This window comes from Sebastes umbrosus, chromosome 2, assembly GCF_015220745.1.
Source record: "Sebastes umbrosus isolate fSebUmb1 chromosome 2, fSebUmb1.pri, whole genome shotgun sequence".
In the NCBI taxonomy this organism is placed as follows: Eukaryota; Metazoa; Chordata; class Actinopteri; order Perciformes; family Sebastidae; genus Sebastes; species Sebastes umbrosus.
In genome coordinates this window covers 24,418,651-24,707,008 of record NC_051270.1, presented here as the reverse complement: position 1 = coordinate 24,707,008, position 288,358 = coordinate 24,418,651, and the positions used below count along the sequence as shown (strand labels likewise).

Here is a 288,358-nt window from a genome sequence, read left to right as displayed (position 1 = left end):
GATAGTGAGTTCAGTTTGTTTACAGGCTTATCTTCTGTTTCTGCATTTAATCTTTTCTACTGACAAACCATTCATATTTGAAAAGGGTTGATAGTACCGTTTAAAAGGTCTGAATTTAAATGAAACCAAACCGCAAACATTCTTGTTAATGGACAAGAGGCTGAGAGAGAGAGAGACACTTCATATGTGGCAGTACTTTAGACCAATGTGGCTGCATCAGTGGTCTAACGCTGTGATTATACCATTTCAGAGCTTAATGAGAAGCGTGGCATTCTCCAACACGACTTGACCTTAGATCTCGGATGAACGGATGTACGGAGCTCTGATGAAAATTTAAACATGCTAATTTAGTATTCTTCCAGTAGTGACAGCTCACTCTCCCTACGCTATGTGAGAAGACATAGCACATTCACTTTCCATTTCCATTGTTTTGTCTCAAGATAAATCATGCCCCAAAAAATCAGACTGTTACTCAGCATGACAGATTTCTGGGGCTCATATTTTTTCTTTTTGCCTCTCTCTACTATGAGGCCACACTTAAACAGCTGTATATCTTACTGGGGTATTTCAGCCTAAGTGCCTATCTCAGGGGCCCAACTGCAATTTTTCCACCTGGGACCCACAACCTTCTGGCCATAAAACATTTTAGGCCAACCTCACTGTGAAGCATATATGGCTTAAAAGTCACAGAGAACAGCAGCAATATTTTATCACCAAACCACTACTATAGCACATATACAGCTCTTTACATGTTCTTTAGATGATAACTGTTTCCTTTTACCACAGCGAACTGCAAGCCCCAGAACATTCTTCTCTTTCACCTCCATTTACTTAAGTTGTAAAACACTGAAAATCATTGAAGACTTGTCAAAAGTATCAAATTATTATATATTTCACAAGTGACATAACAGAATATTGGCCCATAAGAACATTTTTATGGGTTCTCACTTCTTTTCGAGAATGAGCGCTGCTGACAAAAGCAATCAGCAACACTTTCTGTCTTGGCCTATAGAATAGCATCAAATTAAAACCCTGAAGGCACCGTCACTGCAGAAAGGTTAGGAGTAGTGAGACAGCTAGAGGACTCCTCCGTAACACAACACAAAGAAAACAAGTAGCTCTCAGAGTGACTGATATGATTAAGGAAGACGTTTGCTGTCTTGGAATACAGTCTCAAATGAAGATACACACATGCACAAACACTGCTGTTTGTACTGTCCATTAGGGGTGGGGGAAAAAATCGATACAGCTTAGTATTGTGATATTTTGCGTGGCAACATTGCATTGATACACGGACATCAAGTATTGATCTTCTTCTTCTTTTCAACAATCTGACGTCCCGCCGGCAATGACAGTACTGGTATCATATGAAACTAGAAAACCTAAGGAATCAATTGGTACCAACCATGTCTTACTAGCTTGTCAGAAAAAATGTTAAATAACACTCCAAAGTTACACTAAATTTTGTTGAGGAAAAACTGGCATGGCCATTTTCAAAGGGGTCCCTTGACCTCTGACCTTAAGATATCTGAATGAAAACTCTGAGACGAATGGAGTGAAACAAAAAGATAAGAAATTGCAATATATCGTATCGCAATACTCAGCATATCGCAAAATGTTTAAAATGGCAATAAGATTGTATCGTGACTGTTGTAAGAGTAGCATAGGTCATTTGGAGCAGAGCCAGTGCGTAGAGTGTGTGTGATGTAGGAAGTCAGTGGTGAAGCAAGAGAGCGACGGAGAGCAGCGGCGACGGCAGCGAGTAACATTATCGACTCCGGCCCAAGCAGGAAAAGTTAACAGTGTTTGGTTTGTCCGTTCTGGGCTACTGTTGAAACATGGCCGGTACAACATGGCGAACTCCGTGAAGAGGACCTGCTCAGATATGAAGTGTTCATTCCAATGTAACGAAAACACAACGATTCTTACTATCAGGTGATTATACACTGAAGAAAACATACTTACTAATAACAATTCCCTAATTGTAACACACTGGTCCTTTAAGTATGGTGATAATATCGTATCGTATCGTATTCTCACCCCTACTGTCAATGTGTACTGGGAACACTGGCGGGGACGTGGAGAGAGAAACAAAATTGCACTTGAATGTTGAGGAACAAAAGGAGTTAAAAAGGAGGACCGGTGCCTGTAGGAGCTTTCTTGTGCATCTCTGCCAAGTAGTCATGGTGTCCGCTGATCTGGCTGTTGTGTATGTGTGTCCGCCGACTCAACCCCCCTAACGGGCCCCACCCTTGGCCCTCATGCATAAAACATGGTTTCTCTAAGAGGCCCACACCCCCGCGACTATCGACACACTCGTAGAATCAGACACAATCAGAGAAATCACAATAGGGTTACATACGCAGATAAACACATACAGAAGCAGAGAGACTTGTTAACCGTCTGTTCTGGATGTAGAGGAAAGCAGCTGTTCGTAATCTGCATTGTGAGGGTGCCTTTTATTGTGCGAGAGGTTGCAGAGTCAATCTAAAGTGATCTAGCTCAGCCACAGCACGTGCATATAAACAAATGCAAAGAGCTGCTTCAACAGAAACAAACAACTATATCGATTCCCTTTCGACGTGGCAGGGAAAGAAAGACACACATGAGGCACTCTCACTCATCCCAACACCCAAATATACTCCTCTTTTTTTTTCACTCTTCCTTTGCTAAGTGTTGACAGACACTCACACGTGATTAAAGACCGTCCACTACCAGCATGACGCTGCTGGCTTAAATGGAGCAGGTCTAATTACTGTAATAAGGAAGAGAATGGTCGGGGGCGCATACTAAAAAGAAATCCATACACAAGTGCACAGGGAGAACATTCGTAGCTCCTTGAACATATGTCTGACGGTTCCTCTGTGACAAAAGAAGAATGAGTGAGGGAGTAATATGAGGGAAGGTCACGGACAGGAAATGTGAAGTGCGGTGATTTAGACGGGTAGTTGAGCTGTAAATCAGGTCTTGTCTAAACTCTGGTCATGTAATAATAGCCAACACACTTTACGACCAAATTGTTCAAGAAAGGAGTCATAAGCAGGCAGAAATTAACAGGAAAATACGTGTTGAAAGTCAAAATTTCACATGCTGAAAACTCACAAAGACACACAAAGGATGAAATATGACTCCCAGTGCTGATGTACTAGTACCGATTATTGGGTTCGAGGGCCAATGACGAGCTAAAAGGGCAGTCGATATTGATGAATTTCCCTATCCTTCAATTCCACACTACTGCTCATGTACAACAGATATTTAAAATGGTGGATTTTCTGTGTTTTCCACACGAAAGGGAACTCACATTCATCTAATGAAGAAACGTAGATTAAATGGTGATTATTTGAATGACCCCTGGTTGCATAATTTTTTTCTCCTAATGGCCCCAAAGTAATGATCCATCTCTTTAATGCTCAGTTAAACACACACAAATACTCAACAGAGAATAATTAACAGGGTGATTAAAAGCCCAAACTGTGCCGTTTTCTGCGGCGACTCCTGCTGCAGTGACCAAATCAGCCAATCTGAAGAGACATTTCAACGTTTTTTTTTCCTGTGCTGGGGATGATTCATTGACGCTACAGAGGTAATGATGCCAGTAGAGGGACATGCATCCTACAGCACCACTCAAACCTGCAGCTATGGCGTAAAGCTCCAGTGAACCCTCATGTTATAATGCCATCTCCCTCCCTCACATCTTCCCTTGCCTCCAGGCCACCCCCCCCCCCCCCATCTCTACTGTACATTTCAACCATTTGCTCGGCTCTTCGTCGCACCCCTCGTCCCGCCCCCATGAGCCCTCTCAGGCCTGTGACATCATTAAGCACATGTTGTTCAAGCAGCGGTGATGACTGCCGTACCCGCCCCACCCCCACCTCGGTAAACCAGTAAAATAGAGATGAGGCCCATAAATAATGGAGATGGTGTACGGTGCTATTCCAGCGTGGAGAGCCCACACTTCAACAGCCTTTAAATAGGCATCCCTGAAATAGCAGGTCCCTGTGCTGGGACCCTAGAGATGGCATTTTAATGCAGATGTGATATTTTATTGGCTCCCTGCCCCACTAGCCCCCCCCCCAACCTGCGCCCAAGCCTGGGCACTCCTGTGATCAATCTGCTGGTTCGTGGTGCGTGATGCTGATCACCTACGAAAGGAAGGGCTGCACGTGCGTGGGCGGTGCTCTCTCTTCCTCTGACACACATTAATTCCCCTCCTTTTAATGCGTTGGCACATCAACACCTTCCTGTGTCAGTACCTGCATGAGCCAAAGCATCAGATGAGCTGCATATCTGTCATTCGCGCTCAGCTGGCAGATGTAAGGATGTACATGAGAACAGTAAAGCTCAGGAACCCAGACCTATTGATCATTTATATTAAAAGCTCTCCAGCCAATATCTTTGTAATATGTCTTATGCAGCATGAGCTTACAAGCATGCTTTATTGTTATTTTTCTAGAAGTTCAGAAGATGTACATTTTACTTTGTGATGTTTTTCTGTTGTATCAGTTTTTACTCAACAAGCACATATGGTGGTCCAGTACAAACGTTGCCTTTACATGTTGTAGGTAGGGCTGGGAAATAATGCAATATGATAAGTCATCGTCTCTCAATGGAATCATGACGTGGTGAAATCATATATCGTGATATCGTGATACACAATTACGCCATATAAATTGATAATAACAAGCACGTACTAACTGAAATTTCTCAGAAAATCTGATTAAATGAGAAAAACATTCAGTACTTGTCATTTGTCAAGTATTTAATTCTCACAGGGGTAAAGAAAAATAGGCTTTACCGTGTTGTTATTTCATATAGACTATTTATTGACCAGAAAACATGCTATGTTGTGATATATATCGTTATCGAGACATGAAATGACCTATATCTAGATAGAAGAATTTTGCCATATCGCCCAGCCACTAGTTGTAGGCATGGATTGTCTATTTGAATGCAACTAAGCAAGGAATTATGCTTTAGACGTTGGTTTTAAAAATATCAATATTGCATGGTGTGCCCTTGTTCCAAATGAAGAGAGATGAATCTGACGCACAGCAAGAGTCAAAGTCATACAATGCCATCAAACACCAATACATCGGTTATTTGAGCGAACACACAGATCAGCTAAATGGCAACCGAAAAACACATATATCCCATCCACTTCCACTACCAACCTAGTCTTTCCTTCTCGTTTTTCTGCGATTTCCTTCTATTTGACTTCCTAAGCTCACAGCTGAACATGACAGATTTTCTCACTTCTCCTGCTCACATTACAAAATAGCTTTGACTGGAATTGAATGGCCTTTTCTGCTCGTGTTGCAAGCTTGTTTGCATTCGGCTTTCCCGTTGTGTGATTATCCTTAGTCTGTTGTGTTGATCAATACTGTGGAGCTGGTGTGCACTAAGTTAAATATAGTAAGATTGATGGCTGCTATTAGGGCTCCCTGTAGAAGGTGGAGGGAGCAGCAATGCTACAACAGTTACCACTCACAATAACGCTCAACATTCCTTCTCCGTTTAACCAGGAAGTTAATAAGAGGCAATGATATGGAGAAACCCCTGTACATTGTAATGCAATCAAACATAACAGTTCTGTACTTAATGCTACCACATTGTAAAGATGAGAAATCCTAAAGGTGTTCAAATGATTCAAGTTTGAACATCTACATTTCCATGATAACTGAGCATACTCGATCCGCTGATGATGACGGTGCGATGCAGTCGAAAGCTCTAGAACGAGTAAGAGGAAACTGTTCCGCCAACTACGTTTGTAAAATTTAAACCATATGCTAATTTTTGGGGCTATAGTTTACTATTACGTCGCAACTATTTTGATAATTAATCACCTGATTTGTTTTTTTTAGCACGATTGCCACCAGTTCCAGCTCCTCACTGCTGGTTTTCTTAGTCTTTTATGATATTGTACTAAATCTTTCTGGGTTTTGAACTATTGGTTGGACAACTAGAATAACCGCCTCACGTGTCATCCCTTCATAATTTTTATCCTATTAGACATTTGTGTGGAAATGTCATAATTAGCATATGAATTCTTGAGTTATGGCCAAAAATGTGTTTTGTGAGGTCACAGTGACCTTGACCTTTGACCACCAAAATCCAATCAGTTCCTCCTTGAGTCCAAATGGACGTTTATGCCAAATTTGAAGAAATTCCCTCCAGGCGTTCCTGAGATATTGCATTCACAAGAATGGTCTGTATGGACGGACGGACAAACGGACAACCTGAAAACATAATGCCTGTGGCCACGGCTGTCGCTTGCATAGAAAAAAGCATAAAAAAAGCTATTTAATTATGTCAACTTGGACTTTAGAGAAATTGTGATGTGCACTTTTTAGTATTCTTAGTACTTTATGGAACAAACAATGAATCAATAAATCAAATAATCTACAAGATGAATCGATGATGAACATCATGAATTGCAGTCCTATTCTGGATTGTGCAACATCATCAAATATTAACCTCCTTCATACAGTAAATATAGTACAGTATATCTTGTTTCATCTGGTCAGCATTAATTACATATAGCAGTATCATATTATATGATATTGTTACTGTAAACCCTTTGGTGGTTCAATAACATTATACATTTGTCTATATTCATTAGAGTCATAGCAAACATGATTTTACAAACAACAAACACTGAAACAGCATAATGAGACAGTGTAAACATTATCAGTGTAAATACAAAGTAAGCTATCACTTTCTCGGTATCAGCTATTAGTAGAGAAGCAATTAAGGTAAGAAGATAAAAGCTTTTTTCGTCACACAAAGAGAGTATGATGGGAGGGCACATTGCTCACTGTCTAGTTGTTTTTCCCCTCCTAACCTCTCCACCCCAGGGACAAAACCTGGGCCTCCTCTGGTGCCCAGCTCTGTGCCTGTGCCTCCGTCACACCCCTTACCCTGCGCCACCTCGAGCCCCCTCCACCCTCCGCCACACCCCATCGTCCCTCCGGCCTCTGCTCCTCCCACTCCAGCACCCCCAGCCCCTGGTAGCCCCACATCTCCGCACTAAGCCCCCTACACTCACTTCAGCATGCAGGCCCTAATTAAAGAGAGACCCATTAAAGCACAACAGATGCTGAAAATTAGGGGATTATTTAAATGATTCCCAGTCGCGGCTTGGGTAAGATTAGAGACAAGCGAGAGAGTGACAGAGCTGGGGGAGGACAACAGAGAAAAAAGGGTTAAAATAATAGACAAACCACTGCCATGAAAAGTAGCATTTGATTTGAAATTAACTGCCAGTGTTTCTCTTGTCGGTGTCAACATTGTTGATATTGTTTCCTTTTTTTGTAATTTAAAAAAGTGTTTATTAAGTGCTTGTGCATGCAGAGACTCACAAGCAACAAAGAAGGGATTTCATGTGTGAGAACAAAAACAGCGGGCCTTTTGTAACATTTAAGGACTAACAGGGCGTAAAACTGCATACTCATTAAACAACTTCAAACATTCCCTAGTGATAATCAGACAGACAAGGCTCAAAAGGGCATCCTTTCTACTTTCATAAGACCTCACTACTCTGGTTATTTTCCACACTGCCTGTCACATAATCTACTTTACTCCAGAACAGGGGTTTTCAAAATTTGAGACTGGGGGAGTTTACTTGCTTATATTCGCTCAATTCCTGGATGTCATTTGATCCCATTGACATTCAACAATTGAGCCAATATAGCTTAATACTGGGGTTTGACATAACTTCAGACTAAACCAAATACATTAAAGTCTGTCCTAAGCAGTGGGCAACCTCCAGGTCTTAAAAGTGAAGTCATTGATGAAGTGCCTTAAACTTGCATTCTTTCTAATAGCCAGCAGGGGGCGACTCCTCTGGTTGCAAAAAGAAGTCTGATTGTATAGAAGTCTATGAGAAAATTCACTTAATTTATTACCTCAGTAAACATTGTTAACATGAGTTTATGGTCTCAATCGTCTTCTTCAATACAGCATGATGTTCATTTAGTAAATGATTGTGCCATTTAGAGTCAAATAGACCATTAAGCAGGGTATAATTTAGGCTGCGGCGAATTGTGATTGAAAGGTCTAGGGATGCTAATTTTTATTTTTTTATTTTAACCGATAACCAACCCTCGTTAACCAATTATTAACCGTTAACCAACATGATTTGTGCCACACATGCAGCAGTGCGCAACAGACACCTGAGTCCTCAGTTCACCCATCCGGGAGAGTTACTTTATCAGCCACGGTGCAGCGTGTAGTGTCGCAGACATGCAGCCACTTTCCCAGTAAAAGTCCACAACCATCACCTCGTCATTTAGTTTAGTTTAGCAGGTTGTGTGCTGTGTGTCTGCCCGTCGTAACGATACTCTGTCTGCCCGGCGTAACGATAGCGAGTGTTTGTGCTACATTAGTAGCTCTAGCGTTGCTGGTGGCTCCGTGCTCCCCGTAGCCACACACATACGCTCTGTCAGCGCGGGGTGACTTTAGAGAGTTTCCGACTGTTCGTGTGTGTGGCGGCGGTGAGTGGGGGGTTGTTGGTGGCGTTAAAGCTGTGAACGTAGCTGTAGCAGTGTGTGTACAGTTTATTTGTCGGTGAATAAATGCTACGAGGCTACATCTCCTCCGCTCGGCTCAAGCTCTAGCAACTACTGCATCTCTGAACCAAATCACACACATTCAGATTCTATGTGATCTTCTTTTGATAACTAATGTCATATTTTTTTTCACTTCCATTCACTGAGCCTCCCCTGTGTGAGCCCCAAGGGGAGGCCCGCCTCACACTTTGAAAACCTCTGGTCTAGAACACAGAAATCTTTCTCATCAACATGCAGGTGGGCCCAGGACGTCTAGTCTCAGCACCATCTAGTGTCTCATGGGGGTTCAACCTGTGCGTACGGTGCATCCTCTCAGAAACACCCAGAGGAGCCTCTACACTGACAAACACCCTGATCACCATAAAAGGTTGATGCAGAAAAGAGACCTGACTGGCCCGTGGAAGATGAGGACAGGTGTGAGCTGTTTTGAAAGTTGTGTTTATCTTTATATGCTGTCTAGCTATCACCTGAAATAAAAGAAATACCTGTCTTGAAACAACTTGCAGCCTAATAGTTGTCCATTACTGTTTTCTGGTTGTACACTGGGGACACAATTGTGCTTCAGCTCTGATAGAACAGAGAGATAAAGGGGGTCTGAGAACACAGACAGCTCAGTGAATGAGCATACTCTCCCATTACTGCAGCCGGGAATCCTCTACTCGAAAGAATTCGATCTCCTCTCGACTTGTCCCCTCCTTAGCTTGTCCCCCTGCCAAATTACCATCTTATTGAGGACATTGCATAAGCTATGATGATAGCCAGAGAGCTGAAGTCCAATCAGCCAGAGAATCTTCTTGTCTTATAGAGGGTTTAAAAAGCTGCATAATTATAAATACTGGACTTCTGTTCTGGCCTGTAAAATTTGAGCACCCTGTCTTACCTCTAATGAGTTTTGCTAGTACGTGTGTGGCCCATGAACTCATGGGAGCTGTAGTTGTTGAATGCATACACAATTATCATTCTTTTATCTTGGTTAAAATAGCGAGGTGCTTTCCCTGTGATATAGGTAACACACTTTTTTCTGCCCAGTACAGTAGTAGATGTCCATTTAATTCAGAATTTGGGCAGAAAACATCTTTTCAGTGAGAGTACGAAAAGAAAGCCTCTATTGGAAAATACAACAAGAGCTGAAAGCTAAGTATACCAGAAGCTAACCTGTAAGTGGGTTGGGATTTGGGCTCTCAGACTGCTGATTTCCTACCTTTTCTCTTCTCTTTAACTTGCTAGATAGCGGAGAGTACATCTTTTAAGTTAATGAAATTCTTTTCTCTTGAGCATTCCGGGAACATTAAGCTTTCCTTTAGGGTTCGTGCTCAAAATCAATTCACAGTAGAAGAAGAAATTCACCCATACACTCTTTACACACGTACAATTCTTAGCACAACAGCGTCACCAAGACAAGACAGGACAACAGAAGTAGTGTACGTCTCCTATTTTTTTGTCAATTGTGAAATTAGGCTATTATAAAAAATACATCATTCTCCAAGCGTTTATTGCAGAGGGTAATGCATCTTAAAGAATATTCTGTCACTCTTCTTTTTCACACCTGATTGTTGCTAGGAAGAGGCTCACAGTGCCATTCTCTACTTGCCCAGAGGCCACATATCTAATTAATATAGCCAATACCTCAGCATGCAACTGCCTGCTTTAGAATTCAAATGAGATGCCTCTCCCGTCATCCAGCCAGTATATATGAGCTCATATCCACATGAATTATGCGCTGTCTTTTATTCAGCTCGTTCACTGTACGCCCTCCGCACAAAAGCGAAGCCCTACAACTGCTTTATCCCCGTCTTGTCTTGGTGTTGGAGAGGTTGAAATATTTCTAAACGTTTTAGAGACATCTGGGGTAAGATAACGTTTATATTCAAATGGAAATGCCATTAAATTCTTCTTTGGCTTGTCTCCGCCTCTTGTTTTGTGAAGCCAGAAATAAGCGAGGCCCGCAGACAGCAGTGGCTCTGAATAACAACCTGGACGGACATTTGGCATCACAATTCGCCTCAGTCCAACACTCATTACTTCCCCCTCATTAGAGGACAACTGTTGGGTAGTGAGGCCAGTCTGAGGAGGCCAAGATGAATCTCTCTCAAAAAGTCTTTCTTTTGTGCTGCTGTTTCTTGATCATATATTGCTGGTGGAAAGAACATACGTCTCGAGAAAATTTCTGAGATGAATATAGCTCGATGTGTGAGTGTGTTCCTTTCTGAGAGCGTAGCATGCAGTGTTAACTATGCATCTGACAGTGATTTTGAGGGGGGCTGGCCTGAACCAGGGGTAGATGGATGACCCCACATCTGGCACTCCCACAGGACATCTGAAAGACGCAGGGCGGGACTGGCCCATGCGCTCCACTGCATCTCACAGCACCCTGAAAACTGGGCTCCCCAAATGGCTGAAACGGTTTTGTAAATCTCACCCCTTCTCCACTCCATCACACACACGCACACACACACACACACGCACGCACACATGCACACGCACGAGAGAAGCCTCTGGCAGTTATAAGAGGGAGATCCACTGTGCCTCAGCTGCGTTGTTCCCATTTGGGCATTTATCTGTGTCTCACTGTCCCTGTTGGTTTCCAAATCCTCACATCAGTTTCCAAAAATGCAATCCTGTCAAAAATTCACACAAACAAATTCATCAACAAAGTGACAACTGAATTTACGAAATTCAAAGTTGTCTGTTTAATGTAAATCTCCAGTCTAAATAAATATTAGTAGTTACAGAGATCTCTTTCACAATGTAAGTAATTTTAGGCCTATTGGCAATCACATGATGGACACGGAATTGTAACTACATAGTTTGGCCACTATGTCAAATGTTTCTGGGGGCTTGCAGCATATCATAACTATGTTCACTTTAACTACACTTTAACTACCCAACAATAAATAATGAAAAATGTCCTCGTCTCAACTGAGGACAAACTGGCTCAGGTAAAGTGGTGCCACATCACTCAAGCTAGAAGAAGAGAATAAAGTTAGCACATTAATTTAAATCATTTATGTAGCCAATATATTGAATTCCGATATAAACTGACAAACAGCTAGCAAGAAAAGGCTGGGTGTCTGTAAAATGCAAGCAAATGAAATGCTATGATGAGATGACATTTGCTGTGATGTATCAACAGTAATCATTAGCTAGCTGTGGCTTGAATCCCAGATAGTCTTAGTTCTTACAAATTTCTCTTGAAATGTCTAAGCCGGTGTTAGTTTCTAAACCAACTACCTGTCTCCTCAACCTACAATGCTGATTATAGTTAACTTATCACTTACAATTGACCATGTCCCCACTAGCTTTAAGACTGGTTTGGTTAAACCTCTACTTAAGAAACAACACCTTGATCCAGGGTCTCTAAATAATTATGGACCAGTCTCTTTCATTGTTTTCAAGAGTACTAAAAAGAGTTGTGTCTTTTGGCCCACGTATTTAACAGCAATCTTTTTTATCATTTTCAATCTGCTTTCAGGGCCTGCCAGTCACTCCACCATTCAAGTGGTGAATGAGCTTCTGCTTACTATTGATTCAGATTCCACCTCAGTGCTTCTATTACTGGATCTCAGTGTGGCTTTTGACACCATAGATAACTGTATACTCCTAGACCAACTGGAAAATCAATATGGCGTCTCTGTAATTTCAACTGCTACGCTGATGATACTGAGTTGTATGTGTCTGATATCAGCAACACAGATTAAATGAGGTCTTTTCTGTCAATGGCTGATGCAGAGAACCTAATTCACACCTTTGGCTAGATTATTGTAATGTTTTGAAGTCATTGCCTTTTCCAATTATACCCCCTTTTCCACTGGAATAACCTCTCTGTTGACATCAGATAGTCTGACTCTGTTTAGGCCTTTAATTCCAAACTTAAAATTCATAATTGCCCATACTGTAATTTGACAATGTTGTTCTATTCTGTACACGACATCTACTGCATGTATGTCTGTCATGTCCTGCCCTGTTGCTCTTTTTGTGGTTTCTTCTGTTTATTTTCCTGTTTTAGGGGGGAGTTTTTCCTTATCTGAATCAAGTGTCTAAGGACAGAGGGTGCTGTACAGATTGTAAAGCCCCTTAAGGCAACTGATTTGTGATATTGGGCTATATAAATAAAATTGGCTTGATTATACGCATTGTAAAAAAAATTGAATAACCCACATAATTAGATTTATCTCCCAGCCCTGGTCCATTCTCTTCAAACTAAGCAGCACAGCAAAAGCCTGAGCCGCATATGGCGCTAATTCCCATATGTGCAATGTATATGTGCATGTCCTCAAATCTTCATTTAGGCAGCGTTTGAGGTGTCAGTGAATGTAGATAGCAATCTCTCTGTGAGCTGCACTCTTCTCTGCTTATCCATATTATGCAGGCCTACTCTCTTTAAGACTGCTTTCTCTTCTGCCTTTTCTCTTTCTTTTCAACTTCTTGCTTTACTTTCTCACTGCCACCTAATCTTTAATACAAGCGGAAAGGCAATTGTGGTGTTTAAAATGAAAACCTTTCCATTAATTTAACAAGAATGAGCTTTACGATAATAAGTAGGAGTAATATCCCCACTATCTGCCACATTTACCTTACCACAGATAAAAGAGTTTACATGTGGGAACGTGTAGAATTAGATAAGTAACATAATGTAGAGGGGAATGCCTCTGGTCATAAAGCAGCATGGTGCGCACAGGTTATCCATTAAAATCCTTAAGTTGGAGTGTTTGTGTGTGCAGGGTGCTGACGATATCAGGCTCAGCCATTTCTGAGAAATGATCCCTTGTTACTTGGATACCAGCCCTGGGACACACTGTCACTTTTACACTCCGCTTCAGACATGCGGACACACTTATTCACGCATGATGGCTTATACATGGTAAAGGTGAACAGACATGCATGCACTTACTGACATGCACAAAAATGAGTTTCTCTCCCTCACCCGTATGCACGCGCGCACACACACACACACACACACACACACACACACACACACAGACGTACAATCACTCACCCCCCTCCCTGCTCCGTCAGCTCAACTGACAGCAGTAATGAGTTTCTTCTCTGCGTAAGCCAACTGGCACCCACTCAAGGGAATTTTCCAGGCTGAATTGCGGCCATTAATCACAATCCCGGGCAACACAGTGCCATCATGTGTGTGGCAAACAGCGTTCGTGGGGGGGCAATAGGACTACAACACAGGAAAGGAGGAGCTTGCGATAGTGACAAAGACAGAGGGACTGGACTGATGACGAAGGAATGAGAACGACCATAACAAACATAATAGTGTTTCATAAACAAAATGTTTAGTTTGGTAAATCATCTCCCTCTTGTTGAGCGCAAGTCCGGGCCTTGGCTCATGCTGAGCTAAATGGAGGATAAAGACAGGATGTATCAAAAGCCCAGATGCTCTATTCTGTAAATATGAGCTCAATTACTGGGAAGAGAGATGCTGTGACATCAATCATGATCAACGAGATAGGTGAGACATTCTTCATGCCAACTGCTGCACGCCTGTAGCAACACACACACATTCATGAACATGTGAAAGAAATGTTGCGTGTGCTAAATGTTCAAACTTAAATGCATAACATGGAGCAAAGAGAGAAGCAGTGGGGTAATAAAACTGAATCATTCCAGGGCAGCTACAGTGACAGCAGCCCTGGAGCATTTAAGATAATGACAAAGAGAGCAGCAGCCGTTAATGTATGGAGAATTGCCATCGCCTCGCTTTGTGACGTCAAGATATTGTCACCATTACATCCTCTTATTGAGACAGCTGGAAACTCAAAATCTGCCTCCTATTCTTTTCTTTTCCCTCCCTCTTTCCCTCCATTCAGGCTGCCAGCTGACTGCGGTCACCAGGGATATTACTGCCCCTCGCTGATCCGAGGGACCCAAACCCCACCCCCCCACCCCCACTCGCCTCCAAACTGGCTAATCCCGATGAATTCATGCTAATATGCAGTCAGTAACCCCGAGCTCTTTTTGTATGCACATGTGCGACTCCTCTGCCACGCCCACCGCACGGATCCTAGTTCGCACCGATTCAGCAGGAAAAATAACCACAGAGGAAGAGGAGCAGAAGAGGAGAAAGAGGAAAGGCAAGTGCAGGGCCTGTCATAACCACTTAGTGTTACAAGACAGCGGGTGAGAAATGAAAGCCCTTTGTCTCTGCCTCTGCCTCTACCTACAATGTGTGTGTGCAAACAAAGGCTGTGCAGATACTGTATTCGTTATGATGGCATATCTCTTCTATCAGATAGTGGAATACCATTTTCAGAACTAGAGTAAACAAAGAGACGCCCTGGATTTACATAAATTGAGAGAAAGATTTTTTTTCTATGGAAAATGAAATCCCAAGGCTAGGGCTTATGAACAATGGAATAAAATACAGGCTTTGTCTTTGTAGTGTTTGTACTGTAGGCTTAAATAAAATTCCTGTCAATTAATCAGGATTATCACTTAGTGCTAGATTCAAATGAGTAATTGTGGTTCCAAGCAGCTCAAAACATACATTTTGGGTAACTTCTTTATATATTTTTCTATTAGGTGTGATTGTTTCATAGAACAAACGATTATTCTCATTGCCAATTATCTTTTCAATTAATCTTTTTGTTTATAATTGTCAGAAAGTGACGTATTCAAATTGCTTGATTTGTTCGACCTAGAGGCCCAAACACAAAGATATCCAGTTCCCTGTCGTGCAAGGCAAAGAAAAGTTTAGGGGTGTCACGACTTAGAATCCAAATCGAAAATCGATCAAAATTAGCTCCCGATCTCGACCATCGTAATCAATAGTAGAATCGACAATTATTTTATTTATTTCTCCTGCCCCGCCTGCTTGCATGTATCTAAAGGAAAAATACAGCTGTACTCAAGAAATGTAACAGCCATCTCACTCATGGTTAAACTTGAACCACCATGTTCTGAACAGACACATTACTGTACAAACACTAACAAAAGTAACGTTTGCATTTTGGAAGATAAAACAGTAAACTTAAACTACTCCATGATGGGATGCATTAAGGCAAAATGTGGGTCGTCCCTGTTGCTACGATACTCAGGGCACTTCCTGCATATGCCTGTGGCATTTTACATTGCAGGAATTAGCCTAGCGGCTATCGGACTAGTTAGTTAGTTACTTTTCATTATAGCTCTCATAGCTCTTCCACTCTTAATTGGTTAAGTTACTGCATCTCCCGACAAAACAGCACGGTTGAATTTTAGCCTACATGCACATTTTTTCAGCTTAACACTGTTGAATCACAGCAGCTGATGTAACAAACTGTATTTTTCTAGATTACAACGCACTTTTAATGCACTGCGGAAGGATTTATGTTTTGTTTTCGTAATGATTATGTACTGAAGTGGGTCACACAGATGAAGTCTAATTTCTGAAACACTTTCTAAATAAAAAGGGAGTTCAGTTCTCTTTATAAAGAAGAATTTGAAAGTGTAAATGACAGTTGTCAGGGCTTAAACCAATGATCTTTTGATCTTTACGAATCAAGACTCCATAGTCTAGCAATGGTATATTTAAATCAAAAATCGTTGAAATTGAATCGTGGCCTTAAAATCAAAAGTGAAACCCCCACTAATGTTTGGAATTTTTGCTAAAAAATGCCTCAAACAATTAATCGATTATCAAGATAGTTTCTCTATAATTTTATGCGAAATGACTATTTGATTCATCGACAATTTATTTTCAGCTTATCAGATAATACATTAGTTAATGTTTTTTTTTTTTCCCACTGACTCATCTTTACCATAAAATATTGTGATATGTTACATAAGCGTTTCCCTAACTGTAAGTAAACACCTGGGATATTTCTAAGCACTCCCTCACTCACATGTCAATGTTTCTGCGCTCTATTAAATATGATGTAAAATAATGTCTTGAAACACACAGAGGTTGATAAAGAGCACACAAGCAGCCTGTTAGCGGTGGCTCTCTGACTCTCATGCTCGTCTATTCCCTGCAGTGGATGGGAGGAGCGCTACCATGAGCTGTCAGACATAAGCACATATCACTGGGCTCTTCCAACCTGCCATCAGCCAGCTAACCCTCTAAAACTGTCTTCCCACTCACAAATAATGCCTATGCCGGCAAATGGAGAGGGCTATTACACTACAAGCATAATGTTTCATCCGTTCACGCCGAGGCAATGAAATGGTCCGCCTTACGACTTACTAACACACGACATGAAATCACTTCTATAAAGGAAAAAAAAGCTGAGATGCATTCATAAATATGATTAAAGACTGCAGTTGGACGGATGACACAAATTCTTTATGCGATTATAAAATAAACTCATCCCCTGAGCAGCTATACTGAAAGAGTTGAAACATCTCTTACGATGGATCCTAAAATTGCTACTACTGTACATCACTTGAGGCGGGAATTAAATTAAATGTTTCAATGGTGCTTTCGGGGAGAAAAACAGGCCTCAGTAACATGTCTATGTGTTGTGGGAATGCACACTGCGTATTAGTTACTGTTTTTTACCAGCAGCAGGTATGTACAGTCACTGACCATGAGCCCACATGTCTATGTCAGTGCATTTATTTGATGTTGAGCGCAGGTAATGTGCATGTTACAGTGAGGAATTACGAGTGTGGGGTCAGGGGAGCAGTTTTCCGGCAAGTTCTAACAGCAGAGGCGTGCTTTTTCAAGCTAAGCGAGCCCGCCGCTGTTGCTTTGCATCTCACTGCCTGTCGAAAGCTGCCCTTGAAACAAAGCTGCTGGGGTCGGGAGGTCACGGCACAGCATCAGAATGGAATGTTCCTTCCTGCTTCAAGGTCCAGCCTCCAGAGCCAGAGGGGCCCAGAGATCATTTGAGACCACCGACACATGCTCCCTCTATTTTACTCCCCACCTCTCTCCACTTTCATCTACCCCTGCATGGTTTACTGATGGACGCTTGTTTTGCTGTGGCCTACTTGCTCTTCCACTCTAATCACTCGAATGAATGCTGCTAAGTCACCTACACTTCTACATCATGATTTAATTAACTCCAGCGTCAAAGAAAACTTAAATGAAGTGATTATAGTGTTAGATTAGGGCATGCACAAGGTACTTCAAGATATTTTTTAATTAATAAAAATGAATCTGGTGATTATTTTCTTGATTAATATACTGCCTTTTTACTCTTTTTATAAAATATTGTTAACAATCTACTAAAGCCCAAGATGGCATCTTTAAATGTCTTGTTTTGTCCAACTAACAGTCTAAAACCTAAAGATAATCAGTTTACTATGACATAAGACAAGTTGAGAAGCTGGAATAAGAGGTTGTTTAGAAATGTTGGGTTTCTCTAGGGCTGTCAATTGATTAAAATATTTAATCGCGATTAATCACATGATTGTCCATGATTAAACCCGATTAATTGCATATTAATCACACATTTTTAATCTGTTCAAAATGCACCTTAAAGGGAGATTTATCAAGTATTTAATACTCTTATCAACATGGGAGTAGGCAAATATGCTTGCTTTATGTAAATGTATATATATATGTATTACTGGAAATCAATTAACAACACAAAACAATGACAAATATTGTCCAGAAACCCTCACAGGTACTGCATTTAGCATAAACAATATGTTCAAATCATAACATGGCAAACTCAAGCTCAACAGGCAACAACAGCTGTCAGTGTGTCAGTGTGCTGACTTGACTATGACTAGCCCCAAACTGCACATGATTATCATAAAGTGTGCATGTCTGTAAAGGGGAGACTCGTGGGTACCCATAGAACCCATTTTCATTCACATATCTTGAGATCAGAGGTCAAGGGACCCCTTTGAAAAATTTTCCTCGCCAAAATTCGACGCACGTTTGGAGCGTCATTTAGCCTCCTTCTCGACAAGCTAGTATGACAATATACCAATGGATTCCCTAGGTTTTCTAGTTTCTTATGATGACTGTATCTTCATTCTATAGCTTTAAAACTGAGCCGCTACAACCTCTGGAAGAGTGATTGCATTAATGCATTAGAGAAATTAGTGTTTTTTGTCTGTTATATGCTGATGAGAACCCACTGTAAACTGCATCATTTCTAAGTCACAAACATTATACATTTACAACACTGAATGTTCTAATAATTTGTAATAATAAATAGAAATAATATGGTCCTCTTGGTCATTAGATTCCCTAAAGTGAAACATGCTGATGATAAAACTACAGATGTTGCAAACAGGTTGTCAGAAGGAAATTGGCCATCCCAGAAATCTTTCATCCTATGCCAGCAGCAACATCTTCTAATTGGTTCCTGTGGAATTCATTTCATCCCCGGTGACCGACTCCACACACACACACTGGAGCCTGACAGGCTTTTTAACCCCAAACACTTCAGGTGCTCCTTCCCTACTGCATGTGAAACGAGAGTAAAGATTGTTTTTTACTATCAGTGTCGATCCCAATGAGTTCATGTTTACGAGACAATTTCAATTGATTAGGGCTGTCCTTGACCAAAGAAATTCTCAGTCGACTAACACTCATACGATTTTATCGACTAACCAATTAGTTGATTTAATCTACAGATCTGTGAAACTGAGTTTCTCCACAAAGAATCACACAAAAGCACCACTTTAAATATTGTGTTTACCAGAGATGTGCTCATAAGTTTCTTGGAAATAAGTCATTCACTATAAAAAATAACTAATCGACTAAAGAAATCTTTGTTGACTTAAACCAAAATGACCGATTACTCAACTTATCGACTAAGAGGGAGCAGCCCTACAATGCATGCACACACATATAGACCTTAAATCCATTCAATCATGTCCTCCCACAATCCTTTACCGTAATAATACTCTCCATCAATCATTATTCACTGTACACAAATACCAGTTAGCCTCCAGTGAAAGTGAAAAATAAGTCTGCCAACACGATGCTGGTCAAATAATAGCTTTAATGCGGAACTCAATAATAATTGTGTGAGGAAACAATTGAAATAATGCCACACATTTCCTCAAGCCAAGTCCAACATCACTCAGTCATTTAGTGATGTATTTTATTAAACACATTTGAAAATAATCTAGGGTAAAAAACTACATTGTTATAAAGAACTGACTTTTATTCACAGCGACTGACTGTTAAGCCTTTGTGGAAAAACTGAAAACACATGACAGAGACAAATAAATGTCCTTTTCGAGTGAGTGAGAATGTGCTTATTTTGCTCCTGTTCTTCCATGCTGCTGCGTTGCTTGTTTGGTAAAGGGCAGGGTTAGAGCTGTGATGCGGTGGCAGGTTTGGGCCACCTTATTTCACTGCCAAAGCCAAGGTCACTGCCACTGCCCTGGGGCCAGCAGACAGGGGGATGGTCCCCACTGGGGAATGAGCAGGAGGCCGAGCGATGGAGGAGGGGAAACGTAATGGGAGGAGAATAAAAAAAGGGGAGGGTTATTCTGCCCTAGTGCACACAAAAAGGTCACCGTTTCCCAGATAAACCCCCCTCCCCGTCGTCCAGCCCCTCATGACCTATGACCCCTCTATTTCTGAGTCAATGCTGAAACAGAGGGAGGAGAAGGAGGAGGGAGGGCGCAAGGGGAAACACACCCACCCAGAGTCAGAGAGTGACAAAAGGGGGCCTCAGCCACAGCTAGCTGAGTCGGTCAGGAGAACAAACGCACAGGCCACCGTCACAAAGCAGAGCCACCAGAGGCTGCACATCTCCACAGCCTCTGCCTGTTCCCAGCCACTCCACAGCTCTGCATTTCACCACTAACAATAGGTGCTGCTCCGCTCCGAGAGGTACCCCAACACACACAAACACACGCACATACACACAGGCTAGAGAGGGGAGAGGTGGCTGAGGCCCAAAGAAGAGCTGCTGCCTGCCCATCACTGACTGGCCTTTGTCTCCGACTCTTCTGCTTATTGGCCACCACAGAAAGATTTCCTGATCCCTGCTTAAACAAAATGGAAAACTGGACTGAGGGGCCCTGTGTGTGTGTGTGTGTGTGTGTGTCTGTGTGTGTGTGTGTGTGTGTGAGAACAACTGAGGGGGAGATAACATTATAATGTGGCACTATTATGTTATTACTATTATCTCTACTACCTCCACCTCCTGTCTGTCTTTGTTGTCCTTATTACACATTTTCACACATGCTAAACAAAATGTCTGCCAAACGGAGAAGACAGGAAGAGGGAGTTTTGGTGCTTTTATTGGTGGATGGTGCAGACCCTGTAAAGGCTTTTAACTGCCCAATCTGGCCATAAAGGCGCTGTTAAGTGTAGTGAAGCGCGGTGACGGGGCAGTAGCGAGAGCTAGCCGAGCCCCTAGTGAAGCCTGGAATCATAGGAACACCAACATGCACACTCACACACCCACATATCCGTGTGCTTCCCTCCTTAGGAGAACTCTCTGTTGACAAAATTGATCACCTGGTGTTGCCTAACTTTAACCTAAACCACATCTTCATTTTGATCCTCACGTAATGATGGTAAAAACACTTAAATAGGACCTTAAAGAAGTGGAGACCAAATAAAATATGACTTTTGTATTCAAGCTGGAGGACTGAAAGTCAAACACACTTTTCCAAGAAGTCAGGTGACCTAAAGCCGCCCACATGATCAGCAGTAAGATCGCTCTGCGCTGGCTGTGCCATTGTTTTCCTATACTTGATATTGCCAACGAGCGCTGCGCTCAAAGTTCAAATTATTTCTACTTTGACCTTGGTTCCCGCTGACCTTTCAAAGCGCAACCAATGAGATAACAGCTGCAACTGTCGTTGCCTAGAAACAGTTGATGGGATCCCATGCGCACTTTTTGATGGCATATTGTAATTCTTTGTAACATAGGTCAACACGTCACAGGAGTCACAAGATCAGTTTACTGGCTGCGAGTACTCTCTGGCCGCACTTACCGCTAAAAGTTCAACTTTTCTCAACTTTTAGTTTGGCCGCACTTTGCCACAGAATCAAATGGCTGACCCTCACTGAGCTCGGTAGCAGCCGCTGCAGCTTTCCATAGACATTGTATGACAGCTCGCCGCAGGCCGCACTTCGCCACTGCTCTGGTGTGAATTTGGCGTAAGATGACGAAAAGACACACATGCTGGCACAAAAGCACAGGATTCATCACTAACACATGCTCGGTACAGGTTAAACATCATACTGGATTTGCCCAAATCAAAAAAAGTCAGTGCAAGATTGCTGTGTATAGACTGTAAAGCCAGACTCCAGTATTCGGAGACTGGCCCGGCCCGCCAAACCTTTGGCCCGGCCTCTGCTCTCTCTGTCACCTTTCACCTCTATTACTAAGGAATTCCTCCCATGAGCCTTAAGAGCAGGCAGAAGGAATTTTAGGCCCCCTTTTCATTTGTTTGTTTGAGAGTAGCTAGGGTGGTCCAGAGACATCCGGAGACCAACACAGACCTCATTACTTCGCCCAACACACAAGCACAGATGCAGTCAGATCCGTTGACAGACACACAAACAAACACACACATGCAACACAAACTTCCAACAATCCCGACATTGAACTTGAACTACGACTAAGACCTCCGATCTTAACTGAAGATGATCTTTGTGAAGTGAACAGGTTACTAGATGTTTAACTTACATTCAATTTACCACACTGTCAAAAAAACATATGTGCCACTGAGTTTCACTATGATGAGTTAGTATTGTAAGAATCTTTTTTCAGAGTCAACACTGCTTTGTATGACAATGAAATAAAAAAAAGCATCATCTGAATGGGCCTGATCTGGATGATGAGCTACAGTGTACACAGCTGATGAGAGCAGCTGCTGGAGGGAGCACCCTGTGATGTGAAATGCATTTTAAGTTGTTCTGGATAAGAGCTAAATGTGTCTGTTGAATATAAAAAAAGCACCAAGAATAAAATGTTGGAAAATTAAAAAATGAATTAAACCAATTTTAAAAAAAATGACTGCAATCCAGGATGTTGATGATTGAAGGACCATTGGTTACTTTGTAGAGCTGCAACAATTAATCTTCAACTGAGTTCAACTATAAAATTAATTGACAACTATTTCGATAAAATGATTAAGTAAGTTTGAGTAACTTTTTAAGATAAAATAAAGTCAAAATTCTCTGATTCCAGCTTCTTAAATCTGAATACTTTCTGGTTTCTTTACTCATCTATGACAGTGAACTGAATATCTTTGAGTTGTGGACAAAACAAGACATTTGAGGACGTCATCTTGGGTTTTGGGAAACACTCATAGACATTTCTCACCATTTTCTGACATTTTATAGACCAAACAACTAATCGATTAATCGAGAAAGTAAGTGAGAGATTAATCGACAATGAAAATAACCGTTAGTTGCAGCCCTAATACTTTGTTCTCTAACTGAATGTGTTTTCTCACATAACGTGATAAATGATTCTCTTGCGGTCATGTTCTAATCTCTACTTTCTTTTCTTTTTTTCTGATTATGTGGGTTTAATATATCTAAAATTAATTTGTGGTTGGTTGTGGTTGTGCTTGTATGTGTTTTCTGTGTATGTGCGTGTATGTATGTGTGTATCATGTTTTTCTCTTGTTTAAAAAAGAACATTGCCACAAATCTGTCTGTTCCTTAAAGCGCTGTATAAACAAACATATAACATGATTACCTTTGGTACATCACTCTAAGAAAGACATAAGTAGGATTAAAGCCACGTCCAACATGAAGACAGTGCGCCTGGAGGAACAAGCAAAATGCTATTTTGAGCAGTTCAATATTTCCATCACCCAGCTGTTTCACCACTCTCCAGTCTCCCTTCCCCTGTTTAGTGTCTTTATTTGCCAAGTGATGTTGTTTACACAGGCAGATATTTTTAGTGCATATAAGGGTGCCCGCTTCACACAGCAGCTCATCCCTCACATTATGAGGCAGCTCCCCTCCAACAGAAGATTGTTATAGCTCTCCATGCATGTCTGTTCGCTGTGCGTGGCTCAAGTCCTGTCAGCGTGGCTCAAGATTTATGCACACTATAGCAACCATTTTGCTCTTGGTTTTGTTGTATTAGCTGTTTATTCCTGACATGTGGAGATAGGGGAAGGTTTAAATAAATGTAATTCTCGCAAAAGCAAGTGAGGGTGCATGTCTTTTTTGTTTCCAACCATCCAGCATTATCAATACTGTAATAAAATAATACATCCACAGAACCTTTAGAAAGGTGCCGAATTAAAGTATGGCTTTTCCTAAAAAAAATTATTATGATTGTGAATTAATCGTTTAAAAAAAATGTGCGGGTCCAAAATGAATGTTTTATCCCTGTAGAAGGTATCTGACAAGGCTTCATCTGCATCTTCTTCTGCAACATCTATCAATAGCACCTTTAATGTATTTAATACATATTTGATTAGTTATTAGAAAAGTGACTAACACTGTCTGAATTGGTTTGGAAATCTAACCAAAATTTGACATTGCATCTCACTGTCCCCCAGACATAAACTAAGACAACAAGGCATGCTATGGGCAGTGTGGCATCCCTTGGTGATTTTCCACTGCTTCAAGGTCAATGGTGTGTCATCTTCAGATATAATAGGGATTCGCCCTGCCCCTTCCCCACAGGAGAGTTGGACAGCTTAAGCATTTGTCAATGCAAATATCCAGTTGGCATTAGGGATGTTCAGTATTGTTGTTTATTCAGCTCCCTGAGAAAAAAAACAACAACCCGTAGAGGACAAACAGCATCTTTATAGCCATGAAATAGAGAGAGAGAGAGAGAGAGAGCGAGAGAGAGAGAGAGAGAGAGAGAGGAGAAGACAATGACACCAGCAGTTGTTTACCCTTGCTTTTGCTTAACCGTGAAGAGTATAGGAAAAGGACCCACTATAAAACACTTAATGAAACCAGTAATAAAATCTCTTATTCACTGTAGCCAATTCTAAATCAACTCAAATAGAGCATGCGTAATCAGGCAATGAGATACGAGTATTTAGTGTGCAGGTGTACAGTAATAAACCGGTTTCTAGTGTAATTACACAGCGGAGGTCAGAGCTCTCATCCCATCAGCCCGCCTAATCTGTACAGAACAAAAAAAAAAGAAGAAAAAAAAATCCCTTTCTTCCTCAATCCTTCTGACACACTGGCAAACAGATGGAGGGGCGCTGACCACACAGCAGGAGGGAACACTCTGGTTTAACATCAGCCCACATACCTGCCCAAAGGAAGGAGCAGGGCAGCCATAGGCCATGTCCGTATGCACTATTACTACTACTACTACCATGTGATGTTTTCAAGAGAGGAATATCAATGAGAGGAATGATATCAGTGAGAGGAATACAATGATGACTTTTGCTTTCTGGCACCCCATATGACTTTTCCTCAAAAATTGTGATAGATGAAGTTACTAATGCTCCAATGTCAAATATCCAGTAGATCTGCTTGAACTAATCTCGATTTTGCGAGGGTTTAAAGAAAACACCACGAGGCTTCATGTTTAAATGTCAAAACAAGCGTATATGGCATTTAGTCGGCTAATCTATATGACAGAGAGATGACTTGCTTCGTGGCAAGCGAGCAGAGAAGAGCAAGGGTAGGAGTGGGGGGGGACAGAGCGAGGGCGGGGTTTGGCAGACAAAGGGAGCCACAAGGAGATGTAGGGATAGCGCTTCAGTGTTCACCCAGGCAGGAGGCCATGAAAGGGGTGGGGACGGGAAGGTCGGAGGGTGATGGAGAGCCACCGTCGACCCTCCAAACATGCACACGTACAGGCACTCTAACGTAAACGAACAGGAGCTCCCCATAAATCACTCTCACTTACTGGTGTTTGAGTCTGCAAGAGACAATCCATCCACGCAGGTTTTAAATGTTGGAACTTCTCATCTTCTGCCACAGCTACATGTGCAGTTTCTATCGGACTCTGCCCGTTCGACATCACACTTATTTACATTTACAACCCTGAAAAGAGTTAAATTCACACAAGTGAGAGGGTATAAACCGGGACACTTTTACAGGCATCCTGTGTCTCCTCCTATTTCATCCTTTACAACCCCCCTGGGTTCTTCTGTTTTTTTTGTTTTTTTATTAAAGTCTCATTCAGGAGGCTACCATTATAACAGCAGTTAAATTCACCATGACCATTTCAGAATTGAACAAGGTGGAAATTATCATCCAGTAGCCCAGGGCTCTATATCTATTACTGAAGTAGTCAATAAAATAAATAACACGTACAAGTTATTGTACTTGCGTTTATTGTGTTTTTTACTATTTCGTGTTTTCACTCTCCTCATGTTTGCACTGACTTTGCCTTTTCTCAGCACACTTCATATTGTGTTTGCAAATCTTTTCGAATGGTCCCTGAGGTCAATTGCAGTCTCCACATATGAATGGGACTGGGGGGAAAAAAAATTATTTCCTAACAAAGCTTCAACTCTTTCCAATTAATTCCAGACAAACAGACAAAAGCAAGTCATTTCAATTGATCCTAAAAGCTATTTTGTAACAGGGGGGCTTTTGTGGTGTGTTGCCTGGTGACGCTGGTGTGCTGTGGGGGGAGGGGCGGGAGCCCCGGCCAGGCCCACTGTACCAGGCTTGTCATTCATCCAAATGATGAAAAGCTTCCTGAACGTAAGCTAATGAGGAGGTCCTAGAGAAACTGAGGAAAGAGAGAGAGACGGAGAGAGAAACCGACCATCAAAGAGATAACATTTAGGAGGAAAAAAAAGAGTTTCCTGGACCGACCGCCGATTTAGAGGGGCGACGGGGAGTCCGTCCTATACCAGCCCCCGACAGTGAGCTCACACAAATGGTTGTCAAGCAAATAAAAAGTGAAATTTATGGAGGGAGGTAGTGTGGAGGGTAAGATGGAAGCTTTATCCACTGGGAGGGCTATAAAGAGGCTTCAGTAATCACACCACCCATTGCATCACAGTGGTACAAGTCAGAGCTCTGTTGTAAGAGGGACTATAACACAGCAAATTACCTCAAAAACACAAAGAGAGCACCAACATTAACAAACACTTGGAACAGAAAAAGAAACAAACACTAGTGAGTGATCTTTGTAAGGAGAGCATTTACTAGTTTTTGAGGCCATTTCTCTTCATAAACAAAATGAAAACACTTAATCCTAAATTATTTATGCCCAGCACAGAAATCTGGTGGACCAGGAGAGGTTGAAACAGACCAGCGATTGTCCAAATCCCCGCAGAATATACTTCACCTCAAAGCTCCTTTAAGACCTTATATTAAAAACCTAAAACATAATAGTCTGACAAATTGAGGCTCAATCAACAGGGGAACACTTCTGTAGCTACTTAACAGGCGCCCGCAGGAACCTGGAGGCTGAGGAGTGAAAGAAGCTGGACAATGAATGATGATCACCGTTTTTTCTGAACGTACAACACAAAAATAATCTATGAAGCCTTTTCAAGACAGCTGTACAGAAACACAGCAGGTAGGAAAGCTGTTGTGCCTATTATGAACGGTGGAAATATGCGATTTTGCTTTATGTGACATAACAAAATACAAGAACCGCAACTAATGGTGCAATGAAAGCCTCATTAATATGACTTCTAAAAGTATTTTTCATACAATGCAAAGCAAGGAGTTAAACACCACAGTTAAACACCAACATTACTATTTTATGGCACATCCTCCAGAATATAGAAGGTATTAGTGAGTGAGTAATGATCGGTAACTGAAGTTCTTATCTTGCGAGTCCCTTTGAAGGGTCTCTGGAGGATTATTTTCGCAGTGATGGCTTCTTCATTAAGGAGGGACAGACCGTCGTTACAGCAGAGCCTCGACTCATTCAACGCCTTGCCTTCAAAGACTGCTCAATACAACCCAAAAGGTCAGGGGTCAGAGGTCAGAATGTGACTTTCAGTAATCCTGCAGTCCCTTCCCAATCAATACAAGACAAGAGGAAAAGCTGAATATGATCTGCAGGAGAGCAAAGCCTCGACAAAACAGAATATTTCCACCTAGAATGATTTTGAACTTGAGCCACCAAGTCCAAGGTGTGCTCCAGCAGGTCAGGTTCATTCACCGAGATTAAATCTGTATTCAAATCACAGCTTTTCAGAGACAGATGAGTGATTGCTCTATGCTTGCATAATCCTTAATTTTTCATGCTCATAAAGTACTGAACCTTTGAATTAAAAAAAGATGATTTTTTGAATATTACATTCAAAGATTAAATTGTAAAGCACAGTTTGACATTACATTAGGGGTGGGGAAGAAATTGATACAGCATAGTATCGCGATATTTTGCGTGGCAATATTATATCAAAACACGGACGTCAAGTATCGATCTTTTGTCATATAAACTATTAACCTTAACAATATCCGTTGGCCCATCACTATTCTCTCTTTCAGAGGTTGAAACGGGCTCAGTCTTAAAGATAGAGTGAAGATCCTGGTATCATGTGAAACTAGAAAACCTAAAGAATCGATTGGTACTATGTCAAACTTGGGAAGAAAGCTAAATATGCAAAATTTTGGCTAGGAAAAACTGGCATTGCCATTTTCAAAGGGGTTCCTTGACCTCTGACTTCAAGATATGTGAATGAAAACTGAATCTTATTAGATAAAACAGATGTTGACAAACTGCATAATTTGCGGTCGAAAAAAGGTAATAAATCGCCATATATCTTATCGCAATACTCAGCATATCGCAAAATGTTTCAAATCGCAGTAAGATTTTATTGTGACTCAAGTATCGTGATAATATCGTATCGTGGGGCCTCTGGTGATTCCCACCCCCACATTATTGAAACACCTGTAAAATGATATGTGATTCTTTTATAATAACAGATAAATGAGGGGCAGTGTTGCATGGTTTGTGGTTAGCTTAAGTGAAGAGGAGGACTGGATTGCTGGACGAATCCACGGCATCACAACTCTGTACTTTACAAATTTACACTTCTAGCAATGCATTCAACACATTCATTTTCAAAGTACAGAGCATGACACACTCGAATTACACTATTCTCACTGAAATATGCATCAGTTTCATTACAGTACTGGAGAAACACATTCATAAGCCAACTTTGAGGCTATACTAGCTAAATTGTTTACAAAATCTTGAATCCATTTCTGAGTGTACGATAACTTAAAAATACACCTCAAAGCACATGTTGATCTACCTGGCAACTCGCTCTGATTTAAAAATCTTCATTGAACATTTCAAGAAAATACGAGCCAAACGTCAAATGAATAACATGAGAATGCTACCAGATATTGAAGCCGTAAATAATACACTGCACATTGCTGCAGTACAAATCATCAGGATAATTCTATTGTTTTCTCTGCACCCTGTACAGGTGATGAACTCTGTGTTCATAAATCTATGGATTTTCATTTTCCTCATGCTTTCTTACTACTATGTCAAAGTAATTCTGCGAAATAAAAAATTAAGGGGACACACTGAAGACATTTCCCTGATGCAGAATAATAAAAAAGTGATAAAATAGCAGCTACAATCTGACCTTTGAGAAGAAAGAACCTTTGGGGAGGCCTTAAAAGGTTGCATGTGTTTGACTGCGCCCGCCACTGAGCTGAGGTGACTTTTCCCTTCGGCCAGGGAGACATCCATGCTAACCTCCCCGTCCCGCTGAGTGGAAAAGCTGTATTGGCCACAACAGCACAGCAGTGTGCTGTCTACACACAGCCTGGGAATCAACAGGCTTCTGCGAGCCTTTGTCCATCTCTGTTTTACAGAGTATATATAACAGCGCCTTCAAAAAGTCTTAACTCAAACCAGTGTGCAGCATTACTGTATCACTGAAGCTGCTGCTGCAGCATCTCAGCGTGTCCACAGAGGAATGTGCACATCCTTGAAGTCTTTGATTTAAAGTAAGCTGAGACACGCTCTGTATGTGTGTGAGAGGACAGAGAAGAGAGGAGTACAGATAGACTATGATATGATGAAGATTGTTGTAAATGAATCATGGCAACAACGCCAAGAACTTAATGTTGAACTATAGAGTGACTTCAAATAAGAGATTTGGTGGTCAAGCCAGAGGAGATTTATCTTGATGCCTGCACCAGCGAGTGGGCTGCTGGGTTGCTCCGAGCTTATTGCACTCTTACAAAGCAGCTGGGAGACTCTCAGCATGAGCGCTTGTTAATGCTAAACTCAAAAGCTTGAATTTCTAAGCAGCACTGTAGATGAGCATCAGAAAGTTCATTACACTCAAAGAATGATATTAAAATATTCAAATGACTCCACAGCCGGGGAAATTAAGTACATTTATAACACAGCAATACCCCGATGACTGGACTGAAATGTGATAACTTAAAGACAATATTTCTTTTGTTTACATTTTGTAGGGAACACAGATCACAACTTAATCTTAGTTAAGTAAGTGGCTGTGGTTGCAGTTTCTTCTTGTGTCATATCTGCAACGCTCAATCATGATTTCTTATTCTGACATTTGGGACTTTACATACTGACAACACAATTAAGTCCAGACAAACTACTGTGTTGTAATTTCAAGACAATTTAAGATTATAAAGTCAGAATTTAAAGATAACAACAACTAACAAACACAGGTTCAAAAAATGGAATAAAATAATAAAACCCAGTTGAGATATTTCCTTAAAGGAAAGTTAGATGAGAGAATTGATACCACTCTCATGTGTGCATGTTAAATCTCAAATTAGAGCCAACAGTCTGCCTACCAGCATCTTTAAAGCTCCCTAATTAACACGTGATATCTCATTTGTTTGATCAGTAAAAAAAACATGAAAAAGTGTAAAAGCAGTACGTTGTGGTAGTTTTACAGGGGGTTACATGTTAGGACTGTGGCTGCATCTGAAATGCACTACATACTCAACATGTGTACTACTTGTTCAACATACTTTTATCTGAATAAACAGTAGTATGTATCTTTTAGGACGCAATCATTTACGTTGTCACTTCCTGAGAGCATCTTTTCCGGTTGGAGAAGCGTAACCATGGTGTGCCAACCTCTTGAGACCATATATACACATACAGTATATACATTTATTACACCTGGCAAAGTGGAATCTTATACTTGCACTTAAATTGAAGTGTTATTAACGTTAAAGAGCTGTCCATCAACGTCCGTTATGAACGTTGTCGTTACTATGGCATTGCATTGTGGGATATTTATGCCGCCGTAATGTCCAGCGTTTGCACACTGTAATGTCTCGCCGGAAATAGTATACAATTTGTGTACTATTGGTTTCATACTGAGGTTTCGGACATACTAATAAAATCTCACATACTGTTTTAGCGTACTTTATATCATGTTAGTATGGAATTTCAGATGCAACCTATTTCTTGGCTGGGCAAAGTTATTTCCTAACTTGTTGGTTGCCAGGCAACCAGTGGAGAATACAGGTGCATTTTGTTACCTTTGGACAGAGCCAGGCTAGCTCTTTCCCCGTTTCCATTCTTTATGCTAACTTAAGCTAAGCTAACCGGGTGCATATTAAATGGACAGATATCACAGAGTGGAAGCGTATAAGCGTATTTCCTAAAATATCAAACTATTCCTTTAATTGGGTTTAGAGTGAATGCATGCAATCAAACTAAATGTAAAGAACTTTAAAAGAAAAAAAACTTTTATGCCCCCCATAGGCACATAAAGTAGGGCTGTAACTAACGATTATTTTCATTGCCGATTAATCTGTTGATTATTTTTTTGAATAATTGATTACTTGTTTGGTCTATAAAATGTTATAAAATGATGAAAAAATGTCGATCAATGTTTCCCAAAGCCCAAGATGACATCCTAAAATGTCTTGTTTTGTCCACAACTCAAAAGATAACTAGTTTATTATCATAGAGGACTGAAGAAACCAGAAAATATTCACATTTCAGAAGCTGGAATCAGAAAATTTTGACTTTTTTTGTCCTTAAAAATTACTTGAACCGATTAATTGATTATCAAAATAGTTGGCGATTAATTCAATAGTTGACAACTAATCGATTAATTGTTGCAGCTCTACATACAGCCCTTACAAGTGCATCACAATAAGACAAAACAAGAGACTTACTGGCTGCCTGAATACGAGCCTTGCGGCTCACCACCAGCCCAAAGGAATTCTCGGCCACGCACTCGTAGTCGCCCTCGTCAGACGAGCCATCGGATTTGGTCTTCTGGAAGTGAGCGATCAGGAGTGAGCCGTTGATGAAGGTGGTGTGATGCTGATCCTGAGTTAAAAGCAGGCCGTTGTGCCTCCACTGTGTCGTAATTGGGGGGATGCCGTCCACCTGGCAGTGGAGCATGAGGGGCTGCTCCTGAACGGCAATGATGTCACTGGGCTCCAGCGTGAAGGAGAGCTCCGCTTCGCACGTCACACCTGAAGAGACACACACACACACACACAAACGATAACTATATAGTTGAATGTTCATTCTTGACCTTGTAAACGAGCGAGGCCAAACAAGGTATTTTTCATCTTCCTCAGTTGTCATGGTGAAACTCCATTAAAGCTCCAGAAAAAGCCAATAAATGCACATCAGGTTAAGATTTAGGTGTGCCGACCATGAACCGCAACACTGAAGCTGTATTTACTCATCCATTCATTCCTTTTCCATACCTACTTATCACCATCCAGGGGCATTGCAAGAGTTGTGGCCTAAATACTCATGTTCACATCAACCCTCACACCTAGACAAACAAGAATCATGCTCCTTATGCCGTATCACTGATAGCAGCTCACGAATAAAAAAAAGCCTTGACTGAGCTACCTCCAGGCTACAGTCACAAGGGAATTCATAGGACTGAATGATGAGCATGTGTACTCTTGTACTGTAAACACACACACATGGCCTTCTATGTGCTGTACCAATTAACCAGTGGCAGCAGCTTTGTCACCGTGATAACTGTGTTCTTTTTCACCACTCAACACAAAATAATATGTGACTATATGTAATTGTAGTGATGCTTTCCACTTTATAATGACGTGGGGGGGAGGATTTTTAGTATTTGCGGTTTTCTGAGGGTAAAGAGGAGAACAATAAATAAAGGATGTAAACAGCCTGACCTGACTTGGTACTATAAAAGAGGAGCTTAGCGGGCTCTCCTGGTATCATGTTTCAGCTGCTGATGGACTAAGCACTACCAGTCTCTGCCCCAGGCCCTGGAATCTGGTGGGAGGGGGGCTAGGGGAGGGCAGCGGAGGGGGGGCAAAGCACAAGGGTCAAAACAGAGAACCTCCGGCTTCATCCCTCAAATTCCTGCCGAGAAATACTTCCCCTTAGGTGCAGACAAGGAATTCATTGACACACTCCTCCATGAAGATCACATATGGAGCATAATGCAAAGCAACATTTCCTCTTCCTCTGTTCCTGCTCTGTATCCTTTCTTTATGTGACCCCCTCCCCTTTTTTTTTCACTCAACAAGCACGGAAAGTAAATGGCCATGGGACCAGAGAGACATCAGTGCTACCACTTGTGAAAAACAAGGGGTTGGTGGTGGAGAAATATTTAACCCTTAGCTGGCAGGCGGTGATCCCCCTGCCTGGGCTGCTGCTCTGCAAAAAAAAATGATGCTTGCCACAGAGCTCCATCTCCTTTGGTCCAACAAAGATCACATGTTTTCACATGGGAAGCCGCCAGCAGAGAGGGAAATAGCATACAAAGAGCCTGCAGCCACACATCCAGTCAGTCACACTTCATATTTTGATAATTCTCGAATAAAGTAAGTATTATATACTAGGGGTGGGGGAAAAAATCGATTCAACTACGAGTTCTTTTTACGATTATGAAATTGATTTTTTATTGCCAGAATCAACATATTTGCTTCATTTGAGTCTATGCCGAGGTAGAAGGAAGTTACAGCTTTAATTCTCTGTCATATTTTGTCGTGGACAGGTAACATTATCGTATTGCGGTAATGTGCGGTCAAGCCATCCGTCACTCTCATCTCTGTGGTCAAATCGACCGATGCTACAACTGCAGAGCACCCACATACTGACATTTATGTTAAATGCATTCAAACTGCCCTGATGGAGCTGACCATGGATGTTTAAAGTGAACAGAACTGATGGGAGCGTTAGCGACGGACTTGGCGAAGTTAGCGGAAGTATACACGTGTGACTACATCTGGATTTCAAAATAAGGTGTTAACAAGGGGAACTGTATATACAAAATATACTGTATATATGGAAATAAAATTAATTGGATTATATTCACCAGAAGTAAAAAACATTAACTGTCCCTTATAAATTAAAAAGAAAATACCACTAATCTGTGAGGGAATGTCTTTATTCCTTGATTTTTGGTGGTAAAAATGTATTAAATAATGCCTGACAATGACTGATATATTTGACTTCAGGTCATCTCTGACTACATACATGCTGAAAATCAAACAGTTCTACTGCATTAATTTAGATACTTTCCGAAGCAAAAGTCCCAAGAATTGTATGATTCAACTTTTTCACATGGTCTAATGTTAAAAAAGTTAAAAGTTAAGATTCGTAATATTGAATCGCAATACTTATACATATCGAATCTGCACTCAAGTATCGTGATAGAATCGAATCGGGAGATTGGTGTATCGTCCCAGCCCTATTTCTGTACTGAGAAAAATGCTTTGGGATATATTTGAGGATGTAAAACACATGAGGGTGTTTAACATCAGATCAGATTGACAGATTTATTGGAGGCTTTGAATTTTCAGCTTTCAAAGCTGTCAAATGACATTAGTCAATGTTATCACGCCTTGCAGCAAACAGGATAATAACAGTTCAATGTGTTGCATTGGCATTGATGTGGAGTTGATTAAGCAGCTTTATTGATGTTGTATATACTTCCTAGTTACTTCAATTAGTCAGTTTCTTCCATTAGCTAAAACAATGTAAAAGTTCTTCTCTTTTCTGGCTTTCCTAATGAATAAAGCGTGTTGCTAGAGTGACTGGCTAATGCAGTTCTGAGCTACGGGTGCGTAGAAGGTTACAAACCACCGTGTGAAAAAGGTTAGTGGAAATCATTTTTGAAGACAACACTGGATCATCTGACAGATCCAATGAGACAGATAAGAGAGGACAAAAGAAACAGGCGGGATAGGATTTTGCACTTTGTGTGGTTCAGGTTAAAGTCTCCTGTAAATGCTGAGCATCCAGAGGGTGTTCAGAGAGGAGAGCACAGCTGTGGAAACTGGTGGCAAGAACACGGCCAATCCACAGAAACACATGTTCACAGACATGAATCTATACAGCCGTAGATTTTCATGGTGAGATAAAGGGACGGACGGACACACACACACCCTAATGCAGGAGGAAAAGAGACACTAGCATGTCGGATTACCGGGTGAGACCAAAGACAAGTGTTGGCCAAGGGTGGCTCATGCTCTGGCTTACTATTGACAGATAAGTGTGGCTGGCTGGCACAAAGTTTTACTGCTGCAACAATAAAGTGAGGATCACACAGCAGCTACTGACAGACAGATGTGGTTAGCAGACACGAGCACCACTGATAGAGCTAAGTGAGCTTAGGACACACCACAGGCTTCTTACAGGCAGCAAGACAACTGCTTGGCATCATATCATATGATGCCCCTATGGAAAAACTGTTTTGGAATTGGTTTAGTGTCTTATAAATGCTACATTGTTATTAGGGCTGGGACGATACACCTTTCTTCTGATTTGATATTTTCACAATACTTGGGTGCCGATTCGATATGTATTGCGATTTTTAAGTATTGCGATTCTACAAGTATTGCGGTTCCTTATGCGATTTTTGTTAACATTTTTAACATTAGATCATTGAAAAAAAATGTATCATACACTTTTAGGGACTTTTACTTTGGAAAATATCTAAAGTAATACAGTAAGAATGTTTGATATTCAGCATGTAAATAGTCAGAGATGTCCTGAAGTCAAATATATCATTGTCAGACATTATTTATTTATTTTTCCAGCAACCCAAAAATCGGGACATGTAATGTTTTATACGTCTGGTGAATACAATCCAATCAATCTTATTTCCATATATGTATTTTGTATATACAGTTCCTTTTGTTAACACCTTATTTTGAAAACCGGACATAGTGACACGTGTTTACTTCTGGTAACTTTGTCAAGTCTGTCGCTAACTCTTACCGTCAGCTCCGTTCTCTTTATACATCCATAGTCAGCTCCATCGGGGCCATTTGAATGCATTTAACATAAATGTCAGTATATGGGTGCTCTACAGTTGTAGCATCAGCCGATTTGACCACGGAGATGCGAGTGACGGCTGGCTTGACGGCACATTACCGCGATACGATAACGTTTCCGATCCATGACAGAGTTAGCATGTAGCTTTAGCCATGATGTCTAGCTCTGCTTTTCCTGCAATGTGTGAAACCCAAAGTGTTTCCAGACTTTACTGTATGTGTAGTGTTTACCACTTTGGATTTAAAATGTGAGGGTGCAGGTCGTATCCACGCAGACCCTCTGCAGTTTTCAACTTTCTCGTCTCGGCTCGCTGTGGCCCGCTGAGGTTTGTTTTGCTTTTGACAGATACGGAACGGATATGATGTCACGTTACTCAGACTACAACAATAAAAGCTGTAACTTCCTTCTACCTCCGCATAGACTCAAAAGAAGCAAATATCGTAAAATCATTAAAAAAAATAAAAATATTGCAATACATAGGTGAATCGATCTTTTTCCCCACCCCTAATTGTTATATAGTTTTTATTGCGAAATGACTTGCTTTCTCTCCTTACTCTCTCAGCATCCATCTGTAGCAGCTCACTCTTATTCACCATAACAATAAATACAACATATTTCTAATAACCAGTTCAGTTTGCTATGACATACTGCTGCGGACTACATCATGTTAGGTTTCTTTGAAATATGTACACTCAACATTATTTGTGAATTTAGCCTCCATTAATCTCACTGAACTGTAGATGGAAAGCTGAGGCAGCATTTCCACGTCGAAGAAAATGATGCACGCCACCTATATTCCACATGAGTGGTGGTGAGTATTAAACAGGAATATACTTATTAAGTATTACTTTAAAGGTGTCTCCAAGCATGCACAGCAAAAGTCACATATTTGCATTTAGATCAAGTATATATGCGTGGATGAAACGGCAGAGCCTCTAGTAGAAATGAACTACTAAAAAGAGCATCAACAGAACAGCTCAATTTATTTTTTATAAAGCCTATAGTGGCCGGGCTAAAAAGCAATATTTATTCTGTTTCCAGGGGGAAGATCATGCATACATTCCCTTCTATAGGCTTCTGCTTGATAAATTATTAATCAATTAATCCTATTATTCTCTAGCTACCTTATGATCGTGTCGTTTTAAGTGATTCACTTGTTATAATAACAGCAGATCAGAGACGATCACACAGAAATTAAAGTTATATAGGTTACAGGAGTAAAATGCAACACAAGAATGCTGAGAAATAGTCCATGTGTTGGCATGATAGTAGACGTAGGGCAGCTGTTGCACAATTCACCTCTCAATGTACTGTACAATCTTTTCTCACGGTCATCACCTATTGTATTTTTCTATACATTCTGGTGGCTTTGGATTAAAATGAATTCGTTTATAGATACTTTTAGTGAGCAGGAACGTAAACTAATATGAAGTTAAGTGAAAGTTCTCAGTGTTTTTCTCTTCTATGCTTTGATTTAACATTGATGCCGTGCTTTTTTCTGAAGCTTGAAAGACACAAGCTAACTTAGTCCATTCAAAGCAAATTTTCGTATCATTAGATCTTCTGAATATTTTACTGTATTTTACCTCAGAGTTTGAGCTCTTCATACCATGAGAGATCTAATGCAAATCTTCTTCTTCTTATTGCTTCATATCAACTGTACTTCAAATGTCATAAAAAGTGCCTTTTATCTTAACTGAATCTAATCTCTGAGACTCCAGAGGAGCTTCATTTCTTTAATGCGATGGGTAGATTGTAAGTACATCCATCACAGAGCTGGATTTCTAGTGACGTTTTTGTTCCTCTGACTGAACATGTTATGAACCACTGTGTACTAGCCTTTATGATTCCAGTCGGGGCCATTGTGGGTCCCTGTGTGGTATGCTTTGCAAATACTCAATACTCTCTCCTGCCTTTGAATTAAGGGGCCTCACATAGAGAGAGAAACTGTCTATCATAGTGGACAAAAGGGGCAAAAAAAAGAAAATTTGAAAAGGAGGAGAGGGACAGTCTTGACATTTAATCTGTACAAATATTCTCCCCAGCAGGCAATAACCACAGTCTTTTAATCTATCCTCAGAGCAATAACCACTGTCATTTTACCCGGCCACGGGGTGGTGTGCTGTAAGGACTCACCAGTCAGGAACTCCATCTACTTTAAAAGTCCCCTGATATGAAATGAAACTCTGTCTACTTATGTCACTTTTTAAAGTTAGCTTGAAGAGTAGGAAATCATTTCGATCACTTTTAAGAGGACATTGGCAACAATAAATTGCAATTCAAAAGCCTATAAGCATATAAAAACTACAATATCTTAATATCTGGTTTAATAAAGTAATAAAGCATTTGGTCCTATAATCCCCTCAGTGCTGAATTTGTCATATTGAGACCATGTAATTAACAATAACACTGAAAAGTGGCTTTAATTCTGCAGCCTTATACTATTACATTACATACAGGAACACCTGATTAAAAGGCATGTCATGAGGAGAACTATAGAAAACGAGGTATTTTCTGCACAATTCACTGCAAAAATTTTGCCTTTCTCAATGCACCTACTGGACATATTTCAGTAGATAATGCTTTACATTCTTCTACTCTGTTCCCATCAAAGAAAACATGAAAACAATCCACAAACTCTGCTTGACTACATTGCACGTGGCTATACCGTGTATTATTATGGTGCTCATAAGCCAGAATATATTGTGGCATATGAAGTGACACCAATAGCCTGCAAGAACATTTCAAGTTCTGCAGAATGCACTTACAATTTAACTTTAAATTGAGACCATGTGATTAACAATAACACTGAAAAGTGGCTTTAATTCTGCAGCTTTGCTATTACATTACATACAGGAACACCTGATTAAAAGGCATGTCATGAGGAGAACTATATAGAAAACAAGGTATTTTCTGCACAATTTCACTGCAAAAAAATTCTCAATGCACCTACTGGACATATTTCAGTAGATAATGCTTGACATTCTTCTACTCTGTTCCCATCAAAGAAAATCATGAAAACAAACCACAAACTCTGCTGACTACATTGCACGTGGCTAGGTTTAATAAAGTAATAAAGCATTTGGTCCTATAATCCCCCTCAGTGCTGAATTTGTCATATTGAGACCATGTGATTAACAATAACACTGAAAAGTGGCTTTAATTCTGCAGCCTTACTATTACATTACATACAGGAACACCTGATTAAAAGGCAGTCATGAGGAGGAGAACTACTGTATATAGAAAACGAGGTATTTTCTGCACAATTCACTGGACAAATTTCAGTAGATAATGCTTTACATTCTTCTACTCTGTTCCCATAAAAAAACAAACATAAAAACAATCCACAAACTCTGCATGACTACATTGCACGTGGCTATACCGTGTATTATTATGGTGCTCATAAGCCAGAATATATTGTGCATATGAAGTGACACCAATAGCCTGCAAGAACATTTCAAGTTCTGCAGAATGCACTCACAATTTAACTTTAAATACACACTATTTAACTCAGTAACTCAGTAACCTGCAGGTACAAATTCCACACAGCTCCAGACCAGCTCACATTGGCATTTACAGCCGAAATAAGGGACACCAGAGAGGGGCCAAGTTCAGGGTTACTGGTCATACTGGTCAGCAGCAGCAGCAGCAGCGCACTTCTCACTGCTTGCAGCATGCACCACCACAGCGGTTCTCCTCCACAAAGCTACATCACATCCTGCAGCACTCCGGTATAATAAACATTATTATGCCCACTTACCGATTAAAGCATTTAGGAGTAATCCCAAAAAGCACGGGACAAGGCGGCGGCGCCTTGTGGATGCCATTTAAAACACTTATATATAGAAAATAGTCCAGCACTTGCAGAAGAAGACAACGTGAGGTGAATAGACGCAGGGGGGTAAAAAAAAACACAACACACACACACAGAGAGAGAGATAGATATATCCAGCTTCTTCAGCTACTATAGCGTCACATGTTCCGACCTACAGTGCTACAGTTTGGTGGCTCGCTGGGGTCGAACACGCTTTCGCCATTTTAGCCATCTATCAGGAATCTGTCAGCATCCCGCTCTCTCTCTCTCTCACTCTCACTCTCTCTCTCTTTCTCCTCCTCCTCCTCTTCCTCACTCACTCTGCTGTATCCCAAAGACATGCAGCCTCTCTCTGTCTCTCTCTCTCTCTCTCTCTCTTACACACACTGGCTGAATCTGCTATGGGAACAAAAGAGCCGACTGCTGACTGCAAACCTGCAGAAACTGCATGATTTCTGCATGTCAATAACACAACTAGAGCCTACTAGTTCTAATTACAATACTACTAACAATAGCAATACTCATACTAATAAATCATGATGTGATATGCATTACCATAATAACAGAACTATGATATAATAATAATAGGCTATGGGATAGGATAAACAATCTTTCTTGTCATTGGTTGCACATATATAGACAAAATATTATTATTATGATAAAACAAATCAATGGGCTAAACCGTATTGACCACACTGACTGAACACCTGGCAGGTGTTTGTGTATTTTTATTTTTTTTAAAAAGCAGGTTCAGTTTCATAAGGACAATAAAAACAACATTATGGAATTCAAGTTAAGTGGGTGTGTTTTATTTTTATGGCTCGACACATGTGAAGCTATGATAAATAAACAAGGGGTACCTCGAGCACTCAGTTAAAACAAAGCAGAGGTTGTTTAGCTGGACTCGGTCTCCCCCTAGTGGATCAAAACCTGTACTTTGAATCTACACTAAAAAAAAAACACAATGCTATTTGGCTATTACAGTGGCCAATGTCCAGTCCCATATAAAATAAGATACAACTTTATTAATCCCGAAGGAAATTCTTCTGCCAGAGATTGCTCAAAAATACAACAAAATTACAACAAGTTCAAGTTTATAAAATACAAGTGTATTAAAATAAAAAGTACTATTTCTAGCACCAGTGCCTATTAGAATAACAATTAAGTAAGGAAAGCTTGAAAGAGTAAATAAATATAGAAAAAAAGTGGAAAAGACACAAGATCCTATTTGTTGTAATATAATTTGCTATAAATTATAAAATTGTATATTGTGCTGTATCATTACAAAGTTAATATGATGGGGGCCATTTGTGCCAATAAAACAAGCATATTGTGTCCATTGCTTCCACCCACATTAGCTTTGGGCCAATAGAAACTCTGATACGATTGTGACACACAGCACTAAGTTCAATGTTTTTAAGTTAAGGCACTTACTAAAAGTCAGCTTTAGACTGGTGACTTGTTTAAACGTCTGGATTTATTAGGACTATGCCACTCTTGCTACTGTGCATTTAAAGTATAAGTATATACGTGGTATTGATTCAAATTGAAATGTGTTTCTTTTAGCACTATGAAACAAGTCTGAAGTATTTAGGTTGAAACGTTTTAGAAACCCAGAGTTCCAATAGCATAAGGGTACAAATGATAGTAAGCATGCTTAATCAGCATTACCATTATGAGGGGGTCCTTGGAAAATGTTCTCCCCTATAAGGGATCCCTGGCCTCAAAAGGTTTGACAACCCTGTTCTAGTGCACCTGTGTGGTATCAAATGGACAACTGGTGCTTGACTGACAACACACCTTGACACTCCCACTTACTAAATAACTATGCATATATAATAATAACAAATTATACTAGCAATCCGAGTTGCGGAGTCCAATAATGTCTTCAAATGTCTTGTTTTGTCTAACCAACAGTCAAAACCTAAATATGTTTTTAAACTGGAGAACAATAACAACAGCAATATGGGATTATACGTAGTCGTGCCTTAATTCAAAGACAATGGTTGAGTGCAACGTGTTATGATAAATAAACAAGGTAAACTTCTAACATCCAAATTAAAACAAAGCGTGCTTGTTTAGCTTTACTTGAGCTCTCCCTAGTGGACCAAACATGTATATTGAATCTAAACTAAAAAACACAACTATTTGGCTATTGCAGTGGCCAATGTCCAGTTCCATATATGAGGTAATGTATGGTAAATTAATCTAACATCCTAGTGAATGGGGTCCTATTTTCTAGTACACCTGTGTGGTATCAAATGGACAACTAGTGTTTGACTGACAACACACCTTGACACTCCCACTTACTAAATATTAACACTTAACCTTTTCCTTCTCTATAATCTGGCTAAATTATAGGATATTGCAATTAGGGCTGCTACTTTCCATGATCGACTAATCTGCTCATTATTTTTGATTAATTGATTCACCATTTTAGTCTATAAAACATCAGAAAACTCTGAACAAATGGAAATTTAAAAGGTGATATCTCAAATGTCATGTTTTGTCTGATCAACAGTCCAACCCTTAAATATTTCGTAACTGTTTTAAACTAGAGAACAATAACAGCAACACAGTATGGGATTATGGTGCTTAAAGCCAATGGCTGCGTGTAACTTGTTATGATAAATAAACAAGGTAAACATCTAACACTCAAATTAAAACAAAGCTGTGCTTGTTTAGCTTTACTCAAGCTCCCCCAAGTGGACCAAACATGTACTTCAAGTCTAAAAAAACCCAAAAGAAACTCTCAGTATCCATCACTATTTTACATTATCCAGTCTAATATCTAGGATAATCTAGATGGACAAGTGTTTATCTATCGGTACCTTAATAATAATGATAATAATGCACACAATGCACTTTCATAGACTGAGCTACTGGAGTTACCCTGCACTATATTATTTTTTAACAGTCTCTTCTGCACTATATTCACTTTTTTTAATATTCCTGTTTCACAGGTGTTACCCTGCACTATATTCAGTTTTAACAGTTTTCTTCATCTCCTTGTATTTTTATATCTGGTATACTTTTTTACTTTGTACTTTGCACTACTAACTTTTTTACTGCCTTTTTACTAACATGTTTCGCACTATGGAACTGTGATGCTGGAAACTTGAATTTCCCTCGGGATCAATAAAATTACTATCTATCTATCTATCTTATCATAATTTCTTAAACTCTCCGCCCTATTGCACCTGAATGACATCATGCAACCTATCACAAATAGAAAACTACTGTTACATTGACAAAAACACATCTTACAACTGACAGGTGGACCAAAATAAACACTGTTAAATCAATAATCTTGAAATAATGAGCACCAAAGGACAAGGAAGAATCGCATCTACTTATATTGATAAAGGTAACTAAGTTAAAAAAAGAGAAAAGAGAAAAGTTATGGGGCTTTGTGGAGATCATACCAACTTGCAAGATTACAGACTGTAAAATTGTTTGTTTTTTTTAGCTTTTTTAAGTTTATAATGTATTACATGTGCAGACACATTAATACAGTATTAATTGATCAAGTTTCCATTCTAAAGTGCTCATTGAACCAGAGGTTATTTACCATTTTCCCGTGAAAGTACAGTCTCGTCTCTGGACTCACCAAAACTGGAAGAAATCTATGAGGTTCCCTTAGCAACATTACATCCATGGTTACAGTATCCATGGCTACAGTATGGACGTTAGCTAGCTTAAACGCTAACGGTTTGCATCATAACTTAGTACGCGCTCAACATGGTTACCGTTAGTAACAGGTGAGTCATTTTGTTTATATGGCCAAAATTACAACATTAATTGAAAACAGAGAGGTTTACAATATGTACAACACAGTCATTGTATATTTACAAACTAGCTAACAAGCTAGCATTGTAAGAAGTGGTCCGGGTACATGGCTAAACGTGTTAGCTTGTACAGCTAGCAGGACGCCGGTTACTTTTAGAAGTATGCCTATAATAAACAGATATTAAACATAAAACACATTCACTTTACAGCGTTGCCACCTTCATCTTAGGCAAACAAATAAAACAAAATCAAATCTGTCTGGAGCCGCAACAATCTGAGATTTCCAGAATAAAGTCGTAACTTTACGAGAAAAAAGTCGTAATATTACGAGAATAAAGTCATAACTTTACAAGAAAAAAGTCATAATATTACGAGAATAAAGTCATAACTTTACGAGAAAACAACTCGAATAAAGTCATAACTTTACAAGAAAAAAGTCATAATATTACGAGAATAAAGTCATAACTTCACGAGAAAAAAAGTGGTAATATTACGGGAATAAAGTCATAACTTTACGAGAAAAAAAACTCTTAATATTACGAGAATAAAGTCATAACCTTACGAGAAAAAAAGAAAATAACACGTAAAATTACTACTTTATAATATTAGGACTTTATTCTCATAATATTACAACCTTTTTTCTCTTAAACCTATGACTTTATTACCGAAATCTCAGATTTATTTTTTTTCCTGAATGTGGCCCTAATACTTTGTCGTACCGTCGTACCATAGACCTACAAAGCTGCAGTAGGCAGAATGTTTTTGGCCTCATTGGGTAAAAATTCCATAATTTAACCTTTCAGCATATTGTAATTCAAAGGTTCTAAGAGAAAACTAGACTTCTGCACCTCATCATGGCTCTGTTTTCAGGCTTTAAAAAATCTAGAGAGAGCGTTCCTATTGGCTGTTCATTCAACAGAGGCATCACAAACTTTCTCATTTTACAGCTAAACAGTCCACTACAAAAAGTTTCTGAAAACATTTGAGGCGAGAGTTCGCAAGTGATTGACAGCTGCTCAGAGATGGCAGGCTCCAGTTCGGCTCTGATTGGTTGTTTCCTCCGGTCTGTGAAATCTTGCAGATGCCATTAGGAGCACCGAGGAACATGATTTTTTTCAGATTACCTATCTCATGCATCATCCTGTCAAGATATAGTGACCGTTTTCTAAAAATAACTTCTTTTAATTCTATTTGCTCCAATTCTACCCACTGCAGCTTTAAGGTTTAGAAAGGTCTTTTACTTGTAGCCGAATGTCGTATTTTTACATAGCTGTACTATACTTAAGGTCAGGTAGCTAAGGATCTAAGTACTTCTTCCACCCTGACTGTGAGGCTAGGGGGATTTTACGTGTTTACATTTTTGCGGGTTTATTATTCAGGGAGTCTGGGATTTATTGCAGGGCCTCCATTGAGTTATAAAGAGAGCTCCAGTATCAACTGAAAAAAACAGCAGCTTAGTTGAAGACAGTGCACACCAATTAAGGCCATCGTTGGTATTTGTTTAATCTGCTGAGTGGGGCATTGCAAACCAGGAAGGCCAGCCATCCCATTAACCTCTGGTAATTGGCACAGTGTGGTTTGTGAGTTGATGAGCCGCAAATCCAAAGCTGTACTGAGAGAAAGATTACGCTGATGGTGATAATGGTGATTTTTAAAAGGAAAAAATATAATCTGAAGTGTTCATTTTATTTATTTCATTTAACCAGATAAAAAACAGTCGAGATGAAAATCTCTTTTTCAATGGCTAACTGGACAAGAAGGTAGCAAGTTACACATCAGGTACACATCATATATTAAAATGTCCACGCATCAACAGAAGAGACATGATAACATTGTTATGTAACAAGAACAATTAATGTTTTATTTTTTTACTTGTTGTTATTTACCAGTTTTACCTGTGGTAATTTGTTTTTACTAACTGTTTTACTAACTGAGCCATGTCCAGCTGGAGGAGGATAAACACCAGCCAGAGCGATTTCTCACAACCTGGCAACCCAAATATTGTTATTACAGTTTTTCTTAACAGCTTTGGCTCATTTTTTCCAGTCTTAACATTCTCTAAACTGTAAGTGCAATTGTAACAACTGTTTGATGGGGCATCACAACTCTATTGCATGTCTGCAAAAGGTAGTACCTCACTCAAAATATTTAATTTATGATTCAAAACCTTGTTATTGCATCACTAAATTGGCCAATGGCACCAAAATGTTGTTTTGTCATTGTGTGAGTTGTACTGGTCAAAATGTTTAGATGTTTTTTCACCATGAAAGTCAACCCTGGAAATGTTTCTTATATACAAATCTCTATTTTGTTCTACTTGTTTTTTGTTGTTTTGCTTTCTGTTGTATACCAGAATATCAGTTTTATCCAGCTGAATGCTGTTGTGCACTGAGCTTTTTAGATTCCCATTTCAACAGCAGGAAAAAGTTTACTGGGAAAAGTCAATATTGTAAGCTAGAATACTGTAGGCTAAACTCAAAAACAGGATTTGCACATTTTGTGTTTACAGTAGGGGAGACAGGGGAGTATTGCAACACTGGGTTAGTTGTAAAACACTGTCAGTTTAACCAATCAGAAAAGAACTGTGGTGATGTCATCACTACCCTACACTCCCATTTCCCTTTTGAGCTCACAGGAGAAGCGGCACGTCTCTGTGAACAACATTATGGATTTTATGACCAAAAAACCTGATTTTCAGGTAAGAAAGTAAAAAAAAAAAATAACAAGATCATTTTTTTGCCGAGTGTTTATTGTATTGTAGATACTATGGTATGGCTTACATAACCAAAAGTAGCAGTTTCTCTTATTTAATTTGATGCATTGCATTCCTGCTAACTTCAAACCCACATGCTAAAACAGTTAGCTATGTAATGGCTGCTAAGGGTGGGGATAGTTGTAACAGATCTTTAAAAAGTCAGTTCAGGGCCCACAAAGCTGCAACCCAGTGGCCGCCATCTACATTTGCCACAACTGTGTAAGTGATTGAACCCTATGTGACACATATACATTCAGGAATAAAGTCCACACACACACACACACACACCTACAGATTGGAGCAAATATGATAAAACGGTCACTATATCCTGACGGTAGTGCATGAGACAGGTAATCTGAAAAAAATCATGTGCCTCAACCAATCAGAGCAAAGCTGGAGCCTTGCTGTCTCTGAGCAGCTGTCAATCACTCGTGAACTCCGATCAAACGGTCAAACTAGTGCAGTGCTGATCAATTATGAATCAATATTCTGTTAATGTAATGCCTTTTTCTAGCTTTTTCAGTCTTTTTCAGAAACTTTTTGTAGTGTACTGTTTTGCTGTAAAATGAGAACGTTTGTGATGCCTCCGTTGAATGAACAGCCAATAGGAACGCTCTCTCTCTCTGAAATGACCTGTGATTGGTCAAAGTCTCCGGTCAAAGGCTAGATCTTTTAAAGCCTAAAAATAGAGCCATGAGGAGGTGCAGAAGTCTAGTTTTCTCTTAAAACACTTGAATTACAATATGCTGAAAGGTTAACTCGCAAACTTATGAATCAATATTCTGTTACTGTAAAGCCTATTTCTCTTCTCAAAATGTTTTCAGAAACATCTTGTAGTGTACTGTTTATTAATATTGCAATATTGGAAATGGCCACAAGATGTCCTCATCTAATTGAAGACTTTAATCAGCTCCTCGTGTTTGAGTTTTCCTTTTTTTATTAAAAGATCACAAAGGCAACCTGCTGCTATTTTACTACATCAACATCACTCACAAACCTTTCTCTCTATACATGCTAAATAGGTTTAAATACTCTCTCTCACACACATCATCAAAACACACACACACCATTTTGCCGACGAAAAAAAAAAAAGAGCCCATGCCACTCCCCTTTATGTGTGCCTGCCTATTGGGTCTTCTTGTCGGGTAGCTTCAGGGAGCCCAGGAGGGTACAGTTACAGAGAGGATCTTTCATAATGTAAATAGGATCCATTTCCCATCCATTGATCTGAATTGGACTCATTGATTTCAGTGTGTGACCATCCGATGCTTGCATGGTGGAGTCTTCATCATCCTCTCACTCTGCCTCTCGCCACTCTGCTGCTGCATGAGGAGCTGAAGCCTCTCTAGAATAAAAACCACCGCTATGAGACGAATAACGGGAAAGGCGAAGGAGGAAACTTTGATCGAGCTGCAGAGCGTCACGGATTCACAGACTGGAGGTAATTAAAGAAAGACGCACATCTGGGGGTCAAATGGAGGTTTCTATCTGGTGTCAGATGTTTAATATTTTGTCATAAAGGCTGTCTTACTTCTACTGCTTGTGCTGTAGTAGCTGTACATGGCTATAAGAAGCACATTACAGTATACAGTACATGATGTAGAAGTGATAATCCCTGGGTGGGATAATCCTCATCCCAAAGAATTGATAATCTAATTAAAATAATCATTTTGAAGAATATTGGCTATCCTCAACCAGTTTAAAATATTACATTGTAGCCAAATTGTGTTTCTTGGTTTGTGTGTGTTTTGCCCACAGTTTAATTAAATGACCTTTTTAAGGGATGTTGATTACTTCTTTTTTTTTTTTTTTTTTAAGTTTTGTATTTGGTGACACTTTGAGGCTGTGCTTAACCCTCAGAGGCCCACAATGGACCTGTTTTTGTCTTTTTTTAGGGGAGTACAGGGGGTCTTTAGAGAGATAGCAGGTCAACAGTAGATGTCACATAGAAGTGGTTTACATCCTCTGAAAGATGGGAACCTTGAGATTAATTTGAGATGCAGCTCAGCACTGTGTGTCATGTTGTTCTAGTTATAAATAAGTCAGAAATAAACATTAATTAATTAATTATTTTAAATAAATTGTGAATGTGTATAAGGGTTTAGAACATTAATAGAAGTATATGATGGCCATTCCCATGCTCTATTATGTCTCATAAATTGTTACAGCAATTTTTCCTCGACAAAATTTAGCCCAACTTTGGAGTGTTATTTAACCTCCTTGGTCTGAAAGACAGCAAAGTCGGTTGGAGTCAGAGGGTTAATTCCACCATGCATGAACAGAAAGAGGGGGAGGATTTGGATTAATTAGAGTCATCTCAGTCGGGAGGTCACGGCTGTCAAATCCCCAGTGAATGCTGCATAGCGGAAGGATAAATCCACCATTTAAAAGAAAAAACTCTCTCTGCACACAGATGAGTTTATTCTAGTGTGAGATGTGTGAGACATTTTACACAGCAAGTTAGCAGCGATCCCATGACAAGCCAGGAGGCAAACAGATGAAAACAGACATGCTGGGTGTTTGTTTGTGTGGTATTTAATCTTTTGCTTTGCATTGAATGTCGCTTAAGCCTGGCAGGTCTTTCTCAAAGGCAGATTTGGGTTAATTAAAGTCATACCTATCAGACGTCATCACTGTAAAGTCTCAGTAGATACTGTAGCAGAATATCCCAGCACATTTCCATGTTTTTTTCATCGTTTTAAGTTGACAAAAGGGCAACATCAGAAGTGAAGCATGTGAGTAAACACCTTTCTGCTGTCTGTCAAGCTTAGTATATGTGTCCATATCTAATTGGATTGCCTCCTCTGAGATAGTCAGGCTTCTCTGACTCTTCACCAAACAGCAAGCCACTTTCAGTTCGTGGTCTCAGACAGCATGGTCGCCAGAGTCCATCAATGGGAAGGTTTACCCCTCCTATATTTGCTTTCAGCCATTAGTATAATGGGATTAGTGATCATTTGTTGTACAGCAATCTCAATGAGGACAGAAAATGAGTTAAAATTAATAGTTTCTACTTCCATGGAGCTCCCTGTGTCACAGTAGTGGAGGGCTGTGGTCTATTAAGTGCTGCATTATGTCTCCCAGTGTAACAGTTTGTGAAGATGACGTTGTTGTGGTGGCTTTCTTAAGCAACAAATCTGCCAAACTGAGGACAGTTTGCACTTACAAAGACAATTCAGCGTCATAGCCAGAACAGAGATACAAGTGGTTGTGTTGAAATGTCACACATCTACAGATAAATGGAAAGGTACAGTAATTGAGGCCACTAATGGCCTCTTTTGGTTAAAGACTGACATAATGTGAGGCTCACTTAAAAGTTCTAATTAACAATGCATGAATACAAAAACTTGTTTTTTCCTCAGATTGGTCTGATGTGCAGTAAAGTAATGGCTTTGATAAATTGTACTTAACACACTGATTTGATGTCCTGAATCCCTGTTGACATCATCCATGTCTCTTATCTCAGGGACTAAAATTCCTAGTTTGAACCTCTTGTATCCTTTCATTGACATTTGAAACTATAATAATACCAATCATAATATTCAAATGTGCAGCAGTAAACTTTTTTTTACCATATACAGAACTACAGCAGCTGAAGCTCTGATGTCTGTAGAAGTCCAGTGATTGTGCCATGTCAGACAGGCCAGGAGACATTATGGTTTCCAGCAGAATTGGGAATCAATAACATGAAAAGCAAAGCACGCATGGCCGATACTCTTGAGATATATGCATGGCGTGTATTGACTGACCATATCCTCTGACCCTTGCTTGTCCCCTGCGTTGGAAAAGTCTTGTGCTCTTGTGATAAGTGAGCAGTGCTGCTTTTTACTGAAGATGGCTGAGAATGAGAGACTTAAGTCTGCATTTCGTCCTGAAATGAAGAATCACTGGTCTTAATGGATGATCAACTATAGAATAAGTCCAAATGCCCATTTAAGCATCATTATGATTTAATGTCTTAGAACTTTATAAACAATTGATACATTGAGATGTAGTTCCAGCACTGTTATGAATGTGATCTGGAGATATTGATTATCTGCTATAAGGAAATAATTTAATTAATGTGCGGTATTTACATGTTTGTAATATCAGCTTTAAGAGGTACTGATTACTGTCAGAAAGTCACAAAAACAACCACTTGAACCTATCCTTCTGATTGATTTAGAAATGCAATTCAGTGTATGAGTTATTTTTAAAAGGTCCTTTGATATTTTGAAGGGACACTGTAGGATTTTAGTGATATCTAGTGGTGTGGTTGCAGATTGCAACCAACTGAGTACCCCTCCGCTCACTCCTCCCTTTCCAAGACTGCAGTAACGTGAGCCGCCGAGTGTAATACCATGGTTACGGCGTTCGCCTCGCTCAGAGGACATCCGTACCATAACAACACTACTTTAGGAGCAACGGAAGTCAGACGGTGGTTGGCGGTATCACGGTTTTGCACTCGGGGGGCTCACGTTACAGTTTCACAAGCGTGTTGGATAACTACGGTGGCCTTCAGGTAATGTAAAAACGTGAAAGTCTCTCTCTAGAGCCAGTGTTTGGTTTGTCCGTTCTTGGCTACTGTAGACACATGGTGGAGCAACATGGTGGACTCAGTGAAGAGGACCCGCTCCCTATGTAGATATGAAGGGCTCATTCTAAGCTAACTAAAACACAATTCTTAGTTTCAGGTGATTATATACCAATGAAAACATAGGTAAGGGATAATGTGCAGCGAGCTGGTCATTGTTGTGAAATAAACCCCAACCCCGACACAAAGCCTTGATGTTGTTCATTTCACAACAATGACCAGCTCGCTGTACATTATCCCGCTTATTACATGGCTACTTACTTAAGAAATCAATGATTTGACACAAAAAAGGTCCACCAGAGTCCAATATCAGAACTGCGTCCATAGCAATGGTCTGTTATATATAGCAACGGCCTGTGATTGACCAATCAGAATTGAGTATTCAACAAAGCCGTTTAATAAATTATAAAAACAAACAACCTGTAGCTCACTTGTATTGTAACCCTACACATTAACAGCTGGATGAAATTAGTAGCATCACTGACAGATCATTAGGGGAATTGAAAAATAAAGATAATTTATTCTTCAGCATTCACGTTGAATCACCGTGTGTTGAGTGAACATAATGAAATCCCAATCAGACCTTTTCCGTTTATAGATCCAACACTCACACACTTTATTGTGTTAATCAGCGAGTTGTTAATGAAGACACAAGCCTGTTTATCTACTGTAAGGTGAGCTGTGGGGTAACAGACAGGCTCTTTGTTCAGGCTCTTATCAGGGCAGACACATGTGAAAGAAGAAGAGGAAGGGGTCTGTCCTCACCTCGGTATATATATGTGTGTGTGTTTGGAGTGTATTACCTCGTTCACAGCTGCCCAAACACTGATTTATAGACTGACGTCCTTTTACTGGATGAACACCACGTCTACTCTGACATTATTTACAGTTACACAGCAGGTACGTGGTGTCATCTTCATTCAGTTAATCTAATAAAGCTTATCTGTGGCGGGTTGCCTGGCAGCCAATCATTCTTATCAGATGACTCTTAATAGTAATTACTCATATTTTGAGGTATTTGCTTCCATTTAAGGTGATCCCTCACTCTGCTGCTCTCTGCAGCCACGGCGGATGAAGTCATCTCCCAGCCAGAGGTGAAGCCGAGCCAAAGAGTTGCTATGGAAACAGGCCTTGTAATTGCATTACCCCCTTTGATTGTGGCATGATACCAAATAAGATATAAAGAAACCAAGGTTTCCTCTCAGCAAACTAGAGGACAACTACAGAATTATTTTTTTTGGATCATAATGATCTTTTCCAAGCTTTATTTTTCAGATTAAATGTTGTGGTTTAAGTTTAGAACATGGCTTCCACATGCGCCCCCTCTTTCGTGGCCTATTTACCTGTCCTCTGGGTTCGTGGACATGAAACACTTAGATGAGGGGAAAACAAACACTCTCATGAGCCGTTAAAGTATGTTTTATGAGCTGTTTATAGAACAGCTGTGCCTGTGGAAACTATATTTGTCATATAGTATCTCTTAATAAAAGTCGCCTAGTCTGATTATAAGGCAACAGAAACAAGCATACTTACCCTGTTGCCAGGGTAAAGGTTGAATATCATGCAAGCAAGAGAGCAACTTTCTGTATCCTAATCTGTGTTTACAAGTACTCCTTGGCAACTCTTTCCCTCAAATATGCTTTCCTCAACAAAGCTGATATCTTTGTTGAGGAAGGCATATTTGAGGGGACATGGTATTTCCATGTTATGTTGTGTCTTATGAAGATAATAATACAGTATCCCCTCTACCCTGCACATGACTTCTTGTATAAGAGCTTTCTGGGGATTGTCAGGAAATATCCTGATGATAAGAAAGGAAATTTGTATTTCTCATGACAACACAAACCGGATGCAAACATAAAAACACCGTTTTTACTAAAAAGAAAAAAGGATATTTTTTTACTTTGTCAATATTTTTTCTCTCCCCTCTATTCATGATTCATAGGGTTCATATGTGCCATTATTTGGTATCGATTGGTATTATTTTAAAATAAAGTTCGACGAATTAATTTCACCTCAAGGTCAATTTAGTAGCTATTCAGGTGTAAATCATATCACATGAAGTAGGGCTGGGCAATATGGCGATTTATACAGTATGGTCAAAACAATATAAAAATGTATCATCTATATTTTTCTATATCGTTTCTATGGCGATAAAGGCTAGGCCTTTATTTATTTATTTTTTCTCTATAATATAACTTACTATATTCAGTACTTTTAATTTGTTAAGTATTTAATTCACACAGGAGTATACAAAAATAGGTTTTACCGTGTGGATATTTCATATTGACTATTGATTTATTGTATTGCCAGAAAACATGCTATATTGTGATATATAATGTTATCGAGATATGAAATGACCTATATTGGTACAGAAGATTTTGGCCATATCATCCAGCCCTAACATGACGTGATACTTTGCCGAGTTGAAACTCAAATTTAAGCATTTTTCAAGCCAACGTTGACGAGAAGTCCTTAAAGTGCTCAGAAAAAATTGGGAGATTTGAACATTTACTGTTTCGTGACAACTGGGCAAACACCATTTGCTGACCTTGACGTGAGATTGTTTTGCCAACAAGCTTCCACAATGTTCATGTCTAATGTTTTCACATTGGGCTCATATTTGACTGGAGTAGGTTATGGATTTTCCCTTCTGTATATAGTTAGCTGACTCAACAGGAAACGTGGGGCGAGAGATAGAGAGGATGTGTTGTCAAACTGTAGAAGACCAGGGTTTGAGCTCAGGATGTTGTGGTTTGTCTGTATCATGGTACGCACCACGCCTGCTACACTATCGGGACACATTTTATTCACATGTTTTGGTATGAAATTTAAAGGAGACATATCATGCTCATTTTCAGGTTTATACTTGTATTTTGGGTTTCTACTTGAACATGTTTACATGCTTTAATGTAAAAAAAACATATAATTTTTCTCATACTGTCTATCTGAATATACCTGTATTCACCCTCTGTCTGAAACGCTCCATTTTAGTGCCTGTCTCTTTAAGACAACCTCCCGAAAAAGGCCAGTCTGCTCTGATTGGCTTGCGAGAAAAATATGGTGCACCTTTGTAAAGGTAGTTCTCTAACTGTGGGCGATATATTCCAATGAGCCTGCATGTGACATACAGTAGGAAGGGGAGCCAAATCTGAATGTCTTGTTGAATCACATGTTTTCCGATCTTGGCAGCCCTCAAAAAACTGACTGTGTTGTCTTATGTCACAGTTTGTGGGACTGTACTCCAGTAACCCAAATATATGTGCCCAAGCACTGAAAAATTTAGTTTTTCATATGCCCCCTTTAATATTTCAATCTAGTGCTTTACAATTTCATATTAGTGCCTGCCACATTGGTGTAATTCACACTCATAATCCAGACAGGCACTCAGCGTGTCTGAGACTGTATAGTGGATGACTTTCACTGTGACCCGACCAGAGTACTAACCTGTATCACATCAATATTTCATATACATCTACACGCAATCCATCTGGCACCAACAAAACGCCTGCTTAGAGGGAAGTTGTAGGCAATCTGTGACATGTTTGTTTTTTATCACTTCCCTTGAGAAAAGGTTGATGTCGTCTCAACCCAGAGCTGTGGTTAGTCCGTCTGCACTTGTTGAAGTGCAAAGCAAAACAATGATCTTAGGTGTATCTGTTTGAGAGGAGCAAGCAGGGGGGTCTAGCTGAGGGTAAGCCTCGTGGGAGAGCCACACAGGAGCTGTTAATGGTGCTTTTTTCAGGCAATAGACGCCCACACAGCCTGCTTGAGTCATACAGTAGCAAAAACACAACTATTTGTTATTGAATCAAACCTACATTAGCCATTGCGTCATTTTCAGGTTATCATTACTGCTTGTTTAGATGCTGAGCTACAGATGGAAGCGGTCTGATCACCACAAGAGATAAAATGTTCTTCTGCTGTGCTTTTATGTTGTTTATTTCCTCCGCAGTGCTCAGAGTAAGTGGGCCCTGGGCACTGTTTTACACCGTGAGGCTCTTTGATGGATCAATCAGAGGGTCTCAGCACTGTGTGAGCATGCATATTCACCTCTCCTGACCTGCAGTTTAATACTAACCTGTGTCTTATCTGTCTGTCCTTTAAAGATGGTCTTGCAGTGTTGACCGCATTCAGGATAAACCTGCACTCAGGTACGGGCAGATCAGAGGCTTTATGTGACGCCTGTCTGTCCGTCCTCTCATCATCACCCAGCCTATTTCTCTTTTCATCCACAAACTCGATAATATGTGTCCATATTTCTGTTTTCTGTCCTGTTAATTCTGCGCTGCTTTCCGGTTATTCTGCTAATCAGACCCAGATGTCTGAATGTCTGTCTGCTCTTTCAGCCTCCATTTCAGCTTCTGATTGTATCTGCAGAGCCTGGCTCTTGGTGACTAAATGTGCTGTGTCATGTATTCATGGCTGGAGTGTCCAATCTGCACTGATGCATGCACTCATACTGTATATATGCTGTGTATGCATACAATGTAGAGAGGCATGTGCACACAGAATTCAGGTCAATAAGGTCTGGGCAATTTGACTGTTGTAAATTCTTTCATTGTCAAATGGCAGCCTCTGCCATGGACAGGATAACCTCATCAAATCATTCCCCTGCCTGCTGGCCAATTACACACAGGTGGCCTCAATCCACTGAGGCCATTCATTTCCCTCCCCCTGATTGCCAACTGCAGTCATGTGTGTTGCTTCAAAGACTATATAAGGCCCACAGCAGAGCTCTCTGCTGCATCATCCAACCCTCTGGCCATGTGTCCCTGCGAATGTAAGCCTGTTATTTGACCTATGTTAATTTGCAACCCCTTGTTTTCAAGCCAGTTATTGACCACAGCTTGTAATTGTTCATTTGTTATTTAGTATTTAATTTATATTACTAATTTGATTTATGTATTCTTTTGCACTGCAGAAACCATGGTTTGGATGCCAATAAACCCCCTTAAACTGATTTCGTCGTCCGCTCTTTAATTTGAGAAGCTTAGGCGGTTGGCCCTGCCGGAACCCAAGAAAGTTTTATTATTGACGATGTGTACCGTGAGGAGATTTAATATCTCTGTTTGCATTTAGTGCTGGGTGATAATTTAATATGATAATGTATCTTCTTTTAATGGAATCATATCGTGATGAAATCATATATCGAGATATCATGATACACAATTACGTCCTCTAAATTGATAATAACAAGCACATGCTAACTCAAATATCTCAGAAAATCTGAATTGATAAGAATTCTTCTTATGGGAATACCCCAGTGTAGATAATTTAGTTAATCTGAGTACTCCATATTTGTGTGCATGCATGTAAACATGTCAGTGTGTAGCTGGAAATATTTATTTTATATTTATTAATATTTATATTATAAAAGTATCTATATTGGGATAGAATATTTTGTCCATATCGCCGAGTCCTAGTTGCATTATGCCATTGTTTGTCAGTATTGGATTTTCACAAGATGTTTCCATCAATGTGTGAATTACCTTGATCTTTAAGGTATTTCATTTTGTGGATTTGCAAAAAACAGTCCTATCTGGTTATTTTATCTATAAACAGTTACTCAAGTGACTTCCCAGAAAAAGTCAGTATCTTAATATAAGGTAACATACATGTACACCATTATGGAGAATCTTATCCACATCGCCCACTCCTAGCATCAATCATACATGTGCACAACTGGAAGAAGTATTGATTTATTTTACTTAAGTAAAAGTAGCAATTAAAATAGTAAAAGTCCAGCTTTACTTAAGTAAAAAAGTATTAGCAGAAAACATTTTACTTACAGTATCAAAATAAAAGATCTCATTAGACAGAATGGCCTCTGTCAGAGTGCTATATCAGACCATATTGTTTGATTTGTATTACTGATGCATTAAAGGTGTAGGTCAATCTGCAACGGCAATATATTTTGTAAGCAGGTAATATTCATATGTACAATTTTGATCTTCGAAGTAAATAGTAACTATATCTATCATATAAAAACAACTGAAATGTAGTGGAGTAGGTGTATAAAGTTGTAAAATTGTACTATTGTACTTGAGTAAAGTACTGTTACCTTCCACCACTGCTGGTGTAGCCTACATGTGCTTTTAGCCTTTCAAGTATGAAGTTTATGTTAGTTTATGATCATTTCTTGAAAACATTGAAACATATGCGTTATGTATCGTGCATGTGCTTTTGTGTGTGTGTGTTTGTGGCGACTGAGATATCATGTCACATCCTCTAGTCAGACAAATACGAGACCCTGGATGTCAGTTCAGATTGAGAGAAGCAGCTTCCCTCTCATAACATTTGTTTTGATGACTCACTTTGGGATTCACTTGGGCTCTCTGCTGCCAGTTACATATGTAAAATGAAGCTGTGGAGCACTGAATGGGCATCTCATCTGAAGGCTACGGATGAGAGGCGGCCTTCCTGTTCAGAGGCAATCACCATCAGCGGGAATGGAAACTTCATCAGGTTGTAGTGAAATAGGTTTTGACATGATTCGGCCGGGGAATAGTGGATTTGCTTGCGTCGATAGAGAATGCACAGCCTCTGCTGTTTTGTAATCTCTGCATGATCAGCACATCAATGTGAGTACACCTCCTATTCTGAACTACTGCAGGCCACTGATTTCTTTAATTATTCAGAGTGAGGGAGAATTGTCTGACAGCTCCTCGCTGGCCTTCTCTGGCTAGTGGAGATGTAGCAGCCATGATGGACTTGTTGTCTGAGAAACATATTCCTCTATGTCCCTATGTGGAACACTAGTTCCCTCTTCAGTGGTGTCACTTTGATTTCTAGCCCACTAGATGTTACTGGCATATCTTTTCAGTAAGTTGGCATTCTGCTGGTGGGCATGTTCTCTGTAAATATACAGCAGCTGAAAGGTTATTGGGTTGCTTGGCTGGAAAGTGTGTTAGAAAAAACAAATTGTGTGAGCTTTATAATTTAGTTAATTTGCGCCCTGAAAAGCCACGGTTGCCAAGGTAATTTTACATGAATGAATAATGTGTGATTTGAATATAGGCTGCAGTAGTTATTTTTAGTCCATTCTTTGCCTATGACTGTGCTGAAGTTCTACAAAAAGGCAGGCTACTCTGTATATGACCCCTTTCTCCATTAATTTGTTTCTCTGTGGACGTAGAGACACACTGCTGCAAGGGCCTTTGCTCCTGTTTGCTCAACTCAGGCTCTGATAGCTGGCTGTGCACAGTTGGAGTGAGACCAAAAAAGTGAGACAGAAAAGGAAGGACAAAAACAGCTGCTAAGATTAAAGAAAAATTCAGCTGCACAGTCAACGATGCTTCCCACGTGAAGCCCACTGGAAGAATCACTCCGTCTCATTTGCCCTTTGAACCCCTCGGGGATTCCTACGGTCTGACCGATGGCATGTTTCCATTCCTGCCTGGTGAGTCTCCAGCCTCATCATCATGGAGACACCGCAGCCCCGCTCTCATTGGCTCACGCTGCTGTCTGTCACATCACTGTGGCTAATCAGAGGTTGCAGCTGAGGGAAGCTGGAGATCTTTGAGTCCTTTGTGTGCTGAATGTGTTTCATTTAGGGGGAAGGTAAAAGACTTCTGGTACAGCAGCAGCAGCAGCAGCAACGCCAACACCGGGCCCCTCCCCCTCACTGATGTCTTCACGCAGCCTCCCCCACAGGAAGTGGCCCTTTCCCACCATGCAGGAATAATAGGGGAGCAGAGCAATGCTACATGAGCACATTCCCCCTGCCAGCGTGGAGGGAGAGAGAGGCAACGCTGCAAGAATGTTGTGTGTCATTGTATTAGAGACGAGGAGGTGTGTGTGTGCGTGTACAGCGGCCTTTGTGCTTCTCATCTCTCCATCAGCTCCTCTGCTGATGTTGCCAAGAGTGTAGGATTTTTATTTGGCTCTTGTTAAATTTGTCTGAGATGCTTGTGCCGCCATAACAATTATTGGCCAGCTCATTACTCTTAAAGGGATAGTTTGGTTTTGAGTGAACCTTATTATTATTCTGCATACCGCATATCCTGCGTGGATATAAACAGAGCTTAATTTATAGCTAAGTTACTGGATGTTAGTGGAATACAGAGAGAAGAATACCCACTCCATTGTACTTTGTACTTGTTAGGATAGCGTGGACATTTTTCTAACAATGACCTTTACTTTTGGAGCGATTGTTTTCCCTCGTTGGGTGCAGCTGCATGTGAACAGGAAGGTGGAGCGGATGACTGATTGTCAACTTTGTTTTTCTTTGAAGAAAACGCGTACATGACTGTGGTTTAGTTTGACCAGCCGTCTCTCTGGGTCTCTGGTATTCACCTCTGTTTGAGTTCAGATGCTATATTCGCATGACCCATCTACACACCTTCAAACTGCAAGCAAAGACATAACAAATAGAAAAATACCTCAAAAACCTGAACTATCCCTTTACTGTTATCAGGCCAATAAGTAGGTTTAATCCGTGGTTATAAGCCACATAGGTGTGGATCAGTAGGGCCCTGCTACACCCAATAGTAGTTTTCTATCATTTATTCAAATGGTCTATCACCAAAAGAAGTGACCTCTAGCGACCATAGTAATTATGACAGGAGCAAAAGTGGAAGTCAGGCGCTGTAGTATAGAAATCCGTGTGAGGTGGAGGTCGGGGGTGATGGTTGGGACACAAAAAACAGGGTTTTCACCAGGAGACCGGGCTTCAAACAAGTTGCTTTTAAGTTTTGCTTTCACTTTCACAACGTAGTAGGCCCCTACTGACCGACATCTATTATGCTTACAGTGACCGATAACGCAGTGACCGATAACAGTCGAATCGGGTGCAGCTCATGAAAAGTGTCAGAGGAACATGATAATGCACATAGACTCACTAAAATCTAACATCTTTAAGTTGTTAAGGCTGTTTTAAATTACACTGCCCGATCTTTAGTAACAATCATAGTTTCTTTATGATCTGTTGCTGTACACATATTATATAATGACCGTAACTTAAACACAACTGACATATCAACAGTAATTGTTGACACAACAATTACATACTGGAGACTACATTTCGAAATGGGAACAGTATTGTTGATGCAGTCGGTTGTATGAAATTTATTCTGCACAAATTTCATCTTCGAAGACATATTTTACTTGCTTCTGTACATGTGAGTGTTGTATTGTGGTTGGAGTTAAGGGCCTTGTTCAAGGGCTCCTCAGTGGTGGTAATGACGTTGGGGCAAGCGCTGCCTTTTACTTTCCCCCCCTGATTTATCCTGCCCAGACCAGCAGGATAAATATCCGATTGAACCGACGACCTTCCAGTCACAAGCTCGCTTCTCTAACCTTTAAGCCACCACTGCCCCCTTGAACTGCATAAGGCATTATTTTGATATAAATTAAAAAAAATATGTATTAAAATATTTTTTTCTTTTGCAGATGAAAATGGTGGAGATTTATTATCTGAAAGAGTGACACTGCCTGGACATACAGAGGTAAGTTCTGATGCATCACAAATGGGGAGGAAGAAGTTTGACATTTTGGGAAATGGTCTTATTCACTTTCTAGCCAAGAGTTTATATGTGGGGTAACCACTGGATAATTTTTTGTCTGGGCGCATTGACTTCCTGTTTCTCCGCTGGTTGCTTGGCAACGATGATCTCAATCTGTTTTTATTCTTTGCTAAGCTAAGATATTTGGTTCTTAATAGTTACTGTACCGACACAAGAGTGGTATCGAACTGTCTGCAAGAAAGTGAATATATGTTTCCCAAAATGTGAAACCGTTCCTTTAATTGTTACATTGTTTTTCATCATATTTCTTATTTCTATTTGATCTGTATCGTGTTTGATTGTTATCTGTTGTCTTATGTAAGATTTTCAGCAATAGTTACGGAGGTGTAGGTGGCTTTGTTATATTTCCAAAGTAGTTTTCTTTGTAGCCACGGCATTGTTAATGTCAGTGGTTATGTTTGTTTAATTTCGTAGACGACTGACCTCGTGTCGACTCACTGCTCTCATCGCTGAGTCACAAGACCTTCTGTGTCTCCAAAAGCTCCTCTTGTTTCTCTAACAGCGAGACAGAAATAAACTGTTGTCAGTCTGTCGGGTTTTCAGTGGTACAGTGAAGACAACAAGCAGATGGTTTATCCATCTTAATTCATCACACTGATTATATTATACAGTATGTCTCTGTGATGTATGACTCTGGGATTCAGTGCATGAATGGATAATCTATCAAAATCTTCTGTTGTTAATGTTGTCATTAGGTCAGAGTGTGATTAAATTAACACGATAACAAGCAGCGCTCACGCCCTTTACAAAGAGGTCTGGTAGTAGATGTGAGGGCCTGATAAACAAGCTGGGTGGGGCTCAGTAAACTACTGGATACTGTACTCCCTGTTAACCCTTTAAGGTTTGCTTTTTCACTCATTTATTAACAACACAGGCCCCGTTTCTTTTCAACCAGTTTTTCTCTGCCTTCTTTTGACATCATAAATCTGACTGGAGAATTGAAAGTGGACAATTTTTAATGTAATGTTAAAGTGAACCATGTATTAATATGATTAGTTAAATCAACGTTTAAGAATACATTAGCTTTCACATTTTTAATAAAGTTTGCCGTTGTACTTCAGTACATTTCTGTCATCAAAATAGTTCAGATTAAAATGATTATACTCTGTCTACAAACGCATGTTTTATTTTCTTTTACCTATTTTTATAAAACAAAATGTACGGCAATGTAAAGCCGTACAACAATTAGACAGAATTGGGTCATTCAACTGTGCGACAAATGTAGACTGAAGGTTTGCAGTCGCATCTTATTCCCGGTTGGTTAAAGGTTATGAGATACTAGGGCTGTCAATCGATTAAAAGATTTAATCGCAGGATTGTCCATGATTAATCAGGATTAATCGCAAATTAATCGTAAATTTTGTATCTGTTCAAAATGTATCTTAAAGGGAGATTTGTCAAATATATAATACTCTTATCAACATGGGAGTGGACAAATATGCTTGCTTTATGCAAATATATGTATATATTTATTATTGGAAATCAATTAACACAAAACAATGACAAATATTGTCCAGAAACCCTCACAGGTACTGCATTTAGCATAAAATATGCTCAAATCATAACATGGCAAACTGCAGCCCAACAGGCAACAACAGCTGTCAGTGTGTCAGTGTGCTGACTTGACTATGACTTGCCCCAAACTGCATGTGATTATCATAAAGTGGGCATGTCTGTAAAGAGGAGACTCATTGGTACCCATAGAACCCATTTTCATTCACATATCTTGAGGTCAGAGGTCAAAGGACCCCTTTGAAAAAGGCCATGTCAGTCTTTCGTTGTTTAGCCTCCTTCTCGACAAGCTAGTATGACAGGGATTCAATGGATTTCTTAGGTTTTGTAGTTTCATATGATACCAGTATATTCACTGTATACAAAAGTTGATATAGAACATGTAGAGCACATTTCGCCTCCTCCATCAACTATTTCTGTATAATGACAGGCTGTGATTGTATCGTGTCCAGAATTTCCTGTTTTATGTGGTTTTTCTCCAGTCGCTGTCGTGGCCTCCCTCTAAACAACATTCCCTTGAAATACTTTTCAATGCCATCCAGTGCACCGTGAATGTCTCCTCCCTGGAGTCAGTAGCTTATAACCTAAATTACATGTGTCATTCTGGGACACAATGTGCTTCTCTCTCTCTCTCTCTCTCTCTCTCTCTCTCTCTCTCAAATACTATATGTGTTAATATCTGAGCCCTTCATGTCTGTCTTCAAGATTATGACCGTTTCATTTCTTGCTGTGTCAGTATCTGTTGTGGAAGTATTGCATGTCTATTTGCTTTCGCTTCCCATTCTTTGAGAAGAAGCTTAAAGTGTCACTGTGTTTGTTTGTTTCTCCTTCAGACCGAGAAGCTCCAACCAAACAATGACACCGTGTTCTTCAGGGACGGAGTTCGGAGGATAGACTTTGTGTTGTCTTACGTAGACGACAAAGATGGAGAGAAGAAACAGGTAAGTGTAACAGAAAAGTGACAAGTTGACGACTCAGCTTTTTACAGTGCGGCCAGTGACTAACTAGGATGCCGTTAATGTTACACAATTTATATCCAGAACAGGAATACGTGCCACATTCCACAAGGAGGAAGTGAGAATCAGATTATATATTTTCCACAGACACGCGACACTTGCTGCTGTCAGTATTTGGGTCATGTATTGTGAAAAATAAGGTGGGCCTTAATAAAGAGGGCTGCATCTGTTATTTCAATGTGTCAGATACATGTTTAAAAGGGAAATCCACCCAAATTAAGAATTCCAATATGTCATTTCCATAGCCTAGTATAGTTCAATCAATATTTGTGAACATGATCTACTCTCTCTCAAAGCCAGAAACCAGAGTCTCAAACTTGTGATCGTGGCTCTCAGTGTCATCTATGTAGGAGTGTACTTTATACCCCATGACATCACAAGTCTGTGTTTTAGCACTCTAGTTTTTGGATTTAAGAGAGAGTTGTTCATTTTCATATAAAATTTATAAAACGGTCACTATGTCCTGACAGTAGTGCATGAGACAGATAATCTGAAAAAAATCATGTTCTTTGGCCTCCTCCTGTGCTCCTAATGGGATTTGCAAGATTTCACAGCACCAAATCTAAACAATCAATCAGAGCCGAGCTGTCTCTAACGCAGCTGTCAATCACTGGTCGTGAAACTCGCAAACTCCGATCAAACGGTCAAACTAGGCAGCGCTGATCAAATATGAATCAATATTCTGTTACTGTAATGCCTATTTCTCTCAAATGTTTTCAGAAACATCTTGTAGTGTACTGTTTAGCTGTAAAATTTGAAAGTTTGCTCCGACTGGTGGGCGGTGCTTGGTATTTGCCCAACTGTTTTCAACATGGCGTCCGGGTCACTAACGTTCTCATTTTATAGCTAAACGGTACTGAAAGCAACTACTATCAATTAAAGACGCTGAGAGGCTAAAGTAGGCTCTTTAGTGTGCGACGCGTTCATAAAAATCCGTACGTCCAGATGCATTTTGTGGTGTTTATTAAATGAAAATAAATACAAACAATGACTGTGCTGGATTAACTGAAGTAGATGAAGTGACGTGACGGTCAACAGAAAATGTCAGAGCTTAACTCAACCTCTTTGTCTAAAATCCTGCAGTCCAAGTGAACAGGTAAAATAAAGTGAAACCACACCCCTGTGCCAGTTAATAATTATAAACACAGGCTAAATGCACATTTTGGCTCCTACAAGTACACACAAATATGTTTCCGGTACATTTGTGGCAAGAAATAGGCATTACAGTAACAGAATATTGATTCATATTTGATCAGCGCTGCCTAGTTTGATCGGCTTCCCGAGCAGTGATTGACAGCTGCTGTAGAGACTCCTTAGCTCCGATTGGGTGTTTTGGTTCGGGCACGGTGGAAAATTGCAAATGCCATTAGAGGCACTAGGAGGACACGGAGGAATATGAACATTTTTTTTCACAGATTACCTGTCTCATGCACTACTGTCAGGATATAGTGACCGTTTTATAAAAATACGTTTTTATCATATTTGCTCAAAGTTACCGCCGGCAGCTTTAATCAACATTTAGGTAACTATAAGCATCATATCGGACGCTATCAGCAGATAATAAAGGATTCGGATCGGGACCATTGTGATTGGGACCGTCTGTAACCCGACAACCAAAGAGTCAAAGAGAATGTTTTTAACAGAGACAACATGCAAACACTGTGTGAGTGTGTATGGCTCTCATGTTTATGTGTTTATCTACAGGAAAGGAGGAGGGAGTTTGAGGCCAACCTTGTGAAAGTAGGACTGGAGCTGGAGACAGAGGACAAATCAGTAAGAAACTCAACCACAGAGCACTTGCACCACCTAGTGGATAGTCTGCTGAGGCACACCGTAGACTACAGAAAGAAGTCTTAAAGGGATGGCTCAGTGTTAGACACATTCTACTGCCATCCATCCAGGCACTTAAAGGAAACTGTGTAAAAAACTAAGTATTTTTTCTTCTTCTCCATCAATCCTCAGGACTCCAAAGACCAAAAGACGTATTTCTTGAAGATCCACGCTCCGTGGAATGTGCTGGCCACATATGCTGAGATCCTAAAGATCAAAGTTCCCTTCAAGCTGAGTGACATCCCTCGCGCTCCGGATGCCCCTCTGGAGTTGCTCACACATCCGTTCCGCCTGCCAGAGCACATCATGCATCCACAAGCTGACTACTTCACCTACCCCTTCGACAAGAACAAGACCGACTTCTTCCTCATCACTGACAAGGACACTTTCTTCCCGCCTTCCACAAGAAACAGAATCGTGAGTATTTTTTTTTTATCTAAAATCAGAATACACCTGCTATAATATAAATATCTCTTGGGTCTAAGATTTTATGAATGATAAATCAGTTTAACTCTCACATTTCTTCTGTACAGGCCGACCCTAGGAGCCTGTTTTAGCGTTGTGTTAGAACATGCTTGCGTAACAATGAAGCAAAATGTAAAATGCATTTTGCTAAGAAGTTCCTCCAAATCCCTTAATCTCTTGTTAAACCCTGTCCCTGTTGTAAGGTGTACTACATCCTGACTCGCTGCCCGTACTACAAAGAGGATCGGAAAGAAAGAGACAAGACGGGAATCAAGCGACTAATCAGCAACGGGACGTATACAGCAGCCTTTCCACTGCATGACGTAAGACGCATGGAAGAAAGAACATAAACATCAACGTACATTTACTTTAGCACTTCCATTTCATGAGGTTTTTATACTTCATTACAGAGGGAGGAAACTGTCTCAAGATACTACTTTAATCTAGTTTAAGATTCAACATGCGAGATTTATGACATACGTATATAAATATAAGTAACCCAATTCCTTATTAATTACTTAGAAGTAATGCTTCTTGGATCACAAATATTAAAATGCTGCTTCTATTTCAACCCTCTGAGACCCACAATAGACCCGTTTTTGTCTTCTTTAGGGGGACATATCAGGTCACCAGTAGATGTCACATATAGGTGGTGTACATCATCTGAAAGCTGGGAACCTGGAGATTAATTTGAGATGCAGCTCAGCACTGTGTGTCAAGTTGTTCTAGTCAGAAACTAGAAATAAACATTAATTAATTAAAATAAATTATAAAAGTGTATAAGGGCTTATAGCATTATGATAGAAGTATATGATGGCCATTCCCATGCTCTATTATGGCTCATAAGTTGTTGGAGCAATTATTTTTGGGTTGATACCATTTGTTACACAGATTTGGTGCTAAATGTAACCTTTTTTTACCACTCAAGATTTGATAAAAATTATCAAAAATCCCTCCAAAATAGAGCATTAAGACACCAAGACCTTGACGAACACCATAGAAAAAGCCATGCTGTGATTTAGTATCAAAAGCTTTTGACATTTGGAGATTTCTGCAAGAATTGCATTTTCCAGCGATTGGATGGCGAGCACTTCTGTTCTGGAACCTGCTCAGAAACCCCCTTATTATCAATCTACCTAGGAAAGCCATCCATCCTCTGAATGCTCTAGATCTCTAGTTGGTCATTGGTCACAGGTCATTTTATACAGTGAGGTCAAATTTAAAAAAATGGTCTCACTATATGAAGTGGTTATTATGGGGACTAACATCATTACACATGAATACAATTGAGCTCATTGGATCCACAAGAATCTCAGCTTTACAGTTATACTCAATTTATGTAATTCAAGACAGTTAAGGGACCCCAGTATGCAGAAATATTCAAATACAAAATTTTTAGAATATCACATATCTTGAGGTCAGAGTTTCAAGGGACCTCTTTGAAAATGGCCATGCCAGTTTTTCCTTGCCAAAATTTAGCCTAACTTTGGAGCGTTATTTAACCTCATTGGTCTGAAAGACAGTAAAGTCAGTTGGGATTGCCCGCAATTCTGCGGGTCTCAGAGTTGTTCTAGTTTGTGGTTGTAAAGTTTCATGAGGCTGTGATTATCCTAGAGGTCACCACAGGTTATTTTATACAGTGAGGTCAAATTTCATAAAATGGTCTAACTATAATGAAATGGCTACTATGGGGACTGACATCATCACACATGAATACAATTGGGCTTATTGAATCCAATACCAATGGATTCCTTAGGTTTTGTAGTTTCATATGATATATGTAACTTCACTATAACTTTAAAACTGAACTTGCTACAGCCTCTGAAATACAGCACAGTCAGTTGGGATCGCCTGCAATCCCGCGGGTCTCAGGGGGTTAACACGTGTTGTTTTAACATCTGTTATCCCCCTGAGACCCGTGGGATTGCAGGCGACAGGAGCAGTTCTTTAGAGTGAGTACATTTTACTGTTAATGCTACTTCCACTACCACAACTACTACTACTACTACTACTACAGAGTGAGTGATTTATATAGAAGCAGGATTTTTTATGCATTTCTTTCTTGCTTCTTTTTGTGTATTTGGTTGTGTTTTTTTCTCTGCAACGAGAAAACAAACTTAACAATAAATCAAATCAACAGATAATGTGCACCAAACCGGTAAATCAAAGCATTAAAGAAGTAAATTAACTTACAGGTCACACACATCATGTTGGAGGTCAAAAACAATGATCAAAAGGAGGAAGGTAGCCTATATACTGTATATAAGGCCTCTGATTGACTGGAATGATTGCACCTGAGGGGGGGCAGTTCCTTTTAACAGGAGCATTTGGTTTATCCTCCCTGACTCAGGTGTGGTCATGTGACCCTTCCTAAGGACTTTTAACAACTAATGTGACTTTTACAGATATATAAAAATGTGGTTCTGGACATTTATTTCAAGTGCATTTATATCGTTTGTTCATGCATTTCCCAGTTCCAGAGCAATAATATTTGAATCAGCATGGTTTCAACATAACATAATATAACATAACATAACATATCATAACATAACATAACATAATAAAGGCATATAATAATGACATTGTATAGCATCAAACTGTGACAGAAAATGCAACGAAACTGTTCTAAAAATGTTAATATTAAAAAAAAAAAAGGTCAAAGGAATAGTTCAACATTTACAGAAACACGCTCATTCACTTTCTTGCAGATACGTTTTTTCTTTAATTTCCAAAGATCTATATTTATTAAATATTTATTTATATATAAATTTTAATTATTTTACTTTTACATTTTTCATATTTTTATTTTATTTAATTTTTATTTAATTTATTAATTTTCTTTTAATTTTATTTAATTTGTCGTACCCATGTGTACTCTGGGTGGGGGAGGGAGGAGGAGACATTTTTAAGACTGGAGGGGCAAATAAAACCCTTTTTTGTCGGGCAGATATATGTACATAATATAAGTGGATAAAAAAAACAAAAAAAACAGAATAGTAACTGTTATAGTAAATCTAACCCCAGTATTGAAAATACAAATTTTATGACAAAAAAAAAGATCTTTTGCTCAACAGTCCCATAATGCATTGTTTCTTTTCCTTTCAGTGTCGATACTGGAAAAGGGCCAGAAATGCTGAATGTGAGAGTGATCGCTACAACTTGTACAAGCACTGGGCCAGGTTCTTCTGCTTTTACAAAGAGCAGCCCCTCAACCTCATCAGGTAAACAAGCAACATCTGGATGCTGTCATCTTTTGTTTTCACACAGGATTTAATATTTCTTTCACTGAAGCGTATTCAATGTAAATTCTGTTAAAAGTTCACTGTGAGTTAAATGTGCTGTATTTGGTTGTAGGAAGTACTATGGGGAGAAGATTGGGATCTACTTCGCCTGGCTGGGCTTCTACACAGAGATGCTGTTCTTTGCAGCCGTCATGGGCCTTATATGTTTCATCTATGGGGTGCTCAGCTATGATGACAACACGTCAAGGTTAGTACCACCAGAGGGCATCAGCGAGCTGATAACTATAAGGCCAAAAGTATATGGACAGCCAAATATTACAACCATATGTGTAATATAAAACCATGAACATTAATCTGCTGCTATAACTGCCTCCACTCTTCTGGGAAGACCTTCCACAAAACTGTGAAACCTGGCTGCAGGGATTTGCTCCCACTCAGAGACAAGAACATTAGTGAGGCCCACTGATGTTGGACAATAAGGCCTGACAAGTTCATCCCAAGTGCTGGACAGCGTTGAAGTCAGGGCTTCGTACGGGCCAGTGAAGTCCTTTCACATCAAACTGAGGAAAACCATTTCTTTATGGACCTCGCCTTGTGCACAGGGCATTGTTATGTTGAAACAGGAAATGGCCCTCACAAACTGTGGCGCCCAATTTGACTGTTATCAGCTCATTAAATATATGTTATCAGTCATTATAAGCCCCATAGATGTGGGTCATTAGGGGCCTGCTACACCTACTACATTGTTAAAGCGAAAGCGAAACTTAAAAGCAACACGTTCTAACAGGTCAAACTGAATGAAACGTTACCTTTTGAACACAAACAAAACAGCTTGTTAAGATTTAGGCAACAAGAGCACTTAGCTAAAGTGGCAGTAGGCAGAATATTCATGGCATCTTTCAGCATATTGTAATTCAAACTAGACTTCTGCTCCTCCTCATGGCTCTGTTTTCAGGCTTTAGAAAATCTAGCCCGTGACGGGAGACTTTGACCAATCACAGGTCACGTTAATAGGTCACTTGAACGTTCCTATTGAGCGTTCCTACTGGCTGTGCTCCAGCTGGTGGGCGGTGCTTAGTATTTCCTCAACTGATCTCAACATGGCTGCTGGGTCACAACTTTCTCATTTTACAGCTAAACAGTACACTACAAGATGTTTCTGAAAACATTTGAGGTGAGAAATAGGCGTTACAGTAAAAGAATATTGATTCATATTTGATCAGCGCTGCCTAGTTTGACCGCTTGATCGAAGTTTGCGAGTGATTGAAAGCCGGCTCTCATAGAAGGCAGGCTCTAGCCGGCTCTGATTGGTTGCTTTCTTCTGGTCTGTGAAATCCTGCAGATGCCATTAGGAGCACCGGAGGACACAGAAGCACATGCTTTTTTTCAGATTACCTGTCTCGTGCACTACTATCAGGATATAGTGACCGTTTTATAAAAATGTTTCTACTCCATTTCTACCCACTGCAGCTTTAAGTTAAGGAAACAAAAACACTTAGTTGACTTTAGGGTAAACAATTGTGTTTTGGCTTAAAATAACTACGTTTGAAAAATGAAACTTGGATGCAAACCGCAGTCTCCTGCGTGAAAGCCCTGCATCGCCCCCGACCTCCACCCCATATGGAATTTCACGTATATGTGGGCCCCACAAATATATGAGGCTTATAACCAACGATAATGCCCCTGTAATGACCTGATAACAGTCTAACAGGCTGAAAAGTTTTAATTACACTATTGTCTTAAATAACATTGTATGCTGTTGCATTAAGATTTCTGTTCATTGCAACTAAAGGGTCCGGCCCAATCCAGGAAAAGCAGCCTCGAACCAAAAGTACACTAAAGTATGTGGACAGTCTTTGAGGTGTCCACATACTTTTGGCCATATTAACTCTAACGCCTTAAAGATCATTAGACAGATTTTGATATGCCAATAAAATGATGGTCTGTTCAAAACTGGATGCTAGATGGTTATATTGATTTGCATTTTTTTCTAAGTCTCATTTTTTTCTCCTTTTAGCCATGAAATATGTGACCCCGCTATTGGAGGCAGGATTTTGATGTGTCCACTTTGTGATAAAAAGTGCCCTTTCTGGAAGCTCAACTCTACGTGTCTCTCATCCTGGGTAAAACATTACACCTCATGTGTTTATTGTTGTAAAACCTAAGAGTATATATTACAAACTACAAAATTTGACTACATAAGTGTGTGAAATTTACCCAAATATCTGCAGTAAATTGTATCCTGCTGAGTCAGCAGTATGTCACCCCGTTTATGCCCAGCGTGTCTCTGAGGAACTTCTTTTTTTCTCCATATTCTCTCTTCCAGCAATCCCATCTGTTTGATAATGAGGGAACCGTGTTCTTTGCCATATTTATGGGGATTTGGGGTAAGTGTCAGTCGATGCTGTTCTTAACTGAGTTTAACCCGTGTAGGAGATCCAATATAGTCCCCCTCCTGTGAGACAGATTTTCACAGTTAAAGCCTTTTCACACCAAAGCATCAACCTTAAATCTTTCTGCTTGAGCCCAGAACAAGATGCCAACACAATTATGCTGTTATGTACTCAGCAGTCGCCCAGCACACTGAAGGCCAAGAGTGCCTAAAAATGGGCCTCATGAGCAGCAGTTAGCCAAGAGGCATCGTAGCACAGCTGAAACACATTACAACTCCTAAAACTCAACACAGGCGCTCTCTGTTTTTAGTCAGTGCAACATGATTCATGTCATAAAAGGTCAGTCCAAAAAATGGATGGACACATCATCATTGTACAACTAAATCTATTTGTTAAAGGTAGAGCTGCAACGATTGATCGATTAGTTGCCAACTATTAAATTAATCCCCAACTACTAGTAATTTTTTAAGAAAAAAAGTCTAAATTATCTGATTCCAGTTTCTTAAATGTGAATATGTTCTGGTTTCTTTACTCCTCTATGACAGTAAACTGAATATCTTTGAGTTGTGGATAAAACAAGACATTTGAGGACGTCATCTTGAGTTTTGGGAAACACTGATCAACATTTTTCACCATTTTCTGACATTTCACAGACCAAACAACTAATCGATTAATCGAGAAAATGATCAACAGATTAATCGACAGTGAAAAGAATCATTAGTTGCAGCCCTAGTTAGAGTTGGCTCCCAAAATACAGATTATAGATTTACAACTTTTTGTTTCCTTTCTTCCAATACATTTTGCAGTAACTCTGTTTTTGGAGTTCTGGAAACGGCGTCAGGCCCGGCTGGAGTACGAGTGGGATTTGGTGGACTTTGAAGAGGAACAGCAGCAGCTTCAAATCCGGCCCGAGTTTGAGATCCGATGCACCCACAAGAGACTCAACCTGATCACTCAGGTGCTTCAAACATGGAAATAAACATGATGAATATTATGTTCTCAAATAATAACATAGTACCTTCACTTCTAAAACAATAAATAATGATAATCTTTCAGGACATGGAGCCATATCTCCCCGCCACCAGCAAGTGTGCTCGCTTCTGCCTCTCGACTGCCACTGTTATATTCTGGGTAACTGAATGTTTAACTCTGTTTTTGTCTGCTATTTACAATAATAGTGAGTATTTTTCCTGCCTATAGCCACATACTGTCAACAGCTTTACATGTGTGTGTGTTCCCCACAGATTTCACTGATCGTGGCCTGTATCATCGGGGTCATAGTGTACAGGCTGGCCGTGCATGCTGCCTTTGCGAGTATAATTAAAGACCCTATGAGGAAGATCCAGGTGGTGGGCAGGTTCATCACTCCACAGCTGGCGACGTCTGTCACCGCCTCCTGCATCAACTTTGTCATCATCATGATCCTCAATTTCTTCTATGAGAGGGTGGCCGTCTGGATCACTGACATGGGTAAAGAGATTTAAAGGAACAATGTGTAACATTTCGAGGGATCAATTTGCAACCACGCCACTAGATGTCGCCAAATCCTACACACTGTACCTTTAATCTGACATTTACTGAATCCAAGAAAGACTGAGAACCTAAACACAAATGACAGGAGTGTACAATAGTCATCATTGTGTCTTAACATGGAACCGACACCTTTAACATTTTATACTGATGTACTATCTGGTGTTTGCTTCCTGCAGAAATCCCAAAGACCCACCTGGAGTATGAGAACAGGTTGACAATGAAGATGTTCCTCTTCCAGTTTGTCAACTACTACTCGTCGTGCTTCTACGTGGCCTTCTTCAAAGGCAAGTTCGTGGGTTTTCCTGGCGACTACTCATACATGTTTGGCAAATGGAGCAAACTGAGGAATGAGGAGGTGAGTTTTCTGAACCGAGATGTATTTCTTATAATTAAACAAACGAGCAGATTCATGCTGTAACACATTTTTCTACCAGTGAGGACAGCTTCATAATCTGGTGCTGCCAACAGGAAGTGCATCAAATGAAAGTGTGTTACGTAAACTAAAAAGCATTTGCTGTCCTAGTGCGACCCTGGAGGCTGTCTGATTGAGCTCACCACACAGCTGGTGATTGTGATGTCAGGAAAACAACTGTGGGGGAACATTCAGGAAGCTCTGCTGCCGTGAGTCCATCAAGTCTTCATTATTCACCTCAATAAACCACAACAAGAGGAATTCTTTTAGTTAATTTTATTCTTTCTTTTGACAAGATCAGTATGTTGTGTGCACAAGTTATCATCTAGTGGGTGTAAGTAGATTAACCCTCAATAAATATTATTTCCTACTATGCAGCTTCAGATGCACACAAACACAATGTCAAAATGGAGAGAATTCAATTGATTATGTTTTATTTTTTACCTCTGAATGTCACACAATGAAATTCTTGCTTCTCCAGCCCTCAAAATTTTAAAGAATAGCCTTAGAGAATAAACGTATTGCCAAGAAAATGCTTCAAAGTTTAGAAGAAAAAGATATTATTAGACAAACTAAATCCTGAGTGTTGACTTCACAGAAGGAAGTACTTGTCAAAATCAACAAAACAGTACATCTGGCACATGTATGACAGGTTAAAGCCTTTTGGTGTGTGTACAGCCCGTTCTCCCATGGCGTCAAATACCGACACTTAAGGTACCGTTTAGCGCCGGTATAAGACGCACTGGGTTTTCCATTAACTACAATGTAAACCTATCTGTGTCAATATTAACGCTGAGGGAAAGTGCGCTGGGAGTGTGGTGACGTAGCTTTAAGACCGAAGAAACACACCGGACGGGCAGGCGGGCGGGAAGGGAGGATGGGTCAAAGAAACAGAAGGCTTTCATCCAGGAGACCGCTGTTCATGTCCCCTGTTCACAACGTTCAGTGTCATTTTCACGGTACAAACGTAGTAGTTTTAAGCCTAACCATGTCGTTTTTTCCTGAACCTAACTATAGTGGTTTTATTGCCTAAACCTAAGCACTTGTTTTTGTTTACTTCACAATATTAAGCACATGTTTACTGAGACTAAAAAGAGTGACACCGAGGGGTCTGACAAAGCGACAGTATATGACTAGTTGGGATGAGTATTGTTGAGTGTATTAACGGCTTCAGATGGAAAATCATCCGTCTAAATGCCTATAAAACAAGGGGTAACCTGAAAGTTGTTTTTTTTTTATAGAGGAATTTAATATTATTTAGAATATATAGAATTAAAAATGCAGCGTAGCTGTTGCAAACTTGTATGCATAGCTTTAAATAAGTTGTTCCCATCACATACGTACCTTGTGTGCACAACATACTGATCTTGTTCCAAACCCAAAGAAAAAAGATATGTATATATAATTTATTTTTATTTCAAGTGTTTTTCAGACTAGAAGACTGCAACTATAAATAGTGTTGTTACTGTGTCATGTCTCTCTGGAAATGTCTTGTTGGCCTTGTGCACATCCCAACGTCAGGTCTCAGCAGTTTAACGTCTGTTTCTTCTTCGTGGGCTTCTCGACAGGTTGATGCGTAACTGGTGGAGCAGCAGAAAGGGCCGGCACCATCCTGAGAACCATAACAGCCGCTGGGAGCAGGACCATGTCCTGCTGAACTTCACCCAGCTGGGGTTGTTTTATGAGTACCTGGAGATGGGTGAGATACTTCACTGACCTTGTTTACAGTACAGAGATCATATCTGGACAGGAGATCAAAGATCAGATGCTGTCTTTTTTTCTGTCCCTTCATTACATTTCCTTGTTTTCCACTCTGCCTTTTTATATCACTAACTCTGTCTGTCTGCTCTGCTTGTCTTTTCAGTGGTCCAGTTTGGTTTCATCACGTTGTTTGTGGCCTCTTTCCCCTTGGCTCCGCTCCTGGCTCTGTTCAACAACATCCTGGAGATCAGGGTGGATGCCTGGAAGTTCACCACCCAGTTCAGACGACCGGTGGCGTCCAAGGCCCGAAACATCGGAGCGTGGCAGGAAATCCTCAACGCAGTGGCAATTTTGTCTGTTGTTACCAACGTGAGTGTTATATGTGTAGTAGTGTGTGAGTATGTTTATCATGCATGTACAGTTTATGTTGTATTTATTTATTTTTCCTGTACTCATTCGTGTTTTAATCTCTTATTTTCACAAAAAGCCCTTCTAGGGGTACAGGTGTTGCAAATTAGCATCCGCTATAAGCACTATGATAATTGCATCAGATAGACGTTTTTAAGTTGTCTGTGTACGTTGTATTTGTCCCTATCAAATAAACGATGAAATAAAAATATGTATACAAGACACTATGCATCAAAATAATGTTTTTTGGCAGTAGTTTCACTGCCGACACAAACATTTCATTGAAAGCCTTTTGTGTTTACTTCTGTCCCAGGCTTTCATAATGGCGTTCACCTCAGACATGATCCCCCGTATGGTCTTCCTGTATGCGTACGGTAAAGACGCCAGCATGACGGGCTACGTCGACAACAGCCTGTCATTATACAACATCTCTCAGATACTTGAGGAACACATGCCCGAGGAACGAGACTACTGGTTTGCTAACTCCACTACCACCTGCAGGTATTTGAGCTTAAAGTGCTTGCTGTGCATCTGGCTTTAGCTTATTTTTTGTTTTCAAGAGCTTGAAAGCTGCACTAATCAATATTTTTATATGAACAAGTGTTCAAAATGAGTAATGTGTAATGTGACGGGGTTGCTCCTAGTGACAAACCCACAGAAAGAAAATTGTCACCAGACTCTTTAGTACCCCTCTGCTCTATATGGAGCTGTTCAGCATCTTTCTGCTCATTGTTTTGGTTTTATAGCCAACTAGAATGGCACTAGGAGAGCGCAGACCTCCGCAAAGGTGCCTGACTTTAAAAACAGATCACAGATCACAGCTGGCAGTACCATGAGGTGGTCGGCTTATTATTAACACGGTGTGTTTCCGTGTAACGTATCGGCCGATGCCTCTCTGATTCAGCAGCCTTGTTATGTCTGTATAATGTTACACTACGTTGTCTGTCATCCCGTCATCTACCGCTTTTTTCTTTCTCACTGCGGACGGCCAGCAGCTCCCGCACACATGTCCACACACGTATCTCTCTGCTTGAAGAAGGAAGAAGGCGGGGTCATGCGTCATCAACACGTCATCAGTCACACTGCGCATGTGTTAGACCCTGTGGGCTTAATGCTCTGGCTGATCGGAATTCTTAAAAAAATTCCTGAGTCCGGATCATGATCCGGATCGGCACCAAAATCTAATGGATTGTTCATTGTACCACACCCCAACCCTCCAAAACATTCCATCGCGAACTTTTGGAGTAATCCTGGTCACAGACAAACAAACAATATAACTAATTCATAACTATGTTTTCATTAGTGTGTAATCATCTGAAAATAAGGATCGTTGTGTTTTTGTAGGTTTAGAATGAGCCCTTCATATCTACATAGGGAGCGGGTCCTCTTCATGGAGTCCGCCATGTTTCTACAGTAGCCCAGAACGGATAAACCAAACACTGGCTCTAGAGAGATCCTTTTGCGTTTTTATGTTACCTGAAGACCACCGTAGTTCTTCAACACGCTTGTGAAACTGCGGTAACATGAGCCGCAGAGTGCAAAACCGTGATACCGCCAGCCGCTGTCTGACTTCCGTTGCTCCTAAAGTAGTGTTCATATGGTAAGGATGGCCTCTGAGCGAGGCGAACGGCGTTACTATGGTTTTGCACTCTGTGTCTCACGTTACCGCAGTCTTGTAAAGGGAGGAGTGAGCGGAGGGGTACTCAGTTGGTTGCAATCTGCAACCACACCACTAGTTGGCACCAAATCCTACACACTGTACCTTTAACATCTGAATGAATACCTTTTGCTTTAATTCAAGAATAATTATTACGTGTTTCTATTGTTTGATCTAGTACGTTTCTATAGCATTCACTGGTGTGTATCAGCACATTTTACATTAATGAAAAATGACTGACTGTATGATGTTGTTTCGTACAGATACCGTGATTACCGTTACCCTCCAGGCCACCAGAAGGAGTACACTCACACCATGCAGTTCTGGCACATCCTGGCAGCCAAAATGGCCTTCATTATCATCATGGAAGTAAGACAACACAGCTTTATCCACACTCCTTACTCTAAAGAATAAACGCTCAGAATTAAAGGATCTTATCTTGACCGTGTGATAATTCTTCCTCCGCAGCATGTGGTCTTTGTGGTGAAGTTCTTCGTGGCGTGGATGATCCCAGACGTCCCGTCAGGCGTGAAGGCTCGGTTCAAACGAGAACGCTATCTGATTCAAGAGGACCTGCATAAATACGAGGTGGAGAAGGTCAAACTCCAGATGAGCGCCAGTTTCATCACAGAGCCGCCGTCTGAAACGTCGCCGATGACAGACAAGCATGAAGTGTTGTCCGAGTGCTAGCCTCCTGCTTCGAGGCAAGAATGGACATGTCCACATACAAGGGCTCCTGTCTTTGGGATAAAAACACTATTATCTTTTATTGCTGAATGGACTCCTATATTAGGATCTGTGTGGAGGCATCAGAAAAAAAAAAAAATGCAACATTTCACTTTGCTTAAAATGAGCTTCATGAGTGGATGAATCTATTCCTGTGCCATATAAAAGACAGTTGGAAAATAACAGCAAAGAGCAAAAAGATTGTAACTGCAGCTTGTATCATTCCCCGTGTAATGCCTTCAAACTCTCCGTTTGTCATGACTGAAAAATATCTCTGTATAGAGTTCAAGTTAGTGGTGTTGAATATGTGACATTAGGTGTAATTACCCTTTAAAGATATCATTAATTAAATGTTCTGCATGTGTGATTGTTCTGATGAGAATAGAAGATGAAGGACTGGACTGTTTAGAAAAGAAGGTCAATGTTTATGGTTAAAAATATCATATCATTTTAGGGATATATCTTATACAACACATCATTTTTATGTCATTAACTATTAATGTGAACTTTATACTAAATTGGTAGCAACACAATGTTTATTTCCCCTGATCTATAGCTGGGCTATGAGATTGTCAGTTCTGTTTTTTGAGTGTATCAAGTTCAGGAAAAACTGTGCATTTGAAAACCAAGTACCTCCACCATGCTGCAGCCATACTCTAACAATCAGTACTATGGTGAGACAGCAGCTGCAGGCTCATGCATCTCACCTTCCAGATGTATTTCCAACCTGCTACGGGACCAATTATACAATTTTTACCAAGAGAAATAGACTACACAAAGACAAATGTTCTGTTTTAATACAATCAGTTTGTATGCATGTGAGTTTAGGTTGAATGGCTATAAATAAATGGGCTATATTTCTGTTTTCAGATTTCACATTATTGGTGTCTCCACATACTGTCGGTATAAACGGCATAAAGTGTAACCTTCATTTCAGAGATCAACAGAAAGGAGAAGAACTAACCTGTTTGGGATACATGTGAATGACGATTTCAGTGAAAAGAAATGACTTTTAGTAGCCGGTTCATACTCTCTATGTGGTTACTAAGTGTTGCTGTAGATATGAAGAATATATCATCTATTTAAATGGGTTGTAGTGCAATTAATTTATTGATTTGCTTCTGCTCTGCAGCCTGAAGCTTTTGTATTTAGAGTTAATCCTCTTTTAAAGATCTGTCTTATCAATTTACTTGCAATACCTAATTTCTTATTTTGTATTATTCATCACCTCATAACAAGCCGTGTTAGTTCAGACAGTTCTTCAAGTACATTTTATGATATAAATCGCTACTTTGTCAAGGGACCAGAGAAGTAAAAAACTCCTGAGATTATATTTCTTTACAGTAGATTAGTCATTTATGAGATACAGGATCACTTCTTAAGCTTCACATGCATTAAGGTGTGTTTGTATTGAAACCTCTTTGTAATTTACTCTGTAAATTGTGATTCCAAATTATATTTGACCAAACCTGAGTAGCTCTCATCTCAGGATTAAACATCTGCTAATGTTTGTTGAGCATCACCTGCTGAGTGCTGTTTACAGATGTCAGACGAGCACGATGCATTTCCCAACAACCAAATGCCTTAAACCTCTGTGCTTACTTGTTTTTGTATGATTTTGTAATGACAGAGTTTCCTATCTGAATTCAAAACCTGTTTCCTATGATGTGTTGCTGCTGCCAGTCGCTGCAAAGTAGCTGTTTTGTCTGGTTTAATGTGCATGAACGGCTGTAAATACTTTTGTCTGTTATATGCTAGGTTCACTGTAGCTGATTGTACAGAAATGCAGTAAAGCTGTTAATATTCACAATAAATAAAGAAATAACTAGTTTTAATGTGAGTTTTATTTTCACGTAGCCTGTACAGCAACAAAAACGCAGATGTTTTAAGATGTATAAAACACTCTGTTTGAACAATAATTAGTGTCTCATAAGGTTTTTTCCACAAAAAAGTAATTTCCTCATTGAAAAAAATCTTAATCTATGAATATGTAAATATTGTTCATTTCAAAAGTTCAACTACTGGACACAAGGTGTCTCCATCTTCACTGTAAAGTCCATTCTCAGTACTTCCAAAACCAGACTTGTGTAAGTTGCATACAGGACTGCATCCAAACTAGTTGTGATGTCACAAAAATCATCTTGTACTTACAACTGTTAAGGTGAGATTTAAGGTGAGCACATAGAGATGTTCTGTCTTCAGCAGGTGATCATGAAAACAGCCTTCTGGAGTCCAACTCTGCACAGGCGTCACTCATGCGTCATTCTGCACAGTGAAACTCAAACATCCAAGAGAAGCAACAATAAGCAAGCACAGTTTTGTGGAGAAAGTGACTTAAAGAAATAAAACTAAATCAATATATAAAACATTTAGCAAAAATACACACAGTATAGTGCAAAAAAATAGCTACGTTCCAAATCGCATACTTTTACTTTTTACTTTTAGTACTACAACTGCCCTTACAAAGTACCTACTGTTGCATGCAGTATTGGGTCATACTACTTTTTCATAACATTGCTCCTTGAACTTTGACCCTCTTGCTCATCTATCTGCTACAGTGGATTGTGGGTCAGAATAGCCAGAAAAGCATGCTGGCTTGCATATTGCAGAATACGACCGAATGTAGGTAGATAGATAGATAGATGGATAGATGGATAGTAACTTTATTGATCCCTAGGGGAAATTCAAGTTCCCATCATCACAGTTCCATAGTGCAAAACATGTTAGTGAAAAGGCAAGTAAAAAAGTTAGTAGTACAAAGTACAAAGTACAAAAAAAATATACCAGATATAAAAATACAAGGAGATGAAGAAAACTGTTAAAAATGAGTATAGTGCAGGGTAACTCCAGTAGCTTAGTCTATGAAAGTGCACTGTGTGCATTATTTTAGTATGTATTAGGACATCCTGGTATTTTTGGCATACTGCATTTTATATACTAAGTACTGGGACATACAAAATAATTTTCTGTACTATGATAGTGTGAGTGTTGGAACATGAGAGCAAGATGCAGTGTCAGGTGTGACCGCCAGATGGCAGCCAATACCAACAAATGAAAAAGAAAGACACTGGTCGCTTTTTTTTCTCTTTTCTCTTTTGTCCTCTAATCGCACATCTGAAGATATAGATCTTAAAATGTTACTATTATTATTATTATTATTATTATTATTATTATTATTATTATTATTATTATTATTATTATTATATGCATTAGTAGTAGTGGTAGCCTTGGTCTGCAGAGGGATATTTTATTAGATGACGTATATATCATAATTTTGTGCATGCTTCTGGGGGAAGATGTGGTTGTCTAGGGGATGAAAATAGGTTTAAATTATTGATGGGTTCCTCCGTTGAGCAGAGGAGCTGGTTGGGTGGAGGTGGAGGATGGAGAGGAGGAGATCCACTCTGCTCATTTGGTTTCCATAGCACCGCCCTCAGGAGGGCTGCAGCTCTCATACATGGGGTTTGACTGTCCTTGTTTTTTTAAATACATTTTAATCATAAAAACGCACAAAATAAAGAAACATAATCTAAATACATAAAATTGTGTTATATATCTCACATTTTAGGCTGAGTGTAGACAGATTGAACTATAAAAAACATCCCCACCCCCACAATGTTTTATGAAATGACTAAAATACACTGACTCATATATATGTATATGTATCAGCATGTTATATTTCGACTGTGGCCTTCCTTCATGTGCGCTGAGCAGCTGGCCAGATGTGGCACGCGGAGCTGCTGTCGCTGACCTCGGTGCTGAAACACGACGTCAGATGAACCTGCGCGCACCACAGGAGACACGAGCCAGCATCACTCCCTCTTTGATTTATTGAAGCTATACTCCAAACACACACACACTTCTGCTTTAACTTTGAGCTTTTTTTATTTATTTAACCCATTCATTCTCTCTCTCTCTCTCTCTCTTTTTTCTTTTCTTTTATTCCGGACAACACATCATCCACTCCTTTTTCTCTCCGTCGTGATGATGATGGCACTCTGCGCGGCTGCTGTGCGCCAGCAGGCTGGAGGAGATGAAGATGGGCTGCTGCTGCTGCTGCTGGATGAATGAAGGCGCACACATCGTTTGATTCCTCCTCTTTATTTATTTTTTTGCGCTCTCGTTGTGAAAATTTAGACGCGCCTTTTTTGGGATAGTCGCCTCCCTGGTGGACTCAGATTCAGCGCAACTTGGTGTGTTGTTTTCCTTTGCAGCCGCTGCAGTCGGCAACATGACGAATAAGCAGTAGAAATACTAGTGAGAAATAGGCCTATAATAGAAACTGGATATGGAGTCTGTGAAGGTGGGGGTGAAGGAATTTGCAGGGAAGACCCTGGCTCATATGTACAGGTAAGGACTGGCTTGTGTTTTTTTTTTCTCATCTTGATTGGTGCGTGTGTGAGTGTGATTATTTTGCATGCTTTATTTTAACCAAGACACGAGTCAGTGATGGTTTGAAGGTCTGCAGGTCACCCAAAACTGTTTTACAACTCTCTAGTCACGCCTCTAGAAGTGAGAGGAACATTATGCAATCAAATGTGTGTGTGTGTGTGTGTGTGTGTGTGTGTGTGTGTGTGTGTGTGTGTGTGTGATGTACGTAGATGCCACTGGACTGGATGGATGAGAGCGTGCACGCAGTCAGTTGGTGCTGATGCAGGAGGGCCTTTGCGCGTGTATCTCATTAGCAGACAGACAGGTTAGACATGCAGGACGTACAGGAGACGTGCAGGATTTTGGGGGGATTCATTCATAATTTATAATGCATTTCATATTATGTGGAGAAAGAAAAAACACAATGACTCACACACAATGATACCCTGCAGCCTGGGTCTCATGTTCATTTGAAGAGCTTTTGGTCATTTCAGCTGACAGGATTGATTGGGTTTTCTTTTTTAAGACATCTTGCTAGTTTTTGCATTATTATATTTTTGCATTAAGACATGCATTTTTTTTTTTGTTCCTGTGCAACTTAATTCATTACAACCTGAAGTATAAATACAGTAAAATCACATGCAAATGAATTGATGATCTACAGAAGTGTTGGTTTCAATGATCTTTCAGTAAAACGCATGTCTTCTTCTTCTTTTTTTCTGAGGCCTTTGATTTCACTGCAAGTCATCCATTTACATTTTATTATTCGATTATTTTTTCTGTCATCATTTATTTATAAGCCCTGTTGCTTTTCATCCGTTTACAGACACAAATAATTTAAATTTTCATTTTTAATTTGAATCATTTTACGTGAATCCTGAATTTGGACAAACAGCGTGTGGCCAATAAATGTGACTTTCGTGGAAAAAAAAAAAATGGGGCTTTGAGGAATGCCCACGGTGTGTGTGTGTGTGTGTGTGTGTGTGTGTGTCTGGAGCTGCTGCTGAATGCTAATGAGTGAGAGTGAAAGTGAGCTGCTGCTGCAATGCGGTACAGTCAGAGACGTGTTAGCCTGGTTTCAGCTCCAAAGGCGAAGTTTGTTCGTTTTGTTATTATTACTAATATTATGTTTTTAAGCGCAAAATACAGAAGAACACATTTGCTTTTAATTCGTTGTTCATGTCTTTTGATGCTCCTCCTTATGGTGTGTGGCAGAAGCAGATACAGTATGGAGGCCTCAAAAAAAATCTCACATAGGAACACAAACCACCAAAGCACACAGTCCATAGTGAAATATTCACACTAGTGGGAATAAAAATGGGCCTCCTTAGAAATAGATATTTTAGATCTTTTTGGTTTTAGGTTGCTTCATCATCTCACATGATGCTATTTGATATCAGGGAACACTTGTCTAGACTCTCTCACCTCCTGGCTTGTTGCAGGGTGCTAGAGAGGAAGCAGAATATGATCGAGCTGACATCGTTTGTTATTATGATTAATATTATACAGAAGAACATATTTGCTTTTAATTCGTTGTTCATGTCTTTTGATGCTCCTCCTTATGGTGTGTGGCAGAAGCAAATACAGTATGGAGGCCTCTCCACCTATACAGCTGCTTTATTATGATGATGGTTATTCAGATTTGCCTCCTTCCTGCATTTTCTTTATTGACTTGACAAAAAACCATCTCAGATATATAGGCACACAAACCACCAAAGCACACAGTCCATAATGAAATATATAAATTTTTTATTTTATTTTATTTAAAAGGGACCATTTACAGCTTAAAACATAAATGTCACCAGATTATAGTTTTAATCTAATTCACATATGTGAGTCCCTTGGCAGGTCAAAACAAAGAAACATACTACAGTCATACAAGAAAGAACATACAAAACGCACAATACACAGCTATACACAATAGCACATCACACTTATGGTGTGTGGCAGAAGCAAACACAGTATGGATGGAGGCCTCTCCACCTATACAGCTGCTTTATTATGATGATGGTGATTCAGATTTTCTTTATTGACATGACAAAAAAAAAATCTCAAACAGGCACACAAACCACCAAGCACACAGTCCACAATGAAATATTCACACAAGTGGGAATAAAAAATGGGCCTCCTTAGAAATAGATTTTTTATTTTTTTTTTAGATTTTTGTTTAGGTTGCTTCATCATCTCACATGATGATATTTGATGAGAGAAAACTGGCTGTTGCAGGGTGCTCGAGAGGAAGCAGAAGAGCGGAGATGTGATGGAGCTGACGGAGGACGGTCGGCCTCGAGAGGCCGCGCAGAAGAAGCCGCCTCTCTGTGACTGCTACTGCTTCGGGTTGCCACGGCGCTACATCATCGCCATCATGAGCGGCCTGGGCTTCTGCATCTCCTTCGGGATCCGGTGTAACTTGGGCGTGGCCATAGTGGGCATGGTCAACAACAGCACCATCCACGAGAACGGCAAGATCATCATCAAAGAGGTGTGGCAACGGAGGCAGAGGAACCTCTGACGTAGAAAGCAACGTAGACACGAGACTGGAGACACGAGACACCTGACTCTGATTTTAGAGAAAGAAAAAAAAAAGAAAGAAAAAGGGAAATGAATTCCTCCACACATGAGATATACAGAATATATATATAAGGCCTTCTGTCATATTAAAGGTCCCATATTATATGTTTTATTATAAAGCAGGCCATTACCGGTGCGTGCATCTAGATGTAAATCAAACATGTTACATCTTTCAGGTAAGGTAAGCTATCCTTTACCAGAAGAGCAGAGAAGAGAATGAATGATGGACTGTTTTGAGCATACTTATAATCACTTATGAATCATATTGTGGTTATTTTTTATCTGTGACATCGTTACAACTTAAAGATCCCATATTATTAAAAAAGTGAGATTTTCATGTTTTTTTATTATAAATAGTGTGAAAGTATCGAAACACTCAATCCACAGGGAAATACACACAGCCGGTATTCAGAAACTCTGCATTTGAAACAAGCTGTCAGGATTTCTGCCCATTCGTGATGTCACAAATATACAATATTTAGACCCTTGACACAATTTTAAACGTAAACATTCTAAATGTGTCCCAGTTTATTTCCTGGTTGCAGTGTATGTAAATGTCATCAGCTAACAGGAAGTACACATGGACCCAAGCTGTTGCCTAGCAATGTAATTTTGTTGCAATTCCGTCAAAATGGCTAAAACGGAGCGTTTCAGACAGAGGGTAAATACAGGTATATTCAGACAGACAGTATGAGGAAAATAAAGTTGTTTTTTTTAACATTACAGCATGTAAACATGTTCTAGAAACACAAAATACAAGTATGAACCTGAAAATGAGCATAATATGGGACCTTTAAGACATAAAATCACTTTAATGGTCCCCAATAATCATTTGGCTGATTAGCTTTTTTTTCTTTTTTTTTTTTAATTGAAGTGGGTATTTGTGCGTAAAAATCCTAAAAACGTGACAAAATGCGCATTAGAGATCCTGAAATATATTGTCAGCTATAGCTTTTATAGCATATACTATTTGATTAATGTATGATGCAATTTTGAAAGGATCAATTGCATCTCTGTGTCCTGCATGAAAAGCCTAACTCATAACGTGACAGTTATGATTTAGGCTTTAGTAACAGTTGATGTTATTCTAAAGTACACATTTCATTGACTGTCTATTTGCAAAAAAACACAAACAAATCAGTTAAAAGAGACATAAGCTACATCTTTCAAAAATATGTCTAAATAAGTTGATTCACAACAGCCTATGTAAAGGTTATATTTGCATTTACATGTATAAAATGGATGCATATATTGGTTTTTTTTGCGTTTAGGCCAAATACATTATTTTATTCTTTATTTTGGATCCATTAGCTTCCACAGACTGGTCACTAGTCTTTCTGGTCCGCAGAAAAAAACAGTAAAAACAGTTCAAATCAAACTGTCAATAAAATAAGAAAAGACAAAGCAAGCCACATTTAAGGATAATAAAATATAGCCTATAATCATATCCTTTAAACATCCAGCACACAGCAGCTATGTACATGCACACAGCTCCTCAGTGACACATGAGTGAGTTTGGTGCACAGATCAATGTCATCTGATCAAAATAAACCTTTGCAGGCCTTTAATGATAAACAGGCCTATAGCTGGCTTTCGATCAATCCATTCAGAGAATAAATGTTTTTCGTTTGTTTTTTTGATTGATTTGCCTAAAAAATTGAGGTCATTTAACAATATTCAACATTCAGTTAGTGTTGCTTATTATAATATATATTTTTATCTCCCAGAAAGCTAAATTCAACTGGGATCCAGAGACGGTGGGGCTGATCCACGGGTCTTTCTTCTGGGGCTACATCGTTACGCAAATCCCTGGAGGATACATCTCCTCCAGACTGGCAGCGAACAGGTAGGAGACACTCCCACACAATCACCAGGAATACTACACGGAGACAGCTGCAGTGTGCAGGAGGAGTTAAAAAAAAAAAAAAAAATCATTATTTGGCTAATTAAACGAAATGACTGGACAGTTGGCGGACTCTCCCTTCCTCTCACTCTCATTATGTATTGTTTGTTATTTTTAAAATACGTAGGAAACGAAAACCAACACATGGGGGCTGGAATAAATCCAGACAATAATAATAATTAAAAAAAAAAACACAGCCAAGGCCAGACATAAAAAAATGGCGTCATTCTTCTTCTCTGAATTATGAATTGAAGAATCCCCATTGAGAGGCAGACAGACAGAGAGACAGACAGACAGGCAGACAGGCAGACAGGCAGACAGGCAGACAGACAGGCTCCTGGTGTCAGGGCTCTGTGCCACCTGTTAATGAGCTCCCTGGAGGAGCAGGTCTAATCTGTCCTCTCTCATGGAGACCAGACGCCAAAGGCTTTAATTCACATGAGCACAGCCAATGCACGTCACCATCATTATTACAAACACTAGAGGCTGGAATATTCATACTAGAATAATATGCTGATATGTGCCTATACATACCATGGATATAAGGCAAAATGGTTCCAGCTCAACACTATAGAGGCCTAAATCTTGACCAAGCTATAACAATGACAAAGATAAGATTAGATAAGATAAGATAAGATTAGATAAGATAAGATAAGATAAGATAAGATAAGATGAGATGAACCTTTATTAATCACCGGAGGGAAATTCAGGTGTCAAAGCAGCAACATCAGCAAACAGAGTGAAACACAGGAGAGGTAAAGGTATACAACAATTATAAAAACAATAATAGAGATATAAAAGATACAGAGTGAATGGGTGAACATAGTGTATGCAGTCCGTCAATAAATACATGTAGTATGTACAATAAATAAATGTTATATGTACATATGTGCAGTCTATAAAGTGGTATATAGGATGTATAGTGACCATTTAGGCCTTTAAATAAAAAGGCAAACAATAGCCTAATATTGACTAATCATAATTATTAATGAGTGCAGCCAATAGTCTAACAAATCTACCTGCTAACCTACCTAAAGGTTTTAATGCTCGTTTTTTGGTTTTTTTATATATATATATACTGTATATATATTTTTTTATTTCCCTGGCTGTCTGTGTGTCGCTCGTGCTGTTGATTGACACGAGGATGTAATCGAATCAATTGGTCTCGTGCCCAACAGTAGTCTCAACCGGATTAGGGTGTGCCCCCCGCGTGCACATGAGAGGGGGCGGGAAAACGTGACAGAAATGAGAACGAGCTCGGTGTTCATGGCCTTTCTGCCTCAGCTGCTATGGAAACATCATGTTTGTCATTTATTCTAAGAATTTTTATTTTATTTCCTCAATAACGCCTTAAAGCGTTTTAACAGACAGCCTCCTCTCTGGCAGATATTTAGCAAATTCAAAATTCAAAAATCAAAAATCAAAGCATTTATTTTTATGTCAGACTGAGCAGAATTATTAATTTTGTAGAAATAGAAAGAAATCAGTAAAGGTACTTGGTGTATTTGGTGGTATGGTGTAGATCAAAGGCACATCACAGCTTTGTGCAAATGTTGTAAAAATGTAAAAAATTTCAATGTGAAATTAAAATTAAAATGAATTATTCATGAAAAACACATTTTTTGAGACATTAGGGCACCAAAGTGAAAATGGTTGCTATAGGCGACACGTGCGTATCGATGTGACTGTGCGAGTTGCTCCTTAAAATATGTACCTCTATGACGTCAGAGGCGCGCCTGCCAATCAGAACTGAGGACACAACGTGCAGTTCAGCATCGATACTGATAAATGATAAGCTATACACCACAGAGGTGTTTCAATGTGACAGAGAAAGACAAAGACACTTTTAATGGCCTTTCATGTAGATTATAAATCAATGATTTTCATGGGTATTCTCTTTTAGAAAATTAAAGTGTAATTAAAAAAAAAACCAGAGGCCAATAATATTTTGCTAAAATAATTAATCTAATGTGAAATCTCAATGCTCTGCTCCCTGTCACCATGGCAAAAAGCTTAAATACATGTCAATGTCATACATTCAGTTCAGTGAAATAATAATAATAAATCAAACACATCTTATTATTTTCAGGGTATTTGGTGCAGCCATTGTGCTGACTTCGATTTTCAACATGTTCATCCCCTCTGCTGCCCGAGTCCACTATGGGTGTGTCATCTTTGTGAGGATATTACAAGGATTGGTGGAGGTAAGAGCATGTTAACGTATAAAAGATGCATTACAGCATTTTTTAAATGTTTTTTCCTTCTTTCCTAATATAAATTGTGGACAGATTTATTGTTTACACAATTAAAAATCAGCACTGAAAACATTCTCACTATTAATAGAACATATACTGGATGGTAACACATGTCTGAGGATCTGCAATAATACACTACACACAAAGGGGCTTCCTGCAAATAGAAAGCAGAGGAAAGACTGTAACATGCACTGGATATTCAGCCAGAGGAAATGAGAGACGAGCTGTATTGATCCAGTCTACAGCTGAGTGTTTGTGGGATAGTCCAGCTTCCTATGATGCTGTCACACTTTGTCTCCTGGAAACACAACTGGTTTACAAATAGATGCAAAGGAAAATGCTGATAGACAAAAGCACATCAATCCTCTGGCTTCATCGTGAAACATGACACCCAGATATATACAGCATGCTGTGTAGCTGATGTTGAGGAAATGTGTCTGTTATTGTGCAAAATACAGACAGCTGATACTACAGTTCTTACGTATGCAAATGTGTCATGAAATGTAAAGATGAAGATGTTAGGCATCATTTGTATAGGCAGGGGATCATTTTTTTAGGACAGTGGAACAGTGTTTTTTGGACAAATGGTATGAAACGCTTAGTCATGATGGTAGATAAATCTTTCACCAGTAGCCTCATGCTGCAGCACATCTTTATTGGAGGCTAAATGATAGATTTGTATCAGTTTTCTGAAGAATAGATAAATAAGCACTGCACTGCTCTCCTAAGAAAGTCCATGCAGATTGTATTTAACGTCAGCACGGTTTGTTCAAATTAGTGTCTGATGAACATTTAATAGCTGCAGGGCTGCTCTGCTCCATGAACCGCTCATCAGGTCCTCTTTGCTCATGGCTCCGTGGCAATTTGTTCATGGTAATTACAGGGGTGAAAATGTTAATTTTTGTTAGTTATTATATCAGACATCTGTTGGTTCATGTTCATATCTTAAAGGGTATTCCCTCATAGATTGTTAGTTCATCCTAGGGCTGCAACTAACTTTCTTATTTTAATTGGCGATTAATCTGTTGATTTTTTAGCCGATTAATCAATTAGTTGTTTGGTCGATAAAAAATGTCAGAAAATGTCGATCAGTGTTTCCCAAAGCCCAAGATGACGTCCTTAAATGTCTTGTTTTGTCCACATCTCAAAGATATTCAGTTTACTGTCATAGAGGAGTAAAGAAACCAGAAAATACTCACATTTAAGCAGCAGGAATCAGAGAATTTTGTCTTTTTTTTCTTAAAAAATTACTTAAATCGATTATCAAAATAGTTGCTGATTAATTTAATAGTTGACAGCTAATTGATTAATCATTGCAGCTCTAATACACTCAAATAATCCAGAAATACAACTTGAATGGGAAGCATTATAATGCCTTTATAATGTTGGAAATGGATGTAAAAAAAATGGTTTAATTTCTAATTAGGTAAGGATTTTGAGAGCATTATTACTATGATACTGTGCTGGATCAATCAAAAATGGGTGCAAACTAATTCCTATAATCTGTCCATTGTACAAACCTGTATATTTATTTTGGTTGTGTCTAGAAGGTAACCTGCAAATTGCGAAAACTTGAAAAATACTCTCACGAGACTCGCTGCCCGACGACCTATCCTAACCTTAACCATTCAAGGTCAATGCCTAACCTTAACCATCTTGCAAGAGCTTCGCAGTTTGCATGCTACCTTCTAGCCACAACCATATTTTTTCTCCAAATGCCAAAAATGGCCAACATGGAGCATTGACCACTCTCATTGAATACATACATTTCCAAAACAATCTGTGTGCATCAGGAGTTCCAGTCTGCTCTAAACTGTTTTTGCACGTTTCTTCACCGTGAGTTAACACAGACTGTTGCTGTGTGCTGTGTTTAGGGAGTGACCTACCCGGCATGTCATGGCATCTGGAGTAAGTGGGCTCCTCCGCTGGAGAGGAGTCGTCTGGCCACCCTCTCATTCTGTGGTAAATACTCATTTCTCCTATTGACATTTAGAAATTGGGTTCATGAATGTTCTATATACAGTAACTGTATTGGTTAAGAAGGTGACTGTGTTGTCTCGCTCTCTGTCAGGCTCTTATGCTGGTGCTGTGATAGCGATGCCTCTGGCTGGGATCCTGGTTCAGTACTCAGGCTGGTCCTCCGTGTTCTACGTCTATGGTAAGATTGATTGATGCTGCATGTGTGTGTGTGTGTGTGTGTGTGTGTGTGTGTGTTGCACAAGTGAATATGAGATGAGGTCTGTGGTGAAATGATGACAAAAAGGTGGAAAAATGTGTGGCTAAAGTGTTTTAAGCTTGTTGAAACCTTTAGAGTTTGACACACAGTGAAAGTCAAATGGATTTATCCGGGCAGACTGCGTATTGATTTCCTCCCCCCGATGTTTTGGTGTGTCAATAAATAACCCCCCATGTTTCTCTCTGGACTGGATACAGTTAGCTTTCCTGTCTGCGTTTTATTCTCTCAGGCATTTTGGAAAAGATCAGACAAACCCTCTTTGTGTGTGTGTACTCACCGCTGAGGTCAAGACTAGCTGCGGTGCTGTGTAATTATCTTAAGTTCTGACATGTTTTTCTGTCTGTGATATATGCAGGAGTCTTCGGCATCTTCTGGTACATGTTCTGGATCCTTGTGTCTTATGAGAGCCCTGCTGAACATCCTACCATCACTGATGAGGAACGCTGTTACATCGAGGAGAGCATTGGAGAGAGCGCCAGGCTATCGGGTCCTGCCGAGGTAACATCCTAGACTTAAGGAAGACAATAAATGTAATTTACTGCACTCTTTGTTTTCAACCTTTTATGTTGTAAAGGGTACTAGAACACCAAGCTACAGTTTAACCATTTGTTTATTGTCAGAGAGACACTATCAAACATGTATAAAATTCAATCCTTTGTGATAATCTATTTCAGAAATTCAAGACCCCCTGGAAGAAGTTCTTCACCTCGATGCCCGTCTATGCAATCATCGTGGCCAACTTCTGCAGGAGCTGGACGTTCTACCTGCTGCTGATCAGCCAGCCTGCATACTTTGAGGAAGTCTTTGGCTTTGAGATAAGCAAGGTGAGCTTACAGTACAAGTCAAGTGACAAACATGGAGCATGACTTAAGAGATCAATACATGATAGATTAAAATGCTATGGAAAAATTACACAACACTGGTGCCAGATGTTTTAGAGCTGAGCATGTGACGCTTTGCTCCTGGAATGATTCATTATCCAAATCAATGTCAGTGCAACTGTTGGCCTCATGAACTGCTACATTACATAACAAGGCAGCATCGGTTCACAAAGGATACAAAAGATTGTCAAAGTTACTGCTCTCACAAATTACTTGACGCTGATGTTTTTTTTTTTTTTAGAAGTGAAATTGCATGGTTTCCTTTTGTAGTCCGAGTAGTATTGACCAATCACGTTCGAGCAGGCTTTGTTAAAAAGTCCATGTGGAGAGCAAAAGAGGCGGAACGCATTGGCTGAAATGCAATCTGGGAACCCAGCAGCTATCATCCTAAAATGATTTAGCTTTCCATGGTTTAAATTTAGCTTGTAAACTGGCTGCTTTACAATAATACTAACATCTCAAGTTGCTAATCGGACGGTAAACAATGAGCAGCACACGGAAAAGGAAGTCTTGGCCCGGATAACCGCTGGCTGCACCAGAACCCCAGAAATATAGCCCTTTGCCCCCAGAGACTTTGTCAGAACGATATCCGATGGGATCCGAGATTGGGTGTAAATGGATATTATGCTAACTCTTGTACAAATCATCAAATGGCAACATTTCTGTTTAATATTGTACATGATCTCATAAAGCCCCTAAAAACATTATTTCATTTCTTAAGTATTTATAACATTAAATATTCATGATTGTGTAATGATGATTTTAATTAAGTCATTAACACTCAGGAACTCACTAAAATCACCCTATTTACCATAAAGTACACTATATTTACCCAAATTTATTCACTATAGTGCCCTCAAAAATTTAGACAATGGAACAAAAAAGTAGTGTCCATGTCAACAATCCCACAATGCAATGCTGCATTTTATAGATGAAAAAGAAGGAAAAAAAAAATGACATACACTAAATGATGTATTTCCTCAGAAAGGCCTCATGAATTTATTGTGCTGTCTTATCAACTGCAGCTGAATTGATTTCCTGCATGTGGTTGTAGGTCGGCATGCTGTCCGCCCTGCCACATTTGGTGATGACCATCATCGTGCCCATCGGCGGCCAGCTGGCCGACTACCTGCGCAGCAGGAACATCCTGACGACCACCACTGTCAGGAAAATCATGAACTGTGGAGGTGAGAAGTCTGAACCGAGGATGAAATATCATTTTCCACACCTCTCTCTGCACAGCGACAGGGTGTTAGATCCATACTGCTCTTCTTGTGGTTGCTCATCGCTGCCAGAGAGATACTTGTGTTTATATTTTAACTGTTCAATACTTAGTTGACTCGCTGATTGTGACTGTGCATTGATTTCATATCTGTCACTTACGTAATTGATTGCAGGCCATGTATCATGCTTAATTCAATTGGCACCGCGATGACCAACAGCCCTTGGGCTTTGTGTGTGTGTGTGTGTGTGTGTGTGACCTGCTGTCTGTCTCTGCCAGGATTTGGCATGGAGGCCACATTGCTGCTGGTGGTGGGATATTCCCACAGCAAAGGGATGGCCATCTCCTTCCTGGTGCTGGCAGTGGGCTTCAGTGGATTTGCTATATCAGGTTAGTACAAGTAAAACACACTTACTGCTCAATCAGAACGTAATTTATAATTTAGTACTATACATACTGGAGTTAAAATGACGTGATTACAGTTGAGGGGTTGTTTTACTGGGTCTAATGTAGTGTGGCTTTGGATAGTTTTCCCAACAGAAGGGCTGAATGGATTTGGGGAGTCTAAGAGGAGGCTAGAAGACACATGTGAAGGGGATAAATATGTGACTAATACCTTTTACTACAACAACTGTTTGTTGTTACTGTACTGTATATTGGCATGATTTTGAAAATAAGCCAGTGCTTTGTAAATAAGGTGAACAGTGAAATTCAAATGTGTAGATAAAGAAATAGTTTTAACTTATTTGTTTTCTTGCTGAGTTAGATGAGAAGATCGATACCTCTCTAATACTTTAGAGTTGTGTAGATCTTCTCATCTAACTATTTGTAAGAAAGAGAACAAGTACTTTTTCCAAAAGGTACAATTCTTGGATCAGACCTTTAGTGGGGCTCAGCCCCTAGTGAGAATGTGTAATGTGTACAATCAAGGGCGTAGGTTTAGTTTTTTTGAGAGTCAAACACTTCATTTCCTGCATTCTGATGATTATTTATGCACCAATTTCTGCATTTTCTGCACCAAGTTATGGTGGAAATGTCTTTATGTCTTGAGGTCAGAGGTCCAGGGACCCCTTTGAAAATCGCCATGCCAGTTTTTCCTCACCAAAATTTAGACTAACTTCAGAGCGTTATTTAGCCTCCTTCCCGACAAGCTAACATGAAATGGATGACACCTTCCTTAGGTTTTCTAGTTTCATATACAGTATGAGACCAATATCTTCACTCTAGCTTTAAGACCCCACTTAGCTACAGCTTCTTAAAGACAGTAGCCTAATGTTCACAGGTATTGCTGGTACTCATGCGGGTCTCAGAGGGTTTGATAATTATTTTTTTAGTGGTGCTGAGATGAAATTTAGGTGGGCTTGAGTACCCCTAAAAAGAGTCTAAAATCGCCAATGGAAACAAGACCTTTGCTTAAGTAGTTGATAATCCTGTACTTCCAGTCGAAACTTCCTTTTCTATATAATTTCTCTAACGTTGTTAGGTTAGAGTAAACTGAGAGCATGTAGAAGTGGTGAACATTATACCTAAACTCGAGTTTCTTTGATGATAAGACTATATAGTTGGTTTTTATTTTCTTTCCAGACTATTTGTCATGTGACTATGAGTGTGGGGATTATAACATATTATAACAAACAGCGTTGAAATGTATTTGAAATTACAGACAGTTTTGTCTAACAAAACATCCCAAGCAGTGGTGTGTTGCTGTTATTTGATAAAATGATGTAGTGTTCTCTTTCAAATTGTATTTGCAGCACCCAAATAACACCAGCACTGAGCTTAATCAATATTTGCTGCGTAGCTACAGACTTCCTTAAGACATCATATTTCAGATATTATTTATAACACATTTTATCTGACTGGCAAAATGAACCTTTCTTCAGCCATTCATTCAACAGATCGTTCCATGTTTATGCTCAGGTCTGTGACTGTGTGCAAAATCAGTTTTCTTGCCTGTTGTTCCTGAGCTTTCTGCCGGAGTGTTTAATAATTCAGTGCTAGCTGTCTCGGGGGGTTTGCCAGCAGGCGGTGTGAGGCAGATCGCGAGGACACTTACTCATTCAGCCAGTCAGGGTGGGGGAGGAGGAGGAGGAGGATGTGTGGCGAGTTGCTGCCTATATTCTGCAACAAGATGGTCACCGTTTGTGCTACTTTTATCTACAACTGTCCTGATTTTCATGCTTTTATTACTTGATACATACTGTCACAGTGGTTTGGCATTTAAATCTGGTTGTCTGGCCTTGTCCTAATTCAAAAAGGTAAAATGTATCAACAATATTGTAAATTGTATGTGTTTCTCCATCAGGCTTTAATGTCAATCATCTGGACATCGCTCCACGCTACGCCAGTATCCTAATGGGCATCTCTAATGGTGTGGGGACCCTGTCTGGGATGGTGTGCCCGATAATTGTTGGTACTATGACAAAGAACAAGGTATGAGCTTCTCCATTTAGGCACCAAACAAGGCAGCAATAAAGATCCTCTCATTTCATGTATGCAGTAATTCTTAAAGATCTTAAAGACCTACAACACTTGAAGTCCCCCTATTTAGCATAAAGCTAAATAAACAGTATATACAGTTTATATACTGCTTGTAATTGCTAAATATGGCGGCGTTAAAGTCAAGTGTTAAGACGTCTAATCAGTAAATGCATTTTTTTTGTTCTCAGCAGCACTTTCATCATCATTTTCTGTGTTGAATATAACCATAATAGATTACAAAATAAAACAAAACAAAGATATTTATAATAATTTAATGCAGACATTTTGGGACATGATTTACTAATAACACACAGAGAGCGCACCGGCCGAAATGCAATCTGGGAACCCATTGTCTATCGTCTGACGATGATTTCGCTTTTTATTGGTTTAAAATTAGCTTACAAACTGGCCACTTGTGAAACAATCCGGCCTTACACGTCATCTCTCAACTCCAATTCCAGTCTCCCATCTCAATCCAATCTTACATCCCGGACATCCGCTAGCTACACTGAACACCAGAAATAAAGCCCCTTGCACCCAGAGGCTTATCCGTTGTCAGGCCGATGGCCGATGGGTTCAGAGATTGTTTAGAAAGGCTGAATAATGTCTTCAAACTGCTGGGCACTGTAGTTCTTAGCAAACATTACTCAAACAGAAGTAAATTGTGCATTTGTTAGGGACTATTTTCAGCTGCAAAATAATACACATTTGGGGAGCTAGTGAGAACTCACAGCATCAGGATGGTAAAGTATACGTTGGTGGTAATGATTTTAATAGTTATTGGACAACAATGTCTCCGGCAGACAGACAACACTTGTTGGTGAGATCTAATGGGATTTCTTCACAATAAGATAAATGTAAAAAAATATTTTAAAGGAACTGTTTGTAACTTTTTACAGGTAAAAATCTACCGGATCAGGATCCCATGTGCTTGCATATGCGCTCACTCCACACTGCAGAAGAGTTAGTTTAGCTCTGAGAATATGTAGTGAATGTACAGTGGACGTTTGTGCAGAAATAACTGCTGCAGCTCCTCCAGACCAACAGAGGTTTTCCGTGTCTTGTGAAGTGACGGGGCTCCGCAGCGAGTAACGTTATCGCCTCCGACCGGGTGCCGGTGTCTCCCTGCGGTCGCAGTCGGGAGGCGATAACGTTTCTCTTCCTGCTGCAGCCCCGACACCGACCCGGGGGGCTGAAGCAGGAAAAGTCAACACTAGGCTCAACAGTGATTCATGGAGAGACCTTCGTCTGGTCAGCTAACATTACTGCCAGGCAGGTGAAATATAGAGTGATATTGTGGCTTTAGCTGACGTGTGTCGCCTCATTGTTTTGAGCGATGCTCGTTCATGTCTATTTAGAGCGAGCCCGACGCTGACTTTCGTTGACTTAACAGCCACAGGTGTCGCTGTTAACAAGCAATTCTGAAAGTTACAAATAGTCCCTTTAAGGGGTTAAAAACAACTTTTTGTTTCCCTTCCCTCTTCAGACTCGAGAGGAGTGGCAGTCTGTGTTCCTGATCGCCTCCATGGTGCATTATGGGGGCGTGATCTTCTATGGAATCTTTGCGTCGGGAGAGAAACAGCCGTGGGCCGACCCAGAACTGACCAGCGAGGAGAAGTGCGGCTTTATAGACGAGGACGAGCTGGCAGAAGAGACGGGCGACATCACTCAAGGTTACGGTGCCCTTGGGGGTACGGCTAAGTCGTACGGCGCGACCACGCAGGTGAACGGCGGCTGGGCGTCAGGCTGGGAGAAGACAGAGGAGTACGTCCAGGAAGAAGCACAGGTCGGAGGCTACGGATACAGGAAGGATGAGGGATACTCCTAGACCAAACACACATTCACTGACACATGAGTAGACTTGAGTGTGCATCAGTTTAGTCATAAAAAATATCGACAAACGAGAAACAAGAAAAACTACAATCCATTGTTGTATTGTTTGCACAAATTCAAAAAAGAGAAAATCAAAAAAGAATCAACTTAATGTAAAAATTAAAGATATTGGATTAATAGAGGTGTAACACATATCAAATTGGCAGTCTGTAAATGTATTATTATGCATATTGATAATAGATATATTCGTTTGGAGTGCAATCGTATGTACAGGTGAACATTTTTATCCCATCAGCCGAGGCTTCCTGACCACACTGAAGCCCGTAGGGTTAAATCAGAGCCGAGCCCTTATTTATCAAATTAACTGTTACAGTACGACGTCCTACAAGCCAGCCATTACAGTGTATAGATACGTCACTGCACAGCATCGTAGACAGAAACTAGACACTCTGTTGATATAGATTGTACTGTATCTCTCCTGAATGCACTCAGAGTAGTGTGTCCTTTTAATGCACAATATGATGATTTTTGTTTCCTTATCGCTGGCTTCTGTGTGTGTGTAAAAGTCCTCAACATGTAGGTGACCTGAGATTTGAGTGGCACTGTTTGGTTACTTGCATATAAGGTAAAAAAAGAAAATGTCTGTCTAATGTTTGCTACATGTGATTCATTTTGTAACTCAGTACCTCTTGCATTTGATTTCTAGCGTTATCAACCCGTCACATCTCAGCAGTGTAGTGCAGGAGTAAAGCCATCCTCATCATTATACTATTACTGTCAAAAGTCAGCCGATTGGACTGTTATCAAGCCATTAAACAGGCATTATCTGTCAATATAAGCACCATAGATGTGGATCAGTAAGAGCCTACAACACTCAATAGTAGGTTTTATCATCTATTAACAACAGTAGATCACCGAAAGAAGGTATAAAAAAACACCTAGCGACTGTAGTAATTATGACAGGAGTAGTAGCAGAAGTCAGATGCTGTAGTATAGGCAGCATGAAACTCCATATCCTGTGTGAAACCAACAACATGTAGCTGTCTTTGTGCTCACAAGCACTGAGTTTAACCTTCACTTTTGCAAAGTAATTATTTTAAGCCAAATCACAATGTTTTTCCCTTAACTTAACTAAGTGTTTTTGTTGCCTAAACCTAACCTTTTCTCTGTGTTCAAAATGTAAAGTCTCATGTAGTTTTAAATGTTAGAACATGTTGCTTTTAAATTTGGCTTTCACTTTTACATCGTAGTAGACGTAGTATACATAATAGGCCCCTACTGACCCACATGTATGGTGCTTATAGCGACTGATAACGCTTACTTAATGGCCTGATGACAGTTGAATTGGGTGCACCAGTCTAGTTGTACTAATGCATTGTTGAAAGATTTGTCTTAACTAAAATATATAGTACTAAAATATATAAATATACAGAGATAACTAGAGAATCAAGATGTAGATGTTGGTCAATAGGGGCCTACTACACCCACTAGTAGGTTTTATTATCTACTCACATGGTGGATCACCGAAAGAAGGTATAACAGAAGACAACAGCGACCTCTATTGACCATAGTAATTATGACAGGAGAATAAGCGGAAGTGAGGCGCTGTAGTAGACAGCGTGATACTCCATATGGAGTGGAGGTCGGGGGCGACATATGGGACACAAAACACAGGGCTTTCACCCAGGAGATCAGGATTTGCATCCCATGTGATGCCAACAACGTGTCGTTGTCTTTGCGTTAAGTTTTACTTTCACTTTTGAAACGCAGTTGTTTTGAGCCAAAACACATGTTTTTCCATAAACTTAAGTGGTTTTATTGCCTAAACCTAAATAGATTGTTTTCATTGTGTTGAAAACGTAACATTTCATGCAGTTTTACAACATGTAAGAACGTGTTGCTTTTCAGTTTCGCTTTCACTTTTACAACGTTGTAGGCGTAGTAGTAGTTCCCTACTGACCCACATGTACAGCGACCAATAATGCCTATTTAATGGCCTTATAACAGTCGAATCGGGTGCAAAAGTCTAGTTGTACCAATGCATTGTTGAAATATGTGTCTAAACAAAAACATTTATGACAGAGATAACTAGAGAGTAAAGATGTATAAGAGTTTATAGATTAAATTTAGACCAAGAGGTTCACGATCATACACAACCTTATTTAAGAAGGGTTTGTGCAATTCAAAGACTTTGGTAAAGTACAGAAGATTAGCCAAAATCAGTATGAGAGTCTTACTATATTAAAATAATGTGAAAGATATTTACATGATCAAATGGATAAAAGAGTAATTTTAAAGTTAAAGCCCTGAAAACTAAGTATTCCTCTATAAAATTGTACATTCATGAAAAAAAGCTACAATCAAAGTTTTAAAAAAAGAAATATATCATGTGAAGTAATCAATACTGTTGTTCATGTATGATTACATTATTTAAAGTGAGAAGCCGATGAGAAAATATGATTTCGGGGTTTTTAAAACTAAAGGGAGAAGAGTTTGAAATGTCAAAATGACATTATATAAGTTGAACATTCCCAAACAAGTATTTGAGTGTTTACATGAATATATACTTGTTTACATAAATATATACTTGTTTACATGAATCTATACAGTTATAGAGACGATACAGCAGGAGGGGCGATCACAAATGAATGCAATTTGGACAAACTGCCATTTGTCCATTTCCATTAGAGAATGGAAGTGAGATGACACAGTTTATGAGTTGATGTATAATGTAGTGATCTGTCTTTATGGGAGTCTGGTGATGAAAAGTGTTTCAGTCTCCTGAATAGAAAGAACAAGCAAACACACTCCTGAATATGTTTTGTCCTCATTCTGCACTTACACTGACCAGGTCTGAAGGGGGCCAACTTTGTTTCATTTGTCTGTGGAGACCTTAAGTCAGCACTTCACAATATAAATGTGTGTGTGGATGTGTATTTATGCATGGAACAACGTGGAATTTGTAGTATGTCCTTTTTTACGTTTCTTTTTCTTTCCAACTTATTTGTCTTTGTCTCAGAAACTGTTACTGATGCTTCAATTTCTTTGCACAATCAACCAAAGGTGAAGAGCAGAGCTGGGTTTTAGCTGGAAGTCCAATATTTTTTAAAAGGGAGTACAGACCATCAGCAGCAGCGAGGTTCCAGCGTATATATACGGACCCGTGTGTGTGCAGGTGGCACCAAAACATTACTCAGTGTACAAAGCAATAAATCCATAGTAACAGTTCTGGTCAAAACAGTCATGAACAGTCATTATGTAAACATTTTTTTATGCATTTGTTTAACAGTCGTGTTTTTTGTGATAACAAATGTAAAAAAAATAAACACTTGTAAAGAGAAAAAACAAAAATATATGTATAAAAAATATAGTAATAGAGTCCAACACAAACGTCTTTGACAACAAGGAAGTGCAAGGAGTTTGTGACGGGGCTGCTCACCAGATGAGAATGATACAAAGAGCTCCGTCTGAGAAGCGGATGCTCTTCTTCTTCATGTTCTGTTTTTGTTTTGGTGTGGTCCACATGGACTGTGTGCTGTTGTTTCCTCCCCTCTCTCTCTCTTTCCTCACGTTTTTAGTTTGATTAATGTTCTCAATCCAGTGGCTGGACCCCCGCTGCCCTACTTAACCACATGTACCTCCTCCCTCCCCCCTGTTCAACCCTGATTTCATTGTCACAATATTCGTCGACATTAAGGATGAAACCTAAACAGGCAATTCTACATTTTCAAAAATGACAAATGTGCAACCTGAAGTAGTTAAAAGTTTCCTGTTTTTGTGCCTCTGAAGTTACAGTGTGATTCTATGGCTTCTGTTGCTGTGTAAATTATTGAGAGGTTTGTTTGTGTAGAAATGAAATACTCTATATCCTTTTTTGATAAAAAAAAATCAAACAAATCTGTGTGTGTCCCGAGTATTTGTGGAGAACAAATAATGAAACACGTCAGACAGTGTTGAAGAACACAACATACAGAAGAGTATTGTCTTTTCATTATAATTATTATTATTACTACGCATTACACTTAATGCTGAATTCACATGTTGCTAATAACTCAAGTTGTTAAACCTGCAAAAGCTGATCATTCTGTCCAGGCTGGGGCAACAGAAACCATTTGTGAACACAATCATCACCTTTTAAGTTGATATGGTGAGCTTGCTAGCAAACAGTTGCTTCTTTACTGTACACATCCAGCGGTTAGGCTCTGGAGAATACATTTGGAGTTGTGTTTCTGGTCACCTGATGAATGTAAGTTTTCTCTTTTAGCTCTGTTTTTGGTCTCCACCAACTCCTGAGGGAAATATCAGGCTCTTTAGCTGCTAAATGCTGCACTAGATATTTCACCTCCATGTGGAGTGGATAGAATACTAATCATTGTCAGTAGCCCGAAAAAGCTACAATCATAGAATGAAGTGATATTATGAACAAATGTTGGAAAATTGAATTGTTTGGAGGCAAAATATTCTTTGAACATTTAGCTTTATTATGTTGTTCATCTTTAAAGGTGCTGTGTGTAGGATTTGGTGGCATCTAGTGGTGTGGTTGCAGATTGCAACCAACTGAGTACCCCTGCGCTCAGTGGACATGGGGAACAGTTGAGCAGGTGGGCGGGGAAGAGGTTACAACAGGGCAGGAGGGATTGGCTGGATGTGGTTAGTCAGGTGACTGGGACAGGTGGAAAAGTCTGATCAGGTGGCGAAGTTGAGAAATGACAATCAAGGGCCCAAATCCCAACGACCTCACTTACTGACTCACAGACTTTGAGGCTCGTTCCCGCAAAGTCTGTGATTATTTAGGGCTGCCTCACTGTCATATCATCTAGTCCTTGAGGGCTCTCTTGCAGAGATTTTGAGTCCTTTATGAACACTTTCCATAAGTTCACATTTCTGCAGACTTTGCCTGAGGGAATTACCCACAATTCATAGCATTGTGAGGTTAAACACAGGGTTACCATGGTTACCAAGGAAAGCTCGAAGGCGTAAAAAAGAAAAAAGGTAAACAAAGAGGATGGTACATGGGTGATCAACCAGGCATATTTAAATTTACACAGAAACTTAACATAAAAAAACACATAAAATCAGAGGAATGCAGCATTAGACTGTATTACACACCTGGTTTATTCATCAACCACTTCTTTTAATTTTGCTTAATGAAGTTTAACAAAAACAAGTACATTTTTTTTTTTTTTTTTAAAGTTACCGTCAAGCAAATGTGATATGTCGCTGCAAAGTGCTGTCCCATTCATATTTATACCATTTCAAGCCCTTGCAGCCTCTCACACTCAACCATTTACCAGGTGACGTCACGTTGGGATTGGCCCAAGACCTATTGAAAGAGGCTGGGACACGGTCTTGAGCTTTGGGGTGTGACACATGCGCAGTGTAACTGGAGCCGTGGTCGTGCGTTGCTATTGGTTCAATTTCATCGAGTGATCAGATTTTACTGCGCATGTGTTGTACCCTAAAAATATGAGACATTGATGACGCGTGATATTTCCTCTTTTCACCCTCCTTGATGGCAATGACAAGATACATACCATTTACATTTTTCTGCAAAATATTTCTCACCAATATAAATATTAGATATACTGATGTTGAAGGAATTATCTTAAAATGAAAACATGGGATCAGTGGGTGAACCCAGTTGGGTTTTCAGTAGAGTGAGTGTTAGCTGCTCCACCAAGGCCAAAGGAAGTGCACAGTTAATGGCTGCCCTCCTTCCCCGTCGGTGAAATCAATAGGGTCAGTCCCCAGTGTTCGGCTGGACCTATCGACTGTTCTAACCTCTTAATGGAGATGAGAGGGAGGAGGAGCACTTATTGAGCTATTTGGAGGTGTTATTTCGACTAAGGAGCCGATCCCCTGCACCTCCACCAGCAAAGCTTCGGCACACAGTTCTCACAGATGATGATCGGAGGAGATACTGTACATCAAAACAAAACAGCACACCTGAGGCAGATGAATGTCTCACTGAGATTCACCACTGAGGTGAAAGACAGTTTTTTTTAGCTATAATCTCTTTTTCTGGACAAAAGCAATATGTAAAACCTGAGAATGTTTTTTACATATACCATTAACATGAAACATTTTTTAAAAACAAATAAATCAAATAATAATAGTCCTAACAAAAAAACAACAACTCATATAATCTGTATTTCCGATGCATTTCAATCTGGTGATATCTTTTGAGTAAGAGTAGCACCTCCCAAGAGTGAGGCGTATCAATGTCCACAACTGTTATATGATTAGAGTTGGCTTTCCTGAATCATTATTACCAATATTATCCAATGGATACTTGGAATAACACAAGATTTATCAATGGTAATTCCATGATATTCAGTTTTTGTAACCAAACAAACTAGGGCTGTCAAAGGTAACGCAATAATAACACGTGTCACTAATTTATTTCACTAACGCAACTTGCGATATCGATCTTTTGTAGGTTGTAGTGGGCTCAGTTTTAAAGTTTTGTGTTGTTAATTGATTTCTAATGATAAATAGATACATACATTTGCATAAAGCCAGCATATTTGACCACTCCCATGTTGATAATAGTATTAAATACTTAACAAATCTTGCTTTAAGGTATATTTTAGAAAATTAGAGAAAAAAATATATTAATAATAATAATGTTATCAGTCAATTTCATTTTTAACTTTGTTTATTGTGCGTTTTGTCTCTTTTTTGGTAAATTAATTTCACTCATTTGTGTTTGGGGTATTGGGGGCGATAGACAGAAATGATTTAAAAGGCACTGGATTATTTAGACAACATTATCATATGTCTATTATTAACAAGATATCAATATTTCATTTTTTATACCTCACGGTTATTGTCAATACCGGTATATCGTGAAACCCCTTGTTAGAATCTCTGGCCCCGACCATGGCTCTGAAATATCAGCAGCCTAACTGTGCTGTTTATTGATAAATCCACGGAGCTGTCCGTGGTGCTGAAGTAGCAGATGGATTTTTTGCAACTCTTGCAAGACTCGCTGCCTAACGACCAATCTTAACCCTAACTATTCAAGGTCACAGCCTAACCTTAACCATCTCGTGAGAGTTTCGCAATTTGCGTGTTACGATCTAGACACAACCCACGCTCTGTGACGACCTGGCTTTCGCGACAACGTGGTCCTGCCACCGCCAACAAACACGGTACTTTCAACCAGGAGCGGCTGTTTGTGGCCCGTGTGAAACTAAAAGTAAATGTTAACTTATTTTGTCACGTCAGTCGTTTGTTACGTGAGGTCACGTGAGTCGATAGTCAGTCAAGTCAACGTCAACCATGATTGTTTTCTAGCCCTAACTGAGTGGTTGTGTTGCCTGAACCTAATTTCCTGTGAAAGCATAAGTTTATTTTGAAAAGACACTATGCATATAACAAGGGATTATTGACACGCTGTCTCTCACACGTCCAAAACTGACATTAAACGGGTACTTCGAGAGTCATAGTTTGAAGCTTATGGCCACCGACCAAACGTTGGTATTCGACGAGTTGTGAGTGAGAATGTGTTGGTTTGCTGCTACTAAATGTTCTGAACGTTGTATAAAGCTCCTTTAAAGTCTTTGTATCTGCGTAGCTGCTCTTACCTACGTAGTTTAACGTCGATGTCTATATTTAAAGTCATTTTGTATGGATTCCTGCACCGTGTAGAGCCGTATTAGTGAATTCACACCACATTCTCTCTCTGAACATCACTGACGTCAAACAACTCTGCAGGAGCTCTGAAAAGCCCAAGGTGACACAGAGATCAGCGTTTGATTGACGCACAACTTCTGGATCAGGTGATATTAAAAACATACTCTCTGTCCATGTGTGCGTGTGTGTGTGTGTGTGTGCGCGTGTGTGTTATTGTGATTCTTGTCCCGACTCAGCTCATTGCTTTTGTTAATTTGACAGGCTCAATAAACGTGTCACCAGCCACCCCTAAATGGTATTTTCTCACAGCCAACCAGCCAGAACCGTCATCCTGTCCCGGTGCAAGTGAGGGAGGTGACCCATAACCCCCTGTGACAATCAATCCGCCTATTACACAAAACCTGCCACTGCGTCTCCCCACAGGAAAAGTAAAAAAAACATCAGTCTCGTTTCTCTGCGTATTGATGCAAGTCTACGTAAAGAAACACGTCATCCGGCAGCTCTTTAAATGTCCCCTCGTGTTTTAATGTTGTCATTTGCATCACATATATATAAATATAGCATGTGGGCGTGTGCGTCTGACAGCATGGATGCTAAATTGAGAGAACGCGTGCGCATATGTTCAGCGTCTTAAATGGCTGTTCAGATGTGGGTGGGGGGCAGGTGCTGCTAAGGTCTCGAGGGAGCGGAGGGGGTGTGTGTGAGAGGAGTGGAAGTGGATGCCAAAATCACTCTTTAATGACTCGGGGGCCGCGCTCATGTTGTGCTCGGGCCCCTGAGAGCCTGTGCTGCTCATAAATAAGCTCCTGATTTGCACAATGTGCCTCCAGCACCTCCCGAGCGAGTCATGGGACGATGAGAAAGTGAACGTCTTTAGATATCGACTTTAGATCAAGCAGGACGCATTAATGATAGGAATTATTATCCTCAAAGTGTCCCAGAACAAAGCAGTTACTGCTGCATTACTCTGTCTTCTTCAAACCTCATGCATTATTAAACATGGTCTGAGTCACTCATTAGCACTTTCAGAGGAGTTGCTTCATTAAAAATAACTGCAAACAGAGAAATATCTTTGTTTTGGGTTAGAAAGAAATAACTTTCTGCAGGTGCTTCTGCTTCCTGCAGTCACATACATGCACACGTGAGCTGTCCATGGTGCTCAATGAAGGATCACTGCGTAACACGACCATGGGCGTGTTCACTGAGCTGTACATAGATATGCAGAATACAGCATGGCATCATGGTATTCAAGACCTCAAATGATCCGGTTCTATACGTTGCACTTCTACAAGAATGCTGGGCAACAACCCCCCCACACAACGGGCTCTGGATCAGCGCCGGTTGGCTCGGTAAGCACCAGCAGGATCCTCCTCCTGCACGAGTCAGGAAGCATGATTGGTTGCACATGGAAGCCTTCAGCACTATCACCACAGCTGGTATATATTTAGCTGGTCCCCCCCACCACCTCCTTCTCTTCTCCTCCTACCACCTTGTCAGGAAGTGCGTCATAGGCTTGTCAAGGGGGAGCCTCTGGGGCGAGGCACTCGAATATTACGAAGTCAGAAACTCTCCTTCATCAGGCCTCCTTCAAGATCACACACGCAAAAGAAAGACACTTTCAAGATTGTGTGCACGGAGCTGAAAGGTCTGCAGATATAAATGTGTGCAGTTCACATGCAGACATAATAATAATCTTTATTACTTCTTTGTCTTCTTCTCTTTTTCCAACTTCAATGCTGGATCAGTTTCAAAATGAAGCAATTCTACAAGGAAATAAACTGAAATATGAAATAAAAAGAATAGTTTTCTTTCAAGAGGATGAATCCCGAGCACACGGTTGTTTTAAAACGCCTTCGGATTCTGCTGGTTTGATCACAAATTCCGCCATTATTCAGAGTAAAACATACATTTGATATCTTGAAGGAATGCAAGAAAGAAATCTGTTAATGGGGCCCTTGAATTGTACACTCACAGGTCTGTTTTTCACAGAAGCTCTAAGAAAAAATCAACCTGCTATAAATCAATGTATCCTCATACAACGGTTGCTATGATCTTACGAAAAAGCCTCCTTTATCGTTCGTTTTCCTGCGAATGTCCAGCAACAGATGACAATTTCTGCTCGTTACATGCATACAGTCTTTTCAAAATAAACTTCCGTCTTCACAGGAAACAACTTCCTTAGGTTTAGGCAACAAAATTACTTAGTTAAGTTTAGGAAAAGATGGTGGTTTGGCTTAAAATAACTTTCGGAAGTGGTGTTACTTAAGTATGTAAGTTCGTTGACAAATAAATCAACGTTGACTTCTGGTTTCAAACGGGACACGAACGCCGGTCTCCTACGTAAAAGTCTGGTATTTTTTGAGCCATCCATGCATCCCGACCTCCTCCCTACGCGGTCTTTGCCGTTATTTATATTTCCTGCTTCACAATTACATAAATTACACACAAATTGATTTCGTGTGATATTCACGAATTACAGTGCATTCATTTTCATAGGTCTAGCAATGAACAGTGTGAGAACAGCCTGTATAAACTGACCTTTACGTGTCTCAGGGTTTCAAATCGAAATTTTAGACTAATGTTTTATTTGAATTATTTTGGCTTTATTTTGGTTTGTACAGGAACAAAAAACGACCTGTTGCTTTATTTTCTCTTCTGCAGCTAAAATGTCTCCCTGCTGTGCTTTTGATAGTAAATATTTGGATGGAGACGAAAAAACTCAAAGAGCAGCACAAGTCGATGCTGAATAGAGGATGAGAACATTAGGAACATGGGGAGGAAGAGGAGGGAGGCATTTTTCTCTCTTCAATTAATGCAGCTAAGGCACCTGGATTGAAGCGTGTGTATGTGCATGGACATGCATGCGTGTGTGCCAACAGTTCCTTATTCAGGCTCGCCTCTTAATGCCCTATCACCAGATGGGAGCTGGCGGGGTGAGTGTGTGTGAGTGTGTGTGTGTGGTTAGGAGGGGGGTATTTCCCAAAACCCTAGCATCAGGCCTCCTTTTGTCCTCTTGCCTGTCACCGATGGCTTCACAGTGGGGTGACACACACACTCCAAATCTCATTAAAAAGTGAGAGATGGGGGGGAGGAGGGCTTTCATGTCTAATGGGACTGGAGGAAATATAATATAATAGCAATAAGTCCAACTTGGCACAAGCAGTGTTGTGTTATATGAGCATTTAAAATCAGCATTATGACTACGTTCACCTTTTGTAAACGATTTGTTGTTGTTTTTTATGACATTTTTACAACATGGATATTAATAAAATAAGGAAAACCAAACATGCACATGCTATAGAGGTAAACCAGGCATGCTCACGTGCACGCTTCCTTTAACGCTTTATTGATTTGATAAACTTGTCCATCTGATTTCATTAGTTACAGTGATGTGACACATCTGATAGAGGTCTCAAAGCGGAGGGATAACACGAGGACGACACTATCACCGTCTGGCCTTTTGTTCTGGTGTTTAGAGAGACGGCTCAGCACACACAGCGCTCACCATGATAAATCAATTCTTTCACTTGTGTTAGATAAAGACAACCCTGACACAAACACATGTTAAACAATCTCAATCTCAAAAACAGGCCTTTTATCATCTCATGTTAAACCATTTGTCGTAATTGCCAGTATGAATGGCACAACAACGAGCCCCTTTTTACACCCTGCAATTTACCCATTAGGGTTAGAAATTGCTTTGCAAATGCAGGCAATTTACTCCCCATCCACAGCAGCAACCGCACACTGAAGCTCCTTCGATGCTGAATCAGAGCAGCCGCTTATTTCTCTCTTTGTTAGTGACTTCCTTTTAACGAGAACTTAATATTTGTATTCAGCTAATGGATTTTGTTTTGTGTCGCTGCGGTGACGAAATATTGATGCACGGCGCCTTTAAGAGCTGCAGCCTGCTAGGGGCGACACCTTGGGACGAGTGTGTGTGGGAGAAAAGGGACAGACAATAAACAAATAGGATAAAACACACAGGAGACGCTGCCTCTGACATTTGCTTTGGAAAGATGATGGGAAAATGTGCAACATGAAAACACAGAGCAAAAAGCTACAACTCCCATTAGTTTTATATCATAACTGGTATAATTACACCAAGACTGGTTACATTGTTTATTATTATAAATGTAAAATTTATAAAATTTGTTATTTTGGATTGTGTTTTTTATTGAGTGATTGAGTTATGAGTGGAAATTGCAAGACAATTAACTCATGTGAATCATATAAAGTTGTAAAATACTGAACCAATAGATCCATATTAAATGTATTTTCTTTGTATTTTTGGCATTGCACCCACCATATGTATCATTTTTTCTCCACATAATTGGAAATTTTCTCCTAATATTTTAAATAAATGCCATGATAACACCTTTCAGTGTCAGATATGGTTGACTATTAGATATATGTGCAGTATTATTTTTTGACAATTCTGTTAGATTTTGAAGGCTACACCTCCTGTGAGCTCTAGATTGACACAATACCACTCGTACGACTAGATAACGCCTCTGACAGACTAAAGTAAGGCTGCAGAAAAGAGTCAGATGAAAAGGGTAAGATAATGTCATGATCTTTCTTTCATCGTATCAGCTTCCTTTGTTATCTGCTCTTTTTCCTTTTTGCTCCCTCCCTCTCTCTCTCACTCTGTCACTGCTGCATGGTGACTCAGACACTGCAGAGATGCTACATCTGAATGGTATATCGGATGAGTCACACACCGATCTGACGCCGTCCATCTCTGAAAAGTTCTTTTTTCATACAGGTGCACAAACGCTGCACAAACACACACTGGCAGGCCGGGCTGTAACCTCTAAAAGACTGGACATACTTATATCCACTCAAACTCCTGCAGATTTGTCTCTACAGACAGTGAGCTGCCATGATGGACGTATCAAACACAGCTTATTTTCAAGCTCTGCACCTTCCCTCCTGACTAAACAAACAAGCTGGTTTTAATGGTGTTCCCTTCACACCGCTCTGACCGCTGCAACACAAGAAACGAGTACACACACAGTAAATCTGTCAATCCACTGCTCCACAGAGGGCCGAGGTCTGTCTTCATTCCCTCGCTCTCTCTGTCCATCTGTCAGTCTTTCTCCCTTCTGCTCAAACGGAGACTTTTAAACCACTTACACACCGAACTCTGTGCACTAACACACACACACAAACAAACGGAAACACATGCAAAGTCTTTGTTTCAGGGGCTTCAACAAGTCAGTCAAGCTCAACAACTCTCTGCAAGCAGTGCTGGAAAATAACCAGGTACATTTACTCAAGTACCGAGCAATTTTGAGGTATTTTACTTGAGTATTTGAATTTAATGCTACTTTATACTTCTTCTTCACTAATTGTAGAGGAAATATTGTACTTAAGTACAAGTAAAAAATGTGGTCAGTCTACCCAACAGTTAATAAAGCAGTTAAAATGGGCTCCATTTGAATCAACTACCATTAAAGTGAAACTTTACTTTAAGTCCCCCTGTTTAGCATGTTCATTCAGTATATAAACATGGAATAAGTGGTTTATAACACATTATAATCTAGTTGTAAGCAGATATAAATGTGTTTCTCAACAAATAAAACTCCTCCTGTGCAGGCATACAAAAATGGAAGCTGGTGTATAAATACTTAAAGGAACAGTGTGTAACATTTAGGGGGATCTTTTGGCAGAAATGGAATATAATATTAATAAGTATGTTTTTTTCAGTGTATAATCACCTGAAAAGAAAAATCGTTGTGTTTTCATTCAGAATGAGCCATTTATATCTACAGGGGGTCCTCTTCACGGAGCCGGCCGCAATGTTTCTGCAGTAACCCAGAACGGACAAACCAAACACGGGCTCTAGATGGGGCCATACGCGTTTTCACATTTTTACATCAGCCACCGAAGTTTACCTACACACTTGGCACATGGGAGAAGTTTTTGTTGGTTGCAATCTGCAACCTCACCGCTAGATGCCTCCAAATCCTACACACTGCACCTTTAATTAACGGCAAAAAATGGGGAGTTTTTCCTTATTTGATGTCGTCAAATGCATGTGTCATATGCTGTACAGATTGTAAAGCCCCTTGAGGCAAATTAGTGATTAGTGAAATTGGGCTATATAAATAAAGTAAAATTACTTTTCTATCTGCTTACAACTACATTTTAGTGTGTTATAAACTATTTATTAAATGTTTACAAGGAGCTTATAAATGCTAAATAAGGGGGACTAAAACTTAAGTGTTACCCAAGCTGTTAATGCATCAATAATAATGATACAATAATATAATATTTATACTTTAAGTACATTGTACTGTATTGTTGTCAGTACATCTTTACTTTTACTTATGATGAAGTATATCTACATTTGTGATCGCCTCTTATGCTCGACAGATTTTACACATCAAAGTCTGTTTACAGGTCTCGGGGAGTATCAACTGCATATATGAGGCCTAAAGCCTTCTGTGGCTCCAGAGGGAGCTGTGTGTTACTTGAGTCAGCGTCAGTTGAGTCTGAAGACTACAAGTTGGAAAAGGAAGTAGTTAGTGGAGTTAGAAAGAAGTGAGCTTACCTTACCAGACCTCTGTAGCGCTATATTAGCTGCTACTAGCATAACACACCCAAATCTCACGCCAGGTTTGGACAAGGAACAAGGAATATATAGAATAAAAAAGACAAGATCTCTGCTTCTGCTGCATCAATGTTTTTTGCAAACTTTCCAAAGTCTAACAGGAGTGCCATCACTGTCTGCAAGTGAACCCAGATAAATAAATAAAGCCATAGACCGAAGGTGAAAGAGATCTTAGAAGTGCACAGATCACAGATGCTGCTCCCAAATCTTGTATACGCCAGCGCCACTGTACCCCATCACAAGACATCTGAAAGAAAATGTTATGACGGGGTAAAAGTTCATGTGAAACATCAACTTAGACGCATTTACAGTCATTTCATGGAGGCGTTTTCAGGCTTCGGTGACGTCATTATGACAAACACCTGTCTCTGTGACGTTGATATTCCCTCTGTGACTAAGGAAATAAAATGACAACATGCAATGAAACATGATTCAAATCCCAAACATTAGCCCTGTGTTTTTCAATCCTTTCTCAGTGGTGAAAGGTGTGGTAGAGTGATATTTGTGTGCCTCTGCATCTGTGTGCAGTTGTGTGCATGTTCTATTCATTAATGTGCGTCAACATGTATTATTTGTGTATGTCCTTGCCTATTTCTCTTTCTTTTTTTCTGTGTCTTTTGTCCATGTTTCTAAAACTGAGATGAGTTGCTATGGAGACTGGGATACTTGTGTAAAAAGAGAGAAGGCAAAAGAGAGAAACGTGGTTGTCAGGAGACACTCTGGGACCACGAGGTCAGGTGGGTGTTCAGGGTGACACCCGCACTTTCACCAAAGCATGAGCAAAGGAAGAAAGGAAGGACACACACACAATTGAAGTACATTAAAGTTTCTTTTTTCATTCATTATTTCAAAGACATAAACACAAAGACAGACTGTTGTTTGTGTTTGCAAATTAATGACAACAATAACCTACGATTATGCTCATACACGCTGATAAACCTTTGTTTGTCATCACACAAGGAGTGAGGGTGTGATCCTTCACGTGTTGACAGGGGTTAAGCGACTGGCCAGTGATAATACAGCTGTTTCAGGCACTCCATCACTTGATAATTACATTACTCTGGTACTCCATTGCTTCCACTCGCTCCCGGTAATCTTGTTAAAATCCCAGTGATTGGAATCACAGTGACAGAGAGACGAATGACATCGAGACGAGGCAGCAGCCCGTGGAGCCGAGCCCTCTCCACTGTCTGAAGTGCATTAAGCTTTTGTCGGGTAACCATGGAGCTGCATAGGCATACGGCTACAGAAATGCACTTTTAAATGCAGGTATTCCCTCTATGGTTCCTATCAAAGATCTGTCCATTTGCTGTTTTTCCAGTTTTCGGATGAAGTGAAGGACCTGCACTATGTTGGATTTTTCTTTCCCTTTTTTAAACTTAAAAGCAGATACATGAAAAACACTACACAATGGCTGCCACTCCATTAAAAGTAAAGATGGCTCCCTTTTTTCCTTTTTAGTCCAGCATCAAGGGCTTTTGATTGAGTTGCTATGCTGCCCTCTGGTGGCCATTTCTTAACACTCCCTAAAAACCATTATGCTGTATCAGGATATTGTTAGTTTGTTTTAGTGTAGAACACTGCAAAAATATGTAAAACATTAGCACACATAAATATGTTTTTTAGGAGTCTTTATTATCATATTCCTGCTGTAGACTCTACAGTCAATTCCTGGCCCTGATTCCAGACTGGCTCCACGTTTAGCCGCTCGGTGTGACAGGTAGTTTAATTAAAGTAAAGGTCTGCCCTGCAGCTACTGACCCCCTGGTCTGCCAGCCTCAGCCGAGGTAACCAGCACACATTTGTCATGTGCACGACTGGCTGACATATTATTTATTAGTCATTTATATGAATGCCTCACAGCCACCGACAGGCTGCGACAGTGAGACAGGTTTTTAATGCTTGGTGGGGATAATCAGAAGTAATTAAGACGATGCTGACATGATAATAAATCACTATAAATTCCTTTGAGATGAAAAAGGCAGAGTGGAGTATTTCCTCACAACATGATGATGGGAACACATTTTATAGGAGAAATTTCAAGGAACTCCCTTTGCTGCTTTGAATCAGTCAGATTTTATTTAATTTTTCTCAGGTCAAAAAGCATTTGATGTAAGACAGAGAGTATTGAAGGAGTGCTAATGGTGGTAATTACAGATAAATAACAACAATTTGAATATTTTGTATAAGAAAAGTCAATAATATGATATCAGGAGATTCTACATTTCACATAATGGAACCAATACCATCTTTTCATGTGCTTAAATAACCCTGGAGACAGTTCTTCCACCGCCACAGATGACATTATACAGTTGGCTGAGTTGTTCTCCATGACGAGTAATCTGATCTTTGTGGTGGAAGTCCCCTTTAAATTAGGGCTGTCAAAGTTAACGCAATAATAACACGTTAATGCAAATTCATTTCAACGCCACTAATTTCTTTAATGCATTAATGCAACCTGACATTTTTAGGTTGTAGTAGGCTCAGTTTTAAAGCCTGAGTGTCTATTAGCGCGAAGGAGGATAAATAACTCTCCGAACTTACACTAAATTTGGTGAGGAAAAACTGTCATGGCCATTTTCAAAAGGGGTCCCTTGACCTCTGACCTCAAGATATGTGAATGTAAATGGGTTCTCTGGGTACCCACGAGTCTCCCCTTTACAGACATGCCCACTTTATGATAATCACATGCAGTTTGGGGCAAGTCATAGTCAAGTCAGCACACTGACACACTGTTTTCACAGGTGACATTTTTCTGAGAGGCAGCTAAAAAGTATTTGAAACCTGAACAGAAATGGATTCATTGAACATATCTGGCTAACAGCAGCACACACACACACACACACATAAAAAAAAAAAAATCAATTACATGAACGCAGCTCATTCCACCTCAAAATGAGATCTGCTTTAATCTGACAGAATGATAAAACACTTGTGAGTCTCTAATAAGTGTGTCCCCATCTGATGGGCCTCGGGTCCTCTTGACCCAGGGGACCAATTTGAGTGGTACACAGCACATGGTGCCCCGCGCTGAATGATCGACCCCCACCACCACCCCGCCACCGTTGCAGTGGGGATGAGAAGGAGGCGGATTAGGGTTCAGTTGTCTTGGCAACCTGAGATGCCATCTGTCATGTGTGTGCTGATGCACATCGTGTAGCTGAGACATTGTTTTAATTCAATCATTCTCTTCTCAGTGCCAGACTGACCTCCTGTTACTGTAAAATACACGTCAGCGTGTATTTAACAAGCAGGGCCGAGTTATAAAACGGGTTTCATTGAAATTATAACTGTGGTGGAATATGTTGTGTTTAGTAACATAAAGGGCTTTAAAACACACAATGCAGAGACTGTAGTTGAATACTTAAAGCAAAGATTGAACATATTGGGAAATACACTTACTCACCTTCTTGCCGAGAGTTAGGCAATAAGAGTGATACTCTCATGCCTGTACGTTTAATATAAGACTACAGTCACTAGATAATTATCTTAGCGCAGCATAATGACTGTGAGAAACAGCTACTGTAGCTTGGCTCTGTCTATAGATAAAAAAAAAATCTAAAATCGAAGATTTGCTGTTTTGTGGGGAATTTTGTTCCAGACTATTCTTGGCGGGAATAGTAACTTCCTGGCATCTTTGCCGGTTGCCTGGCAACAGCTGCCATCCACAAAATAGTCCCGCACACAACCCCCCAACAAAATGGCAAAATGTTCACACAGTTTTTGGACAGAATAAAGAAACTTTTGTTACGTTCAGACAAAGCCAGGTACAGTAGCCGTTTCCCTCAGTTTTCAGTCTTTGTGCTCAGCTAAGCTAACCAGCTGAAGTATTTATATAATATATATATATATATATATATATATATATATATATATATATATATATATATATATATAAATATTTAAGGTAGGCTACAAATTCAGAGTATAAGAATCAGAGTATCAATCTTCTCATCTTCCTGTAAATGTCAAACTTTTGGTTTTAATGGATGAGGCAGGTGATATTCTAAGAAATCTAATGACACTAAAACAAACAATGAATTAGTGCTCAATTAGTCTCTCAATACTTTCTTACTTCCCAACTCCTGCGTATGTGGATCTCAGCCCCAAACTCTTTTATTCCTACTGAAGATGTAAATCTTTAAAAATGGTTTAGAAACACACATTTTTCTTATTTCTTTTTTTTAAAAGCTAAATAATTTTAATAAAACAGCTGGTAACTGTATATTTTAGCAAACATTGCACAAACAGGAATAATTTTTGGGGACTATTTTCTACTAGTACGAGTAGGCTCAAATTAAACTACAGTGCCCATGTTCTTAATAAAGGAACATGTCACTTTAGTGCAACACTAATATTTTTAATAGATTTTGGGCAACAATGGAGCACAGAGGAATAAGCTCTACCAGGCTTTGGCTACACACATAAAAAAATACTTGTTACTCGGATCAATTCATTCATTGTTTTGGTCTTTTTGTGGGATTTGTTGACAATAAGAAAAAAATATATATAATAAAATAAAATATATACTGTTAAACTACATATAAGAGCCCTGTGAAAAGGATATGAATGAACTGACTGTGTTGTCTGGCTTCCTTTTACGATCCAGGCTGCGTTCCAGATGCTGAGGGACTATTTATTAACTCTGTGGGTGCTTCTGAGTCATTATTAAGTGGGTTTAACAGGTCTTTAAAACATCGTCAGCATGTCCGCTATACCATACCTGCTCAAAGGCACATCGCCTCCGTAACAGGGACAGAATGTGATGATTCACACTCAGTTTAGCACGCTCTGTTTCAGAAGAAACTTCTCTAAAGAAACAGTCATGGCTCATTGTGTGTTGTATTTCAGGGGGGTGGAGTTTGAAAATTAAAAAAAATGTTTGATGACGTCTAATCTTATACTCTATGCATGTGGCATGAAGCAAGACTAATGCACCAACACACACACTCATTAATATTCACAACAGCAAAGGTCAGATGAATGCTAACCAGTGCAAATGAGCAGGAGGGCAGCAGCGAGGTGTACTGATGGAGGGAGAGGGGAGTGTCTGATAGACGTAGTGACATGAGGGACTTGCCCCCAGGGAGAGGGCTGCAAATGAACCAGCAGCCACACCTGGGACCACACACACACACACACACACACACACACACACACACACACACACACACACACAATGCTGCTTTCTGCTACTATTAAAAAAGTAAAACACCATATCCTCTTGTGGAAGTGTAATTAAACCCCACACCATCCTGGTAGCAGTAATCAAAATGTTAATGAGCAAGAAATAATTCAAGATAATCTAAGATTAATGTCTTAAATGATCTAATGCTGTGGGGGTTGTTTGTATTTCTGAAGCTGTTGTATGTATGTAAAAGCAGCATATCATTTCCTCTGCAAATGCAACCAGCTGTGCACTATAGTGGTTCAATGTATTACGGTTATTACTAAGAATATACAGCTGAGGCTAGTGATGCAGAGATAACGTAACCCGCTTGTGTAAAAATGGAAAGTAACTATAAATATTATATTCTGCGAGCCTTAAATTTAAAGTCACTATGTGCAGGATTTGAAAATGTCTTACTTTGGCGCCATCTGCTGGTAGTGTCAACAATGACACTGTAGCAGACAACAATGCATGTCGCTACATCAACCTGTTCTCACTCCCGACTCATCAAATACTGATGCTTGGTCAGTGGCCCTTGGCGACCAAAATCGTTTTTTGTACCAGGCTGTAAACATGTTTGTTTCTACTGTAAAGTCGGTCATTTTAACATGGAGGTCTATTGGGATTGACTCGCTCTTGGAGCCGGCCTCAAGTGGCCATTTGAGGAACTGCTGAACTGAAACCGTTGGCTTCATTTCTCAGCACCGGAGTTTGCTGCTTGATATTAGATAAGTTGGGAGTGAGAATATGTTAGCTACGTCTCCTCCCCTTCAGAATAATTTTCCTACAATCATGAGTTTTTTGCACAACATAACTGTCACAGTTTGGAGTGCAGCCTGCAGGTAGCAGGGACGAGGAGAGAGCAGAAACAAAGCAATGATTTATGGATATGGCTTACAGGTTTTGAGTCCAAAAGGCAGGCAGAAAACAGCTGGCAAGGTCACGGACAAAGAGGTCACATAAAACAAAACACCGAACAGAAATGAAGACGAATTGACATTGACAATGTTTATATGCACACTAATATTACACCATTATTACAAATATGACAGTATTCTGAATTTGATACGGGTCATGTAAACAGCATATTGTGTTTGGATATTCTGCCTTATTCCGAATGGAGCATTTGCCGATGTTATTCAGGTTTTATGAGCATTATTTAGACATGTATACAGCACATTCGGAATATGCGTCCCAATTGGGGTTTTTATGGCAGTTTGCGATACACGGTCTCTTGCCTGTTTACGTCCAGCTCTGTGCGTTGTACACAAACCAACTAACCGACAGTTTGCAGAGATGCATGCCCAAAAGAAAAGCCCACACTTCTGGTCCGGAGGAGAAACACACCTACTTTTACACATTATGAAGACTTGGATATCAACAGGTTTTTGGATATGCACAAATATCACAACACTGACCTTTTCAAGAAGGTGGTTGAAGGAATGAAAGAGGACAGCTGTAAGTCCACCACCGGTTACATTAATCGGAGTATGCACAACTGCATGTAAACAGGAATATTAGTAGAACGTCCATTTTCATTAGCCATGTAAACAGCTTAGTAGAAAGGTTTTTTGGAATAACGGCAAAAAACTGAATATTTTGTGCATGTAAACGTAGTGAAAGAAGAAAGGAACTGGGCTGGTATATGTAGTGACTGACTGATGGGGACGCGGGAACAGGTGAGCAGGAGGTCTGGTGAGTACAGGGCTAACGAGGGACAGGTGAAACTAATCAGGGCGGGGCAGACAATCAAACCTGGCGGGAAAGCACACAAGAGGAGAGCCGAGTAATAAAATAAAACAGGAAACACTAAACATGAATGAAACAAGGAAAAACATGGAGCAGGTTCAGATTATGACAATAACTTTATGGAGCATATATGCCACTTCTGGTGGGTCCAACACTTGGTTCAATCCCTTTTTGTTGTCTCTCTGTAATAAGCTGCACAGCCTCTAGGGGGCACACGTTGGGTCTAGTATCTGACAGGTGTGTTTTGTCTCTTTTTTTCCAAGGGCCAGTTTATGGCTTAGATCTAACTAACAGACTTCACCGATCGCTCGTGTTGCTGGATATTTGTTGGAAAACGCATGTAAAATAACAAAATAACTTTTTGTATATCATCATACAAACCGTTATATGAGGATACGTTGAACAGTTACAAATACAATTTTACCTTGTGGACAATCATCTCAGTGATTTAAGACTAATGAAAGGAAAACATGTAAAGTCTCTCCTCAGAGCTTATGAAGAACTGAACATATATGATGATGACCCCTAGAGCTACTATGGAAGAGTGCAGTCCTATTGTTATTATTTATTTATTTATATATTTTTCCCTTTAATTATTTAATTATTTTCTACCCTCTTTTATTTTTGTTATCATATTATTTTTTATCTTTAGATCTATAGAAGAGCTATTCAGTTTAGATTACGATGCCTTAATGTTTGTAAATTAATTATTTTCAATACAAAATAAATAAATAAAAGAAGTGCCCTACTGCCTGTAAGACCATGCCATTGCAATGACATTGCTATGGAAACCCAGTACTTCCTGTTAGCTGTCGACAGCAAAAAAAAAAAGAAAGCAACCAAACCAGTAAACTTTAACTTGCTCCAATTTGTATGGTTTTTATCAGAAACTGACTCATAGCTTTCTTATAATATATTGGATACAACTTACAAAGTTTATTTTATAAACTTACAAACTTACAAAGAAACCCAAACAAACCGAGGTGATGTTTTTTTCTTTCCAATCTAACTTGTCTTCAGAAGTCTTCTACCTTGTAAGTTGACACCAGAAAGTAGCAGGCGTGTGCAGCAGAGTGAGTTTTAACAGTGACTGCAGCCTCCACCTTGTTACAGAGTCGTGTAGCTGCAGGGAGATCAACATCTGGCTGGAAGTGATGTGTGCACGTGTGAGAGAGGAAAACTGAGATACTGAGAGGGAACTTTTATGAAGAAGGAAATCTACTGAAGAATCCTGCTGTTACTGTTTAGTAAGTATATGTTTTTGCATGATAGAGTTACTGTGTATTTTTCATTGTAATGCTATAATTGTTTCACATGTTGATGATGTAAACACACAATATAATTATGATACTGTATCTCAACCATTATTGGCTACTGATTATTTCCACAAATAGTATGTTGATAGTGTTTGAAAGTCGTTCTTCTTATAATGTAAAAATATATATATTTTTTGTTTATGACAGAGATAACACAGCAGTTTCAGATATAAATATAATTGATTTAAAATTATTCAAAAAAACATGTATTTTGGGGATTTTTTTATTTATTTTTTGGGATCCATTTGGATTTAGCAGTTATTAATTTGTGTTAAATTTAATGTCACACCTATACAATTTAAAGCACTCACAAAATAATTTATTTTTATTTCTTTTTTGTTTATGTACAGTTAATATTTTCTAGAATAAGCTGTTTAAAAAAAAAAAAAATGTGTTACGATGTAGTCAGAATGAAAAAGTGTGTGAATGTGAATTGTGATCACTTAAGCCCTTAAGCGCTCGGTGTCTCAACACAGAAATGAATCCTCATCATGTTCATGATGTCTGACCCCATGGTTGGCCTCGGTAGCAAATAAGACAAGTTGAGCCAGAATTCCCTCAATGAGCAGACTGTTCAGAGCTGATCGTTGTTTATTTCATTTACCTCACGCAAAAACAATCAAGCAAAAATATCTGTTGGTGCCAAAATTGTATTTTATTGTGTTTTACTGGAGGTTTAGTACAATAAGACTCCACTGTTCAGGGTGCAGCAGGCGACAGACCTTTCCATCCTGTGTTGATGTGAGGTTTATTTAGTCTAGAAGCAGCTGAAGGAAAACCACGGGGGTGAGAGCGCCACTATAGCTGAAACCTACACTGTTCCATCCATTCAATACCTTTTATTCATCCTATCGTTTATTAGTTTTACATTACGTCTTTTTAAGCTGTTATAGTTCTAAACTGACACCTGAGACAGCAGATCACTGACTCAAAGCTGATGGAGAAAGACACCGCTACCAGCAGTGCTGTTGGACATCTCCGGATAGTTTTTTCAAACGGTTGCCACAGAGAGTGGACACTGAACAGGCTTTGAAAACAAAAGCAGAATGCACAAGCCTTCAGGTGATTTTTACTTGTTGAAGAGATGATTCTTTCAGTGACAGATTTACCAGAGGAAACATGAGAGCCGTGCCCGTCATGTAAGGAAACTGAATTTTGTGAACTAGTTGTGAAGTTAGTTGTTTACAAGACGTGACCTTTGGTTTCACTCTGGAATGTTAGAGCTGCGCTGCTGAAGGCCACATGAAATCATCAATCATTGTGTCATCTTACATACGTACAGTACAGGTTCAGGCTGTCTTCGGCTCAGATCCGTCACACATTTTTTTCAGGTAGGCTGGTGTGTAATTTTAGCGGTTTTCCCCTTAACAGCCGGTTTGACTGTGAAGACGTTCCCTTTTACTACGAAAACACAATTAAAGGCTGTGAAGCCAGTGTCTGCAAAGTAAATGAGGTGGGATAGAAACACTGATACATGCATGGGCCTGTGTGTGTGAGTGTGTGAGTGTGTGTATGTGGTGTGTTTAGAGAAACGGACCCTCAGCTCTGCAGGAGTATAAAGGCTGCTAGTGTCTGAGAGCTCGGCCATAGCTGACCTTTGTCTCCCCTTCCCCACAGAGCCCTCCTGTAGCAGAGGTGTGAATATTGCACCTGGATGTTTTGTTAGAGACAGACGCTCTCATGCCCTGCTGGTCAACCTGTAAACCAGCCTCAAACTTGGCAGGCGGCCCCCTCCACATTATACCTCGTCTCCGTCCCATGTCTGCATGATGTGTTTACAAAAGACCCTTTTCACAGCGTCCAGTCAGAGCCGTGTGTCTACAACATCCTCACATTTATCTCACACAGGCTGAGCCCAGGTTTCACTGACATACATTACTGCATGTACGTCTTTGCCCTACTTCCTCTGTGAGCATGTGAGCGGGATCTGTCATCTGCTATTTGCTGATATAAGGCAACTTCACGACAAATTGAACTTGTAATGAAGATCTGCAACAATTAGCTACTTTAATGCAAAAGCACAGGTGGTATACAACTAAATGAGCTCAAAAAGCCAGCTGTGATGCTGCCTGTCTGGCTCCCAAACATCTGCCCTCCAGGTGTGACTATTCTACACAAGATAATGTTTTTGTTAGAGATAAGATCTTTATTAGACATGCTTGCGGCTCTAGCGATGGCAATGTCGCTCTGTCCCTCAGGCAGTCCACCACTTTGGTCAAGCCATAGACTGTATATATAGATGGACGACGCCTCACTGTACACAAGTGAAGCCAAAATGTCCTGGATACAGGAGCTGCCATCTTGAGTCTATCGAGGTCATCGTTTGGAGCCGCGGTATCGAGGTCATCCACCTGAACCAATCGTGAGCCGAGCACGGCCGTAGCTTGTTCGCGAGAGAGACTCAGCTGTCAATCAATACGTCTCACCCCCTTTTTACAGCATCAAATAACTAATTAAAACCAAACTTATCAGAAAAATGAACACTTGAACATACATCAGTGTGATATGAACTACCTAAAATGACAGAAACCATCTTTGGGAAAAATGTATTTGACATGTACTTTTTAGTTTGGCTCATGTCCCATCCGCTAACATGGAGGGGGCGGGCTTTATGACCTATACTGCAGCCAGCCACCAGGGGGCGATCCAGTTGTTTTGGCTTCACTTTTGGGGAGCTGTCATGTTGTCCATCTCTATATACAGTCTTTGGTCCAGTCCAAAATATCTCAACAACTTTTGGATAGATTGACATTCACGGTCCCTGTACAATGAATCCTAATGACTTTGGTGATCCCCGACCTTTCCGATATTTGTGGTTTTGAGTGAAATGTCTCAACAACTATTGGATGGCTTGTCATGAAATTTTAATACAAACATCCTTGTTCCCTTCAGGAAGAATTGTAATCCCTTTGGTGATTTCTTGTCCAATTGTCCAATCTTTGATTTATGACCAAATATCTGCAAAAACTGATTACATTCCCATCAGCCTCAGGTTGCCCACTGCTAAGTAATTATCACAATGAAAGATAAAGTTATCATTACAGCAACTAACAATAGTTGCTGTAATGATAACTTTCCAGAGAGTCTCATCGTATTATAAATCTCTGTGCATCCTCTGTGTTTTTGGCATCTGTGAAGCCTTAATATTCACAGATCTGTTGCTCAAACTTGACTTCCCAGATCGTATTTCATGTCTCACCAGTACCTTAACCAACACGGGCCCACCATCGCAGCCGCTTGCCTTGTTAGTCTTAGTCTTGTTACTTTACAATGAAACCTTAAAGTCAGTCATGTAGCACAAAGCGGGCCTCTGTCTCTACTGTATATTACTCAGCAGACACAGTGACCCACTGCATGTGTTGTTGTCTTAATTCCAGCTGATTAGCAGCGAGTATTACTGGCATGTCTCTGCATGGGGCTGAGCTTTATGATGGAAGCTGCTCTGGGAACAGGACAAATGAGCCATATAGCGGCACCAGGAGACTGGCTCAGGGCTGTAGCTATACATCTTATTAAACCTGCAGTCAGTCAGTCAGTTTAATCCCTTTGATTAATGACTGTGTGTACTGTGTGGCTGCCAGTGCACAAAATTTGTTTCAACATGCATTGTTGCTTTTGTACATGTGCGAGACTGCTTTGTGTTTTTCCACTGCAAATAACCCGAGATTATTACTCTCTAAAACCATTATGTTTTAATGATTTATTGCTTTCTTAAAGGATAGCAGCACATCTTTTCAAGTCAAAACTCACCTTTTGTTTTATTATCTTCTGTCAAACATGTCTGAAAGAGAAAGAGGGAATTTTGCACTAAATGACTTTGGAAAATACCCACTTGATTTGGACTGAATCCTCATGTTTCTGCATGAAAAGAGGACTGTGCATATTGTCCTCCATCTCTTACTTTTGAGGAAGGAATCTCTTTACAGACAGGAAAATGATTACAGCAACTTATGACTTTTTCAGATATTTATGTATATGTATGTGAAGGATGTTTTATTATATAAACTAACCTATTAATAAGACGACTGCTATTCTGTCTTTCAGAGGTTGTAGCAGGCTCAGTCTTAAAGCTAGAGTGAAGATACTGGTATCATTTGAAACTAGAAAACATAAGGAATCCATGTCATGATACCAACCATGTCATGTTAGCTTGTCGGCAAGAATCCTAAATAACGTTCTTAATTTTGGCAAAGAAAAACTGGCATGGTCATTTTCAAAAGGGTCCCTTCCCTTGACCTCTGACCTCAAGGTATGTGAATGAAAACTCTGAGATGAACAGAGTGAAAACTGTCTTATTTTGTGCACTGCAATATGCAGTTGAAAAAAAGGTGATAAATTGCAATATATCACAATACTCAGCATATCGCAAAATGTTTAAAATCGCAATAAGATCATATCGTGACTTTAGTTTTGTGATAATATCGTAGTGTGGGGCCTCTGGTGATTCCCACTCCTGCTCATTAGCTCATGACATGTTTACAGTATCAGAATATTTACATAATATCACAAAAAGCCCAATGCAATTAGGATTTAATGCACTTGCTCCCACTTCTATTAGCTACTACTATTGATGGAGAGCACCCCATGGTTTACACACCAATAACACTTGTTTCCCTTGTTATTTCTAATGTGATACAGTAAGGTGTAGTGAAAGACAAACACCGTCCCAGTCATGGCAGTAGTTTAACCTTAGCCTTGGTAAGTACACCAGAGAGACTTATACACAGTTAAGAAACTCAGTTAAATGATGAATGAACAGTATGGGTAGCAGAGTACAGTTCAGTCAAGCTCAATTCTTGATTTGTAGCTAAATCGAAAACCTCCGAAAACATCAGTAAATTAAACTGTGAATAAAACCGTACTCAGTTTAAGCAAAATGTCAGAATAAAAACATGACAAGAGCATAAAAACATCTATTATTTGGTCCACCAGGGTCCGTCAGAGGCCGATCGGAGCTGAAGCATGGACAGTGAAGTGGAGGAGATGAACACCAGCCTTGACGGTCCTCTGAGCCCGAGGCACCTGACCGGGTTGGGGATGAACTGTCTTCTTGGCCAGAAGTACAGACACTCTGGACCCGGCCTCGCCAGTCCTCAGGATTACAACCAGTGGCTGCCGTATCGCCACGACGCCAGCCTGCTGCCCATGAAAGAAGACCTGGCCTTCTGGCTCAACACCACCATGGGTGAGACAGTTTTCCTCCATTGATCCTCATGCATGTTACTGTCTGGACGTCAGTTACAGATACTACAGATGAAGAACTCTTGACGGTTTGGAACTGCAGTCGCATTAAACACGGAGACACATTAATCTACTTATTATCCCCAAATCCTTGAAATACCTCTCCATGAGAGGAACTGAGTCTGTGACTGCAGGGATGTTTCTTCCCTCTTTACTGTATTGTGAGTGAAAACATAAAGGCTCTGCACATGCCACAACCTGTTGGAAGGAGTCTGGAAAGTGCCAACAGGATGAATTTCTGACTGATGCTACTACAAAAAAAAAAATCAAAATAGCTTGTGGGCCTTAGAGTTACTGTATAAAGGTTCATAAACCTGATTTTGATATTGTTTGCCACCTCACAGCTTTCCAAAGACAAAACATTCCTGTGGCAAGATTTGGTATTTTGTAAATCCATAAATCAGGGGAGACAACCGGCGGCATAATTAGCACCCCCTTTGCATGTTTATCTCTTATCAATGTTATTATTTGTGTTATTATATTATTATTCTGATCTTCCCTCACCTTTAGAAGACCCTGCTTACTGACAGTTCTGTCTCTTGCAACCTTCTGATACATTTGAGCTGATAAATGTATTTCAATATTTTATGTGTTGTTTAAATTGTCCGTTGTTTTATTTTTTTATCTTGTAAAGCACTTTAAGCTGCATTTTGTGTATTAGAGGTGCTTTATAAATACTTTGTATTCATATTTTTATTATTATTATGCATTGGGATATAAAGTCTGGGGCAAATGTTGTTTAAACTACTCCTTTGGAAAGATCAGGGTATTTTTTTTTGTGAAAATTGGCAAAAAGCAAAAATGATGAGCCTTGAGTAATAACTATGATTTACTGTATGTACATAATTCAGTGTTTGTGTGTCTTTTATCAGGTGTGGAGCTCACAGCAGACAGTCTGATGGAGAGGTTGGATAACGGCGTCGTCCTCTGTCAGCTGGCACAGCTGATCCAGGACAAGATGATGCACACCAACAATGGCAAGGTGCTGCAACAACACACACACACACACTTAAACAATTTATTTATATCCGCATAGAGAAGAACAATACAACGAATACATTCACAAAATCATGGACCAGTGACACAGTTCTTCACAATAGCAAACATAGAAGGCCTATTCAGTTCTCAGGGATATAAATAGCAGCGTCTCTCTGCCATTTATGGCCAATGATAGAAGAGACAGCACCGTCCTTTTTGGGCATCCCAAGTTGTAGAAGCCCTCTAACAACCAACCTGTGGGTGTGTGCTAGGCTGCTAAATATGAAGAGAAGTAGTCTGCACAACCCAGCTCTGAGATGGTATTTTTTCACAAAAAGAGGAAACAGGTCATTTTATTCCACCAAAACAAACTAATTTTACCAACATATGAAAATAATCTGTGCTCCTTCATTTCAGAAATGGTTTATTCTGTTGTGCACTTTGTTACTGTGACATTATGAACCTGTCCAAGTCATGATGGAGATGTCATTTTAACCCCCTGGGGTCGACGCTGTTGTATAAAAGTAAAAGTATTTTAGTTACTCTTTTTAGTATATCTCCGGAACGCTGTGGTGTAGAGACTAACTTTAACTTGCAGCTGCTTCGTCACCACCATAGCTTTCCAATGAGGGATCGTATTCCTTATAGACAGTTTGTAATCAAGCTTGGAACAACAGAGTTTTTTCAGAAACTTCATAAAAGTAATAAATCCAACAATGCAAGTCTTCTGGGAGCTAACTTTTTGTAGAAAAATGGACAGAAAAACTCCAGGACACTGTAAAAAAATATATATATATATCTTTTGATGTGTGTTGGTTAGAATGATATTTTTTTCCCCCTGATTCCCAAGACTTGGGAGAACATTTTTGAAAAGCCTAAAACCTCGTTCCTTATTGTTCTCTGTGTGGTTTGAATACATTTCTGTGAGATTCAATTTTATTTTTATTTTTTCTCTTGTCTTTATGGTAATTTTAACTATTTATACATTCATGTGACATCACTGCAGCTTACATATTCTGATAGCCCGGTTTTTCCTGTGCATTACAGTTTTGAGATTCTACAGTCATTTCAACAAAAGGAGACCAAAAATAGCACCAAAAAAAATGGCTTAGACCCCAGAGGGTTAAAAAAGACCTGTTTCAGCCGAGTCGCCAAGAATCAGATGCTTGAAAACTTGCTTGGAACTTTGTTACAGAAAATATTCAAGTCTGAGGATGTCACTATATGTCAGTATCTGGTGGTGCATGTCTGTTCATGTTTAGCCTCACCGGTTATGCTTTTATAAGATCATGTTCCTGATTTGTCCTCCTTTCACACAAAAACAATATGAATCCATTTTAGAGTAATTGCAGAAAACGTGTTTCCACTGCATACTCACTTCCTGTGTGTGTGTGTGTGTGTGTTTGTGTGTGTTGAAAACAATCCCAGTCTTTAATAAGAAGAGTGATTCACTGGCGAGCTGATGCGACTTCTGGATCATTCTTCGCCCGAGACAACACAGCCAACTTCCTGTACTGGTGTCGAAAGACCGGCGTTGATGGGGCTTACCTCTTTGAGTCAGAGGATTTGGGTGAGTTAAGACCGGAGGCTGAGCCTGACATTATGGAGTTAAGGAGCCCTTTCCTTTTCCAGTAAAGGCCTCAAGTGAACCATGTCATGCAACACTTGTAGTATGTTATTAATTTAACTAAAAGCTTTAGACTTTGAGTTTCATCTCATTGAAGCTGTTTCTAGGCACCTATGTATTTGTATCTATCTACTGTATCTACTCTGATCTATTAGTTGTGTGAGAACATGGTGTCCTTTATATTTCTTTTTCAATCTTTCCATTCATCCTCCATCTCTTCAGTGCTGTTGTGTTTAGTGACAAATCTTTTTCCCACCTCTGACCCTGGATAAATGTGATAGACTCAGCATAATGTGTCTTATTTGTCAAAAGATATTACACTGAGCATCATTTGTACTATTTGGCACAAAATAAATGATGCATTCATTTCATTTGGACCAGCAATTAAATTATATTAATTCTGTGCAGTGGCTTTACTTTCTGATTAATGTATTGGTGATTTACAATGGCTTTACTTTTTAAACTCAAATAACTAAACTCACCCTGCTCACAAACTCACTAAAATAAACCAATCAGAAGCAAAAAGTAATACGGAAACTTAAGATTTCAATATAATTGTGACTGATTATACGTTTCTATGCTCACTGAACGCAACATGCAGTTAACATGCTAACATGGTTCTGTATCATTAAACTTCTCTTCTCTATGCACTGCTTACTTGGGCATGTCTACGCAGGGCGACAGATGCGTGAGAATGATAATGTGCAGGTTAATCCCCACCAACAATAAGTAGAGAGACTAAACTTAGTGTGTCAGGCTTCAGTTTTCTGCCTCAGTGACACGAGGACACAGATGATTACTCTCTCTTTCTTTTCTCTCTTTCGTCTCCTTTTCTTGCTGCAGCCATGATGATGGTGGATGTCAAATACAGGTGAATGAAAATACAATACCACTATAGTGATAGTGACATGCTATCTGCTCATTACATTCTTATTTGTTTTTTTTTGTTTGTTTCTGTCATGAACGTTGTGGACTTTAGAGATTGTGTGCCACATATCCCACTGAGCAATTTAACGTTGAAAATATGTTTAACAGATGTATATTATATGTCTATTTGTCTGTAGATGTTTAAGTTTATTCAAGGTTAATAAGTGAACGTTTAGTAGACGTTCTAGTCTTAGCCTAGGTGTTGTTTCAATCTGTGAATCTGTGTATATGACAAAAAAATTAACTGTAAATGAATGGGTGTGCAGTGCTTAGGTTAAATATTTACAGGTTTTATGCATTTTTAAAATATATAATGATGTCTTTGAAACATGGTCTAAAACCAGGCTACAGTTGAAAAGATGTCTATTGCTCAGTGGGATTGTAGTTGTACATACTTTTATGGATGCTCAACCAAATCATCTTAACAAATGAACTAACTGGGACTTTTTTTCTGGTCCAAACTGAGTGCACACGCAGAGCCCCCTCTTAAGATAGTGGATTGGAGGCGGGAGAGGCTGACTTGTTTATGAAGCTTTCATGCCCTCATGCCCTCAGCTGCACATCCACAGGAATGCACAATAGAGACAGTAGAGTACCCGCTGAAATGTGCCCCTCTCTGTTCAGACTGTTATCTTTTGACACAGACAAAAGTTTATCTCCGGAAACATCTTTCCTTTCAGATGACTGACTTTTTATTTTTATTTATATCTACCCCTCCACCCTCTTTGTTTGTACTACCTGTGTGTTGCTGTGTGAAGTCCTCCACAAGCAGCCTCGAGAGGTGTGCCTGTGCCTGATGGAGCTGGGACGGATCGCAGCCAGGTAACTGTGGGACAGCCCCTGAAAAGCAAATCACAACTGACTGTGTGTTCCAATGTTATAACGAGGTAGTATGTCCCAATTACTGCATGCAACAGTACGTACTTTGTCAGGGCAGCTGCAGTACATGTACTAAGTAACTAAAAGTATGCGATTTGGAACGCAGCACTAATCACACTGACGTCAACCTCTCGGGGTTGAAATTTCCACCACACAACAATCATGATTTCAAAAAAAGTGTCCGTCATCTGCTGACGAGAACAAAATGCCCAAAATGTTGGTTTTTTTTAAATGGCAAAAGATGGAACATGCTTAAACATTGCTGGACGTTTCAACCGTTTATCCTACCCTTAGCTTTTCTATTCAACTGGTCATCCATTACTTTAACCAACATTACCATTAATCCACTCCTTTTAGCTAACAATGTAAACATTTTATCCATTACACCTATATCAATCGTTTATTCATTTCTTTAAAGGTAGGGTTAGTTATCTTCTTCAAAACCAATTTTGCTATATTTGTTGAAATTCTCTTAACATCCCGACAGCAATCAATAAATCAAATGCTCTGACAAAAAAAAGAAAAAAATCTAGTATCTGTGGCTGTCGCAGGACTGTAATAAACCCCTCCAATCATTTAATTTGTTCCCAGTGTAATGACTGAATGGCCTACGTGCCTGCGTGCACTCTGCCCATGCACTCATTGCGCGCAACCAGAGTCTTCGGCTATGAGTACTAACAATAGCCAAATTCTCCGTTCACATTCGTAATGATAATGTTGGGGGAGTGACTTTGGACGGAGGCCTGAAGGGACGGACTGTTAGTGTTGCCGACTTTCTCTCTAGATTTAGGGACTTTTCAAGCTAGTGCTGCTACTTTTATTGGAAAAGAGTTGGTAACACTGAGCTCGGTTTTTCGTTTGGATCATTTTTTCAAAATCTAGTGTACTTGTCCTAGTTTCTAAAGATTCTCAACCCTAGCTTTAAATACCAATTTGAACTATATCCATATTTTTAACTGTCTCTAAGTTTTCACTCACTCTTGTAACTCGTGGTGTTCAGTTACAGATAACTCAATATGTGATTATATTCAAAATCAAATAGTAATGTCTGTTATTTTCAAATTAGTTGAGCTACTCCACTTTCAGCCTTTTCCTGGTTGGGAATCCTATACTGTGTGATTTAGAGTCGATGTATCCTCATGATTGCTGATATATATTTGTTAAACCTCTCTGTTAGGTTTGGAGTGGAGCCTCCGGGTCTGGTGAAGTTGGAGAGAGAGATAGAGAGGGAGGAGGCGGGTTGCTTATCTCCATCATCCCCTCTGCCCTTCTCTTTTCTTCCCCCGACATCATTGTATTCACCATCACAACCATCCCTACCCCCAGCACCCCCCTCTCCCTCTCCTCCTCCTCCCCCTCCTCCACCTGCGCCCCTCACTCCGAGCACAACCTGTCTGTCTGAACCCCTCGCTGCCTCCCTCGCCTCTGATCTTCCATCAGCCACAACAAACCCACTACCTCCATGTTTACCCCCTCCGCAGTCCCCCCTCTCAGCCTCTAACCCCTGTACAACCACCGCCTCAACACAAACACCTTTGTTCTCTTCATCCTGCACCACTAACACATCTGCTTCAGCACCCTCGCCGGGCCAAACCCTGGTATCCACTCCCAAAGTCTCCTCCACCACCACAATAAACAACCACACTCCCATCACCTCCCCACCTGCAGCTCCTCGTTCCTCCGGCAGATCCACGAGCCGGAGGAGCACAGGCATCAACAACATTTTGGATGATATTGTACGTATTTTTACTCCTAGTAAAAGTAATCTTAGTTGAGCTTGTTAAAGGCGTATGCTGCATGATTTTTCCTCTCTCTGTCTAAACGGTTCCAGGTGAGAAACATTATCGAGAATCCACCCTGCAGCTGTCCGACCAGGTTCCTGGTTGAGAAGCAACCTAAAGGCTGCTACCGTGTTGGGGAGAAAGTTCTGTACATACGGGTAAGGATGTTCACACTATACCTCTCCGTGTTTTTGTATTTTTATCAACATAACGTTATTGAACGTATCTGCAGAGTCACAAAATATTGATACTGACAAAGTATTTCATTGATTTGTTTCATTCATAGCAACTAAAGCATTAACATTTCTTGTGTTAAGGAACTTAACATTAGGGAAATATGGTGGTTTTGGGGTAAATATTTAAAAAGTTCTAAACTTGAAGCACAAGACAGAATTTGTTTACTTCATTCTTATTTATCAAAAACTGCAATCTCTCCCTAACCATAACCAAAATCCTTCCTAAACCAAACCACACAGAGGACGTTCACCATCCACCCTGACCTCCTACCTACGACTTATGTGCAGTACAAACATCGAGCACTCCCTTGAGAAAATATTGCAACTGAATTATGTTTCACATCAAAACCAAACAGTTAAAAAAAACAAATTAGTAGTATATAAACTGTAACGTCAGGTAAAACCACAAGGAACTGGACTCAAATGCATGACACAGAGCGAGGAGTGAGATCCAAAAAAGCAGTCTTTACTTGCCAGAAAGAGGAAGTGTACTGTTCATTCAAATGTAGGCTAATCAAAGCAAATATTAAACACACAACGGCAGGAAGTGAAGAATCTGATAAAGGTGACTACCAAAATAAAACAGGAAATAATAACTGGAAACAAGGAAAACAAACCTTAGAGGGGAGCTGGACATGACAATAAACATATTTTCACGCCCACCTCCTCCGTTAGATTGATGATGGCACTGCTTATATGTTGTTTTATAAGGTATTAAGGTAGTAAAATGAATAAATTAAAGCTACAGTTATGTCAAATTAATGTGAAATCTGATGACGTGTTAAATATAAATCCAATGACTCGCCCAATGAAGATGTGTCACGGATATGAGATGTGAGGTGCGAAGGCCTCTCAGGTTATTAATCAACAGCTGAGTCACCAACAAGTACGGTGTGTCAGAGCGGCTGATTAGCAATCATTTGGGACGGAGACGTCGGTGCTTTTCAGCCTCCTCGAGTCGTGCACCACCACCCGTGTGCGTCTGTACAAAGGCTCGAGGAATGGCCTTCGGGGAGGCAGGGTTGCTTGGCAACCAATGGCGAGGATAAGACTGGGCTGACAATGATTTTATTCAGTACATAGACCTTCAGCAAAGAGTTCAAACCTGAGGGAAAAACAAACACGTCTCTTTCAGGATGATTTGGCGAAGATATGACCGTGGTGCGCAGTGCAAATGGCAGCCCACTCGGGAGTCCGAATCCACTTTTGAATATAAGAGGAAGGTTTCACTTCACGGTTTACAACCGTCCATCCACTCAAACAGAAAATATAACAGCTTCAGTGTATATTTAGTGTATTAAGAAAGGCATTATCCATAAATCTATTAAAAAGAACATGCTGTAAATTTAAAAATAGTCTATTTTTAACAGGATATGATGTCACAATGTACATTAAACACACACTGAGGTGTATCACAGCTTCGGTGGCTAATTGGTCACTGGTTGAAACCCATTTAATGGTTTGTTAACTGTATTGACCCAACACTCCCTAAACTGGTAATCAATGCTGTCAGCGTCAGTTTGCTTACAACAGAGTTACAGCTACATTTCTGACTGGCTGACAGACAACATAGACATTTTTAGTGTCCATTTAGAAAATAATGCCTCCCTTCAAGTCACAGAACAGCTGTTTCTCCACAGCCGACCTGTCAATAACACGGGAGCACCTGTTTGAACAGCACATCAGAGAAAGGCAGTAAAGACGTGATAACCAACGTGTGTTATTAGTTTACGGTCAGGTTCAGCAGAATGCAAGAAAAACTTTATTCATTTCATATTTCATTATCTCAAGGAATTGTTTTTCGGCTCTGTCTCGACTCTTGACCTTTTGTGCTGACCTTCTCCATGCAATGTTTCAGCATAGCTCTGTGTCCGTTCTTCAGTTTTACGCTATAATTACTAGTTCGTAGATGCTACTTGCACTGCCCCCTTCCCTTTTTTCTCAAGCACACCTCCACTGTGTGAATAGAGCGTCACAGCCCATCGACCCTGACTCCATCCATTACCTTGAGCTGCCTACGCGTGTGCAGGAAAACACGCCATAAACCTCAATTACCATATACCACGATAACCCGTGTGCAGCTCCTAGGAGAGCGTGCCATTCAATGTGTAGAGACCTTTTTAAAGAGCAGATACTATTGATTACCAAGACAAAGTCATTAGAGAGGGGTTTAATCAGACAGCTTGTTAATGAGCGGCTGAGCATGACCGCCCCTCCTCACGTGTAAACTTTCTACCCCCCCTCTCCCACCATCTCTATTCCCCCTGGAGTCTATTCAATCACGCCGGCCCTGGAGTGCTCCGCCATTCTTTGGTGTTAAAAAAGAGGAAGGCTTTTCTTTCTTCTCTGCGCCCAATTAGGCTCTCCTTCGGCTTTGTAGCAGCGACACTGTCTGACTGTGTCAATGGAAGGAAAAGACATTCAAAAACGCCTCACAATATCATGCAGCATCAATTATTTGTTTATCATGCTGTCTATATAAGAGATAAACCTAAAAAGTAAAATGAAATGTTTTAAAGACTGGAAGCAAAATCAGGACCAAAATGAGGATGATGAAATTGTTTTTCTCGCCTTCAGTTTAGCATTTTGGCAGATTAAACCCTTCATCATCCTCCTTTCTCAAGTGTCATTGACTCCATAGAAGCTCCAGGGTCTTTGTTCTGTAGTAACCCTGACCTTTGACCTTACAGTGGAGTGAGACTGCAATTAGGCATATTGATGCTTTGAGCTAAATGCTAATGGCAGCATGCAAACATAGTCACTCACAGTGATAAAGCTAACATGTTGATGCTAAGCAAGCATAATGTTTACCATGCTCACCGTCTTAGTTTGGTGTAAACGTGCTAAATGATGCTACAAAACACAAATTACAGCTGATGCTGATGGGAATGTTATTAGTGTTGCAGGTATTTTGTCATTAGATAAACAACCCAGTCGCCAGAAAAAATGTTGGCATTGGGCGTTTCTCCAAACCAAGGGATACGCTGAATGTATACGTTTGAGATCAGCTTCGTATCACGTTTGCAAAAACGCACAATGCCACGTGGTTAACATTGTGAAATGATAGGTTTGTTTAAGCAACAAAAAGATCATGTAGAGATGAGATCACTGTAACAATGTAACTGGCGTAAATACATAAAAACCACCCTCTGCGTACTTTCTTACATAACGTTACACAAGAAGCGTAAAAACGTCACATAATAAGTGCAAAGTAAACGTTTGACACAAGTTTGACCCATCCTTGGTGTCACTTTAGGTTTAGGCAGCAAAACCACTGTAGTTAGGTTTAGGAAAGAACTACATGGTTGGGCTTAAAAGTACTACGTTTGTAAAGTGAAAATGAAACTGAACGTTGTGAACACAAGACACAAATGAACAGCTGATTGTAACGTGAAAGTGAAACTCAACGTACGGGACACAAACAGTGGTCTCCTGGATGAAAGCCTTGTGTTTGTTGGACTCATCCACCTCCCCTCCCGCCCACCCGGTGTGTGTGTTTTCGCTCTTTAAACTACGTCACTTCATTCCCGGTGCATTTTCCGTGAGCATTTACTGTTGCCGCGGATTACCGCATTGTAGTGAATGGAACGCCCGGTGCGTTTTATGTCAGCACTAGGGGGTGCCATGTGCGCCGGTATGGAATGCCGATGGCCGTGAAAAAGCCTCGGTATTTGACAGAGGTAAACAGGTAGGTAGCTTGTGATTGGACGGGGTTATTACAGTCCTACGACAGATTTTTTTTCTCTGAACATTTGATTTATTGATTGTTGGGATGCAATGAGAATTTCAACAAATGTAACGAAAAACGTCTTTTAAGAAAATTACTCTTAAACTCTAGCTTTAACAGGAAAGAAAATGTCAAAAGTCTTTAATAATGAATCACTATAACTTTCAGCAGCCCACACATGCAGTATATATAAAGTACACTTTATTTAATCAGATAGTCTCATTGGGATCAAGGCAGACCTGAGTACAGCAGGAGGAAAAGAAAGACACACATGTGCCTGCATCAGCTCATACAGTTTGTCTCTTTACTGTACATTTTAAAAAAGGACTGACTGTTCTCAAAAGCAGTGGATGTGGCTGAAGCCTGCCTCCTACTGGCGGCTGTTTAAATGACTCATCCTCCTCCTCCTCTCTGAGTACACTCATGCATCTTTCAGCAGAAAAGGAGAGAGAGGGAATCAATGGAGCTGCCAGGGAGGACACAGGGGAATCCAGACGCTAGTTTATGGGCTGCAGACGTAGCACACTTTGTACGGAGACCTGGTGGGGGGAGGGGGGAGTTGTAGAGACAGAAATAAAGGAGTCTGCCTGACAAAGAGGGCTTGTGTTGAATATTACAGTGCAGAAAGAGGCTGGCTCTGGTTTTCACTAAATGATCATTAGATTATGTCCCTGCTTTACAACAGTTCTGATAGTTGAATTTAGCTGTAGAAATATGCAAATCGTATATCAACAGATGGTTAATATTTAATCAGGTAACAGAGACGTGAGAACAGGAAACAGTCAAACAACCACACAACCAGCATGTAAAGCCAGATAATCAACAATTGTTTTGAATATGTTTTTATGTCCATATTCATTTGAATCACTCATTGCATGTAATGTCTTTTTGTTAAGATGTATTTATTGGATGAAAGGTGCTATACAAATGAAGTTTATTATTATTAAAGTTTACAATCAAATGACACAGAGGATTATTAAAAACAATGATATGAGTAATAAAAAAGAAAATCATCAGATAAAAGCTTTAAAATCTCTTCATTATATAAAAGGTCAGAGTAAAATTTGCAGGATGAGTGAATCTTTTGAGGATGAAGACCAGTCAGAAATACATTCGCTCTACTTCGTCTGACAGGAAAGTGGTTTATTCAGGATGTCAGACTTGACCCCTGTCAACCTCAACATTTTAATCTGCAGGATGACAGCTGAGACAGACCATGTCTGGGGTTTCCTCTATCGCTGCCTGTGTCGTGTGTCCGTGCTTGTACCATTGATTTTTTTTTTTATCATCCCATACACGTGACTCACACCTCCCCACGTAAGAAGAGTAGATCTGCTTGTATTATCACATTCTTAATGGCTCCATAATGAAGGGTTTATTGGCGATAAGGCCAGAGGGGGTGGGGTGGGCTGGTGCTGACAGGACAACGGATGGCTTTGCAAGGCCTCCTGGGAATGTTAATGTCTACTGGGAGTTGAGGGTCTGAGCTGAACTCATCTCAATTCCTCCTTTCATTTTTTTTTTCTTTTCCAGGCTTTATATTGTGGCTGTAGTTGCCATGGCAGCGGTCGGTTTTCAGCTGTAAGGACGGCTGTCTTTGAAGGATGTGTTGATTCACATAACTGACCTCTCTACAGATAGACTGGCTGTACAGTCGTCATTTTTTATTCAAAATACTCCATTAGGTGGTTTGCGTTGCAGATCCGTGTGGGTGTTTCATTGTGCGTCACTGCACGTGTGTGTTTGTGTGCATGTTCGTATGTGGATTAGTCCCGCGTGTGTGCTCAGCTGGTGCCACGAGGTGTTGTTTCATTTGGTTTAATGAGATTTTGACAAAGCTATTTGAGGCGAGAGATCATTTGCCTTTCATAGACAGAGCTACACAAGCTTGTGAATATTACAGTGGTGTGTGTGTGTGTGTGTGTGTGTGTGTGTGTGTGTGGCGAGGAGGGGGGGGGCTGATTTTCATATAATTGAGAATTTCCCTCATAAACACATCCTGGATGGAAATATATGCACACTGTTTTCCCTCCTTGACTGAGCGGTCTTGTGTCACCTTTGCAGATGCTGAATGAGCGTCATGTGATGGTGCGTGTAGGTGGAGGCTGGGAGACCTTCATCAGTTACTTGCAGAAACACGACCCCTGCAGAGGAGGAGGAGGGCTGGCCGGCAGATCTGAGTTCAGGGTGTGCAGGAACAAAGCGAAGCCGCCCAGTTTGAACATCTCACCTGACAGCTACATGGTGGTCGGTGCCCATTACTGCGGAAAGAAGTAGGCTCTCAAAATGCCTCTGAACATTTCACCCATTTGTGCCTTCAACTGAAATGTTTTATTTCCTTTGGTGGAAGTGTTCTCTGGGTTTCACTAAAGCACAACTGTGAGGAAATTTTTAAAAATCGGTCAAACCGTTTTTCTAAACATACTATATCTAGTATTTGAGCACATGGGACTACTGTTTTTGGGTTGTGCCTAGAAGGGAGCCTGCAAATTGCAAAATCTGATCTGAGATCTGCAAAAACCTACAAAAACTCTCGCGAGACTCGCTGCCCGACAACCTATCCTAACCTTAACTGTTCGAGATCAATGCCTAACCTTAACCATCTCATGAGAGTTTCCCCAGTTTGCTCTTTCCCTTCAAGCTACCTCCCTGTTTTTTCAATAGACTCCATTATATTTTAGGAAAAAAACAGTAGTCCCATGTGCCCAAATACCAGATATACTATGATAAGAAAATGGCTGTAGCTCAGACACTACAAGTATCACAATCAAGTATTTGGTATCTATGAACTCATAACAAGTTGAATATCACATATATGTACACAAATGCAGTATAAAAAAAATAATTTATATGGAAAACATTTAATAAACACAATGTTAGTTTGTGTTTTTCCTCATTTTTCAAAAATCCTGACTTTGACTATTGATAAAAGTGTGATTTTTTATATAATCTAAAAAAATCGAAGTTGTACTGTTAGATACTTGCCAAAAGTATGTCCATACCAAGGTTCAAGATTTTTGACCAATCAGAACAAATGTTGTGACATCATACTGAATATAGTTTTTGGGCACAAATGGGTATTTAGACCAAACTGTACAATGTCAATGATTTAACATATAGTTTGTTTTTACTTCAAGTTAAAAAAGAAATCCAACTTAATCTAATTAAAAGTTGTAGACATGACTGTTATCCTTATCCAAACTACTGTAACAACTTGGCAGCGGAGCTTCATGACTGTATGTACGCATCGATTAGTCATTATTTAGCAGAAAATAAATGGGCAGCGATTTCAATAATCAATTAATTGTCACTTTTCAAGAAAAATTCCAGACATTCGCTGGCTCCAGCTTCTTTAACGTGAGGATTTGCTCTTCTTTGGGGGGCATCTATGATTATGAATTGAATATCTTTGGGTTTTGGACTAATTGTTGAATAAAACAAGCAATCTGAATACGTCACTTTGGGCTGTGAGACATTATAACAAGGATTTTTCACTATTTTCTGACATTTTTACAGACTAAATATGTAATAAATAATAAGACAATAATTGGCATATTTATCAATAATGAAAATAATAGTTAGTTGCAGCACTTTGTTATGTACTGTATATCATAACTTTCATATAACCATCATCAAATATTCTTCCAAGGATGGTTTAGTGTTGTACTGTATGCAATAACGTCATTATGAGTTACAGCTATGTGTTTATGTATCATGATATGGTAGTTTGAATTTGTATGTCTGAGCTCTTGTAGTTTGTCCCAGCAGCAGTTTGAGTAGTAGTTGTAGCATAATGTTTTTAAATGTATTTTTCTGTATTTTGCTGGATAAAACCTGTGTTGGTTTCTGTTAAAAAACAAACTTGTTTCAAAAAAGTATCTTTGTTTTAAAGATATAACATATTGTACATGCTAAATTACAGCTTGTTTTAACAGTATGTATCATCATTTGTCATTTATTTAATATTCTGTAAAATGCAACGGTTTCAAAAAACACTGGTATATTTCTCATTTACTTTGACATTATGGGCCTGTAGCAGAGATCGTATCAGCTCAGCCTTAAAGAGGCAAAGACACAAAACATGCAGTCCTCCCTCTAGATGGCACCACGTCCTCAGTGACAAAAGGCCAAGACTCGACTCCACGCTTATCTGGAGGAGGCTGCTGTCCACACTGCTGGACGTTCATCTCTTAGTTGGACTGGAAATCTGTTTTCAGTTCCATAAACTACCTCATGCCCACAGATAGTACAAAACACAAATAATGCCTCATCAGCAAGATTTGGAGAGTGACATTTAAAATGTGCTTTTTAAAAAAGAAGGAACATTAGTGGGGAAAATTCACAACGTTGGAGAGCAAAATTGCAGAACAAGAACATAGAAAGTCACAACACTTTAGTAATTACATGTTTTATTTCAGTAAAATAAATTAATTAAAAATGGACACAAGTTTTAATATATTGAAAGAAACTAACTGTAATGAGATCATGCAAGACTGTAATGTCTTTTTAGTCCCCACGTAACGTCTGCAGTGGGTTGAACCAGTATAAATGACTTGTAGAAAATAATAGCTGTGCTACTGAAACAAGTGCCGCTCTAAACGGCGGCATTTTCACAGGGCATCTCTCGTTGCACAGAGTACATGTCTAAGTTCCTCATGAAACACAGGAAGTTGCCACTTGAGAGGGATTTTACAACAATTTCATTGTTACACTGTGTTGACCTCATTCGTTCTCTAAAGCACATAATTCATAATGTTTTGTCAATCTTGCTACTGTGTGCTGCTGTTTCTTCTGTATTGAGACTCAATCCAATCTTATAGTTTTAAAGTACAGACATTGTTATGTTGTTGTGCTTGAATTTTACTATTTGAGATACTGGGGGCGTAAATATGTGCTTTAACATTTTTGCTTGTAATACTTTTTTGACAAAGTCCTGCACATGTGCAGTGGTGGCTCATCAGTACTGGAAAAAAGTCAGATTTCCCAACTATAATACACAAAAAAAGAGTTGTGTGCAATTGTGCTTCAGTCCTAACAACACATTATACTTGCACCATGTACTTATACATTACAGTTTACTGCTTACAGTAATACTTATATTACTGCGCATCAGTTTGGGTGTAAACTTAAAACTTTATAAAACCAAAACACCAAACAGCGTTGCATTCTGTGAGTCTCAGGACATCAGAAATTACACTGACTCTGTTGTTAGTGTAATGACCATAGATATCAATATTTTATATTTATGGTATGTCCTTGTTTCTGGCGTAAATATTTTCACAATAAGAGCCTGGAACGACTGACCCTAAACACACAACATGGTATAAACCCAAACTCTTTGTAAAAGACACAACAGGGTGCTTATTACATGCCTCTGATCATCTTTTGCTCCCATATGTGACCTTGCAAACATATAATGTACTGTATATCTCCGCCTGCTCAGACTTCAGGTTCACAGACTGTTATGAGACCCAGCAAAGTGCAAAGATTCAACAAGACACTGAAAATACAGTTTTCAATCATGCCTCAGTTAATTCCTTTGACTTCTGAAAAGTGGTAGCCTCGCGAGGAGGTTAATGGTGATGGTGAGAGGACTGAACATCACACACAGTGTTGTCAACACACATTATAACACCTTGTTTTTTTTTTCTCTAAGAAAGTTAATTGACATAGCTGATAGAATATCTCATGACTCGTCTCCAGCAATTTATAAAAACGTCGTCACACATGGCTGTAATATTCTTGTTTCATGAACTTGTAGTGAGCTTGAAAATTTCAAAATAAAAGAGTTCTGATGACCGTGGAGGGGGAATCATATTAGCGTAACAGAAAACTGGCTGCTGTGAGTTATTATCATCCACCACAAGTGTTACCAAGTGAATCGTTTCTACCTTTTCCTTCCTACCTGCTACTCTCTGTTTTCAAAACCTTTCACATGGCCCCATCCCATATTACATACTATGATGGGTATGGTGGGTGTATTTTACTGATTGACACACAATTCAACTGTTCATTTCAAATTTCACTTCCAATTTTAAATAAAAAATATTTTCCCAAGAATTTATTACTTTATTTTCACTCGTTATTTTGTGGTTTTCTAAATGTTGTCCATTAACACAACACTTAAAAATCAAGACCTTTTAGTATGTATATTTGTGATTTTAAGTGTACTTTATTTTGTCATTTTCAGAGCTGCAACGATTAATCAATTAGTTGTCAACTATTAAATTAATCACCAACTATTTTGTTAATCGATTAATCGGTTTGAGTAATTTTTTAAGAAAAGAAAGTCAAAATTCTCTGATTCCAGTTTCTTAAATGTGAATATTTTCCTGTTTCTTTACTCCTCTATGACAGTAGACTGAATTTCTTTGAGTTGTGGACAAAACAAGACATTTGAGGACGTCATCTTGGACTTTTTCACCATTTTCTGACTTTTTATAGACCAAACAACTAATTGAATAATCGAGAAAATAATCAACGGATTAATCGACAATGAAAATAGTCGTTAGTTGCAGCGCTAGTAATTTTCCATGTGTGATTGTACCCCAATTAAAACACAAAATTATTATACAGCGTGTACTTGGAATACAGCTTTTAACGTACATCACTGCAGTCCTTTCTAAATCACTATTTGTGCTTTTTTTTCGACACCAGATTTGGAAGAATTTTTAACCCAACCACTGAATCACAAAAGTATGCATATTACATAATATACAGTGTACCATTTTGTAAGTTAGTACACAATAAATACGTATTTTACTGCTCATGTGTTCAGAACATCAATCAAACCTGGACTTTGGAGGGCCTCCGTCAATCATAACCTTTAAAATCAAACATGTTTTATGGATTTATTACGGCCATATGTTAAAGGGTCATTTTGGTATTTTTCAACCTGGACCCTATTTTCCCATGTTTTTTGTGTCTAAGTGACTAATGGGGACAACACTTTTTTAGATTGGTCCAGTATTGAGGGAGAACGCTGCAGCCGCCAGCCGCTAAACGAACTGTAATGTAATCATTTGGGGCAACCTGGCACCGTCAGTTCATGTGCACTAAAAGTGCTTGTTTTTGCCACTGACAGGCTCTGATTGTTATTATAAGTGTCTGACAACATTATGGAAAGGACCCTACAGAGAAATAAAAACTTTTTCTTACCTTTCGCTTCTTGTTTGTCATTGTGTCATGTGACTTGTTGCCAGAGGACAACAGTGGAAACGTGAGTGAGAGTGGAGAGAGGAGTGCCACGGGATGGGACACCGGATTTGTCAGAGTTAGTTGTGTTGGAGTACAGAAAGCTTAGCTTAGTGTGAGCTAAAAGATTTTCAATGCCATGGCTGAATATTTAGAGGACTTCGTCAATATGGATGCGACGCAAGATTTCAGAACGAGCCACATAATAACAAACAGAGCCTGTCAGTGGCAAAAACAACGGTACCAGGTTGCCCCAAATGATTACATTACAGCTTGTTTAGCGGCTGCAGTGTTCTCCTTCAATACTGGAGCAATTTCAGAAAGCGTTGTCCCCATCAGTCACTTAAACAAAAACATGGGAAAATAGGGCCCAGGTTGAAAAACACAAAAGTTATCCTTTAAAAATAAACCCCCAAAACAGCTCCTCCATTTCCAGTGTGCATTGCATTGTGGGAACAAGGATGTCCATCACATATGAGATCTTCTATATTCTGCTTGTTTCATTGTTTCAGCCATTACTGAGCCAGATTTTAGTCAAGACATGACGTCACTTTGGCCCTCTACCAAGGTGTGATGTTCCTATGTTACTGTACTTAGTGCAGCTGATTTGGAACGCAGCTTGTGCTTTTGTTTTTAGCAGGATTGCTGAAGTTGCATTTCTTCCAACCTTGTATTACACAAAAAAGCTGACCAATATTGAGGGTAAACAATGGAGCAATCAAATACTTCCTCCACGGTTGGGTTTCTTGTTTTGCTTTTGTCAGCAAACAACCGGGTCCCGTCTGTCAGTTTGGTACCACAAAATACCTTTACGTTGCTGAATCCGATAATGGATTCTGGGCTCCTATAGCACCACCCTGTAACTATTCATCCTCTGCTTATACTGTCAGCCACCATAAACAAACAGAAAACAAACATTCTTATTCAAAATCTAATTTACACAAACGATGATCTGGATCTACACAGAGATGCATTTGTACATAGAGAATCTTTTAAGAAGCATCGAACGATTTTCTTTTCAATGCAGAATTACTTTAGTGTATTTTATCGTACTGACCACGCTGCCAGATCCATTTAGTGCTCTGCAGAGGCAGCAGACGTTACCCCGGGGCTCATGTTTGATATCAGTTAGTGTGCTACACTAAAGATAAGCAATGGGCAGTCAACGCCAGTTTTTTTTTGTTGTTTTTTTCATTACGAACAATAACACAGCGCACATCACTCGACTGAAAGAGGAATGCTGACAAGATGCTCTGGCCTGATGTCTTTTTTTTCTTTTTTTCCTTTTGGAGGATTTCTCCCATGATTCATCCGGAGTAATTGAGCATGTGTGGAAAAGCATGTGCTGGTGTGTGTCTGTGTGTGTGTGTGTGTGTGTGTGTGTAAGTGTGTGTGTGCTGCGTGGGAGTGTATGTATTTAAGAGAGCACCATTTTAAGACAAATTCTCTTCAGAGAAAACAGTCACCTTTAGATCGCCATAAAGTCAGCATGTCAAACATCTGAACCAAAAAAAATGTCTTATTTGTGCTATGAGAGCCATGCCCCAGACATACGTTACTGTAGCTGTTAGTCTTGGTGTTCCTGGAGGTCCCTCTGGGGTTTTTCAAGATTGGGTGTGTGAAGTTTGTTGTTACTTTTGCTCCTTCTGTCACAACTCAGGCACACTGAACACTGAGGGGGAAATGGCGATGTCGGGGGTTTGGTGTGAGATGGTGATCAGACAAAAACTGTTTTCAGAGTTAAACATCAAGGTTGGAAGGGTGCGGTTTGTGCGTTCGGTGGGTCGGCCGCTTCAGGACACCTCTTGTCACACGGTTCCGTTCTCCTGCCTCGGCTTGTGGGTCGTTGTGCGAGTGGGCGTGCTCAGGGAGGGCGCCAAGGTGCAGAGGAAGCCAGCCAGCAATGTGAGACCGAGGCCCCCCCAGGCACAAAACATGGACCAGCCATAGCCATGGCTAATGTCCTCAGGGAGGCCGTACATGTTGCGGGGGTAGCGGGATAACTCAAAGTTGATCCCTGCCACACATGTGCACAAGGAGATGATGCAGCATGTTCCTGTGTGAGCAGAAGAAACAAGCAGCATTTTAAAATGGTTCCATTATTAATAAATTCCTACATGTACTGAGCATCACACTGCAGGACAGGAATCATGTTACTGCAGGACATTGATCTACCGTCTCATGTTAACCCAAAGATGCTCTCGGCTGTCCCCAAATAAATACAGAAATTGAATAAAATTGGATTTGGTCAGCATGTTTGTGTGTGGATGTGGATGGCATATGTGCTCTCACAGTACCTCCCATGAGAAAGAGTAGCCCAGCTACATATTGCATGAGGTCATGCTGCTGGCAGCATCCCAGCACTCCAATGATCCAGCCAAAGAGAATGATGGACACGGCCATGCCCACAAAGCCGGCCGTCATTCTTCTTAGATCTGCAGGCAGAGGCAAAAACGTCACCACTGGAACCTAAGGCTATTGTTTAAACTGGTAGTTACTGATTTTGCATTGTGATAAAGCTGGATTCTGTTGCCCTCAAACTGCAGAGCTGGTGGTGAAGCATCTATCCCTCTATCAATCTACCATGTTGAAATGTTGTTGACCAACCAGGTCATTTGAAAGGGATTATAACAATACTTTAATTTGGCCTAAATTGTCAATTAAGGATGTAACGATACATCGAAATGGATCGATGATATCCAATATCATCGATGCAAAATGAAAACATTGACGCATGTCATCATCTTTAAGATACACCTTTATTTTGAAATTCCCATGGCACGTCCATTTCGGTCTAAGCGCACCTCCTTCCTTAACATTCAAACAGTGCTTAAACTCGAGAAGTATGGCACTTTATCGTGAAAAACACATCTATTTTTTATTCTTTTTACTAAAAAGAATAGCTTGTTTTTCATTTTAATGTCTGGAAGAGCTCAGTAATAAAATTGTTAAATCATATTTTAGTTGCTTTTTGTGAGTTGATATAAATGTAACTGATTGTGTTAAATGGGCGTGATATCGATCGCAGGTCCATGAATTAAATTGTATCAAAATCGTATCGTGGCAGACTTTGTGATATCTGCAAATATCGTTTTGTTGTCCAAAGAATCAATATAATATTGTATCGTGATTTACACCCCTATTACAATCAGAAAATGTGAGATTCTTAATAGGCACTATTATCTTTTTTTCATTTTTTTATTTGAATGTCAAAGAACTAAGTGAAAACCGATGAGGCTAACACTTTATTTTATAGGTCCGTCATTTCCTATTTCCTATCTCCTATTTCATTGGAGGTTTTCTAGAAATAAATGATATGGGAAAACAGGAAAGGAAATAGGAACGTCTTTGAAACAAAACCTCCAATTAAACCCAAGTAAATATTCATTCTTTCTTTTAATCAGAAACTTTATTCGTTATGTATGCTGCATGTATACTTATCTGGGGATACATTACAGATTTATGCATTATCGGCAGACCTGCTAGTCGCTGAACACTGTCTCTGTTCTCCCTATAGTCAGTACTAGTAGTAGTTAGCTTTATCCCAGTAAGCTACAATCATTTATAACATTGTAATGGATGATATTGATATGAACAGTAATACAAATATAGATATCTAGAGTATATAGTTTGGGTATGCATAACTACTACTAAGAATAATAATAATAGCTTAGATAAGGTGTTGGTGTAGCATGTTTAAAACAGAACATATTATAGCAGATTCACAACACTGAATTCAAAACTGAAAAAAAGGGGTTTCAAAAGTGAAACTGATGCAATCCAAGGTCAAACAACTCCTTCATTCTCTCTATTTGAACACGGATATCAAGAAAGAAATACAAGACTATCCGAGTGTTTTAAGGGGAGATTTCAAAGAAGATATATTGATCTGTCAGACCTAATGTCCTCAGATAAGCCACTCTAAAGCTAATGGCTTCCTAATAGTGATGACCTGATAACCTCTGGTCTGAGTCTAGACGCGGGAGGGAAGGCCTTATAAGGACAGCGATACATTCAGGAGCGAGGTGCAGTATACTCTTTCAAACAAATCAGAAATGCAAAATGGCTTGCGTTATAGTAATATGCACTCTTGTGTTAGTTTAAGTTAATAACCTGGCTGCTGCAGCTGTAGATGAAAGATTTATAGAGGACTGAAGGGGATGACAGCACAGGGAGATAACGGCATTAATCTATTTCACTAGTTCAGCTGTAAAAAAAAAAAAAAAAAAAAGAGACTACTTTATAAATCTTTGAAATGGTAAAAAAATTAGATTTTTTAATCTTAAAATGTCCCAAATATCTCAGAATGCCTGCAGTAGAGCTATGTTTTTGTGAATAATGTAATCAAGGAGAAACATGTACAATGGAAATAAGAAAGGGCCCAAAATCGTGCCTTGAGGAACGCCAAATTTCCGATATACTATATAGAGAACCGAGTCAGCTAAACCCTTGAATGCAAAGCTTGTCTACAGGACAACATTTAAACATGGTTATTGAATAATTAGGGGTAAAGGGATGGGGGTGTTTGTTGCATTTGTTTGTTCGTGTACCAAGTAATTTGATTTCCTTGAAAAGAAAAAAACAAACATTAATTTTGCTGTTGGTGTTCATACAGCGTTCATTGTGCATATATACATAAATGTATAAATACATTTCTATATATTCTAATTGTCGATATTCATATTTGGCAATACTGTATTTTGTTATGGTCATGCAAATAAAGCTATTTGAATTTGATTAAGGAGACTTCAAATTAAGCATTGACCATTATCAGATGGTCGATCGACCTTTTCCGTTGATTTTATTCTCTTTTTATTGCTAAAATAATTAATTGAATAGAGTAGAAAACAGAAATATAAATGTGGATGAACACAATAGATGCAACGAACAGACAATCAGTGACTAAACCAACTAGTCCAACCAGCTTCATAAAGACAGACAAACACTTAGATACTTACGGAGTGCGTGCCACTCATCCTGTCGTATGGTCTTTGTGATGTTGACGGGTAGATTTCGTGGTAGGATGGACGAAGAGTAGTGATACTTGACTGCGGTACATCTTTGAATTATTCCTGGCAACAACAAAAAAAAGAAAATGATGGAGACAATAATAACTGGAGCACAAATATCTTTAACACTAGTAGAGAGAGAAAGAAAATTAAGTAAAAATCTCAGTCTGAACCTTTGCCCAACTTGTGGGAAATAATATAAACACACGATAGAAAAGCTTCATATTTATTTTACACCCTCACTGAGACGGACTTATTAACCTTGTGTTCCCAACCACTCCTACATTGTTATTAAGAGGGGATTAGGAAACAATATGTAATATGGATTATTCTGCCGAAAGCTACATAAAGAACCTTAATTGTTCTCATTTAAAGTGAATCTCTTCATAATGAGTTGATGGTCAGTGCAGAAAACTGCATTCAAAATAAGCATTCAGATTCAGATACATTCAGATTTAAAGACTTTTGGAGTCCAGCTCCTACTACTACTACTACTACTGCTACTACTACTACTACTGCTACTACTACTACTACTGCTACTACTACTACTACTACTGCTACTACTACTACTACTACTACTGCTACTACTACTACTACTACTGCTACTACTACTACTGCTACTACTACTACTACTACTGCTACTACTGCTACTACTACTACTGCTACTACTACTACTACTACTGCTACTACTACTACTGCTACTACTACTACTACTACTGCTACTACTGCTACTACTACTACTGCTACTACTACTACTACTACTGCTACTACTACTACTACTACTGCTACTACTGCTACTACTACTACTATTACTACTACTACTGCTACTACTACTACTACTACTGCTACTACTACTACTACTACTGCTACTACTACTACTACTGCTACTACTACTACTACTACTACTACTACTACTGCTACTACTACTACTATCACTACTACTAGTAGTAGTATTTCAATTTCTCAGCAAATCATCACACCATCAGTAATTTGACCCTTTAGGGAAGAACAGGGTTATTTCTACAGTACTTTGCAGATCTCAAACAGGCTAGAACCACGGCAGACATCTTTCTTTGCCATGTATCGGTGACAATGGGGCCGATCTACTCAATTCATTTCTATGTTTATATACTAAACACATTATGTACTGTAATTTGAATTCCTGTTTGAGTTTTGACCAATTTGTTGCTGCATTAAAAAGGTTTACACCTGAATTGTAATTCCTGCTAATTTTGAAGATATTTTACCAAGTTGCTGGTGTACGATTTATTAATTTAATAACAAAGAACAATCAAATAAATAAATATAAATATATGTAATTATTGGTTACATTTTATTATAAAAAGTTGGGAAAGCAATGTTTAAGTCAGGCCTGATGTTGCCTTACACATAAAGAATGATCCCAGTCACTTCCACACAGGGAATCATACAGTTTATTAATTGAACACTGGTATCAGATCGGTACTCGGTATCAGCTGATACCCAAAGCCCAGGTATCACTATCGGTATCGGAACTGAAAAAGTCAGATCGGTGCATCCCTAATTTTAAATTCCCATAACTTTTGTCAAACCTTTTGTCAGACTTTATTAATCTCAGATTTTTAGACTTTCCTTCAGATAGTCAGGTTTGTGATCTACGTTTTACATCTATTCATTGAACCTTGATTTAGTCCTCACCATTGAGTACCTGGTGCCCCTTTTCATGTAGCTTCTATTGGTGTATTGTGTTTTTATGTAAATGTGTTTCAATGTGTCCTGTCTGGATGTGGTATGTTGTGTTTTAATTTACCCTTTTTAACAACGCTTCTTATACATGCAAATCAAAGACAAATTTCTGCCTTTTGTACGTAAAAAGTAGACAATAAAGTATTTTGTATTGTACGTTATTTGTTGAATTACCCAAGGCTACTATTGAAGAAAGAGGTTTATATCATCAGGGCAGCATGTTATTCCAAATATTTCATGTTTTCCAGATGAATTGATGTAGTACGTATAGAAAGGTGAACGTGTGATACCAAATTGCAGCCTGCTGTCTATAGTTTAGGCATTTGTGGTACCTTGTTGTCCATCTAAAGCTTGAAACTGATGTGTGAAATGGAAACTACTGTATGCATAACAACATTCACTGTTGATATCACATCTAAAAAGCATCAGCACTTATAATTAGGACTCCAGCTTCCAATACAAGCAGCTTTGAATGCAATTTCAACCCTGCACATCTCATGCTGAGAAGTTTTACTTCAGTTAAGACTCAACTTTCACAATTCATAAGAAATTGTGATTTTTACAGTAATAACAATAACAGACAATATGGTGGCTACCTGGCAAAATAAAAATGCTTTAAATGCTTTGCACACCTGAGGTAGATCAACGCAGGGGATTTTAATTATCTTGCCTGCTTTGTTGTTCCTACTAAGGCGGGACAAAGTACTCCTTTATACTTCTTATTGGTGCATTGACTTCGGTGACTGTGTACTTCCTCTCGTATCTCCGCTCACCTCTAATCTGAGCAGAAATCTAATCAGCCACAGTAAGTGAAAACATCTGTGTGGGTGTGAGCGGTCTAATGAAATGCCACTCAAAGATCAGCACTCACTCACTGACACTCTGCACTCACTGAAGGATTGCTGTATAGATCTGGAGCAGGTGTTCAAAACTAATAGTGTATTACTAGTGTTCAGAGTATTCATTTGACTTTATATCAGTGCATGTACTCTCAGAGTCAGCGGAGTTTGTTATTTTTTGACATCACTAGAGGCAAACATCAGACACCTTTATACCTGCGAACTGTCAAAGTTCACGAAAAAATAATTTCTGAACACAGTTTTGTAAATTGCATCACTTCAGGGCTGCGTATTTATAAGTGCACTGACATAATTTAAAGTTAAAGATATAGTCCCATAAAAATCTGACTGTCTGTTGACATCTGATCTCTCTTATGTGTTAAAACCTGGTCAGCATGCTTTCAAACAGATGAGTATGGTCCAGTTAGGTACATGTATGTGTGTTGTAAATGTCATATCACTTATGTGGACCAGCTCATATAATGTGTAAATGTATCATCACTTTGTCTTAAGCTTCTACAATAACAACATGTATTAGTCATTAGCCATTATAAATAATCTGTGAAAACATATGATATCAAATTGCTCAGATATGTATTAGTCATTAGCCATTATAAATAATCTGTGAAAACATATGATATCAAATGGCTCAGATATCAACGCCAATATTGGGCTTGATTCAACATGATTATCTAAAAAGGAACAGATGATCTTACGAATCAGACAAGGCTTATAAAACTGATTAATATCATGTGTTCACTTACATTAGGTTACATATACTGTAGTATTTACGTCTGGGGCTACTAATACAATCCTTTTTGAGTAGTTTATCAACATATGCAGTACAAGGTGTGGACATAATATCATGTACACATGTACAATTCATATCCAATATAGTAGCACTGAAACAAATATCACCTTTGTGAAGTTTGTAATCTACATTTGCTGCTGACACTCTGTGTAAGAGACAGTCAACATTCATTTTTAGACTGTATGCAATCCAGTTAAATAACAGTACAAAGTACAGCCTCAAACAGGACTAAACCAACAGCTTTCTGAGACATAGTAAGATAACAAAAGGTAGCATGTGTTGTAGTGGTGTCTTAATATGACTTGAGGCTCAGGAGCTACAGATGTTTTTGGAGGCTCTCCCCTCACTTCACAATATATTTTAATTGCTTTAATTCAGAACCTCCGTCAATGGACAGCGACAAATATTAAATGGTAAACAGAATATGACAATACATTAACAATAAGTAAAAAATAAAAAGCTAAATTGTGTGAACAATGGCAACACAAAGAGATCAGTGTTTTCAATTAAAACCCCACAAACTTCACAGGCAAAGAACCATTATAAATTTGGACTGGGGGTTTGGCGGACCTCCCCCAAGAAAATTTGAAGGTTTTTGACCTAAAACTAGACTTCTGGTACTTATTCGCTCAACTACCTACTAATGATTACTTGGCACTCAATTAATGTGATGAACATCGTTTTATCAGTGCTCATCATTGCACATTAGTAAACAACCGGTTTCCGCCCGGCATCCTAACAGAATTACAGATGACTCGCTCTCATCGGCGATATTATGTGGCTGGGGGAAATTAATAGATTTTTACACATGTTAATTGTACACTGTTGTCAGTATATTATGATTTTTTGAAAAGCAGAACTGTTATACTGTACTGTTATTCCAGAGCCCTCTTGTTATTAATTATGTAAAATGTGTTTTTAATGTTAATACACAAGATTGCAATTGTTAAACTGTTAAACAAAAAACTAGGGCTGTCCTCGACCAAAGAAATTCGACTCATACGATTTTGTGGACTAAACGATTAGTTGATTTAATCGACAGATCTGTAAAACTGAGAATCAAACAATAGCATCACTTTAAATCTTGTGTTGACCAGCGATGTGCTCATAAGTTTCTTAGAAATAAGTCATTCAGCATTAAAAAAAAGCATAAAAAATGACTAATCGACTAAAGAACTCTAAGAACAAAACAACCTTTTAGTCGACTAATCAACTGAGAGGTGGCAGCCCTACAAAAAAATGCCATTTTTCATTATTTTTAGGTAGATGAAACGGTGCAGGTTCAGGATTTTGAATGATGTAGTTGACAATTTCCAGAGACAATGTTTGGAAGAGAAAACTGTCACTGGGCTGTTTTAATGACGTCTACTGACAGCTGTAATCACAACAACAACTTTATGTTCTCTACATCAGGCTTTTCTACACAGAGTCTTTGTGTTATCAGCTCAGTTTTAGGATCTTATGTGTCTGGATCAGGTGTGAGGCCTGTTCAATGGCTTCTCATTGTTGTTCAATGAGGAAGGGCTGTGCATTATGTTTTCTCTGCTTTGTGGCCTCAAATTCAAACCAAACTTATCAATGATTCAGCTTCTTTTTTTGCAGTATGAGATCACCTTTTTATCACATTAACCTTTACAAGATTTATGCAAAACAGGGTTGAGAAAACAGAGCAGCAGCAGCCATTACAGAGAGAGGGGAGCTCATGCAAAAAGCTGGGGTTCACTCAGCACCATGGACAGCGAAATGTGACACATAAAAGAAAAGCTTCTGCACAAACAACATCCTCATCTATAGTTGTATATAACCTTCACTTTTCAAAAGGCAGACACACATTGAATGTATTGAAAGGATAGGAAAAAAGCCCCTTGAGATGTATAGCATCTCATTTTTCGAGGGGACACAAATACAAAAACACATACAAACAAAACAGCATTACAAACTGCAAATACACAGATACAGACAGCATTAGTACATATCAGTGTGTGAGAGGAGCAATGTGGGCCTCTGTTGCCATCCTGTTTGTGTCATGCAGGCTATATAGGTGTGCAAAATGTGACAAATAAAGGATAGGATAGCTCCTTGAGATGTATAGCATCTCATTTTTGAGGGGACACAAATACAAAAACACATGCAAACAAAACAGCATTAACATAACAAACATACACTGCAAATACACAGACAGCATTAGTACACATTAGAGTGTGAGAGAGAGGAGCAATGTGGGGCCTCTGTTGCCATCCTGTTTGTGTCATTCAGGCTATAGGCTAATTTATACTTTTATTTTGTTTTATTTGTTTTTATCTTATGCACTTTGTGCTCTTTTATCTTGCTTTTATATATAATATGTAAAGCACTTTGAATTGCCTTTGTGTATGAAATGTGCTATATAAATCAACTTGCCTTGTCTATAGGTGTGCAAAATGTGACAAATCAAGAAAAGCTTCTGCACAAACACATCCTCATCTATAGTTGTATATAACCTTCACATTTCAAAGGCAGACACACATTGAATGTATTGAAAGGATAGGATAGCCCCTTGAGATGTATAGCATCTCATTTTCGAGGGGTTCCTATATAGACACAATACAAACAAAACAGCATTACATAACAAAACATACACTGCAAATACACAGACACAGACAGCATCAGTGTGAGAGGAGCAATGTGGGCCTCTGTTGCCATCCTGTTTGTGTCATGCAGGCTATATAGGTGTGAGCTCATCACTGCTGCTGCTGCTGCTGCTGGAGCATCAAGGCCTGCTGCTGCTGCACACACACTAAAGGAAAGACTGTTTACCTTTGTAGATAAGGTCCTCGGTCTCCAGGTCGAATCCCTCCCGGTGACACTTCCTCCACAGCCCGGAGATGGTGGAGTTGAACTGCCGGTTGCAGTGCGACTCCATGGCGGACGCTGCGGCCAGAAAGTGCCGCTTGGTCCTGATGAGAGCTCCAGCAGCTCCAGCATCTGGGCCGCTGCTCTTTGGAGGCATCTGGAGCGGCAGGTTGTGGTTGGAGATGTAGATGTAACCCGGGTCGTTGCGCTTGTTGGCATAGTTTTTACACCTCTCCCGGTGTCTCCTCGCGTCGGTCTCGTACCAGTAATCGGTGCAGATGGCCATGGCGAGCAGCCCGAGCGCACAGAAAGCCAAGAAGAGACCAGTGCCTGTTAGTATTTTCATAGCGGCCATCTTCTTCTTCCCGAACAACAGTCGCTAGGAGAAGGTTGTTCTTCCTCCGTAGCCGTGGTGACGGTGGAGGTACCGCGTGAAATGAATCACGACGGCACTCACAGCCTGGCGCAGTCCTGCACTAAGAGGAGCATGATGATGGTGAGGGTAATGGTGGTGCAAGGCCAGCAGCGTCGTCTGGACTGGATGCTGCTGCTGCTGCTGCTGCGGTCTATTGTTGTGGTGGTAGGCTACCCGGTGGATGCAATGTTGTTCCCACCATCTGTTATGGTACAGGAGGAGGAGGAGGAGGAGGAGGAGGAGGAGGAGAGGATGGATGGATGGCGACCAACGCTGTGAGGAGGAGGCAGTGATGTAGTTGCACGCTCTCTCCTCCAGGTTGTTGGATGCAGGATGGATGGATGAGGATGGAGAGGAGAGTGCTGCTCTGTTATGGGAGGAGTGGTCATTAGTGATGCTTCAATGGTCACCTTTTTGGATTTGGTGAACATGTAAAACAAGGATGAAGTGGAGGGAGAATTTATATTCATATGCATGTTAATCTTTATATCATTATTATTATTATTATTATTTTTTACCTGGAAATATGAAGAGCAGCAAAACAAAAACAAAGTCCAATATTATTGGTGACTTTATTATGTTTTTTTTTTTTTTTTTACTTTATTGTATTTACTTTATTGTTTTTATTTTATGACTCAGCCAATTAACCTAATGGATATTTTAAATAGATAAGTCATACCACACCTTCTCACACAAAAAGTAGTGATGCTTCAATGGTCACCTTTTTGGATTTGGTGAACATGTAAAACAAGGATGAAGTGGAGGGAGAATTTATATTCATATGCATGTTAATCTTTATATCATTATTATTCTTTTTTTTTACCTGGAAATATAAAGAGCAGCAAAACAAAAACAAAGTCCAATATTATTGGTGACTTTATTATGTTTTTTTTTTTTTTTTTTACTTTATTTTATTTACTTTATTGTTTTTATTTTATGACTCAGCCAATTAACCTAATGGATATTTTAATTAGATAATTCATACGACACCTTCTCACACAAACAGTAGTGATGCTTCAATGGTCACCTTTTTGGGTTTTGTGTAAACATGTAAAACATGGTGGAAGTGTAAGGAGAATTTATTCATATCTTTAAATCATTATTTTCCTACCTGGAGATATTAAGAGCAGCAACACAAAGTGGTTTCTATGAATAATTAGTTCCAAAATTATTGGTGACTTTATTATGTTTTTTTTTTTTTTTTTTTACTTTATTGTATTTATTTTATGACTCAGCCAATTAACCTAATGGATATGAGATGAGTGCCAGCTTAGGTTGCCTTAAAAGGGGCTAATGATGTAGTTGCGCGCTGTCTCCTCCAGGTTGTTGGATGCAGGATGGATGAGGATGAGGATGGAGATGGAGATGGAGATGGTGGATGGGGAGGACAGGAGGGTGCTGCTCTGTTATGGGAGGAGTGGAGATTAATGATGCTTCAATGGTCACCTTTTTGGATTTGGTAAACATGTAAAACAAGGATGAAGTGGAGGGAGAATTTATTCATATGCATGTTAATCTTTAAAACATTATTTGTTTTTTTTTACCTGGAAATATGAAGAGCAGCAAAACAAAGTGGTTTCTATGAATAATTAGTTCCAATATTATTGGTGACTTTATTATTATTTTTTTTTTACTTTATTTTTAATATATTTACCTTTTTATTTTCTGACTCAGCCAATTAACCTAATGGATATTTGAAATAGATAATTCAAACGACACCTCACACAAAAAGTACCTCAATCATATATATTATACTGTATATGCTCTTAATGTATATGTTCTTAATATGCCTGTATATTTTCTTAATATGCCTTGTACAAAGTATGTCTTATATATGTACATTCATGCTTCCTGATATGTATATGTTCTTAATATGCCTGTATATATTCTTAATATGCCCTTGTACAAAGTATTTCCTTTTATAATTGTAATATAACTTATTATTTTTAATGGAGCTTCCCAGCAAAAAGCATTTCACACGATTGTACTTGTATAACCGGCGTGACAATAAACATCTTGAATCTTGAATATGAGGTGAGTACCAGCTTAGGTTGCCTTAAGACATGTTTCCATGTTTGAATTAGGGCTGTCAATCGATTAAAAATAGTTAATCGTGATTAATCATAAATTAATCAAACATTTTTTTTATCATATTTGCTCCACTTCTACCCACTGCAACTTTAATTTCGATGTACTTTGTACAGTGACAATAATGGAATTATATTCCATTCAATTAATACTTTAAGTTTGCTAAAGAATTGTATTGGTCCAGTTTCAGATCCTGTTGCAGCTTCTTAACGTCTGAGTGGAGCCAAGCATTTAAAGGCCTTTTATCAATCAAGCTCATATTTGAGCTCCAAAACATGATCTAGTAAGGTTGTTTTGATATGGCCGTTACTGGATATAGATTGTTTTCCTCATTTAATACATAAATAAACAGCAGGCCATTGTTATAGAGTACATTTGTATCATGTTATTCTACTATTATTTCCTTTAGTACTGTTCTTAATTATACTGGTAAATGGTCTTGCATTTATCTAGTGCCTTTCTAGTCTTCCGAGCACTCAAAGTGCTTTACACTACATGCCAGCATTCAGCCATTCACACACAGATTCATTCACTGATGGCAGAGGTTGCCATACAAGGTGCCAAGTTGCCCATCAGGATCTAATCTAAATACTCGATGGCACAGCCTTCGGGAGCAATTTGGGGTTAAGTATCTTGCTCAAGGACACTTCAACATGAGACTGGAGGAGCCGAAAATGGGGATTGAAACTCCGACCTTCCGATTGGTGGATGACCCGCTCTACCTCTGAGTCACAGGTGCCCCTAATCATGTCAATAAAACAAATTTGAATTAAATTAAATGTCTTCATTGACTAATAAAGAAAGCCTAACTTTAATTCCTTATTTCTGATGGATCGCACTTCAATGAGACTCAACCACTGTAAACGATATACCATCTGTTACAGAGCTTATTGGAACTGATTCCTGGTAGCACAGGACCATATTACAACGTAAAAACACTGATATAATTAACTGTTTTCATGTCTCATAAAGTCTGAGTCGTGTTGGAGACGTTCACAGTTTTGGTGTATGACATGTTGACTTCAGCACAGGCATTAAATCAAAAAGCTGATGGAAAAATGTCAGGATTTTGTGAGCCGCACCACAAAACAACTGAGCAAACAGTTATATTTGTTGTCAGATATTCTAATTCAGACTCCAGGAATTTAACACTTGGACTAAACTATGAAGTTATGGGAACGCAGCTGAGCATCAATGAAAGATTTGTCACCGGTGTGTTTGCACTACAGTGTACATAGTGGTTGTTTGTTGTCCTTCTGTGCTGCGACCGAGGAAGGCTCCCACAGACAATAGGCCGCGCACAGGCTGATGACTAAGGAAGGCAACCCGCGGCGGAGTCGTTATGGCAACAGAAGCTTGCCAAACAGACTGTGTTGAAATTGGACAAGTGTGAACACACAATCAATACCCTCCTTCCCCCTACTCCCATATGACATTTTAGGCATAGGATCTTTGCGATAAAAATATGCTCAAGGTGGACAGGTTTTTGTGCAGCGAGGTCACAACACACTGGGCTGCCTCAGCACCTTCACACAGGTCCACCAATCAATATCAGGATATCCTCATTCCACTGAGATCATTAGAGCGCCTGTGTCCCAGTTCTTCATACTAATTGTCTACTAGTATGTGTGGTCTTTTCGTCATTAAGTTGATAAACAGCAGGCTATTTTATATAGATGTCTGCAATTTACGGCGTATTTCTTCAGGGGTGGAAACATAAAGCTATGAATGAACCTCCAGATGTTTCTAAGAGTTGTTATCTGTCCCTAGTTGACAACTATAAGTCAAAACTGAATATTAACAAAAGGTACCAATCTTTTTCTTCAATTAATTTCAACTTTATCACAATTATTTATTCAAGCAGAGATCAAAAGGTGCAGACTGTATTGTGTGTGAAAGATACAAAACAGAAAAAAATACTGTACTTTGGTGCAGACCTGACACTACTGTAACAGACCATCCTGATTTCTTGGCACTTATTTCTTAACAAAAACAAACAAAATGATGGAGTGGTGGTGGTGCACGTCTGATAAAACTATATGTTGCTTGTCTAATTTTCAATAAATACGCAGCAGCTACATCCGAAACAGTAACAATACATACAATGTTTAAACAATTTTGGTTTGAACACATTTTAAAGAATGTAGCGGTCCAATAATACCTGTTCGTGTTGAGCTGGTAGATCAGGTGTACCTGTGTAAATGTATGTGCAAAACAACGTGATTGTCGGATCAACGATATAAGACAATTTGGTAACAGACATCCATACAAACCCTCTTAATTCCCTTGATGTCTGGCACATTTTTAAAGTGTCCGCACAACAAATGTCCTGTCAGCAGATCGAGAAGCTTTTCCTTTCGGTCATCCGTAAAGTGACGTTCGTCTGTCAGATATTTGTTTTAGTGTAAAGTGATGAAAAGTTTCCAGGAATGAGAGGTACCAGATATAAGGGGGTTGGTGGAGAAAGCTCAGTTTTAGTGTTTGGTTAAGGCGAGAGGGGGTGGGTTTCCTCCATGTTCAGTCAACAATAGCAGAGAGCACAGCCATGACGGCCATGCCGCAGAAAATGAGCAGGATCTGCAGCATGGACTGCCTGGTAAAAACAAACAAACACAAAGGGTACAGATTCAGACAGATTCAAGGATATAAAAGAAATATGTCATCTGCCCATTTTGACACCACAAAACAAGATATACAACGTTTTGTTTGTAACCGGTCTTGTAATTGTACTGGCATCACTGTCTCAACTCCAACAACGCAGAAAAGGTTAAAGATATTGTGTGGAGACATGTTTTTATAAGTGGCTCTCTGTTGTGTTTGTAATGTGAACAGGCACAAGTAGGGTTTTTCCATACACATGGCCTGGCTTGGCTTGACTCGGTTTGACTCGTCACCCCAGCATGGCAGGGATTTGCATCTCCATTACAACAAGGGGCTACCAGCTTGAGGGTGTGTGTAACTATGCCCAAAGGAGCAGCTGATTTGCATCTCTAATACAATACGGCTACGGTGTGGTAACCATGGCTAAAGGAGCAGCTGTAAAACAGTGGATAAATACATTTAATTTCCTAAATTTTTCACAATAAAAGCCCCCCCGTTATTTTCACTGCCAATTGTAGCCTACTCTTCCTCCCTGAAGTAGTAGAGTTTATTGTTTTTATTAAGAACAGCCGCCAACACAGCATTGCCAATTTGGAGATAAACATTGCATTTCCTATAAATTCTTCACAATAAAAGTCCCCGGTTGTTTTGTTATTTAAAAGCTTTTATTATGAAGCCGCAAAATCAGAAAATGTTGGGTTTTCATCAGCAGCAACTTATCATGACTCCTGTACAACTGAAAGCGAAACAGTAAAATAAAAAAGATATCTAAAAGTACAAACGTGGACGCAGAAGAGAAACTAAACTTTAAACCATAGAGATTCAGTTAGAAGTGGCTCGGCGTGCTAAAACCGGTAATGGAAACACAAATCAGCGTGGCATGGTTTGATTCGGCGCAGCCCAAAGTGCTAATGGAAAAAACCTGTAGGAGGCATACCTTAAGCTGGACTCCTCTAGCAGGTCAGGCACCACATTCACCAAGGCTATGTAGAGGAAGCCTCCAGAGGTGAAAGGCAATATCCAGGAAGTGGCATTTTCTAGAAACGGTTGGAAAGACTTATGAGTCATTCTGGCAACTGTAAAATGGTTTGATTGTCTGTATAGTGAGGATCTTACCTGTGCCTTTTGGTGACTGAGCGCACAGAGCAAAGCAAGCTCCCAGGACACCGACCAGCGCCGTGGACAGCTGCAGGCGGGCGGCGCTCCACCGGTCGAACCCGGCCCTCAGCAGAATGGCGAAGTCTCCCACCTGCAGACGATGACATTTCCCACAGCAGAGGAATGGCTAAACATTCAGCGTGTTTACAAGCACTGTAGCGGTTCGAATCTTCCTATGTATTTTCTGCTATGTAAACATGGAACCTTCAAGTAAGCCTTTTAAATTTAGAAATGATATTGTATAATTTTACTAAGAGTTCTGTGATCTCACCTCGTGGGGGATTTCATGTAGCAGGATAGCAAAGGTGGTGAGGAACCCAACCTGCAAGAAACATTTAATTAACACAGTGCTCTGTGGTATCAAAGGGAAAAACGTATGACAAATTCATCCTTGGCAACACCCGAGTCGAGTGCTAAGCTCTATGTGTTTATCTTGCAGTGCATAGTGCGAAGAGGGAAAATGTAAAAGACGGAGTACAAACTTTGAGCTGCTTAAAGAGTTGTGAAGCTGTGACAGCTTAAAGTCTTTAAAAGTTTTTATAATCCCACACGAAGAGCATGATGAGACCTATCAATTGTGTAAAGAGTGTAGTTATACACACACATCACATGTAGGTGAAAGGCTGTTGGAGATCTGCATGATTTGTCAAAGTTAACAGAATTTTAAGGAAGAGGTAATCGCCGCACAGCAGCCAACTCCAAGCTCAAACTGACTATAATTAGATGATTAGAAAAAATAGCCAAAAAAAAAAGACCCCATGAGGCATAATAAATCTTTCCTGCATAATCTTTTTCTTGAAAATTAAATTTTAAAAATGTATAAGTGTTTTGGAGATAATAGCCAAATGCTTAATTATAGTAAATGAAAAATGTGCACAAGTATAAGTTGGCCGTTTTCCCATAGACTTACATTGGGAAAGAGATGTTTGTAACTCAGCGGATAATTTTTCTGAACCATCTGAATAGCCCTTATTTAAATCATTAGGTCCTAAAAGTTGTAAAATGCACTAACAGCTGAATCCAGAGTTATTTCCTTTCCTCCGTTCATGTGAATGAGACCAAGACAAGACCGAGGCTGGAGCGAGGGCTGGGAGGCGAAGTTAGCAAGCCGTGACAACAGCGTGACGGCTGTGACCGAGCCATGTTACTGAGCGGTTGCTACTGCGCCTGCTCTATGGGCCCAATGGATGCGGAAGATCGCCGGAAGATCCGGGTACTTTTCCACTCGGCAGTCGGGCCATTTTGGCTTCATGCGCCACTGAGCAACTTTCATAGGAATGAACGGGGCCCCGTCTCCAACGCTGTATCCAGTTCTCTTTTTACAGCCATGATTTAGATATAGACAGCTCATTCTAAGGTAACGAAAACACAACCATTCTTATTTTCTGGTGATTATACACTAAAGAAATCATACTTATTAATATTATATTCCATTTCTGCCAATAGATCCCCTTAAATGTTACACACTGGTCCTTTAAAAATCAAATTAAATTAAAAAAACAAATGCACAATACAGCCTAATGCCATAGTAATAAAATTGACTTTTGTCCAGGAAGCAGGGGATGTAAAAAGCCCAAAATCGCAGAGTCATCAATCATCATCAGTAACGTGGGGCCAAAAGAATTTGAATGTAACTGAATGATGTAATGTGGTTTGTGGTTTAAGCCACATAAAGCTTATTTGGTACTAGCAATGACCAGCTCCCTGTAAGATGAGACTTTATTGATTGCAGAGGGGGAATTCACAAATTAAAATTAATGAAAGATAAACCTAATAAAAGATCAAAGTTTAAAAAAATGTTCATCGGACGTTCAGAATTAAAAACCGTGAACTCTAAGTACTTCATATTAAATCAACACTGCGTTGATACGGATCATTTTCATGCAGCATTTCATGCTTTCATAAATGCGCATGAGAGTAAACAGAAAACACCGGTGAGATGTCTCGTATGTGTATGTTTGAGAACTTCCTCTCTGGCACATTAGTCCATAGTTCATGCTGCTAGCCTTATGTCTCTCCAGCTGGACGCTCTCCTTCCCACAGCTACAAATATACAGTCACCTACTGAAGCAAATACACGCTACTGCAGTTTAAAGTGCACCTTTTTGATCAAACCCGTAAGACAATGCTACAAGTATAAGTTTCAAAGTGAAAAAGTTTGTTGTGTCCTGTAATGAATGTCCACTGAGCGGTCCAATCTAAAGACAGTGGGACTGCTGATACAACAGGTCTGCTGCTCTGCCAGCGAAGCTGCATTCGCTGCCAAACTCTGTCCTCACGAGGAAGGTGTTATATGTCCAAATTCCCCAGATACATTTTTGTCCTTTGCTTTCAGCAGGTATTATAGCGCTCCTCCTTGGCTATTTTACAGCTCCCCTGCATGTAGCCTTATATTTGCACGTAATGCACATTTAAAACCAGTCTCTTTGTTTGGATTTGAGTTTCCCTAAACCAATTATTTGCATCTGATACAGTAGAGTAACAAATCTACAAGCCCCTCACTATACAATCAGATTTCTCCATTATTATAAAAGGAGTAAATGTTGTGTTTTCTTGGCTTTTGATCAAGAAGAAGTAATCATGTAGGGGTCAGTCAATGATGACAATACCTTCTTGAAGTTTTATATCTATATAAGTATCTTAATTGTCCTACATGTTGGCATGACATGCAGCCTAGTGTCACTTTATGCACTACATTTATTAGCAATGACTCAGTTCATGATTGTGTACTAATTTGGTTTGCAAACCTGGGGAGATATTTCACCTGCAATTACTCTATATGAAGAACCAGGAGCTCATGTATAAATATGCATGCTGAGGACTTAATGTGAATTAATGCAATCACATTCTCACACATGAGTCATTATGTTAAACCAGTGTGGATGGCAATGTATATATTATGAGCACAAAACTCTGCTTACACAATGCTGATAACTGAAGCCAAGGATGCATAACTACACCCTGCTGTGAAATGTACCGTCTGAACTTCTGATTCAAGGACTGACTGCATGGAATAACTAACCATGAACTAGATATGCTGCATTCTGAGATAGTCAAAACTTTATAGTAATATTTACCGGCCTAAAGTTTTATTTATTATAGGCCTTCAAAACTCAAATTCTAGACTGAGAAAAATTAAGACAAAGCACCAGAGCAGCACAAAGATATGTTTTTGAATTGACATTTGAATGAGAAATATAGACATTCCAAGATAACTGATTTATGTGGTTTTAGTGTTGAGATTATCACAGCTTCTTACCTTTTTGCTAACCAGGAAACTTCCTGCTACTGCCAGTCCATGGGTGAAGTTGTCAATACAGTTGGCCAGGAGATTCAGGTATCCACTTGTCTGTGACACACAAAACACAACAAAACCACTGTTACTCACATTACCCTCGATTAGGCAAAACTACAACAAGTATGGTCAACAGGAATGTAATTATTTATCAGTCACAACGTTCTCTATTAAGATACAATTCTGGTTTAAATTTGATCAGTTGTTTTTCAATATCCAATGTGTCAGCTTTTATATGCTGTAATTTTAATGACTAAATAGCTCTTGTGGTTATGAGCTAAAGTTACTCCCAGCCTTGTAGTCTGACCCATTTAAAATGAGGCTGTAAATGATCCGTTCCTCTCAGGAAATAAACAGCAGCTGCTGGGGATGTGCCACAAATTTCTGAGCCAATTTTGTTGTTGTTGTAATAAACTGGGTGTGCTGGGATAGGCTGCAGACTCCTGCAACCCTGAATAGCACAAGCATTTCAAGACATTTCTTCATTATGTGCTTCTTTTTGTCTCAATTAAAAGAATAGTTAGGTTAGTTTTTTTTTTTTCTTCAACTTTTTAATACTTATTTTTCTCTACGGATTTTTTAGAAAAGATCTATTTGAAATAAAACATTTTTGTAGATCCTCAAGTGGTAATGTGGTTTCAGTCTGTCATTCCTGATTCCCATTTTAATTATCTATTATGTATTGTACTAAACCACACTGAGATGTTCTTCTGGAGTAGACTCAAGTTCACTGTTTACTTACTTTTTTATTATTCAACCCCTTCTGTGCTTTCTGATTGGAAATAATCAAAACACAGCCAGCGTCTCTCTGACTAAAGGTGATGGGATGGCTTATCAGAATTAAATGTCCTAATAATCTGTGTTGTCACTAATAACCCACCCACTTTCCTGATGGTGGCTGTTTTAACTTTTATTTTATACATAAATGAATCCCCAAATGGCACGTATGTTTACCAAGTCATGTCCAGTGTAAAGCATTCACGCAATGTGACATGCTAAAAGACTACTGTGAAAAATAAGGAGTAGAAAAAGTAAAAAGAAAAGCTGAAAATAAAGATTGAAAATAATGAAAATATGTAATAAAAAGTGAATATATGCAATGTGCAAGGCATGCAAAGGATTTCCTGAAGACTGTGCTAAAGACAAGGCTGAGAATATACAGGGGTAAAGTAAAGGTAAAGACCCTCTCAGTAATAAAAGCATTGTCATGTTGTATTAAAATATGTGTTAAGAAAAGGGTGTACTGTCAAATTTTAAATAGCCAATAAGTCTATTTTTTTGGTTTAAATTGAGCACACTAATTTGCTAGTTGTGAACTAAACTACATGAATCGGTTTGAAGAATCTAAGAAGCACAAAATGCATCTCTTACATAAGCAACCCATATCAAGCGTTTACCCCCAGTGGTGTCTCCTTTAAAATATTAATAATAATAACATTTTTTTTTGTCATTTTTGTTAACTGGGAAATGTTTTGGTTGTCAGAATTACCTTGATTTTCTCTGATCTTTCCTGCAGACTCTGCTGCGTGGAGGATTTCCATGACTCAGCATGGTGCCCATTTCTGAGTGATGCCACTGCCTTTCCACTGAAAGCTGAAATAGACTGCGACTGTGGAGAAAAAAGGAAGAAAAACAAGGCAAAAATTAACATGTTGTCCTCATGTGCACTATAACCCCGACCTCTTTGTTGTACATTTACAACGTTTTTTATGAATAATCTTTCTGTAACTATTACCCATCAGTAATATGCCATTGGAGGGGCTTGTCTCCTCTCAGGAAACCACACCAGTCTTACTAAAAACAGTAAGTTAATGGGAGCCTGGATTCAACAGTGCAATGAACATGCATTTTATTGTTGCTTCCACTGTGTGTCAACGGCTTTCACCTCCTGCCAGCAGAGCAGCTGTTGGATTATTTTACAAACTTCCTACATATGCAGTAATAAGAAGTCATTTGTACTTTTGCTCTATTTTTCAGACATAACAGATGACCTTTATATTCCAACACTGCTCAACTGGCTTATATTTTGAATATAAAAGAAGAGACCGTTTTCCGAGAACAGCCAACTTCCTTGTTCTCTCATTCAGAAACCACTTGCGTTGCCATTTGGACTAATAGTCAAATTAAGTAAAAGGGAAATAGCCTGCTGTCTTGTGGTCGCAGCAATGAAATGTTTGCTCCATAATGTCTATGATTGAAGTATGAGGAAGTAATAAAGCGTGATTTTGTTCTAGGGCTGAGATTGGAGCTAAATTGTTACTGCGATACACCCAATTTAAAATGATCTAAAAATGAGAAAATGATTGAATCTCCTCTTCGCATTTTACGTCAAACATGGTAGCTCTCCACAAATATGATGCATCCATCAAGAACACTGACCCAATTCAAGTAAAAAGAAGTTTAGCTTGTTAGTATTGTAAAAGGAGAAATATATATATAACCTCTCTGTCTCTCTCACACACCGTCACAGTGTATTGTTGCCTCTGTCTATACGCTGAGTGCTCTCCTGTGGAAATGGCTAAAGCAGCTGCTTCTCCCCGGCACTATAAATAGACACTATAGTGGAGGAGCTGAGCCGTGGATTTTAATCTTGTCCCTCAAAGACAAGAGGGAGGATGAAACGGCCTTTACAATCATACTGCAACCAGCCAGTCATTGTCCACAAAGAAGCCATGTGTTAAAAAGTTGTGATTGTCAATCTTGCAGAGTCATATTTCGTGTTACACTATTTATAATATCTAAACAACAAACTTCAACTTGCTGATGCTCATTTGGACCAGCATCTCATTTAGACACCAGTTAACACACTAATTAAATAGTAAATATATAAATATAAAAAACCCCAGTACAGAGTAGACACAATATCTCATATGGTTTAGTTTGCTCATTGATAAACACCCATTTCATCATACTAAGAGGATGTTAAAGGAATAGTTTGACATTTGGGGAAATATGCTTATTTGCTCTCTTGCCGAGAGTAAAGCTGCCTTCAGATGATAAGAAACTTGCTCACGGCGATGTAGGGCGCAGAGCAAATTGCAGACCCTTGCAAGACAAAGCACAGTGCAGGTATACGTCATCAAAAAGTGGCTGCGTCAGCTGTTATCTCATTTGTTGCACTTTGAAAGTTCAGCAGCAACAGAGGTCAGAGTTGAAATAATTTGAACGTGGCAGCGGTGTGGCAGCGGTGCGCCATGCCAAGGGTATGTCTTCCGCATAGTTGGGCACCACTGCTCTCCCCATGGAAAAACAATGGCACAGCCAGCGCAGAGCGATTTTACCGCTGATCACGAGTGGGAGGCTTTAGATGAGAAGATTGATACTACTCTCTACGCCTGTCTGGTTAGCTTAGTTTAGCATAAAGATTGGAAACAGGGGGGGAACAGCTGGCCTGGGTCTGTCCAAGGGTAACAAAAAACTAGGACTGTGTCCTCTTGGTGGATTAGTCAACTAATTGGTCGTTTTGGGCTCAGTTGACTAAGATTTATTTAGTCGATTAGTCATTTATTATGCTTTTTCATGCTTAATGACTTATTTCCAAGAAACTTATGAGCACATCTCTGGTAAACACAATATTTAAAGTAGTGCTTTTATGTGATTCTTGGTGGAGAAAATCAGTTTACGATCTGTGGATTAAATCAACTAATCAATTAGTCGACTAAATCGGAAGTGGGTTAGTCGACTAAGAATTTCTTTGGTTGAGGACAGCCCTACAAAGACAACCTACTAGCTCCTCTAAATCTTACTAATTAAAATGTTACATCTCTCATTTGTTTAATCTGTACAAAAACATTAGTGCAAAAACAACACCTTGTGGTTTTATGGAGGTTATGTGCTGGATTATTTCTTGACTGGGCGCAGTAACATCCCAGAGTCTCCAGTGGCTACCTGGCAACCTCATGGTGACAACAAGACATGAGAATAATATTGATTTTCTTATCCAACTCTTGGCAAGAATTGTCAAACTATTCCTTTAAACTCTTCCCTGTTGGAGGAGATCACTGATTGTGCAGTAGCTTATCTGATGCTACAGTCACCAAAACACTGATAGAAACATGCAGACCAAACATATCCATGAAAACAAAAATATGTGAAGGCTTGTACTGACAAGTCTGAGTGCAGCGAGACTCCTTTGGACAGCAATGAGATTCTTCTTCTAATAACATTTCAGCCAAAACACTTACAGCAGAGTTAGAATTCAGGTCTGAATCTGAAGTGGGATCCTCGTGGCTGTCTTGGTCTGGGAACATCTTCTCCAGGAGGAGGAAGGCCAACATGCCAACGATTACCCACAAGCCCTGGTTCGTGTAGTGGTTGTGTTTACTAGCTAGGAAGGAAGCAGAGAGATTGTACATAAGATCTTATAAGATAAGAAGGTCTTAAGCAGACTACTAGTGAGCAAATAGAAATATCTTATTCTCAGGTATGTTTTAGAGGGGGTCAAAGAAATAAATAAAATTCTTAAAATTAGGGCCGTCAAAGTTAACGTGATAATAACGGGTTAACGCAAATTAATTTCAAGCCACTCATTTCTTTAACGCATTAACGCAACTTGCGATATTTAGGTTGTAGCAAGCACAGTTTTAAAGCTAGAGTGAAGATACTGGCATTATAAGAAACTACAAAATCAGGGATTTAGGAATAAGGAATCTATTGTTACCAACCATGTTATACTAGCCTGTCGTGAAGGAGGCAAAATAACACTCCAAACTTGCGCTAAATTTCGGCGAGAAAAAACTGTCAGGGCCATTTTTAAAGGGGTCCCTTGACCTTTGACCTCAAGATATGTGAATGAAAATGGGTTCTATGGGTACCCACGAGTCTCCACTTTACAGACATGCCCACTTTATGATAATCACATGCAGTTTGGGGCAAGTCATAGTCAAGTCAGCACACTGACACACTGACAGCTGTTGTTGCCTGTTGGGCTGCAGTTTGTATGTTTTTTTTATGCTAAAGTCTGTGAGGGTTTCTGGACATTATTTGTGATTGTTTTGTGTTGTTAATTGATTTCCAATAATAAATATATACATACATTTGCATAAAGCAAGCATATTTGCCCATTTAAATACTTGACAAACCTCTATTTAAGATACATTTTGAACAGATAATAAATGTGCGATTTATTGTGATTAACTATGGACAATCATGCTATTAATCAGAATTAAATATTTTAATCAATTGACAGCCCTACTTCAAATACAAAGTTGGTGATGGTATTGGTGGAAAGGAGACCCACCTGAAGAGTCAGAGAGCGCCCACGCCTCAGGAAGGAGGTGAAGGAATACATCACCAAGGAGACCACCAATAGCAAAGCTCAAGAGCTGTTTCAGCTTCTGGCTTCCAGCTGAGAAAACACAGAGACAAACAGAAGAGGAAAAAAAGCAATTACCGTTTAGAGTGTTTAATTAAGAATTGTACATTCATTCCATGAGATTGTGATGTCAATCCCTCTCAGCTTCCTGGCTCAGGAGCCAATGGGCAGAGTGGGAAAGGACATCAGGAAACTGATGACATCAGGAAACCTAAGTGGCTTCATCTCTAACCTCTCTCTTCTCTTCCTCCCAGACCCTGACATGTTTGGGGTTTTGTTTGCACCCATCATACACTCATCCATACTCTGCATTTCTTACTGATCAACCTGATTAACATCATTACTTTTATTCATGTATGATTCACTTTTTTGTCAAAAACACAAATAATCATTTTTTAGCTCTACGGTTTCTTCATCCTCTTTTTTTTTTTTTTAATGGCACCTCTACTGATGAACTCATCATTTTTTAACAAGTAAAACATGATGCACACAAATCCACAAAAGTGTGGCCCAGGCTACTAATATACACAGTGATTATGTGCTCAGCAGAAATCTTTAATGCTTCAGGAGTTTCCTCAGTAATGACTAATCTCAGGTCAGGACTGCACTTGAAAACCCCACGGCCTAAAATACATCTGGAATGCCACGTTCCTGTGGGTGGGGCCACTTCAGAGGCCGCAGGCTGACCTAAAGTCTGGCCTGCTTATTGAAGCGTTTCCACTCTGTTTTTTTAAATGCGCAAATTGAAAATGCACATAAAAACAGGTGGATTGAAAAGCATTTTTTTGTGTTCATAAGTTAAGGAACTAAAAACAACCTAATGAAACTGCTATCAACATGGACCGGTTAAAAGAGGAGTTATTATTTGTACTGGGCGTAATCACTGCAAATTACTGTCTACTGCAGTGTCTGTTGGATGGCAATGTCAACCACCACTTTAGTCCAGACTAAAATAACAACAACTATTAGACTGCCATGACATTTTGAACTGGTCCTCAAAGGAAGAATCCTAAAAACGTGATGGTTGTCTGACTTCTCATCTAGTGTGTCCAGCAGGTGAAAGTTTTCAGTGATATCTCAACATCTACCACATGGATTGGTACAAAAGTTTGTACAGACAGACACTCATGCTTTCTTGACAGACAATGCATCTTAATGACACAGCAACCTGCATTTTTCCACTGTATACTTTTCAATCTTTAAATTGTATCTGCTGTGGAACTGGGTGACCTTTTCACTGACAGTCTTCCTATTCAGCACAACAAAAATGTATGTTTTTAAGGAAAAGTTTCCTGTAAAGCCTGCTTTGAAAGCCTTCAGTCTAAATTAATACTTGTTGAAGGCATGTTCATGACGTTGTTTTCCAGGAAGCTGCAGTTTTCCAGGAAGTTCAAGTGCCCATTTCATGGGATCTTTAAGGTTGCTACTATTTTAAACCATGACAAAGATGCAGCTGTGTCTAGAACTGGCTGACAAAGTTCCACTAGCACTACTAGTTGATCCCACTGGAGTTATTTTCTCCTGTTAGGGAGTGTGGAGAGCTGAGATTTACTACAGACCTACTAAAGAGCTTGAATTTTACATTTATGCCATAATTAATGAGGCAGAAATATTTCCTTCTTTGACCTCTGGACTCTTCTGCTTTCAACACTGCAGTCTTTAGTCAATATATAGTCACTATTTGTGTTTATGTTGACATGTAAAACAATGACTAGCTCTTCATCATAAATTTAGTACATGATTGATTCCTGCTTTTCTAAAAAATTGTATAACCATTTAAAAGATATATTTTCTCTTTAGTTACACAGATATCATGATGTATCATTGATGAATGTCTTGCAAAATATTGTAATAATATAGTATTGTGAGTAATTCACTGACATGTATAGTTTACATGTTGCTACCTCTTACCTTCTGTTTTGAGGGCTGCTCCAGCTTCGATGGGAATGACAAGAAGGGGGAAAATCCCACTGAGGCCTACAGCAACAGAGCCCACCAGGGACAAGAGCCAAACATGAGCTTGTTCGCTGGATAAGACGTCTGCTACTGCCTGGAGGCCTGGGAGGTCATATGTCAGGCTGGGGCCTGGTCCTGCAGAAGAGGCTGTTGCATGAGCCATAGACGTTTGTGTCATCTTGCGGCTGCCTGATGCCCCCCTGGAGGTCAGCACGAGCAGCAGGGTAACTGGGATCAACAGAGCAGCTACAGCCCAGTTGGGCTTCCTACAGCTTCCACCTTTCATCCGTCCCACGGTCCAAAAAGCACTTGCAACCAGTAATGCTGCAAGAGGAGCACACTTTCAGACAAACAGGCCTCTCTTGCACCTTCTCAAAGATGTACGAACATTTTAAATAAACATTAAACTAAAGAGGACCTATTATGCTTATTTTCAGGTGCATACTTGTATGAATGTGTTTACATGTTTTAATGTTCAAAAAACGCTTTACTTTTCTCATACTGGCTGTGAGGCAAATGTGTTACATGGTGACATCACCACGTTACTAGAGATGTTCCGATACCATTTTTTCCTTCCAAATATCGATTCCGAAACTTGCGGTATCGGCTGATACCGAGTACCGATCCAATACCAGCGTGATGAAAAAATGTATAGTCATTATTATTATTATTAAACAGCTGTTTACTACGGAACATGTATGGATGTGCTATGATTACTATATTTGATGTATGGCCTGGCTCAGGTTAAACCATTTGTAAAACATGAACAGATTTTCCACAGTGAAATATTGCCAAATGGCTGTAATTTTCCTTGCTCTGACTACCGTTACCATTACACTCTCCACTAGCACCGCACTGTTGTTGTTTGCTATCATCACGTCACAAACTACCTGCAATCAGTTCTTCTTCGCTGCTCTAAAACAGTAGTTGCCAGTAGCAGCCATGATACATCCAGGGCGTTTAGGAGCAGCGAAGAAGAATTGATTTCTGGTTAAACAAGTTTATTTTTTTCTGGGTTAACAAATTATTGTATCAGATTGGTGCATTGTGTACTGGCGTACTCAGATACTAAATACAGAATTTTGGGCAGCATCAGACGCATTTCCGAAACTGGTATCGGTATCAGAACAACTCAACACGTTACGGAAGGAAAGACAGAAGAAGAGAGAAGAAGAAGAAGAAGATGAAGAAGAAAGGCACTTTATTGATCCCCGAGGGGAAATTATTTTTTTTTCACTCTGTTATTTTACACAGTACATAGTACACACAGACCCGAAATACACACACATGCACAAGCAGGACCTATGTACATGCATTAATGGAGAAATGTCAGAGCGAGGGGGCTGCCCATGACAGGCGCCCCGAGCAGTTGGGGGTTTGGTGCCTTGCTCAAGGGCACCTCGGCAGGGTCCAAGAGGCAAACTGGCACCTCTCCAGCTACCAGTTCACACTCAGTACTTGGTCGTGGACTTTGGGGTTTGTATCTTTGCACTTTTTACATGCACAAAAACTATATAGCTTAAAGGGACTGTTTGTAACTTCCTACAAGTATAAATCACCCGGGTCGGTGTCCCATGCGGCTCGCGTGTGGCTACGCTGTTCAGACGGGACTCCAACACAAACTACACGGAAGCACCAAAACCGCAAAGTTATATCTAGTGAAGCCCGTCTTGCAAAACAGTGTTGGCCGCAGTCGGAGTACGCGGGGGAGACCGTAGCTTTGGTCTCCAGTCTCTGCTGTACTCTGCTCCTCTGCCTGTCTTCACTCACAGCTCGCTCCACCTCAAGTGCATGCGCGCACACTCCACACTGCAGAAGAGTTAGTTTAGCTCTGAGAATATCTAGTAAATGTACAGTGGACGTTTGTGCAGAAATAACAGATGCAGCTTCTCCAGACCAACAGAGGTTTTCCGTGTCTTGTGAAGTGACGGGGCTCCGCAGCGAGTAACGTTATTGTCTCTGACCGGGTGCTGGTGTCTCCCTCCGGCCGCGGTCGGGAGGCTGAAGCAGGAAAAGCCAACACTAGGATCAGCAGTGATTCATGGAGAGACCTCCGTCTGCTCAGCTAACATTACTGTCAAGCAGGTGACATATAGAGTGATATTGTGGTTTTAGCTGACGTGTGTCGCCTCACTGTTTTGAGCGATGCTCGTTCATGTCTATGTAGAGCGAGCACAAGCGCGAGCCCGATGCTGACTTTCGTTGACTTAACGGCCACAGGTGTCGCTGTTAACAAGCATTTATGATTCTTACAAACAGTCCCTTTAACACACTAAAGGAAACGAGAAAGGCACGAAAACATAATAATAGGTCGCCTTTAAGGCAGTAACTCAATTATTCTCCTTATCGATTAATCTGGTCTGTAGTCTGGTAAGCAAAAATCCTGTCACAATTTCCTATAAAGACTCAAGGTGTCTTCAAATAGCTAGTTTGTCTGACTTGACAGTCTAAAAGCTAAACATATTAAGTTTTCTATCACGTTAATGTTATTTTTTCCAACTCCCACCAGACAGTAACTTGTTGTTACTCTGACCAGCTGCCAGCTGCAGACCAGCTTCTTAAAGTTAAGTTAGGGAAATAAAAGTCTAGAAACACTACCAGACTCCTCCAGTGTTTGCTTCCTGTTAGCTGTGGATGTCTGGCCATACATACCTCCTCTTCAGAGTTACAGAGAAAAGTTTAAGTAACATTAACATGACTGATTATTCATCTCAGCAGACTGTACCTAACAACAGGTCTTTGAAGGCATCATCTGCTGTCCTGTCTGGGAGTTAGCAGTCCTTCACATTAACTATCAGGTAACAACAGTTAGTTCAATATAAAATACGCAGAAAATGAAAACGCCTCAGAGCTAAACTGGCAAAACAATGCGGCAAATTAACGTTAAACTATCAACCGTGCGTTTATTACAACGATACACTGAACTAGCTGACTAACTCAGTGAGTAAAAGTTAGCTGCTGACGTTAGGTTGCTACGGAGATTAGCTGCTACCGTTAGCTCCGACACACGCAATCAGTGCAACTCAACGCTAACGGTTCTAACTGCTAAAACTAGCAGCCGTTAGAGTCAGTCAGTGCTAACGGTTCTAACTGCTAAAACTATCGTCCGTTGGAGTCAGTTAGTGCTAACGTTAGGGGGCCCGGGAAAACCCTTGACAACACAAACATTGCGTTACATGAATGTGACATTTTAATGTGTTAAATACCTTGTGGTTTAGGCAGTCTTTGCTCCAGTGTGTCCCTGCCATCCAGGCCGTCTTGATGGAGGCTGGGTTGAGTTTCCACCAGACTACCGGAGGCGGAGGGAGGCAGAGATCCGCTAGCTGCTGCTCCTGCTACAGGAGGAGGAACTGTCTGGCTCTCCCCAAACAGCCACGTGTCAGGATCCTGGAGGGGAAAACAACTATAAACAGGAGAAGAGGAGAGCAGGGAGAGGACATGGAGCCCAGCCCACCAAACACTTCAGGAAGTCACTTTAGTTTGTGCCCCTAAGGACTCAGAAACTTTTTTTTCTCCACATCCAGGAGGAGCAGCAGCCTCCAGGAGGAGCAGCAGCCTCCAGGAGGAGCAGCAGCCTCCAGGAGGAGCAGCAGCCTCCAGGAGGAGCAGCAGCCTCCAGGAGGAGCAGCCGCCTCCAGGAGGAGAGTTTGATCATATCTCATCAAACTGGTGGGTAAAAGAGTGGAGATAATCAACCCAATGCACACATCTACCATGCATATATATACCTTAGCTAATTGATCAAATGCTGCACTATACTGTAATAATAATACTCTTTTTTTCTTTTCTTTTAAAGGGACTGTTAGTAGGAATCAGAAATGCTTGTTAACAGCGACACCTGTGGCCTTTAAGTCAACGAAAGTCAGCGTCCTGTTACTCGCGCTTGTGCTCGCTCTACATAGACATGAACGAGCATCGCTCAACACAGTGAGGCGACACACGTCAGCTAAAACCACAAAATCACTCTATATTTCACCTGCTTGACAGTAATGTTAGCTGACCAGACGAAGGTCTCTCCATGAATCACTGCTGATCCTAGTGTTGGCCTTTCCTGCCTCAGCCTCCGGGGCTGAAGCAGGAAGAGAAACGTTATCATCTCCGATCGGATGCCGGTGTCTCCCTCCGGCACCCGGTCAGAGACGATAACGTTTCTCGCTGCAGAGCCCCGTCAGTTCACAAGATACGGAAAACCTCTGTTGGTCTGGAGGAGCAGCATTTATTTCTGCACAAACGTCCACTATACATTCACTAGATATTCTCAGAGCTAAACTAACTCTCCTGCAGTGTGGAGTGAGCGCGCATGCATGTGTAGAGGTGGAGCGAGACAGCGAAAACATGCGCGGTGTGTGAGTGAAGGCAGGCAGAGGAGCAGAGACTCCGGCCACACACGAGCGCGCATATGTGAGCGTGCATGGGATCCCGACCCGGTAGATTTATACGTGTAAGAAGTTACAAACAGTCCCTTTAACTTATACTTTTATATTCTTTTATTCGTTTTTATCTTATGCACTTTGTGCTCTTTTATCTTGCTTTTATATATGTAAAGCACTGTGAATTGCCTTTGTGTATGAAATGTGCTATATAAATAAACCTGCCTTGCCTTGCCTTGCCTTAGCTGGCAGTAAGTAGTAGTTGTTTTTTCACATTTAAGCACAGAAAGGATCCAAAGATTTTCAACATAAGGCCAGTTGTATTGGAAATCCCAGAATTTATTTATTTAAAAAGGATCCCCATTAGCTGATACCAATGGCACCAGCTATTCTTCCTGAGGTCCGAATCAAGTACATTACATTTATCATATACATACTATATACAACATCATATTTGTGTTACACTAATAACATTCAAATTTTCCAAACATATATAAATTTCACATTCACACACATCTTCCAAAACCATTTAGCCTCAAGGCCCCATCATCAGGGAAAAGGAACAAAAGAAAAAAACATACATGACCAACACTGGACTATTGATCAGCTGCTTCAGTAATGTATTTGGCCATCACCTGCTGTTCTAGTGAAATGACTGAACTAGAACAGCAGGAGAATCAAGGCAGCTTGTGTTAGCTGTAGGGAGTTTAAAAGAAAGTTTCAGGGGAATCAGTGACTGGCTTTCTGAGACTCAAAAGTCCCAAATGAGTTTTATTTGAATAAAGGGATTGAAACTGTGTTGAACATTTCAATATGCCCCAGTGGGAGTTGCCAAATGTGTGTGTATGATGCAATCCTTTAAAACGGTTCATATATTTTCTTTCATTCGTACTTGCTTGTAAATTGTAACACAGTAGCACTGATTCACCTTTCACTACAGTTTTGTTCCCTTTAATTGCCAACAGGTAGCCTGCATACTGGACAACAGCTGTGGGCCCTTGAGAACAACATTGACGGTAGGCTTGCTACTCCCTTTGTTCTACGTGTACATACATTTTTATTTTATTTTACTTTGTATTTAAACTCGGAAATTTTATTTAATTTTACTTTATATGTAAACTCGGAAAAAAAGTTTGGAAATTTGTGTTTGGTGGATTATTTCTCTGTTGTTACAATGCTAACTGGCATTGTGTTTTACATTGTTGGAAAGCCTGTTTATTTACCTTCACAATGATGTCCAACTTGTAAGGATCATGCATGTGTGGGATGAGCAGCACAGCTGATTATGTGGGTAGCAACCAAGAAAAATTTGCCAAAATGCTCTGCCAATGGTAAACAGTGTATTCTCCTGTTGGTGTTGACTCTTGTTTTGAGTTGTTTGGTGGATTGGATGATTGAACTCTCTATCAGTAACAAGTAACAAACAAAATATTGGCTATTTTACACTTTATTCATTAAATACACCGTCAGGAGCCTCAGTATCGGATGGAAGATCCATACGCAGCCACAACAGCCTGGCACCTCCTCCTCATGCTGGTCACCAACCTGGTCACACGTTGCTGTGGGATGGCGTTCCATTCCTCAACCTGGATTCGTTGCAGGTCAGCCAATAATCTACCAAATACAAATTTCCAAACTTTTTTTCCGATTTTACTTGCTTGTAAATTGTAACACAGTGATTTACCTTTCACTACAGTTTTGTTCCCTTTAATTGCCAACAGGTAGCCTGCATACTGGACAACAGCAGTGGGCCCTTGAGAACAACATTGACGGTAGGCTTGCTACTCCCTTTATTCTACGTGTACATACATTTTTATTTTATTTTACTTTGTATGTATATACAGTAAAGTTTACTATTTTAGTAAGTTTACTATACTGAGCATCCTGGGCACAACAATGTCCTTTAGATGAATAAAATAATATCTAATCTTAATAGCACCAGCCTTCCTCACAGAAAAACATTTTAACATGTCACGGTAGGACAAACACAGGTGTAGATATTAAAGACGTGCCACACCGTCGTGGCTTACTGGGACACTTGATTAGAACAGAGCCAACGTTAGTGTTATAAGTAACACCTGTGTTCCTACTTTGACAAACAGAAATGTCTGTTGTGAAAAAAATAAGGTGTACAATGTTGTTAAACACAAAAGTAAGTCTACTATTTATATAAGTCTTATATACATCAAAGCATAGTGTTCCCCATTTGAGCAGTTTGGGTTTCACTTACCGTGCACCTTGCATGAGCACAGCACTCAAAGGACTGAGGCACCAACCTATTCAACACATAAAGTAGAAAAGGCCGAAGTGGATACAGTCAGTGCCAAATCTAGGTATGAAAACCTTTTTATATCAATGACTACTTGAAATTAATCTTTGTTGGACTTCATAACAGACATCTTCTGATCAGATTTAAGATATTCAATATGATATACATCACTGTCTCAATGTGGAATCTTTTTTGGCTCAGGGCAATGTTGGCTGGGCATAAAAAAACCAAGATATTTAAGTCACAAGACCAACCTACCATCAAGTGCAACAACAAAACAAAATATTCACAATACATAAATAACTAGAAACCATCTTGCAATGGGATCACACCAGCTGCGCCGCCAAATCAGGCCAGGGCGTAAAGTTGGGGGACCAATGGCCCCTTCCCCATCGAAAAACATATTAAAATGAGTATGGTGTGATTTTTGCGGGGATCTGTACCAAACAAAGATGTTTTTTCAGGTCTGTAGAATACTATGTGAAGGCCAGGACATGCAGCAAGACAATATTTAATTTAAAATGGTATTTTGACACGCATTTTGCCTTTAACAAATATTGCACCTTTTGCGATTTGAAAATTGCATGATGCAATATTGCGATTGAGATAAAATTTTGATTATTATTTTGTGCTGCCCTAACATAATCACCTGGCAAAGCACTCAAAACCGCCTCTGTGGTAGTTCCCTAGCAGTAGCTACAGTAGGTGTCTCTCTCCAGGACCACATTTTGCCATTATGACTGACTCACAGACTCGCAAGGTGAAAATAATATCAGCGTCACCGTTAGGTGCCATGTCATTGTTCTGACAGCCCGTTATTCCGACAACCCAATAGTGGGACAAATGCACCACCGGACCTAAAGCCCATTAAATCGACAGCCCGTTATTCTGAACACAAACCCCCATTGTTCCGAAATCCCGTTGTTCTGACAATACACACTCTCCCTGCACCGTCGTCTTAACGCACGGGCTTACCGGGGCTCAAGCCCCCGGGCCTGGCCACGCAAAAGGGCCCACGAGGCTCCAGGGAAAAAGACTCAAAGAGGACATAAAGTAATATTAAGAATATGATATTATTGAGTAATATTGAGTATACCCCTCGCTCATATCAATGCTGCATGGAACGCTACATGATGCCAACCAAGAAGGATTGTTAGATTAAATATCCTACTATCCTACTATCCTCCTTGTTGAAATGATAGTTAACCTAGTTTGTTAGCTTGTTTCACATAATAATGATCTGAGGACAAATGATGGGATTTATTTCATTTTTATTTGTTTAGGATATTTCCATGTTATTCATTTACATTCTCTGTTTATCTCTAGCACTCATTTCAACAAACATTGACAATAATAATTGTAATGAAATGAATCTACTCTAAAGCAGATTTATCTTTCTCCATCCGTCCATTGTTCACACGGAATCTTCCATCGTTTCTCAGACAAACAGAAGCACATGGCTACTTATAATGCAGAATGATGTCATCGGACCTTCCCAGCCAACTGCTGTCAGACCTTGCGGTAGGATATTTAATCTAACAATTCCTCTTGGTTGGCATCATGTAGCGTTCCATGCAGCAGTGATATGAGTGAGGGTTATACTCAATATCACTCAATAATATAATATTCTTAATGTGACTTTGGGTCCTCTGGCTATGGACGTTTTGAAAGTCCTTCCCTTGGAGATCTTCACATCAGTCAGTCAGTAAGACAAACAGATATCAGTCAGATATACAGCTGCTAGAATTTTTTTTATTTTTTTTATCTCTTGGCAGGTTGTGTCGGAGTAAAAAACACCACCATCATTTACCACCACCTCTACGCATGGAGCATCCCGTTGCGGGGAGTAAAAAACACCACCGCCATTGCGTCTTTTTCCCTGGAGCCTCGTGGGCCCTTTTGCGTGGTCCCGGTGCAGGGTGAGCATGTATTGTCGGGACAACGGGATTTCGGAAGAATGGGTGTTTGTGTTCGGAATAACAGGCTGTCGGTCTAATGGGCTTTGGGTCCAGTGGTGCATTTGTCGGACTATTGGGTTGTCGGAATAACGGGTTGTCGGAACAATGGGCAGTCCCCCACTGTTGCGGCTGGTAATAATTGTCAATAAATAGCGAGGCATATCGTCAATGTTGCCCTCAAGGGCCCTGTTAGCACACTGCTATTGTTAGATATGACTTTTGACAGAATTACACAATGTATGTGTTATTGTAGGCTGTGTGAGTGAACATAAAGATGGTTCAGAATGTACTAACTTACAGGAAGTAAAATTATTGAAGTTAGGCTCCAGCTCAGTTCTGGGAACCACTGACATAACTCCTTTTTATACTCACTAATATTCAATACTTACTAAAAGCGACTCCTCTGGTTGCAAAAAGAAGTCTGATTGTATAGAAGTCTATGAAAAATTTACCCTACTTCTCACTTGATTTATTACCTCAGTAAACATTGTAAACATGAGTTTATGGTCTCAATCACTAGTTTCAAGTCAAGTCAAGTTGGAACTTTAAATTGTGTTTTCAGTTCATGAAAGTTAATTGTAACATTTCAATTGCTTAAAGGTCTTGTTCAGCATTCGGTTGTACTTAACTCCTCCCTCTCGTGTCACTTCTGGTTGCAAATAATCAAGATGGCGACGGCCAAAATACCGAACTCAAGGCTTCAAAATGACAGTCGACAAACCAATGGGTCACGTCACAGTGACTACGTCCTCTTCTTATATACAGTCTACTGTATGATTGGAACCCTAAAAACTACACCGTGCCCCTTTTAACAGATAATTTGTTGCCGTGATGAGCTGTATTATTACTGGTTTGCTTTTATTAATAAACCGAACAAGCCACAGGAGATATGTTGAGTTGATAGAAACCAGGCAGGGGTGTAGCAAAGAAATTACAGACCCTGTGTATCAATGAGTGTGCTTTAGTTTCATCAGTCATCCACAGTTCAGTCTCTGTCTCAGTTCAATGTCTAGAGAGGATGGTTTTGTTGTAGCCTGCACAGGAAGATTTGAGATTTTATCAGTTGGGGAAATAATAAGTACATTTACTGAGGTTTGTGTACAGTATTTACTTGAATATTTCCATTTTATGCTACTTCATACTTGTACTTCATCACATTTCAGAGGGAAATGTTCTTTTTACTCCATTACATTTATTTGGCAGCTGTAGTTACCAGTTACTTTACATATTAAGATTTTATATAAAACCACATGATAAGCTTATAAAACAATGCATTGTTAAAGATTAAATCAGTGGTTTGCAACGTTTTTAGGCTGTGGCCCCTTAAAATAAAAGCAGTGTCTAGTTGGGGTTCCTTGTCATGTTTCAGTCAGATGTCTATATAAGTTGTTAGTAGTTACATCAAAGAGAAGATTTCCCCTCTGACCTTTTCAGACCTGGTTTAATTTAAATAACCGATGGCTCAAAGAAGAAAACAAATGGTAAATGGACTTGCATTTATATAGCGCTTTTCTAGTCTTCCGACCACTCAAAGTGCTTTACACTACATGTCAGCATTCATCCATTCACACACACATTCATACACTGATGGCAGAGGCTTCCATGCAAGGTGCCAACCCGCCCATCAGGATCTAATCTAAAAACACATTCACACACTGATGGCACAGCCTTCGGGAGCAATTTAGTATCTATTGAGAGATTGTTCAATGTGTCACGAAAAAGCAAAGATCAGAGAAAAATGAATATGGATTTATGTAGTAGAACATTGTTTTTTTCCCTTCCTGCCCCATTAATCATCTCACAACCCCTCAGATTTATCTTGTGGCCCTTTGGAAGAGGCCTGACCCCCATGTAGGGAGCCACTGAGCTAAATCTACCGAACTGTATATAAAGTAGTTAAAACTAGCAGCTACAACAATAAAATACTGCTTACACATTGATGCATCGTTATTAATAATCTAACAATGTCACAGATTATAATATAGCAGTGCCATTTTTCTGCAGAATGAGTACATTTGGCTGACATTACTTCTCAGAATCAGAATCATATTTATATTGACCGTGACAGACAATATGTACATATTACAAAAATGTGTGCATTAAAGACTGTAAGATATTTAATCTAAAACGGGAGTGACAGTGTATTGAGTGATTTAAGTGTTCATCAGAGTGACGGCCTGCGGGAAGAAACTGTTCTTTGGTTGTTTTGGTGTACAGTGTTCTGTAGCTTCAGTAGTTCTGTTTTGAATGCAGGATTTTTACTTCTAGTGGAGTAGCTTTACAATGCATGTATTGGTAGTTTTACTTAATCAAAGGATCTGTATACCTATTCTTCTTTTAAACTGTCTTTCAATCAGGAAAAGTATTTGATCTGTTTTTGAATATACAGTGTGTCAAAGTCCACAACAAGCAGTTTGCTTCCATGGTTGGGTCCCAGTTGGTCAGCACCCGTATCCCCACCTCACCTCTAGAGGGTCCGACTGAACAATATCCTCTTAATAAACTGCCTGACCAGCAGGTGGTGCATGTGGCAGGAGTTTACTGCATAAATTATCATATGACATTTGCCCTGACAGCAGCCAAGAAAACAATTCTCATTATATTATCACAGCAATTACATTCTATCTGCTTTTTAACCGTGTTTTGCACTTGTAGCTAAACACACAGGTACTGTCAATCAGCAGTCTCTCCTGAGTCGGAGTAGGACTTGTCCACCTGTATTTCATATTTTGGATAATCTGTGAAAAAGCCTGTTACCTTACTTTCTGACAGCCTGAGATGTTTAAAGGGAGTTGCAGAATGAATAATATTGGTCTACATTTTCAGGTATACCTTAATGATGAATAACATAAAAGGGCTCAAATACGCAAATGTATGATAATGAACTCCTTTCAACAACATATTGTCGGAGTCAAACGGACGGCATGTTCTTTAGGGATGTTGTTTTTAACATTTAAGAAGTCCAACCAATTTTTAAGTTCTCAGATTCTTAAAAATAGACACCGGCTAACTGCGGCTATGACAGGCGGACTTAGCAGAGTGAGATGTGAAGATAACAAAAAATAACATGATTAATATCCGCACTGAGTCATCCTTGTCTGACTTGAGCAATACATAAAGAAAGAGGAACTTAGTTCTTTGGTGGGATAAGGGCCCGAAGCCTTATATGGGTGTAAATGTGCGTGTTTGTGAATGGTAAATGGTAAATGGACTTGCTTTTATATAAACTTTTCTAGTCTTCCGACCACTCAAAAGCGCTTTACACTACATGTCAGCGTTCACCCATTCACACACACACACATTCATACACTGATGGCAGAGGCTGCCATGCAAGGAGCCAACTTTGCCCATCAGGATCTAATCTAAATACTCATTCACACACGATGGCTATGCCTTTGGTAGCAAATTTGTGTGTGTGTTGTTTAGGAATGAAGATATTCAAAAACTCAAATGTTATTAAAGAGATTGAGACAGAAGATCAGGCCTAGAATTGTATTCTAATGGGTTAAAAAATTGAAAAAAGTAACTCCGTGTGAATGGTGTGTGTGTGTGTCTGTTTGTGTGTGCGTGTGTGTGCGTGTGTGTGCGTTCGTGTCCATGTGCCTTATGATTCACCCTTGTCTAATAATACCCACAACCTTGTCTGATAGTTGACTCTTGTGGAGTCCAGAGAAAATGAGGAATCAGGAATAAGAAGTGAGAGGGCTGGATGTCCCCTTGTATGCATGTCAAGCGACCGTTCCATGTCATTGTGAAACACATGATGGCCACTGAAACCTCTGGTGACTATCAGCCAGGAAGCATGGGCCCTCTCTGTGGACTGTCCACCCACAGAACTGAAATATTCAATGTAATATTCACTTGTTTTTGCAGATTTCACAAGAATCGTATGCGAACCAGTATGGAGTTTGTTAAAAGCCCAATCTGTGGATCCAGCTTTAGGCTGATACAACCCTGCAGATGCTTGCTGGATTGCTTGTCAGGCTCACTGATGATGTTGTTGTCGCTGTTGACAGCTCAGAATGTGCGGCACAAAATTGCATTGCATGTCAACATGACAGTTTCTTCCATCTGCTGGTAATATGTGGCTCACACTGTAATGAGGCCTGCAGGGGTGTCAATATATAATAAATCATCTGCATATGCATTTCTGTTTTTTTAAATTAGATTACATTTGCATTCATTTCTGTACTGGAATTGTTATATGCATATACAGTAGACCTTATCACATAAGATCACCTAGCTCACTTGAGTTCTTAAGGTCAGTTACTTTTTCATTTTAGTGCACAAAACAAACACAATACATGTTTAGCTGTTGCAAAAGGCTTTTTGTTTATACCAGTGCAGTGCCCGTTCAGAGTGCTTGCCCATCCGAAAGGGGGCCAATTGCTTGGCCCCCAGAAGTTCTGCTTGCAGCGCTGTGGTGAACCGTGGTATGGCGTCTTGTACCCGCCAAGTGTGAAGGCGATTGGATGAGCGGTTCTCGAGATATACGAAGGGCAGTCATACAATATATACATACACAGTCAGAGAATACTTCCTTGATAGTTAGATGACGCTGCTACAGCGCCACCTATTGGCCAAATGGTACCAAATTTGTTATGTTCACTAAGACAGCATACCTACACATGTCTACCAAATGTGGTTGCAATAGCACAGAATTTTCAGGAGATATGACATTTTTTGTTATATATGCCATGCCTACAGCATTTGAGCTAGTTTGAGGGCCAGCTATAACAAAATTGTATGGAACATTAAAAATCCGAAAGGTCACTTTTTCCGGCTTGGTCCAGAGAGGCTCTGCACCAAATTTGGTGACAATTGCTCCAAATATGTAGGGGTAGCAAAAAAACTGATTTGGACAAAATTTAAAATGGCGAAAAAAGGTTTTGTTTTTTTCTTGGACTTGCAGTTCATAAGTTACAGGCCCAAACGTTAAGTTAATTTTATAGCGCCACCATTTGTTCAAATTGCACAACATTCAACACAGCACTCCATTGGGTCCTGAGCAATACACCCGCCATGTGTGAAGTCGATCAGATGAACGGTTCACAAGATACTGTATGTGAATAACACACTGAGGGACGGACATACAGAGATTCCTTGATTTCTAGTTAGATAATTATGAGTTGCACCTTCTAAAAAGTCTTTGCAATGTATTATGTGTGAGCAAACATTTCAGAGACATAGAAACATAAATGTAACTTAAAAACTGTATTTGCACGTTGTCACTCTGCACCTCCTGCAGATGAAAGGTGGTTTTCTGGACACAAAATGGTACCATAGTACTCTAGCGACTGCTTTGTTTTTCAAATGAGCTCCTCTCATTCATTCAGTGTGATCAAATGAAAATGAATGAGCTGATTTGAATGCTTGTTATTTATTCTGCAGGGTGCCACAGCTGCTTTGACACTCTTGGTCTCAGAGTTATCCAAATAGAATCTGTTAGTCACACCTAAATGCATGCCTCGTTTCACCAATAGTTCTGTGAATTCAGAATGATTTTTTTTTTGATATTCTATCACTCTTCTTCTTGAAATATAGTTGTATCTTCTATTGAAATTAGTGAGATACAGTAAAGGGGAAGCATCTTGTTTTTTTTAGTTGATAGGGTTCAAAAAGTGAACGTTGCCATTAAATTCAAAGTGTGACAAAACGTCTTTTAAAATATGTTCACCGCATCACTTCGAACTGTAAATATATTTAAGCATTGCTAGTTGTTGCATGAAAAATGAAATATTATACATTATACTCTTTACCGAAAAGAAAAAGGTCCTTAGTGGACATGCAGTGTTGACACAATACGTAATTTTGTTATGTCATTGTGTGTTAATATACAGCAAATTAAAAATTAACACTTAAATCTAATGGAGGCCACGTGGCTTTAGACTCTAAATGTCAAGATGTGACTGAATGAACTGAACTCATCAGCATCAGGAGTTCACACTACATTCACAGCCGTAAAACTTGCTTTGTAGGAAGAGTTTGTCACCTTCTTGTTTTAATAAGGAAGGAGAAGAAGGAGAAGAAGAAGAAGCCTTATGGTACCAACCTAAATTGGTAGAATTAAGGAAGTTTTTAGTTCCCCTGCTAATTCAGAGATATATAGAAAGCCTGCATTTTTCAACCACCTTTGGCAATTTGCTTCCAGTAGCTCAACAACTCCCCTGCGGAGACCTTTACAGCTCATCACTGGATGTTGTACGGACGGCAACGGTAAGACCGAAGCACATTAGTTCTCTGAGTGAGACTGTGGGCGTTTCCTGATTTTCCTTATACAAGCACGCTGATATGAGATGGTGTTTTAGTATTACTTTGTGTGTTGTAGGCATACAGTGCTGAGTTTATGAGCTGATAATTCGGGTAAACAGGACTTTACTTGCACTATTTACTTACATTTTATTATTTACAGAACAGCATTTTGTTTGTTTGTTTGCTTGTGTTTGAATTTTGTAAGAATTTATACAAGTCTTAAATTAGTTTAGTTTTTTACTATTAGCCTGCTTAACTCAAACATACATAGATAGATAGATAGATAGATAGATAGATATATAGATAGATAGATAGATAGATAGATAACTCCTGCTAATTTAAACTCGGTCCTCAAAATTTCTCTTAAATGTTTGACCTGACAGATCAATTCGAATGGGTTACATTTTTTTCATGTGCAAAGCTGAAACATGTAGATGCACAAATCAACAAGAATATTTGTTTCAGTTATTTTGGGGTGGTTTGTTTTTTATGTTGTTTATAAAAGCCTACTAAATATAAACTTAATACTGTCTTGGATAATTACATGTTTGTTTTGCTATACACAATTAACAATACTATTATTTGTATGTATGCATCCAATATAAAGAATAGTACAGCCTGCTTTTTGTTTTTGACAACATTTATTTTTTTCTACTGAATTACTCAACTAGCTCAGAAGAAATGGTGAGCGAAGACGATTACGAAATTTGAATACTGCCACAGGAGTTACAGAGTGTGGACATCAACCTGCAGTCATTCTGGTCAAACTGATGTTCTGCCGAGGAGGAGTGCAACACTTCCTGTTGCGACGTAGCCTGTATCCTGTTTTCCACAGTCAGTGGTCATGCGTGTCATTCCCCTCCGCGAGGCTGTGTTGGCACAATCTCGTGACCCTGAAATCTTATGAGACTGAATCTAGGGAGACTCCACATGTCTAAGAAAAACTCTGAATGTCAGCAAAAAAAATGTATAACAGCACAATAAATATATCCAGGACTGTTGAGAAATGACTGTGACTTTGTCTTACTAACAGTTGATGAGGAAGACTACAGTAGCTGTACCAGCACCTTTGGGATATTAGTAGCCTCTTAAAATAAGTGCATACAAAGATAGTGATGAGAACACTGACACCTCCTAACAGCGGGCCAAAAGACTCGAGGGGCCAAACTGTGTGACATGTATTAAGAGGTGCCAATGTAACTGTTTGTGACGGCTTCAACCATCAAAGATATGTATCTTGTGACTGCATTCAGACGGAAAACTGCAAAGTGCTCAGTTACACCCTGTGGTGGGACCAAACCAGACAGTAGCACTCGGTCAGAGCTAATACAGGTCACATGTATGTAACTTCACAGTGTCTCACACTACAAAACAAATATAACAATGCTGGCAACTTTACTTTGTGCATCTTGGTGGACATGTTGTTTTTATAGAGTGAGAGTAGTCCATTCAGTCACTGCTGGTGGACACAATAACATGAACACCTGCTCAGTGTAAGGCAATCCAATGCATTAGCACTAGTAGTTTTCCAGGATCCGTCCTTTCCACGCCTCCCATTCATTGTCTATGTAAGCAGCCATGCAATGCATTCTGGTAGCCTTAGTGTTGCACTTCGAGAGACGGACTGTCACGTTGACTGCGTCACGTTGGCCGCTCTTCATTTACATAGTTGTGGTCTAGGCTACTTTATGCAAATCAGCGGCATTGGGCGTGAGACTCCGCCTCTGGAAACTCCCCAAAAACCTTTAAACTAACCGTTGTCGATCTTATTTCTTTCCTAGAATGTTTTCAGAAACACATTTCGGTAAACTATTTCCGTAATATAAGAGAAAAAGGTTTCCAAACAAGTCGCCATGTTGGTTCCGGTTTGAAAGCTTGGAGCAGCAGCCCACAAGTGAAAGTGTTCGTCCAATCAGATGCCCAGTTTCGAGTACCTAGTGGCAGCCCATCAAGCGATCAATGCTGGGAAGCGAGGCGAAAGTGCGTCCAAAATACGCCCCTGTGGACACGTACCATTAGTGTTTTTTTATTGGCTTGTTATTATTTTGCATTGGTTAGCTTAGCTCAGCACAAAGACAAAAAATAGGGGAAACAGCTAGCCTGGTTCTGTTCAAAGTTGACAAAATTTGCCTACCAGCACCTTTTAAGCCAACTAACACATTATACCTATTAAATGCATGTAAATATTATTACCATTGAGTACTCAATGCAGAAAAAAGGCCATTACTGATGCATGTGTAAGTAGTTTATACGCTGTAAGATAATTTTAAGTATGTTATATATTTTTGGGTCCTTTAATCTATAACAATGCATCACATTTTACAAGCTCATCATATGTTTAGTGGGTTTTATGTAAATCTTAGTCTGTAAAGAAACCTGTTACTATAACTGAAGACTAACTGTCGTCTCCACACTGTTGTGGAGTGGAAGTATACAGAGGCAAGGAAATACCCAAATACAGTACAAGTACCTCAACCTTGTACTTAAGTACATTACTTGTGTAAATGTACTAAGTTACATTCCATCACTTCTTACATGCTTTATATGAGGCTTTTCTGTTATTTTGTTAGCTGTGAACCAGTGTGGGTGCATAAATAACAGAGTTGAAATGACACAGACTAGCTAAAACTGGACATTGTAAGAGTCACATGCTTTGCAGGGCTATTGTATTGGATTTCACTATATTTAGCAAGTGGTCATGTTACTGCGTCCACCACTGTGTTATAAGTATATATGGGTAATATAGCTGAAATCCTGTTTTCATGGTTGAAGGAGTCTGAACACCTGTACACCTAATAGTTCATGCAATCCAACAGATCTGCCACAAATTACACATTTATGAAGATTATAATGTTCACGTTATTAACATTATCCCGGTGACACTGTCAGAAAGGTGTTAATTCAACTTTATTTTTCGTCGTAGGTAGTGGTGTTGTATCGGATTGTATTGTGTACACAATTTGTAATATTCTTCACCCCTCATGTTTGTGAATGGGTTGAGCAACACATTAGAAACACCTCTCCGTATAAACTACAACCTCAATGATACACACAATAATAAAAATAAATGAATACCTCCCTGACAGTGGCAATCAAAACTGAACAATGTTACCTTAGTAAAGGTAGAATATATGACTGAGTTATGTAACAAATGCAGTTATTTTAACCCAAACCAATACCTTTTTCCTAAACCTAACCAAGTAGTTTTGTTGTCTTAACAACCGGTTCTGCACTGCGGGGGCTTGCACAGGCGCACCGATCACTCATGTTGCAAGAAAACGCTTTAAAAGAAGAGAAATAACCTTTGGTAAGATATCATATGAACCGTTGTATGAGGATACATTTGAATAAAGTGGTCGCTGAGTGTACGTTGGCAATGCAGTCAAAGTCACTACAGTAATACAGTCAATGTAAAATCATAAAATCATATTTAAAATCATATTTTTTATTTCTTATTCCATTGTTGGTCATTGGTGCTTTTTATATATATTTTTATATACTATTTATATATATACCTATTTTTTCACATGCATGTGTACATAACAGTCCCCTGTAGTTTAGTTTCATTGTCCAGCCTTGTTGTCCTTGTTCCTAGCTGTTATTTTTATTTCTGCATAAGCACATTGAGAGAGATGCCAAGAAACCGAGTGAACTTCCTTGTACTGTTTGTGCACACGTCCTTGGAAAATAAATCTGATTTTGATATGCACATGACCAATGGAAACATTTTGGAAAAAAAACAATGCACGGCATGTGATCCGTCAGGGTTTACGGCCTTTTTATGATGTTGCAATCTTGAAAAAGACAAGTTAAAGGCTTAACTCAACACACTCTGGGCCTAAAATGAATCAATTGCGTGTCTTTAACTATTTGTTAGTAAGAAATTAAAAAACCAAGACGGTTTATGACAGTACTGGTAGTTGATTTTTGTTTTTTGTGGAGATGCCTTTGATGTAACAAAACCAAAAATGTTATCCACCTTTTTCTGTTTACTGTAGTTTCTAATATGTCTTTCACAATAATGTCAATTATGTAAAGTGTACGTTTTATACCATTAACATTAACATTATTTATCAATGTCTCTTAATCTTCTTCTTGCAAGATCCAGTACAACATTTAAAACTTTGGTTGCTCTTTGCTACAGAGGATGTCAACAAGGCAACCAACCCGCGTAGAGGTCTGGATAATCCTGACCATATGACACGTAAATGGATTCATTTAAAGACAACCTTCAAGGAACTGAATCTGAAAGACAAGTTCCCAGTTCCTCATTTAATAATATGTCACTGCATGGCCTGTATTCTGCATGTACTTCATCTCCCAGGCCACAAGGAAGATAAACAGACACAGTTCTGTGTATAAAACCAGACTTCACAGAAACAAAGAAGAGATATCATTTTAAAAATAGTTATTTTAGATTCAAATGTTAAAGCTGTTGCGAAAGATCAATTTCTCAAGTAAAGTACTACTCACAATGATGTGTGAAGGTCTCTGAGGTCAAGCTTCAAAAGCAGCGCCTCAGTCCTACTGCTTAGAAAATCCAGTCTCATTAAATAACTCCTTTTATTTCTAATTTAATTACATTTTCACAGAGTTGTTACACTCCAGAAAGTCATACAGACAGGTGCGTTTGATCAAAAACCTTGACTCCCAAAGAACCCAAAAGTCCAGCACACACTGGTGCCGGTGCTGTTTGCCTGTCTGAATGTTACCTGATAAAGGTTAGGGGACCGAAACATCGTTAATAGAATGAGCACAAGTAATCGACAGTGTGTATGATTTTCTTTGGTACTTTTCCAGATCAATTTGCACAAAAAGTAATGTGCATATATTTGAACAAAAAAACTGGAGAGATTATTTGTTCTCCTGGGTTACCACAATAGTTGACGTAACACTTTGACTCACCGGATGGCTTTTAAAGAAAATGTGTTTATCTGAAGTAGACTTTCTTATAAAATGATCTGTAGTACATTTACTCAAGTAAAGGATATACTGTATATATAAGTAGGCCTTGTGTACTTCAGAACAGTTTTGAGGTACCTGTACTTAACTTGAGTGTTTTCATTTTATGCAACTTCTACTACATTTTTTACTCTACTACATACAATACAGTGCTATACTACACTTCTCAATGTTAACTAGGGATGCAACTAATGATTATTTTCATTGTCGATTAATCTGTTGATTATTTACTCGATTAATTGATTAGTTGTTTGGTCTATAAATTGTCACAAAATGTTGTAAAATGTCGATCAGAATCTCCCAAAGTCCAAGATGACGTCCTCAAATGTCTTGTTTTGTCCACAACTCAAAGATATTCAGTTTACTGTCATAGAGGAGTAAAGAAACCAGAAAATATTCACATTTAAGAAGCTGAAATGAGAAAATTTAGATTTTTTTTCTTTAAAAAATTACTCAAACCAATTAATTGATTATCAAAATAGTTGCTGATTAATTTAATAATTGACAACTAATCGATTAATCTTTGCAGCTCTAATGTTAACACATACCTTATTGTTAAATGATCAATCTTTACTTACTTTACTATTTTACAGTAAGTTTGATTTTACTCAGTAAAACATTAACATAGAATGCGTTTTAAAACGGGCGCTTTTGTTGCACATGAACAAAAAGTCACCATAAAAACAGGAAAAAAAAAGTTATCCTTTGGCTTCACTGAGAATAGTTGTGATGGAAATAGTGCCTGGCATGCTGCAGCTCACTTTGTGTATTAATACTCTCGGAAAATGCTACTGCAGCCTATATGTCATCAGTTTTGCTCAGCCAGCTGTGATTAACATGGGGCCGATCGAGGTTGCCGACAGTCTGTGTGGTTTTAACAGCTCCTCAAACAGATACTCTGACGATTATGGTCCTCCAGCAGTTAACAAGGAAAACAGGGTGTCATATGAAAATAGAATTATCTAAACCAACTATTTTACAGTTTAGTCAAACAGCGTGTAACATTAGAAGATAAATGTCATAGATTGATCTGCACACATACAACTATTTGTGAATATGTCTGACAATCACAAATCTGCTGCAGCTTCTGATAAGTCTTCCTTTGTGATTAATGTACCTGACTATGTTGCATAAAGTATGAAAACGGTATTTGAAAGAGGATTTGACCATGTTTTTAAGCTGAGATCTCAGCACCCATGGGAATAAACGCACTGACCTCCGTTAAAAGATAAACATAACCTGCTGTATTTTAATCATACAGAAACTAATATTGTCAGCGCATTGCCTTATCACAATGCTGCAGTCTTCCTCTTAGATACGCAGGGCTAACAATATACACTCAGATTTGTGCTGCACTGTTACTGTACTTTTTAACAGTTATCTCTGCATCTGGGAAATATGCAGTATTTTTAGTCGTTACAGTTGGTGAAACCAACATATTTAACTTTTATTTTGCCCTAACGCCTTATGCACATACAGTAGACCCAATGATTAACCATGATATATTTCAGAACAGTGCATTACTGAACCAAACAAACAGACTTTTTGTTTCTTGGTAGCAGAGGAACTCAGTTGCCCACCAGGAGTTCTTACAGCATCTCCTCTTTGTGATAATAATAATCTCCATTTACCTCCAGTGTGGTTACAACACAGATACTGTATCTTCATCTTATCTGCCAGCAGTGTGTGTGTGTGTAGGGGGTTGGGGTTGGGGTTGAGTGTGTGTTGACAATGTTCCTCAACAAACATCACCAAACAACATGTTTCAGTAATTTCTCTACAGTGCAAACTTTCAGTCCGTCAGTTTCAGGTCTGCAGTCAGAAGTACAGGGTGACACTTACAGTTCACAAGTGTAAAGCATCAGCCTGTATGTCCGGTTTACACTGTAACACTGTTTACACTGACTAAAACATGTTGTTTGGTGATTTTTGTTGAAGAAAAATATTTTATTTTTAATTTTAATTTAATTTAATTTAAGCTATATCTCTTTATAATGCATCAGATTTTAAGTGTGATGTTTAAGCTTTTTATATGTGGTCCCTGTCAAATAAACCTGTAAATAAATAAATAAATAAATAATTTAACTTAACTTGAAACCCCAAATTTAGAAATTATAAGCCAGTAGTGTAGTTGTACACATACAGTATATTTATATTTATTTATAAGTGTGTATTAATCTGCAGTATTTGTAAAAATTATAACTAACTATAACTAATTCTAAATTATAACTAAGTTATAACTTATCTGCATCAACAAACAAGCAAAAAAAAAACAACTTAATAAACACTTTAAAATGTCCTTATATCTGCGTACAACTACACCATAGTGTGCAATAAACTCTGTATTATTAGATGCTTATATACTGCTTATAAAGGTGGGTGGGGAAAACAATAAACTATTTATTATTAAATGCTTGTATACTGCTTATAAATGCCCTGAATGGCAACAACCACATTTTTGCGAAGTATGACTCTGCTGCTGTTGAGACCAAATCATGCCATAATTTAAATGAAAAACATTTTAAATGCACATGCAATGAATAAAGTCAACCAAACTTAAAACATTAAATATTCAACAGCTCAATGTGTTTATCACACTGTTTTTGTGGGGGAGAAACTGACAGTGAGGAAATCACTTGATAATGATTGGCTGCTAAGGGAGGGGACAGTATATAGACCCTGATAAATGAGAAAAGTTTCATGGTCTCCCCTGACAAATCATCAATGGCCAGGAACCTTTAGCAGACACACTCTATTGCTCCCACCCACAGAAATTTTACAGAAGTCAAAAGTTCCTTTTTTCATTTTACAGTCAAACAGCGGGCCTTGTTTATTTCTTTTTATTTGACACAGCTGAAGGCCTCCGAGAGTAGCTCAGGTCAAAAGTGTATGTTATAAGAATAAGAGGGAGAGAGAGAGAGAGATTTTTTGGTTTTCGTTGAGTGAGAGGAAATTTTGAAACATTGTGCAATGGTGCCGCAAAAGTTTTGAAAGGTTGTGAGAGCGTTTTTGCCTGCATAGCATCTGCGAGTCGGTCGGTTGGACAAGAGGTCTCCATGTTGCATCCATACAGAATGGAGAGCTACCTCATCCCGCCTGTAAGTATCTTTTATTTCTATCATTATCTAAACTCTCCGGAGAGACTTTAAAGCTTCTGAAGCTTAAAAGAGTTCCTTGAGTAGTTTTGTTTGTTTTTAATGCAGCATTAAAACATGTTTTTTATAGTCAAGAGGATGGACAACAGGTGTTATTTCAGATAAGATGACTTAATGTGAGTCTACTTCAATTTGAATAGAGCACACAAACCTTAAGAGTCTTTTATACTACCGGCGACCTGAAAATGAAACTACAAACTTTCAGAACAGCAGTGGCAAGAAAAAAAAAAGTCGTTACTATAACACATATTACTGATGCTTCATCTGACTTACAAAACATATATAGAAACAATGTGAACATTTTATTAAAGACAAATGGTGAGTATTATTATTTCCTTTAAAAGGAATGTATGTTATCTCCATCACCATCTAGTAAAAGACTTGTCTTTCGTTCATGAGATCTTGTGGCTGAAAGTGTTTTTTATTTGCTCCTGCAGCACTCAGAAGAAATGTACGATCCTGAGATCTACAGACACCAAATTACAGAATATTATAATCCATATGTCCTAGAGGCAGATATCCAGGCAGGTGAGTTTTACTTCAACATACATTTTTGTCTCTTGTGATGTCATGTCTCAGTGTTTCAATTTGCATTGCAACTTGTTCTATTAAATTACAGAGAGTGATGTTTAAATTAAAAACATTTTAAAATGCAAATGGATGATGATGATAATGGGGCAAAACACAAAATGACATAAATCTTTTTTCTAATACAATGCTTTTAATTTTAATTACAAAAGAAAATACTGTAGTTTCTAGTTTAATCTTCAAATTAGTCACCATGACCTGATGTGGTGTCTTTTCTGGTGCGTTGTACATAAAAAGCCTGCAGTGTGTGCAGCTGGAGCGCACCACATTAGGGTGTATGGAACACAGGAAACAGATGCCATTTCTTTCGGCCGCTCGACTTACAGACATAGAACAAACTTGTGCCCCATGGGGTTTTGTTGATACAAGAGAGGTGCTTTACTTTCTCTTGTAATCAACAGTTTTGAATATTGCACCAAAACAATCTGAATAGATGGGGGAAAAAAAAACTTTTCCTGACCTTAAAGCAAAAAACATCCCCACTTAGAAAGCACCAGTTGTCGTTGTGATAAAAATATCTCATATCTATATCTAATATCCTTAAAAAATACAAATTAAAACACCACATATACAAAATAATGATCCTACAGTGTTACAGTGGATGTGTGACATGGATTTCTTATCAATTAGTATACAGTAGTATAGCAGTAGTAGTACTGTAGTTTCAGTAATGTGCATGTGAAATACGAATTCAATTATTTGGCTCTCCTTTATTTCCATAGCTACACTTCGAAATTCGGAAAACTTTAACTTTACTTGACTTGTTTAATTATCTTGTTTAATTCTAAGAGTGCAAAGTCAGAGTCAACGGATGTGGCAACGCTGTTAGCATGGCAACAAACAGGAAAGAGCTTCATGCTGAATTCTCTATTATTCTCTTCATTTCACTCGGTTTATGCAAACTCAAGCACTATGAGTAAGCTGCTCGTCATCAAGTCCACTTGCTTTTGACTTAGTGGTTTTAGATATCTTATGACAAAGCTGGATTTCCATAGACATACAATCTTGCTTTTTCCATGAGTCATCTCTAACTGTTTAAACATGTATTTCACTTTAAAGACATGTTCATGACTGTTGTATGAAGCTGTTTAAGGTTAATTTCTGTCTTTTTTGTTTGGAGTTATACAGTACAGTCCTTTTGTTGAGACAGGAAAGTAGTGATGATATGAAACAACATAAAGCTGTGGCCACTATGCCGTTTCTCACCTCTCTCTCTCTTCAGATCACTGGGACTACCACCCTCACCCTCACGTACACCCTGTCGAGTTTGAAAACCTCCAAGAGGCCAACTTCACAGAGCTGCAGAGTGTGCCGGCTCTCCACGCGCCCAGCCTCATACGACATGACGCCATACGGTACGACGCAGAAAGCCTGCTCGATCCAAATCTCGGGGCACATCCACACGTGTTACAGCAACCGGTAAGTCCTTCTGTCGCCCAACAAAACCATTAAAGGAACACAGAGACATACAGTACATCAACACATGCACACATGAGTGTAAGTTGCACACAAAAACGTGTACAACAAATTAAATCTAATTAAAATACAGAAAACTAACAACTAAAAAATGTCTTGTGTTTTACAAAGTATTTTTTTTAATAAAGCAATGTTATCTTAGAGTTACTGGTGAGTTATGTACTGTATTATTAGCCAGGGGCTTCAGTGCACTGACTAAATTAAGGCTTGTGTAGTACTAATTCCACTAAAAATATATAATTCCAAGGAACAGACAGCTGTTGATTGATGGGAAATGTCACATAGAGGCTTTATTACCTTCATATACACCTCTAATTCTCCAAATATCCTTTTAGCTCACTGTAGCCGTCTTCAAACTCAACACAATTCACTGTTGGGTTTCAAATCCAAGAGAACATGCAGGGAGTTTGAGGCCATTTAGGGTCCTGCGACACAAATCAGGAAGTGAATCTTTGAGTTACAAGAAAAACTTTAATTTTGGCATTTTTCTTTTTTTAATTTCAGTTTAAACAGAACATTTTCTTTGAATAGAGAGGCTCAGTTAAGTTCACTGTATCACAACTGCACGCTTCACCCATCCAGTTGTGAACCAGTGAACCAGAACACTGGTTTCTAGTTTTTGACTGCATTCAAGTGCAGTATCTCTAACTAAGTCAACATTTTCAACTATGAAACCACTTCACTGCCACATATCATGTGTTTGGCCCATTATTACACGCTTTTTTTTTGCAAATAAGCAGAGGTGAAAAGGGCAAAATTTGGGTACACAGCACAATTCAAACACTTATGGCAATATCAAGGTGTGTAGCAATTCATAATGTGTTGTTTTACATGTATTTAAAAGAAGAAATATAGACTTTAAAAAGTGAATTTAAAAGAGAATGTAAACTTAAATACAAAACAATTTCACCCGCCTATTTAATTTGTTGTTCTATTATTAATATTTTAAACTCTAATCAAGATTACAGGCTACATGCCAAATACATCCAACTGAACACACCTACATTTTTCCACTTGAGGTCACAATGAGGTGTCACGGATTTAAATATGTCCTAATGTGTGATGTAGCGTCAGTAACAAGCAGATACAGTATATGTAAAGTAGTTAAACATCAAACTTATAGTAGTATTACATATGATCTTTGAATCTTAAGCAGTACTGGAGAACCTTTGTGTTGATACACCTATTGTTGTCTCCAGGAATACATGACAATTTAAAAACTGATTATTCACTTTGAAATAATATTTAAATTACATTACATTTAATTTCATTCACAGATGAACCTCAATTTGATTAGGCTTGTTATTGTGAATAATACATCCATGACAAAACGATGTGGAAACCACAGTTCACATATAGAATTCACATGTAAGTGTTTATGAAGGATGATAACGTTGACACGTGTTGCCCAGCCAGGCATATACAGCTCAAGCAGCGTCCACACATCACAGCTCATGCAGAGAGAGAGAGAGAGAGAGAGATGTCGCCTCTTTCACTTATAGTGAGAAGATTTTAGTGCAAACCCACACAGACGTCAGAATATGTGTCTGATGTTAGGTACAGTATAATATATCTGTAGCAAAGTAATCCCTCCGAATGGCCCTAACTGTAGTTTAAAATAATAATAGGCCATATAAAATCACAAGTATAAAAATATATATATAAATATATCACTTATAAAAAAGTGTCAGACATGGTTCTTTGAAATTGGTTTTGGGAGAATAAAAAATCTATTTGTTCTGAATATCATTACTGGTGGAAGTAGTATTCAGTGGATTTACTTAAGTAAAAGTATCACTACCATACAACAAAAAACTCCATTATAAGTGAAGATTCTACTTTCAAAACTTTACTTAAATGAAAGTATAAAAGCTTAAGCAAAGAAATATACTTTAATTATTTAAGCAAAATTATCTCTGTCAGTGTTATATTTCTATATGATTGGGTCATTATTAGTGATGCATTAACATGTAAGCATTACTTTATGCATCATGTTTTATATATGTGATATATGATAATATGTTTTATGTGAAAAATGTTAATCTGAAAAATAGTAACTAGCTGATAAATAGATGCAGTGGACTAAATGGTACAATATTTCCCTCTGAAATGTAGTGTAGTAGCAGTATAAAGTAGCTTAAAATGGAAATAACCAAGTACAAGTACCTTACTCTTTGAGTAAATGTACTCTCCGGATTTAGTGTGCATCGTTTACAGCCAAACATTATTTGCTTTATTTTCCCACTCAGATCCCCAAAAATCTGAACATGTCATGCTGGATTCCGGTAAAATGATGCTTTTGATTGTTTGTTTTTTTTCTTTTGGTTTAATTGTGTAACATTCTCATACAGTATGGAAAACTGTATTTTTTCCAAAAGCTGGGAGCAACATAAAGGGATTTTTAATATGGTCAACAAGCTAAGCTTAAACTATTGCTGATGTTAATGAATTTTGACTCCTGTGTTGTAGGTAGCGTTCTTCCCTCGGGCCGTGTATCCACCGCACGTGTCCCAGCGCAGCTCTGATGACGAGGAACACGGAGCACGAAGTCCTCCACTGGAGGTGTCTGATGAGGAGTGTCTGAGAGATCGAGTCCCTTATGTCACATCAGGAGAGCTGGGTAAGGATATAGATTTACAGGCCATTTCATATATGCTGTGGGGGAGCACTGCAGTTCAGTACTGAGCAGTTAACACGGATACTTTAAGACAAACCAACTGTGCTGGCCATGTGAGGATTCTCAGTCATCCAGGTCATGATATATCTAGAAGTGCTAAGTCACTGGACTTGCTTTAGATCAGGGGTGTCAAATATACGGCCCGAGGGCCAGAACTGGCCCGTCAAAGGAGAGAGAGCCTTTCACTTTTTTAGGTTACCTGAAAGCCACCGTAGTTCTCTGACGCAATTGTGAAACTGTAGTAACGTGCAGCCGCTGTCTGACATCCGTTAGTCCTAAAGTAGCAAGGCGAACAGCGTTACCACGGTTTTGGACGTGTTGGCTCGTGTTACCGCAGTCTTGATAAGGGAGGAGTGAGCAGAGTGGTACTCAGTTGGTTGCATTCTGCAACCACACCACTAGATGGAACAAAATCCTACACACTGTACCATTATTTCCAATTTTTCAATAAAATGCACTGCTATTCCTATTTTCTTTTCCTAATAAGAGTAGCAGGCCCTATGCTGGATACGCTATTATACAGAGATCCTACGTGCTCCCGTACAGGATACATGACGCAACACTGTCAAGCGTAGGCTACTGTTCATGCAGGAGCCACCGGTAGAAAATGTTTTAGTCAAAAAGGAGAAAAATGGACACAGTGTGTCATTTCTTCCAAGAAAAATGGACCAGTTCCTATTTCTTCACAAAGGTCAATGGGAAGCCAGTGTTCTTGGTGTGTTCACAGCACCTTTCAGTGGTCAAGGAATATAATATCCCGCGCCATTATCGACTCATTTGGGCAGAAAATACAAAAACTTCAAAGACAACTGAGAACAGAGAATATAAATGAGTTGTTGGCAGGTTTGAGGAAACAGCAGTCTGTTTTTAGTCGTAGCTGAGAGATCAGTGAGACATCTCAGGCTGTTCATCATCTGTTTTGTAACTGGATTGTTCATTAATTGTGAAGATTTTCAGAATGTACTTCTTTACACTAAAAGAAAGTGAATTTGTAGGTGTTGCTAATTATAGGTTATTATCCAACAGTTTTACTGGTCAGGCCCACTTGAGATCAAATTGGGCAGTATGTAGCCCATGAACTAAAATGAGTCTTACTTTCAATTCTTCAGCAGTGTTGCAGCAGGCCAGTGTTGTCTTCCTCGCATTGGGATAGCGGAGATCTGGCCTTGAGTCATGTCAGCTTTGTGTTCTGCTGACAATTTAAGATGCACTTTTAGGATGAGCTTCTGGTTGCACAACTGCTTTTACACTGCTGGTCATGCATCTTTAACGGAAGTGGGCTCACAAAAAGATAGAGTTGTTGTTTGTGTGTTATAAACTAGAATGTTCTCGGTCTCCAAGGCTGGATGTTTATATTGGATTGTGGAAATAATCCAGCAGGTGTACTAGGAGAATGGCAGGCTATTCCCAGTGGCTATACCTTTTGGGCCTTCTGATGAGGTGCCACCTTGTCAGTGATCTTTTGGTCCGCTTTGTTTACTTTAACCAAGCCCCGCTGCATAAATGTGGACAGCCATCAGCACATTTACATAAAGCACGACGAAACACTACACATTTTCAGTCTTAACTCTTAAACCAGCAGCTACATGTTGGACGTTCAGTAAAACACGGAACACACAGGACACAGAGTTAGTGTGTTTTCACCACCAACACGATGATAACCTGCTCGGTTCACAGTTTAGTGACACACTAACTACAGACCCAGTTTTCAAAAGACAAACGACTTAGAGAAACTCGAATCATCCTCCAGCCTGTTACACTGACAAACACCCAGATGTGTTCATCAGCAAGAGCAGAAAAACACTGGTTTATATTCAACGGGTGCATCAGTGACTGTGTTTTACTTGTGTAGTAGACCTGTGAGTAATCAACTGTGCATGGCCGCATGCACAGCTGTTGTGTTTAATATTTCTGGTTGACATGAACACCAACAGGAAGCAGGAGGAGATCGGTGAGCATCCAGTTGGTTTAACACTGAATATTGAGGGGAGTAGATTAGCTTTATTTTATTTTTTGGAGGCACTTAATGACATTCATTACAAATATGGTGGGGAAAACATTTCCATTTGTCACATATTGAGGAGGGGGACATGTCCTGCTGCGATTACATGCTTGCTCTCCACTTCCTCTTTTAGTCAGTTTAGGATGTGACAGGACCAGCTGAGCCTGAGTAGTGTCTGATCTGCAGGGCCTGTAACCAAATGTTTTTTGGAAAATGAGGTTCATTTTTATTCAAGCAGCTCTGTGAGCACTTCGGTGGCAGTGATTGTATGTCATCTACTACACTGAAGTTAGCCCTTTGCAGTTTTGTTAATGCAATGCAATTTTTAATCTGAACCTGGCCTTACAGAGTCCATGTACATTTGGAATATGCGGAGATGGATAGAGAACAGGCAAATAAATAAGTAAACATGGTTCTCCGAGTGTAGAGACCATCTGTCTGGCTCAGGTTGTCTCAGAAAAATGTTCCAAAAAGATTAACCAGAGAGGCAACATGCATGGTCCTTAGATTCCCATGTATTGCAAGATAAGTAATGGCAACCATAAAGTGTCTCAGAGTTCAGCACTCCAACATTGAGTTTGATCAATTCTTCTGTACATTTGTAAAGTGATGAGAAAAACGTACACACCCCCAAACGTCTTATCTTAATATTTAATACCCTATTTCAAAAACAGTTAAATATGTCGTCAACTACCACGTAGCACCATGACTGTGGAAAATACTAAAATAGTGACTCAAGAATGATTACATCTGCCAGTACTTCTTAGGAATTTCTTTTGTAGTCATGTCATTGTCTTGTAAAGTTACTTCATATTAAAGATTAAAAACAGGACCTAGAAAACATATATTGCGCATCTGCCCCCCTTTTTTGTTGCTAATTTGCCTAATGTCTGAGATCTCTTGCACAATATTTATGACGGATTTGGTTGACTGGTTGAAACTAGCAGAAACAGTATTGACCCACCCCATTTGTCATATGCCACAGCTAATAAATAGGGCTTTATACTGTTTTGTTAGAAGTTTAAAATTAGTAACATTGCAACTCTCTGGTGTTTCCAACAGGCAGTAAAAAGAAGATCCGTTTGTACCAGTTCCTGTTGGACCTGTTAAGGAACGGCGAAATGAAGGACAGTATCTGGTGGGTGGACAGAGACAAAGGGACATTCCAGTTTTCTTCCAAACACAAGGAGGCTCTCGCCCACCGCTGGGGGTTCCAGAAGGGAAACCGCAAAAAAATGACCTATCAGAAGATGGCTCGTGCCTTACGCAACTATGGCAAAACTGGAGAGGTGAAAAAGATCAAGAAGAAGCTGACGTACCAGTTCAGTGATGAGGTGCTGGGGAAAACTCATCTGGAGAGGAAATACATGTAGGCAGGAGGGATACTGAAATAATGTCAAGAGTTATGCACGAAAAGTGTTGAGTTGTAGTTTCTGGTGTTGGATGCTTAATCAAACTTGCTGATCTTGTATATCACATTTTGTGAATAGCATTGCTGCTGTACAGTGGGACCAATATTTGATGGTGTAAAGTCAAAAGGGGGATGTTGCAGTTACGCTGTATGAGTCTTAGAGCCTGGGTGACGCCCAGTATGCATACCAGTCAATATTCTTTTTGGAAATGTCTGTTTATACATTTTCAATATTTCGGTAAAAATTTTGTTTCAAGCCATGTAACTAGTGAGAGTTGAAATGTCCCAGTATAGGCCCGGGCCTTCTTCCTACTGTTTGACTCTCCTTGTGTTGGACAGACTAAAGTTCTCTTATGAGTAATACTATGTGTACTCCATGTGTTGTATATATAATTGCAATTTCATATTTAAAACGGCAATGAGACACAAATAAGTCTTTAATAGGATAGACTAACCTTTTAGGACCATTATAAGAAGAATTAATATGATTGCTTACGTGACAAATGTTTTGTATGAATACACGAAACTCTGTATAATTAAGAATTGCTTGTAAAAACAATAAATTGTTCATAAACGTATATGTGTATGGGAACTGTTTGTAAGTGATAACATCTCACATCAGAGGTAAAACGCAAAGCAGAAGAAGGTGAGGTCTCTCACATTTCATTATAGCTATAAAGATAGCTGGTGACTATGAGGAACTATGAGGTTAATGCAGAGCGAGGGGCTAAAGTGTCCTGTCATTCAGTTCTTACATATATCTGCTTGTGTCTCCTGACACGCTGCAGGCGCCAGCTCTTTACTCATAGAGGCAAAGCCCAAAGAGACACATCTGAATAGTCTAAGTATACAATGCTGCTGTGCATCCAGATGTGTTTCTCTGCATTGAATACTGTAGTTTTTCTTGAAAGGCTTGATTGTGTAGTAATAACTTATCTCTGTTTTTGTGTAGTTATCATAGTTTGTTTCCTCCTAAAGGTCCATTTCATGCTCATTTTCAGTTTGTGTTTCTACTAGAACACGTTTGCATGCTGTAATGTTCCAAAAACGTTCCCTCACACTGTCTGCCTGAATATGTCAGTATTTAACCTCCGTCTGAAACGCTTTGTTTTACCTCATTTCAAAGGACATGCAATGGAATTGCAAAGGAATTGTGTTGCTAGGCAGCAGTTTGAGTCAATGTTTACTTCCTGTAAGCTGATTCACATACACTGACAGTTAAATTGAAGCGTTATTGATGTTACAGAGCTGTCTGTCATGAACTTTGTCGTCACTACCGCATTGCATTGTTGGAAGTTGATGCCGCTGTTGTGTCCAGCGTTGCATACTGTAATATTTCACTGGAAATATTATGCAATTTGCATACTATTGGTTTCATACTAAGGTTTCGGACTTACTAAAACATCTCACATACTGTTTTAGCGTACTAAACAGCATGTTAGTATGGAATTTTGGACACAACCTATATATTATAGATACGTTATATCACAAATTGACATAAATCCTGACAGCTTGTTTCAAAGCCACAGTTTCTGAATACGGGCTGTGTATTTCTCCATGGATTGAATGTTTCGATACTTTCACATACAGCACTTAGAACCTGCTTTATAATATAGAAGACATAGAAATCTCACTTTTTACAATATGGGACCTTTAAGTGTTTCATTCATCATTATCCTAAACAAAGTAGTTTTTAGCAAACTGTCCAAACACTACGGAGATGCTTCTGAAATGCTTATCATTGTCACTACCATCACACCTCCCTTTTAACAGAAAAATACAAACTTAACTATATTTATTTACCACATTTCAAGGCCACTTTTGCAGATGAAATTCAGTTCAATAAAATAGAATGAAACAACACTAAAACCTCAGGGAAATTTAAATAATAGATAATACAACACAAAAACTGTAATACAAAGGAGGAGTAATAATTTGCTAAAATGTAATGTGCAGTGTGTAAATATAAAAAATACTGCAGCACCTGGTGTCCCAAGAGCCAACAGCTCCCCTCAATGGTCAAGTTGTAACTGATGCCCAGAACTAACAGAAGATGAAAAAAATGACCTTGAATAGAATATAATGGAAAACAATACAATACAATGTGATATGCAATAGAACTTAACCAGAGCTGGATAATCAGTCTTATTACGGCAAGATCAGAAAAGCTGAATACATTTACAGAAGGAAGGGTCACAACAAGGGCTTGATGATAAAGCGATTTAAGCAACACATGTGGCTCTTAAGTTTAAATTCAGAATACAGAACTGGTCACGGCTGTGGTCAACTAAAACCACTTCTCACAATTTGATGACTGGTCCAGCTGCCATCTGCAGGGTTCAGTTGCTACAGAGTATGTTTTCCAGATTAAGATCTCAAAACAAAAACGGGTAAGATTGAGATTGAGACGACAACACCAAAAGACTTGTGAGAGGATGGAGATCCTCTTCTTCTTCTTGTTTCATTTATGGCTATTAAAGTATTTATAGTATATTTACAATATTCCTTAATATGATATTTTATGCAATATACAATATACTTTATACAATATACAATATACTTCATACAATATACTTCCCTGTTTATAGTAGATTTATAGGTATACAGTGGTAATGTATGGTATAGTTTAGTAAAATACTGTAAAGCATAGTATAGCAAAACATAGTTTAGTAAAGTAAAACATATAATAGTATGGTAAAGGTAAATTTAGCAGAGTTTAGTAAAACATAGTTTAGTGAATTAAAATATAATATAGTATAGTATAGTAAAGCAAGATATAGCATCGTATAGTAAAGTAAAATATAGTATAATATAGTATAGTAAAGTTAAATATAGCATAGTATGGTAAAACATAGTGTAGTAAAGTAAAATAAAGCATAGTAGAGTTAAACTGCTATGGTAAAGTAAAATATTGTTTAGTATAATTCAGTGTAGTACAGTATGGTAGTACACTACGGTACAATACAGTAAAACATAATATAGTATAGTAAAAACTAGTATAGCATAGTATAATATCATAAAATATAGTATCGTCTAGTACAGTAGAACGTAGTATAATAATTTATTATTAATAATCATTTTTAGATTTGTATTTCGTGTGATTTGTATGATGCGGCTAGTGTCATTTTTTTGTATCTTGTGTTCCTGGCTGCTTTATACTTTTTCAAATTGAAAATGTCAGAGTTTTAGCTGAGTTTGTGCTGGAAAACGTATACAATGCCTGTGGGGAAAGGATAGTTTAAAGGTGTTAAACAAAGACAAAAATGAATGTAAAGAAAGTCTGCAACTGTGGAGAGATTCCTTAAAGGGAAGAACACTCATCTCTGCCAACAGATAAAACAAACTTATAGATCTCGTATTCTCCACCAGCCTCTCGTATTCACTCTTAGATTTACAGGGCACCGGGTGCAGCACAGATGTGGGGAGAGTAAAGAGACTTTTTTAGGATTCAAGGTTCTAAATTTAACCACTGCCTTACATCCCTTCCCCTCCCTCTCAAGGCCTATCATTCAGCTGAGGTGTTGGAGGAAAGGATGGTTGAAATATAGCCCGAGGTCAGACGTGAGTGGGGGTGGGGGGAGTACAAGGGGGTGGCTGTTGTGTTTTTGGACATTGTGTTGGGCCTACTGTAGGAAAAAAATGTCAGGAGAGGTGGGATGGTTCGTGGAAGGAGGGAAGGGGGGGCTTTTTGGCAGCAGCGCCACTATTAAAGGCACGGGGTCGAGATAGACGGCAGACTGTTTAGGAACGGTGAGTCACATTGTGGAGGAGAGGAGATCATTCAGGATGCCAGAGCCAGTCAAAAAAGCAGGTATGTGGGCTCATTCAGCTACTTTTGAACATTTTGTCATAATGTTTCATGAGAACGGAACAACTTACAGTACATTGTCTAAAAACTTTTTTTGATATTAGCGTAATCCTGTTGTCAAACAAATTGTCTAAAAAAAGTCTATATGACCTGTTGTATAAATTGTGAATTTATCAACATGCTGCAACTGAATATCTAGTGGTATATTTTACACAAACTAACGAGGTGATATTACATTATGTGTGAGAAAATATTCTGCTGTGTTGGGCCATACCACTCTTAAGCAACTAAAAACCACAACACATACTCCAAACTGTGATGTACTTTTTGCAGAATCATGTGAAATTACATTTCACGTAAAGAAAATGGAAGTTTGTATCATGCAGTTTAATCGTGTAACCACAGTGTTCTTTAAGTCACTATTTTTGTCATTTTGTCACAATTGAAAGCTGATTTTTGCCATTTACCAGTATATATGAAATATATGTATAACACTAGTAGCATATACTCAAATTTACAGGTTAATTATTTCCAGACAATAAAATCTGTAAAATGGAAACTATTAACTATTTGTATAACAAGATAAATAAAATATATTTTATTGATTCCACACAAGGAAACTCAAGTCACGGCAGCAGTAGGACAATTATAGATGTGTTGATAAGTAACTTTATACATATTATGAAATTTTACAATATTTTTGCTATATATGTAAGGGATAATGTACAGCCAGCGGGTCATTGTTGTGGAATAAACCCTGACAGGGCGATGAAGGGATTTATTTCACAACAATAACCGACTTGCTGTACATTATCCCGCTTATTACACGGCTACTTACTTAAAGTGGCATTAGGCAGTATATTTTTCAGCATATATATTTGATCTTTGGGCAAAAATTCCATAATAACCTTTCAGATTATTCATCTGTTTTCAGGCTTTAAAATGTTTTGCCCATGACGGGAGATTTTGACCAATCACAGGTCATTTCAGAGAGAGTGTTCCTATTGAGCGTTACTATTGGCTGTGCTCCGGCTGGTGGGTGGTGCTTGGTATTTCCTCAACTGTTCTCAACGTGGCTGCCGGGTCACAAACTTCTCATTTTACAGCTAAACAGTACATTACAAGATGTTTCTGAAAACATTTGAGGCGAGAAATAGGCATTACAATAAAAGAATATTGATTCACATTTGATCAGCGCTGCCTAGTTTGACCTTTTGATCGGAGTTTGTGAGTGATTGACGGCTGCTCAGACAAAACTGAAATTGGGTGGTGGATAAAATGTCCTGCAAATAGTAGTGAACATCATAAAAATGCAGTAGATCAGGTAAAGTAACTGTTTATGCTTCCAACAATTCAAATCCAAGGGCGTAATAAAGTAGCTTAGAACAAGCTATTCACAGCCGGTTGCCAAAATCACATGCAATTATCCATCCTTAGGTCAAAGTGTTTTCCAGTGGTGTGATAGTTTCTCTAAGCCCCTTTTGGCCGTGTCAGGAACTCAGTTACGCGTCACATGATGCAGGTGGAAACATTGTGTGATGTGAAATGGACACTGCCACATGTCCAGCATCACTGCATTCACAAAATGCACCACTGATCCAAAAATGCCAGACAGGATTCCAACTTGACAAATGAGTTTCCCCAGTTTTTTTTTGTCTTCCTCTCTTACAGTAGGTTGGAATGGATGGTTGTTGCTGGAGTGAAAGGCAAGACATCTCACATATCAGATGACACATTGCAGCCCAAATGGCCAGCTTGTGTGTGCTAAGACTTTTAGTGCCATGGATTTGTTCAGTACAATAACAGTTATGACTGTCTTGCGCCTGTAACATTATTTATTAATTAATTATCAACACTGCAAGAAACATGATGCTTTTCAGTGTTTTGAAGTATTGCAATAAACTTTAAAGTAAAAAATATTTATATTAAAGGATCTTTAATTAATATTTTTAAAATAACAGTGTATCATATGACAATGTAATGAACCCACAGAGAATTACCACCTGAATCTGCAGCTCCCCTCGGCTCAGTGAGTTCAACCTCGTTGTTTAGCTCTAAAATCCGCAGATTCATTCTCACGGCTCTCATAGCGTCGTTTTCAGCTGCAGCAGGAAGCTGTTTTCAGTGAAAAAGCTCTAAAAACCCACTGTACATGACCTGCTCAGCACCAAACAGCAGACAGGCACAGTTAGCGACTAGCTGGTGAACGTAGTGGAGCATTTAGCAGCTAAAGAGCCAGATATTTCCCTCAGGAGACCAAAGAAAGAGCTAAAAGAGAGTTAAAATTGGACTTACATTCATCAGTTGGCTAAAAACACGACTCAAAATAAATGATAGTGTTCCGCTGTAACTGCTGGATGTGAAAATAAACAACTTGTTTGTTCACCATATCAATTTAAAAGGCGATGATATGTCAATGTTGTATCCACAACTTGTTTCCGCTGCCCCCAAGTAGCCAAAAAATCAGTTACTGCAGGTTTGAGACACATTTTAGTCAAAGGGGCTTTCATTCTTGCATTATATAAACAAAATGGGGACACACTGACCCGTAGCACCACTAATGGTAAAAAATATTGCAGGGTAACTTTAACAAAATGATTCACTAATAAATGATTATATTTAGATAAAAAAAAATAAACAAGAATAAACATGAATAAATAATACAATTAAATAAATTGAAAAAAAAAAAAATGATGAAAACTACAGTAAGTCAAAAAAAGGTCAGACTTTGTTTTACTTTTGCGGGTATTAGTGTCAACCATTTCATAAGTCAAGTCAAGTTTATTTATACAGCACGTTTAAAAACAGTGCTGTACAAGTTAAAGTGAACAGCGGGTTAAATATCATCAACAAAGTAACAAAACAACAGTTGGTTGCGATGGAAAAATACAAGGCCAGATCATAAAGTGTGCATTAATAAGTCATCCCTAAATTAATAATATCAGTGTTAACCTTGTTAGGTATCAACATTAAAAATTGTAAAAAGGTAACTTTTGATAATAAATTAATAAAGAATTGGGTTGCTTTCTGATTGCCAGCTCTTTACAACTTGTCATCTCAACAGTATCTTGTATTTAGACAATCAAAGAGACACAAATCAACAGACTCCAAATAGACATCTGTTCTGTCCAACATGTTCATTTCATGGCTACAATAAACTACATACTACTACAAAAAAAAATTTTTTTTTTCCTTGGAGTGAGCCGTAATTTACTACTTAATTTTATATTAACTGAAATTAGGAGAGTCCTTTTCCTTTAAATGCGATAATGGTGTGAAAGGTAAAGCAGGCAGCATGGCTGATTGACAGCATGACAAGAGGTGTCGTAATGGTAGAGATGGCCGGCTGCAGACAGACTGAGGGCACATCATTCATTCTGCGCCTCCAGAGTCTCAAAAATAGAGTCCGGTTAATCCCTCGACTATGATACCTGCGCCCCTGTTGCAGCTGAAGCCTGCCAGCCTGGTTTATTAGTCCAGTACATATGCATCCTATATATAAACTCATAAGGTCATCTTGCAACACATGGAGTGTTTTTTGTTCTGTACGTTTAGCTGTTCGGGACCTGGAAACAATATGCATCTGAATTACGCCGACATACGTTTCATGATTCCAAACACATGGTGTTACTGTTAGACACATGTCTGCACTCAGGCCTGTCAGTTACAATCACTATTTTTAGGTCCTTTTTAAAGATGACAAGTGTTGGAGAATGTCACTGCTATGCGTGTTTTATCACTTTTCAAAAGAGAAAAAGGCCTCGCAGCACAGCAGGAAACGCAACAGCTGGTGTTTTACACAATGAGTGTAGAACTCCCTATTAATAGACTGACCGTAGACACCGTATATTGATTTTTCATGCATGTTACTGTTACTGATATGTGTAGACAGTTTTGTAATTGTGTGCTGATGTTCAGTTTGTTATGGATGTTCCAGATGTATCTCTGTTGGGTTCATTTTCATCAGACTTTTGTTCAGTTTAGTTCCGCTCAATGCCACAATCCAAAAAACAATGAACTTTAATTCACCTGATGGTATGTGTGCCATCCTAACCACTGTGTTCTTTAAGTCAATATTTTTGTAATTTTATCACAATTAAAAGCTAATTTTTGCCATTTACTAGTATATATAAATGTATGCTACACTGGTATAAAACTAGTTTATCATTTTAATTTACAAGTTAATTATTTCAAGACAAAATCTCTAAAATAGAGAAATGACATTTCTTAAATTCATTTTTATAATTAGAGAAAACAAAATAAACTTTGTTGATTCCACAGAGGGAAACTGAAGTCACAGCAGCAGTAGGAAGATAATAGATTGAGTGTCGATAAGTTTGTGTTTGTGTTTATGTTGAATAACCTTGCAGGTTTTCCATCCTTTTAACTTCTGTTCTTTTGAACTATTTGCTATCTCTCGCTCAAGTAATATTTACAAGACATTCATGTCTTCCCAAATGAAGCCCAAACTGCATGCTTCAGAATTCAGTATTCTCTTGTAAGTACAGAAACTATGTAAGAGAATACCAAGACTGCACAAATAAGACTTATTATAAAGCCAGATGTTGGTGCTTTGAGACATGCAGTGGACTGGGAAAAGGCAAATTCATTGGTTTTCAGCTAGCCCCACCCAGTGTGCTGCAGACTGTACAAGACTGTACTTTTTCAGCTCATAAGCTTTCTTCTTCTTTTGTTTTTGCTAAAATATGAATAGCCCATCCTCCCCCCCTCTACCCTCCGTCTCTCTCTCTCTCTCTCTCTCTCCTTTTCTCTCTGTTTATCTGCAGTTTGTTACAGTATATGTGTTCTTTCTTCAGGCATGACATTTGTTTTTGAAGGGACGGAAACATCCAAAATTAGCTTCTATTAACATAAAAACCCATCATAAACAGTATTTTGGGTGATTTATTTGATTTGATTACACCCTTACAGCAGACAAGTTAAAACTAAGTCTAACTGACACTTCAGAAGATTTACTTTTTTATTTTGAACCCACCCTCTCTCTTCAGTTTCAGCATTTGCCAAGAAGCCAAAGTCTCAGGAGGCAGAGGAGGGGTCCTCTGTGGTCTTTGAAGCAGAGACCGAGAAGCCTGATGCTAAAGTAAAATGGCAGTGCAACTTAAAGGACATTGCCAGTGGCGACAAATACGTGATCACCGCCGACGGAAAGAAGCACTCCCTCGCTATAAAAGCCATTACCAAGGAAGATTCCAACGTCTATGGAGTGATTGCTGGGGGGTCAAAGGTCAAGTTTGACCTGAAAGTTTCACCAAAGCCAGGTGGGAGACTTTGATGCTTGCAGCTGTGCGTTTGAGGTCTCTGCGTGTTCACCTGCAGGCTACGGCCTCACAGAGCTCAAAGCAAAATATAGCACTCAATGCAGAAACCCACTGAGGCAGTAAATACTTGATGCACTGCATGCACTTAATGTTTCTGCACATGAACTCACATTCTGCACACTGACAGCTGCTCAATGACAAGTCTCTGAAACAGCTTTGTGTGGTCTATCCTTACCAAGTGTTTGCTCTTAAAGGAATAGTTTGACATTTTGGGAAATAGGCTACTCTTATTAGCTTTCTTGCAGAGTCAGATGAGAAGATTGACACCACTGATATATTTGTTTGTTTAGTGTAAGCAGACAGTTAGCTCAGCTTAGCATAAAGACAGAAAGCAAGGGGAAACAGCTAGCCTGGTTCTGTCCAAAGGTGACAAAATCCACCTACCAGCACCTCTAAAGCTCACTGATTAATATGTTATCTTGAAGTGTAAAACGGCTTGTCGTCACAACCAGCAGAGACTCCACCAAAGTCACTGTCATAGTCCGAAACATGCATTAAGAGAGCTGGATACTGCGTGCCACTCAGCCATGGTGCCAATTTACCCTAGAGGCCACTCACGGTACTGCAAACTCCCCAAAAGCATTTTCACCATCATGTAAAGCTGTTGACAAGACACCTCCTACTGCAAACCACGTCCTTTTTTTCTCCATGTGTTGTGAATGTTTGCAATGCATTTTTTTATGTGCATGAGTTTATACCAATGTAAAGTATATGGGCCAGCAGGACAAACATTTGGTGCCTTCAAATGGGGTCATGTTGACCATATTCATGAGAGGAGTCCATATGAACGCCCCCCTCTTGTGGTATTCACCACCTCGTAAGTGGAAAGCTCAGAGTTCACGAGTTGTGACGTGTTTGTTGACGTTGTCAGAAATGGCGGAGGCCATGGAAGTTAATTTTTCGGTGCACAATAAGTGAATATATTGTAATTTTAGTCTTATATTGTTTTCCTTTGAAATTTTATAATATGTCTGAGGAAAAAGTTGATAATCCTTAACAGCCTCATCTTTTTCCTCTGTCATTATGTCTTTGCATTTACTGCATTAGGTTACCTGCTTGCTAAATTGTTAGCCTCTGTGGCTCTGACGCCGATAGTAACGTTAATATTGCAGTTGCTTAGCAGCGGTGTTCTCATGACTCATCACTTGAACACCAAGCATATTGTGTACACGACTTCCCATGTTGTAAACACCAGCTCACGAGTTTCATTTGAAGGCACCAATAAACAGGCATGTGAGTTGGGCTGCACGATGCGGAAGTAAAACTGTCAGCAAGAAAACTTGATATAACATGATTCATACACTTTAGAGGTGCTGGTAGGTGGATGTCGTTAGCGTTGGACTGAGCCAGGCTAGCTGTTTCCCCCTGCTTCCAGTCTTTATGCTAAGCTAAGCTAATTGTCTCCTGTTTGTAGCTTCATATTTAGCCTACTATACAGACATGCAATTTTACTAAAATGTGACATTTGCAATCACTGACTTAATCATTTTGTTCAGCACTTTATCACATTTATAGAGCATTTTTCCGTATGCTGCACTGACTGTGTGCAAAGTGTGTCACAGAGCGACGTTGGTGCCATTAGTCTGTCAGTGTGACCCGCTGAGGTCGTTTGTTTGGATTTGATAAGGTGGAAACAAATCCTGAAGAAAGGCAGCAGACTAATGGGCCCAGTGGGCTACAAGAGACGTCCCACAGCTGTCTGTGGCTCATATCATAGCCACCCTCCCTCTGTCTGCACGGAGACCTTGACCCTCACACCAGCACATTATTTCCTCATGAGTAACCACCACTTGACTGGTGCTCAGGATAGGCATGAGAGGCAGCTGATAACACATGGAAAATCGTTCAGCCATTCAAACATGATAAGAGACATAAGAAATATTTAGGCGATAAATGTTAACCAGAGAATATTTCCACTCTGACAAAGCAGCGCTTAAAAGAATATCAAATAGATTAAATTGTATAAATGCATAAATTTGACTGATTGTGTGTTAAGTCCTTCCTCAAAGTTTCAAAGAAATATATTTCATAACTAGAATGGCACCCGGAGAGCGCAAACCTCCACCAAGGTGCGGGATTTTAAAAACAGATCACAGCTCACAGCTGGCGGTACCGTGAGGTGGTCGGCTTATTATTAACACGGTGTGTTTCCGTGTAACGTATCTCATTCAGCAGCCTTTTTATGTCTGTATAACGTTATACTGCGTTATCTCTCATCCCGTCATCTACCGCTTTTTTCTTTCTCACCGCGGACGGCCAGCAGCTCCCGCACCTCGGACTCTCGCCACACATTCACACACGTATCTCTCTGCTCGAAGAAGGAGGAAGAAGGCGTGGTCATGCGTCATCAACGCGTCATCAGCTACACTGCACATGTGTTAGACCCTGTGGGCTTAATGCTCAGGCTGATCGGAATTCTTAAAAGAATTCCTGAATCTGGATCATGATCCGGATCGCCACCAAAATCTAATGGATGTTCATTGTGCTACACCCCACCCCTCCAAAAGATTTCATTCAAATGTATCGCAAACTTTTGGAGTAATCCTGCAAACAGAAGGACAAACAGACAGACAAACAAACAAACCAACGCCGGTGAAAACAATACCTCCTTCCAAGGGCCTTGGCCTTGACGGAGGTAAAAATTGCACACATTATCTAAACAAATATAAATTAAGTCTGGCAGATTGGTCATTTGCCGTTTTGAAGCTGATTACTTGTTAATATGGGTACAGTGTACAGATCCAATATTTTTCATTGTACCTCTGACATGTGATTTATTATATCTGTGGTAAAACAGAAGCTCCAGTTGAGGCTCCAGTTGAGGCTCCAGTTGAGGCTCCAGTTGAAGCTCCTGCTAATGCACCCGGGGAGTCCGGTGTTGAACCAGAACAGGCTCCGCCTGCAGCAGCACCCACAGAGGACCAGACCGCTGCCCCAGCACAGGATGCTCCTCCAGCTGAGGGTGAGTATCTCCTTCTTCATATTTCCCAAAATGTCCAATTATTCTAAAAAAAATTTCCTCAAAATGTCAAACGTGACAAAATCAGCGCAGTCTGTTTGATATACCACCTAAATGTACATTACAGGACATGTTTACACACAAGGCGTTGGGCTTGGAGTGCCGTGTGTTTACAAACAGTAGCTGACAACTGTTACATAATATACTTTTAAATGAGTTTGAATACTTTTATTTAAGTGTCATACACCCAGTTTGTTACCTTGAATAATACGGAAAATAAAACAACTTCAAATGGAAGGTTTCTGTGTTTATATTCATCCCCAATAACAAAAATAAACAAATCATTCAAAATACAGTAACTTGAAATATTCTGCTTCAGTCTACTGAATGATGATTGTTTTCATTCCCTGCTCTGATTTCTAAAGTGCATTTGAATCAAACATTGTTTTATTTTGATCCTTCGTCTTCATGTTGTGGTATTCTGCTCTGAACCTGTTGTTTTTTTTCAGACGGACAGCCTCCGGACACCAGACAGGACCTGACTGGACTCTTCACAGAGAAACCCAAGACTGGGGAGGTCACTGTAGGTGAGTGGCTTCAAATACAGGACTATAATCTAAAATATGTGTCAATTATCCCTTGCAGAAGTTGCATGATTAGTGGTTGGTGTCATATTGTGTGCAATAAACTGTTCAAGTCTTAACAAGGTTAAACATGAGTATTTACGTTTTCATTATAATATCTTTTTAGTTCAAACACTGAGCTAGGCAAGGTATTGGGAAATGTGAGAAGGAGGGAAATTGTTGTAAATAATAATAATAAGGTGCTGTACATGTAATTGGTGCAATACAATATTTGTATGTTTGTATGTAAAGAGATGTATAACATGACCTGCATGCTGCATTGGATATCAGAATCTGAAGGATAAAGTGTAAAACCACATGACAAATTCATCTTCTGTGCAGGTGAAAACATTACGTTTGTGGCTAAAGTGAATGCTGAGTCGTTGCTGAAGAAACCCACCATCAAATGGTTCAAAGGGAAGTGGATGGACCTCGCCAGCAAGTGTGGAAAACACCTGCAGCTAAAGGAGACGTATGACCGCAGCAGTAAGGTACTGTAGTGTAGACTAATGCTGCAGGCACTAAAACAGGAACATCATATATTGATGTCTTGAGACACATAAGTGTGATCATATTGTGTTGTTTAAAGAGCCCTTGAGTAACTGTCCATGATATGTATTTTGTTATTAGAGTTAGTTAAAAACTGCAATATGTAACATTTTACTTTGAGGCAACAAAGGGGTTTTGCAAGTCTTGCACTTCTCACCCTCAGTTTTGCAAGCTCTTGCCTCAGTCACTCATCCTGATAACATGATGAACCACAGGCACGCTACCTTAGAGGTAATGTTAAGGGGAGACAGGAAGACATGTTACCACTACAAATTTCATCTCAGAAATTCAGAACAAGACAGAGAAACAAAGGAAAGTAAGCAGGGAAAGTCAGTGGCACACTCGATGATTCCCAAATCTGAAACTGACTACTAACGTTATACATATGAAACATATGAACAACAAGGTTTTGAATGAAAGATGTTAGCCTCACTGTGCTGTGTAATCCCTCTCACATCTCTCCTCATGCATGTGGTTGCAGGTCTACACGTTTGAGATGCAAGTCATCGCAGCCAAGGCAAACTTTGCTGGAGCTTACAGATGTGAGGTTGCATCCAGGGACAAGTTTGACAGCTGTAATTTTGACTTGTCTGTCCATGGTGAGTCTGTTAGTTTGTGGCACTCATTAATGTTGTTTCTAATATCATCGTTTCAGTCATTAACACGATTCTCTGGTATTTCAGAGGCTTGTGCTCCTGAAGGTTTTGACATCAGAGCAGCTTTTAGGCGCACGTAAGTTTTATACGTTTTTGTCACTAAAACATCAAATACATTTGGTCACATTAAAATTGTTGATGGATTAGTGTCCTTTTTTCTATATTAGTTTCACATGAAGGGTTTGGTTGCTGGTCCCGGACACATTTCATCAATAGTGTCACACAGCGATAAAAGTCAACCTGTCTTTCTTTTTCTTCCAGGTCTTAAGCAAACCCTTATACGTGAAATACATGATCAGTTACGAACAAAAATTCACTTTTAACTAATAATAATTTTATATTACGAGTGTTGATTCATGCTATCAGTTTAAAGATATGCCTTAAATAGTGTTTCAGCTTCTATTATGCTTTTAGCTGATTTTAAAACTATGTTTAAAAACTGAAAATAGTTCATATTTACTCATATTTAAAGTTTTACAATCCAAAGTGTTTTGTTTTGATAAAAATACCACACAGCTTTTAGTAACAATATGAAAAAAAACCTTATCTACATTGATACAATTATGCATCAAGTATGCTAATGACTGATTATGAAAATATGAAATATATACTTTATTCTACTGCAGTGCTCTATAAGTTGTTTTTTAATATCTGCCAATCTTAAATTGATTTAAAATTAAGTTTTTCTTTTAAAAGAAAAAAAAAACAACTTAAACATAGCGACAAAATTATCCATTTTCTGCTATTCACTGCTGCACTCTGTGAATAGGTTTGGTCCAGGTGTATTTAAATCATATTTTATGCACCATCCAGTTAAGTTTACAATGTATATTAATATATAGTATTCTGTATAAACAGCACAGTGACGGGAAGAAGAGGGATTTTAAAAAGAATCCAAGATCAATTAGAGGTTAAAGGGCTGAAGAGGTTTTGCAATAAGTAATGAACTGGAGTTTTGGAAACTTCCATCCTTTAGGATGTCAATAGCCATTTAAGTGCCAAAAAGACATATACATTTCTTGCAAATGTTTGTGCATATAACAAAGTTGATCAGGAGCAAAACTGTAACCATTAGTTTGTCAGACTCAATTAACACTAGGTTAGATTTTATCACCATGTTTTGTGTAAGAAGTAACTGTTGAAATGCTAACCTATTAGGAACGAAGCCGGTAAGAAGAAAAGTGGAACACAATCAAGGTAGTAAAGGGGGTTTGTTGCAACAATGGGGGCTCGTATTCAAACTCTGAGGATTCTGCATGTTAAAAGACAGAGAAACCAGGACCAGGATCAGTCTGTCTCCTGTGGCCTGTTTCTTCTCTGAATCAAGTCAAACAGAACCAGTGTTGTGGATGGTGCAGCCTCCAATCGGCTGAATTTTGAGAGAACGATGACAGAACGGAGACCATGAGAGAGCTTAGAGGACTCAAATTGAAAATCCTGAACGTATAGGCTACCTATAGTAGCTGTCATTGTGTTAACCTTTGACTCCGGCAGATCTTGATGCGTTGAGATTTGGTTATTAAATTATTGAGTAACATGCGCTGGTTGCAGCCATCAGCTCTCTCTGATCTCCTCCTGGGTCTCGATCAAAACAGCAGAGCCAGCTGCACAAACAGCTACCCGGCAGAGTGAGCTTTGACGGTGGTTTGATCGTACTGAAAAGGCAGGATGTGCTAAGACACACAGGCTTTTCAGTAAATGAGCTCTTCCACAGGGTTTCCACATAGAGGAAGTGCAGCTATGGTGTGTTGTAACTTCACCACATAAACCAGAGACTCAGCTTCTAATCCTGCTGTTGGATCAGAGGCAGGAGCACACAGTCGAATCTATGCCCTTGTCTTTATCTTTCATCCCACTGATAGAGTTGAGCAGACCGTTGTTTTCTTTAACCTTGAGTGTTTTGTATTGTTCTTTGTTTGGATGACTGCTGCTGCTCATGGCTTAAGGGAATAATTGGACATTTTGGGAAATATGAATTGGATTGGAGGATTGAGACCACTCAATGTGTGAAACTAGAGCCAGGAGACGAACTTAGCGTAGCAAGACTGGAAGCAAGGTTAAACAACTAGCCTGGGTAGTTATCAGGTGCCCCGGTAGTGTGATGGTTGTAAAGGTGCACAGCACATAACCACATCATTTGTTGGATGTCATACCCCTTTTTCTCTCTTTCCCCTTGTTTACCGCCTGCCTCTTCATTGTATACTCTCCAATAAGGATGAAAATGCCAATAAAATAAGCTATTTTTATTATTATTAAAAGGAAAAAAAGGTCTTATATCTAAAATGCTCCTTTTCCTGTCACTGGCTGGTGACATCAGACCGACGCTGTTCAGGCTGTTCTCAAACGCTGTTTGTAGCTACAGTATACCTACGAAAAGTAATGCACTATAATTCGTATATAACCCATAGTCTATTCATATGTAATCCACGTAATCGTGAGTGAGGACAGGTGACGTAGTATAAAGAGTGATAAAGTCTGCGTAGGGAGGAGTTCGGGGTGGATGGGTGGGTCTAAAAATCAGACGTTCACACAGAAGATCGCTGTTCGTGTCCCGTGTGAAACCAGAAGTCAGCGTTGACTTATTTGTCATGTTACTTACATATTTAAGTCACGGCACTTCGTAGTTATTTTAACCTAAACCATGATCTTTTCTTAAACATTAACCAAGTTTTGTTGCCTAAACACTGCAGCGGCTTGTGCAGGCGCGCTGATTGCACCTGTTGCTGGACATTTGTTGGAAAACGTATGAAAAATAACAAAATAAGTTTTCGTAAGATATACAAACTGTTGTATGAGGATACGTTGTGCTGTTTAATGTGCTACAGTACACTAATTATTAAGCGATATAACCTACAAACGGACGTTAACTACGGAGGTGTATTGCTGCTACGCCAGAAAAAAAAAACGGATCAGTGGGCTATCACGTTATAATGTGAAAAGTTTATTGTTATTACAAGATGTTTTCACGTTATTACGACATACACACTTATCACGTTATAACAATAAACTTTTCTTGTTTTAACAATATACTATTTATCTTGTAGTAACGTGAAACGTTTCATGTTATAACGTGATCACTTATATTGTTATAACGTGATCACTGGGGGTATGATTGTATTACAGAATGGAGGTTAGCCTACTGCTTTATGCAGATATGGTTTAAAATAAAGTCTGTTTATGGTGTTCATTAGAGGTCCTGGTAGGCAGATTTTTTATCTTTCGAGAGAGCCAGCCAGGCTAGCTGTTTCACCTGCTTCCAGTCTCTTTGCTAAGCTGATGGACTCTCAGCTCAGGTTCCACAGTTAACACACAAACATAAGAGTGGTACAGATAAATATGTGTATTTCCCAAAGTGCCAAATATTGTTTAAACATGGCAACACCTGTCTCTCCAGCAAAACATCTGCCTGTACATGCACTTCTTTTTCCATCAATGCACTCATTTATTTTTCCCTCTCAAGAATGAATCTGTCCAATCCAATGTATTTTTTAATTAATTTGAGTATTTGAATATTTGCATTGTACAGAACCATTCAGTATCTCTCTACACTTGCATATTGGAGCATGAGTACACAGGAAATGATTCATAATGTATAAAAGCCAACACATGTGATTTGTTTTCTTTAAAACAAACCATGTCTGTAGTATTGGAGTATTGACATTTTATCTTTTCTTTTGAGCAATCGAGAGGCATATTGTGCTGTTGATGTTGATGTTTTGCTGCTGGTGGCTGATGTTTCTGCAGTAGTGCAGATGGAAAGGAAGACTCGGGAGAGCTGGACTTCAGTACCTTATTAAAAAAGAGGTGAGCAAATACAAAACAGTGACATGTTGTATAGTATTATTGTATATGTATTATTTCCCTCACGTTTTATAATGTATTTCTGTCTCTCTCTCTTATTCTTTCTGGATTGTCCTGCATCTTCAGAGAGTAAGCTACTTCTGCATTTGAAAACTAAAAGTTGGAATGATCACCTAATAACATTTGCCTTCAATGATAAGTTAGGGTGACATGATGTGCCCATTGTCCCAGCATTTGAATTTGAAAATGAGATTTGGCATCATTTTGAGTTTACAAAAGCTTCTTCAAATAATTGAATTCCTCTGCCAGTGAAAATACAATGTACGTCCATATTGAAATATGTATACCCGCAGCAATTAAGCTTGATTTCCCATCATATTCATACTCCTGAAAATCTAGTCATCCTATCTTATCTCAGTTTTTTTATCACCCTCATCCCAATCCAGATTAATCCTGTGATCACTAATATTGCACTCTTCTTCTTTGCCTTCTCACTCATACTACAATAACTCACAAAGCAACACTTCTTTAGTACCAATCAGAGTTTTTACTGTTTTTCTCTCCCCTCCACACTTTGCAGTCTTAGATACACAAGTCACCTTCCCAACACATCAAAAATCACTTCGGTACATCACACACCATCACAAGATACTGTCCCCTCTGCACAAGAAAATTGGACACCATGTCAAACTCCAAACAAAGAATGACATTATTTAGTCCTAATTTGTGCATGCATGCTTCCCTGCAGTTTAACCATTATAACATGTAATTTGTTTTAAAGGCATATTTCTAATATGCTGATGCTGTTCTTGTTGAACTGCTTAACGTGTCTGGTTTGTTTTGACATATTTGCCTCTTGGGTTCTTCATTTGAATGAGCAGCAGTTTCTTAAAACCCACAAATCGGTAAGAAACTGCTGACATGCTGTCTGAGTGTCGCAGGAACACTTTGTTGTGCATGCATTCATCTGTCAGGATTCAGTTATTTAACATGTATTTACTACATTAAAAAACAGTTAACATTGTACTGTATTATTTCATAATTGTTAAAAGTATGTTGTACCCCAAATAGTATTAGTTAAAGCAGCAGTAGGCAGTTTATTTTTTACATCATTGGGCAAAAATTCCATAATAACCTGTGTTCTGAGAGATAACTAGACTCCTGCAGAGGCGAGAAATAGGCATCAACGTAACATAATATTGATTCATATTTGACCAGCGCGGCCTAGTTTGACCGTTTGGTTGGAGTTCACGAGTGATTGACAGCCGGTTCTCATAGACAGCAGATGGACAGCAGACCTCAGATCAGCTCTTACTGCTTGTTTTCCTCCGGTCTGTGAAATCATGCAGATGCCATTAGGAGCAACGGAGGACACAGAGGCACATGATTTTTTTTCAGGTTACCTGTTTCATGTACTACTGTCAGGATATAGCAACTGTTTTATAAAAATAACTTTTTTAAATTATATTTGCTCCAATCTCGCCTACTTCAGCTTTAACTATTGTATCTGTCAGTTAAAACATATTGGTATTTTTTTGTTATCTATGTGCAACAAGGAGCTCACAATAATTGTAAACCGCATTTTACTCACTTAGTAAGTCAGAATAAGAGCCAGCAACTTGCAGCGAGCAAAATATCAGCAACAAATAAGCAACAACAAAACATGAACACAAAGAAACAGACTTGAACACTTGGGAGGAAGGAAGCTGCAGGCACATGGCTGCTCGTTGCTGAGGGCACCTAGTGGACAGGTGAGGTAAAGACACACAGACTAGTGAGAGGGAGAGATGAGGAGGAGGAAGGGGAGGACAGTGCAGCTATCACTAGCTTTCATTCGTTTTTATTTCATGTTTTTCTGTATCTATTTCTATTTTACACTAAATAGGGATTATACGCGCTAGTCAAATTTAGGCATTAATCTTTTTACCAAATATTTCCCAATTATTAGCAATTATTAACAAGGGGCTTTAAACATACATGCATCTTAATCTTAATCCAAGCATACTGTATTATTGATTGGATTTGATATTGATGTTTTTTGTTATTTTCTGTGTAACACTTTTTTTCAAGAAATGATCATTTTTTATAGAAGAACACTTGTTAACATATTTATTACACCATTTTATATGCTATAAATTAGTGAACAATGTATGAAGTTGACTAATCATCCGTTACTTGTATAGTTAATGGTGAGTTAGTAAATAAAGTAAGTAATCATGAGTAGTAATCGTTTACTGAGGTATTACTATCATGTTAGTATTACTGTACCTGTGTTTAAAGCTAATTCTTTCAGTCTATATTCATAATGTAAATTTCAGACTCTGGGCTAACTGACATTAACATCCCCCTCTCTGGTTGGTTTACGTGCTTTAGAAACGTGCAAGTGAACGCAGAGCCGGACAAGGATGTGTGGGATATCCTCAACCACGCTCCTTCTTCAGAGTATGAGAAGATTGCGTTTCAGCACGGCATCACCGACCTGAGAGGCATGCTCAAGAGACTGAAGAAGATGAAGGCCGAACAGAAGAAAAGTGCAGGTTTGTGCAGAGTTCATAGTAATTCTGACAGAAAAAAGAAAGTATTAGACCTAATTTTAACTTGATCACTGTGTGTCTACCTTCTCTGAAATTTAGCTTTCCTCAAAAAGTTGGATCCTGCTTACCAAGTGACAAAGGGACATAAAATAAAACTGGCCATTGAGGTTGCCAATCCAGATGTTGAGGTGAAATGGCTGAAGAACGGACAAGAAATTAAACCATCTGGAAGGTTAGAATTTAGAGAGGAGATGGAAACTATTCATCTCAACTCCATAAACATCATTCAACAAATACAGTAGCAATCCTTGATTATGTTAGTGAACCTTTTCTCTCTCTTTTTTTTCCTCTGCCTCTGCTTTCATCAATATATGTATGAACTCCATCTTTCATCACATCACTAGCAAGTAAGTGCCCAAGAACAAATAAAAAACTGTACATCAGCTCTTTGCCCAACATGTTTGCCATTTCATCAACTTCATGTTCTCAAGTTATATCCTTAAAAACGTATTTACGATGTGTAACAATCTTCTTTGTAAAGGTACATCTATGAGAGCGTTGGCAACATGCGCTACCTCACCATCAGCCATTGCTCCCTGGCAGATGATGCAGCATATTGCTGCGTGGTGGGAGACGAGAAATGCACCACTGAGCTCTTTGTTAAAGGTATCTAAGGTTTCGAGGAAATTCACAACATAAATTTGCAAGATTAAGAGTTGCAGTTCAACCTCTCATTCTTCTCTGTTTTCTGCAGAGCCTCCTGTCCTGATTGAGAAGAATCTGGAGGATCAGATGGTCATGAAGGGCGAGCGGGTGGAGTTAGAGTGTGAAGTTTCAGAGGAAGGAGCCAACGTTAAATGGTTAGATATTCTTTTTTACGCTCACAAATCAACTCTCTTTAAGGAGTTACATTTCCATGCTGTTGTGTTGTTGCTGACACACTAAAAAGCACTAATATATAAAACCAGTGAGCTGTGGTTGGATTGATAAACAGATGTTGGCAGGTGAATTAAACCTTTCTTTGGATTCAAAGCAACATTTCAGTCAGTCTTACACAGGGTTCATCTCTTAGACACCCAGCAGATGGCATTTGAGTTTGTCATGTCCACAGACAGACTGTCTCTGTGACAGACTGCAAGCTGTAAATTATCACATCAATGAAAAGGTCACATCAGCATTTTAGTACCGTGTGTCCCATGTGACCTTAATCTGGATGAGAAAGTTACTGCAAATGCTTATGGGTTTTATGTGAGTCCCAAAAAGTTCAAAATAAGTATAATAATAACAACAGAGGCTAAAGAGTGGGGGGGCGGCTGTGGTTCAGGGGTTAGATCGGGTCGTCCTTTAATCACGAGTTTGGCGGTCCGATCTCCGGCTCCTCCTGTAAGCATGTCAAAGTGTCCTTGAGCGAGACGCTTAAACCGAAGTTCAAGTTCAAGTCTTACCAAGAGAGATTTTCACTCGTTCCATTGGCAGCTTTCTTTTTACAAGCAAAAACACCTTGTATTCATTGTTGTTGTTTTTTTTCCCCCAGAAGTCAAATGATTAATAGTGAAACATAAATTTAACATCGCAAAAGGTAAAAAGTGTCACAATCTAAAATTGACAAAACTCTATGGACAGTATCAGTGATACATGTGTAATACTAACCTTTATAAAGTACTTCTCAAGGGTGTTCAAATTATGTTTCTTGTCATTTCTTTGACATTTTGTTGGCTCAGCTCAAAGGTCCATTTACTGTTTTTCTGAGCTTTCAACCAAATCTCACTGTCTTCATTCAGCAAATGGAGCTAATTTAGTCGTCATCACAAGGCCTGAATGTGGACTCTCTGTCTTGTGAAAAACAAGTGGTCATTTATTGTATGGGCGGGAGATCACAACAACGTGAGATGTGGTTGAAAGCTCCAAAATAAAACTGTAAAACAGCTCTTAAAGACTCTTAAAAATAAGTTTAATTATGTTACTTTTAAACAGGACTATTAATCAAAATCATATTTGGTTGCTGTGGGAATTTCTGTGCAGGGAGAAAGACGGCGTGGAATTGACAAGAGACGAGTCTTTCAAGTATCGCTTCAAGAAAGATGGCTGCAAACACATCCTGATCATTAATGAAGCAACGAAAGAAGACTGCGGCCACTACAAGGTTAAAACGAATGGCGGCGAGTCGATGGCTGAACTCATGGTGCAGGGTGAGTGTCAATCATGTGTGCTGAGTACAGTATGAGACACTTTCGTCAGTGACATACGCTCCAAGTGTACATTCTCATACCCTACCAGTAGTCACGCCACTCCTGGCATGCTGTCTATATTTGGGCTGTAGTGGCGCTTTCCATTTGCCCGAATTTTCTGCCAAGGTTATTGTAAGAAGTCCACATGCCAGCTAAAGTTAGAAGACGTAGACTGTATTTCACCTGAAGGGAACAAGTGACCCTGTTTCTCTCTCTGGTCGTTGTTTTCTGTGTTGCTGTTTTGTTGTGTTGATTTATTGACACACTGTTCAACACGTTCTCATTCCAACTCGTCACATACCGACACTTTGTCAGACCCCTCTGCGTCACTTCACAGTCGCAGTAAAGTCGAGGTTAACGTTGTGAATGCAAACAAAAACACTTGCTTAGGTTTAGGAAAAAACGTCATGGTTAGGCTTAAAATTACTACATTTGTAAAGTGAAAATGAAACTTATAGCACGAGACACGAATAGCGGTTAAAAGCCTTGTTGGACCCATCCACCTCCCTTCCCACCCTCCTCACCCTTTACACTACGTCACCACATGTGCGGACCACTTTCTCTGAGCGTTTACTGTTGCAACGGGGTGGTTTGCATTGTAGTTACTTGATAGCCCGGTGCCTCTCATAAACACGCTAAAGGGTGCCTTGTGCATCAGTTTCACATGCTGAGGGCCGTGACAAAACGTTGGTATTTGACGCCCTGAGAATGAGAACGGGCTGCACTTTTTCATTAGATGGCATTTTAATAGATGTTACAGTATCACCACGTGTAATCAGGCAAAGTAACACCTGAAATTTCAACAGTTTATAACTAGGGCTGTCAAGGTTAGCAGGAAAATTAACACACAATTGTTTTAACGCCACTAATTTCTTTAAGGGGACAAGTGTATAACGCAATCAGTCTTTCGGAGGTTGTAGCGGGCTCAGTTTAAAGCTAGAGTGAAGATACAAAGAAAACTAAAACCTAAGGAATCCATTGGTACCAACTATGTCATACTAGCTTGTTGCGAAGGAGTTTAAATAACTCTCCAAACTTGTGCTAAATTTTGGCGAGGGAAAACTGTCATGGCCATTTTCAAAAGGGTCCCTTGACCTCAGACCGCAAGATATGTGAATGAAAATTAGTTCTATGGGTACCCATGAGTCTTGGGCTTCAGTTTGCCATGTTATGATTTGAGTATTTCTTTTATACTGTGAAGGTTTCTGAAGAACATTTGTCATTGTTTTGTGTTGTTAATTGATTTCCAATAATAAATATATACATATATTAGCATAAAGCAGCATATTTGATAATATTGATAAGAGTATTAAATACTTGACAAATCTCCCTTTAAGGTACATTTTGAACAGATAAAAAATGTGCGATTAATTTGCGATTCATCATGATTAATCATGATTAATCATGCAATTAATCGCGATTAAATATTTTAATCGATTGACAGCCCTATTTGTAACAAAAAAATACCAAACACTATGTTGAGACTTGTAATGCTGCACTTTCATGATACTCCGTTAACAGTTGCAGCAATATTCTCGGGGAAGATTTTCCATGAGAGTAAAAAAAAATCAAGTCTTCATTTTATATAAAGAGTAAGTTGTGGTTTTAAAGTATGTTTTATTACTAGATGATAGATTTGTCTCTAGTGCCAAGTCACAACAGCCTGGTGATGCTGATGAAAGATCTGCACTGGGGTCCTCCGAAGTTTGTAAGTCTGATTATTAGATAGTAGCCACACTTTGATGTTTTTTTCAATAACGTGATGGTTTTTAGTGTATTTAAGACGTGGCATGTGTTGCATGTGAAGGTTTAAAGTGGATAAATATGCTTAATCTCAATCCACAGGTGATCTAAAAGTGATGGATGGGGACGGTTCAAACTCATCCGTTCATGGACGTAGGCAAAATATAAACCCCAGCTAGTTTCACCCGCTTTTTTTTAAACCATTTCATCTTAGTACCATTAGCTCACAGAGCAAAGGTATTCATTATGAACCCCCAACCCACCCCAGAAAAACATCACATGACAGCCATCAATGTTTGGTTATAATTTGACCTTTTTCTTGTAGAAGCTATAATTTATATTGAATATATATACTTTCACTTTTGTATATATATATATACATATGTGTATGTGTGATATACATATATGTGTGTGTGTGTGTGTCCAACACCTCAGTCCACAGCAGAACTCCCATTATAGTGCCATTCCCACCTTTTTTTGCCGTCCTTGGTAGCGAGCTGATGTGAAACTCCTGTAACCTTTATAAGGAGCGTGGTGTGAGTTATTTTGCCTTAATAACAATTTCTTTGGGATAACTTCAGTAACGCCCATGTACATTGTTTCTTGTGATATACAGTAATAGCCTGAAGCTCCTGCATCTGGTCTTCATATCACATATCACACTTGTCTACCCTAAATCCAATTAACTACTCTCCTTGTGCCTGTTGCTAAGATACAACACACAAAACCCACGCTCGAACATATTATTACCATATTATCCTCACAAACAATATCTGCATCTAATTTCTTTTATCATATTATCATCACACATTATCATCTGATCTCATACAGTAGCACCTCCTCTGAAGTCTGAAGGCCTCGATATCGTTTCTGTTATCTGAAGTCTGAGCTTGTGTTTTTTTCTGTAGAGAAAGACCTGGAGGTCTACCAGAGCATTGCAGACCTCACGGTGAAGGCGAAGGATCAGGCGGTGTTTAAGTGTGAGGTGTCTGATGAGACCGTGAGGGGGACCTGGTACAAGAACGGTGTAGAAGTCAAGGCCGATGCCAGAATAAATATCACACATATTGGCAGGTAAGGACACATGCGTTACACTTGCATTAATATGCTGCTTATATCTCATGACACCATGAGCTGAACTGAAACATTTTTGACCTTTTTAGGAACCACAAACTGACTATTGATGAGGTCAAACCAGAGGACGAGGGAGACTACACGTTTGTGCCAGATGGCCACGCTTTCAACCTTTCTGCTAAACTCAATTTCCTGGGTAATACTGATGCTTTTGCTTTTACACTTTTTAAAATTAACATCACTCATTGTTTCATGTGCTCAATTTCTCATGCTCTTTTTTTTTGTTTTTTAGAGGTGAAGATTGATTATGTGCCGCGCCAAGGTAGGTTTTGATTCAATTTCCGCCCATAATTGATGTGTTTGAGTGTATACATTCCAAAGATAGACAAAGGTATTGATGAAATATATGCTTTATTGTATGCAATAACTGTCTGTTAACATCCAGTCCAAATGTCATGACATTGATCATTATTAGATTAGACAGAGATGCATGTTATAAGGCAGACGCTGTCCCTTTTGGAGAAGCCTACATTTTCGCTATTTTTGGTTTTGGGGAGGATCCAAACATCAACCAAAAAAAATTATTTTGTAGTAAAATATTTTCATTCAACCATCCATTTAAAAAACAGGACATATTTAATTTAAGAAAAAACATGGTTGTGCTTTTTTCCACCTCGGGTAGGGGTATCGCAACTTTTAGGAGCCTTAGTTCCTCTACTATTTTAGTAGACCAGATGAAATGCAAGGGTCTGGTCATTTTAGCCATTTCTCTCTCTCCCTCTATAAGATCCTCCTAAGATCCACCTGGACTGTATGGGTCGCACTTCCGACACAACCATCGTGGTGGTGGCTGGCAACAAACTGCGTCTGGATGTCCCCATCACTGGAGACCCTGCTCCCACAGTGGTCTGGACCAAATCAGAGAAGGTAAAACAGACAAATAGACTTGTGTCTGTCCAGAGCACAGTAGGTATACGGCCTGAAATCTGAGGCTGGCTGAGAACGCAAAGCCTCATTCACTATCAAAAGTATACTTGAAAGCCTTCCTAATACTGCAGTGTAAAATTCAGAAACATATTTAAACAACGCGTAGTGCAGTTCTGATATAAAACAAGCTGAGGAGATTACACTCTATTTACAACTGGCTCTATATAGACACTAATGTTATGATAACATAGGCATACCTCCCTGCTAATAAATGTGGCTGGGATACTAAGATGTTTTAACCAAGCTGAATCAGTGCAATGCTACTAACCGCTTCATTCAATGATGCCAACCTGCGAGCTGTTTCTTTGAGTTGAGGAGAAAGAGAGGTTACATGGCCTCTCTGTTCTCTTCGGCTTTTACCGCTTTGCTCTGCTCAAATGTAGGCTAGTACTGTAAAACCTGACGGAGAAGAGAACGGAGTGCCGGCATCCTCTTGGACCCTGAAGGATGGGGAAGTAAGTGTGCATGTCCCGTATGAACACATGCATGTTTGTAGAAGTCTGAAATCCAAGTCAGTATGTCGACAGCAATGTTTTTCAACTTTTACCCATGTGTGTCTTTTGACAATGAGCTTACCACCTCTTTGTCCTTGACACTAAAGTAAACAGGCTCATCTGTAGTGTAGCCAGTGGAGAAGTCATAGTCTTTGTGTGTTTCACCCTATGTAAATGTGCACCTGTGTTACCACTTGAGTTCAAGACACGAAAGAATTGATCGTGCAGCTACTTGACTGAACAGGTTGTGTGTCATATTGATTAACTGCTTTGCAACCGCGGAGAAAGAACAGGCTGCGGCAGTAACAACGACAAACAGATGCAGACAAATACATGCTTCTCTAGTGGCTATCATGCATGTTTTGCTTTCATGTCTCAGTTTTATATAGCATTAAGAGCATGGTAAAAAAAAAACTGCATGTGGTCAGTATCCGTCCATGTCAGTAAGGTAAGAGCATGTTCTGAATCTTCCTACAGACAGACACAGGTCAGAGGAAACCGGGCAGTAAGTATGTTTATGATGGCAACTTTATAAAATTGATCACGTAATGAAATACATAATTATATCATCAAATAAAGAAATATGATAAATATTCTGAAGTTGTGCTAAGTTACATTATATTTTTGGGATGGTATATGCTCTATTTTGCAAGGGAACCTTCGCTGCATCCTGTGCTTATAGTGCCGCTCAAGACGATTGTGATTGATTTAAAGACATACAAACAAGGAAGAGCTTTTTTTACCCCTATACCAGAATGATAATGTGTGGAGACACCTTTCTTTTGAGCTCACACAGTGCTGTGGAGACAATAGGTCTCTGGCCATGCGAGACTACAGTAAGTGACGAGTTACTGTCAAACAGATCAATATATATAATGATAACAATGTTTTTTCCAAACTACAAGAAATCAGGACATGGACACACAATTGCCCGTTTGAGCAAATAATGAAACTGTCATTTCAGACGCTGGTCCTGCATTTGCATGGTGACATCTTGAGTTGTGTGTTCAAATCAATATGTGTTGTTGGCTTTGAAAAGCATGATTTGATCAATACTTAAAGGGACTGTTTGTAAGAATCAGAAATGCTTGTTAACAGCGACACCTGTGGCCGTTAAGTCAACAAAAGTCAGCGTCGGGCTCACGCTTGCTCGCTCTAAATAGACATGAACGAGCATCACTCAAAACAGTGAGGTGAAACATGTCAGCTAAAACCACAATATCACTCTATATTTCAGCTGCTTGGCAGTAATGTTAGCTGACCAGACGAAGGTCTCTCCATGAATCAATGCTGATCCTAGTGTTGTCTTTTCCTGCTTCAGCCTCCCAAACGCAGCCGGAGGAAGGCACCGGCATCCGGTCAGAGAAGATAAAGTTTCTCGCTGCGGAGCCCCGTCACTTCACAAGACACGAGAAACCTCTGTTGGTCTGGAGGAGCTGCAGCATTTATTTCTGCACAAACGTCCACTGTACATTCACTAGATATTCTCAGAGTTACGAAGTCTTCTGCAGTGTGTAGTGTGCGCGCATGCACGTGAGGTGGAGCGAGCTGAGTGAAGGCAGTCAGGCAGCAGAGCAGAGTACAGCAGAGACTCCGGCCCTGGAGACCAAAGCTACGGTCTCCCCAGACTGGCTTCTCTAGATATAACTTTGCGGTTTTGGTGCCTCAGTGTAGTTTGTGTTGGAGTCTGAGTCTGAACAGCGTAGCCACACATGAGCGCGCATAAGCGAGCGCGCATGGGAAACCGACCCGGGTGATTTATACGTGTAAAAAGTTACAAACAGTCCCTTGTGATGGAAAGTGTTTATCATCTCTCCAAATGTGGCATGATGTTAACATACTACATGTACTGTACCAGCGTCTTTACCTACAGAATGAGCAACACAGGTATCGATCAGTTTAAAGTAACTGTCATTGTGTGCTGTAGGTCGTCACAGACGGAGACGGTAGGGTCCATGTTGAAACCACCAAGGGACACTGCGTCTTCACCATCGAGGGGACCGAGAGGCAGGACGAGGGAATCTACTCTGTTGTGGTCCGAAACCCCGCTGGGGAGGACACCGCAGATATCAATGTGAAAGTTGTTGGTAAGCTTTAATTTGAATGAGAGCAGTCATTATCATCACTGTGTAGACAAAAGCCTTAACGCTGCCAATTACCACACACATAGTCATCAATCTACAAATATTAGACGTGAAATGGAGTTTATTTAACCACCGTAAATCTGTTTGGACAATCAGTTCATCACCTGTACGTGTAAATATACATTTTTGTTTTTCTGAACACATGAGCCATGTTCTCCCCCCAGATGTTCCAGATCCTCCCCAGACTCCCAGAGTCCTCAGCGTGGGAGAGGACTCCTGTGTGGTGGAGTGGGATCCCCCTCTGTTTGATGGTGGACAGCCAATTATTGGTAAAAACATATAAAAATGTTTCATTTGTTCAAATTATTTCGAACAACCTTTATTGTTCTGAGAAGCCTAGTCGATAACGACAACATTTTAATTCTCAGGCTACGTGGTGGAGAGGAAGAAGAAGAAGAGCTTTAGGTGGATGAGACTGAACTTTGACCCTTATCCTAAAACAACCTACGAAGCCAAGCGGATGATTGAAGGAATGGAGTACGAGATGCGAGTCTATGCTGTCAACGGCATCGGCATGTCTCGTCACAGTCCGGCCTCACAGCCCTTCGTGCCAGTCGGTGAGTCTTTACCAACAGGTTTATACCAGCTCCTACACTGTATGAATAATGAATAATTTACAGACGTTTGCTCCACTGTGTATTCAGTGAAAGGAGCTGTTTATAGTTGAAACTGTTCCATAATAGAGATCATGCATTTATCAGAAGATTAAATGAAAAAGAAGATTCATTTTTGTACTCGCCACCCTACAGTATCCTGAAGATGATGATATATCTGGATGAGTGATGATAGACGGTGATAAAGTTGACGTGTGATGACTCCAGGGTTGTGTCATGCCTGTTCAGTCTAAGGTTTCACTCTGGTCATGGGGCCTGGTTGATTTGTGGTCATGACAGGACGGGGTCATGATTGCTGTACGTTTGTTGTAATTCAAGTAGTCTGTGGATTGTCTGTGTAACAAAAATATACAGTAGGTTGCAAATACGACCACATGATCATATGAGGCCCTGATCCACGGGTCATTTCTGAGTAGTGTCAGTCATGAGTGTCCTTTTCATCACCACATGGACCAGATGATGAGGAAATAACACACCAAAGTCAGCAGGGCCGCTGTGACTCAGGAAGAGCAGGGTTGGTGATTCGATCCTCGGCTCCTCCTGTCCGTATGTTGAAGTGTCCTTGAGCAAGAAGTGCCATGTCATTGTTCCCACGAGCCATTATTCTGAAAACCCAATAACCCCATTATCCCGTACAGACGCACATGGCTAATTACCCACCCTACTCTGGTTGGCCTACCCTGATATTCTTACCCTAAACTAATCTCACTCCTCATGCCTAAACCTAACCAATCCAACCAGCCAAGGCATTCAAGGCAACGAGATGGGAAGGTCCGATGATGTTATTCTGCATAATAATTAGCCACGTGCTTCTGAGAGTGTGTATTTGCAGCAATGGGGTGTCAGAACAGGAGCACTGAATCTCTGTTGGTCCTGATGGTTCAAAGAGCATCACTTTATTATTGCGCTCATATACAGCATAACATTGTCAGACTCTCAATCAACAGTAAAACAAGAAGGATAAAAATTGATGCAGCACAACCAGAGATATTATGTTTTTTATTCCATGCATTCTTCTTTGTTGTCAAATCCTGGCGCCTACAATATCCACAATGCAACTTGGCCGGAGGAGATTCAGGTGTGTTATGCTGGTAGCGGTTAATTTATCCCCGAGCCGCTAGATGCTAGCCTCAAGCAGAGATGAGGAGCTGGCTACAGAGGTCTGGTAAGCTAATTTCTTTCTAACACCATATCACCAGACTTTTTTTTTTCCATTTTCAACCTTGTAGTCTTCAGCCCCAACTGACTCGAGTGACATCACTTGAGGCAAATTATCTTCACACAGCTCCCTCTGGAGTCACAAAAGGCTTTATACAGCTTTTTTTCACATATAGTCAGTAGTAGGCTCCTCCACAAAACCTGTAAGCAGGTTTATAATAAAAATTGAAACAGGTTTTGATGTATAAAGTGGAGATCCCCTCCTATGATTGCTCCACTGCCATCAGTTTTTGAGCATGCATGGGTGAATGATAGGCATTTTAGCTACTGGAAAAGTTTATGAGTGCAGAGCATGCAGTCCAAATAACTTTTCCTCTCTATAGTATTCACAGCATTGCATCCATGTAAACAGCCCTGAACAAATATTATACATGACATGATCACTTGCAAATGATTTGTCTAATGAAATTGAAATATGTGGACCCTAGCTGTGAATAAACTCACAATGGATTGTTGAAGACACTGTCAAACTAGGAGGCTTACGCTTTTCTGCAGTTGGTACGTTGTTTCGTCAAACTATCAATCAAGCACACTCACAGTCCTGATGAAGCAGATTAAATGTTTTAAGTGCTAAACTCTTACTAAATAATACCTAAAGATGTTTTATAAACTTTAATTGTTGCTTATTTAGCCATGAATATTAAATGATATAGAGAAATACTTAAGATTCGAGCCAAGTCAGCTTTAAGTCCTTTTCAATGAGGAGTTTACATCCGCTATTGATCACATACTCAGGTTTTACTGTACATCTTTAAGGAGTTGACTTTCTTGTTTATGATGCTCTTTTGTAGATTTCTTTGAATATTTACTGTATGTCAAGGAAAGTATGCTATGCAGCCGGCACCAGTTAATATACAACAACACCTGGACATTCTTCATGTTAGGACCAAACTTAAAAACACTTCCTTGTTTCACTTCCTTCCACATGAATTGCTGAACAATGAAGAGATGTGTGTGGCGATCCAGAGGTCTGAGACCAGTCTAGTAAGATGTCCTACCTCACTATGCTGACAGTATCCTATAAAGCAGGGGATTGTCTCCTAATCTATCGTTGATTCTTTAACTAGCATCTTGTTCTCCACTTGTTGATTTAAGAGGGAACATCATTGTATCCAGATGGCCACTTACTTGTAAGACTGCCGATTAGGAAACTATCCATGGCATCCCTCTCTATAAATAATGGCATGGAAGCACTAGGCTCTGCTAGGACCAGCTGCTTAACACAGAGGCGTTCACGCAACTGTGGAGGCTCCAGAGGAAGCATTGTTGTCAAGGCGTAAGTGTGAACGAGAGCGAACGAGAGCATAGGTTAGAGCCAGGCATCTGGCAGAAGAGGCGGACACGTACTTTACAACCACCAGCTTCAATCAGCGGCAGGACTGCTACACACTGAGAGAGGATGACAAAGCCTAAACTTCCAAAGACGGCTGAGAAGAAGCCAGTGGAAGAAGAGAAACCTGCTCCAGTGGAGGCACCAGCAGAGGTTGAAGCCAGCAAGCCTGAGAAACCTCCACCTCTTGTGGTAGAACAGGAACCAGAAGCCAGTAGTGAACCACCTGCAGCAGCTCCCAGTGGGGAAGACGGAGCTCCAGCTGAGGATGGGACGCCACCAGCAGAGGATGTCCCGTCAACAGAAAATGGTCTCCCAGCAGAGGAGAGCACCGAGGTGACCCCCACGGAGCCCGTTCCTGCTGCTGAACCAGAGCCAGAGCCGGAACCTGTTGGTAGTAGGACTTATTCATTTTGAGACGTTGCATTATCGTAGGTTTTTAGAAATAGGAAACTTCATTTTGTTTATGCGTGTATGACAGTAATGGGAAAATTGGCTGCATATTCCAACCTCTCATTTTTCAGCGGTGTACATGTTTGAAAGTGTTAAGCACGGTTACGTCATTTCGCCGTTGATGAATTGCCTGAATGAGATTTTTGCGCTGCACTCTGCACCTTTTGTCCGGACCACCTTGAGACACTTTTGAAACAACCCCCTGCTGCTGTGACTTTTATACACAAAAAAATACCCTTGACATCTGACAGGCATTCCCATTCTTTGCTTGCACTGAATACTTAACCTGTGACCTGTGACATAGAGTCCTTAGTGACGACAAGGCCACAACTAAAATTCATCACCTTTCAGTCAGTCCTCATGTTGTCAACAAGATGTTGCTCCAACAATATATGGTGGACTAAATGTTACCTCGTCAAGATGAAGAGATGTTCTTCTCTGTTTCCATTTGGAGGATTCTTCACTTGTACACTTCATCATGCACAAGTAGTCATAATATGTGTTTGTTACGTACCCAAAAATGATCATACATCATCCAGTGATAGTAGCTGATATTGTATATTTGAGATGTCATGGCAGTGATACACAACATTGTATGAATCTACTTGCTGGTGGATGAATATAATGAATCAGTAGTGACATTTTCAATGTGTCATCAAGAATTACTCTTTACAAATTAAAACTACTAAATTAGTTTATCTTCAGTCTCACACAAAAAATAAATAAATGGGCATTTTGTAATCTATGACCATTATTTACCTCTATTAGCAGTCAATTATACGTCTTTTCTCCCACTCCGTTATAAGATAAGATAGGATATTCCTTTATTAGTCCCACAGTGGGGACATTTGCAGTGTACAGCAGTAAAGGGGATAGTGCAAAAAACAAGATGCATCAGCTAACACAGTAAAAAAAGAGCTAAACAAAGTGTAACAAAATATGAACCATTTAAATAGAAGGAAGTATAAAAATAGGAGCAGTATATACAGTATTGACAATAAACACTACTATTACAACTATTAACAAAATTACACAAGGGGAAAATGATATTGCATAGTGAGAATGAAATAATATTCCACCTGAAAATATCAGGTTATTGTCATATATATATATAATTCCTCCTGACGTACAGTTTTACAACAGACACAAGTAAATGGATGGACTGCATTTATATAGCACTTTGAGTGGTCGCTAAGACTAGAAAAGTGCTATATAAACATAACGCACAACACAACACAAGCCAGTATTCATCCATTCACACACTGACAACGTTTACATGCACAAAATATTTCATTTTTTTGCCCTTATTCTGAAAAGACAATATTTCTACTAAGTTGTTTACATGGCTAATGAAAATGAATATTCCACTAATATTCCCGTTTACATGCAGCCGTGCATACTCCGATTAACGTAACCGGTGGCGGACACGTTGGACCGTGCAAACACAGCCTTCCTCTTTCATTCCTTCAACCACCTTCTTAAAAAGGTCAGCATTACGATATTTGTGCATATCCAAAATCTAGGGCTGTCAAAGTTAACGTGATGATAACGTGTTAACGCCATGTCATACTAACTTGTTGGGAAGGAGGCCAAATTACACTCCAATCTTATGCTAAATTTTGGCAAGGAAAAAACAGGCATGGCCATTTTCAAAGGGGTCCCTTGACCTCTGACCTCAAGATATGTGAATGAAAATGGGTTCTATGGGTACCCCCGAGTCTCCCCTTTACAGAAATGCCCACTTTATGATAATCACATGCAGTTTGGGGCAAGTCATAGTCAAGTCAGCACACTGACACACTGACAGCTGTTGTTGCCTGTTTGGCTGCAGTTTGCCATGTTATGATTTGAGCATATTTCTTATGCTGAATGCAGTACCTGTGAGGGTTTCTGGACAGTATTTGTCATTGTTTTGTGTTGTTAATTGATTTCCAATAATAAATATATACATAGATTTGCATAAAGCAGCATATTTCACCGCTCCCATGTTGATGAGAGTATTAAATACTTGACAAATCTCCCTTTAAGGTACATTTTGAACAGATAAAAAATATGTGATTAATTTACGGCTAATCACGATTAGTCATGGATAATCTTGCAATTGACAGCCCTACCAAAACCCTGTTAATATCCAAGTCTTTCATAATGTTTAAAAGTAGGTGAGTTTCTCCTCACGATCAGAAATGTGGGCTTTTCTTTTCAGCATGCATCTCTGCAAACTGTCGGCTAGTTGGTTTGTGTACAACGCACAGAGTGTGTCGCAAACTACTGTGAAAACCCCAATTGAGAAGCATATTCCGAATGTGCTGTATACATGACCAAAGAATGCTTTAAAAAACTGAATAATATCGGCATATCCCACATGTCTGAATCGGAAAATGCTCGATTCGGGAATAAACGGAATGACCCTTATCAAATTTTGAATAATAGAGGAATACTAGTGTGCATCTAAACATAGTCATTCATATGGTGACAGAGGCTACCATACAAGGTTCCATCAGTATCTGGCCCAAGGACACTTTGATATGTAGACTGCAGGGGCCGGGGATCGAAGATTAGTGGAGGACCGCTCTACCTCCTGAGCCATAGTAAGGTTATAAATGACAGTAGAGATCCTAAATCTCAATACTAGACACTGCAATCATAACATTTCTTTCCTCATTTGTTTTTTTTTCTTGAAAACAAGGCCTTTTTAGTCTCTGCAGCTAAAACTTGTTGTCACACTGGTTGTTTGCTTTTGGCACTTCTGTGGTGAAAGCACTGCGTGGGAAGTAGCTGATAAAACAAAGTCCTTTAATGCAAACTTAAATCATGTCATTTCATCCCTGTGGGACAGAGAGTACAGCAGCCACTTAGACTTCAGCCCTGCTGTGAACTCCGGGTCAGTCAGACTGCTCATCTTTCCCGGGATGGCTTACAGGCTGTTTTGACAACTGATAACACAACCACAAATATCTGATATTGAAATTGATACTGTCTTTGCTGGTATATGAATAAGGACTATTGCCAGGATCAAGCAGTCTGTTCTGTGATCATTTACATCACTCTTAGTAAATTAAATCCATCTATCCATTTTCTTGCTCTTATCATTGTGTGGTAGTATTCCTGTCGCCCATAGGTAAGTAAGTTCAATTGGAAGTAAGAAGGACGTGTTCATGCTGCTCATTCTACCTTAAAACAACTTGATGCAGTTTTTGTTACTTTACATAATTTAATAATTCCCGATCAGGTTCGTCCACTTGTTCATTTATTTCAGTAATGCTCTTAACTGACTAACGGAGACATTTATCTGCCCTCTGCCTCTCTCTCAGCCCCCACAAGTGAGCCCACCGGACTCAGCATTGACGACATCAGTGACACTTCCATCTCGCTGAAGTGGCGGCCGCCTGAGAGGATCGGCTCAGCTGAACTCGAGGGTTATGGGGTTGAGTACTGCAAGGAGGGCAGTAAGTGCTGGAGCCAACCGCCCGCATGCTTTTGATAAGGATTTTTATAGCATAATATACCATCGAAGATTATATACACCAATCAGTTTAATCACAGTGAAGAGCATCAACTGTGCTCTCCAAATGTCTAAACAGGACAGTCAGATTACCAAAAACTATTGTCAGTTAGGGGAAGGAGGGGAAAATCTCTAGCCGAATGGTTAAGGTGTATACCATACAATTGCAACATCCCCTGTTGCCTAATGTCATCCCCCTCTCTCTCACTTTGTTTCCTGTCTGCCTCTATAACAGCTATTTAATAAAGGCAAAAAAAAATACAACTAAAACAATCTTTAAAAATAGAAAACCTTCAAAAAAAAGAAATCTCTGACAGTGGTTCATTGAAATACAGCATTTGACCAAAATATGTATGCCACTATGATTCAATTTACAATGCAGTGATTTTAACTGGTCAATTAATGTTGTTTCACCGTCACATGACGTAAGCAACAAGCTAAAAGGAGCAAGTTTTTCAATGAATCTGAAACCTCAAAGTCAATCAGCTAAGAGAAACCAGTCAGGACAAAATAAATGCAACAAGCATGAAAGTTTAGTGTTCTCATGTTTTTTTCAACGTGTCAGTTTAGACGAATACATGAGCCACACTGAGAAATGAGAATCAAATCAAGTGCTGGACATAAGTAGTTTTTTGACATGCTTTTATTTAATCAATCAATCAATGAATAAATAAATAAATGAATGAATAAAATAAAATCTTTGAATATATTGTTGCATGTCCCATATAGCCATCACACATACAATTTAGTCCACATAAAGCCCTAAAAAAGTCAACAAAAAGTTGCTTAGCATGTAGTCAAGCAAAATAATACATTCTTAATACATTTTTAAAAGTAGGCTACCAAACAGCCAACTCACAGCGACCTGTTTCACAGGCCTGAATGTGACAACTCAGTGGTTGCGTGGGGCAATTAATAAAACAAAATACGTCCTGATGAAAAATAATGAATCTTTAATTTTGTTCTTGCCCATATGTCTACAAGTCTCATATAGTCTGTTTCACAAGCCTGAATATGACAACTCAGCGGCTGTGTAGAGCCTTTAATAATAAAAAATGATCTTTGATGATGTAGGATGGGCCAAAATGTGTCGATAACCTAAACTGATATGGGGTCGGTGGGCCCTTAAGTTTGACACATGTGTTCTAGGCCGTCAGCATGGTGACTATATGATCACATTAATCTTTGTAATGACTGAAGTTATAGTTAAATGTGAATGTTATTTGCTGTCACAAACTGTGTGTTTCCTGGTCACAGCGGATGAATGGATACCCGCCCTTCAGGGTCTGACTGACCGGACATCGTTGGTCGTCAAAAATCTCACCACCGGAGACAAGCTGCAGTTCCGTGTGCGGGCCTACAACATGGCGGGACCCAGCGCTCCCTGCAGTCTGGCTCAGCCCGTCACCATCAGAGAGATAATGCGTGAGTATTTATATATAGATTGAAGGCTTTCTGCTCCTTCAGTTTGGACCAATACATGTCATATAGTCAAACATTTCACCTAAACTCACCCTTCTTTCACAGAACGCCCTAAAATTTGGCTCCCCAGATATCTCCGCCAGACCCTCATTAAGACAGTTGGAGAAAATGTCAACGTTATGATTCAGTTCCAGGTGCAGTATACAGTATACCTTTACTAAATCATAATTCAAACACTAAGATGCTTTACTTATGTCTTTATACAGTGTAAACACCAGAGTGAAACATGAACAATGCTCAAAGACTGAGTTGCTATTCACATACGAAACAAAATCAACCAGTAACTTTGGTCTGTCTGCGAGATGCAGAAAAATAATTATCTTTTCTTTCTTCTGCTATCTGCTACAAAATATATTCTAAATTAAATATATTAACTGAAATGATGTGGATGCATATATAATGTTTTGATGCATGTCATTCTTCTGGCTTTCTATGTATACGTGCTGCAAAGAACATGTCTTGTTGTGTTTTTGATATATGACTTCAAAATCATCAAAAGAGGAACAGTACGATTGGTTGTAACCATTTTCTATCACGGTTAATGTAATGTTACGTTGCTTGACAAACTGGCTGATAAGTTTCTACACTCTCATTGTATATATTGTCATATCTGTATCTATATGAAAACTCAAAAGCACCTTTATTATTGTTAGATCCTGACCAGCAGTGGGGTAAAAAATTTAAAGTTTGCTCTGAAGGTGGCGCCACAGAAAAGGCTGTTTTCCGATGTGGTGTAGTGACTACAGACACTTTTCCACGACAATGTTTCCTCAAAAAAAATTATCTGTATTTTGTGACCGGACGCATTCCTGAAATTAAACCCTTTCTTTGTCTTTTCTGGGAAACAGGGAAAGCCCAGGCCAAAGGTCACATGGAGCAAAGACGGGGAGCCTCTGAGCCCCATGTTCGCTAGTGTGAGGAACAGCGATGTGGATACGATCCTCTTCATCCGCAAGACGGAGAGAAAACACTCAGGGAAGTACGATCTCCAAGTCCAGATTGAGAACATTGAAGACACAGCCAGTATCACACTGCAGGTTGTTGGTAAGCAGGACTGAACACATTGAGAGCTGGCTGTTGGTATTAACTAGGGAATTATTATTATTAGGAATAAATACTCTCTGCAGTGGGCGGTTACTCACAATTCATATTTCTCCTTTGTAGATCTCCCAGGGCCCCCGAAGGCACTGAAGATCATGGAAGTCTGGGGCTTCAATGTGGCACTCGAGTGGAAGCCGCCGAAGGACGACGGTAACTGTGAAATAACCGGTTACAACATTCAGAAAGCTGACAAGAAGACCATGGTGAGACTCTACACCCTTGGGTGCTAGCAGCAAAGCTTACATCTGTTCTTAGATTACATTCAAATGAAGATGAATACAAGCGTCATATGTTGATGGTAGGCAATTGTTATGCTAATTAAATCACTTTACAGCAATTAGACAGAAGAAACCGTTTTACGGATTTATGTTCATATGATATTAGAGATCTTTGGACCTGAGCTGAAAAGGGTGGTTTCAAAACCTACTTGAACCAAATTTCGATGAATAGATTTTTTTTTAAATCCAAATGTTGATGTTAGCATGTTGCGCCACCAAATAATGAGCAGCTGCAGTTGAAATGAGTAGCAATAAATTACATTTTCCCTTAACTTGTTGCCTCAAAAAGCACAATGTCCACTATCATATTAGACATATTGACACTACTCAACCCAATTCATTTGAAAGTACTTTGATCCTAGCCTAATTCCAGCGTCAAGTCAGGTCACGGTTACTTGGAACTGAGTGGACATTTGTAGCACATTCGCAAACGTCCCTTTCTGTTGACATGAATGAGTGTGCCTGTACATGTGTGAGGCTGAATGCTGCATGGACACAGAAGGATATTTTAGCCTCCCTTGTGACACATAAACTGTAATCAGCCAATGCTGAGCACACAGTCTCCTCTGTGGGCCAGGAGCGATGCATTATGGGCCTGTTGGCAAGACCTCCAACTGGCACCACCCTCCACCTCGAGCTGCCAGCAACGATGTCGGCCAGGAATGTCCTAATCTTATCCTCGTAGCCTTGACCTGGTGCGGATTGTCCGTACGGTGACGCAAGGCCCTTGTTCTCCTGCCCGGCTCGGCTGACAGTTCATGTTTCACTGTAGTCATTATTAGATCAAATTAATTTCACTTGCATCTCTTTATAGAAAGCTCGGGGATGCTGATTATCATGTTACCAATAACAATGCACTGTGTACCTGTTACATGCCAGAGATAACAGCTGATGCTGTTAAAATCTGCCCATATCCTGTTTCATTCTTGTACCTAAACAGATACATTTAAACTGTGAGCACTTACACAACTCCTTTAGTTTTAGGTAGATTATGAAGGAGTTTTGAAATCAAATCAGTGATGTCTCCAGAATATTATCGTATGATGTTGTTTGCTTTATTTTAATCTGCAAATTTAATTAGTCTCGGTGAATAAACAGCGGATTCAATTTAAACTGTGTCAATGAATGGAAGTCTTTATGACTGAAATAAGGAAATCTGATTTGATTAACCTTATTCTGCCTTTATATTATTACTAAGTTGTTTTATATTAGGTTTTTAACATTATAAGAGAGAGAAATAAATAAATGAGCTCCCTATTTATAGCTCCCCACAGCTCACCATCAACCTTACCCCATTTCTCACTACATACTGTATTTACACAAATATTTCATTTATAGTGCTTGGCGTACAAGCCAGGTAAAGTGTAACATTTTCAAAGTTAATACATTTTATATTTACATCAACAGGTGCAGATACAGAAAGTGTTGTAAAATGTAATTGTAAACATTTACTGTAGGACTAATACACATAGAGACGGTGTTGTAAAGGGCTGCTGACCACTCATGCCTCCACCCCCATGTACGGAAGCTGTTTCTCCAATCATTTATTCACATTTTCCATTACCTACCTGTACAACATAAACTCTACTGTATATTGAATTGGAAAAAAAAAGATTCTGAAACATGTGTTTGTGATTCCTATGAAGGAGTGGTTTACAGTCTACGAGCAATACAGGCGAACCAATTGCGTCGCATCCGACCTCATCATGGGGAATGAATATGTCTTCCGAGTCTTTGCTACCAACATGGTTGGCCTCAGCGAAGAGCCCTGCAACACAACAGACAGCGCTTTCATCCAGAAAACAGGTGGGCTCCGAACGCACATATGTAATTATTACAAAGCAGTTATGGCTCTGATTTTATGTCCTGAAGAAAACAATCCCTTGTTTGTCTACTCAGGTATCGAGTACAAGCCGCCCACCTACAAGGAACTCGACTTCTCACAGGCTCCCAAGTTCACACATCCGTTGGTGAACCGGTCTATCATAGCAGGATACAGCACGACCCTCAGCTGCTCAGTCAGAGGCATGCCAAAGGTCAGTGGGGTCATCACATAATATGCAACAGATGTTTGTGATCAAATTCAATCACAGATTTAATCACGACCAAAAACAAAAATGTTATCAAATGAATGCAGTTTGTTGTAATAGTCGCATAGTTGTACTGTAATGAAAATTAAAGGGAGAAATTTTAAATCAAATTTTGACAAAACAATTCCTACTCAAAGTCATTTTTCTAGCTTTTTCCAGAGCTTTCAACCATATCAGTGTAGATGTTATGATTTCATTCAGAGCACTTTTAGGACTGTTCGTCTCTGTTTGCTTAAAAGTTAAACATGAAAATTTACTCCTGACCTGGAAAATAACAAAACAATCCAAATTCAAGGTCCACTTAACAACTTTTTCCGGAGTTATTAACCGTACAGTTGAGAAACAACAATTAACTGTCATGCTTAAATATTTGTATTACTCAAAAATACAGAATAACTGAGTAAAATGCAACAATAAAGAATAAAAGCAAAGGCAAAATACTCCTAAACCAACAGAAACCTATACTTATAACCCTCTGAGACACACACATACACACACACACACACACATACACACACACACACACACACACACACACACACACACACACATACACACCCGTACACACACACGCATACACACACACACACACACACACACCTCTTTATGCAGACATTTGTGGATTAGTAGCAAGTAATAAACACCCTATCCTCAATGAAACAGTATCCACAAGATAAACCGAGTGATTATTGTTGTTACTACTGGACTAGCACTATATTATGGCGTAATTGTGCAGTTGTAAGAGTATTGCAGATTGTGAAAAGTATCACCTGACATATTGTAACACATTGTCCTACCTTGTTAGCCCAAAGTGACCTGGTTTAAAAACAAGATGGACATCTCAAATGAAGCCAAGTACCGGATGCTCAGTAAACAAGGTGTTCTTACGCTGGAGATCCGTAAGCCCTGTGCATTCGATGGAGGAGTGTATATGTGCAAAGCAGTCAACGACAGCGGAGAAGACATAGTGGAGTGTAAAGTGGAGGTCCGCCGTAAGTATCCTGCTGGGTGGTGCAAAGACAGAAATGCATGTCCTCTTTTTCCTGACCCACTTAGAGACTTCATCTCCTTCCCCTCCTTATTATATAAAAAAAGTTCATCATGTAAGTCCACACAAAATGAATGCCAGTCTTTTATAAAGAAAAACACAATTTAGTGTAAAGACAATATAAAATAGAAATCTAAAAACTAAATAAATAAACAAAAATAAACAGGTTAAATTATAGTGTTTATTTTTCCTGTAGTGGGATCTCTAAAACAGATTGAATATGTGATGTAAAAATGGGTAAAGCTTTATTTTACAGGTTTCCTAATTTCCAAGAAATTGTTTGTGATCATGGAAAAAATAGCAATATCTCCGAAAGAATTGCAGAATTTACAGTAAAACCAAATGAATCCCAAAAAGTCTCAACACTGTTGAAAAATGTCATAAAAACTCGTAGTATTAAAGTAAAAAAATGTCATGAAAAAAAACATTGTATAGAATCTCGAAAGATGCCAAAAAGTGAAAATATAGTATGTGATAAAAAGTCATACTGTAGTATGTCGAAAATGTCATAAAAAAGTCACCGTACTATGATGAAAAACTTCCTGAAAAAGTGATCTTATAATGTGTAGCAAAATGTCTTGAAAAAGTCATTGTATAATATGTCAAAACATTTCTAGAAAAAAGTCATTGTATGGTTTGTTGAAAAATGTCATTAAAAAGTAATGTATTGTATGTCATAAAATGTTATACTATAGTGTGTTATGGAAAAGTTATGTATAGTACGCTGAAAAAGTCATAGTATAGTATTTAAAAAAAATTTTTAAAAAAAAATCCTAATATAGTATGTAATAAAAAGTCATAGCACAGTATGACGAAAAATGTCATTAAAAAGACAGAGCATAGTATGTTGAAAAGAATCATGAAAAGGTCATAATATAGTATGTTATAAAAAAGTTATGTGTAGTAGGTCGAAAAATCTCGAAAAACATCATAGCATAGTACCGTATTTCATAAACAAGTCACTGTATAGTATGTCGAAAAATGTCGTGAAAAAAGTCATAGTATAGTATGTCATAAAAATGTATAGTGTAGTTTGTTGAAAAATGTCAGGAAAAAAGTCCTGGTATAGTATGTAATTAAAAGTCATAGTATGGTATGTTGGAAAATCTCAAAAAGCCGTATAGTATGTCAAAAAACAACATGAAAATACAGAAAAAAAAGTTATAGTATAATATGTAGAAAATGTCCTTGAAAAAGGTCATTGTATAGTGTGACATAAAAAGTTATATTGTGGTATGTCAAAAATGTCACAGTATAGTATGTTGAAAAATGTCATAGGAAGGTCATAGTATAGTATGTTGAACAATGTCTACATAATCTTATAGTTATTGTATAGTATGTCATAAAAAAGTTATGTATAGTATGTTGAAAAATGTCATGAAATAAGGCCTGGTATAGTATGTAATAAAAAGTGATTGTATAGTATTTCGGAAAATGTCAAAAATCTCATGGCATAGTAGGTCGACAAATATCATGAAAATAGTCATAGTATAGTCTGCCAAAAAAGTCATGAAAAAAAGTCATATTATAAAAAGTTGAAAAATGTCATTGAAAATGAAAGTCTTCCTATATAATGCCATAAAACCTTGTATATTATGCCAAACAAAGTCATGGTATAGTATGGCATAACAATGCCATGAAGCAGTCATTGGTGGAGACCAAAAACAGATAAGAGAGTGGAAATCACACAAGTATGCTGAATATGTAAATAGGTTTGCGAACAAGTTAGAAGACAACAAAATATTGCAGGTTTATGTCATATGATTTTAGATAATAAAAAAAAAAATCCATGAGTAGTGATATACTGTTGAAAATAGTGTTTGTATTTGCTGAATGATGAATATTCTGCAAAATTTGTGCAATTAACTCATTAAGGCCTTTGTATCTTGACTTACGGTATGTTACTGGATTGCAGCTCAAATTCCTAGAGAAGACAAGAAGTAAAGAGGTTCAAGCTGCTGACTGAAGAGAAGATCGATTTGTCTCGTGCATGTTGACTGTTTTGTGTCACGAAAAATGTTTCACCTGCATCACAAACTGTTTAGCCCACATCATTTTTTGTTTTTGCATCACTATCCTCTTCTGAAATCTTCTTGCATCTCATCATACTCACTGTTGTGTTAGTATCATGTGTACCGCTAGATTACTGAATTCTACACCCATTTCTAAGAGAAGTGATAAATGGATAGTGGTATCCAGTAATATGCAGAATAGTCAATGAAGGTGGCAATATTTATGAAGTTAGTTTATGATTTCTCATCTTGTCTCATTTATTTCAGCTGAACAAAAGAAATGTATTGGTGTGTTTGGATTTGTTTGTGTGCTTACGACGGACAATATAAATGCTTCAAAAACACAACAGTGAGTCATATTTGAGTCAATCATATTTTGAAATAGTGGCATTTGCAACAGCGAGTCCAGAGAAGTAAAAATGTCATAGTATACTATGCCATAAAGAAAGTCATAGAATAGTGTATTGAAAAATGTCTTGAAAAAAATCAATGTAAAGTATGTCATAAAAATGTCAGAGTATAGTATGTTGAAAAATATTGTGGAAAAAGTCATAGAATGGTATGTAAAAAAAAAAACAGTAAAAAAAAAAGTTATAGTATAGTATGTGAAAAAATTTGTCATACTATAGTATATCCAAAAAAGTCATAGTATTGTATGTCGGGAAAAAAAGTCAGTATAGTATGTTGACAAAAGAGTAAAAAAAAGTCATTGTATAGTATGTCGAAAAAAAGTCTTTGTATAGTAAGTCGAGAAATAAAAGTTACAGTATAGTAAGTCGAAAGAATAAAAAAGTCATAGTATATTATGTTTTTAAAAAATAGAAACATTCTGTATTATGTCAAAAAAGTAATTGTATAGAATGTCGAAAAAAAAGTCACAGTATAGTATGTCGAAAAAATAAAAAAAGTCACAGTATAGTATGTCGAAAAAATAAAAAAAAAGTCACAGTATAGTATGTCGAAAAAATAAAAAAAGTCATAGTATAGTATGTCAAATTTTTTTTTAAAAATCATAGTATAGTATGTTGAAAAAATAAAAAAAAGTCATAGTACAGTGTGTCGAACAAAAGTCATAGTATAGTATGTCGAAAAAAAGTCAAAGTATAGTATGTAAAAAAAAAGTCATATTATAGTATGTGGAAAAAATAAAAAAAAAAGTCACAGTATAGTATGTCGAAAAAAAAGTCATAGTATAGTATGTTGTAAAGAAAGTAAAAAGTCACAGTATAGTATGTGGAAAAAATAAAAAAATAAAAGTCAGATTTTGTGAAAAAACTTAATATTATAGTATGTCAAAAAAGTCATAGTATAGTATGCCATAAAAAGCCATATTACAGTGTCATAGACACGTCGCAATATAAAGTCATTGTATAGCATTCCAAAAGAATTTCCAAACAGTCATAGTAATTCATAAAAAATGTCATTAAAAAAGTTGTATGCCATAAAAAAAGTCCACAGTATAGTATGCCATAAATGAGTTATATGTGTCACGAGAAACTCTTCACCAGCATCAGTCTGCTCTTTAGCCCACCTCCTCTTTGTTTTAGTACCACTTTCTTCTTCTGAAATGATCTTACATCTCGTCATACTCACTGAGTGTTGTGTTTGTGTGCTTACAAATGCCAATATATAGTAAATGCTGCAAAAACACAAGAGTGAGTGATTTCATGAAGTGATATTATCAAGTAGTGGCATTATGCTACAGTGTAGTCAGTTATGGTGCTCATGTGGAGACCAGCTCCCAAAATTGCCATCATGGTAGCTGTAGCAGCCGTGGTATTCAGAAAATGCAAAGATCATGCCACTGATACTCAGAAGTCCAGAGGAATTGCCAAGAGTTGTCGAGGGCTTAGTTTTATTGTAACAAAGCCTCGTGAAAGCCAGAGGTGTGAGGCATGTGCCTAATGTGCACGCCGCAGAGGGATATGTGTGTGAAGGGCTGGAATAGCTACAATGTCCTTTTACCACTGAGGACATGTGTGAGTGAAGAGGAACACATGGTGGTGTTCGTCAAGCAGGAGCTGCTGTAACATCACTCGACAGTTATTCCTTTGATGCCCTTCAATGTAAATATTTCCTGTGCCCTCTCAACGTACAGCTGCAAAACATCCAGCGAGCCTTTGTACATGTCACCAGGCCACTATTAACATACTGAACATGACGAATGCCTTCCAGCGTCTCCACTTTTGCCAGGTGTTTTTACACAGGGCTTCACCAAAATCCACGAATTACAAAGTGAAAAAGCTACATGGTTCAAAGCTAAACAGGACTTCAGTTTGTTCCTTTTATACAATCCCAGAGGTTATTTTTCACTCATCACCAAGTTACAGCTCACTACACGAGTGAAGGGAGCCAGCAGTGGTCGGTGGACAACATGACTGGAAGTGAAAGGAAACTCCACTGAATGGCACAAATAATCTTAAACGTGCTAACAGGCTTGGAAAGGTCACGTTTAGGCAACTCCAGCTGAAAACAGTTTAACAAGTGTAATGCTTAATTTATACTTCTGCGGAAAAGCTTGTGCAGAGCTGCAGAGATGGTTAACGGAGCTCACAGAGAGCTGTGCCTTGCACCTCCTGAAAAATGTTGCTATGCGCCAGTTGATTGAACATCAAGCCGGGGAAAGGATTTCTGGACAACTACATCACATCCGTTACAACAACCTTATAAATTCTAGGCATATATTCTCCTCATCCAACTCTTCCAAGATTTTTTTTTCCAGCCATGGAGTTGTGTTGGGCCAAACTAACTGGGCGAGAAAATCAAATATCACAATATTTTTTGACCAAATACCTCGATATCAATAGTGCGACGATATTGTAGGGTTGACCATTGGTTCTTCTACACTTTTGATAAATATTAGGGCTGTCAAAGTTAATGCAATAATAACGCGTTAATGCAAATTTGTTTTAACGCCACTAATTTGTACTGGTACTGTACCATTGATGCTGGTATCATATGAAACTAAAAAAAAACTAAGGAATCCATTGGTACCATGTCATACTAGCTTGTCACGAAGGAGGCTAAATAACGCTCCAAAGTTATGCCAAATTTTGGTGAGGGAAAACTGGCATGGCCATTTTCAAAGGGGTCCCTTGACCTCTGACCTCAAGATATGTGAATGAAAATGGGTTCTATGGGTACCCACGAGTCTCCCCTTTACAGACATGCCCACTTTATGATAATCACATGCAGTTTGGGTCAAGTCATAGTCAAGTCAGCACACTGACACACTGACAGCTGTTGTTGCTTGTTGGGCTTGAGTTTGCCTTGTTATGCAAGCATATTGTCCAATCCCATGTTGATAAGAGTATTAAATACTTTACAAATCTCCCTTTAAGGTACATTTTGAACAGATGAAAAAATGTGCCATTAATTGCAATTAACTAAGGACAATCATGTGATTAATCACAATGAAATATTTTACCTATATAATCTAGTCTGATATCACAATATCGATATATTGCCCAGCCCTAGCATGTACGTAATTTCATGGCAATCATGTAGGCATCTAATATTTTTTTAGATATTTCATTAAAAACTGAAGATAGAAATGGTATTAAAAAAAAAAAAGTCACAGGATCACCAAAGTCATTAAGGTACATCGTCTGGGAACCATGAATATCTGTACAAAGTTTTCGCCAATCTGTCTAGTACATGTTGAGATATTTCACTGGATAAATGTAAACTTTGACCTCATTGTGACACTAGAGGAAAAGTCAGGCAATCACCAAAGTATTAGGATTCATCATCTGGGGACTGTGAATGTCTGTACAAAATTTCATGGCAAACCGTCTAATAATTGTTGAGCTATATCAGTCGAGACCAAAGGGATGAACCGCACATTTTTTGAACATTTTTCAAAGTAGAAATTAAACACTTCATCTTTACGGCCAATCAAGTTTAACATGCATACTTTAAGACTTAGAAATGGCAAAGCTGCTTCGACCAGAAAGGTGATATGACTTAAGTTTTAAACAAGGTAAAAAGTACAATAATTTTAGATATATGATCAAATATTTGTTGAAGACGATGGTTGCTGCAGTGTTTTAATTTGAACACAAAGGTAAATGAAAATGGTTGTGTTCTTCCAATTTTATTCATTCACAATTTCATAGAATTATTTTTCTACTTGAACAGAATAAAACAACTCGGGGAGATCTCATATGAAAAACTACAAATAAGATTTTAATTTGAACTGAAATTAAGTGAGATTATTTTTTATAATCTGTATTATTCTGCAACTTTGTATCTATAAAAGATAAAACAAAAAAATGTCATAGTTTATAGTTTGGTTAAAAAATAAATCACAGTATACAGTACATAGATTCCTCCCACAATTTGCACTTATCTAAAATTATGATGTACAACCACATGTCAACATAAAGCTAAGAATGCAAACAAAAAGAATAACAACAGATGAAAACAGACTTTTCTTTTACAAAGCACTGCTGGTAGCCACTACAGTCGAGGAGGTAGCTTCCTTAGTTAGCATCCCATTCTTGATTACTGGTTTTCTTTTCAAATAATTTACATACAAAAAAAAAAAAAAAAAAAAAAGATTTGTACATTTTCACCAGATGGGACATCTCAAACAATCAACGGACATTTTGGTTGGTGCAAAAATGTACACACCCGGTCGAGACTACGTGGAAAAACAGAAAATAAAATGAAAAAGATTCAAATTAAATGCTGCATTATAAAAGACACAAGAATGTCTCGTTGGTGGAAGAAAACGTTTCCCTACATTGCCTAAATTCCTGAGCACTCACATGACGTGCACTTGTGGATACACGCTCTGAGGGTGTATCCACCTTAATGTGTACAGTCATGCTCCAACACACCAAACATCAGTCAATCCCTCGTCACACACAGTCTCACTCAGGTCAGCTCTCAGGGTGAAACGACGTCTACGTTAATATACTTTACCATATAATAATGCTCTTCTGATGATCTGTACGGACTGAAACGAACATACACTAAGTGTGTGTAATGTCACTGGATTGGAAAGACACTGGAGGCAGTGAATTAGTTTAAAGATAATTCCTCTTATTTTCAACATAGGTCTTATTTTCATACTTCATGCCTGTTTATTCTGGTCAAAATATCGCCAATAACTTCACTGTAGAGCTGTAAAGTATTTCAAAAAGATCCACACTGCAGATACTTGTCTTTAAATATCTGTGGTTGAATAATAACCACCCACATTTCAATTATTATTTTATTTTTTTTTTACTTTTTGGCACTGTTTACACACTTTCTTGTTGACTCAGCTGGCTGCCAGTCTTGTGCTGCGTTTTACATCATGTTGGAAGAAGAAGAAGAGTGGGATTAAATTCATGTGTTTAACTTGGACGGTATTCATGTGTTTAACTTGTCGCTCACAAGCCAAATTATGTTTAATGATACGTTTTAAATCAACCCAACAATGGACGTCAGCTATCATTCTTCTGATACGTTCAAATTGTGTGCTGCAGTTGATTTAGATTTTTTGGGGGGAATTTAAAATAAATTTAAATTAAAATAAAAACCAAAGTTTACTGTATTTTTCTTTTGTGACATTTTGGGAAAATATCCACTTTTGTGCCCAGTTACATGAGAAAAGCGATACCACTCTCATATCTGTCGCTAAATATTTAGCATACAGACATGTGATGAGTGGTATTGATCTTCTCGCCTTACTGTCAGCAAGACAGCGACTAAATGTATTTCCCAAAATGTTAAATTATTCCTTTGATCGATGTGACCTTTTTAACATCAATGGGCGGTTTCTATTTACAGGAAACAGTGTATGCTTATTAAACACTGTGTATTCAACAGAGCAATGAGTTAACAATTATTCTGACAGCCAGAAATAATCTGAATATCAGATTAAAAACAGGTCTTATTTCAATATTTAAGCATTACTGTGCTGGAAAGGAAATGTTTGTTGGGTTTGATGTGTCTCTTGGCCGCAGCACAAATACAATATGTACAGTAGCTCTGCAGTTGAGAAGAAAGAAAATCCAAATGATCCAAACCAAACAGCATGATGGGAATAACTCAGAAAATAAGGCCCATATTTAAAAATAACTGGAATTATCCTTCAGACTATAATGACAATAATGACCTGTATGCGTGTACTAGTTTTTGGTGAAGAACTAAACAAAGAGAAGTGCTGTTGTTTTGGTGAATGCTTGGGTTGTATTGTATAATCATCATTCAAAGGCCACCTGAAATCATCTCCACCCTCCTGCTGCTCAAACAATAAATAAACTCTTTCACCACCACCAAGCATAGCTGTTGCTATAACAGTGATATCTGCTACTTTTATCACATTCTTAGTCTTAGTAACTTAAAGCAAAGACATGTTTATTACAGACTGGCATTTACTGATACCATTCTCAGATTACGATCACGGGCAGGCAGGGCAGACGTTATTGCTGACGTTACATTATCCCCCTCTGGCAGGTGAAGACCACCTGAAAGTTACATTCACGCAGAAAAGTCTAGGATGATTATTCAATTTGCTACATTTATGTAAAAAAAAAAAAAAAAAATCAAAGTATAAAATCAACAGTTGCTGTGGAGAAGCTTTAAAAATTGACAAGATGTGTAACAATTAAAATTGAAAAAAGCTTATAAGCACAGGTAAAACAGAGAAGTCTTTGACACATACATTGAGGCTCGCAACATCGTGAAATCCAATCAAAAAGCAAAGCGGCAGGCACTGGTGGCGAGATCTTCCTTTGCGAGATCCTTTCTTGACCAGTTTATAAAATGATGTGCTCAGTTCAGCTCACGTAGAAATGGTCTCCAAGTTTCCATAAGCATACCAAGTTCCCTTTAAATGATTGGTTGCATCTCTGTTTCCACAGTAATTACAAACATAAGTGCTTGCTGAATAGTCTTTTTAGCAGGGTAGTTGGCACATTTTGTTGTTTTGATATAAAAATTGTTTATATATTCTTGTAGCATCTAAATTCACATGACAGAGAGATCTGTGCACACAGACGTACTGGAGCTTCTGAGGCGTCCTTAGTCCTTGACTCGAGGTATGTTGTATGAGTAGTGTACCAGAGGAAGGCCTCTGCTCTGACAGAAGCAGGCTCTGCCACAGGCCTGAACCTGGTCCGAACTGTCCGACACAAACGAGTCCCCCTCGTCCGCGTACTCGGACTGAGCGGAGGGTGTGCCGCTGTCTGCCCAAAACCCTTCGGCACGCTGGCACACTGCAGCTCCCGCCAGGAGGGTGGGACAGCTGTGAGACTTCACCAAGTGTCTACAGACTGAGGAGGACGAGGGAGAAGAGCAGGTCCTGGCATGCAGCGCAGCCTCGCACTGCTCGCATACAACTGTCTCTCCACAAAGCTGCGAGTACATCCCGCAGTCAAAGCCCAGGTGGGTGGAGGAGCCACCGTCTGTGAGCTCCGACCCACCGCCGCCGTCGTCTCCGTGACTTTCGGCGCCGGCCTTCACCTCCCTGGTCAATCCTCCGCGTAGCCTCAGCCAGTCCTCCCTGAAGGCCGGGCTGAAGAACACATACAGCACTGGGTTCAGGCACGCAGGCAGCGGGAAGAAAATGAGAGTGACGGACTTGGCGATCTCTGGGCCGCCGGCTGTAGAGCCCGTCAAGAGAGGGGCGAAGGAAAAAGCCGCCACGGGGCAGAAGAAGATGCAGTTGGTGAAGATGAGCCAGGCTACGTGCCGCAGGGCACCGGTCTGCTCCGGATCTGCCAGCTCCACCCTGCCTAGGTGGCAGTACAGCTGGGTGTACACCGCTGCAGTGAACAGGTACGCCAGTGCGTTGAGCAGCACCAGAACAACTGTGACACTCAGAGCTGGACTCTCTCCGCCAGCGAAGGGCAGGCAGAGAGGAGAGGCAGACTGGTCGCTGGAGGTCAGGAGAGGCAGGCAGGCTCCAGCAGCAGCCAGCAGCCCCAGTAGTCCGGCAGCAAGGCCAAAGGTACGATCTCCTCTCCAGCATCTGCGGTGGCTGCCGCCGTTCCTCCTGGGTGACATCATTACCTTCCCGAGAATCGTCCGCACAGCCACGCTGCGCTCCACGGCTGCCAGCGAGAGTAACAAGACCGCCCACTCTGACGAGAAGACTGCCAGAGCTCCCGTGACCTGACAGCCGGGCCCCATCTCCCACCACACGCCAAACTCGGCGAACGAGCCCCAGGTGGCGACGTCGAGCACGGTCAGCACGCCGACGTAAAGGCCCGTGAGCAGGTTGGCCAGGGCCAGTAGCCCCATCAGCAGCCGAGCTGGGGAAAGCGACGGAGTAAGGGAGTGGGAATGGCCCGTGGCTCGGTGCGTGGGGGAGAAGGTGGCCACCAGCACGAGGCTGTTGAAGACCAGCGACACCAGACAGATGAACCAGACCGTCAGACGAATCATCCAGTTACCCAGCAAGTGCTCACAAGGCTTGAAGGCTCCTGAAGACAGAAACAATGTGGTTGCTCAAGAGTTAACACTTAATTTAGCAATTTATTTTTTTTATTATTTCAAAAGCTATTAAAACTATGTATTATTGATACACAGATGCACATACAAATCTGTTTAATGCTTACCTGGTGATGGAGAGCAATGCATAATCATTGAGATTCTTTCCACATCCTCTCCACCTAAAATTAAAAGTCATGTAAGAAATGCAAATGTTAAAAAGACAAGAATAGTGGTCAGGTATATACAGCAGGAAGTATCTTAACAAGTGCTTTTGTGTGACTTTCCAAATTCTTATTTCTGCTATATAACAATCAACAATGGTTTAAGTTAATTATTACATCTTCCACAACCTGAAATTCATTTCTTGTTACTATACAATAGTGTTAAACTAAAATAATATTTAAATACAGTAAAACACATATAATAAAGACAAGCTTACTATCATTTTGGATTAAATAAAGGATGGTAAATTAATGAAATTATTTTAAATATTTAGTAATTAAAGACCTACATCTGAAGCAAATGTTTTGTAACAGAAAATTGAAATGACTATCTGGTTTAATGGTCTTTGCATTTTGATACAAGACTATAGATCACATAAATCAGCCCATGTGCAGAGACATGCAGACAAAATACACACTTTCTTGCTCTTTCTAAATTGTAATCACATTTACTTAAACTTTACATTTTTCATAATAAGTAAAATAGGAAATGTACAACAGTATGTAATGTTAGTTAGATGCTGAGTTAAAGTTATTCAATGCAATAAAACACATTGTAACTGACGCACATAGAAATACATCTTCAATACACAGTCTGTGAACAGTAAATGCAGGCTAAAGCCAGAGTGGATAACATCTACATCTGATATCTGTCTGGCAAGAAAGACATTTTTAGCTGCATTTACGTAAATAAAACAAAAAATAGTTTAGCTAACATGTCAACTGTTCCAAGGAAAAGGCTGTGACTGCAGCATTCCCACCTGTCGATTTCTTTACGTCATTTTCCTCAGAAGAACTTGTAATTGAGTCACATCCAACGAATGCACAGCACTGGTAGGCGTACGGGACAGAGATGGACCTACAAACAAACAGTGATGCTTTAGAAAGGCTGTGAGCGTCCTGCTGAGGTTTAGTGTTGATAATACAGATGGTACCAAACGACAATACCTTATTGGGAAAAGCATAAATAACATGTTTGTCTGCAAATATTTGGCTCTTGTGATTTTTTTTTTCCAATAATAATATTTGATGTTTTCTGTAGTGCGTCTACAATTGTGGAGAAACCAGATTCAGCTGGCTTTCTCATTAAATGTGAGTGAAAAGGTGGAGTTTGTCTCTGTTTTTATGTAAATCTGTCACATACATACAGTACATATAATCACAACAGACGGAGAAATACAGAAAAAAATATATATTCTCTTTTGTAGACATTTTGTTCACTACAGGATTAGTCCAATTTATTTTGTTTATAAAGTTAGCAAAGCAACTGCTTGGTTTGCGTTTGAGCAGCACGGCATGTATACTGTGTTTTTTACATCACCATTTTGGACTCTGAGTGCTTGCCATCTTTGTGTTGCCGATGTTTTACCTCCTTTTCTCACTACCCATTGAAAACAAAGAGGTTTGGAACCTAAATGGCTAAAATGAATAAATACATTGACTGAATACACCAGTGCCAGTACCCTCTGCAGAAAAGCCTGACTTCCCTCCCCACCATAACCACCATTTTGATGGCCAAAAACTCTCTTTAGAAATTGGCCAAATCTGCGTAAGGGCTACGTCCTGTAATGATGTGCTCTTTCTTTCGGAAACTTCAGATTTCAGGGATTTATTCCAATCCTGTAGTTAACCCTTGTATGTTTTCCATAGTTTACAACTTGAATGAAATGTCTTTTTTGTTTAATTTAATATTCTTATTTCAATATAGCTTGATTTTTCTTTCACCTTTCAAAAAATCACAATGTTTTTAAAACATTGTTTAAAGTATTTTTTGGGTCATTTTGTGCCAGAGAAAAAATTAGAGAGAGAGAGAGAGAGAGAGAGAGAGAGAGAGAGAGAGAGAGAGAGAGAGAGAGAGAGAAAGAGAGAGAGAGAGAGAAAGAGAGAGAGTGAGAGTGAGAGAGAGAGAGAGAGAGAGAGAGAGAGAGAGAGAGAGAGAGAGAGAGAGAGATGGTGCTCACATGTAACAAAGGTCCCCAGGAATCGAACGTGGGACGTTTCAATTACATAGTCGGCACCAAACACTAAACACTTTGGATAACAGAACTTGACAGTAGACCACACACGTTCTGTCTCACCTGAGTTTGGGCAGGTTTTTTGCAGTCAGCACATTTTTCATCTGCGGGTTCCCTGAGAGTTTCAACTGACTGAGCGCGCTCAGTCCAGTTGTTGGAATCACAGTCAGAGAGTTCATACTCAGATCTCTGTAAAAAAAAAAATATTATACATAAGAAACTTAATTCTGTACAACACAGACAGTCAAACCAAGCAATGACATGGGACTGGAGAGTTCTGTAGTCATTATGATGATAAGTGGTCAAATAATACTCACAGGTTGGTGAGTGCAGTGAGGGAGAGGAAAGCATCTCTGTGGATAACTCGGATTTCATTTCTACTCAGGTCTCTGTGTGTGAAATAAAGCAGTGAAGTCACAATGCAGGCATTAAACATTTGTTTCTACAGCATCCAGTGTGTTTGACTGAGTGGACTTACAGTAGACGGAGTGCAGAGAGACCCTGGAAAGTGTCCCTGTCAATTTGTTGAATATGGTTATGCTGAAAGCTTCTGTAGATTTAAAATGAGAATTTAACAGATTATAAACAAGCAAATGATTACCTGTATTACTTTAATTGATGGTTATTACATTATAATCTTTTAATCTTCTAAGCTTTTGAGATTTGTGAAGTGACTGCTACATGTTCAACACTCACATCTCCTGCAGTCGGACACAGCCCTGGAGGGACGGGAGCTCCTTGATCTCATTGTAGGACAGGTCTCTGATGGAGGGAAACAAACAGCTTCAACAATTAGACAACTGGGACTATTTAAAATGAAAGAATGAAGACCAAAAGTTGGATGGTTAGTCATGCTCCATTCTGTAAGATATAATTGGTCTATAAAGACTTCCCTATACCTTAGTGTGCACATTTTTCTACTGTGTGCAGCAGTATTAAAACCATAGTTTACCCATCCACCTATACTGGGACAATGTCTACTGTCCCAGTCAGTTCCTAATGATCTTAAATCTTCAGTGAGTGCAATTATTTGTAGAAGATATTTTTCAAAGAGGACCTATTATGCTTTTGTGTTTTTCTCTTTCCTTTAGTCTGTTATATAGTTTTTGTGCATGCAAAAGGTCTGCAGAGTTATAAAGCCCAAAGTCCACGCCAAAGGGAGTTACTCTCCCCCACAGAAACACTGCTCCTGAACCGCCTGACACACCTTGCTTGAAGTTCTGCCTTTCCTTCCGTAACGTGGTGATGTCACTAAGTAATGCATTTGCATAATACCTGCCTAGCGGCTAGTTTGGCAGGTCGTCAAACAAAGCTAGTTAGAGCGGAGCTGGAGCGGAGTCCAAAGAGTTTGGTTCAGCTGACCAATCACAAGAGTGGGCTAATCAGAGCAGACTGGGCTTTTTTCTCAAACAGATGGTGAAAAGAGGTTTTCCCGCACAGCCGGTATGAGAGTATTTTTTAAATTAAAGCCAGTAAACATGTTCTAGTAGAAACCCTAAAGTCTGCACCTGAAAATAAGCATAATAGGTCATCTTTAAGCACTACTGCTAGTGACAGGAAAGGAAAAGTCTCTTACAGCGTCCGAAGCAATTTGAGGTCCTCACACAGTTCAGCAGGGATGGACGATATCTGGGTTCCTGACAGAGTCCTGGAAATGAAAAACCTAATCAGTCACTCCTGAGACACACAAAAGCACAACCAGGAACTGATGCTGCATCCAAGTTCACTCACAGACTCTCAAGGTTATTAGTCCACGTAAGGATGGGGAAGTCCTGCATCATGCTGGCCCCACGCAGCATCCTGAAACACACATGGCAACGAATAGTTAAATCACAAACTCATGAACCTCACAGTATGAGTCAGAATGGATGAAACAAGGTGTAAGGACCCTTTAAAAACACACCAAAATAGTATTTTTAGTAAGTGTTTAAATCACCAAGTTCAGACAAAACTTGTTAAAACTTGTTTGCCAGGAGTCATGCCTAACGGTGGGACTTACAGGGAGTGCAGGTCAGACAGATTCTGGAAAGCCGAGGCGCCCACGAAGGACAGAGGATTGTCATAGAGATGTCTGGGAGGGCAGCAAGAACAGAGGGGCAGAGTTCAAACCAAAATCATTTACTATGCGAGAATGGCTCCATCTTCTGGACATTCATCCACTGGAGGCTCACACTGTCAGCTAATACTGTATGTGTGCTTATCAGAAGGCATACTGTGCATTGTAGCATTTGTACAACTGTGGCTTATTAGTGTGCTATGTCTGTTTCTAAGTCGTGTCCGTGAGTTTGACCTTACATGGTTCGCAGCAGGGGGTTGTTATGGAAGGCCCCTTCAGGTATGGAAGCAATATCGTTGCTGTGAAACCCGCTGCAGGAAGAATATCAAGGAGACAGTGTGAACACACTTTGCTCAATATGAAACCCCAACATAATAAGTAAGTTAAGTTGACATTTTCAAAATAAAAAAATATCCAAATTAATGATGCAAAAGGCAAACAGTCCACAGCTCAACCAAATCATGCACAAACAAAAGGTCTGCTGCAGAAATCAAGGTCTATCAATTGATTTAAATAATCCTTTCATTAACAATTAACCTAACAATTAAATAATCATTTCATTGAATAATTAATGTGCTCATCTGGAAAACCAGGAAATAAGTAAATAAATAAATAAATAATTTTATTTTTAGCCTTCAAAATAAAAGCACAAATGTTGAAACATGTTGCTAAAGATATCAGTTAATGTATTTCTATTTAGTAATGATTTGATAATAATATAATAAATAGGATGTTTGCCATTTTTTTTTACCTGATGTGTATGTGTGTCAGTAGGAATGATTTACACAAATATGGAAATATTTGTAATTTTAACAACAGGTTACAACTGTTTTGCTACTTTGCATGTGTGCTCTAGCTTCCTCATATTTAGTCCAGAGCTACTTTCTCAGATAGTTGTCTTTTTTTGTATCACATGAAAACTAAAAGACATTGAAAAGTCTCCTTCATGCTCTGTTAAGTTAACCTGTCCCTGACTTTAGTGTCGGTACAAAATGTTTCCTTCACGGAGGAGAAACAGGACGATGTACTCACAGTTCCTTGAGTTTGGGCAGGGCCTCTATCGCTTTGGGAAAAAACATCAGGTTGTTGAAGTTCAGATCTCTAGGATGAGACAGAGAGAGATGCAGGGAGTCAGCACAGTTTTCTTGCATTTGAAGGTAAATCCATCCCTTTACACCCCACTAATTAATGGCATATTTAACACAAACATGTCTACAATTAAGAATTGCTAGTGTTCAATTATCTGGTTCTCTCTGTGACTGAGCACCAAGTCACTCACTCATTATTAATAACCAGGATTACTAGCATTGTTATAATCCTAATAACAAAACATAAGACTTGCTAGCAGTACTGAATGATTTACTCTTTTAGCAACAACTGAACATCTGACCAGTACAAATACTCAACATAAATACATAATCCTAATAACTGATCCCTAGTCCATTGCTTGTGGGAATTATAGCCCACTGCAAAAAACATCCCCTTGTACTCTGTTAAAACTCTGAGGGCTCTCTTTAAACAATCCATAGCTAATGGTCTAAAGTGCATGGCGCAACTTACTATCTGAATAATGCCATTTAAAAAGCAGGAAAATACTGCGCCAGATTTTTTTGGTCAATGGCGTAATCGCTTTCTGCTGCCTCAAGATAGCAATGCGCCTGACCACAACTAATTTTAAGACCAACACACCCAGGGGCGCACAGATGGGTGCAAGTACATTTGGTACTTACACAACGTGTGCGCTTGGCATGAAAATGACAACCACGTCAGTCTGAAACTAGAAATGCCAGTTGCGCTACACGCTGCTTTGCGCCAGTTGTAAGATGGGGCCCTGAATCTTATTCCTGACACAATATGTTGCAACCAACTGAACCACGGAGCTAGCGCTACAGTTATTGATTATTCTCATTAACATCTATTTGACAAAACATTTTTTTTTTCATTAATTTATAAATTGGTTAGACTATAAAAAATGTCAAATATAGTGAAAATGTTTCTAGCTGTTTGCCATTAGGTAAAGCTGTTGCTAAGAGATTTTTCATGGCTGTGGCAGGAGGAAGTGAGCAGATTTGATAAGCATCATGTACTTTGCTCTATTTATCCTAGAGCAATTAAAGGAGGAAGTGGACACAATGATGTCTGGAGGACCGGAGCAGAGGAGGGTGGAGGAGCTGTTAGCACGCACAAACACGACTGCAAACACACTCAGACTGATACACACTCACACACATTAACTACTGTATGAATGTGCACTTACAGCGTCTCCAGGTTCACCAGCCCAGCAAAACAGTTGTTTCCTATCTCCTTAATTCTGTTGTTATGAAGATGTCTGGAGAAGCAAAAGCAGTTTCACACACATCTGTGAGATTTTCATACCATGACATATTTTAATAATCTTTCACATTCATCATGGGTTTCTTATCAGTTTATATTTTGCAGCTTCTGTCAGACATCCGAATCAGGTGTCTGTACTGTATGTGTGTATGCAGAGGACTTTCCTTGCCTAATAGATTCAAGGTCTTTTCTTCCTGTTTACCCTGACATGTTTATGCTAACCCTGCAGCAATACCACTCAGAGTGTGTGTCTGTGTGTGTTTGTGTGAATGTATAACAGTTTGGAACGATCCCTCAGATTCGTAACGCACCACATATTTGTACAAGTTCCTCTCGTGGAAGGTTTTAGCATTTCCCTCCCATGCATAAAACAACAAGATAATCTTGATTTTACATTAATGCTCGGAGTCGAGCAACTTTTTCAAAGTCTCGTTGACATTCAAATTCAAACCCCAAATGGCACATTTCATTGCAAAAGTGCAGCACAGCAGGGCATGAGCAGCTACCCGTTTTGTTGACTTATTAACTGTAAGCTGTGGATATAAATACTACAGTATGTTTGTGTTTGCAGTCTGATTTGCAGTCGCTCAGAGGATACATTGAGAGCTAGAGCAGGAAACAAGGAGAGGTACTTTGCATTGATTTGTGGTGACAGAATAATGCATATGATGCATGAAAAACTAAATAGGAATTGCAGCTTCTTTAATTTAGAGCGGAGCACCAGCAGTACAGTCATATTTTACTAACTGGATGGTGCTCTACACAGTCAGATAGAGAGTTAGTCAAGTTATTTAATAGAAAAATGACCCCCAAAACATTAACTCAAAAAACTGTACATCCACTTATTACACGTCATGGCTGTGAAACTAAAGAGACATCGGACTATTACCGTTTACTCACACTGCAGAGAATTTGCATGTGTTGGCTCTCAACTTGAGAAATATCCTGATCTACTTTACACCCAATGAACTTTCGTTTCTTCAGATACTCCCTCAGGCCATTTTAGTCAACAAGAGAATGTTCTCTGTCAGTGTGCCTGGTTAATTAAGGTTTTAAAAAAAGTACACCAGCAGGTTGTTCCTGCTGAGTTATTTAGTATATGGGTCTATGAAGGCGGCATGCAAAGTTCTCCTGGCTGTTCTGGGGAAGTTCACTTAAATGACTCTGAAACTGTTTATTACTCAAATACTGTACCTTTTAAATCTCACCAAAAGCCTTGATTGATGAAATGTCATGGTATGGAATTGTTTAAATCTTTTTTGAGGGAATTTATCCAGTCACTGATGGTTTCACGACATGGCTACTAATCTATTTACAAATGTTTTTAGTTTTCTTTAGTGGTGATGTTGTATATATAAAATACAGCTGAATGCACTAGATGGTTAGGTGCCTATGGTCTTTTTTATCCATCCTACACACTGCGGCAAAAGCCACCTGGTCAAAAACATTAGTGAAACAGATGTACAGTAAATATTTGTACTTTAACACTGCCCTGCAGGTTTTTTAATTATAAACCACAATTAGAACAGTAGCTTAATATAACTTACAGCACAACTAGACTGGTGAGGTTCGCGAAGGCATTGTCTGGTATGAACGAGATGCGGTTGAGCGCCAACGTCAGAGCCTGAAGGTTCGTCTGGTGTCTCAGAGAACTGACGGGAACCTCCGTCAGGTTATTGTCATCCAACCAGAGGTGGCGTAGCTGCTGAAGGCCTTCGAAACTGTCGTCTGGAACCGTGGTGATGTGGTTCGCATCAAGGCGACTGCAGAACAGAGAAACAAGGAAAAAGTAATAGTTCATTAAATCAATACGAAATTGACAGTGACTCAGGCATACGACACTGCTATAAATGCCTTAAAAACAGCAAAGAAAAAAAATAGAAAAGAAAAATTCATATTTATCATATCATTTTACTCTGTCCTTTCTTTCATTTTATTGTCATTTTCTAGCTCGTAGCAAGCAAAGCATCTATTGAAGTGTATATAATTTATCCTGGGTTTGAGTTTTGGTCCCTACCCAGTTATTTAAAAACTAATCCAATTATTTAATTTTATCACCAATGTTTTGACCGGTTTAACTTCTTCAAAGCAATGAGCAGCACCTCATTTTTATGTGCATTGACGGGACAACTCATGCTAACTCTACACAATTAGCCACAACCTATACATCTCCAAAAATAGGCACCTGAGTGGTGTTTGCACCTAAAATGGTTCCTTTCAATGCAGAAGAGCAGAAGATCAGAAAGTAAATCTGATATATTAACTTGACATTTTCTAACAAAATGGATGTAATATAATTGGGTAATATTCTCAAGTTTCATGATGTGAATATTCAGGGAATCTCATGTTTGACTATATTGTACTACAGAGCAGTGACCCTGCAAACATGAAATTCTGATCAGGAGTTAATAGTTTGATGGTAAAAAAAAAAAAAAAAGGAAATATTTTTTATTTAAGCAGTATTATGAATGCACAAGTGTTCTTTTCACCATCGCCACCCTGTTTTCTCCTGCTATCCTCCCTCCCTGAGTGTCTCGCCCTCCCTCAAAATTCCTCAAGTGTCTGGGCTGGAAGAAAAACAGTCTTGATTGACATTTAGCTCTCTAAGGCTTTATACAAACCAAGTCCTGGCTCTGTCAAAGAATATTACTTCAGCTACAGACCTTAAAACCCTCACAGAGAAAAGACATCTGTTAAATAGAAAGAAGAGCGGCAGAAAAAAGAAGAAGAGGGTAAGCAAGGGACAAGGGGAGGGTTATAGAAGGGTGATAATAGCTGAAAGCTGGACTTTCAGCACGTTTCTCCAGCTGGATCCATTCCTCCTTTAGTCTCTGGTGGTGGCAAAAATAGAGCCATGTAGATATCATGGTCTCAACGAAATTGACATTCAGTAGTCGCAGAAAAACAATGCTAAGACTGAGGGCGAGTGGAGTAGGAAATCGAGAAAGGGCTGACAGTAACAAGTAAACACATGGAAAAATAAAAGCTGCTGGAAAACTCAACAATCCAACATAAAAAGAGAAAAGTTAGCGACAGATCTGCTGAGTTAGACTGACCTACATTTACACAGGGCTATTGCTGGGCAACAAACACTACAGCAGGAGTAAAGTATGTGATATCAGCGGAACCGCCCCTAAATGACATCAACAATGGCTTGAGTTAAATAATTGAGATGTCAACAGTTATTTTTGCCTTGGAAGAAGAGTAAAGTCTTTACTCATAATATTGCCATCTTATAGTAGTGTATTTTATTTAAATCCTGTAAGTATTGATTTCAGACACATATTAAACTACCTTGATGAACGACAGCCATGTGCCTGAATTTAATCTGCACAGGTGAGGCCTATACAGACTGAAGATGCTGGGACATGCTAAATGCTAGGAAGTTTTTGGTGTTTCTAGTATGAACTTTTAACAAGTGGCACCACAAATACATGTTATTTCTGTTATTTGGAGCAAATAAATACTTGACTTTGAAGTGTGATTTCAAAGTGTATTTGTCAGAAGGTCTACAGCCATGCTAACAGCGCTGTGAAGTTGTACTTAGGCACAGTGGTGCTTTGAGATAAGTTGACACAGAAGTACAGTTTAAGAATTGGACAAATTAAATGGCAATCCATCCGGTAGTTGTTGAGATATTTAAGATTGGATCGTCTGACGTTTACACTGAGAAATCAGTGGCCTCAAACTAAACTCCATTTTTGCATAAATTTGTGTAGCACCAAACATTTAGATCCTCACATACATTAGTAGGTAAAACTGTTCTGCAGTACTCCAGTTGCAATTTATATTATCTCTGTGAGCAACTGTCTAGAATGTGGTTGTTAGTTTGGCACAAACACTATGAATTCCACTTTGGATAGTAAGCTGTGTAAATACACTGCAGTGCTTTCTTTGACAACTGCACAGATGCCTGCAGTATGTCTTCCTGTCCAGGAAATCAGGACGAAATAGCTTTCTCATTAACTGCAACTTCTAAAGAAAGCACTGGCTATTCATAAAACTCACTAACAGGGCTGGTGTGACATTATGGCTTGAGTGATTTCTTACATATTAACATGAATGACTTCCTTTTGCAGCAGCACCAACACCACCTTTTGATCATCAACATGTTCCATCACAAATTCAAAAGAGTAATTTTTCAGTCCAAAGCGACGCTAATTCTTCTGCCCTGTTAGGCCATGCCTGGCAGTTTACAACTTATTGAAACTACATTAATCCAACAATGATGACACTGACAAAGCATTATTACAATCACTGCAGCAATAGCAGTGAGTGTTTCCCTAATACAGTAAATGCAGGACGGAAAGGTCAACTTGAAACTCAAAGATTCTTTGAGTAGACAATATCCTACACATGCATGTGTGCTTGTGTGTGTGTGTGTGTGTGTGTGTGTGTGTGTGTGTGATGACTTACAGAGACTGGAGAGATTGAAGGTTCTTCAGGGCTGCACTGGGTACAGTCTTCAGTTGATTATTCTGGAGCATCCTGAAAGTTAAATGGCAAAATGATGATTTTAACTCAACTCATAACATTTTTCCTGTGACATTAATTTAAAGCAATATGTATCCACAAATACATTCATTGTTAACTATGTAAGGGAGCTTTCTGAAGGCCTCCTCTGTGTGTTGTTGTTGTTTATGTGGCTCCACACTAAGGGACACTGGCTTCATAGAGTTTTCCTGATTCCTGATACTGTTGCCAAGCTGATGAATGAACAGATTGAGTCTTCACTGTAAAAACTGACCCAAATCCGATGTGAATGGGGTATGTTTGAGCTGCATGGAGTCAAAATACTTGTTTGTTTTCACTTGTGTGGTTACAAGTAACAATGTGAATAAATCACTGGATATGATAAGTACGTACAATACCTCCATGTGTTTGTGTTTTCAGTCATGTAACCAAGACCTCACCTGTAGATCAACAGGACTTTGAACTTTTGGCCCGTTGCAGAATCAACAGGGCAGCGCTTTGTGTGTGGCTCAATGTGTTCGAGTCTGTGCAAGCACACTAGGGTGTGCTGCCTGATGTAAATTATGCAGAACTAATTTTTACACAGAGCTTGTATGCAATGCTCCGTTAGGTGTTTTCACAACCACATATACTGTTGGGGCAGGGATGGAAAGAGACATTTAGTCTATTCCAAGTGGATGTAAATTGTATGACTATGTTTAGGGTGGCAATAACTGACAGCACCACAAACTGAAATATTGACTCTCTCCCCCAGTGTGTGGAAAACTTCACACCGTCACAGCCACAAGTGTGTGTGTGTGTGTGTGTGTGTGTGTGTGTGTGTGTGTGTGTGTGTGTGTGTGTGTGTGTGTGCGTGTGTGTGTGTGTGTGTGTGTGTGTGTGTGTTTGTGTGTGTGTGTTGACGGTGGTGGTGGTGGTGGTGACAGGAAGGGTGCGTGCTTACAGGACTTTGAGCTGATGAAGTCCAGACAGGGCTTCAGGGTGGATGAATGACAGGTCATTCCCCGCAAGTCGTCTGTGGTGAGAGCAAGAGTCACACTTATATTTTGGAAATTTATCAAATGTTTCAAAAGTTACAGGAGACATTTCGGCATAAAAATAAAACAATGACTGCTACAAAACACACACAGTATATTTAATTTCTAAATAAAGCAATAAAATAGTTTTTAAAGAACTTCTCCACATCCAGTGCCTCAGTAGATTATGTTCCAGCTGAAGCTGAACATGGGGCCTGGGGTGTCAAAGACATGTGTCTGTGCCATGGCCTGTTGTCACTTCGTCCGTCACCCACAAGAGATTAGAGCTGTTCCTGGATATCCCCTGTTTAGATCCCTATTGAGCCTCCCAACCATTACTACTCAGTGCTCCCTATAGAGAGAGTGAAAAACTGATTCACCCCTCCGAGGCTGATACCAGCAGTGTAGCCTTTGTAACAGTCTTGCCTTGTAACATTTATCATGGGGCAGCTTCTTCAGTCCCTGCATGAATTACTTGAGACTAAGGGGACACCTCCCTTTCCTGTTGGGAACAGGAAGTGTATAGGAAATAGGGGTGTAAATAAGCATGGGACCGGCTAACTGGGACACACAACCCAAGTATACTATCTGGCCTGAGAGATTAGCAACAGATTTATCACTCTGCAACGTGAGTCAGACGAGGCTGAATTCCCTGCAACAAGAGCTGCTGGGTGCGAGCCTGAGAATCAAGGCTGACTGTGTCAGAAGACCACGTACCCTTCATGTAGACTCAAAACTGCTCTTCTGTTTGTTTGCCATAAATTTCACTGAATCAGAGAGCTAGTCTACTGCATTTCTGTAGCAGAACTATGAACAAGTATGAATAGTTTTGTCACTGAAAAAATTAGTGAACTACCTGTTCTATAAGTATACTGTATGAATGTGGTATATGGGCAAATAGCTTCCCACAAAAATGTTTGGCCCCCCAACTAAAGGTTTTCCTTTCATAGATTTCACAAAAGTTTTCACAAATCTGCAGTAGGTAACAACGGAAATACAAGACTGTAAATTCCAACAAACGTGACCTTATTGCAACAAATGTAATTAATGATTTGCATCACAAACAAATAGGTAGCAGTCTAATAGACATGGTATGCTTATAAAAATGTTCTCAACAAGTCGCTCTTTACGGAGTGTGAATAGCCAGTCAATTACATTTTAAGTCTCATAGTGCAGCACAAAACATACATTTGTGTAGATGAGTGTTTTTTTGCCAAATAAGTTTTACAATAACTTACGCTGCTGTCATTCTGTTGGCAGTCATTAGACTGCAGATGTGTGACTAGCCAATCAATTACATTTTAAGTCTCATAGTGCAGCACAAAACATACATTTGTGTAGATGAGTGTTTTTTGCCAAATAAGTTTTACAATAACTTATGCTGCTGTCATTAGACTGCAGATGTTGAGTGCAGCATCCAAGATCAGAATTGAACCTGATAAAGGTATATTTTGATTGACTGGTGCTGGCTACAGGAGCCCTTATATAACATCCTATTCCCCTACCTCTACACTTCAACATTATTTACGGTAAAATGAAAAATTGTCAAAAGTAGGGTTGCAAAATTCCAAGAATAATATTCAAAGGTGGGAACTTTCCATTGCAATTGACAGAAATGTATGTGAATTAACAGGAATATAATAGAAATATAGGGGTTATTTGCTCAGGCAGTGTTTACCATGTCATATGCAGATAGAAACAAACCTTTTGCCATATCATAAGCAGACATAATTGTAAACCCTTAAAAATTAGTTGACTCATTCAATATTGTATTTAACTTTCACTGAACAACAACAATAACAAAAATTGCTATGATCCCCCTCCAAAAAAAACCCCACTTCGCTCCAAAAAATAATTTTCCTTTCACGCTATATCCTCTCCATAGAATTCCTCGATGTCAGACTCTGATGCCTCATCTTCTCTATCACTTTGCTTTAGGCTACTTTCTGCTGGTTAACTGTAATATCATTCAGTGTTAATATTACGTATATTTACTCCACTAATATAATCAAAACTTCCCTGAAAGCATGTAGTCCTTTGGCTCAGACAGTGATGTGCTAAAAGCACGAACAGTGCAAACAACGGCAACAGTGCTGACAGAGCTAACAGTGTTAACCTGGAGGGGAACCGGAGGGTGGGCGTTACGCTTTGGCGACACCGTGGGTCGGGGATAGGGCTGCACAATTTATCAATTTTATTGAAATTGCAATATGGCTTACTGCAATTTTCAAATCGCAGGATGAGGAGGGCATCTAAATATTTGTTAAAAAGTGAAAGAAATGTAAAAATGACATTTTAAATCAAATATTGTCATGCTGCTAAGATGTCCTGGCCTCCACAACATATTCTACAGACTTAAGAAAACATCTTTGTTGTCCCCCCCAAAAAATTACACCTTAATCATTTTAATGTTTTTCAATGAAAATGGAAATAATGATTAAGTTATGAATGAAAAATCATCGTACCATCTAATATCGCAAATCATATTGCAATTGCAATATCAGTCAAAAATAATCGCAATTAGATATTTTTTCAAAATCGTGCAGCCCTAGTCGGGGCGGCGTTATCAGCTGTAACCGCCGTATGAGCGCAGCGCAGAGTGGCGGCGATTTGCTAGCCAGTGGAGCACACACATTGGGATTCACATTCACAAGCTGAATTTTTGGAAAAATTCTGTAAATTTACAGCCCCTTTGCAACCCTACTGCTACCTACTCATGGCAGGGGTGCATCAGGGATGTGGAAGTAATTAAACAGAAAAAGATGATTCAAGATAAAAGAAATGCTGCCATTATTTAGATCTATTTTTAATAGAGTTGTTTAACAAATCATCAAGCTTTTTGTTACTTAACTTAACTCTTACTGTAACTTGTATAAGCTGCTGTTGTATTGTAGAGGGAGCCTGTTACTTTAAGAGAGTGTCGGGTTGTTTGGAGCCTTAATGTAGCTGCCGGGCTAATGAGTTTGAAACTGTCTGTTGACAGTGTATTTGCTAGCGTTATTCAGCCCCACAGCTGCTCAGCTGTTCTGACAGTTTTATATGTGCATTTTCAATTTGTACATAAAAAAACATGAACGCAAACACTGAGCATCAAACAAAAGCAAGAAAGCAAACAAAAATATCAGATCGGCGTGGAGCGATCAGGAGACAGTAACCTTCGAATGAATACATGAAACAAACATAAAGGCCGTATTTCCATCATGTATTCTATATTGTTTTTCACCAATCAAGGTTTGACTGGCACTCTTTTAATTCCATCACTTTGTTGTGCCCTCTTCTTCTGCAATGGTTTAATGAAACTCGACTGGAGAATCAGCACCACCAGGTGTTTTTCAATGAACCACCTCCTAATATTCACATTACAGTAGTGGATGCAGATTTTCAGGAAATTTGGTTAAAATTTGTGTAACATTTTTACGGAAACTTGGCTAAAGAGGCAAAAATATCTAATATAGTCTCCATCTGCCATAGAAATGAAAGAGACAGTCAACTGTCAAGCAGCCAAGAAATATGGTGTCAGATAGGATTTCAAGCACAAAAAAAGATGTAGTTGAATAAAATCTTTCTGTGTTTGTAAATTGAAAGCTTGCATGAGCTTGACAGGAGAGCATGTCAGTAAGGGACTGGAAAACAAAAAGAAGAAATGGCTGACAACCAACAATTTAGTTGATTATTTAGATTTTTAATTCAAATTTGAACATTAATTTCAAAGAAGTTGAAAGTGATATGTGAAAAACGATATGTCTTATACAAGAGCCTCCACCAGTAGCAGACCAACTGCTCTGAAGCATTCACAGGCCCTAATTACTGCTTGCTTTGTTGTGGTCGACCAAAGCTGTCATAGTAGGATGTGAATGCTCACTAGCTTTATAAAAAGGTTGACTTGGCTTTGAGACAAACCTAATGAATTACATCCCAAGCTCAATTCCACAATTCGCAATACACCAAATCAACCAATCAATGAGCCACAATTTGTTAAGTGACGGCTTAAATAAGAGATACGATTTTCTAGACCATAATCTGCAGTTATAGTCATGACTACAGCACAAGTTGTCACACGCAGATGGACACCTACCAATTAAAAATGACACAAATCTTGTCTGTAGCTAGCTGTTGAGTCATTCTTGTTGATTTCCAACATACAGTGACCCAATGTGGCTAATGTCAATATGACATAATTCCTTAAGAACTCACACAACCCAGAACCTGCAATCACAGTCACGAGCCGCTAACCACCACATACAAACATGGCTTCACAAATCATTCAGATACCCTTCAGGTTTTAGAACATAAAGAGCTTCTCCTCCCCTTGCATCTTTCAGCAAATTCAGTACATGTCCCCCCAGGCTTCAACGAGGAAATAAGAATGTGCTAAATCTCGTTGAGGAAAGGCTAAATCCTCTCCTTGTGCAACACCACTCCCAAAGGTCTACTTTTGTCAAAAGCAAATTCACAAAGAGCCCTGCAGTGCACTCTGACAGTAAAGGATACAAACATGATTTACCACCAACAAGTGGAAAAAGCTCATGGGCTTCAAATTTTGCTGAAACTATACAATCTAACTTTCTATTTGGGAAACTACTCCAACAAGAAAAAAAAATCCAACAAGCACCCCTCCCCCATGACATGCTCCCACATGTAGTACACACCTTCTTGTACCATTGTTGGTATAGGTAGCTGTGATAATAAGCCTGTGACTTAATTTCCTATGTTCATGTTGGCAATGGAGGTGTTCATATCGCAATTTCCAATAATCATGTGAAGTGAGAGGAGCTATTTCAGGCGCCTCTGGTTCTAGAAGTAAGAGCCGCGTTCATTTTCCCACAGTCAATGTGACTCACAGTTGGAGCACTTCTATGGCTTGGATCTGCATGACACTTTCCTGGTTGAATCATCAGTACAAAAGATTAACAACTGTGTTAGATGTTAAAGTATTTAGTTCTTTGATTTAAGAGGTACAAGTCAGTGTATATAAAAAAAGAGAAATTGGGGGTAGAAGTTAACTACGACTCCCAAGGTGCATTTAAGCAAGAAACATCCAATCACCAAGGTAACTGTGGTGGTGCAAGCTGACCATGGCGCAAGCTAAAAATTATGCGGTTAAGAAAACGTTTTTTTCAATCTGAAGTTTAAATTAATTTTTGTCTGTATTCCGGGTTAATTTTGGATTAAATCAGCAACTGTGTTTTATTTCCAACTGCAATGTCAACGTGTTTAAATTTCTAAGACAATACCTCTCTGTTTCTTCGCTGGAAAGACAGGGAGTCTAGTAGAGCTTTGACGGTCAGTAGAAGCACATTTAGGAAGCTTTGAGAGAGTTACTGTGAAGGTACCTGTGTTGAAGCTGAGCGAGAGGCTCTACTTCAGGAGGCTCTACAGTGTGTGTTACTGTGGGGGAGTGTCAGTAGCATAGACTGTATATAAAGATGGACGTCACATCTCCACTTCCTCCCACTGTACAGAAGTAAAGCCAAAATATCCCAGATACGGGAGCTGCCAACTTCAGATTTTGACGTCATTTGGAGCCAGAGTTTGCGCAGGAGTGATCGGGGGGCTGGAGCCGTGGTATCGAGGTCCCGCCCACACACACATCCGAGCCAAACATGAGCTGAGCACTGCCGCAGCTTGTTAGCAAGACAGTATCACTCACTATTTTGGCCCATATCCGGGGCAGGATATATGACCTCTACTGCAGCCAGCCACCAGGAGGCAATCGAGATGTTTTGGCTTCACTTTTGAGTTGTTGTCATGTCGTCCATCTTTATATACGCCGTTTATGGTACGTAGCTGTAGCCCTGCTGTTCATCATTTTAAACATTATTGTGCGTCTCAGCCCTTAACATCTTGTTAAGCTCTGAATACAGCACAGTAATCGGCCGGCACATGTGTTGTGTTTACTGCCATTAAGAAGGAATAAATCTCTTTCATGTACGATGGGTCAACGTATGAAATAGACCTCAGAGTCTTGCCTATTACGTCACAGTTAGAGAGGGGCTGCAAGGGCCAAACTTTCGAATCCAAGCGGACACATACAAGCTAATTTTAAGCAAAAAAAGCAGTTCATATTTTTTCAGTTTAAAAAGCAGTTTTTATGCTGTATATAAATATAGTTATTGTTACATAATTATTATCAAAGTAAAGAATAAATTACACTGATATAGATTTTATGGTATATCATTCAATCAGATTCATACCAATTAAAGATAGCAAGAAAGAAAATCATTCTTTATTTATAGCACATATCTCATACAAATGGATGCAATACCATGTGTTTCACAAAACAAGAAAAATACACAGTTGCAATGAACTTAAATAAAAAAACAATATTAAAAAAATATTAAAACAACAAATACACTTTAAATCACTCTGTCAACCAAATGTAACATATCGACAACAGACTGACCCAGATGTCATTACCACAACTCACTGAAGACATATAGAGAGCCTATCGGTCACAGGTTATTTCAACACTATAAACAAACTGCAAAGGAGACAGAGACTACCTGTCATCACGTCTGCTGAGCTTTGTGGTGCCTTTGGCAAGAAAGAAAGAGAGCGGAGGAGATTGCGTGACTACGAAGGAGGGAATATTCCTCCCTCGTCTCCGCTCCTGTCCTGTATGAGGAGGTCCCGCTCTCTTTTCTCTCCCTGATCTCTTTCTCTGTCAACTCTTTCTCTCCCTGTCTTTGCCCTCAGGGCCCATGCTCTGGTTCACTGACACTGGTGCAGCCCCGGAGCGAGAAAGTCATCCACCAAAGTTCACTGAGACAAGCCTGCAGATTTGCTCCCAAAGGAAGGTTAAACAAACACACACATGAACTAAGGGTATATGTCAATCAATGACACCTTGACAACAGTCCATCCATTATGATGACCTAGGATGATAAAGAAGTCGTAGCGAGACCGGGTGAGTTTTTTTTTCTCAGCCTTGTTGCCATGGAAACCATTGTTTTGCCCTCTTCCTTCCTGCCTTGCATTCCTCCACACAATACGATGAAAACTAAATTGCCTTTCGACAAAGCAGATTGGAGTGGTGTATGGAAAAGAAGAGGGTGAAGAGTCGGCCGGCTGAAAGATGCACGAGAGCTGAAAAAAAACACGCCTACAAAGGCCAAGTGGAGCTGGAACCGCTGGAGTCTGTTCACTCACTGGTCATTTTGCTTTCACAGGGCTGCATGTTACCTGATATCAGGTAGACAGATTTTATCTCTGACTCTCAGCAGCACCGAGCCAGACAGCGGAGTGTTTAAAGAGCAAAGAAATAACAAACACCCACTAAGATTAGATGTACGCCACTCAACAAAAGCCCCAGAGCACAGATGTGCTGTTGCCACCCTGATAATCCCAAAAGCAAAAATCCACACAGGATGTCACATGATCGTAGCCTCAATACATGTTGTCTCACCTCACCTTTTTAATTGAGCTTCACCGCACCTTTTATAACCGCCCTTGTTCAACTCATGAATGGTTGAGTGATTCGTAACCTCACGTAATGCTGCGCTTATCTTCTGCAGCTGAGAAGAAGGGCATGTTGTGCACCTATACTGATACTGTGTGTGTTCTGCAGCACAAACTCAAATACCCAGGTGCATATCATAAGCCCTTATGTCAACATTGTACAGAGTAAATACATCATTAGCAAGAGGAAAAACGGGGCATGTACTCACAGTTCTTCTAGATAGGGGAAGTTCTTGAATACAAATGCTGGAAGCTCCGTGATGTTGTTCATGCTCAGGTCACTGTGGAAACAAAAATATCAGTTAAAAACACAGTAAATACTTTTAAATCGCAGTTCGCAGTTTTTTTATATTTAAATTTTTTAAAAGTATAGTAAGTTTATCGTTTTCAAGCTGTTTCCAATCACCTTTATACACTTTCACTATGTTCTCAAAAAGATATTTTACTGATGCTTCCTTGATCTGATTTTGTTCTTAATTCTTTAACCATTTGTAAGCAACCATTTTGCAATTTAAATAAATTTCATTGCATTGCCTTTTGTAGCTGTGATGCCCTTTTTAACCCTGGTTTTGAAGTGTTGTATAAATTTAAGTTTCACTTACTTAAATTAGATTTTCGCTGATTTTAATAACAGATCATCTGTGTCAGAGGCCTTATTTTATCAACTTAACAATAGCATACAAGATATTAACATGCTGTCATTGTAAACCACATACAACCAATAGGGTACTTGTGTCACCCATCCCTTATGGCAGTTTTAAGTCTTTTAACTGTGCCTGCATGAGTGCAGCCTCAACCAAAAAAAAAGCCTTGAAAAAGCCCTTCTCTTTAGCCCCGGGGATCTTCATTTTTCCAACCAACTTTCAAGTAAAGATAGGCATGTAGCAGCATGAAAAATATGCACACAGGACTTGATTTGCTTCCCCACAAAGCTAATATGAGTATATGTGTTTAATCTTTATAATGATAATTAAAAAAGAAAGCACATACGTATATGTAACTGGGAATGTGTTAAAGTAAGGGACTGTCACAGTAAAAGAGAGGACAAAAGGCTGTTTTAGTCTACTGAGGAGATCTATACAGTGAGAGCAAACTCAGCTCTGGATCCCTATCTTGATTAGGAATTCACTAACATGCTCAAAGAAACCCCCCTTTGACGCCATACGTAAAGAGACGGCACATTATCAAGACTGAAAAAACATCCGGGATTCACAAATGAAGCAACCCCCTGCCCCCCTTTCACTCTCCAACAGGCCATCTTGAATTTCACTGCCAGATCTCTCCAGGACCTTGTGTGTGGGCCCCTGAATCCTACAAGGATCATATTGCCCTTCCTCTGCAGTCCCAACGACACACACACACATACACAGAAGCCTTAAAAGGCGGGCTCTGACAGAACCCTCATCATCCCTGCGACCTGCGTCCCATCTCCACTTACCTGGTTATCCAATTACCACACAGACTGTGCAGCTACAACCAAACTTCCATCAACATCCACCCACTCCTTGTCGTTCTTTCCTACCCAGACAACATCTCTGGTGGTGTTCTGCAACCACTGCTGCAGATCTGCCACCACTGGTGGTCAGATGGATACATCCCTAACCACATTTTAAACCGTTTGACTAAATCTTCCACAGGCTGTTGACTGGTCTGAACCACATGCACGGCTGGGGAGTACGGGAGGCCTGCATGACTCCTCCATCACACTTCCTCCCTCCCTCTGTGTCTGGCTGCTTTACTCATCAAGGTCCTGGCCTGTCCCTGCTAAGATAGATTGAAGGGGACACTAAAAATGCAGCTGTGATAAATGGTGACAAGCCTAAACGCTTCTACAAACAGGTATCAGTAAATGTCTATCCCATGTGCTGGTAGGCTTCATTTTAGCAGAGAGGAAGCACGGAAAGGATCTCAGAAAGGTAGCAGACATGCTGTAAGACAAGGAAAATACGGCTGCTAAGGTGAAGCATGAACATATTCTAAAAGTCACAACAAAGTACAATTTCTAGTTGTCAGTCCTCGTTAGTCAGTCCTGGCGGGCCTGGCTGTTATTCTGTTTTTTCGGAGGTTGTAGTAGTGGGAAGATACTGATATCATGTGAAACTAGAAAACCTAAGGAATCCACTGGTATCAACTATGTCAGTATGTGCAGTACAAATGTGTTATTTTCACCTATACTAAAATGGTGTATTTGAATATTTCTGCATACTGGGGTCCCTAAACAGTCTTGAATTACATAAATTGGGTATGACTAGAAAGCAGAGACTTGTGGATACAATGAGCCAGATTGTATTTATGTTTGATGATGTTAGTCCCCATAGTAGCTACTTCATATAGTGAGACCATTTCTTGAAACTTGACCTCACTGTATAAATTGACCTGCTGTGACCTCTAGGATAATCACAGCCTCATGAAACTTTACAACCACAAACTAGAGACCTAGAGCATTCAGAACATGGATGGCTATCCTAGGTAAAATAACAATAAGGGGGTTTCTGAGCAGTTTCCAGAACCGAAGTGCTCGCCATCCAAATGCCGAAAAATGAAATTCTTGCAGAGATCTCCAAAAGTCAAATGTTTTGGATACTAAATCACAGCATGATAACAGATTATTGATAATTTTTATCAATTCTCGAGTGGTAAAAATGGTTAAATTTAGCACCAAATCTGTGTAACAAATGCTAATCAACCACAAAATTGCTGCAACAACTTATGAGACGTAATAGAGTATGGGAATGGCCCTCACAAACTCATATCCTCATGTTCTAAGCCCTGATACACTTTCATAATTTATTATAATTTATGAATTAATTCTTTATTTCTTATTAATGACTAGAACAACTTGACACAGTGCTGAGCTGCATCTCAAATTAATCTTCAGGTTCCCAGCTTTCAGAGGATGTACACCGCTTCTATGTGACGTATACTGTTGACCTTGTATCTACCCCTGAACATCCCCTGTCCCCCACCCCTATCCCTCTAAAAAAGAGAGTTTGGAATGACAAGGGTTAACAGAAATACTACATATCAAACTATTTTAAGCACTAGCAAACACACAAGTGTTAAAACACTGTGTATATTGTGAGTAATTGAAATGTTGCTTTTAAATTCACAATGAAAACCAAGGAGACACATCTATCAATCATATTCCCTGGGGCCAATGACGCTGAATGATTATTAAAAAGCATGTATACTGACATTATGCGTTTTAATTAGACTACCAATTTATAATGAAAGTGCTCAGAATGAATTAGATGAACAGTACATACACTGGGTCTCATATATCTGTCGTTAAGACCAACTAAGCATATTAATGCTTTTGAGCATTGGTCTACACATGTATCGCATCTGAACTGTTGCGTTTCCGACCTGCCGTAATGCATGTACAGTATGTTAATCTCGGTTACATCTCTGGCACTTCCTACAAACCCAAAATTAACAGATCTGCAGACAATAAACTAAAAATATTTCCTGAAACATTCACAAGATGCACATGCAACCTGATAGACCTGACCTGTGGCCAGTTTAGTGGACAAAATTTTAATATAGAACATTACCTTCCACAGGCCTATATCAACTGTCCACAGCATTTAAACGCATAAATGAAGCACAGATCTGCAGCTAGTTGCACCTGCTGTTTGTAAATTCTGGTCTGGTTATAGTTTGTTTACCAAGTACAGAATTACAAGGCACTAAATAACCACACAAGCTCTTACAAAGAACCAGGTTGTCACTAATTATTTACATCTAATAATTACTGGGTGTAACTGTTGTGCGGCTTTAATCATCTGACAAAAAGTGCTCGTTGGAAAGCAAGAACACAATAGGCTCTTATTAAATCTTGTCACCTGACCAAACCAAACAAACAAGGAAAGGATGTAGATTGAGGTGTTAGCCAAGAAGCAAGAAACTGTAGTGACATAACGAGAGAGTTCACTGGCTCCTGCAGGAGGTTTCACCAGACGGACAACAATCAGTGCAGCACTTCACAAATCAAGCCTGCGTGGCAGGAAGGACAAAATAAATGCACTCCAAAAAAAAAAAAAAAAGGCACATGCATTGAACAAAGATCCCATGGTCTGATTAAACTAAAATCCTTTGCAGCCATATGGCAAAGTATAATGCCGAGTGGAAACCAGACACATCTATTGTATCCATCCATCTAACACTATCCCACACCATATTGTAAAGATGTTCAAGAAAACGTATGCAATCAATCATTTTTCATTTTAGATTTGTATTGAAGATTATTTTCTACCGACCCGAGTAAAATAGCCTACTACATTTATCTAACTAAAATGTCTGTCTGTCCGTCCGTAAGTCAATTTTCTTGACAACCGCTTATCCTATCGACTTCAAACTTGGCGACTATATTGCTGATGCAAATATGATTTGTTTAATTGTAATTTTAGAATAAACTGCTGATTTAGATTACCAACTCCTGTGAAAGGGAAAGTGAAACATACAATGCATGCCTTTTCTCAGTCTGTGGAAGTGACTGACCTGCATCTTCTTATAGTGCTCAGAATTGTATAAAACTTTCCAATAGTTAGATACTACATAGCACTAGAAAACATATTAAATTTACATGAAGACGACAATGTTGTGAAGCTGTTATAAAGACATGGCATGCCATACAGTAACCACACACTTTTAAGCAAGAACCACGCCGTCGCCGTCTAACGCACAATATTTCATACAAGATGGAGCAACTTTAGTACATGACATCAGTATTACAATCATATTGATAATACTGTAAACTACTGTTTACATTATAATTAATTATGATGACTCATAACAAACCTTATTTAATGTGAAATGCATGCGTTATGAGTTTTATAATATAACACATGCAATAACACTTCCATTAGTCAGTTAAACACATGGCTAGATCCGTTTCCCTAAACTTAACGGGTAATGTAGAGCAGGAGACCTGTTGCTGTGGTTATCTGCAGAACACTGATGGAGGTTAAACTATTTACCAGAACAATGTTTTCACGTGTCCTGTTATATGATCTTAATGGACCCCAGAAACCCCCTCCTCTTGTTGAGATATTCAATGGCACTTATAGACAATCTGTCCCATGTTCTCATTCACATTTCTGTCACAGTTTGTTAGTAATGGATATAAGGACAGTAAGGTCACTCAGGCGGTCTGTTGATCGCTCAGTCAGTCAGATGGTTCAAGTGATTTGATCTGGTGAGATGTGAAGAGCAGCTCTGCAAACACTCTTTTTTAAACTCTGCCTTTCATGATGCTATGCCCCTGTGAGGGCCACTTTCATCAATTTAAAAAAAGGAATGTGTAGGTTTTGGAACAAATAGATGTAGTTTTAAAAGTTTTTAGAGCTGTAACGATTAGTCGATTAATTAGTCAATACAAAGATAATTAATCAGGTACTATTGTGATACTCTATTAATCATTTGAGTGATTTTTGAGGGGGATAAAAAGTCAAAAATCCTTGTTTGCAGCTTCTCCAATGTGAGAATTACCTTCTGTTTTTATAAAATTGTAAACTGTTGGTCAGACAAAACATTTGAAGACGCCACTTTACACTCTGGAAAACTGGGATATATGTTTTTCACTATTTCCTGATGCTTTAAAGATGAAACAATTAATCAAGAAATTAACCGAAAGATTAATCAATAATGAAAATAATGATTTGCAGCCCAAAAGTTTTTTAATCCATGTCTTACAGTCAGAAATTAAGATTTAGAGATGTGCAAACACAGAGTAGGTCGACATTCAGGTAAAGAAATGTTCAATTCCTGAAGCATTTAAAATTAACATGGAAAGGTTTTTTTATCATCTGTCTACATTGCACACATTACAGCTGTGTTTCTGAGTTGTTTGAACCAATATGCACTGGCCTGTATAACAGCTTTCGCTTCACATGTATACCCGCAACCTGAAATGTCTTTATAACATCAAGTCAATATTTTTCAATTAGGAATATAAGAGCATCAATGTGTACTGGGCTGTGAGCTCTGTCAGATGCCTCAGAGTGCAGCAATACCACAGGTGAATGGATCCAGTGTACACTGACAGCTGCTTCCACTGCACAGCCAAAGGTGACTAAGTGTTAGTTGTAAAAAATTCTGTTGGAGTGGTCAAATATTTGAATATTGTATTTGTATTGTACTAATAAGGGAACAGCTTCAGATAACATTTTCAATAATATGGTTATAATCTTTGACAAGACTGAAATTGGGCCTCTAATTATTTCCCTGTTTTCTGAAATGTACCAAAAAGGCTTCTAAACACACACAGTAGGATTCCTCACTGAATTATATCAATCATTTAGTGCTGAAAGTAACCTTAATGGACATTAAGGAAGGCAGCTGCAACTACACTGAAGAGCCAAATACAGAATCTAATTTAAGTTACATTTCTATACAAACTTTTTAATAGTACTAGCAATGATTTAGTGTTTTTACGATTTATGTTTTTTATTTTAACTTTATTTCTTTCTTTAACAAGTGAAACCTAATTTCCAGACAAGATAGAGCTTTCCCCTGTCGCCCCCGATTGAACAATTCTAACATTTTTGGAAAGTAAACTGAATTGCAAAGATCAAGAATTCACCAAACTCCCTTTTATTTGAAGCAAAGTTTATGAGAAACTGTGTGCCTTGAAAATCTGGCATAACACACCCTTTTTTTGTAATCAGGCAAGGATTGACAACTAGACTTGTTTCGACTACCCACAAGACATGAGTGACTGCATCACCCCACACAAATAATGCATCACATTAGGCGCCAATGGTGCAAGGCATCATTATTTTCTTCAAAACATACAATCATGGATGTTGTGCGAAACCTACAATTAAACTAATGCTGCAGCACACTCCCAGACCTGTCAGTGTAACACTGAAAATACAGGAACAATGCTATGACAAGCATTACTCTGCATAGCTTTACCAAAGTCTAATCGGCATTATCAAATATAGTGTGTGAAGCATATACAGTTAATATAACACATGGTAAATATGTAGACATTTAAAAGCTAACCTACCTTTATTAGACCACATTAATAACAGAAAAAATGGGAAATTGAGTTCAATGTTATTTTATGGATTTATGGTGGGATGCAAAATTAGCAGCTCTCCCTTCTCCTCCAGTCTAGATTACACTAAAGTTCTTCCTAGTGCAGCTGAATAAATTCAGAAGAGAATTAAGAATTATGGTCACAAGTCCTCAATATGCTCTCCACATGATAAACATTGAATATAAAGAATATTTGCCATGTTTCAAACAAACCTCCAAGCATCTGGCCATCATTTTCAAAACTCTACATCCTCTCCCATTTGTCTGTCAATTCAATTCAATATGCTTCTTTAGCATGAATACCAGGGATATAACAGGGACAATATTGCCAAAGAGTCAAGTAATAATGAGATTATAAAGATGTCTTTGGAGTCCCACAAGACATCACAGTCTGTACTTTGAAGCAATCACTCATTCTTAAAAGTAAACTACCATGTTCAAAGATTTTGCTTGCTAATATTACAACATTAAACATAGTTGAAAACCTAAAACCTTATATTTATACCCAACTCAGCTTGGGGTAATATTTGTATTTTTGAATACTGGCACAAGATTCAGAAAACCAGCAACCATTAGCAGTTAGAAACTGTGGATGGGAATAGGTGTATAAGTGGAGGACAGGGTTGGGGACTCAGAGAGGGGGAAGAGAGCGTTAATAATATTCTCCCATCCACAAGTCATCCTGTTTGGGAGCGGGAACCACTGACTGGCTCCTTTCACCTCTGCTGACCAAGAACAAAAGTATCATTCAGTTAAAAATGGATTGAGGGCACCAATGGTGAAGCCGGCAAGCTCCACCAGCAGAGTGCAAGACCCCTGACGCCACCCCTCCTTCTTCCCTAAGTCTCAACCTAGTTCCCGCTATGAAAGGACCTAACACACCGGAGGTGTAAGCTGTAATAACCCCCTCTTGCTCCCTTAAAATGCACACAAGTTAATGCAGACGCTGTACCAAAAACCTGTGCAGAGGCACAGTGGCAGGTACATACCTTGAAAAGGAGTGTTTGCTTTGTAACTGGCTGAGGGGCCTCCTCTTTACTCTCATCTGCTTTTCTGTGACAGGGCTGTTTCCATTACAGATGCCAAAACTCAAGCCCCTGTGGGCTGTAGGTAAGAGTCCACTCCAACATCGTCATATGATTTATTGTAAAACGTGTGGTCTTCCACTGCCATAACTTTTTTTCTAAAACAAAGGTGTAAATCAAGAGTAGAGAGGCAACAATAGAATAGAAATCGTCCTTGTATTGAGGACTTCTTGACCTTTAGGCATTGCTACACTTACAAAACACTACCTTAAATCTGTCTGTTTCTGCCATCTTATGTTATATATGTGTGTCTTTAAATTTACACCTTACTTCCTGTTGTTGGCACCGACTGGACTAGATTTTTTTCTTAATGTCTCGACGCCATCAAACAGCTTCTAAAGACATGACAACTGCAAACAAACTTGTACATGTTCAGTTCAAATGTTGCAGTGACAAAACACCCATATGAGATTTTTTTTTCCCTTTCCACATCAGCAGACCATTGTGGGTGCATTAGCCCCGAGAGAAGGAGCCCTTGCAGCTGCAATATGTCTCACTAATCCATCATGATCCCTAACCCCAGTGCTCCACATACAAAAGACGAAGGGAGTGGGAGAGGACAACTTAAGTTCAAGAGACCAGGAGAACAAATGAGAGCAGGACAGAGAGAGGGACAAACAACCTTTCACATACTTTTAAGAGGTTGAAGCGAATATATGAGGCAGTTTAAAACCTTTAGAAAAGCATTTCATGGGCAGGGCAGAGACAAGAAGATAGCACAATCTTGAAAACATATTGTTTTCCATTTCGGCAAAAAAATAGGCCAGCTGAGTGGCAGGTCTATGATATCATTTTGTGAAAACATTGTTTCATGGTGTGATCAAAATGTCAGACTGCCCATGATAAGGAAGAAGTATGCTGAGAGTTTCAGCTGTAAGCAGTAGGCCTTAGTGTGACATAGCTATCTTTGAGTCTGGCATACAATATGAATCCACTTCCTCTGTTTACTTTAACCAACACTTTCCTAACAATGGTGATTTCAAGTGGCACAATATATTGGTTGGATTTGGCCACCATTCTTTAAAAGCTGCCAAAACAGCCTGGAGGTTTCCCAAAACAAGAACACACCTTAACACTTTTAGGCAAGGCAATGGTGAAATATAATTTATTTTCTGAACCAAATAATTTCATTTCAATAGACGAGTGCCTATGTAAACTTAAAGTCATAACTTCTTCTATTTGTTGAGGGAGCACAGTAATTATAAAAAGCCACAATAAAGTGTTGTTTTGAATGCCGGGGTGGTTACTTTAGTTCATGATTAACCCAGAGGTTGTGAAACAAACTGAGGAGTTTCTTCATGGGGCAATCATCAACTGTATTTGCACCACCCCATAATGATCTGACCTACCTGGTGCACATTGGCTCCACTAAAAAATGTGTGCCCTTACATGAGGCAGTAGTTAAACTCTTACTCAGACTTGTGGTGAGAATGTGATAATGGCACTCCTAATTATTTTGTACTAAACATACTGCTGGCTACAATCCACCCAGCATTACTCAACCAAATCTGGCCCTATTCGTGACCTAAGCACTACCTACATTAATTGGTTGTTCTGTCACATAGCATTTCCTAACCAAAGCTTAGAGGGGGAAATCAAAGTTTTATGTTTTTGCTGGGTCTGTCAATCGATTAAAATATTTAATTGCAATTAATCGCATGATTGTCCATGATTAATCATGATTAATCGCACATTTTCTATCTGTTCAAACTGTAACATTGTAAAAATGTATTTATATATTTATCATTGGAAATCAATTAACAACACAAAACAATGACAAATATTGTCCAGAAACCCTCACAGGTACTACATTTCGCTTAAAAAAATATGCTCAAATCATAACATGGCAAACTCAAGCCCAACTGGCAACAACAGCTGTCAGTGTGTCAGTGTGCAGACTTGACTATGACTTGCCCCAAACTGCATGTTATTATCATAAAGTGGGCATGTCTGTAAAGGGGAGACTTATGGGTACCCATAGAACCTATTTTCATTCACATATCTTGAGGTCAGAGGTCAAGGGACCCCTTTGAAAATGGCCATGACAGTTTTTCCTTGCCAAAATTTAGCACAAGTTTGGAGCGTTATTTAACCTCCTTCGCGACAGACTAGTATGACATGGTTGGTACCAACGAATTCTTTAGGTTTTTTAGTTTCATATGATACCAGTATCTTTACTCTAGAAATTAATGGCGTTAAAGGGATTTTGCGTTGATGCGTTATTATCACGTTAACTTCGACGGCCCTAGGTTTTACCTGTAGTCTAGCAGCAGGTTGCGTCTTCAAGAGGTATCCCAGAAACATCTTTCGTTTTTCCGTAAAAATAGTTTTTCGTCAAGGGCCAAACTAATGTTTAAATCTAATATTTCCACAGACTGCACCAGCCAGCTTGCGCTGGTTTGGCCCCAGACAAAAACTTTATCATTCCTGACAAAAAGTATAATCTTTAAGATCACAAAAATATCTCTGAAGATGTAACCTGCTGCTGGACAACAGGTACAGAAAAATAAAGCTTTGAAGGAACGTATGGAGTGCTGGAGTCACAATCTGAGCTAACTCGAATCATGTCGATCATAAAGTGGGAATAAAAACCTCATCCACATGTCTAGAGCTGAAACGAGTTGTCGATTAACAGAAAATTAATCTGCAACAATTCTAATAACTGATTAATAATTTAGTCTTTAATTAGGGATACACCGATACAGAATCGGATATCTGGCCGATATTGACTTAAATAGCTGGATCGGATATCTGTGACAATGGGGCCGATCTATTAAATTCAGTGCTGTTTATATATTATATACATTATATACTGGAATTTTAATTCCTTTTTAAGTTTTGACAAATTTGTGAAAGTCTGATTGGTGCATCCCTATCTTTAATCAAGCAGTAATGTTCAACATACGCAGGTTCCAGACACTCAAATGTTTTATGTAATTGTGAACTGAATTTTTCTTTATTTTGGTTGGAGAAAACAAGCACTTTGGCTCTGGAAACTTTTGGTTGACATTTTCTTTTTACTATTTTTGACACTTAATGGACTAATAGCAGCAACTAGCAATTATTCTCATTATCGATTAACCTGACGATTATTGTCTCACTTGATTGTTCAATCTAAAAATCATCAAAAAGTAGTGAGACATGTCTATTATGATTTCCAAGAGTCCAAATTGATCCAAGCAATAAAACCAAAAAAAAAACAAATATTCAGTTTACTATCACATACAGTATGACACAGAAAAGAATCAAATGTGCATGTTTGAGAAGCTTGAACCAGAAACTGTTTGCTTGAAAAATTACTTGAAATGATTAATTGATTATTAGAATAGTTGCAGACAGGGAATGAAATAAGCACCTGCCACTGGCCAAATACAGGGTAAATGTTGGCTGTGGCAGGTAAAAAATTGCAGGCCAACTGCCACGATGGCAGATAGGTTTTCCTTATATTAAGAAATATTATTTTTAAAAAGCAATTCCTAAATTAAGAATAGTCAGGGATTAAGGTTACATGATCCATATTTCCACTGTCTGTTACCACTGACTCAGTGTTTACTAGGGGTGGACGAAAATATAGAATATTGCAATATTATGTTTAGTGATACTGTATTAATTCTCAAAAACTCTGTATTGAATTCTAATTAATAGTTTACATGCAAAGATTAACTCAGTCAATACTTTATTTTATTTGCAAAGATATGCGCCGTCTGTGATAAATGCAAATGCAGATTCTACAATTCTGATTGCATAAAAAAGTCAACTTTTTTTTGCTCAGATTTTATGCATATGGCGGTGTATTTTTTATACTATGACAGTTTTCCTAAAATTAGTTTTTTTAAAAATCGCGATATATATTGTCTTGCTTACAGTACCGCAATATATTCAATCGTAACCCTTGTATCATGATACATATGTTATCGCCAGATTCTTGCCAACACACAGCCCTAGTGTTTACAATTTTAAAGCGTTCTACATAGACTTCAGAAGAGGCAGACAAAACAATTGTGTGGCTAGTAGAAATGTTCAATGACCTGCCACAGTGGCACTTGAGGAAAAAACTTAATTTTTGACCCTGGTTGCAGATATGTTTGATTGATTAATCTACTGATTGTTTCAACTTTAAAATTATTGATTTAATAACTGATATATTGTAGAATCATTAGTTGCAACCTTAAATTATATGTCCTATTAGGCTTCAACATGAGTATAAAACTGTGAGCTGATTTAATGTTGTTTCAGGGAAGGATTTAACTTTTTGGCTGCTATTGAAAGTTGGTGACAAGTTGGTTTAAATTGTCCTGTATACTTGTCAGTATACGCATACTTAGACTGTCCTGTATACTTGTCAGTATAAACCAAGCATACTTAGATGGTCCTGTATACTTGTCAGTATAAACCAAGTATACTTAGACTGTCCTGTATACTTGTCAATATAAGCCAAGTAGACTTCAGTGTAATTTTGATAAGTGGGCCTATATCTCGGATAAGTACATAAAAAGTAAACCGAAAGCATACTTATTTTAAGTTTAAAAGAGTATACTAATAGCACACTTTGGTAAGAGGTTCCACCACTGCTTTTGTTTTGAAACATGATGGATTAGTGAGACATATTGCAGCTGCAAGAGTTCCTTCTCTCGGCTCCTTTCTAGTCTTAATGACTAGAAAACCTTAAGACTCTTCTTAACGTCTTCATCAGGACATTTGTAGAAAGTTTACCCCAATGGTGGTGTTGAATGCCCATTATTCACTTGTTATGTAAACACAACAACATCCCATCCTCAGGCCCTCTAACAGTAAGGCACTTATGGCCATGTTTACAGGCTGTACTTCACTGTGTAGTACTCACAGGTGAAAGCCCGGAGCCCGGAAAAAAATGAATTTTAGACCCTGGTTGCAGATATGTTTGATATGTTTAACTTGTTTGGCTGCTATTGAAAGTTGGTGACAAGTTGGTTTAACTTAAAGGTCCCATATTATGCTCATTTTCAGGTTCATACTTGTAATTTGTGTTTCTACTAGAACATGTTTACATGCTGTAATGTTAAAAAAAACAACATTATTTTCCTCATACTGTCTGCCTGAAAATACCTGTATTCACGCTCTGTCTGAAACGCTCCGTTTTAGTGCATATCAACGGAATTGCAACGGAATTGCGTTGCTAGGCAATAGTTTGGGTCCATGTTTACTTCCTGTCGGCTGATGTTATTTGCATACACTGCACCAGGAAATAAACTGGGACACATTTAGAATGTTTACGTTTAAAACCGTGTAATAGTCTAATTATTGTATATTCGTGACATCACGAATGGACAGAAATCCTGACGGCTTGTTTCAAAAGCAGAGTTTCTGAATACGGGCTGTGTGTATTTCTCGGTATACTGAGCGTTTTGATAGTTTAACCGTATTTATAAAGCAGTTAAACCTGCTTTATAATATAAAAGACATGAAAATCTCTTTTTACAATATGGGACCTTTAACTCTTAATGACTGGAAAGACTCTTCTTAACATCTTCATCAGGACTTCTTTTTCCCTCTGGTGAGCCATGTGTAGAAAGTTCACCCCCATGGTGGTGTTGAATGGCCATTATTCACTTGTTATGTAAACACAACAACATCCCATCCTCAGGCCTCTACAGTGAGGCACTTATAGCCATGTTTACAGGTTGTATTTGACCGTGTAGTACTCACAGGTAGTAGGTGAAAGCCCGGAGCCCGGTGGGGACGGTGGTCAGAGCCCTCCCGGAGCAGTCTGCACCTCCATCTTCATCACAGCTGCATGAGGACGAACACACGGCCGTCTGCTGCTGCTGCTGCTGCTGCTGCCCTTGACCGGCGGCACCGGGACGAAGGAAACACCACAACAAACACATCCAAAACAAATCCACACGCATCTTCTCCTCCTCGTCGGGTTTCAGGTGGAAGGAAGCGATAAAAAATAAGGTTTTAGTGGTTTAATGAAGATTAACGTCGACTTCTTCTCTCATGTGGTTGGACGGTTGGTAGGCATGAAGAGATGAAGAACTAACCGTCAACTAACCGTCGCCTAACCGTCGCTTTTTCAACCGATAAAACGTAACCGTTAACGACGGTTGAAGCTAGCGTCAACAGCCAGACGTTACCCTCGAAGAAGACGAGTGTTGTACCTCTCCGTGAAACATTTCTCAACCTCTAACTCCTCTCCGTGTGTCGTATTAGTCCATGAAAATAAAGTAGCAGGGCTGGCGACAGGAGCGGTAGCCTACCTTGCGTTTTTTTTTTGCGTTTTCGTTGTCCCATTAAATAAAATAAGCAAGAAACACCGCCTGCTAAATGCGTCGCTAAGTAACTAGGCTGATCCGTTCAGTTAGACACACCGGACTATCAGGGTTTAGTTTCCGTACAGGACAAGGAGAGAGAGAGAGAGAGCACACCGACAGTGTGTTCAGCCATTCCTCACGTTCCCCTCCTCTCTGCTCCTCCTGACATCAACAGCATGCTGGTAGCTCTGCAGGCAGGCACCCTACCGGACAACCTGCAGCAGCACTGGGCCTGTAGAGCTGCAACCATACACCAGACCTGCTGCCTGCACCACAACGACACAGTCTGTCCACCGCTGCACACACACACACACAGACACACAACATAATAACATAAAGTATGGAGGTCTAGTGTGGCTAATGCATCAACGCATTTCTTTGTTAACCAACTTATTTAACATGTTTCAAAACAAAAGCAGTGGTGGAACCCCTTACCAAAAATAAGTTTATCTAAGTGTGCTATTAGTATACTCTTTTGAACTTAAAATAAGTATACTTTCAGTTTATTTTGTATGTACTTATCCAAGAAATAGGCCTACTTATCAAAATTACACTTAAGTCTACTTGGCTTATACTGACAAGTATACAGAACAGTGTAAGTATACCTATACTGACAAGTATACAGGACAGTCTAAGTATGCTTGGCTTATACTGACAAGTAGCCTATACGTGATGGTCTAAGTATACTTGGCTTATACTGACAAGTATACAGGACAGTCTAAGTATGCTTGGCTTATACTGACAAGTAGCATATACATGATGGTCTAAGTATACTTGGCTTATACTGACAAGTATACAGGACAGTCTAAGTATACTTATACTGACAAGTATATACTGGACAGTCTAAGTATATTTATAATGACAAGTATACAGGACAGTCTAAGTGTACTTGGCTTATACTGACAAGTAGCCTATACATGAT

At 39.3% G+C, this 288,358-nt stretch overlaps 9 protein-coding genes and 2 long non-coding RNA genes across 24 annotated transcripts in view; 6 read left to right on the top strand and 5 right to left on the bottom strand.

Moving 5' to 3' along the window:
* The window catches only part of igdcc3 (immunoglobulin superfamily, DCC subclass, member 3), a 73,552-nt gene extending 33,837 nt beyond the window's left edge, over positions 1–39,715 (bottom strand). The window contains exons 1-2 of the mRNA XM_037759404.1: positions 39,354–39,715; positions 31,486–31,791 (exon numbers count right to left, since the gene is read on the bottom strand). Coding sequence (XP_037615332.1) covers positions 31,486–31,791; positions 39,354–39,420 — 373 coding nt within the window. The 5' untranslated portion in view covers positions 39,421–39,715. The remainder of the gene's footprint in view (positions 1–31,485; positions 31,792–39,353) is intronic.
* Positions 39,716–47,078: 7,363 nt separating this feature from the next.
* ano5b (anoctamin 5b) lies at positions 47,079–77,815 on the top strand. 2 transcript variants are annotated; one of them, XM_037747343.1, is made up of 21 exons: positions 47,079–47,392; positions 54,634–54,678; positions 59,918–59,973; positions 62,397–62,504; positions 64,284–64,352; positions 64,542–64,826; positions 65,078–65,197; positions 67,980–68,095; positions 68,229–68,363; positions 70,134–70,239; positions 70,443–70,503; positions 71,316–71,467; positions 71,566–71,640; positions 71,754–71,979; positions 72,219–72,397; positions 72,566–72,663; positions 74,023–74,153; positions 74,319–74,524; positions 74,877–75,064; positions 76,484–76,589; positions 76,689–77,815. In XM_037747343.1, the coding sequence occupies exons 1-21, from the start codon at positions 47,317–47,319 to the stop codon at positions 76,908–76,910; spliced, it is 2,760 nt and encodes a 919-aa protein (XP_037603271.1). In that variant the 5' UTR covers positions 47,079–47,316; the 3' UTR covers positions 76,911–77,815. The 2 variants fall into 2 exon arrangements, with proteins under 2 accessions (XP_037603271.1, XP_037603281.1); XM_037747353.1 differs by lacking the exon at positions 54,634–54,678.
* A 2,790-nt stretch (positions 77,816–80,605) lies between these two features.
* slc17a6b (solute carrier family 17 member 6b) lies at positions 80,606–100,596 on the top strand. Its single transcript, XM_037747365.1, has 12 exons — positions 80,606–81,296; positions 83,544–83,799; positions 85,616–85,734; positions 87,881–87,995; positions 89,921–90,008; positions 90,118–90,204; positions 90,638–90,780; positions 90,957–91,106; positions 92,218–92,350; positions 92,665–92,775; positions 94,691–94,818; positions 96,353–100,596. Exons 1-12 carry the CDS (start codon positions 81,235–81,237, stop codon positions 96,692–96,694), a joined length of 1,734 nt encoding a protein of 577 aa, XP_037603293.1. The 5' UTR covers positions 80,606–81,234; the 3' UTR covers positions 96,695–100,596.
* On the bottom strand, positions 82,835–98,617 carry LOC119474968. The gene is made up of 3 exons (XR_005203691.1): positions 98,559–98,617; positions 89,824–89,826; positions 82,835–83,250 (listed from the first exon to the last, which is right to left on the bottom strand). It is a non-coding gene; the product is annotated as an uncharacterized LOC119474968 (long non-coding RNA).
* An 18,397-nt stretch (positions 100,597–118,993) lies between the features above and the next one.
* Positions 118,994–137,453, top strand: gas2b (growth arrest-specific 2b). Its single transcript, XM_037760259.1, has 8 exons — positions 118,994–119,122; positions 124,124–124,376; positions 125,305–125,414; positions 126,839–126,980; positions 128,723–128,786; positions 130,021–130,579; positions 130,675–130,782; positions 136,652–137,453. The coding sequence occupies exons 2-8, from the start codon at positions 124,154–124,156 to the stop codon at positions 136,862–136,864; spliced, it is 1,419 nt and encodes a 472-aa protein (XP_037616187.1). The 5' UTR covers positions 118,994–119,122; positions 124,124–124,153; the 3' UTR covers positions 136,865–137,453.
* A 5,676-nt stretch (positions 137,454–143,129) lies between these two features.
* Positions 143,130–153,821, bottom strand: si:ch211-150g13.3 (transmembrane protein 178B). The gene is made up of 4 exons (XM_037758906.1): positions 152,962–153,821; positions 146,740–146,853; positions 144,079–144,216; positions 143,130–143,837 (listed from the first exon to the last, which is right to left on the bottom strand). Exons 1-4 carry the CDS (start codon positions 153,350–153,352, stop codon positions 143,590–143,592), a joined length of 891 nt encoding a protein of 296 aa, XP_037614834.1. The 5' UTR covers positions 153,353–153,821; the 3' UTR covers positions 143,130–143,589.
* A 3,506-nt stretch (positions 153,822–157,327) lies between these two features.
* slc39a13 (solute carrier family 39 member 13) lies at positions 157,328–173,310 on the bottom strand. Of its 2 annotated transcripts, none has more exons than XM_037749917.1 (10): positions 173,031–173,310; positions 169,780–170,148; positions 167,794–167,901; positions 166,739–166,881; positions 164,044–164,163; positions 162,519–162,608; positions 159,531–159,581; positions 159,218–159,350; positions 159,039–159,138; positions 157,328–158,093 (listed from the first exon to the last, which is right to left on the bottom strand). In XM_037749917.1, the coding sequence occupies exons 2-10, from the start codon at positions 170,108–170,110 to the stop codon at positions 158,018–158,020; spliced, it is 1,152 nt and encodes a 383-aa protein (XP_037605845.1). In that variant the 5' UTR covers positions 170,111–170,148; positions 173,031–173,310; the 3' UTR covers positions 157,328–158,017. The 2 variants fall into 2 exon arrangements, with proteins under 2 accessions (XP_037605845.1, XP_037605854.1); XM_037749926.1 differs by lacking the exon at positions 173,031–173,310 and adding an exon at positions 172,550–172,874.
* A 9,604-nt stretch (positions 173,311–182,914) lies between these two features.
* Positions 182,915–185,675, top strand: LOC119476565. The gene is made up of 2 exons (XR_005204044.1): positions 182,915–184,637; positions 185,345–185,675. It is a non-coding gene; the product is annotated as an uncharacterized LOC119476565 (long non-coding RNA).
* A 6,177-nt stretch (positions 185,676–191,852) lies between these two features.
* On the top strand, positions 191,853–201,522 carry spi1b (Spi-1 proto-oncogene b). 2 transcript variants are annotated; one of them, XM_037749938.1, is made up of 6 exons: positions 191,853–192,733; positions 193,228–193,318; positions 194,601–194,797; positions 197,104–197,139; positions 197,324–197,474; positions 200,596–201,522. In XM_037749938.1, the coding sequence occupies exons 1-6, from the start codon at positions 192,692–192,694 to the stop codon at positions 200,904–200,906; spliced, it is 828 nt and encodes a 275-aa protein (XP_037605866.1). In that variant the 5' UTR covers positions 191,853–192,691; the 3' UTR covers positions 200,907–201,522. The 2 variants fall into 2 exon arrangements, with proteins under 2 accessions (XP_037605866.1, XP_037605875.1); XM_037749947.1 differs by lacking the exon at positions 197,104–197,139 and having other exon boundaries at positions 191,903–192,733.
* Positions 201,523–204,609: 3,087 nt separating this feature from the next.
* On the top strand, positions 204,610–245,358 carry mybpc3 (myosin binding protein C3). Of its 10 annotated transcripts, none has more exons than XM_037749846.1 (34): positions 204,610–204,755; positions 209,762–210,031; positions 212,913–213,053; positions 213,560–213,637; positions 214,016–214,164; positions 214,704–214,821; positions 214,906–214,954; positions 216,037–216,075; positions 218,623–218,682; positions 218,806–218,808; positions 219,561–219,584; positions 221,053–221,216; positions 221,313–221,445; positions 221,618–221,620; positions 221,755–221,879; positions 221,968–222,073; positions 223,236–223,402; positions 226,093–226,258; positions 226,348–226,454; positions 226,551–226,580; positions 227,046–227,185; positions 227,629–227,700; positions 229,667–229,826; positions 230,048–230,152; positions 230,252–230,440; positions 236,810–236,944; positions 238,258–238,425; positions 238,528–238,616; positions 239,331–239,526; positions 239,647–239,786; positions 241,508–241,667; positions 241,761–241,897; positions 242,757–242,943; positions 244,915–245,358. In XM_037749846.1, the coding sequence occupies exons 1-34, from the start codon at positions 204,731–204,733 to the stop codon at positions 244,941–244,943; spliced, it is 3,864 nt and encodes a 1,287-aa protein (XP_037605774.1). In that variant the 5' UTR covers positions 204,610–204,730; the 3' UTR covers positions 244,944–245,358. The 10 variants fall into 10 exon arrangements, with proteins under 10 accessions (XP_037605774.1, XP_037605766.1, XP_037605791.1 ...); XM_037749838.1 differs by having other exon boundaries at positions 212,889–213,053; XM_037749863.1 differs by lacking the exon at positions 216,037–216,075 and having other exon boundaries at positions 204,611–204,755; positions 212,889–213,053.
* Positions 245,359–251,341: 5,983 nt separating this feature from the next.
* lgr4 (leucine-rich repeat containing G protein-coupled receptor 4) lies at positions 251,342–287,773 on the bottom strand. Of its 2 annotated transcripts, XM_037749836.1 has the most exons (18): positions 286,829–287,031; positions 273,224–273,295; positions 265,484–265,555; positions 264,484–264,555; positions 261,615–261,830; positions 259,991–260,062; positions 258,766–258,834; positions 257,973–258,044; positions 257,677–257,748; positions 257,409–257,477; positions 257,254–257,325; positions 256,374–256,439; positions 256,156–256,227; positions 255,995–256,066; positions 255,741–255,866; positions 254,424–254,521; positions 253,567–253,620; positions 251,342–253,431 (listed from the first exon to the last, which is right to left on the bottom strand). In XM_037749836.1, exons 1-18 carry the CDS (start codon positions 287,029–287,031, stop codon positions 252,029–252,031), a joined length of 2,952 nt encoding a protein of 983 aa, XP_037605764.1. In that variant the 3' UTR covers positions 251,342–252,028. The 2 variants fall into 2 exon arrangements, with proteins under 2 accessions (XP_037605764.1, XP_037605765.1); XM_037749837.1 differs by lacking the exon at positions 259,991–260,062 and having other exon boundaries at positions 286,829–287,773.
* Between the last annotated feature and the right edge of the window lie 585 nt (positions 287,774–288,358).

What these genes read in the sequence shown, in the direction of transcription:
- gas2b (XM_037760259.1), top strand. Translation starts at nt 124,154, where the DNA reads ATGGACAGTGAAGTGGAGGAGATGAACACCAGCCTTGACGGTCCTCTG. An exon ending in CTTTGAGTCAGAGGATTTGG is followed by an intron (nt 126,981 to 128,722) that starts GTGAGTTAAGAC and finishes TGCTGTGTGAAG; the next exon opens with TCCTCCACAAGCAGCCTCGA. An exon ending in CTGGGACGGATCGCAGCCAG is followed by an intron (nt 128,787 to 130,020) that starts GTAACTGTGGGA and finishes CCTCTCTGTTAG; the next exon opens with GTTTGGAGTGGAGCCTCCGG.
- slc39a13 (XM_037749917.1), bottom strand. Translation starts at nt 170,110, where the DNA reads ATGAAAGGTGGAAGCTGTAGGAAGCCCAACTGGGCTGTAGCTGCTCTG. An exon ending in ACCTGAATTCTAACTCTGCT is followed by an intron (nt 164,164 to 166,738) that starts GTAAGTGTTTTG and finishes TTTTCTCCACAG; the next exon opens with TCGCAGTCTATTTCAGCTTT. An exon ending in AAAGATCAGAGAAAATCAAG is followed by an intron (nt 162,609 to 164,043) that starts GTAATTCTGACA and finishes TGTGTGTCACAG; the next exon opens with ACAAGTGGATACCTGAATCT.
- si:ch211-150g13.3 (XM_037758906.1), bottom strand. Translation starts at nt 153,352, where the DNA reads ATGGCCGCTATGAAAATACTAACAGGCACTGGTCTCTTCTTGGCTTTC. An exon ending in CGAGGACCTTATCTACAAAG is followed by an intron (nt 146,854 to 152,961) that starts GTAAACAGTCTT and finishes TGTTGTTGCCAG; the next exon opens with GAATAATTCAAAGATGTACC. An exon ending in GGATGAGTGGCACGCACTCC is followed by an intron (nt 144,217 to 146,739) that starts GTAAGTATCTAA and finishes CTCTGCCTGCAG; the next exon opens with ATCTAAGAAGAATGACGGCC.
- lgr4 (XM_037749836.1), bottom strand. Translation starts at nt 287,031, where the DNA reads ATGCGTGTGGATTTGTTTTGGATGTGTTTGTTGTGGTGTTTCCTTCGT. An exon ending in CTTCAATCTCTCCAGTCTCT is followed by an intron (nt 261,831 to 264,483) that starts GTAAGTCATCAC and finishes TCTGTTCTGCAG; the next exon opens with TCGCCTTGATGCGAACCACA. An exon ending in GCATTGCTCTCCATCACCAG is followed by an intron (nt 253,432 to 253,566) that starts GTAAGCATTAAA and finishes TTCTGTCTTCAG; the next exon opens with GAGCCTTCAAGCCTTGTGAG.
- spi1b (XM_037749938.1), top strand. Translation starts at nt 192,692, where the DNA reads ATGTTGCATCCATACAGAATGGAGAGCTACCTCATCCCGCCT. An exon ending in AGAGGCAGATATCCAGGCAG is followed by an intron (nt 193,319 to 194,600) that starts GTGAGTTTTACT and finishes CTCTCTCTTCAG; the next exon opens with ATCACTGGGACTACCACCCT. An exon ending in ACATGTCATGCTGGATTCCG is followed by an intron (nt 197,140 to 197,323) that starts GTAAAATGATGC and finishes CCTGTGTTGTAG; the next exon opens with GTAGCGTTCTTCCCTCGGGC.
- ano5b (XM_037747343.1), top strand. Translation starts at nt 47,317, where the DNA reads ATGAGACGAATAACGGGAAAGGCGAAGGAGGAAACTTTGATCGAGCTG. An exon ending in CAGCCCCTCAACCTCATCAG is followed by an intron (nt 68,096 to 68,228) that starts GTAAACAAGCAA and finishes ATTTGGTTGTAG; the next exon opens with GAAGTACTATGGGGAGAAGA. An exon ending in TATGATGACAACACGTCAAG is followed by an intron (nt 68,364 to 70,133) that starts GTTAGTACCACC and finishes TTCTCCTTTTAG; the next exon opens with CCATGAAATATGTGACCCCG.
- slc17a6b (XM_037747365.1), top strand. Translation starts at nt 81,235, where the DNA reads ATGGAGTCTGTGAAGGTGGGGGTGAAGGAATTTGCAGGGAAGACCCTG. An exon ending in TTGGCTTTGAGATAAGCAAG is followed by an intron (nt 91,107 to 92,217) that starts GTGAGCTTACAG and finishes ATGTGGTTGTAG; the next exon opens with GTCGGCATGCTGTCCGCCCT. An exon ending in GTACTATGACAAAGAACAAG is followed by an intron (nt 94,819 to 96,352) that starts GTATGAGCTTCT and finishes TTCCCTCTTCAG; the next exon opens with ACTCGAGAGGAGTGGCAGTC.
- mybpc3 (XM_037749838.1), top strand. Translation starts at nt 204,731, where the DNA reads ATGCCAGAGCCAGTCAAAAAAGCAG. An exon ending in TGCTAAACTCAATTTCCTGG is followed by an intron (nt 226,455 to 226,550) that starts GTAATACTGATG and finishes TTTGTTTTTTAG; the next exon opens with AGGTGAAGATTGATTATGTG. An exon ending in GTGTAAAGTGGAGGTCCGCC is followed by an intron (nt 242,944 to 244,914) that starts GTAAGTATCCTG and finishes ACTGGATTGCAG; the next exon opens with CTCAAATTCCTAGAGAAGAC.